This window comes from Scyliorhinus torazame, chromosome 14, assembly GCF_047496885.1.
Source record: "Scyliorhinus torazame isolate Kashiwa2021f chromosome 14, sScyTor2.1, whole genome shotgun sequence".
In the NCBI taxonomy this organism is placed as follows: domain Eukaryota; kingdom Metazoa; phylum Chordata; class Chondrichthyes; order Carcharhiniformes; family Scyliorhinidae; genus Scyliorhinus; species Scyliorhinus torazame.
In genome coordinates, this window is record NC_092720.1 from 185943543 (window position 1) to 186193602 (window position 250060).

Sequence of the window (250060 nt, forward strand, 5' to 3'; positions counted from 1 at the left end):
AAGCGCTGGACACCATGCAGGTGGCCCTGGACAAGAAGAAAAATAGATTAGAAGTCCGGGGAAACACAACGACCTGGAGAACGCCTTGGCGGTCCAGAGCGGACATACAAATGATGTTGGCGACCCAGGTGAACATGAAGGGAAAGTTGGAGCACCAGGAGAACCGATCGAGGTGCCAAAATATCAGAATAGGGGCCTGCCAGGAGGAACCGAGGGCAGGGACCCGACAGATTACGTGGCCCAGTTGCTGGGAAAACCTGGTGGGAAGGGATAGCTTCCCCAGCTCTTCAGTGATCGACAGGGCCCATAGATTACCCCAAAGAAAACCACAGGCTGGAGAGCAGACAAGTGCGATCATCATCGCTACATCTGTACCCGGACCGAGAGAGACTCCTACGTTGCCTGAGGCAAACGAATGCCTGCAGATGGGAGGGATGCAGGATCAGGGTATACCTGGACATTGGGGAAGATCTGACAAAGCGCCCCGCAGCATTTAATACAGCGAAGTCGGCATTGTACAAGTGCAAAGTCAAGTTCGGGATGCTGCACTTGTTCTATTATATCACTAAACAATTATCAGACATCATTATCCCATGGTCAAGTAGCCTATTTTTCTGTAACTTTATTCCGTCAAAACACTCATTTGTTGAGACAAGTCAGAGCAGAAACGTCCGCACTTTTGAGTCTGAACGCATTTTCATCAGATTCCCTGTATCATAACTGTTTCTGTTGACCAATGTTTTAGGGATCATCGTTGAAAAGATGGTTCATAAGATCAAGGTTGAAATGCAGGGGTGTGCATTAAAACATTCAAGGATATGCAGTTGCATTGCCCTCCATACCAAGAGCTGTAAAGAGGCGTTACGCTGGGAAGATCTTTTACGCCGAGCACGAATATGATCGGCAGAGTGGCCTCATTCTTTGCCACGAAAGTCCACGATTACACGTTAGACTTCTCCAATCGCCAAACTCGTTCTTAGTGGGATAAAGCAGGTTAAGAGACTGACCCAAAACCAACAACAGAAAACATGCGCTAATATTGAAGGTTTACGGGCGAGAAGCTGGCAAGAGGCCGGCCGTAATGGAAAAGCCCTACATGAAAAATTAGGCATTGAAATTGTGTAAAATAAAACAAATAACCCGTGAGAGCCTACCCGTGGAATAGGTTGTAAGTCTTTGTCGCGTTTCAATAGACTGGACTGCACTGCTGGTCAAACGTGGCAAATCGAATTCAACCCAGTCAAACAAGTCGTGGGAATACACATTAAATAGGAGGATACTGAGAGGAGTAGAGTAATGCGAGTCTTTGGAGTGAATGCTCACAGAAAGGATAAGAGTCCGTTCTTGTAACTGCATTAACTTTTGTATAGTCCACACACAACCGTTGGGTACAGTGTGGTTTAGGTACCATCACTATAGGTGAGCTCCATTGGCTGCAACCCACTTCAATTATGCAATTTTTAAGCATACTCTTAATCTCTTTGTTAACCTGTGCCAATCTAAAAGGTTAAGTCTGTATGGATGTTGTTTTTATGGAACAGCATTTCCCACATCTACATCACGTATAGCCATTTTAGTACTTCCCAATTTATCTCCACAAACTTGCCCATGTGATTTCGATAACTTTTTCAGGTCAGTTCGTTTTTCCTCTGGAAGATACCTCAACAATTTATCCCAATTTTTAAGACCATCCCCGTTTTGCAATTTAATTTCAGGTACGTCAAATTCACAGTCATCTGCATTTGGTTCGTCACTTTGAGCTAGAATCATTAAAACCTGCTCCTTTTGCTCTCCTTCTCTTTCAAAGTACCTTTTAAGCATATTCACATGACACATTCGGCGAGTCTTCCATCTATCTGGTGTTTTTACAACATAATTCACCTCACTTAATTTACTTTCAATCTAATAAGATCCACAAAGCCTAGCTTTTAAAGGTTCACCTACCACTGGTAACAATTTTAAAACTTTATCTCCACTGGCAAAACTACGAACTTTGTAGTTCTTGTCCGCGACCGTTTCATCACATTTTGTGCAACTTTTAAATGTTGTCTAGCCAATTCACCTGGTCTATTTAATCGTTCCCTAAAATTTAACACGTAATCCAATAATGTATTTTTCGATTTCTGACCCACCAATTTTTCCTCAATCAATTTAAGTGGTCCGCTTACCTCATGACCAAAAATTAGTTCAAAGGGACTGAATTTGGTTGACTCATTTGGTGCATCCTTAATTGCAAGCACGACAAATGGAATTCCTTTATCCGAATCCTCTGGATAATCTTGACAATAAGCCCTCAGCATTGTCTTTAATGTCTGATGCCACCTTTCTAACCTTCGCTCCCTGCGATTCTGGATGGTACGCAGTTGATTTAAATTGTTTTATTCCTAAGCTATCCATAACTTCTTTGAATGATCTTGAGGTAAAATTTGATCCTTTATGTGGTCCAGGCCAATAAAAATGTTTTTGTATTTTTGCTTGAGTTTTCCTTATTCCAAATGACCTCCCTCTGGTACCTCATGTGCAACTCGCAACACCTCCTTTCTATACCCTACCGGCAATACTACTTGATGAACTTCTGTCCACTTTTCATCCGCCTGCATATATAAAGGTCTCCATTTTCTCATCAAGACATCACTTTTACGGTAATAACACTCTGGTATACACTCAGATTCCTCTTCCGTGTATGCTTTCTGATACATCCGTTTTATTTCTACATATTTCTGTCGTAACTCCGCCAATTTTCCTGAACTAAAAATATCCGCCTCATCCTCCACCTGTTCTTAATCTTTTTCCACCATCTGATCAAAAATCGTTTCTGATAATTGCACTTCAACTTCATCTTCACTCTTTGATTTCTCCTCTTGTCTTAACATGTGACTTTGCGACCTTGTTACTACACAATCCATATAAATCCCAGGATATTCGTCCTTCAACAATTCGGTTGTCTGATTTTCCACTGGCTTATCAGCCACAGTAGGCATCACTCCCACCTACAATCCAGCTATATCATTACCCAGGATAAACTGTATTCCTGCACAAGATAGTTTCTCTATTACTCCTACTAACACTTCACCACTCTTCACGGCACTTTCCAACCTTACCTTATATAATAGAACACTACTCCTCTCACCCTGAATTCCGCATATTACCACCTTTTCTGCCAACATTCTTCCCAAACTACATAACTCCTCATCTCTTACCATTAAAGATTGACTAGCACCCGTATCTCTTAAAATTGTGATTTATTTACCTGTTCCTCCTGATACACATGAGTAAACTTTACCCACACAAGTATATTCTATAAAGAGATCATAGAATTCATAGTATCATAGAATTTACAGTGCAGAAGGAGGCCATTCGGCCCATCGAGTCTGCACCGGCTCTTGGAAAGAGCACCCTACCCAAGGTCCACACCTCCACCCTATCCCCATAACCCAGTAACCCCACCCTACACTAAGGGCAATTTTGGACACTATGGGCAATTTAGCATGGCCAATCCACCTAACCCGCACATCTTTGGACTGTGGGAGGAAACCGGAGCACCCGGAGGAAACCCACGCACACACGGGGAGGATGTGCAGACTCCGCACAGGCAGTGACCCAAGCCGGAATCGAACCTGGGACCCTGGAGCTGTGAAGCATTTGTGCTATCCACAATGCTACCGTGCTGCCCCTTCTGTACGGATGTATCAGATGTATTGGATGTATCAGAAGATCTGGCACCTTCTTATCAATCACCACTTGATCAGGCTGTACAATCTTTTGCATCCCCTTCGCTTCACTTGGGCTTTCCTTTACCACGTTAAAAAAAAAGACTGTCTTTTCCTGTTTTACCACATCAGCCTTCCCAGTGCTTTTCTTCAACCACCATGTGACTTTACATGGCCTAGTTTAGTAAAGTGAAAACATTTGAAATTTTTCATTTCCTTTTCATGTTCTGGATTATTTTTTTTTAGTCTGAGGTACACTCTCTTTATTGTCTCCCATCAGATCACCTTTATCTCTACCACTTGAGTATTTCTCATGTCCCCAGTTTCTATCCCTCACAGGCCGAAACTGATGTCGGTAACCAAGCTTTGATTTATGAACTAATTCATAATCATCTGCCATTTCTGCTGCTAATCTCGTACTTTTAACCCTCTACTCTTCCACATGAGTTCTCACTACATCAGTAACTGAATTTTTAAGCTCCTCCAAACGTATAATTTCTCTGAGAGCTTCACACGTTTGGTCTATTTTCAGAGCCCTTATCCACCTGTCAAATTTACTCTGTTTGATCCTTTCAAACTCCATGTATGGTTGACCAAAGTTTTTCCTTAAATTCCTAAACCTTTGTCTGTAGGGTTCAGGCACTAGTTCAAATGCGCCTCAGATGGATTTTTTTCACCTCCTCATACGTCCCAGATACCTCCTCCGGTAGTGATTCAAACATTTCACTATCCCTACCTACCAGCTTTGTTTGAATCAGTAATACCCACATGTCCTGTGGCCATTTCATTTGTTTAGCTACCTACTCAATTGCAATGAAAAAGGCTCTACTTCCTTCTCATCATACCTTGGCAATGCTTGGACATATTTAAATAGATCCCCACCAAGCCTTCGACTATGACGTTCTTTCTCACTATCGTCATCATTATCATCCAGCTGTATGTTTCCCTTTATGCCTGCCAATTTTAACTGACTGTCATGTTTCATGGCCATTTTCTGAAGTTCAAACTCTCTCTCTTCATCTTTTCCCCTGATCTGTATCTCTCTTTATCTTTCTTTTTCCTTTCTATCTCTTTCGTATTCAAGCTGCTCTAATTCTTTCTCATGTTTTATTTGTTTGACTTGTAACTGAATTTTTGCCATTTCCAGTGGGCCAAACTGCATCTCAGGCAACTTTAAATGTTTAGCCACCGCCATAATTACCTCATTTTTTCACATTTTGTCAGGTAATGTTAACTGAAATGTTTTTGCCAAATCTAACAGTCTGGTTTTAGCCTCTGTTCGTAAGGTACTGCGTGTGACCGTCTCAACCCCCCCAAAACTTCAGAGCCTCTGAAAGAGTCATTGCCCACAACACACTCCCTACTTAAACTAAAATACCACACCTGAAAAGCACTACAATATGTTCACCCTTACTGTCTTTAAGTTCACTAAGCCAATCCAATTGATAGACTTGTATCCCCTCCTCAAGCCTTCAATTAGTTATGGGCCAGCGTTTCAAGAACCCCAAAGTGTATCATGGAGTTCACCTGACCCACAACGTTTAATAGATCGTGGTATGGGGAGCACACAGCCCACTCTACAGGTGTGGTGCAGCAGACATCTAACAGTAATTTTTAAAGCAAAACAATGTTTAGTCGATGAACTCAAGTTAACCTTTTTAAAACATACAGTGAACATCTTAGCAACCTTTAATTCAAATACAACCCCCAAAGAATACAATACTAACTAATCCCTTAAGCTTTCCGTTTAACATCCATAAGACTTAAAAACAAAACCTTTAACAGGAGCACCTCAGGTTTAACTTCACTACTGGGAATAGTTACCACGTTGAAATCAGCAAATGGATATTCATAAGCTAGCAGAGAATCACACACATCCTACAGTGATTGCAGCTTCTCCAAAACTAAATTGAAACCAAACCCACCCTGCAGCAAAAAGCCCAAAGCGAAATTAAAAAGCTGACAGACAGCCCAGCTCCACCCACTCTCTGACATCACTGAAGGAATAAACCCCTATTTCTTAAAGGTACTCTCACTACAGATATTTATATACATACCCATTTATAAGGACCCGTTTCTTAAAGGTACTCTCACATGACAGGCACCAGTCGGAGGTCATTTGGGTAAGGAAAACTCAAGCCAAAATACAAAAGCATTTTTATTGGCTTGGACTACATAAGGATGTTGTGAAATTTTGTCGATCATGTCACAAATGTCACATAATTGGGAAAGCTCAAGCAGTGATCAACCCAGTGCCCTGAATACACATTCCAGCATTTGAGGAACCTTTTACAAGGGTCTTAATTGACAGTCTAGGACCCCTTCCAAAAAGCAAATGTGGAAATCAATATCTTTTGACTATAATGGATGTGTCTATTAGGTTTCCAGAAGCCATTCCAGTCTGCAATATTACAGCTATAAAGATTGTGAAGGAGTTACTTAAATTCTTTACTAGGTACGGGCTACCCACAGAAATACAATCAGATCAAGGATCAAATTTTACCTCAAAGTTATTCAAGGAATTTATGGATAACTTCGGAGTAAAACAATTTAAATCAACTGCATACCATCAAGAATCGCAGGGAGCATTAGAACGGTGGCATCAGACGTTAAAGACAAACTTGAGGGCTCATTGCCAAGATTATCCAGAGGTTTAGGAGAAAGGAATTCCATTTGTATTACTTGCAATTAGGGATGCACCTAATTAGTTAACCAAACTCAGGCCTTTTGAACTAATTTTTGGTTATGAGATAAGAAGACCATTTAAATTGAATAAGGAGAAATTGGTGAGTGAGCTGTCTGAAACTACATTATTGGATTACGTGCCAATTTTTAGAGAACGATTAAATAGTGCAGTGGAATTGGCTAGACAACATTTAAAGTTTCACAGCATGTTATGAGACAGGTCGGGGACAAGAAAGCAAACGTTCATAGTTTTGCCAATGCAGATAAGGCTTTAGTATTGTTGCCGATGGCAGCAGAACCTTTAAGAGCAAGGCTTTGTGGACGATATCAGATTGAAAGGAAATTATGTGAGGTGAATTATGTGGTAAAGACTGCAAATAGAAGGAAATCTCAGCGAGTGTGTCATGTGAATATGCTTAAAAGGTATTTTAGACTTCCGGTGGCGGCAATGAGTGGGTGAGCCGTACATTCGGGGGCTCTCTCTCCGGCGGGATTTGAGGACCTGGTTCCCCGGTTTTGCGGGGCTGTGAAAGGACGGCCACGGGGGGCTAAGGAGCGAGCAGAGCTGCATGGAACTGCGGGAGAGCAGAAAGCAGCGCAAACGGGAGAGGAAGGGACAAAGGCAAGGTGCTGGGGAAGCTGACCCGGGAGCAAAGATGGCGGACCTGCGGACCTCGGACCCGGCGATCCAGCAGGCGCTGGAAAACATGCTGCAGGTGATAAAGAGCAGTTTTGAGTCGTTGAAGCGGGATAACTTGGACCCACTTCAGAAGGCAGTGGATCAGCTGATCAAGAGACTGGATGCCCAGGACGAAAACGTTAAGGAGCTGGGGGAGGCAGTGGAGGAGCAGGCAGACGCGTAGACGATTGCTGCGCCAGAAGTCGACGGGTTGAAGGAGAGACAGAGAAGACGGCTGGACAGTAGAGGAGTTGGAAAATAGAGCCTGTAGACAAAATCTGAGGATCATCGGCCTCCCAGAGGGGGCGGAGGGAGCTGATGCCACAGCGTTCGTGGCGGACCTGTTGGTGCAGTTCATGGTGGCTGAAGCCTGCCCGCGACCGCCAAAGCTGGAGGGGGCACACAGAGTACAGGCAAGACAGGCGCCCCCCCCCACCCCCCGTCCGATGGTGGGTAGGTTCCACAGATTTGTGGAGAAGGAGCGGGTGCTGCAGTGGGCAAAGAGCGCTAAGAGCAGCACGTGGAATAACAGTGTCCTTCGCATTTACCAGGACCTAAGCCAGGAGATGGCCAGGTGGCGAGCAGCCTTTAAACAAGTTAAGGAGGTGTTGTTCCAAAAGCACGTGAAGTTTGATCTGCTCTTCCCGGCCCATCTTTGGGTTACGCATCAGGGCCAACGCCACTACTTCTCTGAGACCGAAGAAGCGATGGACTTTGTGAGGGGTCAGGGGCTGGTGTCGAAAAAAGAACCCACGGACGCAAGCTAGGGTCTGAGAATTATTGTTTGAAGGGATGCCGACTGTGTCTGGACTGCTGGTCGACTGTTTACTTCTTTAAAGGTGCCTTGTGGTGTATTTTCTGTGGGCAGTTTTTGCCTGTGGGGGGAGGGTGTCCCCCCCCACCCCCCCTGACCCCCCCCCCCACCCCCCCTGACCCCCCCCCCCCCCCACCCTCGAATGGTCTTTTTCCTTGTTTCTGTTGGGGTTTTTTTTTCTCCTTTTATTTCTTCTGTTGTGGTGGGTACCTTTTGTTGGGCTCTCTGAGTGCGCTGGAGCTTGTATTGTAACAAAAGGGTGGCCGGTCAGCAATGGGGGATTAAAGATGTTGGTTGGAGGCTTTTGTTTCATTTATGTCTATGGTTTTTATGTTTATTTCGGATGGGGGGGTGTATGGGTACTGGGTTATTGCTGTGTTATATAAATGGTTTTTTTTTGGCGGGGGGGGGGGGGGGGGTGGGGGGGGGGGGGGGTTTGGTACTCAGAAAGGGACGTGGGTTAACACTTTTCTGTGTACACAGCTGGGACTGTATTGTACCTGGAGCAGCCTCGCGGTGCTGTTTGATGTTTACATTTTGTTTGATCTTTCCCATCTTAGTGACAGTGCTCCAGTGGGTCGGAGGGGGGGATGGTGTGCTGGGGAGTGGGGAGATGAGGTTGGGGAAACAATGGGAGCGAGACAAGGGGGCGCCGGAGTGATGAGTCACCGGGCTAGCAGACTGGCTAGTCAAGGAAGTCAGGTGTGGGGGGGGGGGGGAGTGAATACAGCCAGTGAATGGCAGGGGTGGGGTTATCGGGGGATGTTGCTAGGGGGGAGGGGGTGGGAGTTATTTTGCTGACGTGGGGGGGGGGGGGTCTGAAGTAGGTAATAGAAAGGAGGTCGGGGGTAGAGGCAGCCAAGAGGCGAGCCAGGAATGGCGTGGCATATGGGCCGGGGGCGGGCCCAAGAAAGGTTATGGCTGACCGGCAGGAGGGTGGTGGGGTTGTGCCCCCCCCCCCCTAACCAGGCTGATCACCTGGAATGTCAGGAGACTAAATGGGCCAGTTAAAAGAGCCCTTGTGTTCGTGCATTTACGGGCTCTAAAGGCGGATGTAATTATATTGCAGGAGACACATCTGAAAGTGTCTGGCCAGACTAGGCTAAGGAAGGGCTGGATCAGCCAGATATTCCACTCGGACTTGGATTCTAAGTCCAGGGGGGTAGCAATTATGATCAATAAGCGGGTTCAAATTGAGGAGGAGGGCGTAGTCGCAGATGGCGGGGTCAGATTCCTTATGGTAAGGGGCAAGCTGGAGGGGAGAAGAGTGGTGCTGGTGAACATATATGCGCCGAACTGGGACGACGTTGACTTTATCAAAAGAGTGCTGGGGAAGAACCTGGACCTAGACTCACGTAAGTTGATAACGGGGGGGAGGGGGGACACTTTAATACGGTCCTTGACCCGGGTCTGGACCGGTCATGTCCCAGAACGGGCAGACTCCCAGCAATGGCAAGGGAGCTGAAAGGGTTCATGGAGAAAATGGGGCTGTGGACCCATGGAGAGCCAGACAGCCAATGGGAAGGGGCTACTCATTTTATTCGCATGTTCATAAAGTATATTCTAGGATTGATTTTTTTTTATCGTGAGCAGGGACTGTGTAGGGGAGGTAAAGAATACAGAATACTCGGCAATCACTATCTCGGACCATGCCCCGCACTGGGTGGACCTGCAGGTCGGGGGGGGGCGAATTACCAACGCCCGCAATGGAGGTTAGACGTAGGACTGTTGTCGGAGGAGGGGATATGTGAGAGACTTCGGAGGTGTATGCAAAAATACTTGCAGGTGAACGATACAGGGGAGGATTCAGCAATAACCCTGTGGGAGGCGCTGAAGGCAGGAGTGAGGTGGGGAGCTGATCTCAATTCGGGCTCACAGGGTCAGGGCGGACAGAGCAGAAATTGACAGATTGGTTTAATTCACTGGATAGACAAGGAGCATGGGGGAGGACCTACTCAGTGAGAGATGGAGATTGCAGGCGGAACTTGGGGTGCTATCCACGAGTAGGGCCGTGGAACAACTTAGGAAGGCGAGGGGAGTGGTGTATGAGCATGGGGAGAAGGCCAGCAGATTGCTAGTGCAGCACTCAGGAAGAGCGAGGCGGCCAGGGAAATAAGTAGAGTGGTTCATGGGGAGGGGAGCAGAGTGGAGGACCCGGCAGGACTGAATACGGTATTTCGGGACTTCTAAAGTAAGCTGTGCACTTCAGAACCCCCGGAAGAGCCGGAGGAGATGAAAAGGTTCCTGGATGGAATAAACTTCCCAAATGTAGGCAGGGGACAAGTGGACGGGCTGGGGGCCCCGATTAGAGTGGGGGAGGTATTGGGGGGCCTAAAGGCCATGCAATCGGGGAAAGCCCTGGGACCGGATGGATACCCAGTAGAGTTTTACAAGAAGTTCTCGGAGATAGTGGGACCGGTCCTGACAAGGGTTTTTAATGAGACAAGGGACAGAGAGACCCTGCCACCGACGATGTCACAAGCCACCATCTCACTGATACTGAAGCGGGACAAGGACCCGGAATCCTGCGGGTCATACAGGCCAATCTCCGTGATCAATGTGGATGCCAAGCTCCTGGCCAAGGTCCTGGCGGTTAGAATTGAGGACTGCGTACCAGAGGTGATTGGGGACGATCAGCCAGGGTTTGTGAAAGGCAGGCAGCTGACAGCTAACTTGAGAAGATTGCTTAATGTGATCATGATGCCCCCCGACGGGCAAGGAAGTGGAAGTAGTGGTGGCAATGGAAGCTGAGAAGGCCTTCGACCGGGTGGAGTGGGGCTAATTGTGGGAGGTGCTTGGATGGTTTGGGTTCGGGGAGGGACTGGGTAATTGGGTCAGACTATTGTGCCAGGCCCCAAAAGCTAGCGTTAGGATGAACAGGATAATGTCAGATTATTTCAGACTACGCCACGGGCCCAGACAGGGGTGCCCACGTTCCCCGTTGCTGTTCGCGCTGGCCATAGAGCCATTGGCGATGGCGTTGAGAGCTGCGAAGGGGTGGAAGGGAATGACTGGTGGGGGAGGGGGGGGGGTGAACATAGGGTCTCGCTCTATGCGGACGACCTGCTCCTGTATGTGTCGGACCCACTGGCCGTGATAGAAAATATACTGGAAACATTGAGGAAGTTTGGCCAGTTTTCAGGGTAAAAATTAAATATGGCCAAGAGTGAGATGTTTGTGGTGCAGGCAAGGGGCCAGGATAATAGACTGAAGGAGCTGCCGTTTAGGCTGGTGGAGGAAAGTTTCCGGTACTTGAGGCAGGTTGCATAAGTTACATTTGACTAGGGTGGTGGAACAAATGAAGAGGGAGTTTCGGAGATGGGATGCATTCTTCAAAAGGACTGGCAAAATCATCATGAGCTTTGTCTGGGCGGGAAGATCCCCGTGGGTGAAGAAGGCAATGCTTGAAAGGAGCCGCAGCGAGGGGGGACTGGCATTGCTGAGTCTGATCAACTACAACTGGGCTGCTAACATAGCCATGGTAAGGAAGTGGATGGTGGGTACGGGGTCTATCTGGGAGCGAGTGGAGTTTGGCAGCCCTGGTCACGGCTCACCTACCGCTTCGCTGGCCAGGTACTCCACCAGCCCGGTAGTGGGGGCGGCCATGCGGATACGGGGCCAGTGGAGGAGGCATGTGGGGGGGGGTGTCTGTCTGGGCTCCAATATGTGATAACTATCGATTCGCCCCCGGGAACATGGGTGGAGGGTTTCGAACATGGCGGCAGGCGGGCGTGGGGAGGGTGTGCGATATGTTCCTGGAGGGGAGGTTTGCGAGCTTGAGGGGTTTGGAGGAGAAATTTGGGCTGATAAGGGGAACTGACTTTAGGTACATACAGATGCGGGGCTTTGTACGCAGACAGGTCCCATCCTTCCCATGCCTCGCGCCAATAGGGATCCAGGTCAGGATAGTCTCCAGAGGAGAAGGAGGTGAGGGTAGAGTCTCGGATATCTACAAGGTGCTCATGAAGTGGGAAGAGTCCCAGACGGAGGAACTGAAACTCAAATGGGAGGAGGAGCTTGGCGGGGAGATGGAGGACGGGCTGTGGGTGGACGCCCTGAGTAGGGTAAACTCAACCGCAACATGTGCCAGGCTCGGCCTGATTCAATTTAAGCTCATTCACCGGGCCCACATGATGGTAGCTCGGATGAGCAAATTCTTTGCGTTAGATGACAAGTGTGCTAGATGCACGGGAGGACCAGCGAACCATGTTCACATGTTTTGGGCATGTCCAAAGCTCAGGGGGTACTGGGAGGGATTTGCCGGGGTCATGTCCCGGGTGCTGAAAACAAGAGTGGCGATGAGTCCAGGGGTGGCAATTTTCAGAATTTCGGAAGACCCGGTTGTCCAGGGGGAGAAAGAGTCAGATGTTCTGGCCTTTGCTTCCCTAATAGCACGGCGGCGAATACTGCTGGCATGGAGAGACTCAAAACCCCCGAAGACCGAATTATGTCTTTCGGACATGTCAAGTTTTCTGGGTATGCATAAAATTAAGTTCGCCGTGAGGGGATCTGTACTTGGGTTCGTCCGAAGGTGGCAACCATTCATCGACTTCTTCGCGGGAGAGTGAACATCAGCAGGGAGGGGAGGGGGGGCGGGTGGGGAAGGAAGAGGGTCGAGGGGGGAGATTAGAGTAGAGTAGGAGGGATAAATAGGCGGGTAGTGTCTGGGGAGAGGAGCGGGCATGTGCAGTATGGTTTGATTGAAGTATTGTTTTTATATTGATGTTTGCACATTTCTGTTATCTGTAACTGTTTACAATGCCAAAAAGTACCTCAATAAAACTGTTTGTTTAAAAAAAAAGGTATTTTAAAAGGTAAGGAGAGCAAAAGGAGGAGGTTTTAGTGATTATGACTCAAAGTGAAGAACCAAATCCAGAATTTGACATTCCTCAAATTAAATTGGATAATGAGGATGTTCTTAAAAGTTGGGATAAATTATTGGGGTGCCTTCCAGAGGAAAAACGAACGTGCCAGGAAGAGTTATTATATCACATGGGCACATTTGTGGAAATAAGTTGGGAAGTACTAAAATGGCTACACACGCTATAGATGTGGGAAATGCTGTTCCAATTAAACAACATCCATATAGAATTAACACTTTTACATTGGCACAGTTCAAAAAGAAATTGAAAGAATGCTTAAAAATGACACAGTTGAAGTGGGATGCAGCCAAGGGAGCTCACCCATAGTGATGGTACCGAAATCAGGCGGTACCCACCGATTGTGTGTGGATTATAGAAAGGTTAATGCAGTTACACCAATGGATTCTTCTCCTATCCCACGGTTGGAGGCGTGCATTGAGAACGTTGGACAATCAGCTTTTATCTCCAAACTGGATTTACATAAAGGCTACGGGCAAGTACCTTTATCCGAAAGGGCGAAGGAGATTTTAGCTCTCTTGACTCCAAATGGCTTATACCAATTCAAAGCTATGCCATTTAGCATGAAAAACGCCCCACTCACATTTCAATGGTTAACTAACAAAGTTATTTCAGGATTACCCAATTGTGCGGTATACATAGACTATCTGGTGATTTATAGTCAGACATGAAATGAACATTTGAAGCATCTGATGGAGTTATTCGATTGACTTTAGAAGGCAGGTTTAGTTGTAAACCTAGCCAAAAGTGAGTTTGGAAAAGACCAAGTCACGTTCCTTGGCCATACAACTGGACATGGACAAATGGTCCCACATGATGTGAAAACAAACGTAATTGGGGAGTTTCCATTACCCTCGACACGAAGGGAAATAATGCAACTTCTTGGCATGAGTGGTTTTTACCGTAAATTTGTGCCGAATGTTAGCAGTATGGTTGCTCCACTGACGGACTTACTGAAGATGCGTAGCAGATTTCAGTGGACAGCGGAATTTCAATAGGCATTTGACGGCCTGAAGTCTGTGTTGACCACTGCTCCTCTGTTGGAGAATTACAAGAGACATTGTGATCGGATTGAACGAAAGTACCTGAACTTAAAGAAAAATGCCGAGGCAAAGAGCATTTATGGATCGTGCAGAGACCTTCTTGTCCAAAGGGACTGCCAATCAAGAGGGATTCCAACTGCGGGAAGACAAAGAACTAAAATGGATTGTATTATCATCAATATTTGCTTGTTTTGTTTTTGATTATAAACTGTATATTTATTGGGAATTGTGATTAATGGGCAAGTGAAAAGGTGAAAAATGAAACCATCTTTGAAGCTGATGGTTTATGTTTTTTTCTTGGTGGGAGGTGTTGGGAATGGCCGTTTAAGAGATGTTTTTGTCTTATCACATGGCTTCAGTAATGTCATTGTGTGGGTGAAGCTGATCTGTGGCTCTGTGAGTTTTTATTTCCGTTTTGGTGTTGAGAGATGGCTGTGGCTCTGAGTGTTACTTTCGTTTTGCGTTTGCACTGGTTTTGTATTGCATAGGTTGAAAAGAAGGGTTTCTCTATCTTTATTTTCAAAGCTGTTTCCAGACTGCTTGATTACTTAAAGAGATGATTGCTTTCTGGAATGAATTCAACCTGCAGTTTTGGAAAAGAAACAAGAGTATCTATACCGAGTCTGAGATCAGTAACTGGGCCATGTGCTGGGCCACACGTTTGGAAAAGGGTTCTGGTTTTATGCTTGGACCTTGTTCTTAAATTGGAACCGTAAAGGGGGATTCATTAAGGGTTATATATAGATTACGGCAGCTGTGTGGGGTATTCTTGTTCGTAGTTGATAAAAATTCGTACTGTGTGTGTTTATAAAAATGTTAACTAAGTTCAAAGAATAAAGCTTGCTATGACCTTTATTGAATAACACCTGAGCACATCGTCACCAAAATGAATAAATAGTTATAGGTCAGGTGAACCCCCGAACATACTTTGGAGTTTTCTAAACCCTGGCCCATAACACTGCCTTTGAGCCGAGTAGTTTGTTAGGCCATTTCAGTGCGCAGTTATGTTAGCTAGGAGTCGTAGGTAGTTCAGGACAACAGGGACAACAGGCGGCACGGTGGTGCACTGGTTATTACTGCTGCCTCACAGTTCCAGGGACCTGGGTTCGATTCTGACCTGTCTATGGTGTGTGCACGTCCTCTCTGTGTCTGAATGAGTTTGATCCGGTTCCTCCCACAATCAAAAGATGTGCAGGCAGATTGGCCATGCTGAAATTCCCCCTTCATGTCCAAAGGTAACTGAGATCACAGGTCTAGGGCAGAAGAGCAGTCCTAGGTAGAGTGTTCTTTCGGAGGGTCGATGGGCTTGATGACCTCCTTCTGCACTTTAGGGGTTGTAAGGAATTTCCTTCTCTAAAGGGTGAACCAAAGATGTTTGCAACAATCGATTATAGTCTCATGGTCCATTTATTTCAGGCTAGCTTTCCATTCCAGACTTTACGAATTGAAGACAAATTCCAAGAACAAACGGCTAAGAATTGATACCAGCCCCACTCGCCCCCCGCCCCTCCCCGCCCCCGCCCCTCCTCCCACCCCCCACCCCGCCCCTCCTCCCCTTCCTCGCAAGATTTGACTGTGCATTAAGTCTGCTAGCCCAGTGATGTTCCGACTAGCCCACCGTCTCTCCGGAATACAGCTGTCTCATGAAACACACTGAGAGACAAAAATCCCACTCCTTGCCAGTAACGACAGTGAACAAAAAGATAAGTGTATTATTGACCTGCGCAAGGAAATGTAGCAAACGTGGCCCTTATCCAACCTCGCCACATTAATCCCAAAAGGTTCTAAACAACAGCTGCCAAATGGGGTTTTCTGAAGTGCAGTAATTGCTGTTGCTTGGGAAGCCATATACACTATCTGCACACAGCAGAAATCCATACGCTGCAATGTGTTGACTATTAGATTGTCTTCGGCTTTCGTGCTTTCTGAGTAGCACTACAACCAGGCACCCAATCACCTAAAGTCTCCTAGTGTAAGGGCTCCAGTTTAATGGTTGAGCGCAAAGATGACACAACGACACACATTTTCCTGCATACTTTGTTCAGTTTAAACCTTTATACTAACCTTAAGTTCCCAATACCTTCCCCCAAAACCATCATGATTCAGAAACAAGACGACCAATTGATAGCAATTGATGAACTGATAGAATCTTTTCAAGTTTAGTGTCAAAATTAGTTAGACAGACTACTTTGTTTTTCTCTTCACGTAGAAATACTTGATATTCGTCGAATTATCGGAAACGGGTAGCTTGCCGAAGTGCTGAGAATTATATATATTTGCAACTCTTCTTAGATCGAGGACCTGCCACGGGGACACTTTGGTGCATAAGAGCAGTGATAATCCTTGGAGTGATCCTTACTGGGAGTGTCCTGTACAAGCACAACAGCCTCATCAACGGTATTGACATTGAACTGACATTTCACACATATTACGGTTGAAATATAAAATCGCATTTGCACTTTATTCCATACATCGAAGAATTGATCGAAGGGTGTTACAATTCCAGCTAATGTTACTACTGGACGAGGAGATCCAAGAATTGAACACTGGCTCAATAGACCTTACCTGTTACCTTTTGTTAGAAACGGAGACGAACAGAGTCACAGGGCAGTAAATGAGCTTTTTTACAAAAGAATAAAACATCCATTAAACCTGCAAATAATGACTATACCACAATGTAACTGCACCCCACCAATTTCGTCACAAATGTACTCAGATTTTTAAGGATAACACAAGTTACAGAATATATGTTATACTATAGTGTTCTCAGTGAGTGTATATTCTCTGTAAACCAACAGGTCAACTGTGGTCAGACACCTCCCACTTTTAAACCAAGTGCCAAACGCCAAGCGATACAACTTATATCGATTACTCATTAAATCCCTCCGAATTTCATAGCATACTTTGCGCCAACTAGTCTGACTCAAACTCAAACGAATGTGTACAAACTCCACTCTTGATAAAACGTATCTTCGAATTTTCCCCCAAACAAAGCATTTTCTCAGATGCATCACCATGGATCCACTTCTAGGATTTCAATCTCTCCTTTCCGTATCCCCCTGCCTTGAATTTCCACATGCATTCAAGCTTCGATACAATATGCCAGGTACCGAGCTATGCCAACAGAACACTACTCTTTCACAGTCTGTACTTGGCTCACCAGCCTTAGAAGTATTTCAGATAGCTGGTTTCCCGCCAGTCCACTTCGCGAGGTCTGACCTTTCAACTCTGTCTATAACTGGGAGCCTCCTTCTGCTCCCTTCTTTCACTCCAGTGAGAAGTACCTTGTTTAGATCCCTGTTACCTTTGTCCCTTTGAGTTCGGTAGGCCTGGGACTTGCCTTTCCATTCCCTGGTTTCTAAACTCTGTTCTTTACCTTCTGGGATTTGCTTTCTGTCCACACTCCATTGTCCTGCTTCTTTACTGGCAGTTTCTGTGGGAGCTGCTTCCTCTTCAGCTACCGAGTTCTATCTGCTACAGGGTCCAGCTTAAAACTATACTCAGAAATTCTTCCTAACCTAAAGTGTCCTCTGGTTGCTAAACACTAGCTACTCTTTCTTTGTCATCGTTTGTTTTCACGTTGTAAAGTATTTCATCTCAATGCATGCAGTTTGAAACGAAAGCAAAATCTACAGAGATGCAACACCTGCTTTAAAACATGAATATAACCAAAATGTTAAGACTTTCTCGCATAGAAACATGACAATAAACTCACATAAAGCTACGTCTTATTTGTAATATCCAAAATTGCAAATAAAAGTGATTTACAACTACCTCTGTATCCCGACAGGATGTTCTTTCAAAATGGCAAAATATGCTTCACATTTAGTTCAATCTTCTTCTCTCTATTTTACCCCAGTTCATTGTGGACTACGCCTAATGCCACAATCAAGGTTGGTAAATGGAACCACAACCCATTTTAAGAGATGTCCATTTTATCTCAAGAAATTATGAACATTATTTAATTCTTTCCGCTTTCTTTTTTGGAAGGGTCGAGGCAATTTATGAAGAAATTGATTTCACTGGTGGGTGATCACTCCTTAAAGTCATGTTTACTTCATTCGTGTTATATAACTTATTTGTTTCTTTGCTGCATTCAGAACTTCCTTGAAAGGGAACAGAACTAGGCTTTTCGACCCATTCCAGAGATCCTGGCTCATTTGCGTCTTAACACAATCAAACTATCTTGGCTCATTTACTGTTAAGACCTCAACCAAATTTTTTTTAAAAATCCATCTCAATTTTGAAATTTTCAATTGGGAGCCCCAGAGTCAACATCAACTTTTTTTTGGGAAGAAAATATTTGAGATTTTCACGAACTGTTTGCTATGAATAGAACTTGAGTATGGCTGAAAATAGAGGCATGTCGAAGCTTTATGTGTTGAACTCATCAGGTCACATTGAAAGACTTCGTATTGCCCTTCTAGATAAGAATTCCAGAGTAAGGAGATACTTATTGTTCCCTTATCCTGGCCTTCATGCGAAGTGCCCTGATGAGTGCAAGACTAAAAGCTTCGACATGTCTATTTTTCAGAAATTTTCACTCACCCCTGTTCGTAGGCGTGCTTTCTGGTGTCAACAAAAATCTGGTTAGCTCCAATTTCAATGTCACAACCCATACATTTCGTCCTGAACTCTCTCATCATTGGCTCATCAAGGCTGTTTAGCACAGCGCTATATCGCTGGTTTTGAAAGCAGCCCAAGGCAGGCCAGCAGCCTGGTTCAATTTCCGTACCAGCCTCCCCAAACGGAATGTGGCGACTAGGAGCTTTTCACAGTAACTTCATTTGAAGCCTACTTGTGACATTAAGCGATTTTCATTTCATTTGATTAATTTCGCTCTTTCTACTTTACAAATACTTCAAAATTACCTCAACCACCTTGATTAAATGGCCTATTAGGATTCTCTATGCAAGGGGATAAATAGGCGAATATGCAGCCTGCCTTCATAATTTAAGTCATTTCCCCCAGTGTAAAATCTGGTGCAGCTATGTTGTACCAGGACCTTGCTGGGTGTATTGCCCATAATTGAATTAAATCCTCTAATTGGAGTCTAACCAGAGATCACAGAGCCCACACTTCTCTGGGATGGCATTGAAGTGACTACCTCGTGACTGAGAAGTGAAAGTGCTACTTACTGAGCCACGATAGATCTGTTAATGGAGAAAGTAGTTCTTATAAGCATTTGTGTGGGGGGAAAAAAATCACGAGTTGGAAATTGAGTGTTTGTCGCTTTGAATTCTGTCTGAGTGAAATAAGCAGATAATATATGACCTAATTCTAATGTATATATTGTTTGAATTCAAAACAGCAGAGCGCGGGAGAATATTCAGAGGAGGAACTGCCGAAGGCAGCCGCATAGATAAAAAGAACAGCACGAGTAAAACATTTGCTCCCGACATAAATGAAGACAGCTCTTTGCTGTTGTTGAAAGTGCATACTAACCCAGAGTCTTCGGTTCACCCATAGAAACCGTCATTCATCGGAAAATCACTGTTGCACTGACAAACCTTTCTGTCCACTCGTGATTTCCCAAGAACCCGGCCGTTGGATGTTGGAGGCTATGCCATATCCCCATACTCCACCCACGCACCATCACCCAAACGCCGCCCCCATTCACCCCGACCACAAAAAGGCAGAAGCACAATATCCGATGCAGCCACACAACACATAATGACTACTAATCTTAGGATAGGGAAGCATCGAGAGAATCTCTCTTTTGTACATGTTCCATTCTATGAGCAAACACGTGACTATGTCTGTTTGGTTACACAGTAGAAGCACGTGACTCCATGCAAATATATCCAGCGACACAATGCTAATTATTTCCAAGTCTAGTTGCAAGGCCTAAAGCCTCTGACATCAACAACACTGAAAACATTATTTTTCTTCAAATGCAGTTGATAATTTGGTGACGAAAAGGTAGCCTGCGCGCTGATGTCCTCGCAGGCCACTGAAGCCAGAGATATATTTCAAGAGGCCGTTTAAACGTGGACGTTTTAAAACCAGTGAGTTTTATCCTCATTCGGTTACATGGTACATAAAAGCACACCTTTAAAATCGCAGCCTCCTCGCCAAGAGTCTCACTCAATGTTAAACATGCAATACAAGCATTAAACTATTTAGTCAATTATTCACTATCTATATCACTGTCCGCTGCCCAGTCCGGGAGGTAAAAACAACTGGTCTGCACCTACACAGCACCCAGAATCGGAAGCTCAGGTGGGAAAAAGAAGAGTTTCTGAGCCCCAGCAACATTCAATCTCAGATGGCAGAGGGAAAGATGACTGATAACAGTGCCAGCCTGTCCCAGAGCGGGAAAGACCAGTTTCTCACCCACCGTCCCAAATTTCCACTGATGAGGAAATGGCAGCGTCTGACTCACAATCAGACTCGGTTCCTGAGCATGAACAGATAATGTCCCATTAGTGCCAGGGCTTGAAAGGACAGTGTCTAAACTATTGTCCCACCCCGTCCCAGAGGTACAAACGTCAGTTTTCATCCACTGTGCCAAACATCCCAGAGGAGGAAATGATAGTACTTTACTCACTCTCCCAGCCAGGCACAGAGAGTAAAGAACATAGCCTGACCGACTGCCCCATCTCGTTCCAGAACGGGAAAGAAGAGTGTCTGACCCCTTGTCCCACCCAGTCCCAGAGGAGGAAAGGATAGTGTCTGATAAGGTGAAATAACAGTGTCTGACCCACAGTACCACCCAGTTCCGGAGGGGAGAAAGGGCAGTGTCTGATCCAATGCCATATCCTAAATAGCTATCAAACTGTCTGATCCACCGTCCCACCCAGTTCCAGAGGGTGGAACGGTCAGCATCGGTCCACCTGTCCCACCCAGTGCCGAGGAGCATGATGGGGGAGGGGGGAGAGATACAGTACCTGGCACCCTGCTATACCCAGTCCCAATGCGGCGGAAGACAATATCTGACTAACTGCTCCACCCAGTTCCAGAGGGTTAACCTTGTCCCAGTGGGTAATCTGTTGATGTTTAAGTGAAGCAGCAAGCAAAGAAGTTAAGGATACCTGATTGAATTAGTACATTTTGAGAAAATCCTTTTAAGATTATTAATTTTATGACGTTTTATAAAATGATAATAAGCTATATGACTGAATGAAAAAAAATCCCGATTCAATCCCATTACTGTGTTGTTGTTTTCTTTGGAGGCAGTTGGTTAGGCAGACAAACAGGTGCCTGTGGGAAATACATGGTAGTAGGTGTGATGCGTGGCGATAGGAATGAAATGAAAACCTGCGCCTCTTCACTTTCAATTTGTAAAATCTCACTCACTAAGTATATTCTGGGATAATTCCAAACAAATCAGTTGAACGTGCTAAATTAACGTACCCAAGAACAATGGGGCGCAGGATTCTGTTGACAATGTGCTATAAAACTGGATGAATGATGTATGCTCGATAAATTAATAAATATTATTTTAGTATCTGTGGCATTTTTCTCATGCAGGTTTGATACCCAATAGTAAAAGCACAATTAAGTGTGGCCTGTCACTAATCTAACCTGGATTCAAATGTATCCTGCGTAATGAAACAATTATTAGATCTCTCACTTAAGAGCCTTTTTGATATTTAGAGTACTTCTGAGCATTGCCTCATAACGTAAGATGGCAATTTCGGCACCATGACAGTTATGCAGTTATGTAGAAAGGATCTGACCACAGCTGGAAAAATTTGTTAAAATATGAATGGGCTGCAAGTTTTGTGATCTGTTATGCAATGCAACTAATTGCTTGTATGTAAAAATTGCAATGCCGCCAAGTGGTTGTACCGGGATCTTCAGGCTCCATGTCATGATATCAATATTGTGTGTATAGGTTGCGCAGCCAATTGACATCCTCGTACTAGCATCAATCCAATCTAATGCATTGAATTCCCATACATAATGTTATCCTGAAGTTGGTGCCTCATTGAAATAATGGCCAACTTTCATGTTGCTGTCGCAATTGCCTATTGATAAATGCGAAATAATGGGGTCCGGGTCTTTCAGCGATTTTGGATTTCATGCACTGTTCAAGCAGCCGTCGTCAGGCACTTATCAAGAGTGTGACATTAGGCATATTACTCTTCCCTAATCCACGGGGTCCAACAACAATTGTAGGTATACTTGTTTTCCAAATCCCAGAACGACGCTCCAAAGGTTGTATCATTCATATATATACATTGCTGTTGCAAATTTTGCATGGTAAGAAACGTGTGTTTGTAAATTTGTTGTTCGTACACCTTGAACTGATACTGTGAGAAGAGACTATTGAGTGGTTGGAAAATGGATATAATGTATAAATACATGCTTTCCTCTCATATTGATATTCCTGTTAAGTGCCCTGATGAAAGCAAGACGAAAAGCTTCGACATGCCTCTTCTTGTTAGCAATACTCAAGTTTTGTACAACTTCCTTTTCTCTCCTTTCTTGAATAACAGGGTACAATTTGATAACCACTAGTTCGCTGGGAAGATCGAATATCTAGGATCTTTTGGAAAATCATTGGGAGCGCTTCCACTAACTCAGCGACTAGTTCTTCAAGAATTGTGGGATGCAGGCATTATATCCAGAGGGACTGTTAGATTTTAGTCATTTATTGCTTCCAACACTTTTATCCTTCTGCTATTAATCACCCCATTCGCCCCTACATGCCACTCTATTTATGGCATTTATTTTCTGTCTCCTACAGTGACGATACGGACAAAATATTTAGTTAATGTCTCTGCCATTTTTTCATTCTCAATGATAATTTCCGTGTCTTTACCTCTAACGGACCAAAGTTTATATTAACTCTTTTTTCATGTAGTTGTAACGGCTCTTACAATTGGTTTCTTTTTTCCTGACTCGTTTGCTCTCATCTTCCATGTTTCCTCTTCTATCTATTTTTGGTGGCGCTTTCCTGATCACTAATATCATCGCAATCGTCAATCTAACTGCTACTCTAATTCAATACTCTAGCTTACCTTCCTCAGTAAACCAAGGAATGACTTACCCTGTTGAGTTAATTTTTAATGGAGCTCATTTTTGTTCGCATTTTTGTTGTTTCCCAATGTTTATCAGTTGCTATGTATTGTAGTCTATTTCACAATCATGCTTGGCCAGCCCTCATCTCCTACCAATGCTTTGATTAAGCTTGCTCTCTTAAGTGTGTCTGCAGTGTGTCCTTTCGAACTACATATGGCACTCAGTTATGTGATACCCATTTTTCGGCGTGAATTTTCAATTGTGCGATTAGTCATTACCTGTACACCACTGTACAATATTGGATTGGATTTGTTTATTGTCACGTGTACCGAGGTACAGTGAAAAGTATTTTTCTGCGAGCAGCTCAACAGATCATTAAGTACATGGGAAGAAAAGGGAAGAAAAGAAAATACATCATAGGGCAACACAAGGTATACAATGCAACTACAGAAGCACCAGCATCGGGTGAAGCATACAGGGGTGTTGTGTTAATGAGGTCAGTCCATAAGAGGATCATTTAGGAGTTTGGTAACAGCGGGGAAGAAGCTGTTTTTGAGTCTGTTCGTGCGTGTTCTCAGACTTCCGTATCTCCTGCCCGATGGAAGAAGTTGGAAGAGTGAGTAAGCCGGGTGGGAGGGGTCTTTGATTATGCTGCCCGCTTTCCACAGGCAGCGGGAGGTGTAAATGGAGTCAATGGATGGGTGGCAGGTTCGTGTGATGGACTGGGCGGTGTTCACGAATCCTTGAAGTTTCTTGCGGTCCTGGGCCGAGCAGTTGCCATACCAGGCTATGATACAGCCATATAGGATGCTTTCTATGGTGCATCAGTAAAGGTTGGTAACGGTTAATATGGACATGCCGACTTTCCTTAGTTTCCTGAGGAAGTATAGGCGCTGTTGTGCTTTCTTGGTGGTAGCGTCGACGTGGGTGGACCAGGACAGATTTTTGGAGATGTGCACCCTTAGGAATTTGAAACTGCTAACCATCTCCACCTCGGCCCCTTTGATGCTGACAGGGCTGTGTACAGTACTTTGCTTCCTGAAGTCAATGGCCAGCTCTTTAGTTTTGCTAGCATTAAGGGAGAGATTGTTGTCGCTGCACCACTCCACTAGGTTCTCTATCTCCATCCTGTATTCTGACTCATCGTTATTCGAGATCCGGCCGACTATGGTCGTATAGTCAGCAAACTTGTAGATGGAGTTGGAACCAAATTTTGCCACGCAGTTGTGCGTGTACAGGGAGTAGAGTAGGGGGCTAGGTACGCAGCCTTGCGGGGTACTGGTATTGAATGCTATTGTGGAGTTGTTGTCCATTCTTACTGATTGTGGTCTGTTGGTCAGAAAATCGAGGATCCAGTTGCAGAGTGGGGAGCCAAGTCCTAGGTTTTGGAGCTTTGATATGAGCTTGGCTGGGATTATGGTGTTAAAGGCGGAGGTATAGTCAATAAATAGGAATCCGATGTAGGAGTCCTTGTTGTCGAGATGCTCCAGGGATGAGTGTAGGGCCAGGGAAATGGCGTCTGCTGTGGAACGGTTGCGACGGTATGCGAATTTCAGTGGATCAAGGTGTTCTGAGAGTATGGAGGTGATGTGCTTCATGACCAACCTCTTGAAGCACCTCATTACGACTAAAGTCAGGGCCACCGGACGGTAATTATTGAGGCACGTTGCCTGGTTCTTCTTTGGCACCAGTATAATTGTTGTCTTCTTGAAGCAGGTGGGGACCTCAGAGTGGCGTAGGGACAGGTTAAAGATGTCCGCGAATACCTCTGTCAGCTCGTCCGGCAGGCTCTCAGTGCACGACCAGGGATCCCGTCCGGGCCCTTCGCCTTCCGAGGATTCACTTTCAGGAAGGACGATCGGACTTCGAAAGCTGTGATGGTGGGTATGGGTGAGTTTTGGACTGCTGGGACATTCGACAGCGTATTGTTGGTTACCTGCTCGAACCGAGCAGAGGTTGCATTGAGTTCATTGGGGAGGGGCGCACTGCTGCCAGAGATACTGCTCGGCTTCGCTTTGTAGCCCGTTATGTTGAGTACTACATCAAAAACTGTCTTTTTCCCTAACAGGTTTGATAATGCACTGTTCCAGGAAACTGCCTGTTTGGACACATGCTGGACGCTTTCCAGACCAGCTTTGATAACTTCACTCCTCAAGTTAATATGACGGTTAAGATCACCCATAATCATATTTCCATTCTGACAAACGCCAATCATTTATTGATTTATACCCTGTTCAACATTATAACAGTTGTGAGGGCGCCAATAACTTATTTCTACTGGCATTTAATCGTCTCTGTTATCCTTAATCTTCATCTATGCTGATCCGGTTTCCTCATATTCTGAGCCTAGATCCTTTCTCACTAATGTTCTTATTTTGTACTTTATTATTAAGGCAGCACTTCCTTTTATCATTCCCTTTGTCTTTTTGAAATATTGACATCCCGGACTATTTATTTCCAAATCATGTTCAACATGTATCAATGCTGTGTAATAGTGATTAGATCCAAAACATGTATTTCCACCTGTGCCATTGTTTCATCGACCAGAGCACAAATACGACGCATTTAAATAGAGCATTTAATTTCATATTTGCCATGATTTTCATGGGGTTTATTCACTGATGCACGAGAACCATAACCAACAAATGCCACCACACTTTATTGTGCGAAAGAACAAAATTGTAATATAGATTGCAGATTTCATGGGGAGATGTTCATTCACTTCCTGGCCTGTGCAGCTGATACCGCTCATCATTTCAATTGAATAACACCCTGCCAACATATTCTGAGGGGAAGGTTCATTATCCAGTGGCAGGCCTACGAATTGATGTGAAGGTACATTGAGCGGGCACTAAATACTGGATTTATCGTGAAGCGCCTCGAAACAGTTTATTGGCGTTAAATAATTTATGGGCATTTGGAGACAATATCCCCCGACCTATTTCTATTCCATTGATTGCAGTTTGAGTGCTTGCATTTCCCGCTTAACCCCTGGGGAATCTGCAAGCCCTACGAACATATTGATTAGGAGCAGGCTACACGGCCTCTAAGCCTACTCCATCATTCACTGATATCACGGATCTGATTGTGGCCTCATTCCCGACTGCCCTAGGTAACCTCTGTCAACAAGGCATCTTTCCAGCTCTGCATTAAAAAATACAATGACCCGGCCTTCACCTCTCCATGGGCAAGATAGTCCCAAGGGATCTGAGAGAACAAAGAAAATCTCCTCATCTCCGTCTTAAATAGAAAAGCCTGACTTTGAAACTATGTCCCAAGTTCTAGTCTCTCCAAAAAGGGAAACCCATCCTTTCAGCATCCACCCTCTCAAGTACCCTCGGGGTCCTGTATTTTTCAATAATATCGCATCCTACATCTGTTCAATTGTTCCTCATAAGATACCTGCCACTGCCCCCGCCCCCCACCACGCACCTTTCGCGCCAATCCAGGTATCAGTCAAGTGAGTATCTCTTAACGAACGTATTTCTATCCTTTATTAATAAGGATCCAGACTGTACCTAGTATTCAAGATGTGGTCTCACCTACATCCGGTACAACAATAGCAACTCATCTCTCCATTTATATTGCATTCTCCTTGTAATAAGTTGCAATGTTTGATTTGCCTCCTAACCACTTGCTGTACCTGCTTAATAACGTTCCCTGATTCATGCACCAGGGCACCCAGTTTGATACCGACCTTGCGTTACTGCCTGTGTGAAGTTTGCACCTTCCCATGTGTCTTCGAGGGTTTCTTCCAGTGCCCCGATTTTCTCCCAAAGAATTGCCCCTTCATGTACAAAGGTTAGGTGGGGTTACGGGGTTGCGGCGGGAGCCTAGGTCGGGTGCACTTTCAGGGGGATTCTAGATTAGGCGAGTTTCGTGCACTGAGCTTTCAGTCAATTACAGCCATTCTAGTTCCTGAATCCTGTAGAGATCTGTAGAAAGGGATCAACAAGTGTTTTCAAGGCACAGATAGGCTGACGTTTAATCAGTCAGAGAATCGAGAATTATGGGGATAAGGCGGGTAAATGGAGTTGAGGATCATCACATCAGATCAGTCATCACTTCATCAGATCTCATTGAATGGCAAACTCTATGGTCTATTTCTACTTCTATGTCGACTGGTCTTATGATCCCCATTATTCGCTTGGAAATGCAACAGGACTTTGGGACGCCATGGAAGGAAAGCATATTTATTGCACAGAATTAAGCATTAATTGTTTAAATTACAGATTTGAAAACTAAGAATAACACCACTAATTGAACTACAGTGCAGGTGGTTCACGTATAAACAGAAGTTTAGCAATCCGAACGTATTCAATGCTCTTTCCTGTCGAACGTAATTGTATCTGAGTGTTTCGCAAACTTTTGAGTTGGAAGTTTTATCAGTCCGCAACTTTGATGCTTGTATATTGCTGGGACGTATTTTCCCTTACGCCTGCTATCTTTATCCACTCTAGCCTACATGTGACCCAAGCCACCATCGCAGGGCATCAGGTCGATACTTATAGGGTGCACAGTGGCGCAGTAGTTTTCACTTGCCTCGCAGGGCCCTGGGACCTGGGTTCGATTTTGGCCTTGACTGACTGTTCTCCAGTTGTCGCATGGGTTTCCTTTGGGTGCTCCGGTTTCTCCCCACAGCCCAAAGATGTGCAGGTTAGGTGAATTGGCCATGCTAAATTACCCGTTAGTGACCAAAGATGTGCATGTTAGATGGGTTTTTAGGGATAGGGAGGAGAAATGGGCCTGATTCGGGTGATATTTTGGAGATTCGATGAGGATTTGATGGGCAAATCGCCTCGTTCTGTAGCAATTATATGGGCCTGTACAGAAAACACTTTAACACGACTGGCTTCTCATTCCGGTGACTTTGCCTGGGCCCCATCCTTCCCACTTCTCTGCGTCTCCATGGTTATCTTCTCTCTATTGTCAAAAAAGTGAATTCATATTCAGAACTCATAATGCATATATTTTTTATGTTTCTCTAAGCAACCTGACTGAGAATAGGATTCAGTTCAGCATCAGAAACCTATGATTGTTGGTGAATCAACCTCTTGACGTTCCGACAGAAAACGTGAAGATTTTAAAATCTGTTCTAACTTCTGAGAGGTTTGAAATAAGTAAGCAGAAATAAAGAAACAATGTAAATATAATCTTACTTTCTTGTGATCCCTGACCTATGTCTTGCCTTCATAACACATTTTAACTTCATCCTTTACGGTTTGGGTTAACTGTACTCTGGAAACTTCTGTGTGAACTCATTATGAATGTTTTACCTTGAAATTGGATATACAGATTTTTTTTCTTGCCACTACTTGCAGAGTGATTCGCCTTGTTTTTCAAGAATTGGCCTGACTCACAATTTGACTTTAGAAATTGGCATGTATGTCCAACTGAATGCTGCTGAAGGGAGAATATAGTAGAATATGCCAAAATTTCACACCATTTACTTATGATTATATTGTCTTATTATTATTTCAATTATTTTAATAAAACAGATGGGGGTGGAGAGAAGCAGATTGCTCGTCTTGTTCATAATTGTCAGGTCTATGGTGTGTCTTTGACAAGGACGCCAGCCCTATGTCACCGAAGGCATTGTATTCCGTTCTGACACTAAGCTAGCACTGCATTTGCTAAAAGTCAGCTGTTAGAATTGCTGTTAACCAAACATGGTTTCAGGTCAACCTGAACTGATCCAGCATGACATGATTAAAATCTGATGGAAATTTGGGAACAGGAGAATCACAAATTCCAAGTGACGCTTCCAAGTCATTTACCACCTCGAATTGGACCCATGTCGACGTTCCTTCACTTTCGCTCCAAATCCAGGAACTCGGTATTTTGAGAATTTTTGGGAGTGCCTTCGCCATATTGGCTGCAGTGGTTCAAGAAAGAAGGCACGCCGCCTTCTCAAGGGGACACAGGCGGCATCAAACGAAACGCGGAGGTGTGGGAGGGAGAACGAGAATATTCCAGATCCTAATTTTTCCTGTCTATTTAAGATCGCCTGTTCAATAATTTAGAACTATTTCACGCAAAAAGCATTAAAATAACGGAGAACATATTTCAGTTGTTCGGAGCTAGATTGTCAACTAATGGATTTAGGTACTGTTGCTGACGGGAAAGAATGCTCTTTCTACAGGTGAGCAAACATCGCTGATGTAAATTTTGCTCAGGGTGCAGGGCTAGTGGCAACAGGATGTGTCGTGGTCGGAGTGCTGACTAACTGTTCATTCTGGCTTTCAGTGTTGTAATTCTAAGCATCAATATTTACACCAGCTCATTGGACAATCTCAACGAGAATAAATACGGGTTAATGGGACATAATGAAACCTCTTGTCGCAAGGAACATAGTGGTAGGGAGGTGAAAGCAAGAGACTGGACTGTTTAAAATATCGGTACATAATAGATAGTCACAGGGTTAAGTAGGGCACGGTACTTCAGGTGCATTGTCATAAATAGAACTGTGAATTGGCAACGTATCCCGCAGGGTTGTGAATAATATCTGCGCTACGCTCCATGTCCAATGTTATAAATACGCTCATTTGATTTTGAATTTATGTAAAGTACTGTTTAAGTGAAAACGTTATCTCTCATCCAACATGTCAAAAACAACACCATGTCAATGTAAAAGCCCAAGCATCATTCTATATAATTTTGCAGTTAGCAAACCGGGCTAAATCGCTGGCTTTGAAAGCAGACCAAGGCAGGCCAGCAGCACGGTTCAATTTACGTACAAGCCTCCCCGAACAGACGCCGGAATGTGGCGACTAGGGGCTTTTCACAGTAACTTCATTGAAGCCTACTCGTGGCAATAAACAATTTTCATTTTCATTCGTCCATTTGTACCCAAATGTAAGTCAGTGATAGAGCTGGTTATTGTAGGATCATCATCATTTCATTCTGAGGCAATGCGGTCAGGTTATCAGCCATGCACGTGGCGGTTTAAATAACCAATTCTATTAACCAAGTTCTTCATCCAGATGCACGGAACAGCCATGGGGACCAAATTCGCACCCCAATACGCAAACATCTTTATGCACAAGTTTGAACAGGACCTACTCACCGCACAGGACCTTCAACCGACGTCATACACCAGATACATCGATGACATTTTTTTCCTTTGGACCCACGGCGAAGAATCACTGAAACTACTACACGATGACATTAATAAGTTCCATCCAACCATCAGACTCACCATGAACTACTCTCCAAAATCAGTTGCATTCTTGGACACACTCGTCTCCATCAAGGATGGTTACCTCAGCACTTCGCTTTACCGCAAACCCACGGATAACCTCATGATGCTCCACTTCTCCAGCTTCCACCCTAAACACATTAAAGAAGCCATCCCCTATGGACAAGCGCTCCGTATACACAGGATCTGCTCAGACGAGGAGGAGCGTAACAGACATCTACAGACGTTGAAAGATGCCCTCGTACGAACGGGATATGGCACTCGACTCATCGATCGACAGTTCCAACGCGCCACAGCGAAAAACCGCACCGACCTCCTCAGAAGACAAACATGGGACACAACCGACAGAATACCCTTCGTCGTACAGTACTTTCCCGGAGCGGAGAAACTACGTCATCTTCTTCACAGCCTTGAACATGTCATTGATGACGATGAACATCTTGCCAAGGTCATCCCCACACCCCCACTACTTGCCTTCAAACAACCGCGCAACCTCAAACGAACCATTGTTTGCAGCAAACTACCCAGTCTTCAGAACAGTGACCACAACACCACACAACCCTGCCATGGCAATCTCTGCAAGACGTGCCAGATCATTGACATGGATACCACTATTACACGCGAGAACACCACCCACCAGGTACGTGGTACGTACTCGTACGACTCGGCCAACGTTGTCTACCTCATACGCTGCAGGAAAGGATGTCCCGAAGCATGGTACATTGGCAAGACCATGCAGACGCTGCGACAACGAATGAACGGACATCGCGCAACAATCACCAGGCAGGAATGTTCCCTTCCAGTCGGCGAACACCAGCAGTCAAGGGCATTCAGCCTCTGATCTCCGGGTAAGCGTTCTCCAAGGCGGCCTTCAGGACGCGCAACAACGCAGAATCGCCGAGCAGAAACTTATAGCCAAGTTCCGCACACATGAGTGCGGCCTCAACCGGGACCTGGGATTCATGTCACATTACATTCATCCCCCACCATCTGGCCTGCGAAATCCTACCAACTGTCCTGGCTTGATGCAATTCACACCTCTTTAACCTGGGGTTACCCCATCTCTGGATCTGTAAAGATTTAATCACCTGCTAATGGTCGCATTCCAAGCATTGTTTGGCATCTTTGAATTTGTCTATATATGTGTTTCTGGAACATACCTCTTCATTCACCTGAGGAAGGAGCAGCGCTCCGAAAGCTAGTGACATCGAAACAAACCTGTTAGACTTTAACCTGGTGTTGTAAGACTTCGTACTGTGCTCACCCCAGTCCAACGCCGGCATCTCCACATCAATTCTAAACGGCATGTCTCACAGTGCAGACGAACTTAAACAGGAGCATTCCTCGCCAGAGCTTGGGAAAGAAATGGCCGGAATCCTTTGAAAACAAGCACAAACTCTTCTGTAGTTTCAATCAATTTCTACGTCAATGCGTTTCATTGCGGCAAGTCCTAATTGTCACAAGTAGGCTTACATTGAAAATCCCCTAGCCGCCACATTTCGGCCCGTGTTCGAGTACACGGAGGGAGAAATCAGAATTTTCAATTCACCTAACAAGCACGTCTTTCGGGACTTGGGGGAGGAAACTGGAGCACCCGGAGGAACCCCACAGACATGGGCAGAGCGAGCAGACTCCGCACAGACAGTGGCCCAAGCCGGGAATCGAACCTGAGACCCTGGCGCTGTGAAGCAGCTGTGCTAACCACTGCGCTACCGTGCCGGCATTAACGCTGCATTGGACATACGTTATAATAAAATTTAAGTTGAATATGCGACAGATTGGTTCGGCCACAGCGAGAGTATTATGCGCAGTTCTGGAATCCACATTGCAGGAGGGATGTGAAAGCATTGGAAAGGGTGCAGAGGAGAATTATCAGGAGGTTGCCTGGGCTGCAGCGTTTTAACTATTAGGAGGGATTGGATAAACTGGGGTTATTTTCCTTGGAGCCGAGGAGACTGAGAGGTGGGGGGCATGATTGAGATGTATAAAATTATGAGGGGCATGGATAGAGTAGATAGGAAGAATATTTTACCCTTGGTCGAGGAGCAATGATCAAGGGGGCCGTAGATTTAAGTTAAGGGGCAGGAGGTTTAGAGGCGATGTGAGGAATAACGTTTTTAAGCAGAGGGTGGTGGGAGCCTGGAACTTAATGCCTGAAAGGGTGCTGGAGGCAGAGACCCCCAGAACATTCAAGAAGTATTTACATGTGTAATTGCAATGCCGATGCTTACGAGGCTATGCATCAAGTGCTGGAAAATGGGATTAGAATAGTTACGTGGTTGGATTTGACCGGCGCAGACGCGATGGGCCGAAGGGCCTTTTCTGTGCTGTAGATCTCTATGACGCTATGAGTTGGTAAATATTAACATGGCTTTTCGTATCGTCGAAAAATCGAATTTAGAATTTCCTTTCAAATGGCCAGATTAATCCGTGAGAATCGAACTCTGGAGCTCACAAAATTTCAAAGTGTCCAGGAAATGATCAAACTCGTGTCAGGTTTGCAGCTTTCATTTTTAAAAAATATAAATACTGGGTGCTTTGGAATAAATACCGTTTGCTTTTCCGGGACATCTTAGCACTGAAGCTGATGTCATCTCAATTCATATGTCTTGTGCGCAGGTTGTCGCATTTCACGTTTAGAATAAATTAACATTGCGGGGGAGCGGAGCGGGTCAGTGGGGAGCGGGGGGGGGGGGGGGGGGGCGGCGGTTATGGTGTGGCCAACTCCTAACAATTAAATGTTCCGGCGACCACACAAGACTAAGACCGTTTCGTTTCGGATCAGGACTTGGCTGGAACGCGCCAACCCGCCTCACACCGACATCTGCATTATGAATGTTTACAGCAGAAATTATAATATGGCACTGTAGTACACGTCTAACACCCTCTCTTCATGGGAGCAGTACGTAAGGGTTGCACTAAGTAATTATACATGCTGAGCTACATGAGCCCCAAACAGTCATAGCGGCACAGAATCACAGAGGTATACAGCACAGAAAAGGTCGTTCGGCCCATTGCCTCAAAAAAAAGCTAGCTATTTTAACCCCAGTTTCCAATGTAGCCTTGTATATCTTGCCAGCTCATCTAAGATAAAGGGCTCATCTAAATATTACATAGATAGATATTGGTACACTTTCCTCTTCTGGCGGAGGCAGACAGCGAAGGCCGTTCCAATAACTCCCAGCAAACTTATGATCACTGGACGAACGCACCACATGATCTTGACATCGTTGAAGAAGTTCTCTGCTTGGATACGTTCTGCCCCGCAATCTATGGAGATAGAACAGTTCTTAAAATCTCCGTACGTTTTCCTGGTCTAAGGCAATGTGTAACGCACGTGGCTGATGCCCCTTTAGGAATATATATTCTCGGCGCCGAGGTGGTAATCTAGTGGAGCAGTTCGCTCAGCCCGTTGATAAGCGGGTTGTTTCACATCCGCGTTCACAAGGCATCAAACGCTCGAAAATATATCCCATCGCTGCTACCTACCACTTTGTTGTCAATGAAAATCAAATAGAGCGACGAGTTTCTTGGCGCTTTGCCACGTTTCTTCATCTTGATACAATTCTCTACGTCTCTTAAACTCAGCTAATTCATAACAAATGACTATTGATATGTGCTGTAGTAATTATTCTAATGAACTATTCTAAGCAACAGCTGACACAATAAAGACAAAATGTGTCATCTATCCTCAAGTCCATCTTAAATGGAAAATCCTATAGGTTTAACCGTAATAATAATCTTTATTGTCACACGCAGGCTAACATTCACACTGCAATGAAGTTACTGTGAAAAGCCCCTAGTGACCACATTCCGGCGGGTACACAGAGGGAGAATTCAGATTATCCTATTCACCTAACCCACGCAGACACGGGAGAACATACAGACTCCGCACAGACAGTGACCCAAGCTGGGAATCGAACCTGGGGCCCTGGCACTATGAAGCAACTGTGCTAACGACTGTGCTACCGTGCTACCCACTGCTAACGTGCTGCCCATTTGTCCCTATTTTCAGTCTCCCTCACAATCAGGGCAGCACGGTAGCATTGTGGATAGCACAATTGCTTCACAGCTCCAGCGTCCCAGGTTCGATTCCGGCTTGGGTCACTGTCTGTGCGGAGTCTCCACATCCTCCCCGTGTCTGCGTGGGTTTCCTCCGGGTGCTCCGGTTTCCTCTCACAGTCCAAAGATGTGCAGGTTAGGTGGATTGGCCATGATAAATTGCCCTTAGTGTCCAAAATTGCCCTTAGTGTTGGGTGGGGTTACTGGGTTATGAGGATAGGGTGGAGGTGTTGACCTTGGGTAGGGTCTCTTTCCAAGAGCCGGTGCAGACTCGATGGGCAAATGGCCTCCTTCTGCACTGTAAATTCTATGATTTCAGTGGTAACAACGTTTCAGCATCCAGCCTGTCAAATCCCCTTATTATCTTATACGTTTCAATTAGAAAACCTCTCGTTATTAAGCTTTTTAATTAATGGGCAATTTAGCGTGGCCAATCCACCTACCCCCTGCACATCTGTGGGTTGTGGGGGGGGGGGGAGGGGGGGGGGAGAAAACCTGTCATTATTCTAAACTCCAATGGGTACATGCCAACCTGTACAATCCTGCTCATCAGAGAAAACCTCAGAAATGAATGGAGTGAACATTCTCTGACCCGATTCTAACGGAGAGATATATTTTGCTGAATATAGGGACCAAAACAGTACACAATACCCCAGATATTGCCGCATTGACCCCTTGTACAACCGAAGCAAAACATCCTCACTTTAATATTCACTTTCCCTTGCATTAAACAATAATATTCAATTTGCCTATCATAGTAGAATCGTAGAATTATTACATAACAGAAAGAAGAACTATCTGTCGCATCTGTGCTTGCTCACTGCAAATATGATTCAGCTCGTCACAGTCCCCGCCATTTTCACGCAGTCTCTGATATATTTTCCTTCGGATCACTATCAATTCCTTTCTGAAAGCAACCATTGAATCTGCCTCCACCACTTTCTCAGACAATGCCACCCGTTTATTCCCTCATGACACTTTCGGGACTCAACATTGACTTCAATAATTTTACACTGTGACATTTTCCCTCCCTTTTATATCCAATACATTTATCGCTCCAACACCAACCCCGCTCCCCCACTGTGCCACATGTCGCTTGTACTTAAATTTTGCTTTCACTGAATTTTACTTTTCCCATGAACACATTCTGCTATGTTACCTATGTGTCACTACCAGCACGCTCGATAAGTATTCACACAACCAATAACGCATAATCTGTCTCGTGCCCTGCTCATCTTTGTTGCAGTGTCTCCTTGTTCACAACTATAACTGACCTTATACTCTCCACAGATTCCGCCAACCCTGTTGAGACTTTCCAGGATTTTCTGCTTTTCCTTCAGATAGTGTTTTGCTTTTGCCTTAAATTGGTTGTCATCTGACGAAAGATTGTGCAGGCTGGGCCTGTGCTCGTTCCAACAAATGAAACGTCTAGGATATTGAGGTACTTGACAGTGCACAATATTCGAGGATTTTTGAGAAGATATTTGATAAGGTTATTGAATAAAGTAAAAACTCATGATGTAGGGTGACATACTCGTATGGATAGAACATCTATCAGCGAACAGAAAGCATAACGTTGCCACAGATGGGTCTTTTTATGTTGGAAGGGTGTGGTGCCGGGGCCTCAACATTTTACAATTTGTATACATGTTTTGAATAAAGCTCTGAAGGTAGGGGTACTAATTTTTTTGACAGCACAAACATACGTAAGGAAGCAAATTACGACGAGGTTGTGAGGAAGTGCCAAAGTGGCAAAGATAGTTACGTGGCTTGGCAACACTCTGACAAATGGAATATAATGTGGGAAAATGTGTAATTTCCATTCCAGAAGGATGAATATAAATAAAGCTATTATCTAAACGGTGAGAGACTGCACAGGCCTGATGTAAAGACAAACATATGTGTCCTCGTGCATTAATCACAAAAGACGACTATACAGGCAAACCAAGTGATTAGGAAAGCTAATAGAATGTTAGAATTTATTATGAGGGGAATTAATTACAGAGGTAGCGAGGTTATGCTTCAGTTGCACAGGATACTGGTGAAAACACATCGACAGTATTGTTTGCAGTATTCATTTCCTTCGGTAAGGAAATATGTAAATATGCTGCAAACAGTTTTGAGAAGGTTTACTGGGAAAATAGTCGGAATATGCGGGTTGGCTGATGAGAAAAGTTTGGCGAGGTTATATTTGTATCCACTAGAGTTTAGAAGAGTAAGAGGCGATTTAATCGATACCTTTAAGACCCAGAGGGGTGGATGTGGAGCGAATGTTTCCTCTTGTCGGAAATCTAGAGCTAGGAGTAACAGATTAAAATGAATGGGTCACTCATTTCAGATGGAGATGAGGATACATTTTTCTCTCAGTGCTGTGAGTTTCTGGAACTCACCGTCTAAAGGTGGCAGAAGCAGAGTCTTTAAATAGTTTAGGGCATATCTAGATAGAATCTTGATTAACGAGGGGGTGAAAGGTTATCGGGGTAGGCAGGAATATGCAGTTAAGGTTACAATTAGATCAGCCATGATCTTATTGAATGAGGTTGCAGGCTCAAGGGGCCAAGTGGCCTACACCTACACATAATTCATATGTTCGTATTGTCGTGTCTTCGTATTTTCGTATGTTTCTCCTCATGGAGGAAACTAGAACTGGGGGTGGGGAGGCACAGTTTAAAAATAAGGGAACAGGCATTTAAGACTCATGTTGAGGAGGATGTATTTGCTCAGAGAATCATTAATATTTGTATCCCCCAATCGTCTGGATCACGAATGTCCTTTAGGCACGGAAATCGACCATCCTTGTCTGGTCTACAAGTGGCTCCCGATCCACAGCAATGGGGCTGACTCTTAACTGCTCTCTGAATAGACATATTCAGTTCAAAGGCAATACATGTTCGCCCATCCAGTCACACCCACATCCCCCAGGAATGTTTTTAAAGCAATGCAAGCTTGGTCATTGAATTTATTCAAGGTTGAGTTAGACATTAGATTTGTGGTTGACAAGGGAGTTGAGGGCTATGGGGGAAGACAGAAAATTGGAGTAAATTTCACATCAGACCAGACATTATCCTATCCAAAGCAGAAAAGGCTCGAGGGAGAGAATAGCCTACTCCTGCCATATCTCTTCCGTCCCTATATCCTCTGGTGTCATATTGTTCTCGAACCTTCTGAGAATTGTAAGACGTCTTGCAACACCAGGTAAGGAAAGAGCTGTACTCCGAAAGCTAGTGATTCAAAACAAACCTGTTGGACTTTAACCTGGTGTTGTAAGACTTCTTACTGTGCCCACCCCGTCCAACGCCGGCATCTCCAGAACACTTCTGACAATTGGACCAGTTTCTCTCTATCTACCTTGTCTAATCACCCGTATTTTGAAAGGTTGTATAAACCTGCTCTCAACGTTCTCTGGACTGTGGAGAACCATCTCAGCTTGTCCAATCTACCCATGTAACTGAAGAAGGGTTTCATTTATTTTTGTTGCGCACTTCCTAAATCCTTCACATCATTCATGAAGCGTGGTACCCGTAATTACTGTGATGGGCAGTTTCTTCATTACGTTTGTACTGAGTCACCAGTTAAATGGCAAAGTGGCCCTGCTGTCAACAGGGGAGATTCCCATTCCTTACTTCACACGGTGTGAGTTTTAATATAAGTATGTTTAATATAAGTACATAAGTGCTTCTTTCCTTTCATCAGGGCTGTCGGTTGAGAGGGGGTGGGGCTTCGGTGGAGCAATTGGCTGAGCAACGTTCGGGGTATCACCCCTCCCACCGGAGTTTCCTGAATTCACTGCATATTGGAGATCCGCAAGCATAAACAAAATAAATGCCTCTCCTGATATTTATGGGATGTCAAAGATTGAAAGAAAGTTCAAATATTTGACTTGCCTAGACCAGTCAACGTGGTTCTTCCGGGGAGAGACCATTTTTATGGAGAACAATGTATTCGCTCATATTCACATGCGGAGCTATTACTGTCTCTAATTCTATTTGCCCGCCGGCAGCTAGATCTAAATGACCACGAACGTTTTAAATTGCATATTCAAAATAGGCACCCCAAAAGACACATCATGTACCCCTATTTCTCTCGTTACGAGGCACCAATCATATGCGCTCACACAATAATGGTGTTGACTTTACTGAAGTTGTACCGAAAATTATCTACGACTGAAGTGAACAAACATCTTGATTCGTAGATTCAAAGACATTTACAGCGCAAAAGGGGGTGATTCGGCCCATGCTGTCTACGCTAGTCAGCAAATATCTGACTACACTAATAACATTACCCAGCACTTGGCCCATAGCACTGGAGAGGTGCCACACGGCGCAGAGGACCCGGGTTCAATCCCTGTCCCGGGTCACAGCCTTTCTATCAGAAATGCACCCTTTCGCTGCTGCCCTCTATCTTCTGTGACCAAGCTAGTTCTATATCCATCTTGCCAGCTCACCTCTGAATCCGTACGACTTCACCTTCTGTATCACTCTGCCATGAGGGACTGTGTCAAAGGCCTTATTGAAGTCCATATAGACACTTCAAAGACTAGGAGCCCTGACAATGTTCCGGCAATAGTACTGAAGACTTGTGCTCCAAACCTTGCTGCACCCCCAGCCAAGCTGTTGCAGTACAGCAACAACACTGGCATCAACCCGCAATGTGGAAATTACCCAGGTGTGACCTGTACACAAGAAACAGGAAAAACGCAACCCAGCCATTTTCCACCCTATTAGTCTTCTTTCTATCATCAGCAAATGGATGGAAATAGTCATCAACAGTGCTCTCAATCAGCACTTTCACAGCAGTAACCAGCTCACGGAAGCTCACTTTGCGTTCCGTAGGGGTACCTCAGCTCCTGGCCTCATTACAACATTGTTTCAAACATGGACAAAAGAGCTGAATGCTTGACAGCAAGGCAGTATTTGACCGAATATACCAAGGATCCATAGCTAAACTGGAGTCAATAGGAATCAGGAAGGAAGCTCTCTGCTGGTTGGAGTCATACCTGGCGCAAATAAAGATGATTCTGGTGGTTGGAGGTCAATTGTCTCTGCTCTAGGACATCACTACAGGAGCTCCTCAGGGTAGTGTCCCAGGCCAAACAATCATCAGCTGCTTCATGAGTGAACTCCCTTCCATCATAAGGTCAGATGTGGGTATATTTGCGTATGATTGCATAATGTTCAGTATCATTGGCAACTTATTAGAGAATGAAACAGTCCTTGTCCAAATGCAACAAGACCTAGACAATATCCAGGCTTGGGCTGACAAATGTCAAGTTACATTCGCGCCACCCAAGTGCCAGGCAATGACCATCTGCTACAAGAGAGCATCTAACCATTGCCCCTTGACAATCAGTGGCATTTCCATCACTGAACCCCCACAATCAACATCCTGAGGGTTACCATTGATCACGAACTGAACTGAAGTAGCCTTATTAACATTGTGGCTGGCAAAGCAGGTCAAAGGCTAGGACTCCTCCAGTGAGTAACTCACCTCTTGCCTCCCCCTCTCCCCCCACCCCCCTGCCGCCCTCCGCCCAAGGCTGTTCACCATCTACAAAGCACAAGTCAGGAGTGTCATAGAATACTCTCCACTTGCCTCGATGAGTGCAGCTCCAACAGCATTCACCAAGCTCGACAACATCCAGGACAAGCGGCCCCCTTAATTGCTCCTCCTTCCTCAAATATTCAAACCCTCAACCACCAGCGAACAGTGGCAGCCGTATGTACCATCTATTTTTAAAAACATTTTTTATTCTCCTCCATTTCCACATTTTCTCCCACATTTACATCCATCAACAATGAACAATAATCAGCAAGATATGTCAGTCCCCATAATAACAACAACGATCCCATCTACCCACCAACCCCCAAACCTCAACCCGCATGTTTACATAAACAAATGACAAAAAGGAATCAGGGATTACCCGTAGTCACCCTTAATCTTACACAGCTCCCACCCCCCTACCCCAGGTCTCCAGCTCCTCCCGTCCACTGCCCCTTGTAAAACTCCTCCCCACCCTTCGTTCCTCCCCCCCCAACTTTCCACCCCGGCTAGACCACTCGGACCCTATTCTGCCAGGCTCCGATGGCCGCAGCACCTCCCCCCACCTCACTCCCATTCACTGGCCGGCACAAACCGGCCAGCGTGGAGGCCCCCGCCCGGGTTCCTTTCCAACTAGCCCGGCCCCAGGAAAGTCCAAAGATCCCCTTTAAGCACACAAACCCCGCATATCCACCTACACCCCAAAGAACTCTCATTTCGAGTGAAAGTCCCGTCCCTTCCCTTGTCCAAATATTTACCACCTTGGCTCCTTTAATCTCTACACCCGCGCGCATTGATACAAAAAAGAAGAAAATACAGTCATGAGGTTACATCGGCACATGGCCATTCCTCAATTTGTCAGTTCTGCCACAGTCCTTCTGCTTTCGCAAACTCCTCCGCTGCTTCCGCCATTCCAAAATAAAAGTTCCTGAGCTTGTAAGTCACCCTCAGCTTCGCTGGATATACAATGCCGCACTGCACCTTGCGAAATGTACAGTGCCCTCTTCACCCGGTTGAAGGCAGCCCGCCTCCTTGCCAGCTCCACCGTAAAGTCCTGGTATACACGTATACCAGCTCCAGGCCACTGCACCACCCGCTTCTGCTTGGCCCAGCTCAGGACCTTCTCCTTCACCCTGTACCTACGGAAGCACAGAGTCACTGCCCTTGGTGGCTCACTCGCCTTTGGTACAGGCCTCCACGACCGATGAGCCCGATCCAGTTCATATCGGGAGGGGTCCTCCCCCTCCCCCAATAGTTTTGCCAGCATCGCGGCAAAATACTCAGTCGGCTTCGGTCCTTCAACTCCTTCGGGCAGCCCCACAATCCTCAAGTTCTGTCGCCTGGATCTATTTTCCAGGTCTTCCATTTTTCCTTGCAGATCCTTGTTAGTATCCATCACCTTCCGCATCTCTTTCCCCATCGAGGCAAGTTGATCACCGTGCTGCAATAACGTCTCCTTCACTTCCTTCAGTGCCTCCCCTTGCTCTCGCACCTCCGCCACTGCGCTCGCCACCTCCATTCACTGGGGAAACCGCCTCCTCCACCAGCACACTCAAAACCTCCCTCATCTCCTTCCTCACCGTCTCCATGCATTTCGCAATCTGCGCCAACTGCTTTTCAAATTCCGCAGCCATCACCTTGGTTATTTCTTCAGCCGTAAGCAGTGCGGCCATCCCTGGTGCTCCAGCCTCCATTTTTCCTGGTGACTGCGCGGTGACCTTTCCACTCCCCGATGGACCTCCAGCTGGTTTTTTTTCGGCCGTTTTTTTGCTCACCCTCGACATTTTTCTTTGGGTTTTTTTCACTCCTGTGTCTTCACAGTGCCTCTTCCGTGCCTTCTCCTTGCTTCTGCCGCCTCCATGGACCCTGGGACCGGGCTTAAAACCCCGAAAATGCCGTTCCCGAGCGGGAGCTCTCCATTGTACGGCCGCCTCCCGCCCGCCGTCACCGAAGTCTCTGTATGTACCATCTATAAGGTGCACTGCAGTAACTCATCAATATTCCTTCGACAGCACATTGAAAACCCAGGACCACTACAATCTGGAAGGACAAGAGCAGAACATACCTGGGCTCCTCATCACCTGGAGGTTCTCCTCCAAGTCACTCATCAGTCTGGCTTGGAAATATAGTGCCTTCACTGTTGCTGAGGCAAAATCCTGGAACTCCTTCCCGAACAACACTGTGGGAGATGTACCTACAGCTCAAGGACTGCAGTGGTTGAAGGAGGAAACTCACCACCACCTCCTGAAGGGCAACTAGGGATTGGCAATAAATGTTTGCCTCACCAGCGACGCCCACATTCCATGAATTAATTTTTTGAACATACAGTCGTGTTAAATAAAATGACCCATTGATGTTCCTTTGCTAATCTTATGTTAATTTGAATCCAATCCAACTCCACTATTTATAATAATTATTATAATAATCTTATTGTCACAAGTAGGCTTACATTGCAATGGTTTTACTGTGAAAAGCCACTAGTTGCCGCATTCCGGCACCTGTTCGGGTACACAGAGGGAGAATTCAGAATGTCCAAATTACCTAACAGCACGTCTTCGGGACTATTGCGAGGAAACTATTGGGCAGCACGGTAGCATTGTGGATAGCACAAATGCTTCACAGCTCCAGGGTCCCAGGTTCGATTCCGGCTTGGGTCACTGTCTGTGCGGAGTCTGCACATCCTCCCCGTGTGTGCGTGGGTTTCCTCCAGGTGCTCTGGTTTCCTCCCACAGTCCAAAGATGTGCGGGTTAGGTGGATTGGCCATGCTAAATTGCCCATAGTGTCCAAAATTGCCCTTAGTGTAGGGTGGGGTTACTGGGTTATGGGGATAGGGTGGAGGTGTGGACCTTGGGTAGGTTGCTCTTTCCAAGAGCCGGTGCAGACTCGATGGGCCGAATGGCCTCCTTCTGCACTGTAAATTCTATGATAATCTATGAAACCGGAGCGTCCGGAGGAAACCCATCCAGACACAGGGAGAACATGCAGACAATGACCCAGCCGGGAATCGAACCTGGGGCCCTGGCGCTGTGAAGCCAGCGTGCTAACCACTGTGCTACCGTGCTTGCCATTTTGGAATAATCAGCCTTGGAATTATGTTAGCCTAAATCCAAGAAACAAGATGCTGCTGTACTCAGCCCAGAGAACTTATTCTCTGATGGTTCTAGTGGTCTCCCTGTCTAGCTCTCCAGACGTGAGATCGAGAGGCCCTTGTGCCTCAAGTTATGAATAACGAGCAGCCCGTGTGATCTGCTGCAAACTCGCTTTGATGAGTTACTTTCGCAGCACGCATTAAGCAATTGCAACATAGCAGAGACGAGTTCACACATCAGGCGGGCGAATGTGTGTGCGTGTCTGTGCATGCGTGTCTTTTTTTAACCATTTGACAATTTGGATTCTTTGCAAAATATATCTCCAACACTGATTTTCAAAAATAGTCACCGACACTGGTGTATTCGAGCTTTCTGGTAAATCCGAAGCAGTTGAAGTAAAGATCGAAACAATAATTTTAAAAATAGAACACACTTTGGGTCTCGTGGTATGTTATACAGAAAATAGAACTATGGGAAACGAAATGAAGAAATAATAACGTGTAGAACTCTAATAGGATTTCAAAGACTAAATTGACAAGAATTGATGTTCGATTTTTCATAATATTCCACGTGAAGGACACATGAGAAAAACCTTAAATTGTGAAATGTGTGCCAGATCCACTTGTCTTGCATTGTACTGAATCGGGTTTGGACAGCACTTTCCATACCAGCAACATGACATTAATTTTCAAGTACTCTCTGATCACAGGAGAGGAGCCAAAGGGCTGGAGGATGATTAATAGGCTGCCATTGTTACGGCACAGTGGTGTACGTGGTTAGCATGCTGCCCCACAATGCCAGGGACCCGGGTTCGCTTCCGACCTCGCGTGGCTGTGGGTTTCCTCCGGATGCTCTGGTTTCAGCCAACAGTGTAATGTGGGTTTGGCCATGTTAAATTGCCCCTTAGGATAGGGTTACAGGGTTAGGGCGGGGTATTGGGCCTGGGTAGTATGGTTAGCATGCTGCCCCACAATGCCAGGGACCCGGGTTCGCTTCCGACCTCGCGTGACTGTGGGTTTCCTCCGGATGCTCCGGTTTCAGCCGACAGTGTAATGTGGGTTTGGCCATGATAAATTGCCCCTTAGGATAGGGTTACAGGGTTAGGGCGGGGTATTGGGCCTGGGTAGTATGGTGTGGTTGATCGAAGGGTCAGACTTGATGGGCAGAATGGCTTCCTGCGCTGTAGGGTGTTTCTACAATATCATTATTCAAAGAGGAAACTAGGGACGAAACAGGTCATCACAGATCAGTAAGCATACGGACGTGATTGGCAGAAGTTCTGAGCGAACTAGTTAATCTCCAGGCAGGGAGACAAGAATTAATCAAGAATGGTCAGCATAGTTTTGTGAGGAGAGTCGTGTGTAACCAATTTAATTTAATGTGTTGATGACATGAGTGGTTACTTTGCCTCAGTCTTCACGGTGGAAGACACCAGTGGAATGCCAGAGATCCAGGAGAATCGGGGGGCAGAGGTGAGTGCAGTGGCCTTTAGTCAGGAGAAGATTTTGGGGAAACTGAAATCAGAAGGTGGATAAATAACCTGTACCGGATCGACTACATCCCAGGCTTCTAAAAGCGATAGCTGAGGAGATTGTGGAGGCATTGACGGGGATCTGGCAGGAATCACTGGACGCAGGACGTGTCCCAGAGGACTGGAAAGTGGCTAATGTAATACTGCTGTTTAAGAAGGGAGGGAGGCAAAAGACGGGAAATTATAGGCCGGTTAGCCTGACTTCAGTCATTGGTAATATTTTAGAGTTCATTATTAAAGATGAGATCGCGGAGTACTTGGAAGTGCATGGTAAAATAGGACTGAGTCATCACGGCTTTGTCAAAGGGAGGTCATGTCTGATAAATCTGTTAGAGTTCTTTGAGGATGTAACAAGGATGTTAGAGAACCAGTGGTCCTGATTTATTTAGATTTCCAGGAGGCCTTTGACAAGGTGCCTCATAGGAGACTGTTAATTAAGAGCTCATGGTGTTAAGGGTACGATTCTGGCATGGATAGAGGATTGGCTGACTGGCAGAAGGCAGAGAGTGGGGAGAAAGGGGTCTTTTTCAGGATGGCAGCCGGTAACTCGGGGTGTGCCTCAGGGGTCTGTGCTGGGACCACAACTTTTCACAATATACTTCAATGATCTGGCAGAAGGAACTGAAGGCGCTGTTGCTAAATTTGCAGATGATACAAAGATCTCTAGAGGGTCAGGGAGTATTGAGGAAGCAGGGGAGCTGCAGAAGGATTTGGACAGAGTAGGAAAGTGGGCAGTGAAGTTGCAAATGAAATACAATGTGGGAAAGTGTGAGGTTATGCACGTTGGAAGAAGAAGGGAGGCATAGACTATTTTCGAAATGGGGAAGTGTTTAGGAAATCAGAAGCGCAAAGGGACTTGGGGGTCCTTGTTCGCGGTTCTCTTAAGGTTAGCGTGCAGGTTGAGTCGGCAGTTAGGAAGGCAAATGCAATGTTAGCATTCATGTCAAGAGGGCTAGAATACAAGAGCAGGGATGTACTTTTGAGGCTGTTTCAGGCTCTGGTCAGACCCCATTTAGAGTATTGTGAGCAGTTCTGGGCCCCGTATCTAAGGAAGGATATGCTGGCCTTGGAAAGGATCCAGAGAAGGTTCAGAAGAATGATCCCTGGAATGAAGAGCTTGTCGTATTAGGAACGGTTTAGGACTGTGAGTCTGTACTCGTTGGAGCTTAAGAAGGATGAGGGGGCATCTTATTGAAACTTACAGGATACTGTGAGGCCTGGATAGAGTGGGTGCGGAGAGAATGTTTCCACTTGTAGGAAAAACGACGCAATCTCAGGCTAAACGGACGATCCTCTAAAACAGAGATGAGGAGGAATCTCTTGAGCCAGATGGAGGTGAATCTGTGGAATTCTTTGCGCAGAAGCCTGTGGAGGACATATCACTGAGTTTCAGACAGAGGTAAATAGTTTCTTTATGAATAAGGGGATCAGGAGTTACGGGGCGAAGGCAGGAGAATTGCGATGAGAATGTATCAGCCATAATTGAACGACGGAGCAGACTCGATGGGCTGAGTGGCCTAATTCTGTTCCTATGTCTTATGGCCTTATAGTCTTATGGCGTGTAGATGAGGACAATGCGCTCTCTATGGACGTCAGTAAGGCTTTTCTGAAAGTCACGCATGGGAGACTGATCAGAAACGTAAGAGGCCATGGGATCTAGGGCAATTTGGCAAATTGGACTGAAATTGGCTAAGTGGCAGGAGACAGAGGGTAATGATCGAAGTTTGTTTTGGCGACTGGAAGCCTGTGTGCAGTGCTGCACCCGAGGGATCGGTGCTGGGTCCGTTGCTGTTAGTAATGTACATTAATGCTCTTGACATGAAAATAGGGAGTATGATTTCTAAGTTCGCAGATGCAACTAAAATTGGTGGTGTCTTAAACTACGAGGACGAAAGCCTTAGATTACAGAAAGATGTGGCTGGGCAGGTTAGATACGCAGAACAGTGCCAAATGGAATTTAACCCTTAAATTTGATGTGGTGCATTTTAGGAGGACTAACAACACAAGCGAATATACAATAAATGCTAGGAGGTCCAGAGGACCAGAGGAACATGAGCTGCATGTCGATAGGCCTCTGATGGCAGCAGGTCAGGCAGATAAGATGGTTAACATGGCATATGGGACATCTTCCTTCATTGGAAGAGGCATAGAGCAGGGGGTTTATAGCGGCGATGTATAAAACGCTCATTAGACCAGAAGGTGCCTTCGTGCCATATAATAGGATCAGAAGTAATTACTTTCCCCTGATGTTTAGCCGTTTGGATTTTACATTTTAAGGTTCCTAGAGCTCTGTGCATTCAATTGTTTCCAAACTAATGACAACGTTAGCAAAGTTATGAAGGTACATTGGGTCAGAAGGACATTTCCATTCGGTTCTCTTAATCTCAACTGTCAATACATGTTGGCCCAACCAATGCCACCCTGAATGAATGAAACAAATAAACGCCCCTACAAAGGCCCGAATAATTGGCTTGAGCCCTTGACGGCGTCTTCAATAGTTGGCACGGGAGTGGGAGGAAGAACAGATAATACAACATTTCAGAGCAAAAGCGAGAACTTTAGAGGACCATCACCATGCCATAATCGACCAAACAAAGGTGGAGACTCTGTACGGGAAAGAGGGGTAGATAAAGCGAGAAAACAATTGCTTGGTACAAGGTTGTGCATCATGACAAGAAAAGTAAAACCAAGGAAATAATTGGTGAAATCTTTATATTCAATCTTCCCATACTGTTCAATGGAAGCTAATGCGTGGTTCGAATTGCACAAGAATGTGTTAATAGGCATTGGGTGTCAGGTAAATGCAATTTCAGGCTCACTGAGGGAGTTTGTGGAATCATTAGCGCTAGACGTCAGCCGATTTTACGCCAGTTCTTTCTAACAATTCACAAACACCATAGAATGTCCAAATGCAGAACGTTGTGAACAATATCCAGGCTTGACCTGACCAGTGGCAAGTAATATTCATTTCACACAAGTGCCAGGAAATGACCATCTCCAGCCAGATAGAATTCGCCCCTTGATATTCAATGGCATTCCTATCGCTGAACACCCACCGTCGGCATCCTGGGTATCACCATTGACCAGAAACTGAACTGGACTAGCCATGTAAATACCATGGCTACACGTGCAGGTCAGAGGGTGGGAATCAAGCAGCGAGTAACTCAACTCCTGACTTCCTGAAGCCTGCCCCCCAGCCACAGCATACAACCTAGGAGTGTGGTGATATACACTCCACGTGCCTGAGTGAGTGCAGCTCAGACAACACTCATGAATCTCCAGACCATCCAGGACAAAGCAGCCCAGTGGATTGGCATTGCTTCCACAAATATCCACTCTCTTCATCACCAATGCATAGTGGCAGTTGTGGGTCCCATCTAAAGAGGGGCTGGTTGGCTTTTAAAGCAGACGAAGGCAGGCCAACAGTACGGTTCAATTCCCATACCAGCCTCCCCGAACAGGTGCCGGAATGTGGCGACTAGGGGATTTTCACAGTAACTTCATTGGAAGCCTACTTGTGACAATAAGCGATTTTAATTTCATTTCATTTCAAGATGCACCGCAGAAACTTACCAAGGCTCCTTCCGCAGCATTCACGACTCCTACCATCTAGAAGGACAAGGGTAGCAGATATGTGGGATAACCACGACCTCAAGGTTCCACTCCAAGTAACTCACGATCCTGACTTGGAAATATAACGGCCGTTCCTTCACTGTCGCTGCGGCAAACTCCTGAAACTCCGTACCTGACGGTACTATGGGTGCACCTGCACCACATGAAGTGCAATGTTTCAAAAAGGCAGGTCGCCACCACGATCCTAGAACCAACAAGGATGGGTGATAAATAGTGGCCTAGCCATCCACGTGTGCATCTCATAAATGAAAATAATTGATAAAGGGATTTCCGGTGACGAGGATGCGCTGAGCGGATGCGTGAAAGGTAGCTCTCCTGAAAACTAGAGATCAGGCACATTTAGTCCCAAAATAGGTCGCTAAGCCCAGTGTGTGTGTCTGGCAAGGGAGTGGGGGGATATTCTCCACCAACACCAGCAGAATGAACGAGGCATGCCAGGCAGTAACTTGAGGAGCCGAAAGGATGGCAGAACCAGCAAAAGCCTGGCAAGGAAGATTGAGGCAACGACGAACACGTGACCAGGGTTCGACCACAGCCGAACGGAATGGCCGTCAGGACTTATGCCAGGCTACGGCCGATAGATAAATGAATCGATAAACTTCCTCACACTGGAGCTCAAAATGCACAGAGACGCCATCAAATTAGAAATGATGGCGACCGTGATGGCGGCAGTACTGGTCTCCTTTCAAACGGCACTGCAGCAGGTGGAGTAGCGACTGGAGACGATGTTCAGAGAGCTGGAGAAAGTTGCGACCAGCCAGAGCGACCGGATCGCCTCACTGGACATAGAGATGGCAAGCTTAGTGCGACACATGTGATGCTGAGGGGGAAGAATGAAGATCAAGACAATTGTTCATGCCATCAAAATCTGCGCATTATGGACCTACCGGAGGATACCAAGTGCAGTAACCGTACAGAGTACGTGGGCCAGATGCTGCGCAAGCTTGTTGGAGGGCAACGCATCCCCCAACCCCTAGAGGTGGACAGACCCACAGGTCACGCCAGCCAAAACCCAAATCCAGGGGGCAGCCATGGGCCTTAATCGTTAAATCTGACGGTTACCCAGACCTAGAAGAGATCCTGAATTGGGCAATGCACGAAACGTGGGAGGATCACTCGATCCATGCGTACCCTAGACATTGGGACAGGCGGAATTCACTGCAGCCAAGGCGGCCCTATACAAAAGCCAAGTGTGGTTCAGGATGCTGCATCCAGCCCAATACTGGGTGACTTGCCAGTGTAGGCAGTACTATTTCAGTGCACCAGCAGAAGCAGATGATATTTGCGCAAGCATGGGCTGGGAAGGCATTGACACCAGTAGTGAAACAGAATTCTAGTTTCATCGGTTTAAAAATAGAGACTAATTGCGCAAGACAGAATTGCCTTATCTTCGATCTGACTATGAGTCTCAGAGAGAAGGTGGTGAGAGTAATAGGGCACAGAAAGGGGAGCGGAGGAGGAAAGGCGGGGCAGAAATGCAATGCGGGGCGGAAGGCAAAGATCACGCCCGGCGGGGGGTTGGAGGGAAACACACTAGCGGGTGAGCTAACACAGGTAAGCACGGGCGAGGGGAATTCGCGCCACAACCATTAATGGGGAGGGAAAGACTGGAAGCAGGGTTTGAGAATACTCCAATTGGGGGGAAAGTAGGCGGGCAAAAGTAAGAGGTGGAGAGGGCAATCTTGGTGGGGGGGGGGCAGCAAGGGCGTGGGGGGGGGGAGGGAGGGGATGGCAGACAGGGGGAAAGTCGAGGTGTGTGTGAGTGTGTGTGGTGGTGGGGGTGGGGGTAGAACGCTGGCAATGGCAAATCGTACATGGCGATTGCTGGGAAAAGATACTCTAGGTCTCAAGGAGGCACGGGCCCTTGGAGGCTCCCTGGATGTGGCCTCCAGAAATGCCCACGCTACATTCCCGTCCATGCAGCAGCCCCCTGGGAAGCATGGAACCTCTCCGCAGCCGACCCCGAGACATCCGCCATCCCCCCACAGGCTTGTGCTGCAAGGCGGCCTGGCAATCCCGGGGGCCCCGCTGCTACTTTTGCGGGAAGGCCAAGCACCCCCGCCAGCGTTGCCCGGCCCGCACATCCACCTGCAAGGGATGCGGTAAAATGGGCCATTTCGTGGTGGTATGCCAGGGCAGTGCGGTTGCCGCGGTCTCCGGCGGCGAATGCGGACCACCACCACAAACCTCTCCACGGGCCCCGGGCGGCCAGCTGGCGCCGCCATCTTCCTACTCCAGGGACACGCGGCCCCCGGGCGCCGCCATTTTGTCCCACGGACGCCACGTTAGATGGATGGGCGCCGCCACTTTGTGCACACCCAGCCATGTGCGACCAATGGGAGCTGCCATCTTGGATGGACCTTCAGGATCCCAGCTCGGCTGACCATGCACTGCCCGAAGAGAACACTCAACTGCTGAGATTAGCCTTGGTGACTCTGGATCACTCCCGGCCTCGAACACTCTCAACTGCTACAATGATTGTATTTATCAACGGGCACGAGACGTCCTGCCTAATCGACTCTGGGATACCGGAGAGCTTCATACACCCCACCACGGTAGGGCGCTGTTCTCTCCTCGTCCACCCCGTTAATCAAAAAAATCTCCCTGTCCTCCGGTTCCCATTCAGATGCGATAAAGGGGTTTTGTGTCGCAAACCTCACAGTCTAGGGAAGGGAGATTAAAATTAGCGGCTCTACATCCTTCCCCACCTCTGCGAGGCCACGCTCTTAGGTTTAGACATCCAGTGTAATCATAAAGTCTAACTTTCAAATTTGGCGGCCCTATACCCCACCTCACTGTCTGCGGTCTCGCGACCCTTCAGGTCGATCCGCCTTCCCTGTTTGCGAACCTCACCCCGGATTGCAAACCCGTCACCACCAGGAGCAGACGGTACAGTGCCCAGGACCGGATCTTTATGAGGTCAGAGGTCGAAAGGCTACTGAGGGAAGGAGTCATTGAAGCTAGCAACAGTCCCTGGAGAGCTCAAGTAGTGGTGGTGAAGACCGGGGAGAAGCATAGGATGGTCATCGACTACAGTCAGACCATCAACAGGTTTACACAGCTGGATGCATACCCTCTCCCCCGCATATTCGACCTGGTGAACAGGATCGCGCAGTACAAGGTCTTCTCCACAGTGGATCTCAAGTCCGCCTACCAGCAACTCCCCATCCACACTAGTGACCGCAAATACACGGCCGTCGAGGCATACGGGCAGCTCTATCACTTCTGAAGGGTTGCCTTCGGTGTCACCAACGGGGTCTCGAGATGGAGCGAATGGTTGACCGGTGCGGTTTATGGGCAACATTCCCGTATCTCGATAATGTCACCATCTGCGGCCACGACCAGTAGGACCACGACACCAACCTCCGAAAATTCCTCCTGACCGCAAAGATCCTTAACCTTACATACAACAAGGATAAATGGGTGTTTAGCACCGGCCGTCTAGCCATCCTCAGCTACGTAGTGCGAAATGGAGTTATAGGGCCCGACCAGGAATGCATTCGCCCCCTTATGGAGTTCCCCTTCCCCCACTGCACCAAGGCACTGAGGCGAAGCCTAGGGTTTTTCAGTTACTACGCCCAGTGGGTCCCCAACTATGCGGACAAGGCCTGCTCTATGATCCAATCCACAGCTTTTCCCCTGCTGCTCGAGGCCCGCCAGGCCTTCAGCCACATTATAATGGACATTGCAAAGGCCATGATGCATGCCATTAGTGAGTCCCTCCCCTTCCAGGTCGAGAGCAACGTGTCTGACGTAGCTCTGGTGGCCACCCTCAACCAAGCGGGCAGGCCCATGGCCTTATCCTCATGTACCCTCCATGCTTCCGAAATCCGCCCTCCTCAGTAGAAAAGGAGGCCCAGGCCATAGTAGAAGCTGTGCAACATTGGAGGCATTACCTGGCCGGCAGGAGATTCACTATCCTCACTGACAACGGTCGGTTGCTTTCATGTTCGATAATGCACAGCGGGGCAAGGTAAAAAATGATAAGATCTGGCGGTGGAGGATCGATCTCTCCACCTACAACTACGAGATCTTGTATCATCCTGGGAAGTTAAACGAGCCTCCAGACGCCTGTCCAGCGGCACATGTGCCACCGCACAAGTGGACCGCCTCCGTGCCCTCCACGAGGACCTCTGCCACCCGGGGGTCACTCACTTATTCCACTTTATCAAGACCCACAACCTGCCCTACTCCATCGAAGGGGTTAGGACAGCCACCAGGGACTGCCAAATCTGCGCAGAGTGCAAACCGCACTTCTACTGGCCAGAGAAAGCGCACCTGATAAAGGCTTCCCGTCCCTTTGAACGCCTCAGCATGGACTTCAAAGGCCCCCTCCGCTTCACCGACTGCAACACGTACTTCCTGAATGTGACTGACGAGTACTCCCAGTTCCCTTTCGCCATCGCCTGCCCCGACATGACCGCAACCACCATCATCAAGGTCCTCCATAGCATATTTGCACTGTTTGGGTTCCCCGCCTACATACATAGTGATAGGGGATCCTCCTTTATGAGCGACGAACTGCATTAATTCCTGCTCAGCAAGGGCATCACCTCGAGTAGGCCGACCAGTTACAACCCCCAGAGTAACGGACAGGTAGAGACAGAGAAAGGACCAGTCTGGAAGACCGTTCTTCTGGCCCTATGGTCCAGGAATCTCCCAGTCTCCCGCTGGCAGGAAGTCCTGCCGGATGCCCTCCACTCCATCCGGTCACTGATTTGTACCACAACCAACCAGACACCTCACGAACGTCTCCTTGTCTTCCCCAGGAAGTCCTCCTCTAGGACTTCGCTCCCGACTTGGCTGGCAGCTCCCAGACCCATCCTGCTCCGAAACACGTGCAGGTGCACAAGTCGGACCCATTGGTTGAGAGGGACCATCTTCTCCACGCTAACACCCAGTACGCCTACGTGGCATACCCCGACGGCCGACAAGATACGGTCTCCCTATGAGACCTGACGCCCGCCCTAGTCCCACGCACACCCCAGCCACCAGTCCCACCCCCCCCCTCCACAGGAGGATCGGTCCTTCCGCCGTCCCCAGCTAGGCCCCCCCCAACCAACGGCACACCCCGCAGGCGCTCCCTTTCCCAAGTCAACCGTATTTCCATCAGCGCCGTCTATTGGTGTCGAAGCTGCCACAGGGATCGACGACACGCACCCGGAGTCACAGATGCCCGAGCCTCCACCGGAGTCACGACCGAAGCTCCGAAAATCACAGAGGACGACCAGGGCCCCCGATCGACTGATTGCTTCATTTTAAATTGTAAAGTTATATCATAAATTGTAAATAGTTACTAGAATTGTAAATAGTTACAAAACGCTGCGCGGAGGTATTACGATACCTCCATAACTAATGCTACCACGTTGCTGTGTTTGTAGTACCAGGCCACCACCCCCACCGGACTCTTTTTTAACAGGGGGTGAATGTGGTAGTAGAGGTATTACGGTACCTGGTAATGCTGGAACACCACTGGTAGAAATTGTATGCTTCCTATTGGTCAAGCTGTAGGTTGCTCCGCCCTGCTAGGCGGGGTATAAGAGCCCGTGCCGTCCCAGCAGCCTTCATTCTGTACCTGAATTGCTGGGTGAAACATCTAGCTTATTAAGGCCTTCAGTTGGATTGCAACCTCGCTTTAGTGGTCATTGATCGTGCATCAGAATGTCCCTCTGAACCCTAGCAACAGCTGCCCTTGAATCTCCTCTGAAATACTCGAGGAGCCCAGTAGTAGTAGTCATGGTCCGGATGTGGTACCAAATGTGGCAACACTTCGGCTGAACCAAAATGTCCACCGTGGCGCCCATCTGCAATAATCACAGTTTCACTCTGCAATAACAGACGCCATGTTCAAAAGGTGGAGACAGGACGAGCGGACTCTGCTGTTTAGTGTTATGTACAAGAATAATTGAGCAGCAACAGTGGGTGATCTCACGCAAGTGCTCCAGTTGCTAAGAGGAAACGACCTGAGAGACAGTCAGGTCAAAAACAACGATGTACCTCCAGACACTTATTAGTAGAAAAACTGCTGGACATGGGTGACCTCGGTAACGGAAGCTCTGCAGATTTGTACGGTTGCCTATTGGAGGAGGTAGGCACCCCCTTGGATGAAACAAGGAAAAAACTGGGAGCAGGAACTAGACATAAAGATGGGGGAGGACTCTGGATTGAAGCATTCCACAGGGCGAGCGTCAACTCCACAAGCGTAGGGCTGAGCCTAACATCTCTAAATGTGGTCCAGACAGCACCTAAGCAGAACTTGAACGTTTCTGGAGGTGTAGGACAAATGTGAATTGAGCCAGTGTGGCCCAGCCAACCACACCAACATGTTCAAACATTTCGGGTACATCTCGACCATCTTTGAGGCAATTCCCAGGGCTGTGGGAGGGAGAATAGAGCCATAGCTAAAAATGGTGGTCTACAGGGTATCAGATCAACCAGAACACTTCATGGGAAGGATGGCCCACGCCCTAACCTTTGTTTCCCTGATCGCACGCCGGAGAATCCTGCTCGGCTGCCAATCGGCAGCACCAGCGAAGGTTGCAGACTAGCTGACTGACCTGCTGGCATTTCTCAGGCTGGAGAAAATAAAATCGACCATCCATGGGCCGGTAGAGGCGTACCACAGGACGTGGAGGACGTTGATCAACTTCTTTCAAGAAATGTTGGAAGCCAGCATACAGTAGAGAAGAGGGTGGGTGGCATAGACGAGCAGGGGACAAAGAACAAAAGGAACGGGGGGAGGGGGAGGGGGGGGGGTAAGATTGAATCTTACATTGTCCTAGCCAATATATATCCCTCAAACAACTCTCCATTATCACATTTACGGTGCGCAATGTACTCCTGCATTTTATATAATGCACCATTACCCATTCTTCTCCAGTACTCTGAGGGTGCGGGACAAAGGCATGCAAAGAGAACGCGAAGGACAAGGGGCAAACCGGCAGGGGACTGGTCCAAGGGCAACCTAAAGCCCAACCAAACTGTAAGTAGGCACTTGTGAACACCTGCTCTGGCCATATTGGGGATTTGAACGTATATCTGGCAACACCACAGGGGGGGGGGGGGGGGGGGGTCACGTCCATAATAGGAGGGAAGATATTTGCTTCTAAATATATGCGTTAGTTTATATTTTTCTTTCTTTCCTCTTTGGTGCTGTTTTGTATTTTGTAACTTAAGAATTGTTGAATATTAAATGTCGAAATCCAGTAAAAACGTTTTTTAAAAACTCAATAATATCTCCGGCCCTGTGAAAATGAAGGAGATGCAGTAAGACAGCGCCATCTACTGGTGTAGAAACGTAAGGCACATAGCGCAAGTGCGACGGGCACGTTGAACTACTCGAAGGTCCGATTTTCCGATGTGACATTTAACAGATGCTCTTCTTTTTCCATGTCGGGTAACGCATTTATTCCTAGCAACTAGTTTAAAGAGGAATAGAGTTCGCATTGTCCTAGCCAATAAATATCCCTCAAACAACTCTCCATTATCACATTTACGGTGCACAATGTACTCCTGCATTTTATATAATGCACCATTACCCATTCTTCTCCAGTACTCTGTTGTCTGTAAATCGCGTCGAGAATCCAGGGGTCATCTAACGAGGCTGCTGTAAAAATAAGTGCTTTCATAAATCACAGAATTAATAGACTCGGTGTCTGCCATCTGATGTCCTCAAAGCAAGTTAATAAAGCAGCTCATTTGTGAGATTGATTTCAGTATTCTTTGCCCAGAATTCATCCGGATCGATTTACTGTTCGCAAAATTGAGGAAGGCTTTGGAATAAACAGATGAACTCTCGGATAAATTTGCTCCAGGCATTGAAATATTCTGGAGGACCCGTATACCTCTTACTGTTTCACGACAATAGGAGATGGCCTGTGCCGCAACGACCTGCAATCAAACATATGGCCGGCTTTTAGCTTTACTTGGGAGAAGGAATCCGTTCATGGAAATGTGCAAGAGGCTATAAGCCATGGAAGAAGCCTGGCAGCCGATTGGGAAAGACATCTCGAGAGGCCTAGTCTACGCATTCATGTTATCCAAACGCATGCGATGTCTTCCACCAATCAAACCTCTAGGACAGCACGGTAGCATTGTGGATCGCACAATTGCTTCACAGCTCCAGGGTCCCATGTTCGATTCCGGCTTGGGTCACTGTCTGTGTGGAGTCTGCACATCCTCCCCGTGTGTGCGTGGGTTTCCTCCGGGTGCTCCGGTTTCCTCCCACAGTCCAAAGATGTGCAGGTTAGGTGAATTGGCCATGATAAATTGCCCTTAGTGTCCAAAATTGCCCTTAGTGTTGGGTGGGGTTGCTGGGTTATGGGCATAGGGTGGAGGTGTTGACCTTGGGTAGGGTGCTCTTTCCAAGAGCCGGTGTAGACTCGATGGGCCGAATGGCCTCCTTCTGCACTGTAAATTCTACGATAATCTATGCCTAGGACATTGGAATTCGGTGCCAGCCAGGGCCTACATCTCGACAGTGATTCCAGAGAATATAGCCATGCGCAGAAACAGCTGACATTTATACAACGTCTCCAGCATGCTAAAATACCTCAAGGCGCTGAACAGTAATGATATGAAACACGATTTGATGCCCAGCCATATACAGAGATGTTCGGGCAATGGTCTACAAATTTGGTCTAAGATCTTGCTCCTACGGACCGCCTTGAACGAGTGGAGAGAAGTGCAGAGGCCCTAAGGGTTGGCTGGGACATTTTAAAAATATATATTTTTATTCTTCTTTTTAATGTATGCACAGTAACACGACGTTTAATATTTACAACACGTGTGCACGTTTCTTGTACACAGTTTTTCATGTTCCTCTGGCTCATCCAGTGGTAGTCTCGCCTGTCCAGTACCTGTCCGTAGATTTTCCCGCAGTTTCCTCCTTCGTGTTTATCAGGTCCTCTAGTCATGTGCTTCGGGAACTATCGGGTATCCTACTGTCGCCTTGCGGAGAAAGATGTTTACCTGGAGGTGCTTAAATTCCTGCCCTATCGGTAGTTCCACATCCTCCGTCAGTTCGTCCAGTGTCGCTAGTGTGTCCCCCATGTAAAAGACCCTGACTGTCAGCGTCCCCCCATCCTGTCTCCAGTTTTTGAAGGTGGTGTCCAGCATGGCTGGTGGGAACCTGTGGTTTCCGTAGATGGGGGCCATGGAGGATATCTCGGTCATGTTGCCTCATCTGGTTCCATGTCCTTAGTGTGGCTACCACTACCCAGCAGGATGTGTATTTCATCAGGGAGACGAGAGCACTGCCGTGGTGGGTCCACATATCTATCCCTTCATGCTCTCTGCCGTAGCTGCCCAGTGGTAATATTGTAAGCTTGGTAGTGCCAGGCCACCCCTGTATTTTCTCCTCTGCAGTGTTGATTTGAGTGTCTCGGGTTCTCACCACCCCCCCCCCCCCCCCCCCCGCCCCGGCCAACATACACACACACACAAAAACGCCATGATCATTTTCTTTATGTTTTGCAAAAACACCTGGGGGATGAAGATCGCTATTGATCTGAACAGGAATAGGAACCTCAAAGTACGTTCATTTTGATCATCTGCACCCTCCCCACCAGGAAGTACAGGAGCGTATCCCAGCTCTGGAGGTCCTTTTTGACTTCCTCCGCCAGACTGGTCGGATTCCACTTATGGATCTGTATTGGATCCATTTGGACCCCAGGTAGTGGGATTTGTGTTTGGCTAATTTGAATGGGAGTCCCTCCCCCGTTTGGGTTCACTGGGAATGCCTCGCCCTTGCTCAGGTTAAATTTGTAACCCGAGAAGGTTCTGAACTCTTGCAGGAGCTGTATGAATACTCTCAGGCCTTCCTGCCATCCGAGACATGGCGGAGCAGGTCATCCACATAGAGTGAGATTCTGTGTTTCTTCCTCCTTTTTGGATTCCTATCCAGCTTTTTCAGTCTCGTAAAGCAATCGTCAAGGGGTTCAATTGCTAGGGCAAACAGGAGCGGTGACAACAGGCATCCCAGCCTTGTGCCTCTGTGCAGCTGGAAGTATTCGGAGGTGGTGGTGTTGGTTTGAACACTCGCCTTTGGAGCGTTGGACAGGATTTTCACCGAGGAGGTGAATCCTGCCCCTAGCCCAAACCGTTCCAGTATCTTGAGAAGGTCCTTACATTCAACTCTGTTGAAAGCGTTTTCTGCATCCAGGGAGACGATCTCTCTGGTGTTCTCTCCTGGGGGGGGGGGGGGGGGGGGGGGGAACGGGGGGGGGGGGCATTATTACACTCATCAGCCGTCTGATGTTCGCAATATGCTTCCTACCTTTAACAATGCCTGCCTGGTCCTCTATGACCAGCGATATCGTGGCTTGTGTTAGCATAGGAGGCAGGGTGCCTTTTGCCAGCGAGTCTGCAAATATGTCCCTTAAATATGTGGCCAGGGCCGGCGCAAATTCTATATAGAAGACAACTGGGAGCCCATCAGGTCCCACGCCATCCCCGCCTGCATGAAGCTGATGCTCTCCATGATTTCTCCCAGATCTATTTGTGCTTCCAGCTCCCTCCGCCTGTTCTCCCCCACAACTTGAATATCCAGTCCATCGAGGAACTGTTTCAGTCCCGCATCCCCGTCGATAGAAGGTCTCAAATGCCTGATTGACCTCTTCTGGTTCTGTTACCAGTCTGCCGCTGTCACTTTTTACCTGCTCTATTTCACTCTTGGCTGCCTGGTTTCTCAGCTAGTGAGCCCCTAGGCGGGCAGCATTTTCTCCATGTTTATAGAAAGACACCGTGCCTGGTGGAGTTCATAGAATCATAGAATTTACAGTGCAGAAGGAGGCCATTTGGCCCATTGAGTCTGCACCGGCCCTTAGAAAGAGCACCCTACCTAAGCCCACAACACCCTATATCCAGAACTCCACCCTATCCCCATAACCCCACCTAACTATTTTTGGACACTAACGGCAATTTAGCAATTTTATCGTGGCCAATCCACCTAACCTACACATCTTTGGACTGTGGGAGGAATTCGGAGCACCCGGAGGAAACCCAGGCAATCACGGGGAGAATGTGCAGACTCCTCACAGTCAGTGACATAAGCTGGAATCGAACCTGGGACCTGGAGCTGTGAAGCAACTGTGCTAACCACTGTGCTACCATGCTGCCCTCCGTTGGTGCACTGCTTTCCTAGTGGATAGCAGGTTAAAATCCATCTGTAGCTTTTTCCTCTCCACCAGTAGCTCGACGGTTCGAGCCTCGGAGTACTTTCTATCGCCTCCAGGGTGGAGTCAAACAGCTGTTGCCTGACCGCCCTCTCCTCGCTGTCTCTGCGCCCCTTGTCAGCTTTAATTTCCTCTCTGATCATGGCCTTTAGTGCCTCCCAGAACGTGGAACTTGAGACTCCCCCCATCTGGTTGTCAGTCACGCCTATGGCCTGTGATGTTTTATGGCAGAGGGCCTTGTCGGCCAAGATGTCCGTGTCCAACTTCAATGTGGGGCGTTGGGCATGGCCAACCTCACATCCATGTAGTGTGGAGCATGGTCGAAGATGACTATGATGGAGTATTCCGCTCCTACTATTCCTGGAAGCTCCGATTTCCCCACTGCAAAGAAGTCGATCCTGTTGTATACCTTGTGGACTGGTGAGAAGAACGAGAATTCCCTCTCTCCAGCGTACAGAGACCTGCATGGGTCCACCGCCCTCATCTGTTTCATGAATAGTAGATAACTGTTTATCTACTAATTCTGACTTAACGCTTGCAGACTTGAAGATATGCTTGCTGTTGGAGCATCAACTATGCGTGAGGACTCTGAGTTCCAGCAACAAGACGATGGACAACCATGAGGGCCGGTGGTTGATATGGTGGCCCGTTATTGTGGTTTACCCTTTGGCATTTGCCAAGGGCTGGATACAGCACAAGTTGATGAAACAGCAATGGTTAAAATGTGCCTATGTTAATGCATATAATGATATGAAATCCTGCGACAGCTGTTACTCATATGTCCAATACCTGACACCTCTTAGCTTAAACCATCGAATTAACGTTTGGAACGATTGTTTGGGCCGACACGACAACCAGTTCTCACTGCATGGAGTTTGTAGTCCAACCAATAATAGTATTAGAGATCCATGGATTTGCACGTTTAGTATCAGTGATCCCAAAATTTGCTCTCTCGGCGTCAGTGGATCCTGTATTTGTTTTCCCAGTGAATGTGGTGTTTGGATAATGATGTCATGATTTATCTGGTCGCCGGATGTGGCCTCAGTGTAAACCAGAGATCACGCCGAACTCTGCTACAGATGCCTTATCTCACAACAACTCCTGGTCCATTATTAGCCCAGTGCCCAATGATCTGCAATGCCTCCAAATCAAGCACATGGCCTCACCCCATCCCTATTTCTCAAATTTCGTGAAACCACACAACCTCCAAAGCGTGCCTTGCATTTGGTATGCAACGAGGAGAGACATAAAATCAGAGTGTACCAAGACATTGGGGCGACATAAAATCAGAGTGTATCAGGGCATGCCACTAGGAGAGATATAAAATCACAATGTATCAATACATTGGGCCGGACCTGGCACAGCGCAGGGCCGAATTTAACCATGCAAAATCGGCCCTGTATAAGACCAAAGGTCAGATTCTGGACGTTGTTCCCAGCCAGGTTGTGGGTAACATTCCGGGGCAAAGAACATTATTTTACAGCCCTGCAGTGGCGGATGGGTTCGTCTGCAAGAACGATTTGGACACGCAGCAAGAGAGGCAGCAGTGGGGAAGGGACAGAGGACGCACAGGAGCATCAATGGACAATTGTGGGCGGGACTGCATCGCGTCACTATGATCAGGGTACCCAGCTTATTGGAAGGTTGGGCCGGGGGCAGCAAAGCTCAGGGGAGGGGGAGGGAGAAAATAGTTGGCACACCAGAAGAGAGGGCGTGGGAGGAAGTCAGATCGACCCTGGGGAGGGAGAAGGGACACTAGCGGCAAAGCAAGCGCCAGAGCGTATGAGTAACAGGGGGCTGCTGCGCATCTCCCATCGAGGAGAGAGCGCCTACTGAGGGGAGACACAACCTTTGGCAGTGGGAGACAGAGGGCTACACTGAAGAGGGGGGGGGGGGGGCGGGGGGATACGACGGAAGGGGTCGGGGGCAGCGGGAGGCTTGGAGGGAAACAAAACCATGGGGGTAACGAAATGACAAGGAGGGAGGGCTCTAGACTGCCTTCATCAGGTTAATCTAGGATATGTGGAACAAGATGGCACTGTAAGGGGCATTTTGGAGGATCTCTAAACAAAGGGCAACCATGGAGTGCAGAGGGCCACTCACATGCATATACACAATTTGTGGCAATGTCGGGTGGCCCCTGGGCAAAGGGAAACCCAGGAGTGCAGGGGTCCGGCCTCATGGTGAGAATAGTGACTGCAGCTATGTTGGATAGCACCCTAACAAAGGGGAACCCCAGAGTGCAGGGCCGCATTCACAAGATAAGTACAGTTGATACTGCAGGAAGAAAGGACAACCCCCCTTCCCCCAGTCAGGATTGTTAACTGGATCGTAATTTCATTTCAGTGATAATGTAAGCCTACTTGTGATAATAATAAAGGTTATTATTAATATTATACGAGTACTTGAAATGCCACAGCATGCAAGGCCATGGACCAAGTGCTGGAAATTGGATTAAAATAGATAGGTGCTTGATCGCTGGCGTAGACATGATGGGCCGATGGGTCTCTTTCCGTGCTGTAAAACTCTGTAAGTCTATCTCGGCCAGAGCAGGTAAAGACCGCAGATTTCTTCAAAGGGCCAGATGGGTTTTTACGACATGGTTTCGTGGACTTCGTTAGGTCTTTGAATTCCGGATGTATATGCAATTTACATTTCACTATTTGCCGTGGTGGGATTCGAACCCGGATCGCCAGAGCCGGACCCTAGGTCTTTGGGTTGCTAGTCCAGTGACAACATTACTATCCCAGCTTTCGCTACTTCACGGACGCCAACCACTCAGAACCACGTGGGAGACATTTTCACATTTGTAATCACATCGGTCGAATTATCCATGGACGTTCAAAGGTGTATTTTCTCTGTACACTCCTACCCAGTGATTTCCCGTCCATGAACACGAGTTACTGGAAAATGAAACAGAGCAGTTGCACAATATTTGTTATTGGCCCGTGGATTAAGTCCAGCGGATAACATTTATCATCAGCAAACAGCAGTTGTGAGAGATAACAGGATATATTTCCATGGCCTGCCGGACGAGCCAATTTATTCTGCAGCTCATTAGAAGCTTTTCAGGGTAATAATTCTGTGCATAACTTTTTTGAAATGTTTTAATTGACGTTCTTATATTTTGTGCACTATACATTCGGTAAATATACTGCGGCGGTTACAATGTACAAGTCAACTTCCTCTGTTCCAGCCCCCCCCCCCCCCCTCATTTGTGGTTTCAGTGTCCATTCCTGAGACTACTACTGTACAATGGACAGTTATCTGCTATTTACATGTGAATGACTCCCTACCTTCCCTACCCCCGACTTTCGCAGTGTGGCCACCCCCCCCCCCCCTTTTATCTTCTCTCTCCCTATCCTGTTTTCAGCATTTCCTCAGCGGTTATTTTTCTTGTGGTATTGTTCTATGCCCCTTGAACACTATACGGGCCGTTTTCCGGCCTACCCTTTTTTCTGTACCCTCCCCCTCTCCCCATCATTTCTAATCTGTCCCCTGTGGTCCCGTTGGCTCCCGTGCGTTCCCGCAATGGCAAGGGTCATTACCCCTCCGCTAAGAGGGAAACGTTCCTTCATATCCCCCCTATCTATGTCCGTCGTAATTTTCTACATCTCAATCAGGTCACCTTTCAGCCTTCATTGCTCCAAGGAAAACAATTCCAGCCTTTCCAATTTCTCTTTGTAACTGAAACTCTACAGCCCACTTAATATCCTGACGGATCACCTCTTCATCCTCTAGTGCAATCACCTCCTTCCTGTAGCGTCACGACTAGAACTGCACACAGCTGTGGCATAACCAGCATGTATAGCTCTCCATCATTACCTCCCTGCTCAGATTCTAGCGTCGGTTAAAAAAGGCAAGTATCCCATATGGCTTCTCACCCACGTTATCAGCCGATCCTACTGTGGTCAGGGATCTATGGACATGCACCCCAAGGTCTCTCTGATTCTTTGTACATCCTAGGGTCCTGCGATGAACTGTATGTACATGGCAGAGCAAGGCATTCAATTCATGGGCAATTAGGGGTGGGCATTGAATGCTGGCCCAGCCAGTGATGCCCTTATCCGTTGACATGCTCTGTATGTCCCAGTTTCATAACCCACTCTCGACTGTAATCCCTGATGTATAACCATCTCCAACAAATAGCAGTTTGGCAATGATCGTTTTGTTAATTGAATGTGTAAAACCGGCATCACAAATAAACAGGGATCGCTCTGAGTTGATAGGGTGGCATGGGATTTAATATCTCATCAGAAACCGAGCACCTCCGACACTGCAGTACGCTAACGTCTCGGCCTAGGTTTTTAGACTCAAGAGACCCTCCTCGACTACCAGGCGTGGAGGCTAACAACTGAATTGTGCTTCACACAAGCGTCTCTCCCTCTGCCTCTGCAGTCGGGTTCAGTAACTACAACTTTCACCAAGGTTGACCTCCGACTGCCATATTATGAAAGTAAGCTTCCTTCCATTTTAGCATTTCTGTCTCACTTCTTGCGCTCGTTGTGGCACACATTTATTCAACAGAAGGACTAACTGACTCGAATTGACGAGGAGGCTGTCCGGTAAGAACACAGACCGAAATCTGCGTCTTAGGTTGGCGCTACTGCCATGAAAAATTGACAGTTTTCCATTTACATTACGTATAATTATTGATGATATGGCCGTTTATCTGACAAACTGGCAGGGGTGTATGTTATTTCTGCAAGTACCCGGTTACTTATTAACGCCACTCAACCTCGAACCCAAGAACAGCCGACCGCTTGCATTCATGCTGTGAAAATAGCTTCTCCTTGTGAATACATAATGTTGCAACCACACTACATTCTCGTTGTTTTGATGTTCAAGTTGAATCGAAACATGGGCTAAGAAAAACAAATCTAATAATTGCAACTTTACATGCGCAAATTAAAACCGTTAATGTTTAAGCATAACGGTTTCGTCACTGTCTCCTCAAATATCTTTGGCTGGCGAGGGATAGTGACACTCGTTTATCGGGTAAACGGCCAGATACGTCATCTGGCACTTTTACTCCGGAATTAATAATTAAACAGGAGAGTGTGGGGGAACAGACTGAAACAGGGTGAACGAACGTTAGCTTCGACGAGGTGTTTTCTCGACCATTGCACCTTGACATCGGCTGGCATTTAGTGTATATCTGGATAATAGGCCATTCGGCCCACCTGGTCCATTGTGGGCATTCTATCCCACACTAGTCTCCTATCGCTCCACTTTATTTCACCCAATCAGCAAGCCTTTCCACCATTTCTATTCTCTGCTTATCTAACGCTGCCTGAGAGCGGTGCCAGCTCCCCACCCTCACCACTATCTAGGTAAAAAGGTTCTTCCCTGAGTTCGCCGTCGGAAGGACTACTAGAGGTCTTATAATTATGCCAACTTGTTTTCCCCCGGTTGTGCAAACATTCTCTCCACAATGAATCAAACGCTTCGAATAACTGTAAAGCCTACATAAGATCGCTTTTCCAGAGAAAAGAGAGTCAGCATGTTCTAATTCAATTGACATTCAATCACACCACCGCTGAATCCCCCACACGGCAGGCTGTCACAGTGGTTACCATAGCTGGTTAGCACTGCTGCTTCACAGCAGACTTGTATCTTGGACATTGTCTATATATATGTTTCTGGAACCTACTTCTTCATTCACCTGGGGAAGAGCAGTGCTCCGAAAGCTAGTGATTCGAAACAAACCTGACTTTAACCTGGTGTTGTAAGACTTCTTGCTGTGCTTTACAGCGCCAGGGAGCCGGGTTCAATTCCCGCCTTAGGTCACTGTCTGTGTGGTGTCTATATGTTGTCTGCGTGCGTTTCCTCCTGGTGCTCCGGTTTCCTCTGACAGTCCAAAGATGTACAAGTTAGTGGATTGGCCATGACGAACTATCCCTTCTTGTTCAAAACGTTAGGTGGGGTTACGGAGATGCTGTGGGCCTAGAAAGGTGTTCTTTGACAGAGTTGGTGCAGACACGATGGACCTAGTGGTTTCCTTATGCACTATGATTTTATGATTTGATTGTATGAAAAATACCCTAAGGTTACCAATGACCAGAAACAGACCTGTACCAGCCATAATTTTCAAATAAATTGTTATGGGATGTCGGCGACGCTGATTAGGCCAGCATTTATTGCCCATCCCTAGTTGCCCTTCAGAAGGTGGTGGTGAGTTGCCTTCTTAAACCGTTGCTGTCCTTGAGGTGAAACCCATCCACTGTATGGTTAGAGATGGAGTTCCAGGATTTGCCCCAGCGAGAGCGAAGGAACAGCGATATATTTCCAAGTCAGGATAGTGAGTGGCTTGGAGAGCGTCCTCCAGGTGTTGGTGTTCCCAGGTATTTGCTGCTCTTGTCCGTCTAGATGGTAGTCGTCATGGATTTGGAAGATGCTGTCTAAGGTATCTTGGTGAGTTGCTGCAGTGCATTATTTAAATGCTACACGCGGCTGCCACTGTTCGTCTGTGTTGGGTGGTCTGAATGTTTGTGGAAGAGGGAGCAATTAATTGGGCTGCTTTGCCCTGGATTTGCTGCATTTGAACATGGACAGCTTCATTATCTGAGGAGTCACGAATCGTGATGAACATTTTGCAGTCATCCGCAAACATCCCCGCTTCTGACCTTATAATGGAAGTGAGGTAATTGATGAAGCAGCAGGAGGCGGTTGGCTTCGGACTCTACCCTAAGGAACTCCGGCAGTGATGCACCGGAGTTGAGATGATTGACCTCCAATCACCACAATTATATTCCTTTATGCCAGGTATGACTGCAACCAGCGGAATGTTTCCCCCCCGATTCCCATTTAGTCCAGTTCAGCTCGGCCTTCTGTATGCCAAACTCGATCAAATGCTGCATTGATGTCAAGGGCAGTCACTCTCACCTCACCTCTGACATTCAGCTCTTTTGTCCATATTTGACCGAAGGTTGTAATGCGGTCAGGTGCTGCGTAACCCTGGCAGAACCCAAACTGAGTGTCCGTGAGCAAATTATTGCTCAGCAAATGCTGCTGATAGCACTGTTGATGACTCCATCCATTACTTTGCTGATCATGGAGAGCAGACTGATAGGGTGGTAATTAGCTGGGTTGGATTTGTCGTTTGTCTTGTGTACAGGACACACCCGGGCAATTTTCCACATTGCTGGTTAGGTGCCAGCGTTGTAGGTGTATTGGAACAACTTGGATAGGGATGTGGCAGGTTCTGGAGCACAGGTCTACAGTACTATTAGCGGAATGTTATCAGGGCCCGTAGCCTTAAAAGTATCCAGTGCCTTCAGCCGTGGGGTGAACCGTATTGGCTGAAGACTGACATCTCTGATGCTGAGGACCGCCAGAGGACACCATGATGGATCATCTGCTCGGCCCTTCTGGCTAAAGTTTGTTAAAAAAGACTTGGTCTTATCTTTTTCACATATGTGCTGGGCCCCTCCATCATTGAGGATGGGAATATTTGTGGAGCCTCCTCCTCCAGTGAGTTGGTTAAGTTTCCACCTCCATTCATGGCTGGATGTGGCAGGGCTGCAGAGCTCAGATCTGAATGAATTGCTTAGTTCTGCCAATTACATACTGCTTATGCTGTTTGACACACAAGTAGTCCTGCCTTGTAGCTTCATTAGGTTGACACCTCATTTTTCGGAATTCCTGATGTTGCTCCTGGCATGCTCTCCTGCACTCTTCATAGAATCAGAGTTGATCCCCTGGCGTGGTGGTAATGGTAGAGTGGGGGATATGCCGGATTGCAGATTGTGGCCCAGAGTGCCTCTAGGATCCCCAGTCTTGAGTTGCTAGATCTGTTCGAAGCCCATCCTATTTAGCACGGGGTTGCGCCACACAACACGATGGAGGGTATCCTCAATGTGAAGACGTGACTTTTTCACCACAATGACTGTGCGGTGGCCACTTCTGCCGATACTGTCATGGAAAGATGCATCTGCAGCAGGCAGACTGGTAAGGATGAAGTCAAGTATGTTTTTCTTCACCATGTGCTGCAGCCTGAGTCTAGCAGCTATGTCCTTTAGGCTCCAGCCAGGTCGGTCTGTGGTTGTAATATCGAGCCACTCTTGGTGATGGACATTGACGTTCCCCATCCAGGGCATATTCTGTGCCCTTGTCACCCTCAGTGCTTCCTCGTGGAGGAGTATTGATTCATCAGCTGATGATGGCTGCTCCGTGGTAATCAGCAGGAGGTTTCCTTTTTTCCATGCTTAACCTGAAGCCATGGCACTCAAGAGTCAATGTTGATGACTTCCAGGACAACTCCTTCGCGGCTGCATGCCACTGTGCTGGGTCTGTCCTGCCGGTGAGATAGGACATACCATGGAATGGTGATATTGGTGTCTGGGGCATTGTCTGTAATGTACTATTCTGTGAGAATGACTATGTCAGTCTGTTGCTTAACTAGTCTGTGAGACAGGTCTCCCAACTTTGGCACAAGCGTATGGAGGATCTTCCAAGGTCAGCATCCAGTGCTGGGTAGTCCGACCATTCCAATTGCTAGGCCATTTAAGAATCAACCCTGGAGTCATATGTAGCCGTGGGCGTCGCTGGCTATGCAAACAGGTAATAATGTCCGTAAAGGGCATTAGTTAACAAGGGCTTTTACGACAATCGACAATGGTCCTCGTTGGACTTTTAATTCCAGATATTTTATTGAGTTTAAATTCGAACCCGGTCCCCAGATCATTGACCTAGGTCTCTGAGTTACTAGTCCAACAACGAAACCGCTGTGCCACCGCCTCACCTGTAAATACTGTGGCTACAAAGCAGGTCAGAGATTAGGATTCCTGCGGCAAGTAACTCGCCTCCTGGATGCCCAAAGCCTATCCACCATCTACAAGTCTAAAGTCAAATATGCAATTCCTCCACCACTGATAAACAGTGGCAGCCGTGTGTGCCATTACAAGAGGCATTGCAGGAACTCACCAAGGTTCCTTCGGCAGCACCTTCCAAACCATGACCGCTACCACTTGGATAGTCAAGAACAGCAGATACCTATGAACCCCACCACTTGGAGGTTCCCCTCTAAGTCACACACCACTTGGAAATATATCGCCATTCCTTCACCGTCATTGGTTCACAATCCTGGAACTCAGTCCCTAACAGCGGTGTAGGTGTACATACATCACAGGGACTGCAGAGGTTCAAGAATGCAGCCCCGCCTTCCCAAGGGCATCTCGCGATTGGCAATAATTGTTTGCATAGCCAGCGACGCCCACGGCCCATAAATGAATATGTAAAATGATTTCTTCTGACTTAAGCTCTCTATTATGGCATAAAACTTGTGATTTGTCTTGGCAACTGTTTCAGCTCCCCTACCTATTTCATATTTTAAATCGATCATCCATCTAAGAATCTATCTATCTATCTATCCATCCGTCTGTTGGCCTGACTGTCTATTTATTAATCTGGCTCTCCATCCATCCATCCATGCACGCATGCATATCATAGAATTATCAGAGAATTTACGGTGCAGAAGGAGGCCATTCGGCCCATCGAGTCTGCACCGGCTCTTGGAAAGAGCACCCTACCCAAGGTCCACACCTCCACCCTATCCCCATAACCCAGTAACCCCACCCAACACTAAGGGCAATTTTGGACACTAAGGGCAATTTAGCATGGCCAATCCACTTAACCTGCTCATCTTTGGACTGTGGCAGGAAACCGGAGCACCCGGAGGAAACCCACGCACAAACGGGGAGAATGTGCAGACTCCGCACAGACAGTGACCCAAGCCGGGAATCGAACCTGGGACCCTGGAGCTGTGAAGTAATTGTGCTATCCACAATGCTACCGTGCTTCCCACGGTATATTGGAGGCCACAATCCAGCACGAGGTTCAAGTGTGGTCCGACCTAAAAGGGTTTGATCGAATTATAATTGGCCTTCCTTGTTTTTCAGTTCTTTCCCTACAGGATGATTTCTTTACATGTAATGGCGTTATTGACCTGCATGGCTGCTTTGAATGATTGGTATACCCCTAGATCCGTTTGCTCCTCTACCCAATTAAAACTATAATCGCTGAGGAAGAAACGACTTCTTTATTTTGCTGACGCAAGCTCCGGGGGAAATCGTGCACTCAGTACAGGGGGAAAATGTGCAACCCACGTTGCGCGCGCACTTCCACCGAAATGTCCATCAATGTAAATAAGTAACTTTAAAATCAATATTATTAATCTAGATATATCTAGAAAACGTCCCAAAGGATTTCCCCACAGCACAGTGAGGTTGTGTCTCGACTGGTATCAGCGCGCAGGCAGTGGGCCGACTTTTCTAACAATGGGGTTTTTGGTCTTCCTCCTGTGGTTCTCTGCGCTAATACCTGCTGCTGAACAAGCACCGTCGTAAGTATACTGGGTCACGTGAATGGTTCATAGTTGGTCGAACGTTCAAAGTAACGTTAATGTGGATTGTTTTCACCCTTACAATCATTTAAAAAACCGGAGTGCGGCTGAATGAATTCTACGGCAACTGAAATGCATGCTTTAAGAAGGACTGGTGACGGTTCCAAGCGTGAATCAGTGGCGTCCCAGGGGGAGATATTCACACAGGTTTCACTCTAAGCTGGATGTAAAGCATCCGCGACGCACATTCCGACGAAAAGCCCCGGCCAGTATTCATCCGTCTAAATCTGAAAACAGTCCAAAAGAATGTGGGGAAGTAACAGAAAGTAATTTATGTCGTTGCTCATTGTGGGACATTGCGTGGATATTGGTTGCACATTTCTTACATCATAATAGTGTTTATCTAAAATTGTCTTCCTAAACATTACAGTACCTTCATTACCCGAGGAATACATTTGCTCCTCTGTGCAGGTGTGTGTATGTGTGTGGCATTGTGTGTCCGCACGCGATTGAGAGTACGTGTGTGCATGAGTATTTGTGTGGTCTGTGTGTGTGATTCTGTGTTTCTGTGCGTTGGTGTGTGTGTGTAGGAGTAAGATAACCTGCAAAAAACAAAAAATTAAAAATAAAGGAATTATGGGTGACTTTTATCTGCATATAGATTGGATTAATCAAATTAGTAACAGTACCGTATAGGAGGAATTTCTGGAGCATATACGAGATGGTTTTCTGGACCAATACGTTGAGCAACCAAGGAAAGAATAGGCCATCCTGGACTGGACATCCTGTAATGAGAAAGGAATAATTGGCGAGACTACTTGGGGATGAGCGACTATAAAATGGACGAATTTTTCATCAAGCTGGAGAGTAACTTAGTTGATTCTGAGGCTAGGGTCCTGAATCCAGCAGTGGGCAGGAGAGCAGAGCTGCTGATTAGCTGTTGTCGGGAAATTTTCATGCATCCGTGTGCTCACCCTAACTTGAAGGTGTACCTCAGCAAGAGACCCTAGCTGTTCAAGTGAAGACAAGCATCCAGCAGAGGGCAGTAGAGCGGAGCTGCTGATTAGCTGTTGTCAGGGAAATTTGCATACGTCCGTGTGCTCACCCTAACTTGAAGGTGTACGTCAGCAAGAGACCCTAGCTGTTCAAGTGAAGACAAGCATCCAACAGAGGGCAGTAGAGCAGAGCTGCTGATTAGCTGTTGTCGGGGAAATTTGCATACGTCCGTGTGCTCACCCTAACTTGAAGGTGCTTTGTGGAGGAGCTGTTGTCAAGTGACACTTAAACCCGAAACAATTTTTCAGTGTTTCCCTCCCTACCCCCTCCTCTAACCAAAAAAAAACAACCGCTGTAAGGATCCCAGCCGAGAGGAATGCTCGAGGGCAGGCAGAAGTCGAAAGACGTTGAACCGTGACATCACAGCCTGCAGGTAAGGGACTGGCTGGTGACTGGTAAGTAGTTTTTCATTTATTTTCCCTCAGGTGTTATCGTGCGGGGTGCAGAGGTTGCTGCGTGAGTGCTTGCTGAGAAGGGGAGTGAATAACTAGTAAGCTCTTTCTTTCTTTCTTTTTTTATCTAGAGGGGATGGCAGGGAAGGTAGTGCAATGTTCCTCCTGCAGAATGTTTGAGGTGAGGGGCGCCGTCAGTGTCCCTGTTGATTTCATCTGTGGGAAGTGCACCCATCTCCGGCTCCTCAGAAACCGCGTTCGGGAACTGGAGCTGGAGCTGGATGAACTTCGGATCATTCGGGAGGCAGAGGTGGTCATAGATAGAAGCTTCAGTGATGTAGTTACTCCAAAGAATCAAGATAGATGGGTGACGGTGGGAGGGGCTGGGAGGAAGCAGTCAGTACAGTGATCCCCTGTGGTCGTTCCCCTTAGTAACAAGTATACCGTTTTGGATACTGTTGTGGGGGGGGGGGGCTTACCAGGGGTAAGCCATGGGGTACAGGTCTCTGGCACAGAGTCTGTCCCTGTTGCTCAGAAGGGAAGGGTGGAGAGGAGTAGAGCATTAGTCATTGGAGATTCCATAGTTAGGGGGATAGATAGGAGATTGTGTGAAAACGAGAGAGACTCACGGTTGGTGTGTTGCCTCCCAGGTGCCAGGGTGCGTGATGTCTCGGATCGTGTTTTCGGGATCCTTAAGGGGGAGGGGTAGCAGCCCCAAGTCGTGGTCCACATAGGTACCAACGACATAGGTAGGAAAAGGGATAGGGGTGTCAGGAAGGAATTCAGGGAGCTAGGGTGGAAACTTAGATCTAGGACAAACAGAGTTATTATCTCTGGGTTGTTACCCGTGCCACGTGATAGCGAGACGAGGAATAGGGAGAGAGAGGAGTTGAACACGTGGCTACAGGGATGGTGCAGGAAGGAGGGTATCAGATTTCTAGATAATTGGGGCTCATTCTGGGGTCGGTGGGACCTCTACAAACGGGATGGTCTACACCTGGACCAGAGGGGTACCAATATCCTGGGGGGGGGGGGGGGGATTTGCTAATGCTCTTCGGGAGGGGTTAAACTAGTTCAGCAGGGGCTTGGGAACCTGAAGTGTAGCTCCAGTATATAGGAGGTTGAGAGTAGTAAGGTCATGAGTAAGGTTTCAAAGTTGCAGGAGTGTACCAGCAGGCAGGAAGGTGGTTTAAAGTGTGTCTTCTTCAATGCCAGGAGCATCCGGAATAAGGTGGGTGAGCTTGCGGCGTGGGTTGGTACCTGGGACTTCGATGTTGTGGCTTTTTCGGAGACATAGATAGAGCAGGGACAGGGATGGTTGTTGCAGGTGCCGGGGTTTAGATATTTCAGTAAGCTCAGGGAAGGTGGTAAAAGAGGGGGAGGGGTGGCATTGTTAGTCAAGGACAGTATTACAGTGGCAGAAAGGACGTTTGATGAGGACTCGTCTACTGAGGTAGTATGGGCTGAGGTTAGAAACAAGAAAGGAGAGGTACCCTGTTAGGGGTTTTCTATAGGCCTCCGAAAAGTTCCAGAGATGTAGAGGAAAGGATTGCAAAGATTATTCTGGATAGGAGCGAAAGCAACAGGGTAGTTGTTATGGGGGACTTTAACTTTCCAAATATTGACTGGAAACGCTATAGTTCGAGTACTTTAGATGAGTCTGTTATTGTCCAATGTGTGCAGGATGGTTTCCTGACACAGTATGTAGATAGTCCAACGAGAGGCGAGGCCATATTGGATTTGGTACTGGGTAATGAACCAGGACAGGTGTTAGATTTGGAGGTAGGTGAGCACTTTGTTGATAGTGACCACAATTTGATTAAGTTTACTTTAGTGATGGAAAGGGATAGGTGTATACCGCAGGACAAGAGCTATATCTGGGGGAAAGGCAATTATGATGCGATGAGGCAAGACTTGGATGGAGAAGAAAACTGCAGGGAATGGGCACAATGGAAATGTGGAGCTTGTTCAAGGAACAGCGACTGCATGTCCTGGATAAGTATGTACCTATCAGGCAGGGAGGAAGTGGTCGAGCAAGGGAACCGTGGTTTACTGAAGCAGTCGAAACACTTGTCAAGAGGAAGAAGGAGGCTTATGTAAAGATGAGACATGAAGGTTCAGTTAGGGCGCTCGAGAGTTACAAGTTAGCTAGGAAGGACCTAAGGAGAGAGCTAAGAAGAGCCAGGAGGGGACATGAGAAGTCTTTGGCAGGTAGGATCAAGGAAAACCCGAAAGCTTTCTATAGATATGTCAAGAATAAACGAATGACTAGGGTAAGAGTAGGGCCAGTCAAGGACAGTAGTGGGAAGTTCTTCTTGGAGTCCGAGGAGATTGGAGAGGTGCTAAATGAATATTTTTCGTCAGTATTCACACAGGAAAAAGACAATGTTGTGGAGGAGAATACTGAGATTCAAGCTACTAGACTAGAAGGGCTTGAGGTTCATAAGGAGGCGGTGTTAGCAATTCTGGAAAGTGTGAAAATAGATAAGTCCCCTGGGCCGGATGGGATTTATCCTAGGATTCTCTGGGAAGCTAGGGAGGAGATTGGTGAGCCTTTGGGTTTGATCTTTAAGTCATCTTTGTCTACAAGAATAGTGCCAGAAGACTGGAGGATAGCAAATGTTGTCCCCTTGTTCAAGAAGGGGAGTAGAGACAACCCCGGTAACTATAGACCAGTGAGCCTTACTTCTGTTGTGGGCAAAATCTTGGAAAGGTTTAGAAGAGATAGGATGTATAATCATCTGGAAAGGAATACTTTGATTAGAGATAGTCAACACGGTTTTGTGAAGGGTAGGTCGTGCCTCACAAACCTTATTGAGTTCTTTGAGAAGGTGACCAAACAGGTGGATGAGGGTAAAGCAGTTGATGTGGTGTATATGGATTTCAGTAAAGCGTTTGATAAGGTTCCCCACGGTAGGCTATTGCAGAAAATACGGAAGCATGGGATTCAGGGTGATTTAGCAATTTGGATCAGAAATTGGCTAGCTGGAAGAAGACAAAGGGTGGTGGTTGATGGGAAATGTTCAGACTGGAGTCCAGTTACTAGTGGTGTACCAGAAGGATCTGTTTTGGGGCCACTGCTGTTTGTCATTTTTATAAATGACCTGGAGGAGGGCGTAGAAGGATGGGTGAGTAAATTTTCAGATTACACTAAAGTCGGTGGAGTTGTGGACAGTGCGCAAGGATGTTACAAGCTACAGAGGGACATAGATAAGCTGCAGCGCTGGGCTGAGAGGTGGCAAATGGAGATTAATGCAGAAAAGTGTGAGGTGATTCATTTTGGAAGGAATAACAGGAAGACAGAGTACTGGGCTAAGGTAAGATTCTTGGCAGTGTGGATGAGCAGAGAGATCTCGGTGTCCATGTACATAGATCCCTGAAAGTTGCCACCCAGGTTGAGAGTGTTGTTAAGAAGGCGTACGGTGTGTTAGCTTTTATTGGTAGAGGGATTGAGTTTCGGAGCCATGAGGTCATGTTGCAGCTGTACAAAACTCTGGTGCGGCCGCATTTGGAGTATTGAGTGCAATTCTGGTCGCCGCATTATAGGAAGGATGTGGAAGCATTGGAAAGGGTGCAGAGGAGATTTACCAGAATGTTGCCTGGTATGGAGGGAACATCTTATGAGGAAAGGCTGATGGACTTGAGGCTGTTTTCATTAGAGAGAAGAAGGTTAAGAGGTGACTTAATTGAGGCATACAAGATGATCAGAGGATTGGATAGGGTGGACAGTGAGAGCCTTTTTCCTCAGATGGTGATGTCTAGCACGAGGGGACATAGCTTTAAATTGAGGGGAGATAGATATAGGACAGATGTCACAGGTAGGTTCTTTACTCAGAGAGTAGCAAGGGCGTGGAATGCCCTGCCTGCAACAGTAGTGGACTCACCAACACTAAGAGCATTCAAATGGTCATTGGATAGACACATGGACGATCAAGGAATAGTGTAGATGGGCTTTAAAGTGGTTTCACAAGTCGGCGCAACATCGAGGGCCGAAGGGCCTGTACTGCGCTGTAATGTTCTATGTTCTATGAATCAAAATAAAGGAGCTTTGGTGGTATGAGGGACGAGGTGGATATGGCGAATTGGGAAAAGTTACTTCAAAGGATGAGGGTGAATCGGCAATAGGAAAGATTCCAAGAGGGCATGGGTGAACTGCAACAATTATTTGTTCCTACTTAGTGCAAATGAAAGGTGGGTAAGTTTTTCAAACCATGGTTTGCGAGGAAAATTAGAGATAGCATTCATCACAAGGAAGAAGGATACAAGTTGACAAGAAAAAACAAAGGCCAAGGATTGGTAGTGGTTTAAAATTCAGCAGAGGAGGATCAAAGGAATGATTAATGAGAGGAAAATAGAGTTCGAACGTAAGCTTGTGGGGAACATAAAAACTGACTGCAAAAGTTCCATCAGTATGCAAAAAGAAAAAAGATTACTGAACCCAAAGTCAGAAACAGCGGATTTACAATGGGGAATAAAGAAATGGGTGGCCATCTAAATAAATACTTTGTTGTTGGCTTCACATCGGAGGGCATAAATAACGCACCAGAAATGTTTGTTAACATAGGTTAGTGAATAATAATAATGATAATAATAATAATAATAATCGCTCATTGTCACAAGTAGGCTTCAGTGAAGTTACTGCGAAATGCCCCTAGTCGCCACATTCCGGCGCCTGTTTCGAGGAGGCCTGTACGGGAATTGATTGAGAGGAACTGAATTAAATCCGTATTAGCAGGGAAATGGTGTGGGGGAAATTGATGGAATTGAAGGCCTATAAATCCCTCGGGTCTAATAATATTCATCCCAGAGAACTTAAGGAAGTCCAGCTAGAAATACTGGAGCAATTGTTGGTCATCTTCCAAGATTCGATAGACTGTCGAACAGTTCCTACAGATTGGAGGGTAGCTACAATAACCCCTCTATTTAAAAGGGAGGTATAGAGAAAACGGAATTATAAACCACGTTGGTAGTGGGGAAATTCTCGTCCATTATAAAATATTTAATAGCAGAGCATTTGGAGAACAGTGGCAGAATCGGAGAGTCACCATGAATTTATGAAAGGAAAGTCATGCTTTTCAAATCTACTGGAATTCTTCGAGGATGTAAATCGTAGAGTTGGTGAGGGGCAATCAGTGGACGTGGCTTAATAGGACTTTCAGAAGACTTTGAATAATACCCCACATAAGAGAATAACGTGTAAAATTAAAGCACGTGGGATTGGGTGTGATGAATTGCGATAGATATAAAACTGGTTGGAGACAAAGTGTAAGAATATATAGGTATAATTTGGAATGGCAGACAGTGCCTAGTGGGGCTGCAGGGACCGACGCCCCATTGTCACTGGCTTCTTACTTTGAATTCTATCACCGCAGATGGTGAAAAAGAGAAGGATTTGGTGGACGGTAAATCTGGAGAAGGGTCTGTAGATAGCCTGGATCACATTGAGATCCAAAAAGAAGACGTGTTGGGCGTCTTGAAAAATATTACGGTGGATACATCCCCAGGGCCTGATGGCATCTACACCAGAAAGGCGTAGGGAGGAGGCCAGAGAGAAAATTGCTGATGCCTTGACAGAAATCTTTGGATCCTCACTGCCTTCAGGTGATGTCCCGTAAGACTGGAGAATGGCAATATTGTTCCTTTGTTTTAGAAGGCTAGCAAGGATAATCCAGGGAACTCGCAGCCGGTGAGCCTTACGTCAGTGGTAAGGAAATTACTGGAGGGGAAATCTTCGAGACAGGATCTACTCCCATTTGGAAGCAAGCAGACGTATTAGCGAAAGGCAGCACGGTGTTGTGAAGGGGAGGTCGTTTCTCACTAACGTGATAGAGTTTTTCGAGGAGGTCACAAAGATGATTGATGCAGGTCGGGCAGTGGATCTTGTCTCTATGGACTTCAGTAAGGCTTTTGACAAGGTCCCTCATTGCAGACTGGTACAAAAGGTGAAGTCACACGGGATCAGAGATGAGCTGGCAAGATGGATACAGAACTGGCTAAGCCATAGAAGGCAGAGAGTAGCAATGGAAAGGTGCTTTTCTGTAACTAGTGGCATTCCGCAGGGATCAGTGCTGGGACCTTTGCTGTTTGTAGTATATATAAATGATTTGGAGGAAAATGCAACTGGTTTGATAAGTAAGTTTGCGGACGACACCAAGGTTGGTGGAATTGCAGATATCGATGAGGACTGTCAGAGGATAAAGCAGAATTTAGATCGTTTGGAGACTTGGGGAGAGAGATGGCACATGGAGTTTCATCTGCACAAATGTGAAGTAATGCATTTTGGAAGGTCCAATACAGGTAGGGAATATAAAGTGAATGGTATAACCCTAAACAGTATTGACAGTCAGAGAGATCTAGGTGTACAGGTTCACAGGTCATCGAAAGGGGCAACACAGGTGGAGAAGGTTGTCAAGAAGGCATACGGCATCCTTGCCTTCACTGGCCGGGGCATTGAGTATAAGAGTTGGCAAAGAACCTTAGTTAGGCCACACTTGGAGTATCCTGTTCAATTCTGGTCGCCACACGACCAGAAGGATGTGGAGGCTTTAGAGAGGGTGCAGAAGAGATTTACCATGATGTTGCCTGGTGTGAAGGGCATTAGATATGATGAGAGATTGAATAAACTCGGTTTGTTCTCACTGGAACGACGAAGGTTGAGGGGCGACCTGATCGAGCTCTACAAAATTATGAGGGGCATAGACAGAGTGGATAGTATGAGACTTTTTCCCAGAGTAGAGGGGGCAATTACGAGTGGGCATAGGTTTAATGTGCGAGGGGCAAGGTTTAGATGAGTGTACGAGGCACGTTTTTTACACAGAGGGTAGAGGGTGCCTTGTACCTGCTGCCGGAAGAGGTGGTGGAGGCAGGGACGATAGTGACGTTTAAGGAGCAGCTTGACAAATACATGAATAGGATGGGAATAGAGGGATACGGACCCCAGAAGTGCAAAAGACTTTAGTTTAGACGGGCAGCATGGTCGGCGCAGACTTGGAGGGCGGAAGGACCTGTTCCTGTGCTGTACTTTTCTTTGTTCTTTGTTCTTTGAAACTTGATTTCAATAAAACAAAAACCTACATGTGAGTCCAGACCTACAGCAATGGAATTGATTCTTAAATGGCCTAGCAAGACATTCAAAGATAATTAGGGATGGTCAATCAATGCTGGCCCAGCCAGCGACGGCCAACTCCCATAAGTTTGTAACCAAACCTCATGGCGACTGCCTCCTTTCCCTTTTACTCCCGATGCGCAGGCTCCGTAAAGCCCAACACAGCAATAGCCATTTGACCGCTATATTTAGGTATGTGTGTGCCTTTTCAAAGACGACTGCAATATGACACATGACTAAAGAATTGTTTTACTTTTGCATCCCCCTCCACCACCCCCCCCCCCCCCCCCGCCTCCCACACTAGCTACTTAATAAGTGCCCCCAATATTATTCACGTTGGGGTGAAGGAGAGCGTCGCCATTCAATTGGACGGAGCAGACAATACTGTCAATGTGAAAGTTTATTTATTCGATTTGATCACCTACACAAGGTTTTCGGACGAGGTTGATTTTGAACTAACGGCAGAGAATGGACACCATCAAATTAAAGACATAATCGTAAGTACTACCACCATGGCGCACATCTTGAAGTGAACAACCCTGTCGTTTCTTTATTTTAGCGCGACCTTTCTTTCGAAGCACAGTTTAACTGCATTGCAAATTCGCATTTTGATACCATGTCGATGCTGCTTAGACTAGTACACTAATGCGAATAACATAGTGGAAATTAGATAAATGTGTTGGGAAAACCTGGTGACTCGGAGAGCCGCTGATATATCTGTGTTGCAATCCACGGTCCGGATGATTCCGGTCCCAGTAACAATGGTATACTTAAATATGAATGTCTATTGTCGTTCGCCAAGTCTGGAATTGCGATGGGTGGACAGATGTCCAGATACAATGTAACGCTGAATGCTAATGTACAGGGCTTCAGACACTTACCAAAACTGCAAAACGGAAATAAATACCCAGCTCTTCCATGAAGCAAACTTTTACACACAATTCTGCACACAGGAAGTGGGCTTCTACGAGAAAGGCTCAGTACTCTGCCTATTGACCTGACCAGGTTGCATAGCCAATCGTCGTTGCACCGATTGCTCCTCTAGTGACTTGCTGTGGCCATTTTGGTCGGGGCAGCTCTTGTCCAGAGACTGGCGGAAATGGCTATTCTCCAGCAGAGAGCCCCTGGTGACAGCAGCATGAACTATAGTATAACCGATTTGGAATTTTATCGTTAAATCTGTGCCGCCCTGAATGCAAAAATGAGTAATGTTTACCCAGGACAAATGCAAATTCATTGATATTACATCTGCATCAGTTTCCCAAAGATTTTATTACAAATACTGAAAGATAGTCTGCCTGGAGCAGGAGCTAAATTCAAGTTCATTTCGCAATTCAGAAAAAAAGTACTTTTGACCGAGGAATTTAATCCTTGGCCATTGGTCAATTTTTTGACTGACCAATACATCACAACAACTATCCCCAATTGGAAGCTGGTGTTGACACTAACTGATACTAACTGCCCTGACGATGTGGAGCAACTGACATCAACCTATGGATTTCGTGCATAAAAGCACAAAAATTCAGAATCTACTGACACTGATTCCATGCTTTTCAATCCGTTGAGCTTTTGAAGTATCCCATACTCCAAGCAAGTAGAAATCAATAATCTGACAAAATAAATCGCTTTTATGCTATTAGTCTATCTATTTTAAAATTGAAAATGCAACACTTTCTTTCGAACTGTATATCAAATTCGTAATTATTGCTAAACAACTTCACTGGTCCTGAGAAAAATGATGTTATTTTTGTGAAATGCCAACATTCATCCATTATAGTTGAAATCTCACATATTTTAAAGTCTCAAATTTAAAATATCGATTTGTGACGCTTCAACTCCCATCTTAGCCGAGGACTTTGTTAAATCGCCTTCTGGAAATTTATTTCAAAGTGAAACTTAGGTTCCTGCTTTACTGTCTGTTAGAATACTTCAGTCTAATTAGTCGCATCGCATATTTGATGACATCATTTTGTTGGAACGCTTTGCGATCCTCTCGACCTGATGCCAGATTGAAGATGATATTGGGAAAGAGTAAATTCAAGCCTGACAGATAATTGGATTTGGCGGGGTTGTTTTGTTGGAGGTCAGCGGTGAACAGCACCACTTCACTGCTGACTGCAAAATCTGGGCCAATGTAAAGAAAGAAGGCAACGTGGGTTGGAAAGTTTACATCTAATAGAAAGCGATCCATCGCACAGATTAGAGACAACACACACTCGAAATTGCGACATTATACCTCGGAGATTTCGACACAGTAAGCAAAGAACAAGTAAACGGTTACCTAAACCACATGTTAATAGTTCCCGAAAATTATTGCAGTCCAGTATGTATGGCCTGCTAAAATATGTGAACATAAGAAATTGGAGTACGCGATGGTCAAGCCTACTCAGCCACTCAATATGATCATGACTAATCTTTGGCTTCAATTCCATTTCCTGCGATTCAATATCGGTCTATCCCAGCCTCAAATATATTCAATGACGGAGCATCCCAGATCCGGTCAGGTGAAGAATTTAAAATATTAACGCGAAACAAATTGACCTAATCTCAGTCCTAAATGGTTTTACTTTCATGGTGAGATCCTAATCATCCCCCACACCCGTGTCTCCCGAAGTGGTCCCCACCCGTCCCCCCCTGTTCTCAATTCTCAGGTCAGGTGATACAACCACTCAGTGCTGACCTTATGAATTCACTTCATTACGTTCAATATTTCAATGAGATCATGACTCATTATTCTAAATGGTAGAGAATAGTGTCTAATTTACACAGCCTCTCAAAATAACGCTCTCATTCCAGGGCCAATCTGAAAAATCTAACAAACCGCCTCCAATGCATTGTATACTTTTTTAAGTATGGAGATTAGAAATGTGCATTGTGCTACAAGCGCTGCCCCCCCCCCCCCCCCAAAGCCCAGTACAATTATAGCAAGATTTCAAAAAATATATATATTTAGCATACTTAACTCAAATCTCCTCAATAAAGAAATTCAATTTCTCAGTGACTTGTTTTGCCTGAATGTTAACTTTTTGTATTCCTTGTTCGAGCACATGCACATCTCTCTGGGTATCAAAATGCACACGTTTTGCGCCTTATCAAAAAGTATTCTGCTTTGCCATCCGACCTACAAAGTGAATAAAGTTGCGCTTGATGTGACTTAGTTAAATATATAAGTGAAATAACTGAATCTCGCACTGCTGACCTCCACCCTATCAAACTCCATAGGCTGTTTCTGACAAGATCAAGAAAACCAACATTTGGTTACGCAAAGAAAAGCATATCTATCTTGCTGCTGAATGTAAGCAACTGTTCCCAGAAAGGAAATTAGTTCCGATCCTGCTCTCGTCAAAAAAGGGCTATATATTCATTCAAACGGACAAATCAATATATACACCCGGTGAAAATGGTGAGTACTGTCATGCAATAGGGCACATATTTCAGCATGAGAGCAAAGTATGCATGCAGAGTGGGTGAGCACGGGCGATTTTCTGTCTGTCCAAATAAGAAAGCGTTGCAATCATTGGTCATGAGTACGGACATCGGTAAAAATGCGTATTGGACGAAAACGCGAGATGAGCACGATAGTCGAAGCCTCCGTTCCAAAGCCGTCCGAGATTCATGTGTTTTGGCTTCAATAGAACTCGTGAAAAGTGGTCAATACTCAGCAGGTGGGCATGCCCTTGACATAAATGCCTCCTTGGGCAACTGGGTGTCGATTGCATCAAAGGACCACTATGAATTTTAGTGAAATATGTGAAACATAAAATCCACCCCACAACAGCACGTTTCTATGACAGAATTAAGAATGAACTGAAACTGGGTCAGGGCCATCTTTCGGAAAAATTGCCTGTACAGAATAACTGTGTGACATGCAAAACGAAATTTCAACTCGGTATACTGTCCAGATGATCAGAGTCAAAATGTAACCCATTGGCACCAGGTTGCATAACGTCCATTAGGGTACACTCTATTTAACGTACACAATTGCACCTGAATTCAACCTGCGGCGCAGGGTAAAATTTACAATGGCAAACGTGAATCACATGGTTCAAGGGGCGGCGATGGCAGAGTAATCCAATAAAGTTCTCGGATCTGGGATTGAATCGCACAACGGATAATAGTGACATTGATCGTCAGTTTTTTAAGTCTGCAATCATCACAATTACATGGCGATTATGATAACTGAAATTATTTTCGTTCCGAAAAGTCTTTCTCGTTCATTAATCCCGTTTAGGAAAGGAAATCTGCCATCCTCAACTGATCTAACTGACACGTGATTCCAGATTCACGGTAGTGTGTCTGACTCTTAAATGCCCTCTGAAATAACCTGGCTAGCCACTCAGTTCAAAGGGAATTCGGGAAAGGCAATAAATGTAATAAAGTTTCACAGCAGAAAATGGGCCCTGTGTCCCAATCTGTCCGCGCCGCCCATCCAGAAACTATCCGAGTTTTTTTATAAATAAACTTTCTGAGCATCCAAGTCTTTTTTTCCCCCAATTAAGGGGGAATTTAGCGTGACCAATCCACCTACCCTGCACATCTTTAGGTTGTGGGGTTGAGACCCACACAGACAGGGTAAGAATGTGCAAACCCCACAAGTACAGTGACCCGGGGCCGGGAACGAACCTGGGTCCTCAGCGCCGTGATGCAGTAGTGCTAACCACTGCGCCACGGTACCGCCCGAAAGCATCCGTTCTAATCCAATTTTTCAGCTGTTGGTCCGTAGCTTTGTATGCTATGGCGTTTCAAGTGTACATCCAAATAGTTCTTAAATGCGGTGCGGGGTCCAGCCTCTACTACTCTTTCAGGCAGTGAGTTCCAGATTGCCACGAACGCGTACGTGAAAAGAATGTCCTCACATTCGCCGTAGGTTTCCTGCTCCTTACACTAAATCCATGATCCCTCCAGTAAAATGAAACTTTTTCTTCCTCTCTAACCTATCCATGTCTTTCATAATTTAAACACCGCAATCAGGTCCCCCCCCCCCCTCTCAGCCTTCTCTGTTCAAAGGAGAACAACCCTAGCCTAACCAGCCTCTCTTCATGGCTCCAGTCCTGTCAACAACACGATTAATCAAATCTGCGCCATTTCAAGCACAATCATATCCCTCCTATTGTGTGGCGACCAGAACTCGAGCTGTGGCCTAACCAGCGTTTTGTAACTGCTCCATTATTCTGGCCTATTCATTGACGCCGCATCTCATGAATTAATAAAAAAGCGACCCAGCTTCCAGCCACTGAAAAGGAGAATCCGGCTGACTACCCGTTCACCATTGTACCCCAGATGAATTGAAACCCAAGTTTAAAGCTACCGCCGATTCTGAATACCTGAAATGACAACAGAAAATGCTGCAAATGCTTCGACACTACCTTGTCAAGGGTGGTGAGGGAGAGGCAACAAATGCTGGCCTTGCTCGTGATGCCCGAAACGATCCGACAGCAACTGTGGCGAGAGCAACAAGGGTAAAGCTGCAGGCCTGTGCATTTTCACCCGAAATCGGCACAAATATTTTCCAGCATTATTTGTATTTACTATCCATTTATTCTGAAATCGACGAGCCAACTGGATAAGGATTGTGCGGCCTTGGTGCCTCGCCCAATATTCATTTCAGTAAGTAATAATAATAGTCTGTATTAGTGTCACAAGTAGACTTATATTAACACTGCAACGAAGTTACTGTGACAATTCCCCAATCGCCACACTCCAGCACCCGTTCGGATACATCGAGGGAGAATTGAGAATATTCAATTCACCTAACAAGCACGTATTTCGGGATATGTGGAAATCGGAGCGCCCGGAGAAACCCACGCAGAACGTGTGAACTCCGCACAGACAGTAACAGACAGTATCCACAGACAGTGGAGGGGTAGCTCATGTCATTCCAATATTCAAAAATGGAGGTAGAGAGAAAGCAGGGAATTATAGACTAGTAAGCCTAACATTGGTAGTGGTGAAAATTATTGAATCCATTATCAAGGAATTTATAGCGGAACATTTAGAAAGCCGTGGCAGGATCAGTCAGTATCAGCATGGATTTATGAAGGGGGAGTCATGCTTGACAAATCTGTTGGAATTCTTTGAAGATGTAACCAGTACAGTTGACAAGGGGGAGACAGTCGATGTGGTATCTTTGGACTTTCAGAAGGCGTTTGACAAAGTCACGCATAAGAGATTGCTGTGCAAAATTAAAGCGCATGGGATTGGGGGAAGTGTATTGAGGTGGATGGAAAACTGGTTGGCAGAGAGGAAACAAAGAGTAGGAATTAAAGGGTCCTTTTGAAATTGGCAGGCAGTAACTAGTGGGGTGCCACAGGGATCGGTGCTGGGACCCCAGCAATTCACAATATATATTAATGATTTGGACGAGGGAACAAAATATAACATCTCAAAAGCTTGCAGATGATACCAAGTTGGATGAGAGGGTGAACTGTGACGAGGATGCAATGATCTTGCAGCATGATCTGGACAGGTTAGGCGAGTAGGTAAAATCAATTGCAGATACAGTAGATTTTGGATAAGTTGTTCACTTTGGAAGCAAAGACAGGAAGGGTGATTACTACCTGAATGGTTGTAAATTGGGCGAGAGGAGTGTGCAGCGGCACCTGGGTGTCCTTGTGCACCAGTCTCTGAAGGTAAGCATGCAGTAGCAGCAGGTGATAAAGAAGGCTAATGGTATATTGGCCTTCATTGCGAGAGGTTTCAAGTACTGAAGCAGGGATGTGTTGCTGCAATTATACAGGCCCTTGGTGAGGTCACGCCTAGAATATTGTGTGCAGTTTAGGTCTCCTTTTCTGAGGAAGGATGTTCTTATGCTTGAGGGAGTGCAGCTAAGGTTTACCAGGCTGATTCCAGGGATGGCGGGACTGTGATATGAGGTGAGATTGACGAGGTTAGGATTGTTCTCGCTGGGGTTCAGAAGAATGAGGGGGGGTGGATCTCACAGAGACTTATATAATTGTAACAGGACTAGACAGGGTAGATGCATGGAAGATGTTCCCAATGATGGGTGTGTCCAGAACTAGGGGCCACAGTCTGAGGATTCAGCGTAAACCATTTCGGACAGAGATGAGGAGACATTATTTCACCCAAAAATTGGTGAGCCTGTGGAATTCATCACCACAGGAAGCAGTTGATGCTAAAGCATTGAATATATTCAAGAGGCGACTAGATATAGCACTTGGGGAGAATGGGATCAAAGGCTATTTGGAGAAAGCAGGATTAGGCTAGTGAGTTGGATGATCAGCCGTGATCGTGATAAATAGGGGAGCAGGCTCGTAGGGCCAAAAGACCTCATCCTGCTCCACCTTTATGTATCTATGTATGTAACCCAAGCCGCGAATCGAACCCAGGTCGCTAGCCCTGTGAAGCAACAGTGCTAACCACTGTGCTACCGTGCCACCCCATGAATCAGTGGAACAAAAGATACAAAAAGCAAACCTGATTGTTTGCCGCCCCCGCCCTGTCCTATTTTAGATCCAAGGAGGAAACACAAATTGTCTTGGGCGCTAAAATGTTTCAACATTTACTTCTCTTTCGTGCTCAATTCTATTCAAGTCAATCACATTGAATATTCAGAGAGGAGAAAATTGGTCACATATTGTCTGCCACCATTTTATGTCGCTCCAAAGACATACTTCTTCCCTGAAGATTCCCCGTTGGATTTGGGCAGTGATATGAAACTCACAGCGACTGAGAAAGCTGAATGACATTTATGCAAACCATGTTTCTTTCTCGCTTCGCCAATGCCCTGGCTCATGATGTATCCATTTATTTTCTTTCACTGTACAGTGCGCTACAGGATCTTTACTCTGGATCATTATATGAAGCCAGTGAGCGATAATATTGAAATAACGATATACGTGAGTACCTTCGGAACTATATATTGTCAGAAATGCACGACTTACATGCATGCCCCCACCAATTTCGTTAATACAACTTGACAAAAGCACATTGGCTTCAATGTGAACCTTTGTATAGTACGCACCATAAAACAATAGACTCAAGAAGGGTCCCCCTTTTCAACCTTGAACCTCCCCTGAGGTGTGGAGGACCACCGGTTAAGTCACCATAAGTCAGCTCTCCCCTTCAAAGGGGAAAGCAGCCTATGGACATCTGGGGCTTGAGGACTTTACTTTACCCCTTGGTAAACTATATCAGCTATGCCATTTGTGATCAATGATGTACAAAATAAGTCAAAACCCGCAAAGATCAGATTTTGGAACCATGCCTCATCGGCAGATTATCCATAACAATTGTAAATAATTATTGAGAATGTTGCAGTAATTATTCTGTTACTTACTTGCCATCGAATTTAATAGGGGATCCAATTGCAAGCAGCACATATGAGTGGAGCTCGGTTAATTCATAAAAGTGAACTTATTCCATTTCCTGACTAGAACTCCAGAAATGTGCAGTTCCCCAGTTTGCTCATGCGGTCTGGAAAAGTGTTCAGCCGGAGGTTAAAGATCCCGGATATCGCAGAGTAAGTCATAAAATCGTTTTCGAAGTGAGACTTTCACTCGGCATATGTATTTTCGAAACACACTTTCCGAAGAAACTGGTAAGTTACTTTAGATCCCATGATTATCCTGCTCAGAGGTCATTGTTTAAGCAGTGTGCTGAGAAGTCGTGTGTTGTCTCAATGGAAAAGAAGGTGACCATGTCACAAACAACTAATTTTAACAGCTGAATTATTACTACCAATTAGACGTTTCCATTATTCAATTGTTGAAACTGAAAATCTATGCCAATGAAGGCCTTCGATGCCCGGTGGACATCACGGGGACTGGGTGTTTTATCAACCACTTTAATCACATTGGGATTTAATCATTTAAACTTCCTTTGCCATTTAATTTTAATGCAGTATTCCTTTAAGCGGCTGTTCCACCAATTTGTCCCTTGTTGTTTAATTAGCTTTCCTTTGTTTAACCCAAAATAGTATACAAGTGAATCTCTGTTCTCATTGGAACATACAAGGAAGACTTAGAGGGCTTAGGGAAACTGACTGATCTGCACTTTCGACACGCTGGCTGGCATAGGTGCAATGTTAGAACTGCAGAGTAAGAAGCTTCTTCTTGGGGGAGTAAAAAACTTATTGGAAATTAGGACACACTCTCATTTCGAAATAAACTAACAAGGTCTGTCGAACTACACAGATTATGATCATTATTACTGGAGCTGAAACCATCCCTTTGGTCTGGCCAAACCTGCCAACAACTTACCGGGCAGTGGGCGACCAAGCGGGTCAGCAAGCCCGATTAACGTGCTTGAAGGCCAAGATCAGAGAGCTAACCTCTGAAAAACATAATCCACACCAACTTCCAGGGAACTACATATCAGACACGCTGCTGAATTGGTGGCCGATACAATGCGTGGATTTATGTCACCAACTGAGCAGAATTTCTGCATCTTCTTAACATCCAGCGGTAACTGTTAAAATGTACAGCTGGGGAAAATACTGAACATTCATTCTGTTTACTTTCCGAAACAGGCCCGGTATTTGGAGAATTGCGGCGCAGTTTAGCGGATCGCCAATGTCCATGGTATCAGCGCAGTTTGAGGTGAAACAATTCGGTAACTATTTTCTCATACTCAAAGTTGCAGGGGAGGGAATAATTAATTCTATTCTAAAAGCTAAATATGATAATATTGGCATTTGCATTATTCTCAGTTTCTTGATGGCGGCACATTTTTGTCAAGCAATTTTAAAGTTAAGGGAGAATAATTTTAATCGAACACTTGCCCTTCGACTTATGCACATGCCTGGAACTAAGTTTACCTTTATTTTCTTGCGGAATAAGCTCCATGAAATGTATTTGGTCGGGCTGCCACACATTGCCACGCAACAGCACAGATTACCCCCCCCCCCCCCCCCCCCCAATATTTTCATCTTCATTGAAGTAAATTGAAATGTAGGTCAGGTAGTATGTGATCAGATGTGCAATCGACTACCATTCCTTATTTCAACTGGCCAGCCAAGCGAATGTGAATCCAATTTATTGCTGACCTTGGGATCGGCTACTTTCCACTTTGAAACTTCAATTGAATAGCTCCAATCCCTCATAGGGCTTACCAAACGATCTATATATCTGCGCAATAGATAGTGTGCACCATCTATGAGATGCACTGCAGCAACTGCAGCAGCTCACCAGGGCTCCTTCCACAGCACTTTCCAGACCCATCACTTCTACCATCCAGAGACCAGGGCAGCTGACTGATGGGTAAACCACCACCTGCAGGTCCCGCCCCCGCTCACTACCCCCCAAGACACATGACTTGGACTCAAGACGCGGAACTATATCTCCGTGCTATTACTGTCGCTGGGTTAAAACCCTGCAGCTCCGTTCCCAATAGTACTGTGGGTGCACCTACACTGCAGGGACTTTAGTGGTTCAAGAAAGTGTCTGACAGCTACCTTCTAAACTCAACAATTGCTGGCCTAAGGGTCCTTTCTTCCTTCCTTCCATCTATCCGTATATCTATGCCTACCTGGCTACTTACCTCCCTAAACCCTCCATCCATGCAGCATTTGGTTTCAATGCAAATGTGTGGCTACCATGTGGAAATGATTTAAGAAAGTATTGGCATCAGATGTTGCTGCTTCATTCGTGTAGAGAAGCACAAACATGGCGAGGGCTATTGTACTATGGGTGATTCTGTTAAAGGGTGATTGATTACCACTCTCTACCCATTAACCATATGGCTAGATTCCCATTCCATTGCTTGCAATGGAAGCCAGCACCCAGAAGTATATAGAATGGAGGGAAAGTTCAATGTCACGAGAGTTACTGAATCACTCACAGTAAAATAAAACCAGCCACGTTGTCCATTGCAACGCAAAGGCAAAGTTATTTCAAATGTATCCGTGCATTCATTAATGCACACGCTAATATTATCATATTCAGCTTTTAGAATAGAATTATCTTTTGTGGATACGTGAATTATTGTTTGGGTAATTTCAGGGGTGTCTGATACTCTAAGCTATGTAACATCCAATCGACATTCTGTTGGCCAGAAAAGAAAGCAAAACCGAGGAAGGTATATAACCCATGAATGGTCTATTATTGTACAACTTAGATTATCGCCAAAGGTTCAACTATTTTGTGGTTAATGTGCCAAATTGGGAATATAAACAAAGTGGGCACTTTCATGATTCGTTGTATGAATTATAATGTCCATTGAATATTATTGCTAGAAATACGTTCGGGATTATATTTGATTAAATCACCTTTCAAAGTTCTCCCTAGCTTCAAAGTCGAAGTGAGCTCAAATGAAATGTTTTACCTTATAACGAGGGAGGAGTTCCGATTCAAAATTTCAGCAGAGTGAGTATAACACCATGATTGGGTTCAATACTGCTTGCTCTATTTGCACAGGAAATTTAATTCACCGCGGAAAGATGTGTGGTAATGCCCTTGGGGAGGGCTAACAAAGCAAAGGATTACACAGTGAATGGTAGGATCCTGGAAAGTTCTGACTATCAAAGGGACCATGTAGTGCATATCCACAAGTCATTGAAGGTGGCAGGGCAGATAATTCAGATGGTTAAGAAGATATATAGGATACCTACTATTATTAGCCGATGCACAGAGTACAAGAGCAGGATGGTCATGCTGGAACTGTATAAAACTCTGGCAAGGCCATAACTGGGGCACTGCGTGCAGTTGTGGTCACCACATTATATGAAGGGTGTGATTACACTGAAGAAGGCGCAGAGGAAATTTAGTAGGGTTCTGCCTGGTTGGATGGTCTGAGTTTTGAGGAGAGATTGGATGGGCTGAGAATGAATTCCTTGTGGCAGCGAAGGTTAACAGCGACCTGGTAGACGTATGGAAGATTATGACGGCTATAGATATGGTAGATAGGAAAGACACCTTTTCCATTAGCAGAGGGGTCAATGACCAAGGGACATAGATTTACCATAAGAGGTAGAAGTCGAAAGGTGTGTTGAGGAGAATTTGTTTCACCCAGGGGGTGGTGGGAGTGGTGAAACCACTATCCTAAAGGTGGATGACTCAGAAACTCTCCTAAAATTCAAGAAAGGTTTAGATATTCACTTGCGCTGCTGTAACCTCCAGGGCTATGGGCCAAAGCTGGAAACTAAGGATTAAGTGTAGTGAGATCTTTCTTGCGCGGCATGGGCGCGATAGGCCGAATAGCCTTCATCTGCGCTGCAAGCGCCTATGAATCTAAAATGAATCCCTGAATGAAAATCAGGAAGCTCTGCAACGTGTGATCAATTTTCATCAGCTAGTTCTCACACAAGCGCGAATGGAATATTAGCCCTACTCGGCGTGAGCTCAATATTGTCGGGAAATGAGCGGTAATGGCGAGGTCGCATTTAGCGCCCTAATCACCTAAAGAACATGCGCCTCAGTTTTCCACCAGAGCAGATACATCTCTTCCATTGACGGCCCGTCCAATGATGGTGTCGGGTGGGGAATTCATGGTTTTGATGAAGCAGGAATCAATGTATTAAGATTTATTTTCCAAGTTCACTTGCGCGGACCTGACGAAACTTGGAGAGTGGCTAAGATAAACGCTATACATCAAAGTTGCTGGAAAGATGGAGGGGGTGGGGGGGGGGGGGGGGTTGGAATAGAAAATTTTGGGAATACTGCGAACGCCTGCTCGCATCAGTGTTGAGAAGAGCAAAGTTAGGTTTGTGATTGTGACTCTCGGTACAAATCAGGTCACAGACCTAAAATGTTAAAGCTGTTACTCTGTCCACCAATGTTGCATGAGTTGATAATAATGAAACATTTTGGGAACTCAGCACAGGCGATGGAGCCAAACCCAAAACTGTGGGGTTGGGTCGCTCCGTTGGGCTTTTGTGTTCTGTGGATGTTGAATATATTTCAAGTAAAGCACCTCTGGGTATTTGTTTAAGCTACACATACGGAAAACCAGTGGAAGGAATGGCATATGTGAGATTCGGAATTATTGATGAAACGGACAAAAATAGCTACCTACGGGGACTCGAAAAACAACTGCAGGTGAGAGTATCTCCACTACCCCACTTCAGTAAACGGCGGAGAAGAACAGAAAGTACTGTTTGAGAAATGGCAATTCGTTATTTTAATCAGAAAGTTAGTGTAATCAGGTTGCACTGGTTTAGTAATTTGCACACATCATGACCGTAATAAATAAAGCCGTTGTTAGAATATAAGGGGAGAGGGAATGAACTGAGACATCAAGCTGACAGATTCGGAATATCAACATAGAACAATCCCCTTTTGTGTCTGTAATACATTGAATCACTACAGTGCAGAATTAGGCTATTCGGCCCATCGAGTCTGCACCGACCCTCTGAAATATCTTCCTACTTAGACCCACTTCCCTGCCCTATTCCCGTAACTTACACATTCGTGGACACTGAGACACAATTTCGTGGACAATCCACGTAACTTCGGCTGTGGGGGGAACCCGGAGCGCCCAGTGGAAACCCACGCAGACACGGAGAGAACGTGCAAACTCCACACAGTCACCAAAGGCAGAAACTGAACCTCGGTCACGGGCGCTTTGAGATAGCAGTGCTAACCACCAAGCCACCACTTCGCTTTGATACGATGTCTATGATCTTTCAGACCCATAGCTTTCAGATCATTCATGTTAATCAAGGTGCGTCATTTTGCGTCCAGGGTACTCATTGGGTACTGCAACATAACATTAATGTAAGTAAGTCAGCCATAGTATGAACACAACCGGGGTGAAACTTTCCTTTGCATCCAAAGATGTGCAGTTTAGGTGAATTGGCCGTGCTAACATTGCAACATTGCTCCCTTAGTGTCCAAAGATGTTCAGGTTAGGTGGATTGGCCGTGCTAAAATTACCCCCTTAATGTCCAAAGGTGTGCAGGTTATGCGGGTTTGCCGAGTAAGGGCGCGTGGGTGGAACTAAGTAGGATGATTTTTCGGACAGTGGGTGCAGACTCAATGAACCCAATGGCCTCCGTCTGCACTGTAGGGATTCTATGAACTGGCGGTAGCTGTGAATCATTCGCTTGTTTTACGGCCGGCCGGATTTAATTAATCATTGAATTCAATGCATCATAAAAATCGGGAGGGCTTTGAAAATAGGCGGCGGATTGTCACTTTTACCTGACATTACATTGCTTCTTTCACCCCGCCGTAGTTTTTTAACGTCCGTTCTCCTGGTGGTTTACCAGGCATTCGCGCGTTTGTTGCGTTACCCTCAGGCTCGAGAAGCCCGTCCGAAATGTCACAGTCAGCTGCTTGATTTAAGCGCCGTTTAGGCTGCGTGATCTGGGGTTAAATTCTGCATCAAGAGTTCAACGATGTTTTTAGGGCAAAGCCTCGTAAGCCATTTGGGAACCCGATGCAAAGAGGAACAAATGTGGGAAAATCAAGGCCATTGAATTAGGATCGGCTAATGTGCACATTGATTCTCATTTCCAGCTCAAGGACGGAGAGGCGGCGTCCTCCCTAACAACAGTAGATCTCTCAGGCAAAATCAAACCTTTGCAAATTGATGATCTTTTGGGGCACCGTCTTTACATGGCGGTAACTGTTTTTGAAACATCAAGTAAGTGTCTGATTCCACCTTTACGTGCTTTTACTGGACTTTCTCAACATGTGGCTTAAGTAGTCGTGGGCCCATAACTATCCTGAAATATGTTGGTAGATCGCATCCTATCCGTGTGGCAACTACCGATCAGCAATAGAGAACACGGAAGGCAGGATGGTCTGTGGCTTAAACAAGGGGGGTGGAGGGCCGGGGTGGTGGAGGTGACCTGAAATATTGTCGTGTGCAGTGCCATGCTGTATTCGCCTCTCGACACCCAGAGAACTGCACAAATTGCACTTCTGAGATTTTGACAGGATGGCCCAGATGACTGCCATCTCGTTACCAGCAGTTAAGCAGAAATGCGCTTTGACTGTAGCCCTGCCACACCGTGCAATCCTCAGGCTACAAGGTAACATTGGTTTGATTTTTTATTTCAGCTGGTACACTTATTTAATGTTTCCTTTTTTTCGTCATTATGTGGCATCACGTTCGGCTGGTTGCAGAGACTGTGGTGCAATGTGACGAACTAGGATTACACAGTGCACGCACATAGGTCCCGGGCATAATAACAGCGGGGTTCTAATGCCTAAACCTGAAATTAGGTTGGGAGAGGATGGGTACTGTGCTAATATTCATGGCAAAACATTATTACAAGGAAATGCGTCCCAGGCTTCTAATTTGATAGGTCCTGTTACAACCTGGTCTTCCTTCTTTTCCTCAGTGTCTTTAAATTCATTCTCACTTTCCAATAATGATGCAAGGTCATTGGAAGAAGTTACTGATAGCCGGTAACAATATCGGAAGATAGGAATTAGGAGCAGAAATAAGCCCCTGGAGCTTGCTTCGCCAATCAATCAGATCACGGCTGGGCTCTTCCTGGCCTGAGATCCACCTGCCTACTTGTCCCCCATATCATTTTAACTCGTTTTTTAAAATCAGAAATATGTCTATCTTCTTCTTGAAACCATTTAATGATTCTGATTCCACTGCACTATGGGGCAGCACGTTCCACAAATTCACCATCCTCTGCGAGAAGTAATTTCTCCTAATCTCAGTTCTAGATCTATAAATATGGAATCATCATCCGTGATCCTTGGCAGAAACACATCTGCCTTTTCACCATATGTTGACCATTCTCATCCTCTTTCATTGTCTCAAATTTTCCTTCCTGTTGGTCGGCATCTTTATTTAACCTAAGCGTAACCTGCCAGCCGCTTCACCACGCTGTTTTTTGTTCCAATCTGTGGAGAGCTGGGATCCTCCTTGCTTGTGCTCCAATCTAAAATTGTGGAAAAACGCAGCTGGAAACCCCAAGCCTCATATTCAAGGAGCGCCAGTTCGTTACCGAGAGGTGGGGCCCCAAATTGTCATTGTCAGCATGCTGTTATTACGTTGATAACCAAATCCCTTTACTTTCGTATTGCTATACCACGTGGGGGGAATGGAGCCCTGTGGTCTCGCGGCTTCATTCATAGCCGGGTGTTTCTGGAGAGGAAGCATGCGGTGTCCACGGGCATTATTGAGGCTATCTGTGACCTCTGGGAACCCCAGAGACAAGGGTGTCTTATTGACACTTTTCATCACATTTTAGTTTGACGATTTAAGTTTAGTTTGCGATTTGCTTTTTGTTTAAGGAGGTGTTACTTTAAGGAGTTCCCCATTTTACTTTGTTCTTCAGTTTATTTCATTCAGGGGATTTAGTTTAATCAAAATAGTTGGTGCCCCTGTGGGAGTGCCACTGGACTATTAATCCAGTGGCCCAATCTAATATTCTGGAGACATGGACTCGAAACCCGCTATGGCAACTGGTGGAGTTTAAATTAAACTAATAAACTCTGGAATTGAAAGGTACTCTTAGGAATAATGACCACGAATCTGACATCAATTCCCGTCAACTTCAGCAATTCAAGAAAGCAGCTCTCCACCCCGCCAGCATGGGATGGACAATAAATGCTGACCTGGCCAGCGCAGCCACATGCCGTGAATTATTATTTTTTTCAATTAACTTTCTTTCGGAAGGGCATTTGCCATTCTTAGCTGTTCTGGACTACAGTAACTCCAGACACACTATATTGGGGATCTGCTTTCTGCAACGGTCCAACAGACTACTCAGTTCAAGTGGGCAATTAGGGATGGGTAATAAATGCCAAGCTTCTCAGCGACCCCACATCCCATGAAATAATTAAGAAAAAATATTTATAAGCAATTAAATGGCTGCCGACTCATGATGGTTCTTGTGCATTGTTTTCATCTCAGCTGGTGTGGCATCCAATGGCGGGAGAAGGAGTATTGTCAGTTTAATTTTATCAATTGCGATTGGTGCATCAGTAATGTAGTTATCGGGTGAATTTACTTAACAGAATTGTTTTTAAAATCTTTTTTTTTCGTTCATGGGTTGGATGTGAACTGGGCCAGCATTTGTTGTCCATACCTAAGGGCATTTAAGAGTCAACCACACTGGTGTAGATTTGGAGTGACATGTAGTCCAGACCTGGTAAGGAAGTCAGATTTCCTTCCCTCAAGTTCATCAGATGGCAACAATTGCTTCGTGGTCATCTTTCGACTACTTGTTTTAACTGAATTCATATTCTGTGGGTTGGGGGTTCAGCGACAATACCACTACGCCTCTGCAACCAAACGCAGTCTCTGCAATTAAACATCACTCGTGGTTTTTCAGCCCATGGCCCCTGGATTAACAAAATGAAAGAAAAATATCAATAGTTTGAAACGAAACGAATAATAGAAATACAATAACAAATTAAAATAAATGCATTCTGCTTTGTCGTACAGGTGGACAAATGGAGGAAGTCGAACTCAGAAACATTAAATTTGTCTCCTCGCCATATGTGATCGATTTATCAAAGACAACTGGCTACTTTATACCCAGAGTTCCATTTACTGTGCTGGTAAATATCGATACAGCGGGTTGAAGCATGTAACTCTTCACTAACGTCTGCATGTTTTGTGCTCAGTAAAGGCGAGGGATACTGGTAGGAAGAAATTAAAGAATGACAAGTAACTCATCATGCTGACTTGGAAATGTAACGGCCGTTCCTTAATTGTCGCTCGGTCAATGTCCTGAGACTCATTCTCCAACAGCACTGTGGATGCACCTACACCACAAGGACTACAGAGCTTTAAGCATGCAGTTAATCACCACCTTCTCAAGGGCAATTACGGATGGGAAATAATTGGAGACCTAGGCAGCACGTCCACATACCATGAATTAATTTTTAAAAATATTGTCGACTTGGAACACTATTACTGGCAATGGAGTAATGGGATGTTGACGATTGACAACCCTTCAGGGCCGATCATCAAATGATGATTTGCAAATATTCTAGCCTCGCATTTCAATTTCCCAGCCACTGATCACACGACGTCCCTGAAGAATAGGGCAGATTTTCATTGAAGCCCCCGGATTGAGCATGCTAGCAGGCAAAGGGGGAAGGAGGGGCAAGTGAATGGGAGTCCCCGCCCTGAATTCCTGCAATTGGAAAACTGGATCCATTTTGGTAGGAGCGGGGAGGACTGACGAGCGAATCCCATACATTGGCACTGTTGAGCCGCTTAACACGTATTATCCCGTCCCACATCCCATCCTACGCACCTTCCGGGAGTTAGGGGCGGCTCTCTGGCTGGGCGTTGGACAGTCCCAAGCGGCAACTGCTTCCAATGCAGTTGTCGGCAATAGAGGGCTATCGGCCTCTCATTAACCAGCAGCTCTCGGAAGCGTATTTCCACCTTTGGGGGTACAGAATCCCGCGGAAGGTCCGGCCCTTGTGCAAACTACCGATAGTCCAATTTAGGAGCAGGAGAAGGCCATTCGGTCGCTGGAGCCTACTCCGCCATTCAATAAGATCGTGGTTCATCTGATTGTAACTTCAACTCCAGATTTCTGCCTTATACCCCGCCCATAACCTTTCAACCCCTCCCCTCGTTAATCAAGAATCTCGAAAACTCTGCCTCGACAGTATTCAAAGATATTATTTGCACTGCCTTTTGAGAACGGAAGTTACAGAAACTCACGGCCGCCTGAGAGAAAACATTTCTGTCTTAAATGTACGACCTCTTGTTTCAAACAGTCACCCATAGCTGTAGATTCTCCAACAAGAGGAAACATCCTCTCCATCTACTCCCTGTCAATACCCCTCAGAGTTTGAAAGCTTTTGATAAAGTCGCCTCTTACTCTTGCAAAATCTCGTGGATACAAACCGTTTTCAAACTCAGAAGAGAATCTGCCCATCCCTGGTATTAATCTAGTTAACCTCCCCTGAACTGCCCCTAATGCATTTACACCTTTCTTTTAATAGGGAAACCAATCCTGTGCACAGTAATCGGAATGTGATCTCACCAATGCCCTAGACAACTGAAGCATAAGCTCGGTACCAAAATAATCATTCTACTTCACAACAAGTGACAACATCTTTCCTGATGGCTGTTCCTGACGAGCCTTCGGTGATTCATGCAATCGGACACCCACGTCCCTTTGCACCTCAGTGCTCTGAAATCTTACACCATTTAAATAGTAAGCTTATTTTTTATTTTTCCTGTCAAAATGGACAATTGCACATTTGCTCACGTTGTTCTCCATTTGCCAGGTTTTTGCCCACCAACTTAACATTATCTATGTCCCTTTTCATCGCCTCCTTACATCCTCTTCACAGTTTACTTTCCTACCAGTCTTTCTGTCGTCGGCAAAATTAGCAACGAGACCTAAAGTCTCTTCATCAAAGTCATTGAGATAAATGTCTAACACTAGGTGGCACACTGTTCGTCACATACTGCCAACTAGAAAAAGATCGGTTTTAGCGAACTCTCTCTTTCTTGTTAGCTAGCCAATCTTCAGTCCATGCCAATATGTACCCACTACACCACGCAGTTTTATTTTGCACAATAATATTTAGTGTGGTATCTTATCAAATCCTTCCGTAAATCTAAGTGCAGTGCATCGACCGGACCCTTTATCACTTGTGACATCTCCAAATAACTCCACTAAATTGGTTAAACATGATAAACCTTTTACCCCTATTGACTCTAACTGTTTGCTCAGAATTTGTCCAACTGTCTATTGCGTTGGACCTCCCCCACACGTTCTCCAGCCGCTCTAAGTGTGCGGTGGGGGAAGTGGGGTTATAGGGGCACACCACCTGGGGAACTAAATTCAGGGCACAGTCAAACGTGTACATAGCTGCTGCATTGAAGCAATCTTATTTGTGCGACAGTGCCCACCATAAGCATTCAGTTGAAATTTCCACTCGGCTTCTTGATTGCATGAAATAAATTTGGTGGAGGTTCGCCGCAAATCCCAGTGATGCAGGTGCCCTATCCAGCATTTGACAGGATCTTGACAGGATGGATGTGGAGATGATGTTTCCTCCTGCGGGCGAATCTACAACTGGGGAAAACTGTTTAAATATAAGGGACTCGCCCATTTAAAAATTAGAAACGGATATGTTGTGTTCTCTCTCAGAGAGTCGTGAGTCTCTAGAGCTCACTTCCTGAGAAGGTGGTTAGGGTTAGGGTTAGAATCAGCATCTTTGAAATACTTTTAAGACGGGTGGAGACAGATTTTTGATACGCAAAGAGGTGATAGGTTATCGGATGGAGGGTTTAATGGGGATGTAGATTTGAGTTTGCTGTCAGGTCAGCCATGATCGTATTAAATGGAGAAGTGGGTTCTGTGCGCTAACTGTCCTACTCTTGCTTCTTGTTTATCTGTTCGCGTGTGTTTCTGGTTAACCTACAGGATTACCATGGGGAACCAGAACGTCCAAGCATTCAATCTGTAAATTTCAATGTGACTGCAAAATATGACTGTATCGAGAAGCAAAGGATCTTATGTTTTGACAAGCCATTATACCAAAAATAGTATCCATTCATGCCTGCCATACATAAAAAAGAACACCATGAGGTGGCAGTAATATTTCGCTTGAAAACTTCATGGCTAATGGTTAGTTGACAGATTTGAAATAGTGCGGGGAGGGGGGGGGGCAATGAATAATTTATGAAAAATAATTTTTAAAACAGCTAATACTGCACGTAGTCAGCAGGCCAGGCAACAATTCTAGAGAAAGGAATGAGTTAAAATTTGAAGTCGATAATCCTTGATGTAAACTGGAAGCAGTTCGGCGTTCGGTGGTTATAAGCAACTGGAGAGCCAGGAAGCTGAGTGAGGAGGAGGGAAATGAAAGGTTGGTGGAAGAATGGAAGTAGAAATTATTAAGTGACACAGGGATAATAGTGCATGGGAAAGGGCATTGTTTGTGTGTCACCATAGTATGATAGTGCCATGGAACATTTACAGCACAGAAAGAGACTGTGAGCCCTTGGTGGTGTCAGTGGACGAAATACTACCTATTTACATAAGAACATAAGAACTAGGAGCAGGAGTAGGCCATTTGGCCCCTCGAGCCTGCTCCACCATTCAATGAAATCATGGCTGATCTTTTGTGGACTCAGCTCCACTTTCCTGCCCGTGTTGGGCCCACACCATAACCCTGAATCCCTTTATTCTTCAAAACACTATCTATCTTTATCTTAAAAACATTTAATGAAGGAGCCTCTACTGCTTCACTGGGCAAGGAATTCCATAGATTCACAACCCTTTGGGTGAAGAAGTTCCTCCTAAACTCAGTCCTAAATCTACTTCCCCTTATTTTGAGGCTATGCCCCCTAGTTCTGCTTTCACCCGCCAGTGGAAACAACCTGCCTGCATCTATCCTATCTATTCCCTTCATAATCTTGTATGTTTCTATAAGATCCCCCCTCATCCTTCTAAGTTCCAACGAGTACAGTCCCAGTCTACTCAGCCTCTCCTCGTGCTCCAACCCCTTCAGCTCTGGGATTAACCTACTGAATATCCTCTGCACACCCACCAGTGCCAGTACGTCCTTTCTCAAGTAAGGAGACCAAAACTGAACACAATACTCCAGGTGTGGCCTCACTAACACCTTATACAATTGCAGCAGAACCTCCCTAGTCTTAAACTCCATCCCTCTAGCAATGATGGTCAAAATTCAATTTGCCTTCTTAATCACCTGTTGCACCTGTAAACCAACTTTTTGCGACTCATGCACTAGCACACCCATGTCTCTCTGCACAGCAGCATGTTTTAATATTTTATCATTTAAATAATAATCCCTTTTGCTGTTATTCCTACCAAAATGGATAACCTCACATTTGTCAACATTGTGTTCCATCTGCCAGACCCTAGCCCATTCACTTAGCCTATCCAAATTCCTCTGCAGACTTCCAGTATCCTCTGCACTTTTTGCTTCACCACTTATCTTAGTGTCGTCTGCAAACTTGGACACATTGCCCTTGGTCCCCAACACCAAATCATCCATGTAAATTGTGAACAGTTGTGGGCCCAACACTGATCCCTGAGGGACACCACTAGCTACTGATTGCCAACCAGAGAAACACCCATTAATCCCCACTCTTTGCTTTCTATTAATTAACCAATCCTCTATCCATGCTACTACTTTCCCCTTAATGCCATGCATCTTTATCTTACGCAGTAACCTTTTGTGTGGCACCTTGTCAAAGGTTTTATGGAAATCCAGATATACCACATCCATTGGCTCCCCGTTATCTACCGCACTGTTAATGTCCTCAAAAAATTCCACTAAATTAGTTAGGCACGATCTGCCCTTTATGAACCCATGCTGCGTCTGCCCAATGGGACAATTTCCATCCAGATGCCTCGCTATTTCTTCCTTGATGATAGATTCCAGCATCTTCCCTACTACCGAAGTTAAGCTCACTGACCTATAATTAGCCGCTTTCTGCCTACCTCCTTTTTTAAACAGTGGTGTCACGTTTGCTCATTTCCAATCCGCCAGGACCACCGCAGAGTCTAGTGCATTTTGGTAAATTATCACTAGTGCATTTGCAATTTCCCTAGCCATCTCTTTTAGCACTCTGGGATGCAGTCCATCAGGTCCAGGAGACTGGTCTACCTTTAGCCCCATTAGCTTGCCCATCACTACCTCCTTGGTGATAACAATCCTCTCAAGGTCCTCACCTGTCATAGCCTCATTTCCATCAGTCACTGGCATGTTATTTGTGTCTTCCACTGTGAAGACCGACCCAAAAAACCTATTCAGTTCCTCAGCCATTTCCTCATCTCCCATTATTAAATCTCCCTTCTCATCCCCTAAAGGACCAATATTTACCTTAGCCACTCTTTTTTGTTTTATACATTTGTAGAAACTTTTACTATCTGTTTTTATATTCTGAGCAAGTTTACTCTCATAATCTATCTTACTCTTCTTTATAGATTTTTTAGTAGCTTTCTGTTGCCCCCTAAAGGTTTCCCAGTCCTCTAGTCTCCCACTGATCTTTGCCACTTTGTATGTTTTTTCCTTCAATTTGACACTCTCCCTTATTTCCTTAGATATCCACAGTCGATTTTCCCTCTTTTTACCGTCCTTCCTTTTTGTTGGTATAAACCTTTGCTGAGCACTGTGAAAAATCACTTGGAAGGTTCTCCACTGTTCCTCAACTGTTTCACCATAAAGTCTTTGCTCCCAGTCTACCTTAGCTAGTTCTTCTCTCATCCCATTGTAATCTCCTTTGTTTAAGCACAAAACACTAGTGCTTGATTTTACCTACTCACCCTCCATCTGTATTTTAAATTCCACCATACTGTGATTGCTCCTTCCGAGAGGATCCCTAACTATGAGATCCTGAAGCAATCCTGTCTCATTACAGAGGACCAGATCTAGGACCGCTTGTTCCCTCGTAGGTTCCATTACATACTATTCTAGGGAACTATCGAGGATACATTCTATAAACTCCTCCTCAAGGCTGCCTTGACCGACCTGGTTAAACCAATCGACATGTAGATTAAAATCCCCCATGATAACTGCTGTACCATTTCTACATGCATCAGTTATTTCTTTGTTTATTGCCTGCCCACCATAATGGTACTATTTGGTGGCCTATAGACTACTCCTATCAGTTACTTTTTCGCCTTACTATTCCTGATTTCCACCCAAATGGATTCAACCTTATCCTCCATAGCACCGATGTCATCCCTTACTGTTGTCCGGATGTCATCCTTAAATAACAGAACTACACCACCTCTCTTACCATCCATTCTGTCCTTCCAAATCGTTTGATACCCTCGGATATTTAATTCCTAGTTGTGACCATCCTTTAACCATGTTTCAGTAATGGCCACTAAATCATAGTCATTCACGATGATTTGCGCCATCAACTCATTTACCTTATTCGGAATACTACGAGCATTCAGCTAAAGTACACTTATGTTTGCTTTTTTACCTTTGTTCTGAATCTTAACACCTCGATCAGTAACCTCTCCTAAGTTATATTTCCTTTTAACTTTTCTCCTAATTTTCCTTGTCTTTGAACCCATATCTTCATGTAACAACCTGCCGCGTCGCTTACCATTAATGTTTTCACTTCCCGTTTTATTCCTTTTAGTATTCCTGGTCCTATTCACTGAGTTCCCCTCAGTCACTGTACCTTGAACTGTCGCCCTTTTTGATTTTTGACTATGGCTTCTCTGCCTTACAATTTCCCCCTTACTGCCTTTTGTTTCTGTCCCTGTTTTACTACATTCCAACTTCCTGCATCGGTTCCCATCCCCCTGCCACATTAGTTTAAACTCTCCCCAACAGCTCTAGCAAATACACCCCCCCCCCCCCCCCCCCCCAGGACATCGGTTCCAGTCCTGCCCAGGTGCAGACCGTCCGGTTTGTACTGGTCCCACTTCCTCCAGAACCGGTTCCAATGTCCCAGGAATTTGAATCCCTCCCTCTTGCACCATTTCTCGAGCCACGCATTCATCCTATCTATCCTGACATTCCTACTCTGACTAGCTCGTGGCACTGGTAGCAATCCTGAGATTACTACCTTTGAGGTCCTACTTTTTAGTTTAACTCCTTGCTCCCTAGATTCAGCTTGTAGGACCTCGTCCCGTTTTTTACCTATATCGTTGGTGCCTATGTGCCCCACAACAGCTGGCTGTTCACCCCCCCCCCTCCCCCCAGAATGTCCTGCAACCGCTGCGAGACATCCTTGACCCTTGCACCAGGGAGGCAACATACCATCCTGGAGTCACGATTGCGTCCGCAGAACCGCATGTCTATTCCCCTTACAATTGAGTCCGCTATCACTATAGCCCGGCCATTCTTCTTCCTGCCCAGCTGCACAGCAGAGCCAGTCATGGTGCCATCAACCTGGCTGCTGCCGCCTTCCCCTGGTGAGCCATCTCCCTCAACAGTATCCAAAGCGGTATATCTGTTTTGCAGGGAGTTGACCGCAGAGGACACCTGCACTGCCTTCCTCCTCTTGTTCTGTCTTTTGGTCACCCATTTTCCATCTCCCTCAGTATCTTTCACCTGCGGTGTGACCAACTCGCTAAACGTGCTATCCACGACATCCTTAGCATCGCGGATGCTCCAAAGTGAGTCCATCTGCAGCTCCAGAGCCGTCAAGCGGTCTAACAGGAGCTGCAACTGGACACACTTCTTGCACGTGAAGGAGCCAGGGACAGTGGACGTGTCCCTGAGCTCCCACATCGCACACGAGGAGCATGGCACGGGTATGAGATCTCCTGCCATGTCTTAAACCTTCGGTTAACTTCAGCAATTACAATTTACCCCCAAAAATTAAATAAATAAATAAACAACGAAGAAAAAATATATCAATATACCAATGAAAAGAAAACAGAAACACTACTTACCAGTCACTGACCTCGAGCCTTCTTCTTGATCTTCACAGCGGTTGTTTTTTTTGGTTAGAGGAGGGGGTAGGGAGGGAAACACTGAAGAAGTGTTTCGGGTTTAAGTGTCACTTGACAACAGCTCCTCCACAAACTACCTTCAAATTAGGGTGACCACGACGGAGGTATGCAAATTTCGCTCGTAACACCAATCAGCAGCTCCGCTCTACTGCCCTCTGCTGGATGCTTGTCTTCACTCGAACAGCTAGGGTCTTTAGCTCAGGTGCACCTGCAATTTAGGGTGACCACGACGGAGGTATGCAAATTTCCCTCGTAACACCAATCAGCAGCTCCGCTCTACTGCCCTCTGCCACCTTCCTGAATTTGGCCCAAAGCCGTAAATCCAAGTACTTTGAAATATGATGAGCATTGCTGCCTGTAATATACATTCAGGAAGTCAGCCTTTTGTTCCCAGCACCTACTGGGTGAAAATAAAATGTTTCTGAATCTCCCTCTAATCGTCTATCAAGTGCACTGGGACTGTTCTCCCTGGCGTCGACCCATCTAATAATGTCGCCCATATTTACTCTATCTAGGCAACTCATAATATTAAGTGCACCACTTAAGTGACCCTTAACCTCCTCCGCCTTCTCCAATCGAACAAAAACAACCCTCGCCTATGCAATATTAACTCATGGTTAAACATTTCCAATCCGGCGTCACCCTCACAAATGTGCTCCATTTGCGTTCCTCTGCAATCACCTCTTGCTTGTAATGTGGTGAGCAGAGCTCTACATGGTCTAACGACTGTCGTATAGACTTGTGGCATACCCTTCTCACCCTTCCATCTATGCCTCGGCTAAGAAATGAAATTATGCCATGTGCCTTATTAACCATTTAGTCGCTCTGTCCTGCTGTCCTTCAGGATCTATTGAAATTGACTTTACGTCCCTTCTGTTTTACAACACCGTTGAGTACAGCACTATTTGTTGCATATGTCCATATCTTGTTGGAATTCTCAAGATGCAGAAACTGACGCTCTCCAGTTTTACTTGCATTTTCCACTTAACCGCCCAACAGGTCAGACCATCTATATTTTTCAGCAGTCTCGGGGTAAAGATGCCATGCTGAAACTGTGTAGATCTTTGGTGAGGCCGCAATTGGGGTTTTGTGTGCAGGTTGATTTCTTACCTAGTGCAGCGTGTATTACCATGGAGGGAATGCAAGAAGACCACCAGATGGACCTATGCGATGGCAGGGTTATACTATGAGAAGATACGAGGCCTGTATTTTGTCGAGTTTAGAATCACGAGAAGTGATCTCATTGAAACATAAAAAATGCTTACATGGTTCGGCAGGATAGATGCAGGAATGTTGTTACTCTTGGCTGGGAGAGGGGGAGGGAGCTCAGAACTAAGAAAGGCATTCTGAAAATCAGTAGGAGGCAATTTAGAATCAAGATGAGGAGGACTTTCTTCAGTCAGAGGATAGTGAATGTTTGCTCTACCCGGAGGTCAGTACTTGATGCAGCAGGTGAATATGTTCAAGAAAGTGATCAATACATTTCTAGTCTCGGCATTAATATCAAGGGTTTAGGGTGGAAAAATAGCATTGAGGGAAAAGGTCAATCATAATCTTATTGAACCATGGAGCAGGTTCGAGGGGTCAAATGGCCTACTCATGTTCCAATATCTTATTTTGCTAACTTCCTATGGCGAGAGTTTTCGTCCTCGCTAGAAACTACACTGCGAATTATTTGTATCACCTGCCTCCTAGATTTGAGCCCAAATGATCATTATAAATTGCAAGAAGCATGGGACCGAGTACTTACCCCGCGGAATCACATGATAACGGTTGTCGCCCTTTTTTTCTTGCAACAAAGTTAATACTGTATCCAATTTTCCATGCTATATTAGTTTCCGAAGTGGCCTACCATGTGAGGCCTCTTCAAAAAGCCAGGTAAAACAGGACCATTGCACTGCTCTCTTCAATCCTACATGTGACATCCTAAAAACAATCAAACATATTAGTCAGACATGGCCCCGCTCAAGAGGTCCACGAAGGCTTCCCTCAATTAATCTGTGTCTTTCTCAACAGGGCTTATGCTGTCCCGTAGAAATGATTCCAACACTTTCTGCAGGGCCGAGGTTCAGCTAACGTCCCTGCATTGACGCCGGTTGTTCCTCCACCCTGTTTTGAAACAACGGTGAAAATCTGGCAGTCCTCCAAACCTCTGGCACCACTCCTGTCACCAGCTTGGATTGCGGTATGATGATCGGAACCTCGGTAGTTTCCTCAATCGTTCCTTGAAACAACCTAGGTTGTATAGGAACAAAGTATGATCCAGAATTGGTTTTTAAAAAACGATTGTAGCAGAACGATGAGAGGCACCAGTTGGCCAAGAAAATACAGCGGTGTCTCTGATTCAAAGATGCTGAACTCAATGTATGGAAAGTGTTGCCAAGTGCGTAATCGAAATATGATGCACAGCCTAGTGGACCTGCTTCTAATAGAGTCAGGCGACTGATGTGCCAGAATGGGAAGATAAATTAAAATGGCTTAAGACTAGAAACTCAGAATTATATTTGTGACGGAGTGAATGCGTTCCAAAAAGCGGACTGAGACTTTGGTCTCCCATTTGTAAAGGAGAGCACAATGTGAGCAGCAAATACTGTATAGTTAGTTTCGGAAAATATAAGCAAGCTATTTTTCACCAAGGAGTGTTTGGCAGCCTGGGTGGTGAGAGGGGGTGTTGTTAGAGGGCGCTGTTTCACCTGCTCTTTCGGTCGGTGCAGACACATTGCACCGAATGGCCTTCTTCTGCATTGTAGAGATTCTATTCTATGATCTTCTTTGTACCGGCCACCAAGAGATGTTATTTATTTATTTACGGGATGTGGGCGTCGCTGGTTAGGCCAGTATTTACTGCCCAGCCCTAGTTGCCCTTCAGAAGGTGGTGGTGAAGTGCCTTCTTGAATCGCTGCGGTCCCTCAGGTGTAGGAACACCCACTGTGCTGTTGGGAGGGAGTTGCAGGATGTTGCCCCAGTGACAGCGAAGGAACGGCGATATATTTCCAAGGCGGGGTGGTAAGTGACCTGGAGGCGAACTTCCAGGTGTTGGGGTTCCCTAGTGTCTTCTCCTCATGTCCTTCGAGATTGGCTGTGGTCGTGGGTTTGGAAGGGGCTGTCTGAGGAACCTGAGTGTATAATATTTGATAGGACATTGCAATTAAAGCAAACAAAATAAATATTTAAGCCAGTTTCCATCTGCATTTCCTAAAATATTCAACAAGAGTCGACAATTGTTCTGAACTCAGTAACATGGTGGCTAACACATACTAGCTCTTCGTGATTTCATTCAGCAACAACGGTCGTATTTTGTCGAAAACAAAATTCTAACCTGGTGCTAGGTTTCAGAGTGTGGAACTGGCACACGGCAAATTCTTTTGAAGAGAAATCCGGCTTGTCTGTTAGTGTGGGGTAATTTCTCTAAATGTCCACATTCCTTCTTCATAACCAACTGTTATTTCACTTTGTAGGTTCGGGTAACCTTGCCTGATGGATCTCCTGCCTCGGGCGTCCCGGTGAAGTTAGAAGAAAGAGAACCGCTTAATACAGAAGAAAATGGCCAAGTTTTGTTAACAATGCAATTACCTGTGAATGCTGACTCTTTTGAATTTAAGGCGAGAAAAAGCAGTTTTAAATTTTTTAATCTTTCAATTTACGCAAAGCTTTCTTGCCAATATATTAGTGAGGACTAGGAAAGAGTAAAGTAACTAATCTTGGGGAATAAACTCTGCAATGAAAAGAGAGGATGTATAAGTAAATCGAGCGGTTCTTTGCACAGGGAGGCATGGAATGGATTTTATATGCTCAAAACCATGCAAAGATTGATGACGAGCACTACAGGGCAAATCAGTGAAGAATCAGTTAACATTGGTACACGGAAGAAGTAATTTCAGAAATACTGAGGTCGAGAATGATTTGGAATAAATGCAAAAGTGAAAAATCGCTTTTTCCAAGGGTCGGTGTAGATGGGCTGAATGGCCCCCTTCTGCACTGTAAATTCTATGATTCTATGAACATCTGTGGAGAGAGAACAAAGTTAACATTTCTAGGTGAGGAGAGTCTGGATGACTCTTCGTCGGAACTCAACCAGACACGAAACGTTAGCTCCCTTCTCTCTCCACTGATGATATCAGACCTAATGAGATGTTCCAGCATTATCTGTTTTTATTTCAGATTACTGCATTCGCACTAAATTATCTTTATCTCGGTCACATACGGTACCACAGTGGGAGCGGCACGGTAGCACAGTGATTAGCACAGTCACTTCACAGCTCCAGGAGCCCAGGTTCAATTCCCGGCTTGAGTCACCGTCTGTGTGGAGCCTGCGCGTTCTCCTATGTCTGCGTGGGTTTCCTCCGGGTGCTCCGGGATCCTCCCACAGTCCAAAGATGTGCAGGTTAGGTGGATTGGCCATACTAAATTGCCATTAGGTTAGATGGGGTTACTGGATTCCGGGGATGCGTGGGCCAAAATGGGGTGCTCTTTCCAAGAGCCGGTGCAGACTGGAAGGAACGAATGGCCTCCTTCTGCACTGTAAATTCTATGATTCTATGATACGAGAGTGCGTTTCTCTCGTTATTTCCCGATTCTTCCTCCCGTACTCAGCCTTCGAACTACATCGAATTCAAGCACAGGGCAGGAAATGCCTACAGATTCCAAATGTTGCAGGCATCATAATATAGCCTTGGAATTTAATGTTGATATGTTCTAGATTTTCTACATATCATATTGAGATAGAATTGACATTACAATGTGGCAAAGTTGGTCAGTACGATTGTATGAACCCTTGCGAGTTTAAAGAGTGTTTAAGTCAAAAACTCCTCCCTTAAAATGATATCGTTCGATATTTCAGACCAAAATGTTAGACATTGTCATGTAACATCTGTTACATAATTTTAGTCTTAATACGCTTTTCGTGCGGCAATAATGCCTTCGGAAATGACGAAATATGGAATTAGGAGCATGCTATATTAATTGTTTATTAGTATAACACAGTCCAATATTATTTATGAAGCTCGACATTTTCTGAACCACGACAGGTGTTTGATACCCCATGACGTCTATCGCCATCAGCATTCATCCCCACACATTGCTGGTCACGGTGGCTGCGCTAAGCATTATATCCAGATGTACTGCAGGAACTAGTCAAAGCACATTTAACAACGGCTCATATTCCCACCATGTTAACTATTTATTTTGAAACTTATTAATTTAGAGTACTCAGTTCATTTTTTTTTCAATTAAAGGACAATTTAGCGTGACCAATCCACCAACGCTGCACATATATTTGTGTTGCGGGGTTGAGACCCACTCAGGCACGGGAAGAGTGTAGAAAATCAATGATAACCATCTAGAAGGACATAAACAAAAGTTGCATTTGAACACCATCAGCCCCAAGTTCCCCTCCCCCCCCCCCATGGCATACCACTCCAACCTGCATTCATATCACCTGTTCAAATATCGTTGCTGCCTCAAATTCTTGTAAATTCCTACCTTATAGCACCGTGCATCACATTGACCTAGCCTTCTCAGGGGGCATAATAGCCCGGCATGCCAGCTGCTCCTAATGGCCCAGAATGAAATAGAAAACAATGTGCTGCCCATGATCATTTTCCAGGTTCTATGTTGCCACATTCCCTGATAGACTTTATATGCATCGTAATTATTCATTCTCAATTCTGCTGCTGCAAGACATTTTCGGCGTGCTTTATGCATCTGCATTAGCATCAACGTCATTTTTGATGCAGGCCAAAGCGACGTAACTCGGGTACCGTGCCGGTAATAAGATATCGCCCTCGTGCAATTGAGACTGTGGAGGCCACCTTTAGCCGATAGTCTCGTCGCGCTTAAGCTCCTGATTGTTTGAGGCATAGTTCAGCCTGGTTGGGGCTTGATAGTCTGTGGCACAGTTCAACCTGGTTGAGGCTTGATAACTCTGGCATGGTTCAACCTGGCTGCGGCCAGTGGTAGCTTGATCATTCTGGGGACTATCTATAATGTTCTCGAAGCATGGAAACATAACTCTGTTTATTCATTGCTGATGGCAGGGGACTTAACACATAACTCTGAACGGTATTTAAGGAAAAGGATTGCCTCCCTCTGCAGTAAACCGATGATTAAAATGCGACAAGAACCATATGCTAGGAAGCAATGCATAGTATTCTTGCACATAACAATGGGAATACTTTGTTCTGACCCAAGTATTTGAAAGGTTCCTGAGTCAATCGTATCATTAAGAGATGCCAATATATCTGTCCGATTAATATCAACCTAGTGGAAAGTTAAAACGCACTCACTTGCTGCGTACAGTTTGAATAACCTTTGTCTGTCGTGGTCTGTCAGGTGACCGCCGGGGATGGAACTCTTGGAAGAGAAATCAGTAACGCAAAGAAAACTGTGCATGTCTACAAGTCCAAGAGTAAGAGTTACCTCCACGTCAATGCACCACACAAAGTATTAGACCACGGAAGCTCATTTTCGGCCGATGTAGTAGCTGTGACTCCTGCGGGCAGTGGGAATGTCAAGTACTATTACTACATGGTTAGTGCATTATTATATCGCATTAGCGCGGGAATCAATGTCGAAATCGAACCCGGGACCGTGGCGCTGTGAGGCAGCAGTGCTAACCAGTGCGCCGTTGTGCTGTCCTGTAAGTAATCCCCTTCCTTTATTCTGGCTCCATCGACTGTGCTGCCAATTAAATATTAATATAGAGACATCTGCCGAGGCTCAATTGTTGATATATCACTGGATTAATTTCCTTTATCAATGTTCTGCCATGATTTGTCCATTCAAACGGGAGGAGTTATTAACACGCCCGTCACCACACTGCTGCAAAGTCTCTGATGTTGCACCTCAGGGAAAAATAACTGTTCCTGCCGCGGCTGAAAACTTACCAGCTAGCTAACCCTATCATAACTTTAAAATTCACTCCAAACGAAATTGGCAGTTTTCGGGTTATAATTAAAAAGCTACTTTATGGGTAAAATCTAAAGATTACTGATAATCGAAATGGGTGGCTGAGTGAGTTTCCTCGTTTTACGTTGTGGCAAAACTCGAAATGTCCCCATCTTCTTCTCCACGCGGCCAACAAAACGGTGACGCACGAATGCCGCTTGAAACCAAAAAAGCCCTCCTCGGAATACCATTGGATATATCCAGGCTACAACCATGTTTCAGTGCCAATATTTCATAGTGAATGGACACCATTCTTGCCGGAAGATAGATCGGCTCATGCAACTGCCACGTGGCCCATCCAAATACTCACATGTGCACACGTCTACACACGTGCATGCATATACATTGACACTCAAAAAGCAGGTATGGGGACACGCCCACGCCGCCATGTGCCACAAGGTCGCAATACGCACACACATACACTTGGATACATCTACACACATGGCCACGCGCGCACATGCGCAGTCATATACATATTTGTACACGCATTCCTCCTTTGTAAATATTGATGAGATTGTTGCTTCTGCGGATTGTGAGATTACCGTTCCTCTTCCGGCAGATATTAAGCAAAGGCAAAGTTCTCACAATGGATCGAGTTTTGAAAACTGAGTTCACAAAACTTACTCTCCCACTGAGCATCGCCATGGTCCCAGCATTCCGGCTCGTCCTCTACTATTACATAAATGTCGGAGGCAACACAGAAATGGTGGCAAATTCGGCGTGGATTGATGTCAAGGATGTCTGCGAAGGAAAGGTATGCATGTCTTTATCTATTTTCGAAACATTATAGGATTGTGGTTCTCCCCTGAACATCCGACATGGCGGTCACTTCTGTTACTTTACACCGAAGGTTTCAATAAATACTTGTGTATCAAAAACGGCTGCTGGGGATATTGCAACTCACCATTCTTGTTAATAAAAAAATGCTGATTGCCCAGATGAAACCTGCGTATTCTGGTATTCTGAAACGGAATTAAGTTGCAGTGGAACCTTCATTTGTAAAGAGGAAAGACAAAATGTTAAGGAGAATTTCTTTTGTCGTGGGATTCTGTCATGTTATGTCGCCGTCCTTGGCAAGGTTAGCTTGTCACCAATTGCACTTGAACAAAGTAAGTGGGTGGGCCATTTAGAGGGTACTTAAGTGTAATCACATTACAGTGAGCCTGGAGCCTCCCGCGGAACAGAGCAGATAAGAACGGCAGATTTCCATTAATGAAGGGACGTTAATGAACCTGGTGGTGTTTTTTTCTGACAGCTGAGGATAGATTCTAAGCATCACGCCTCCCTGCTTTGCAAAATGTTCCTTCTGGTTAGGTAAGGATGTTTTGCTCTGTTTCTGGTTCTTTCACTGATGAACCATGTTGGAAGTGGCATTTGCCATATTTCACTCCATACACTCGGAACACGGCTGTTACATTTTGTATCACGCTGATTTCAGAAAAAAGAACAAAGAAATGTACAGCACAGAAACATGCCCTTCGGCTCTCTACGCCTATGCCGATCATGAGGCACGGTAGCACGGTGGTTAGCACTGCTGCCTCACAGCTCCAGGGTCCGAGGTTCAAAGTCAGCGTCGGGTGATGGTGTGTGGTGAGCATTTTCTCCCCGTGTCTGCGTTGGTTTCCTCGGGTGGTGCGAGGGCTTCCTCCGGGTGCTCCGCTTTCGTCCACCATTTCCAAGATGTACATGTTAGGTGCATTGACAACGCTAATGTGTCCAAACGTGTCCAAAAGGTTAGGTGTGGTTACTGGGTGCGGCGATAGGATGGAGGCATGGGCTTAGGTCGGGTTCAATTTCCAATGGCCGGTGCAGACTCGATGGGCCGAATGGTATCCTTCTGCACTGTAAAGTCCACAAAAAAACCTTCTGACCTCACTCCGGCCATATCCCTCTATTTACTTCTTATTCATGTATCCATCCAGATGCCTCTTAAATGTTGCTAATATGCCTGCTTCCACCACATTCTCTGGCAGTGCGTTCCAGGCACCCAGCACTTTCTTCATGAAACACTTACTCCGCACATCTCTCTTAAACTTTCCCCCTCTCACTTTGAACTTCTGCCGCCATGTAGTTGACACTCCCACCCTTGGACAACGCCTCTGACATTCCACCCTGCCTTTTCCTCTCATAATTTTGTAGACCTCTAACAGATCTTACCTCAGCTTTCGTCTTTCCACTGAATACAATCCTAATTTATTCAACCTTCCCTCGTTGCCAACACCCTCGAGACCAGGCAACATCCTGGTGAACCTTTATTGCACCATCTCCAAAGCTTCCATGTCCTTCTGATAATGTGGTGACCAGAACTGCGCGCAACACTCTAAATGCGTCCTAATCAAGATTTTATATAGCTGCAACATGATTACGCAACTCCTGTACTCAATGCGCCGGCTGATGAAGGCAAGCATGCCATACGCTTTCTTAATCACTTTGGCCACCTGTAGGGAACTGTGGACCTGCACACGCAGATCCCTCTGTATGTTAATGTTCCAAAGGGTTCTGTCACTAACAGCCTAATTCATACCTAGATTTGATCCTCCAAAATGCATCACCACGCTTTTGTCCGGATTAAACTCTATCTGCCATTTATGTGCCCAAGTCTCCAATCTATCTATATCCTGTTTAGCTCTATGTGTTTTCCCGTTTGTTTTATTTTAGTATGGCTCTCAGACCGTTGACGTCAGCGGAATTGCACATTGGCAGCAACAGCGACAAAAGGCAGAACGGTCAGACTTGAGATGATTTGGTAGGCCTCCGATAATTCGTTCACAATGACATTGGTGCACTTTACCTGGTATTTGTTTTGACCGGAGTGAGGATCTCCCATGCGTGTTCAGCGCTTGATCTCATTGCTGCCAGTTGAGTCAGCCAAACATTCCGAGCGCTCGGGGCAATGCCTGAAAATCCATTTCCGATTATACTGATCGTAAATCGCAGGTTTCTAGCTACATCCCTCTGCTCACATTTGCTATTGATTCTGAAAGGAAATTCCACGTGCTCCCGATATTCCGCCGGAAATTAGGTGAACAACTTAAAGGAATCGAAAGTAGTTGACGTTTATGAAGTTTTGCAGCTCCATACCTGTAATCCGCCAGACGTGCTGGACAAATTTAATACTTTCGACTGAAGTATTTTAGCATGCACACAACAGTTTCCGAAGCCATCTTACGCCATATTTGCGGGGAAGTGCAGTTCCTCCCCTCCCCCCCCCCCCCCGCCCGCCCCCTCAACACCCATAGAGAGGACATAGATTCAAAGAGTTTTAAAACACAGATATAGGCCCTTCGGTCCATCGTGTCTGTGTAGGCCATCAAGCACCTATCTATTCTAATTCCATTAGAATTTTGCAAGCACTATGTAAGTAGCTCCGATAGGATCATCTGCCAATTACAGGTTCCCCCTGTTTTTTTTTCAAAATCGCCTTTGAAGCTTTGGAGAGAGTGCAAAGAAGGTTCACCATGATGTTCCCTGGTTTCGAGGGTGTTGGCCATCAGGAAAGGTTGAATAAACTTGAATTGTACTCACTGGAAAGATAGAGGGAGACCTAACAGATCCGACCTCGGAACAGGAGTATTCCGTTCGGCCCCTCCGCCATTCAGCAAGATTGTGGTTGAACCAATGTTACCTTCAACCCCAACCACAGTCGGGAGGCGGGAAACCTGATACACCCCGTTTTACACTCAACGTTAGCCCTATACGCGGAGAAACCCGGCCGGTGGAGTATAATCGGCAGAAATGAACTGCCCCTGAGACATACCGTCTGGTGTTCAATGTCATTGACTGGTGCGAACGGAATATCAGATGTTCTCTACAAATGGTGACTGATCGGACGCCAGCCATCCTGCGCCACAGCCGACAGCGAATATCTTCCCCCCAGTCTTACATGTGCACAATTTTAGAACCAAGCAGGCACACCAAAAAACAAAAATAAAACAAGGGACGAACAGTCACATCAGGGGAGCATTCTAACAGTACTCTATCCAAAACTGCGCCACACTATGACGGCACACATCTTCTGGATAATTAGTGATGCGTCACTCAGCTAGGCCACCTCGTACAAGTAGAATAACATGAACTCAAATACTTACCATTCTACAGTGTTCGTTCTTGCCACCATACAATCACACAGCAAAAAAAAAAAAACGGTAATTCAACCCACCCCCTCTGTATCCGCTCTGTGGAGGCAGTAGTCAGCCTAAATGCGTTCCGCCGGCATCAGGGCATCACAGGGTGCCTCTGAAATTCATTTTCAAGATTATTCGCGGAGCGTCACTGGGGTCGGGCCAACATTTGTAGCGCATCCTTAAGAGCCCTTAGAACACGAGATTAATGTCCAACAGGTTCGTGATTCCCCAGTTGGACTTTAACCTGGTGTTGTAAGACTTCTTACTGTGCTCACCCCAGTCCAACGCCGGCATCTCAACATGTTAATTGCCCTTGAACTAGGTGTCTCGCGATGCCATTTCAGAAGGAGAGTTAAGAGTCGGTCACATTACTGTGGGTCTGCAGTCATATGTCGGCCAGTAACTAAAATACCCAAAGCGCACTATTGAACGCGATGACTGTTCTTTTTCGTCCAACGAAAATCAATTGTAGCTTCTTGGTCACCAGGCTGACTTTTGATTTCAGATTTGGTTGAGTGATTTTAAATTTTGTCAACTGTCATTGTGGGGTAAGAACTCATGTCCGCAGAGCAATGCGCATCTCCCTGAATAACTAGTCCCGTGATACTACCGCTTCGCCACCGCCCCCCCCCCCCCCCCCCAACTGAGAGTGCCCCTTTTCCGCCACTTTACTTTGCACCAACACCAAACAAATCAATTTTTTCCCCCACAGCATGGATTATTTTGTTCCCCATGAAGTACTTATTTAATTTTTTTTCTTATTTACATTTGCATCTGCTTCCACCGTCCTTTCAGGCTATGCTGTCCTGATCAGTCATTGTCCCCGCTTTAAAGGAAGAAATCTCAGATCTCCTCTGATAATTTTGTCAGTCATCAAATGTGATTCCTTTTTTAAATGTGTCCTTTCAGGCAAGAATTTAATTTCCATCCATAATTGCCCTTCAGCTGAGTGACTTATCCGGCTATTTCAGAGGCTATCTAAGGGTCAATCGCATTGCTGTGTGTTTGGAACCGCATGTCCGGTAAGGACGGCAGGTTTCATTCCCTAAATCACATTCGTGAACCGTATGGGTTCATTTCAATGATTGATTATTGATTTTATATTTACCATGACTGATGCTGGCTTTATATGTGCAATTTTATCTAAACGCCACCAGGTTCTATGGGGTCTTTCAACACGTGCCCCCAGAAGCTTAGTAAAAGCACCTGTATTAGTAGCTCATTAGCATACCGACTATGCCGCCATCTAAACTCAAATTGACATCCCTTCTTGCCGGCGGAAACAGATACTTTGTATTTTTTTCTTACAGTAACAGTAAATTTTACACTCCTTCAATACGCTTCTTTCTGACTAACAGAGGAACCCTGACAGGGAAGAAATATATTATTCTACAAAACCGCGATCCCTGTATAAAACATGGGACGTGGTGGGCTTGGTTTTACATAGTATTCTCAACGGAATAATTTTCAAGGGGAGCAATTTTAACTTTCTGCAATTAAAGAGTCAGTGAGTAAATTTTAATCTCGCCCGGATGTATATGAAAAACTGATGCTCATTAACGATGAGATCATCACGTGATACTAAATTGGTGACAACATCAGCCAGCGGTGATAAACTGGTGGTACAATGAGCTGATGATAAATTGTTGGTACACTGCGCTGATGATAAATTGATGATACCATCGGCGAAGATAAATTGGTGATATAATTAGCTGATGATATGTTGGCGATAAAATGAGCTGATGCTATATTTGTGACGCCGTTGGCAATGACAAATGGCGATACAATGAGATTGGTGATACTATCGGTGATAATCAATTCTTCATTCAATTAGCTGATGATAAATTGGTGATACAAATAGCTGATAAATTGGTGATACAATTAGCTGATGAGAAATTGGTGATACCATCGACTGATCATAATTTGGTAATACAATGAGCTGATGATAATTTGGTGAAACTATCGGCGATGATCAATTATCAACTTATGATAATTTGGTGACGCAATTAGCTGGTGGTAAATTGGTGATACAATGAGCTGATCATAATTTGGTTACATGAACAATGAGCTGATCATAATTTGGTTACATGATGAACTGGTGATAAACTGATGATACAATGAACTGATGAGAAACTGATGACACAATTATCTGATGATAAATTCGTGATACAATTAACCTATGATAATTTGCGGACGCAATTAGCTGATGATAAATTTGTGACATCATGGACTGGTGATAATTTGCTGACACAATTAGCTCATGTTAAATTTGTGATACAATGAGCTGATGATAAATTGGTGATACCATTGACTGATGATAATTTGTTAACGCAATTAGCTTTGATGAATGAGTAATACAATGAACTGATCATAAATTGGTGATATAAGAACCGACGAAAAACTGATAATACAATGAGCTGATGATAATATGATGATACAATCGGCAATGATGAATTGGTGATACCATCAACTGATGATAATTTAGTGACGCAATTAGCTGGCAATAAATTGTTGGTACCATCGACTGCTAATAATTTGGAGATACATTGATCTGATGATAAGTTGGCCATACGATGAAGTGATGATAATTTGGTGATACCATCAGCGACGATAAATTGGTGATGCCATCGACGTGATGACATAACTGACTGACGATAAATTGATGATACAATGAGCTGATAATATATTGCTGATAGCTTCGACTAATGATAACTTGATGACACAATTAGATGATGATTAATTGCTGATGTAATGAGCTGATATAAGCTGATGATACAATGAGCTGATAAATTAATGATACAATGCACTGATCGTAAATTACTAATACAATCTTCTGGTGGTAAAATGGTGATGCCATCAGCTGAGGGTAATTTGGTGAAAATTTGAGCTGATGATTAATTGGTGATACCATTGACTGATGATAAATTGGTGATTTCAACGACAGAGCATACATTGGTGGTGCCATCGGCTGCTGAAAATTTGGTAATACCATTGGCTGATGGTAATTTGGTGATACTATCGGTTGAAGATAATGTGGTGGCACCAAGGCTGATGATAATTTGTTGTTATATGTAGCTGATAATAATTTGATGATACCATTGGCTGATGATAATTTGGTGACACCGTTGGCTGGTGTGAAATTGGTGACACCGTTGGCTGCTGATAAATTGGTGAAACAGTGAGCTGATGATGAATTGGTGATACGGTTGGCTGATGATACTTTGGTGATACGATTGGCTGATGATAATTTGGTGACACCATTGGCTGGTGGTAAATTAGTGACACCATTGGCTGATGATAAATTGGTGAAACATCGAGCTGATGATAAAGTGGTGATACCATTGGCTGATGATACTTTGGGGATAGTATTGGCTGGTGGTAATTTGATGATACATTGAGCTGATGACAAATTAGCGATACCATTGACTGAAGATACTTCAGTGACACCAAAGATGATGATAATTTGGTGTTTCATTGAGCTGATGCTAATTTATTGATACCGTTGACTGATGATAAATTGTTGATATCATTGGCTGATGCTGAGTTGGTGATTCCTTGAACTGAAGTTAAATTGGCGATACCATAGGTTAATGATAATTTGCTGACACCATTAGCTGATGATAGTTTGGCGATACATTGGCTGATGATAAATTGGTGACACTATAGGCTGATGAAACATTGATGACACCATCGGCTGCAAGTAATTTGGTGATACCATTGGCTGATGGTAATTTGGTGATACCATCGGCTGAAGATATTTTAGTGATACCATTAGTTTTGATAATTAATGTTACTTTGAGCTGAGGATAATTTCGTGATACCGTTGGCTGATGATAATTTTGTGTTACATTCAGCTGATGGTAATTTTCTGATGACATAGGCTGAGGATAAATTGGTAATACCACCGTCTGATGATAATTTGGTGATACGTTAGCTGATGATAAATTTGTGACATCACCGGCTGATGATACATTGGTGACACCATTGGCTAATAATAATTTGATGGCACAAGAACAACAGCGTGAAGCTTTTGAGGCACCCTGATAGCAGAAAGTGGATGCGTATTTTATAATCTGTGAAAAAGGGGAGGCACGGTGGTGCAGTGGTTAGCACCGCGGTCTCACAGCGCTGAGGACCCGGGTCTGCTCCCGGCCCCTGGTCACTGTTCGTGTGTAGTTTGCACATTCTCCCCGTGTCTGTGTTGGTCTCATCCCCACAACCCAAAAATATGTGCAGAGTAGGTGGATTGGCCACGCTAAATTGCACTGTAAGTAAAAGAATAATAATTGGGTACTCTAAATTAAATAATAAATCTCTGCCATAAAAGGAGATGCACTGGGATATTCTGCCAGGTCCAAAATCAATGAGAGATACCATCAATGTCACTACTGATCGGAAAATTCAATCCATTTCTCTCAACTAACTACACTGTAGTGAAAATCTTACATCCTGATTGTTTATTCTTACTCGTTTGGTTTTCTGGTTTGGAAAGTCACGATCTCTTATTATTTCTGGCTTGCTGTTGAGAAGTTGGATATTGCCATTCACCAAGCTATCACAGAATATTCCAGGAAAAGATGCAATTCGCTACTTGATGTTCTGCTCCCATGTTATTGCTTTCTTCAGATCATAATCAAAGATATGCCCAAGGAGTATTATCGCCCAGCAGAGACAACTAATGTGCGCATTGAAACTGAAGACGTAGGCAGTGTGTGCCTTGCCATCGTCGACACAGCAGTCTATATCCTGAACAATAAGAATAAACTTACACCTGGCAAAGTAAGTAATTTACAGCTCGTGTTTGACAGAATTCAAGCTTCAGCTTCAGAAAGCTCTGTAGTTTAACGACGGTAACATCAACTCTGATTATATCCACTACATATGTCCTATACTGAGTTAAAAGAAAATCGTATTGTTTCTGGGGTATGATACGTGACACTTTCCTTCCAGCCGTATCCCTTCTATTTAGAATTGGCTTATAATTCAAGGGTGCCTTTGGACGGAGAGAGTAATATTCGGTCATAACAACCACCTTTAATCCATGACCCCACACGTTGGGTGTCTCCTTCTCAATAGACTGTGTATTTGGGATGTCTCACAGATAATTCAGCGTATATGCCTCATCAGTGGCCCTACTCACCACGGGCTATGCAACAGCCTCACCTGGCGAGGATTTTATGGTCAGCAGTCTATTCGTCAGCAGTCTGACCTCGGCAAAAGTTGAGGACAACGATGTGGTGGGATTTAGAGCGTGTATTTCCACTCTTCTAGCTTGAGCCGAAATTTAAGACTATCCACAAGCTGGCTGCGACATCCAGCAACAGTGCAGGCCTCAAGCAGGCTGATCAGCCAATCAGATAAACAGTTTTTCAGACAAGAGGAAGAAGACAAATATGGGCTCTGTAGAGTCTGAACAGCCCTGAACCAAATTATTAAAAGACTCTAAACGTTAACTCGTTTTCTCTCTCGATAGATGCTGCCAGACCACTGAGTCTTTTCAGCCCTCTCTACTTTTATTTAAGAACAATGAGGAGTCGTAAATCACATTTTAGTTAGTGTACTGAAAGTGTAATGATGATTGGGATAAATACATGGGATCAAGCGACGGGCATAAATTTCAGAAACAAAAGTTTTAAAAATAATGTTTAATTTTTTTTTTTAAATCTAGGAATTAAAAAAATATATGCTGAGGGAATGTCATTCCAGGTTTAGGAAATTAGTTTTCCTGAGCTATTGCAATTGATCATCACTAATTGTGGAAGAAATGAGGGCAAGAGTCGCCCATGCGAGCCGCTGTATCTGCTCGGCCATTCAATGCAGTCTGGCTGGTCTTCGCCTTCAACTCCACTTGCCACTCACTCCCCATATCGTTTCATTCCATGAAAGAGAGAAGAGATCTCCCCAGCCCTGCTTTGAAAGTATTCAACGGTGGAGCATCCACAACGATCTGGGGTAGAGAATTTGAAAGATTCACAACCTTTAAGTGAAGAAACCTCTCCTCATTTGAGCCCTCGTAAGTGCCGTTTTGGCCAGAGGATCTGCCTCGCTGTTCTAGATTACCAAGCCAGGGAAAACAACTTTTCATCGTTTGCCCTGCGAACCCCCATTCAGAATCGAATATGTTTCAACTGGATCACCTACCCGCTTTCTAAACCACAGAGAATAGGGGACAATTTATGCAGCCTCTCATCACAGAACGACAGGGGCCAGCCAAGTGAACGTTTACTCCACTAATTGGAATTTAGCGACATCCTTCCTCAATTATGGAGACCACACCTGCACACAGTATTCCCACGTGTCTCACCAAAGCCCAGTATAATTGCAGCAAGGCCACTTTACCTCTGCTCTCAAATTATTATGGAATAGAATGCAACATGCCATATGCCCTAGGAATTACTCGCTGACCTATATCCTAACTTTCTGGGTTCCTTATACAAGCACATACACGTCTCACAGAAGTACAAGATTTACAAGCTTCTCTCATTTTTAAAATAATTATTTTTGTTTGCAATCCAGGTAAATAACCTCACATTACCAGATCATACTCCACCTGCCATTTCGTTGCCAGCTTATTTAGCCTGCCTGTATCACTTTTCAGCCTCTCGGCTGTCTAAACACAATTTTCATTTTTACCTAGCTAATTCAGACTTATGAGAAATCGATTACACCGTATTGAATCAGGCTCAACGATTACATTGGTCTTACAGCAAAAATTGTCTCCAAAATGTTAATGTTCGGCTGATCACTGATTCCATGTTGATTGAATCTGCAAAAACTGAAATTGTGCGTCCTCTGGAGGAACGGGCTGTCCCTCACAGAACGTTCAGATTTTATATTTTGACCGCGCATGTGCTGATGCCAGACACCTTTGTCAGTTTTGAACAATGATGGCAGTAAATACACTGACAGTGTATTTTTTCGTTATTATTAATTCAAGGAACCTGGGTTCTGCCAGCTGGGTAAGCATGTATTGTCCATCCGCAGTTACCCTTGATAAGGTGGCTGCGAACTGTCTTCTTGAGCAGCTGCGGACCATATAGTGTAGGTACGCCCAAAGCGCTGTTAGGGAGGGAGGACATTGACTCAGCCACAATGAAGGGAAGGCGATATATTTCCAGGTCAGAAAGGTGAGTGGCTCAGAGGGGAACTTCCAGTTATCTGCTCCCCTTCTCCTGGATTTAGAAGGTTCTGTAGAACGAGGTTGGGCGAGTTCCTGACGTCAATCTTGTCGATGGTGCACAGTGCTACCGTGCAATACTTACAACCATCAATTGTAGGCCATTGTCTCTATGGCTAGACCATGGGGCCTTAATATGGCGATATCATCCTGATACTTTTTCCCACTAATATCAACTAACAGAGCATAGAGAAACTCCATGGTCAGAAGGGAGGATTGGCTCAATATATGTCATTTTCCTTTTAACATGTATACATGTTGGTATGGATTTATCCTCGGAAAACTGGAATCCTAACTTGATAAAGAAATCTTTCAGTGCAGCTGTGGTTCCGAAGAAAGAAAAGGAACACCCCTTTTCCTTGCTTTTGCACAAATATGCACTTTTCCTATTTGACTTTTGTTTGTGAATAGGTCTTTGAAGAAATGAATGCCTACGATCTTGGCTGCACATTTGGAGGTGGCGCTGATAACGTTCATGTATTCGCGGATGCCGGGTTGTCTTTCATTTCGAACGTGGAAACGACAGCAGTTCGGACCGGTAAGCTTAACATTCGAAATTAGGTGTAGGTTCTGATCTATAGAAAGCTGAAGTAACAAGTGCAGGTAAAGAATTGGTGCGCTGCGCAGACATCTATAACACTCTTTGCACTCTTGTCCAAAACTGATGAATGTACAATTCTGGAATCTATTTTCATATTTCAGAGGGGGGAATTTGAAAGAGACTACAAAAGGTACATTGTGAAATAATTATATTCTATTAGATGAGGTAAGGATTTGACTTACTTCTATCAATCAAGTGCCACCTGGAACATTTATTTTGTTCGTTCGATGTGAGTGTTGCATGTATTGTCCATTGACTGAGTGACTGGTAGGGAAGTCAATCACTTTGCTGCTGTAGATTTGGAGTCACATATTGGCTAGGCCAGATAAGGATGTCCCTCATGGACATTAGATGGATTTTTACAACAACGCCTACATCGTCATCATTCGACTATGAAGATTTGTTTCGATTAAACAGCCGTCGTGCAATTCGAACGTGGGTCCCGGGATCAGTCCAAGAGCCAACAGCAGGATGCCACCGCTCCATTTATGCATGGGTTTACGTTATTTTTCAACAGACTGGCTTGTTTAAGACTCACACAAATGGCTTTACCATTCTGTTTGAATAGACATTCCTTGCTAATACCTGTAACGTAACGTTGGTCCTTGAAACAACTTTATGACAAATAGCAACAATAAGCCAGTTGTACTAACCAAGACTCACCGTAGGCTTGGTACTGGATGTGGCGAAAGGGAGTGGTCAAAATATATAATTAAGGGGTCACGTTATGTGCTCATCTTTTGATCGATCCTTTCATTCTTGCGCACATTTCTTGTTTGTCTTTTCTTGGTGCATGTGGTTTGTATTGTGCTCTGAAAATTGCCAAATACTGCTGCGGATAGAGATCAAACAGAATGTTTGAATCATCCTTGTCCCTGGCGGCTGGAAGGAATTGAGTGCGATCCTTCCTTTAGTAGTGCAGTTACTTTTAAGCGGGTGCCCTCCATGATTTTGTGGTGTACATGGGCGAATTATGGCTTCCAACGAGAATATGTTTTTGTGAAAGTCACGGCTTCGCAGTGCAAGTCATCAACGACCAATTCCAATAGTTTGATGTGTTTTTATGGAGAGCCTGGGTTAGTGACGTCCTGGGTTCTGGTGAGATGACATGGCGGAAGTCATGATGCGTCGTGCTTCGACCGTTGGGATCCTTGGGAGATCATGAAGAGTATTCACTGAGTGCTCATTGATACTGATCCTGCGTCATCCGAAATTTATGCTTTCTTCGTGTGCTAGCGAAGGCGTCTTTACCCTGAGAACTGCCCTCAGTCTTAGTTGTTATCCTGCACTTTGCTCCCTTTTGATCAAATTGCTGACTGCTTGATGGTGTCATTTGTTATCCATTTTTACAGGGAAGTGTATAATATGGGTGATGTGGAATGTACCATGTGTTATCCTGACTTGATCAGTTCATATCATGAATGTTGAATTCGGGATTTGTGCACAGTGTTTATCTTAATTGTATAAAGGTAAGGTGTACAGAACCTGAGCTGGGTGCGGGGTGATAGCTTGGGGTTGAAAGGGTAGTTTGTCCTTGCTATGGTCGAGGAAGGACTCCCCAGTTAAAGCTAATCAGTTTTAGAGTTTTGTAAAATCGTTTTCTTTTCATTGTGTTTTTAATTATCCGTTTGGGGCCCGGACATACCGGATGTTATCTTGGTGAGGACCTGGTTTATCTGATTCTTCCTTCGGGCTAGTTAGTCTTTTCTCATGATATGGCTCTCCCTTTTTGGGTGTTTTACTCGATGGGTGGAGCCTGATTACTCGGGTCATTATATCTCGCCCCTTGCTCTTTTCATGATTCGCTGTGGGAGACCCAGGGTCCACGTTTTGAGGCCTGAGATTTACATGGACATGTAGTAACCTCTCACCTGCTGAGTCTGACCTGATGAAGTAGCTGCGCTCTGAAAGCTAGTGATTGCAAACAAACCTGTTGGACTTTAACCTGGTGTTCTAAGACTTCTAACAGTCGTAAGGGAAGTGAAAAATTGAGTGAAATCTAGAATGAGTGACTAACTCTATATGACTTGTTAATCAAGGTCCACCCACCCACAAGCAGACAAACGTTATAATAGCCCAATTTGTCCTGGCTGGTTCATATGCCAAATTCACGTTTTGCCCAAGACAAAGCTCTGAATCAAAATCACTCTCATGTGTGCAGCTGGAAAAAAAACCAATTGACTGGATTCACTTGAATCTCTAATCATTGTATCTTTTCCAGTACGGTGTCAACGAGCAAGTTAACAAACTCTCACTGCGCAATGCCTAATAATCTGCCTTGCCCTGAGTTCAGAATAGCACCAGGGATGTAAACTATCAATTGGTTTCAGGAACAGTAAGTCATATTTTACTTTCACCCCAAAGTCTGCACTGTCACTAGCAAGAAGGATGCAAAGAAATAATGGTCTTTTTGTTTTGGCCCAGTTAGGTCACATGCTAGAAACGTCCTTATTGAATAATGTTGTTTCCTTACAGGGTATTCCTGCAAAACGGATGGTGGTAGAATGAAAAGATCATTGGATATTCAAGCGCAGTTTGTGGGAAAATGTAAGCAATGAAGCCGGTATTCAAAGTATTTAATACGAAAGCAACAGTCTGTTTAGAAATGCTTCCAGCTGTCAAAGATCGGAAATTGTGTCGGTCGCATATTGTGCGTGATTTTTCTTAGCGAGTTAAAATGTTTCAATTATCCATTTGAAAGTAAAGTTGTTGCCACTGCACTTGCGATAATGGATAAAGCAAATTATTTCCTTTGCGTTGACAGAGCTTAATTTCGAAATGTTGCTGATCCCTTTTTTTTCTGTCTCTGAATTTCGCCAATAGCCCTTCGAGTCTGCTCTGCCATTCAATGTGATCATGGCCGATCCTCTAGCTCAACGCCGTTCTCCTGCACTCTCTCCGTGTCCATTGATGGATTTAGTGTCTAGAAATGTATTTGCTTCCGTCTTAAACATATTCAGTGACTTGTCCTCCATAGCATTCTGTGGTAGAGAATTCCACAGGTTCAACACCGTCTGCGAACAGGTTTCTCCTCACGGCTGTCCTAAATGGCCCACCCCGTGTCCTGAGACTGTGACCCCTGGTTCTCCCTGCCCCAGCCAGAGGACACAACATTCCTGCATCCAGTCTGTCCATCCCTGTCAGAATTTTGTATGTTTCGATTAAACCCCCTCTCATTCTTTTAACCTCCAGAAAATATAGGCCCAGTCGACACAAGCTCTCCTCATACGCAATCCTGCCATTCCAAGAAGCAATCTGATTAAGCTTCGCTCCTCTCCCTCAGTGGGAAGTACATTCTTTGTTGCACAAGAAGAGTAGAACTGCATACAGTGCTCCAGATGTGGTGTCACCAAGAACCTGCACAAATGCAGCAAGAAATCCTTGCTCCTGTGCTCAAGTCGTCTTGAAAGAAAGGCCAACATACCATTTGCCTTCCTAAGTGCTTGCTGCACCTGCATGCTTGCTTTCAATGACTGGTATACAAGAACGTCCGGGTCCCTCTGTACATCAATCAGTTACCATTTATAATACCCTGTCAATCTGTTTCAGTGTCCGAAGTGCTAACTTCTCATTTATCCCTGTTATACTGCATCTGCCATGTGTTTGCCAGACTTTCTTGCTCTTGCACCAATCCTATTGCAATAAGACCGCGTATCAATGACCTTCCTAATCATCTGTTAGAACATAGAACAATACAGCGCAGTACAGGCCCTTCGGCCCACGATGTTGCACCGAAACAAAAGCCATCTAACCTTCACTATGCCATTATCATCCATATGTTTATCCAATAAACTTTTAAATGCCCTCAAGGTTGGCGAGTTCACTACTGTAGCAGGTAGGGCATTCCACGGCCTCACTACTCTTTGCGTAAAGAACCTACTTCTGACCTCTGTCCTATATCTATTACCCCTCAGTTTAAAGTTATGTCCCCTCGTGCCAGCCATTACCATCCGCGGGAGAAGGCTCTCACTGTCCACCCTATCCAACCCCCTGATCATTTTGTATGCCTCTATTATGTCTCCTTTTAACCTTCTTCTCTCCAACGAAAACAACCTCAAGTCCATCAGCCTTTCCTCATAAGATTTTCCCTCCATACCAGGCAACATCCTGGTAAATCTCCTCTGCACCCGCTCCAAAGCCTCCACGTCCTTCCTATAATGCGATGACCAGAACTGTACGCAATACTCCAAATGCGGCCGTACCAGAGTTCTGTACAGCTGCAACATGACCTCCCGACTCCGGAACTCAATCCCTCTACCAATAAAGGCCAACACTCCATAGGCCTTCTTCACAACCCTATCAACCTGGGTGGCAACTTTCAGGGATCTATGTACATGGACACCTAGATCCCTCTGCTCATCCACACTTTCAAGAACTTTACCATTAGCCAAATATTCCGCATTCCTGTTATTCCTTCCAAAGTGAATCACCTCACACTTCTCTACATTAAACTCCATTTGCCACATCTCAGCCCAGTTCTGCAGCTTATCTATATCCCTCTGTAACCTGCTACATCCTTCCACACTATCGACAACACCACCGACTTTAGTATCGTCTGCAAATTTACTCACCCACCCTTCTGCGCCTTCCTCTAGGTCATTGATAAAAATGACAAACAGCAACGGCCCCAGAACAGATCCTTGTGGTACTCCACTTGTGACTGTACTCCATTCTGAACATTTCCCATCAACCACCACCCTCTGTCTTCTTTCAGCTAGCCAATTTCTGATCCACATCTCTAAATCTCCCTCAATCCCCAGCCTCCGTATTTTCTGCAATAGCCTACCGTGGGGAACCTTATCAAACGCTTTGCTGAAATCCATATACACCACCTCAACTGCTCTACCCTCATCTACCTGTTCAGTCACCTTCTCAAAGAACTCAATAAGGTTCGTGAGGCATGACCTACCCTTCACAAAGCCATGCTGACTATCCCTGATCATATTATTCCTATCTAGATGATTATAAATCTTGTCTCTTATAATTCCCTCCAAGACTTTACCCACTACAGACGTGAGGCTCACCGGTCTATAGTTGCCGGGGTTGTCTCTGCTCCCCTTTTTGAACAAAGGGACCACATTTGCTGTCCTCCAGTCCTCTGGCACTATTCCTGTAGCCAATGATGACATAAAAATCAAAGTCAATGGTCCAGCAATCTCTTCCCTGGCCTCCCAGAGAATCTTAGGATAAATCCCATCAGGTCCCGGGGACTTATCTATTTTCAGCCTGTCCAGAATTGCCAACACCTCTTCCCTACGTACCTCAATGCCATCCATTCTATTAGCCTGGGGCTCAGCATTCTCCTCCACAACATTATCTTTTTCCTGAGTGAATACTGACGAAAAATATTCATTTTGTATTTCGCCTATCTCTTCAGCCTCCACACACAATTTCCCATCCATGTCCTTGACTGGTCCTACTCTTTCACTAGTCATTCGCTTATTCCTGACATACCTATAGAAAGCTTTTGGGTTTTCCTTGATCCTTCCTGCCATATACTTCTCATGTCCCCTCCTTGCTCGTCTTAGCTCTCTCTTTAGATCCTTCCTCGCTACCTTGTAACTATCCATCGCCCCAACTGAAACTTCACACCTCATCTTCACATAGGCCTCCTTCTTCCTCTTAACAAGAGATTCCACTTCCTTGGTAAACCACGGTTCCCTCGCTCGACGCCTTCCTCCCTGCCTGACCGGTACATACTTATCAAGAACACGCAGTAGCTGATCCTTGAACAAGCCCCACTTATCCAGTGTGCCCAACACTTGCAGCCTTCTTCTCCACCTTATTCTCCCCCAAGTCACGTCTAATGGCATCATAATTGCCCTTTCCCCAGCTATAACTCTTGCCCTGCGGTGTATACTTATCCCTTTCCATCATTAACGTAAACGTCACCGAATTGTGGTCACTGTCCCCAAAGTGCTCTCCTACCTCCAAATCCAACACCTGGCCTGGTTCATTACCCAAAACCAAATCCAACGTGGCCTCGCCTCTTGTTGGCCTGTCAACATATTGTTTCAGGAAACCCTCCTGCACACACTGTACAAAAAACGACCCATCTATTGTACTCGAACTATATCTTTTCCAGTCAATATTCGGAAAGTTAAAGTCTCCCATAATAACTACCCTGTTACTTTCGCTCTTATCCAGAATCATCTTCGCCATCCTTTCCTCTACATCCCTAGAACTATTAGGAGGCCTATAAAAAACTCCCAACAGGGTGACCTCTCCTTTCCTGTTTCTAACTTCAGCCCATACTACCTCGGAAGAGGAGTCCCCATCTAGTATCCTCTCCGCCACCGTAATACTGCTCTTGACTAGCAGCGCCACACCTCCCCCTCTTTTGCCTCCTTCTCTGAGCTTACTAAAACACCTAAACCCCGGAACCTGCAACATCCATTCCTGTCCCTGCTCTATCCATGTCTCCGAAATGGCCACAAAATCGAAGTCCCAGGTACCAACCCATGCTGCCAGTTCCCCTACCTTGTTTCGTATACTCCTGGCATTGAAGTAGACACACTTCAAACCACCTACCTGAACACTGGCCCCCTCGTGCGACGTCAAATCTGTGCTCCTGACCTCTATACTCTCATTCTCCCTTACCCTAAAACTACAATCCAGGTTCCCATGCCCCTGCTGCATTAGTTTAACCCCCCCCCCCCCAAAGAGCACTAACAAATCTCCTCCCCCCAGGATATTTGTGCCCCTCAGGTTCAGATGTAGACCATCCTGTCTGTAGAGGTCCCACCTTCCCCAGAAAGAGCCCCAGTTATCCAGAAATCTGAATCCCTCCCGCCTACACCATCCCTCTAGCCACGTATTTAAATGCTCTCTCTCCCTATTCCTCATCTCACTATAACGTGGCACGGGCAACAACCCAATCGTCGTGTGTTTCTTACACCGAAATCCCCCTCAAGGCCAATGTTTGATAGATGCTCAACATTTAAAAACGGCCCAAAATAACAGATAGAGGAATGTTGCACAGAGGTCATTACTTGACTTTGTCTGATAAGGTCAAGCAAGCTATATGAATGGAACGCCTGTTTTGCAATTGCAATATTGTCTGGAATTCAGTTCTCAACTGGGGAGATAGCTGCAACATAAACAGTGGAACTGATCCGACAGTGTTACTCCCTCAGTTCGTGCAATGGACTACCAGCATTTACTGAGGACATGAGGTTTGGAGGTGAAGTCGGGTTGACTTTAATTTTCCTATCGGAAAGAGCGAAGTGCACCTCGAGACAATACCTCCAAATAATTGGTTTCCGTTGTTCCCATTGCGTCAAAAGCTCAAACTAGTCCAAGAATTCTGTGCGGCACGGGATGAGCAGGTCTGCTGAGATGTACTGGAGTAAGGGACAGAATGGCACGTGATTGGGAATTGTGCTGCTCATTGTTAAATTGTTGGAACTGCCTTTTATCTCTCTGTGCAGCAACAGTGCGATCGCCGTCATCCATTATCTGCAATTTGAACTGGATAACGTGTTGCTTAACCAATATCAGTTCAGTACTTCATTTGCCTCCGTTTGCGTTTCAGTAAGTCAATACACCAATAGCAGTATGAAGAAATGCTGCACGGATGGAATAACCACAATCCCAATGAAACGTACCTGTGAAGATCGAGCGAAGCGAGTCAAAGAGGGGGAATGTAGGAAGGCTTTTCTCACTTGCTGCGAGTTCGGCGTGGAACTGAGGCATAATCAGTCAGCGAATCTTGATGTATTGGGAAGAAGTAAGTGACTGCTGACAGAGGCAAGGTGTATTGGCTGGTAATACACCTGTAGATACACCTTAGCTCGGTGAACTAGCAGGGGGGGGGAGTAGAGGCGGGAGTTCTCCCAACATTTAATGAACATTTAGATGAGCAATCGATATGCCATAGCATAACAAGGTTACGGACCAAGTGCTGTAAAATGGGATTGGAATAAATAGGCCGGCACAGACACGATGAGCCGAAGGGCCTCTTTGCTATAAAACCCTCTGATTCTATGACTATGGCCCACATAAACACTAAAGAAGCAGATTTACGACAATTATTAGCATGACACACAGGAGATAATATATCGTGGATGCAGTTGAACCGAAACGGTTTTTTAAAAAAAGAAAACGGTGGAAACTTTCAGGAGGTCAGGGTCACATGTAATAAGAATAATAATCGCTGATGGTCACAAGTAGCCTCAAATGAATTTACTGTGAAAAGCCACTAGTCGCCACATTCCGGCGCCTGTTCGGGGAGGCTAGTACGGGAATTGAAACCGCGCTGCTAGCCTTGTTCTGGATTGAAACCAGCTATTTAGCCCACTGTGGAGAGCGAAATACAATTAGCATATCAGATCGGTAATGTTTAATCAGAAATCGAAAAAAAAATTGTAACAGGTTCAAAACAAGTAGACAGGTAGAGGAATCTGGCAGGGGCCGTCCCAAATGCTTTCTAATCCAAATAGAGATTTACTAGCACTTTTTTCAGCATTCTGCATTCGCGACCCAACAAGTTGAGGAGACCAAATGTTGATCGGGTGACCACTTTGCAGACTATTTATATTCGAGCTGCAAAGCATAATGGCGCTGAGTTTCTGGGCGCCTGTTATTATAATTTTGGACCATGACCTCTGTTCCCATTTTGTTTCGGTCATTTAGGTGCTGTGGTGGTATTGTTGTTCGGCAGCTATCAGTACCGATCCAGCTTTCGTGCCAACACCTCTTCTCGGTATATCTTTTGTGAACGTTGACACGTTTCTTTTATCCCTCTGCAGAAACGTTCTTCCCACGTAATCTGTCCAACCTTCCACCTATCACAGATATTGCCGGTCTGTTCCTGCTTGCCCTCTATCCCTGTCTCACATATGTCACATCCCTGACTTTATCCTGTTCTGACGAGGGATCACTGGCCGAAAGGTTAACGGTGTTTCCTGAGCATGTCCAGCACCTTCTGTGTTTCGCTCGAACATTTCCCTGTCTGTCCATGAAACCCACGGGGGCACATTTTAAGTGGGAAGGGGCTCCGTCCGCACCCAACCCCACCCCACCCATCCCCCACGATTTCAAACTAAATATTCACAAATGTTTCATTGTGGCGTTACAACGAGGGAGGGGTGCATTTCAACCTGGCGAGAGTGTGGTGGGGTCAGGGCACTGGTACCCCCATTCCCAATTGAAGTCAGTGGAACGTAATGTCACGATTCCCGGAGTTAGTGTAAAGCCAATTTCAACTCCAATTGACCTGGAGTCACAAGTGAAATGAGATATTAAAACATTTTTTTAAAAACGAGATCGTTGGTTGAGTCCAATATACTAAAATCATCAGGTTTGTAACTTTCAACGCAAGTAACCTAATAGTATGTTACAATTAGAATTAAACAGACAGAAAATGTAACTGACTGTCGACCAGACCTTTCCAGCCCAGCCCTCTGATTAATTCGCCCCAGTCTCTATGCACACGCACACAGACAAACAACACAGAGGGGAAAGCATGGTTGCAAGGGAAAGAAAGAATATTAATAGAAAAATGGGTTAAGGATCTCTGATGCACTCGGAATACTTCCAGTCAGTTTCTTTCGGCAGTTCGGGCTTTTGTTTTAGTTCTTCTTCCTTACCAGCTTGAGATGGTTTCCTCTGGCAAGGTTGTCTACATTCCCCGCAGACTCAACTTCTTTTCAGTTTTACAGCAAATGATGTGGCAGGCACACACTGCTTTCAGACAATAAAGCAGTTCTTTCACTTCAGCAAGCAGGGGAGAGACCACTTCCAAGGTCAAAACACTTCTGCTCAGTTCTCTCAGAAAGCATCATGCAGCAACCAATTACTGTTCCGTCAGACAGAACAACGTCCCTGTCCAACCTACCAATTAACCAATGTAACTGCCTTCCTCCAAAACTGGTTCCTGAGATTCACTCGGCGCCAAATAGTCTGGCCTCTCTCCAAACATAAAACCTGGGCACACAACAGCCTGACTATCAGGCTGTTTCAGCTTGAGTCTTCTGCTCAAAGGCACATTCCCATTATGGGTCCACGGACCAAAAGTAATAAAGTAAAAGAAATAGGAACAAAGGAAATAACTGGAAGGACTCTTATAGTCGTAAACGGCAGGATAAAACCGACATTGCATTTGATTTGGTGCCTTGCCGATTCGGCGAGTACAGTTCCGACTTTTTCATGGGGACTGCGTGCATCACTGGGACGGCCAAGCGTTCGGACGTTACCGCCCTGCTTCAGTTACTATCCCGCTTAATGAGCATTAGACACGCTTACAACCTATTAATTTCCGCATAACTGACTCAATGAAATTAACTTCGGGAGAGATTTCAAACGGGCTGTTGATTCAATATACATTCAGTATAGGCAGCAGCTGTTTCAGAAGGCGAGTCACCACCACCTTCGCAAGGATAATTAGGGATGGACAACAATTGCTGGCCCAGTCAGCGAGGCTCACAGCCCATGCACGAATACACTGTATACAGTTGCCAGTTTCCTCAGGAACGTACGACTAAGGACAATTTTCCAAAGCGATAACATGGGGGGACTTCTTTTTGCTTGGAGATCGGTGAAATTAACCTGCTCGGGCCGTTGTCAGGATTTGGAATTCCGGTACACCGAACTTTCTGTTCTTTTTTAGCGGCAGGGAATGAGGAGGAGGACTACTTCGACGAGTCCTCTGTCCGAGTTCGAAGCAACTTTCCACAGAGCTGGCAATGGTCAAAGTATGATGTTTCATCCAGAGGAGAGCACAAGTAAGATTACTTGATTTACCGTATCGCCAGGTCCAGGCACCTCACACACACACAATTGGTGGGGAACGGGCCCATTTTAACTTTTTGTGACAGAATAAGACGAGCGAAATTGATTTACTTCCTGTTACTTCCTTTTTTGTATTATTTCACCGGATGTCGGCACCATTTGTTGCCCATCCCTAATTACGCTGAGTGACCAGGAGCTGGATTCCCCCTTTCAGCGGCTAAGTACCGGCTGAAATGAAGAATTCGCGAGCGGTTTACGGCGCCAAAATCGCCGCCGAACCCTCAACCGATTCCGGGACCGTTGAGGGGCTAGCAGCAGCGCCGGGTGAAACTCCCGGCTCCTGCGCCGGCCAGAAAATGGCTGGATGCCTGGTTGCGCATGCCACCATGCCCACACGCCATTTCAGAGGTCAGGAGATTCGAAAACCGACGTCAAACCGGCGCGACCCAGATTTGGCCGTCGGAAGGTATTCTCTGACCGATCGCCGATTAGAATATTGTTGTCCGGCAACGGAGAATCCTGCTCCATAACGTGCAGTGATCATATAAGGATGTCAGAATTGGATCGATGTAGAAAGGATGTTTTCTCTTGTGGATGAGTCCAGATCTAGGGAGCACTGTTTTAAAATGAGGGTCGCCTGATACGACGTTCATAACTCTTGTTAAGAGCAACTAGTCCTAACTTTGGACCATTGACTCCACTGTATGAACTCCCTCTGTGGTAATGCTTGCTCAGGTGCGAATTTAGCAAAGGGCAAATATTGGGGGGTGCCGAACGTTAGTTCATTTGCGCTTCTGTCTCAATGGGAGAGTCAACGTTCAGTTTTGAAATGAAGAACAATTGGACATACACTCCGGTTAACCACCATGATATAGTGAGGATTCAAAAGAAAATTATACTCACGACTGACCAGGTGTAGTTGAGTGCACCAACACTACTGCGCCACATGCAGATCAAGTGTAAGGATTTCTGCCACAGACAGTAGCAATCGAACAACTTCGAACACTTTTTCCAGATCTATCATTTCGGGTAATCTGTTTATTTCTATTCGCAATCCAGGTTCCAACTTAACATTCCTGATTCCATAACAACTTGGGAAATTCAAGCGGTTGGCATGTTTGAGGAAAAAGGTAAAGAACTTTGCTAGTGTGATTATCAGTTTGCGAAATGATGATCGCGTTCAATGAATGAGGCCACTATTTAAAATACAACTCGGCTGAATCCATCGCTGTCTGACTTACAGAGCCGTTTTGTATTATTTTCCAAACAATTCATTAATTGGAAGCACTTTATCTTAGTTCTTTATCTGACAATTTAAGTGGAGGTTATCGGTCGGATGCTGAGGGTGTGGGTGTTGGGGGATAGAGGTGGGATGTGAGGAGGGGTTGCGATGGAGGAGTGGTGGGATGTGTGTCTGGGGAGGAGTTGGGGTGGAGGAGGGGAAGGGTGGAGGTGGGGAGGAATTGGGATTGTTGCTAACTTTTAGTTGGTTCAATTGGCTGTTTTATAACCTTTGCTCTAGAGTCGCCAGGTATCTTTATGATACCGCCACGAGGTTCAAGTTCAAGTAATGATCAATAACTCAATACACCAATTAGTAAGATTCAAATCAAAGCACAATTATTATACGCAGTAAATCGCATTCTCATGCATAAACTCTACTTTCTAAGCTTTTTCTATAACTAATAGGCCTATACTTAGCTTAGGACTGGCCCACCAGGTCAGGGTAACAAATGGCCTTTCATTCGGGTTCTGAGTCTGCGGGATTCAAAAGCTGGTATGGACTGGTAGCTAGGAGCGCCTATCTCGTAGCATTGACTTGAGAATTACGTTCTTTGGAGGCAGCTGGACAGGTCACTGTCAAGTGTTGGTTCGAGTTGCTGAGTGACCCTGTCAAGAAGGACGATTTGAACTCGAGTGCTTTACTTTATAGTCCCTGGGCTTCCCACCCTTCGGGCGGACTCCGTACCTGGTTTCAAGTGATTGGACTTCTTTCCAATCGTTTGGTTCGATTTATCCAATGCTGGAGCGGTTCCCTGATCGTTCGGCGGTATTTAGGTGTCCGTTAACCTCTTTTGTGTTGGCTCCTGCTGGCGCCGAGGAGTCTGGCTTGGCCTTGTTTACCTTAAATGTTTCGATTGTTCCCGGGGATCGCTCATTAGTATGTAGGTGGCTGCTACATTATTATGCCGATGGTTGCTGGTATCGATGCTGTCTGGGCTTTTGCAGAGTCTAATACACAGTAAACATGCACATGCTAGTTTCTGCCTGTGTTGGCTGAATTTCCCTTCAGCCTTTGCTGTTCTCCATTTTACGTCGGGAATTGGCCAACCCAGGTGGCTACACGCCCTCCTTGTGATCCTAACGCGAAGCGTGAAGGATCACATAGCTGCGTTGTTCTTCATTCCCTGACCTGGCGAGCACTCTTTTTATGGCCTCTACACTGACCATAACTATGCAGGAAAATTTTTAACTGACAATTCTAAGTGGCACTATGCCAAAACAGGGACATGCATTGCAAAATAAGAAAAACGGTACCTCTAACTATCCTCAATAAACTACACTCACTCAAATATTTAATCATGCTAACTTCCTAAATAATACAAACAAAATCATGGCGGCATTATTCATATCTTTCCTGGCTTGGCAGTCAAGCTCAGGATAGTACAGTCGCTCATGAAACACATTTCTTTATTCACAAAAAAACACAAATGAATGTTCTTTATTATAGATCGCGGGGGTCGGGGGTCTGGTCATAACCGAAAATAGGGGATCTTATCTTATATACCGCGATGCGAGCGCGGTAGGCTCTCCTTCGCAATTTCTTCAGACGAATAGTCTGCATGATGCAGCAGAGTATCGCCAATACTAGTAGGGATTGTATCAAGTAGTACAGGGAGTACCAGGTTATAAACCTGTCACACGAAGATGGTGTGGTGTCGCTTGTGACTGGGCTCTGGGTACTATGGGGAAGTGAATCATTAATGGCTTGAGGGGGGTGGGGTGGGGGGGGGTTGGGGTCAGGGGGTTCGCGTTCGTGCGCAACCAAATGTTCATGAGGGTGATGAGCAACACGGAGGATGTCCTCATGGTTCTTGTTTCTCTTCTCTTCTCTTCTCTTCTCTTCTCTGGAGCTTCTGGGGTTCTGTGGGGTCAAGCATAGTGTCTGTTACTATCTTGGTTTAGTATCTCGTATGATAGCCTGTCTGTCCTTTAGTGCCAATTACTCCCTTTAAAATTGGTCACTATGTGTGACTCCCTCATTTTTTTTTTAAACGGAATATTCCGGACAAGACACACTTAACAAATACTGAAACAGTGCGAGCCATCTCGCAGACTGTGCGATTTACCATCCAAATGTTTGAGGATGTAAATAGCATAGGGTTGGCAACCTAAGGGTCGCCTGAAACAAAACAAAACTTTTTGAAGGAAAATTGCCGAAATGAGGTGCGTATGGGCCGCGAAGGGTAAGATGTGGATGGAATCCCCGGGTAGGACGGCGACAATGCCGTGTGTTCTCTACCCGAGCGTTGCTGACCAGAGGGGGATTCCCAGGCAGGGCGGGTCCCAATGCTGTTTCTCCACTGCCTGAGCAACCGACAAGAACAGGCAAGAAATGAAGTCATCGTGGGGGGTTGTGGTATTGGTTCTTCCTTCGAACCAGAAGGGCAGTTACGAATGGGGGTCTGGCAAGCTCTCAGAGGTTTCGGCTGAAAAATAAGGCGTGGGGCATGGAAAACATTTCCAATTTCACAAACAACATTTAACAATAACACTAACAGACAACATAAAACATGCTGCAGGTTCCATCAGAAAGGACACCGTTTTCTCCCAAGCGGTCCCTTTTTAAAACATCATCTGGACACCTCAGTTATCAGTTGCGAACAGGGTCGCAAAGGGGTTCTCGTTTTGGGAGTCAGACTCAAAGTCGTCATCTTCTCCCGGGTGCCAAACTCTCGAGTGTATCAGGGTGGATAGGGCTGCATGGTGTGATTTGGGATCACTCTCGTCATTCCGGACGAGTCTGTATGAGTTATCTCGGTGCCAAAAGGTGGTGTCTAGTTCTGTGGGGACGGAATCGGGGTCGTCATTGTAGGTCGGTGGTCGGTGGTGGGGTTTGTTTATGAAAGTGACCATGAAGGGATCACTCGAATCGTGGTCAGATTCGTTGGGTGTGGGTCCTGTTGCATGGGGATAGTAGGGAGGCGTGCTGTGGCTATTGTCTGAGTCACAGTTGCTGTCGCTGCTGCTGCAGTCTGTGGGCGTTCCAGGGCGGAGTCTAGAGTTCGGGGCTGGAGTCGGGGTTGAGTCCGTGGCTGGGCTGGACGTGTTGGGGGAGGATAGGGTTACGTTGGCTGTGGGTGGGGCGTGGTCTGCTGCGTCGAGCATGACGTGGTGTGTGTGGTTAGACTGTGTTCCATATGCCTTAAGCTGATTGATATGGAACCACGCAGTCTTTCCGTTGAGATACTTTATTTTGTAGACGGAAAGGCTGACTTTGTCCGCAAAGGAGTACAGACCCGAATAATTTGGTGACAGGAATTGCTGGGGTTGTGTATGGAGAGCATGACTTTCTGTCCTACATTGAACTCAGTCGCATGCACTGTCTTATCGAAACAGGCCTTGCTCTGTTTCTTTCTTGTGCCCAATTTCACTGTGGCTGCTAACTGAGCCGTTTTAACATTCTCCACTAATTGTTATACTGCTTTCTCGTGTGTGAGGGCCGGCATTTAGGGGCTGGTCAAATCTAATCCCAATAAAAATTCTGTGCCTTTCATGGGGCGTCCGGTCATGAGGGTGTGTGGGGTGTAACCTGTAGAAGTTGAAACTGTATTTCGCAAAAGCATCAGCACAAAAGGGAGGACTGAATCCCAAGTGGTGTAGTTTTGCTGGACCATTTTTCTGAGGGTTGATTTTAGGGTCCGATTCATGCGCTCCACCACACCACTTGACTGCGGGTGGTATGCGATGTGGAATTTTTGGGTGATGCCAAATATCGTGAGGACGTTCTTCATGACACGTCCGTAAAATGGGAACCTTGGTCGGATTCAATGCTGCGGGGGAGTACCCATCTCGTAAACATGTGGTGGGTTAAAATCTTGGCTGTGGTCTTTGCCGTGTTGGTTCTGGATGGGAATGATTCCACCCATTTTGTAAACGTGTCTATCACCACGAGTACATATTTATAACCGTTCCTGCAAGGGGGCAATGGTCCACTATAATCAATCTGGAGGTTAGTCCAGGGGCCATTAACGGGTCGGGTGTGACTAAGCTGAGCCTTTTTGGCATAAATGGCCGGGTTGTTCTGGGCACAGATAAGGCAATTCTCAACGTAGTGAGTTACATCGTCTTTTAAACTTGGCCACCAACAGAGCTGCCTGAGGTGGGCTGTAGTGGGATCAATTCCCTGATGTCCATGACTGTCATGGAACAAATAAATGAGCTTGATTCCTGTCCTGTTCAGGAACAACATAAAGGGTGACTTTTAACACCACACCGTCATGTGTGGTCACAGCATTTTAAAATCTATCATAGGGTGCTGGATAGTTTATTTTTAAAATCTTCCTGAGATTGTTATCCTGCTTCTGGGCCTGCACTAAATCCTCGATATTAGTCTGCGAGACCTGAACTGCATTCACTGGTGCGCTTTCGGGGGTGTCCAAAAATAGCCGTGCCTGGAACCTGCTTTTACCAGTGCGTCGGCTTTTACATTTCCAGGGGGGGGAGGAACGATGGTGACTACGAACTTTGATGATTCCAACGGTCCTGTTCTCTGCTCTTTCTAAAATGTGGTGGAGTAATGGGCTGAGGGAAAAGGTTTTCCGTCTGCAGAAACAAATCCTCTTGCTTTCCACAGGGGTAGGAATTCCGTAAGGCTGTTGCAGACAGAGAGGCTGTCCGAATATATGTCTGCTGGGCTGGAGAAGGAATCTGGGTGTTCCACTATGTATACGATGGCCGCTAGTTCTGCCGCCTGCGCACCTAAGTGTCCTGGAAGATTTATTGCTATTTCTTCTAGTGCGCATCCCTGCACGTCCTCAACGTAAATGCCGCATCCTGTTATGCGCTTCCCTTCTAATATTGTGGAAGATCCATCCACATATATCCTAATGGGTTCGCACGTGTCTGTGTGCTTGGGGCTCTGGGTTGAACTACCTATTTTTCTGGGAGGTGTTTTAGCAACGCCTGCATTGTGGTGTGCAAAGATAATTTCACATTCATGGGGGGTTCCGGGGTACTGTAGGTTATCGGCTAAAAAAGTGTGGGTCTGGGTCCTTTTAACAGTGATGTCCAGTCCCTGCAAAAGAAGGATCCATCTAGCTGCTCTAATTTGACTAACTGTACCGTCCTTGAGTCGTCTGTCAAGTAAAAGTTGGGTGGGGGTGTGTTCCATGAGGAAAGTGATGGGGTTTAGTCCAGTTATGCAAGAAAAATACGAGCAGGTGCCTTTCACAGGCTGAAAATCCCTGCTCCACAGCATCTAAAACTCTGGGCCTTAACTGTTCGTGCCGTTCCTGGAGGAGCACGGCCGAAAGGGTGCGGTCTGTGCTAGTTACCTCTATTGCATAGGGGAAAGCGGGTCTGGGCTGCTATCAGTGCTCTTTTCAATGAGTCCACAGCATCCGTATGCTGCGGAAGCCATTCCCAGGGGGCTCCTTTCTTTAGGAGGTCTGAGAGGGGTGCTGCCTTGCTGGCAAATGTGATTTCGGCAGTAGCCAACCAGTCCTAAAAACGACTGGAGGGCTGGAACATTCTGGGGAAGGGGCAATTTGGCAATCGAGTCAATTCTTTTGTGCTCGATTTCACGCGTTTATCATGTGTGATAATTGTACCCAAATATTTCACCTTGTTTTCCAAAATCTGGGCCTTTTTGTGGTTGACTTTACAACCAATTTTCTGTAGGAGTTCCAGGAGTTCGGACAGAAGCTCGATGTGCTCTTCCTTGGTGTCTGACTGCAGTAGTAGGTCGTCTACGTACTGGACCAGACATTCGGGGCGAGAACATTTGGCTAAACCATTTGCCAGCTGTTGGTGGAAAATGGAGGGGGAGTCGTGGAATCCTTGTGGAAGGCATGTCCACATGTACTGCTGATTTTTAAAAGGTGAGCGTTGCGGAGGCTCTTGCGGATTTTGCCATTTTCCAGACACATTGGTTGACTGGATCAAAGGATAGATTGTGGGAATTCATAAAATCTATGCCTAAAATGTGTTCTGCTGTGTGGGATAGATCGACTAAAACTATGAGGTACTTGGTGGTGTTGTTGCCGATTTGAATGGGTATAGGGGCTGTGATGTGTCCCTGCTGTGAGTGGCCTGTAAAACCGCTGAGGGTGATGGTGGCTGTGGTGGGCCACGTGTCCTTTTGAAACATGGTGGAGGAATTGATTGTGGTGCGGGACCCTCCTGTGTCCCAGAGAAACTCGATGGGCTGTCCCCGTATCTTTGCTGCAACTACTAGTTGGCCGGACCAATCCCAAAGGGTGTCGCAGACCCAACTGGGGAGCCCGAACACCGTCAGTCCATGCCGTTCAGGTCTGTCTGATCTGAACGGGTGCTAAAGCTATGTCTTGGCTTTGTCCTGGTTTTATTTAGAGTGCCTGTCTGCTGGGCTCTCTGTTGCTTTTGTGGGGTATTGCACTCTCGTGCAAAGTGTCCTAACTGTCCACAGTTGTAACACTCCTGTGACTTTTGTGGGGGGCTGTTCTTGCCTTCATTTACCCATGCGGGGTTCTGGTGTGCCTTAACTGCGTGTATGTCTGCTTCTGCCTGCTGTTCCTCGGGGTTTTTATTTGTGGGTTTGTTTTGAACAGATTGCTCCCAGGTGCGGGACAATGTTTTTACGACACATTTCTCATTATTAGCTTCCTCTGAGGGGTCATAATTCGTACCGGCTTTTTGTCCTGTTTCCATGGCATGGGAGATAAGGGTGCGGGTCCATTTGGCCATGTTGTCTGGGGACAAATGGGCACTGTCTAAGTCTCCGAAAACTGCTGCGAAATGGATCCACAGGCGTCCATTCGTTTTTCTTCTGGGGTTTTCCCTGCGCACATATTCCCTGAACATATCTCTGCGCTGTCTCACTCAATTCTTCCCAATCAGGGCCGTCTTCCTCATCTAGCTGTGATCCAAAGGTTTCTTGGAATCCTCTTTGAACTGAAAGCAGAGATTGCAGTTCTGCAATCTGCTTCTGGCACTTTGCGTGGTCTAATGAGCTTTGTCTTTGCTCCATGGTGGCAGCATGGAGTGCTATTAACGCTGCCTTCAGGTCACTACACTGCCTCTGCAATGCCTCCACCTGCTTCTCGGTTTCCTCTCGTACCTGGACTGCACGTTGCATGTCCTGATAGGCCTTTTCATACTGGGATTGGAAGCTGTTTAAGTGCGCCAGACAAGACTGGTGTGCCCACTTGGCATCATCCACCTTCCCGTCTTTTGCTGCCAACTTCCTGCTTAACTCTACATTCTCTTTCTCTACCTGACTGACATCGACCTTGCTCATTCGATGTATGCCTTATATCTCTTTCCGGAGCGTCCTAACGACTTCCTCTGTGCCTCTGTGCCAAACAGGACACGATTTCCATCGGCTTGCGGGCTTTTCCTAAGCTCTTCTTGTGAATCTCGCTCTGGTCCTCCCACCACGTATGTCCTATACTCCCGGGACCTGTTTCCTCATTGTTACAGAATTCGCTTCAAAGGGGCCATCCTTTCCCTTTGAGGTACTTTCTGATTTCCTCTTCCCAAACGGGACACTGTCCTACTCTGCTGCTGCTGGTCGCTGCGACCGCAAATTCTTCGGGGTTCATGAGGCGTTGCATTGCCTACATTGCCATCTTTCCGATCTGAATGCTTTCTTAAATTTGGAACGAGGGGGACTAAGGCGGTGCTGTAATTATGGGTACGGCTTTCGCTATTTTCCGAAATACAAACTCCCGACAGTTTTGTCGCAACAAAAAATCTATCAGTACTTACCTTATGCATTTAACACACTTCCAAATTATGAGGATTGATCAGAACTGCTTGAACACTTGTGGTTTTCCTGTTCCCAATTGGATTTCTAATTCAAATTTTGGGTTCTCCCACAGTGGTTAAGCCACTTCTAGATCGGGTCCCGTCAGGATGTCGCCAGTAATATGTTGCTAACTTTTGGATGGTTCAATTGGCTCTGTTTTATAACCTTTGCTCTAGAGTCGCCAGGTATCTTTACGATACCGCCACGAGGTTCAAGTTCAAGTAATGATCAATAACTCAATACACCAATTATTAAGATTCAAATCAAAGCACATTTATTATACACAGTAAATCGCTACTCATGCATAAACTCTACTTTCTAAGCTATTTCTATAGCTAACAGGCCTATACTTAGCTTCGGACTGGCCCACCAGGTCAGGGTTCGGGTTCTGAGTCTGCAGGATTCAAAAGCTGGTATGGACTGGTCGCTAGGAGCGCCTATCTCGTAGTGAGTGTTGACTTGAGACTTACGTTGTTTGGAGGCAGCTGGATAGGTCACTCTCAAGGGTTGGTTCACGTTGCTGAGTGACCCTGTCAAGAAGGACGATTTGAACTTGGGGGCTTTACTTTATGGTCCCCAGGGGCTTCCCGCCCTTCATGCGGACCCCGTACCTGGTTTCAAGTGATTAGACTTCGTTCCAATCGCTTGGTTCGATTTCTCCAATGCTGGTGCAGTTCCCTGATCGTTTGGCGGTCTTTAGGTGTCCGTTAACCTCTTTTGTGTTGGCTCCTGCTGGCGCCGAGGAGTCTGGCTTGACCTTGTTTACCTTAAATGCTTCGATTGTTCCCGGGGATCGCTCATTAGTATGTAGATGGCTGCTACATTATTATGCCAATGGTTGCTGGTATCGATGCTGTCTGGGCTTTTGCAGAGTCTAATACACAGTAAACTTGCACCTGCTTGTTTCTGCCTGTGTTGGCTGAATTTCCCTTCAGCCTTTGCTGTTCTCCATTTTACATCGGGAATTGGCCAACCCAGGTGGCTACAGGATGAGGGAAGAGGGGATGGAAGAGGGGATTGGCTAGTGGTATGGAGTGGAGGAGGGTGGGGTGTGGGGCGTGAATTGCAACAGTGAGTCAATGTGTCGCTTTACACCCTGACCCATATTTCTCTCTCTTAAATTCGATGCAATCACGCACTGTGTATAACTGAATGCCAATTTGCTTTCGCCAGTTGCCCACCGCTGTCCGAGCCCAATTTTCTGTGTAAGTTTGAACGCAAGTCAACTCGAGTTCCTGCATATGCAGGGTCGGGTAGGTGAAAAGATTAATATTGGAACCGATTTTGGAACACTCTACACTGAGTTTGGCACAATCCAAAATGAATTTAGCGACAAAGTTTGAGGTGCAATAAAATGGATTATTAATCAATTTCATCACGAGAATATTTCTGATGCACCGATTTCAGCCAATGTAAGTATTTTTTCCCTCACCCTTGGGAGTGTAAGGCAATGGCAAATCAGTACTGGCGAAAAAAAACAAACAGCCAGGGACAAAGCTTCAACGGGCAATGAATCAATCACCTGCATTGAGGCAGAACACATATGACATGACAGGAAATAACGGCACTCGCTATGATTTCTATACCTATATATATATGTTTTAATTTTAAGGTTTTTGTGTTGCGGAGCCAAAGAAAATGAAAGTCTTCAGGCCATTTTTTATATCTTTGAGGCTCCCATATTCAGTCAAAAGAAATGAACAACTAGAAGTGAGAGCAATATTGTACAATTATTTAACACGCCCTATCAAGGTAAGATATGAAACATAAAGTATCTATTAGTTTTAATTCGATATTCAGATATTAAGGATGTCATGGATGAGATAGAGTATTGTGTTCCATCGGGATGGCAACCCACAAATAGGTGACATAATGTTATGGCGAATGTTGTGTAGCAGTAATATCACTGGACTAAGAATTTCAAGATGGCTGAAGCGCTTGTGTACAAATCCCAACTTGGCAGCTGGTGTAATTTAAACTCAATTAATCCACATGGTATTGAAAGCTGGTCTCAGTAGCGGCGAATGCTTATCGTAAAAGCCCCATCTGGTTCACCAATAAATTCCCCTTTAGGATAGGGAAGAAAATGTGCCATTCTTACCCGATCTGGCAGAAATGTGATTCCAACGCATGACAATGTGTACGACTCTTAACTGTCCCCTCCAATGTCGAGCAAGCCACTCAGTTAAAGGACAATTTCCCGATGGGCAACAAATGCTAGCTACGCCCAGATCCCATGGAAGAATAAAAACAATATTCTTTACAACTATGAAGTAAAGCACATAACGTGTGGGGATCGCCAACATGTCTCTCACGACACAAATCTGTGACAAATATGGCTAAAGAACATTAATTAAACTGCTAACAATGGCAGAAGTATTTCTTCTAAATTAGAAGCCAATCCAGATGTAAGGTGGTACATAGGGGGAGGCAGTGGCGTAGTGGTATTGTCGCTAAAATAGTAATCCAGAAACCAGAGTCATGTTCCAGGGACTCAGGTTTAAATCCCACATGGCAGATAGTGAAACTTAAGTTGAACAAAAAATCCAACAATGACCATTGTCGATTGTTGTAAAAATCCATCTGGTTCACTATTGCCCTTTAGGGAAGGAAATCAGTCACCATTGTCTGGTCTACATGTGACTCCGAGACCCACAACAATGTGGTTGACTCTTAGAATGCCCCCAGGGATGAGCAATAAATGCTGGCCATGCTGGTGCACATCCCATGAACGAATAAAGAAAAGTAATGTGCGTTTCTCAATGAATAACAATATTTTCTTATTTAGGAGTTTCAATGTAATGAAACGTCTCAAGACACAATAGTGAAAGGTTTTAATAGCGTGCAGAGAGGCTTAGGGGAGGAATTCCAAAGTTTAGGTCCCAACGCCTATGGTCTTATATCTGACGCGACTAATGATGGAGCAGTTAAAATTTAATTTTCTCAAGAGACTCATATTGGAGTAGCGCGACTATCGGGAGATTGTTGGGGCTAAAGGGTAATGCGTAGATAAGGAAGGGCGAGAACATGAAGGGACTTGAAAGCAAGGAGGAGAATTTTAAATTTGACGTGCTGCTTGAGCGAACAAGAAGAGGGTGGAGGGTGTCTTCGGAGTTGCAGGATGAAAGAACTATTCCAAGCCTATTGGTCCTATTGCAACAATGTCCATGCTGCCATAAAGATTGTCTTATTTCCAAAATGCATGATTTGATTTTGATTACCTGTCTTCCATCTTACTCATACTTTCTTTATACCTATATATGGCAACCAGATGAAGGTATACATGAAGCCTATAGATTCGATTTGCAGTCCTGCCACAGGCGAGAAGAACGCAAGAACTGTGACTGTTGCAGCAAATTCAGCCTATGCCATATACTTCTCTATTGTTCCACTCGCCATTAGCACTATTCCCATTTCCGTGGTTGCGTACAACAGCGAAGAACTAATAACTGACGCCATTACAAAACCTCTCAAAGTAGTGGTGAGTCCATGTTATAAAGTGTACATTTCCTCTCTTTGGCATGTATGTATGTGTCATTCGGATTTTTCTGGACGGGGCACTATGCCTACCTCTGAACGTTGTACTCGATGTTGGTCACACTTATCTGGCAACGTATATCATTTTGAATTGCATCGTCAAACGCACTCGCGTTTGCTCTCCCTTAATATGGTGCACCTGCAGACTCTCGACAATAGCCTACGCTGCTGAGTGAGTTTCTGAAAGTGCTCTCCCAACTACGGCCCCGTCTCTTCTCTTACATTTATCAACTGAAGCAGGCTGATGCACTGGTGAACCAATGCAGTATGCGCAACTATCCCCGCTGGATGGGCGGCACGGTGGCGCAGTGGTTAGCACTGCTGCCTACGACGCTGAGGACCCAAGTTCGATCCCGGCCCGGGATCCCTGACTGTGCACATTTTCACCGTCTCTACGTGCATTTCACACCCCACGACGTGCAGATTAGATAGTATTGCCCCTTAAAAGAAAAAGGGAAAAAACTCCCCACTGTGCATAAAATGGCTGGAACTGCAGCCACCTTACACCAGTAATTGATTTGGTGCGTCGTCATTAGCCACGACCACTACAATCATGAAACAATCCCTACAGCAAAGAAAGAGGCCATTCGGCCGATTGAGACTGCACCGACACTCTGACCGAGCACCCTAACCAAGCTACCACCCTAACTCTGCAACCCCGTACTCCATTTAGCCCGCACAGAGACAATTTAGCGTGGCCAATCCACCTGAACGGCACATCTTTGGACTTTGGGGGGGGGGGGGGGACCCACGCTGACACGTGGAGAATGTGCAACACCAACACAGATAGTCACCAAGGCTGGAATTGAGCCTGGTCCCTGGCGATGTGCGCAGCAGTGCTAACCACCATGCCACCCTAACTAGAAGGACAAGGGGGGGCCTCTACATGGGAAAACCATCACCTGCAAGTTTTCCTTTAAGTCACTCACCGTCCTGACTTGGAACTATATCACTGTTCCTTCACTGTCGCTGGGTTAAATTCCTGGATCTCCCTCCGTAACAGCACGGCGGGTGTACTACACTGCGTGGACTGCAGAGCTTCAAGAAGGCAGCCTACCACCACCTTCTCAAGGCAATTTGGAACGAACAATGATGTTGGCCTAGCCAAAGTAGCACACATCCTTTGAATGAATAAAGAAATGCAGCCATTTCTTCTCCTGCCCCCTTCTTCTGTCACCCCACCCACACCCCATTGCAGACGCTGAAAATCTGAAATGAACTCAGAGAAGTCCTCGAATTGAATGTTAACATTGGTTCTTTACCCAGGATTCTGACTGAACTATTGAGAATTTCCTGCACGTTATGGTTTTGTATAGGAGCTAGTTCTGTGCCGGCGTAGAGGCTGTTTTCCAGCTATCAGAGGCCAGTTTGACCCCACGCTCATTGCATATTTCCATAAATTCTTGCACACTTGCACAGTCACCTACCTGAAGTGTCCATTGGAACACCGACACGCCAATGCTTTATTTACTTAGTTCCTCAGCAACCTGCCAGTTCTAAGTCGCTAATACTGTAATTTCTACTTCCCTTTCGCCATGTACACTTCCTTTGGGTGGGGATTCCATTCCTCGCGCCGTAGCGTGTGTTCTGGCGGCGGGGGCGGCTTGCCATTGGCCACCCCGCGGGATGGTCCAGTCCCGATGTTGTCAACGCCGTTTGCGCTATTCGCAAAACATGCCACAGAGGAACATTGCGCGGGGGGCAACATTTCGACGGGAATGGAAACTCCCTTCAGCAGGGAAGTCCGGAAAGTTCGGCCCCCCAACTAACGCCCAGACAGCCCACTCTTACCTCGCCCGCACCTACCCTGGCGTTGTATTTAGCTCCACCTGCTCCACCTCATCTTAACCAGCATAAAATCACTCACATTTCCCCCTTTAATAAAACAGAAAATGCTGTATAAACTGAGTTTAGCTAGAATGTTTTGTTTTTATTTCAGATTTCGAACATAATCAATATTTTGCATTTATACATACCTCCCTCTCTTTAACTCTGAAGAAGTCGCACGAGCTGGAAACGTTACCTTCTGCTTCCCCCTCCTCAGATGCTGCCAGAAATGCTTAGTCTTTCGAGAATTTTCTGTTTATTTCTTCCACGCACATGGGACCCGTTCAGCTCAGTTGGCTGTATGGAGGGAGTTGTCCAGGACTATGAGAATGCTAAAAGTTTGGGTGGCACGGTGATGCAGTGGTTAACACAGCTGCCTACGGCGCTGAGGACCCGGATTCAATCCCGGCCCCGGGTCACTGTCCATGTGGAGTTTGCACATTCTTCCCGTGTCTACATGGGTTTCACCCCCACAACCCAAAGATGTGCAGGTTAGGTGGATTGGCCAAGCTAAATTGTCCCCTAATTGGAAATAAATAATTGGGTACTCTAAATTTATATTAAAAAGAAGTCTAAAAGATCTGGAATGAAAAACCTAATGATGAACATGAACCATTGTCGATTGTCATAAAAGCTCAGCTGGCTTAATAATGTCTTTTTAGTTAGAAAATCTGCCGTCCTTACCCTTCCTGACCTACATGTGGCTCCAGGCCCACAGCAATGTGGTTGGCTCTTAAATGCCCTCTGAAACATCCTCGCATGCCACTCAGTTAAAGGACAATTAGGAACGGCCAATACTTCTGGTGCAGCCAGCGACGCCCACATCCCTTGAATGAATTTTACAAAACGTTGAGACATTGCTGGACCAGAAGGTTATGTAGCTCAGCAAGATCGGGGGTGATGAGTAAAGAGGCATTTGTATCTGTCAAAGTTGGAACAGTAGGTGAAAATTGGGCAAGTTATGCTACTTTACATGGTGTCATACTTTCGCACCGCTTAATTGTGCCTGTTCACTTTCTACATATAGGGAGAAGGTGTTCTGAAAACAGAAGAAAGTAGCATTGCCATTAATCCACGTGGTGAGTATGTGGGCGTGTTTGTAATTATTCTTTGTAATTCAGTTACGCGATGTGGGCATCGCTGGCTAGGCCCAGCATTTATTGCACATCCCTCGTTGCTCCTTGAGAAGATCATGGTAACCTACCCTCTTGAACCACTGCAGTCACTGTGTTGTAGGTACACCCACAAGCCTGATTGAGAGGGAGTTCCATGATGTTGACCCTGTGTCAGTGAAGCATCAGCGATATAGTTCCAGGTCAGGGAGGCGAGTGACCTGGGGAACCTTGCCAGCGATACCCTCGTCCCATGAGCAAATATAAATATCTGGACCCCCATTGCAAGAAATCAAAACATCAGGCAATGATATGCATGTAGCTGTATTTTTTCATCTTGATTCAATTGCTGATATTAAAACTATGTTTTATTATTATTAGGGAAGAGCTCCTATCGGATTATTGAACAGATACCTTTAAACATGGTTCCAGACACCGACTCCTACCTTTACATTCGTGCAGCAGGTAACCCACACCTTCCTCCCAAAGGACCCTAAAATCAGATATGTGTTATTTGTTTCCCTGTGACTTGTGATGAAAATTCGATTATATTTTAAGTTTTACTTCCTTGTAGCACCCTCAATGCCTGAATCATATCTGTAATTCGCTGTTAGGATGCCTGATCCTCAGTTGACTTCTCAAAGCCTGGCGATTCTAGATTTTGACATCTTTTTGAATTCTTCACTCCAAGCAGAATGAGCTACAGTGCCTCCTGTTGGGCTCAAATAAAGACTTCGGCCGAGGTGTTTCGGTCTTGTCAACTGCGAGTGATAGCGAAAGTTTGACTGATTGACTTTGGGCGGGGATGGGACCGGAAAATCCCGACCCTCGACTTAATGTTGCGGCGAAGATGTCCCCTGATCTTCCGAGCAGTAGCAGTGGCCACTCGATTGTTGCTGCTCTCGAAAATTCCGCCATCTTGATGTTCCTGACTTCTTTTCCCCTCCGGAATCTACGCTTCAATGGACTAAAGCTTCTGGCCTGCCTGTCCTCGGGTATCGGATGAGCGGCCCAGAACCGTGTCCATACACTGTGGAAGCCCTAACACACGGTCCGATGTGGAAATTGCCATTTAGGTTAATTATCTTACTTTCCTGGCCCTCTGCGAATGCCTGACTCTAAACTCCTGTCAGGGTCAAAGGACAGTTTCGCGGAACTTATTGAATACTTTCCCACAAAATGTTTGGCAGATTGAAACCTAGTCTAAGTCCCGGTAACTCAACAGCTCACCATCCAATCATACCTATGTTCCTGCCTACCCCTTATAACATTTCACTTGATTGTTAGGCATAAATCTATCGAGCTCTATCTTAACAGTATTCAAGGACTTTGCTTCCACTGCCTTGTGAGGAAGAGACTTCCAGAGACTCACGGCCTGTTGAGAAAAAAACGCATTCTCCTCATCTATGTCTTCAATGGCGACCTCTTACATTTAAACAGTGACCTCCAGTTCTACATTCTCCGATAAGAGGGAACATCCTCTCTACATTCACCCTGTCAGTACCCCTGAAGATATTAAAGGTTTCCATCAAGTGGCCTCTCTTCTAAACTCTAGTTGATACAAACCCAACCTCTCGAAATCTTCCCCATAAGATTCATTCTTGATATTAGTCTGGTAAAAACCATGGTCGCCAGCTCTCTTGTCTCCAGTTCAAGGCCTTACTTTTTTCCCACCTTCTCACTGGACCTTAGAGATTCTTTATTCTCGCTCTCCGTGGCCTCTTCCAAGTAAACCCTAGTGGATCCAAACCCAACCTCTCCAACCTTTGGAGTTCGGAAAGCACTGAGAAAGCACACTTGGTCGGTTGCGACAGTGCATCTTGCAGATCATAGAATCATAGAATCCCTAAATTGTAGAAGGAAGCCATTCAGCCCATCGAGTCTGCATCCACCCTTCCCAGGCCCACTCCGCATCCCCCCACCCCCCGCCCCATCCCCGAAAGCCCGTTACCCGCACATCTTTGGACGCTAAGTGGCAATTTAACACGGTCAATCCACCAAACCTTCAAATCTTTCGACAGATGGTCAATTGTCCTGCCATTGTGCTTCTTTCTCGGGGGAGCGAATGTTTAATTGGTGTCAATCAAGTCGCCCCTTCGACCTGGATGGTTTGATTATCGGAAAGATACCTGGTGCTCATGCTCATGTTTCAGTTTAGCAGTCGAAAACGATTTATTTCCAATACCATTCTTTGACTCTATGAAGCTGTTTTGTTTTGGAGGTGAGGTGATGGGACAATCAGTTGAAAACTGCCTGACGCCAGAAGGAATTGACAACCTCATCAGACAGCCAACGGGGTGCGCCGAGCAAACATCGATGTCCATGGCACCAACTGTGTTTGCTGTTAAATATCTGGACAAAAGCGAGCAATGGCTTGCTCTGAAAGCAGAACGGAAAGATGAAGCCATCCAATTTATTGAAGCAGGTGAGTGCTGCACAAGAGATTCTCCTTAACACCCCGAGAAACCATTTTTGAAGACCACTTACAATATAGGCAGCCTTACATTTTAATTGGAGTCTGTACTCTCATATTTAATTGTGATTGGGCCTCCGTGTCCTTGATTTTGGCGTGCACGCTACTGCTCAGTTAGAATCCAAAATTTAACAGAGGAACATCTAATTAGAGTGGCCATGTTAGTATTTTAATTGAGAAGTGAAAACTTCCTTACACAAAAGTCGTGAAAATCTGTAATCGTTTGCCTCTAATCGCTATTGAAAGTTTCCAGATTGAAACTTATTGTTTTATTTATGTTACATGAGAACATTATGGGTTATGTATCTACTCGAGTATAAGCCTAATTGGATGGAGGAACAGATTCCGTGGTCGCCTCCAGGACATCTGCTCCTGCCTATAATGGAGGATTGCTCAGGAGCCAAAAGCTCACTATGTGTTTTTTGCAGTGTCAAGCTTGGGCCAGTATTTTACAACAATAACTAAGAATGAAGAAAGAAAAGAGTAGCACAGGAACAGGCCCTTCGGCCCTGGAAGCCTGTGCCGATCATAATATCCGAACATTCTGTCCTTCTTCTAACGGTATCCCTGTATTTCCTCCCTATTCATGTATCCATCCAGACGCATCTCAAATTTTGCTAATGTGCCTGCTTCCACTACATCATCTGGCAGAGTTCCAGGCACCCACCATTCTCTGCATGAAAAAACTACCCTGCACATCGCCCTTAAACCTTGCCCCTCTCACCTTCAGCCTCTGCCCACTTGTAATTGACACTTCCACCCTTGGAGAAAATATCTGACTACCCACCCTGTCTGTGCCTCTCATAATGTCATAAACCTCTAACAGGTGTCCCCTCAGCATCCGTCTTAACAGTGAAAACAATCCTAGATCATTCAACCTCTGCTCATAGCCAACACCCTCGAGACCAGGCAACATCCTGGTGAACCTTCTTTGCACTCTCTCCAAAGTTTCCATCTCCTTCTGATTGTGTAATGAGGAGAACTGCACACAATACTCCAATGCAGCCCAAAGAAGGTTTTGTATAGCTGCAACACGATTTCCCAACTCCTGTATTCAATTCCCCGGCTGGTGAAAGCAAGCATGCCATATGCCTTCTCAATTACCTTGGCCACCTGTGTTGCTTTTAGAGAACTGTGGACTTGCACACCCAGAACCCTCTGTATGTCAATGCTCCTACGGGTTCTGCCATTTACAGTATAATTCATACCTCGATTTGTTCCCCAAAATGCATCATCTCGCATTTGTCCGGAGTATACTCCATCTGCCATTGCTGTGCCCAAGTCTCCAATCTATATATATCCTGTTGTATTCTCTAACAATACACGGCACTATTAGCAATCCCGCCAAGCTTCGTGTCTTCCACAAACTTACTAAACAGACCACCCACATTTTCCTCCAGATCATTGATATATACTACAAACAGCAGAGGTCCCAGCACTGATCCCTGTGGAACACAACTAGCTACAGATCTCCATTCACAAAAAACACCCTTCCACCACCGCTATTCCCCGTCTTCCATAATCAAGCCAGTTCGTATCCATCTAGCCAGCCCACCCCGAATCCCATGTGATTTTAGTTGTTGTACCAGTCCGCCACGTGGGACCTTGTCAAACACCTTACTAAAATCCATATAAACTACATCCAGTGCGCTTCAATCATCAATTGTCTTTGTCACCTCTTCAAAAACCTCAATTAAGTTGGTGAGACATGACCTTCCCCGTACAAAACCATGCTGAATGTCACTAACTAGTCAATTTTCCTCCAAATGTGCATATATACTGTCCCTCAGTATATTTTCTAAGAGCTTCCCACCACTTATGTCAGGCTCACTGTTTGCTGGAATGTTCCTGCTTCCTGTCTTAAAGAAGGGAATAATATTAGATATTCTCCGGTCCTCTAGAACCTCGCCTGTGGTCAAAGAGGATGTGAAGATATCTGTTAAGGCCCCAGCTATTTCTTCCCTTGCCTCCCGCAGCAACCTGGGATATATCACATCCGGCCCTGGGGAATTGTCTACCTTGATGCAATTTTGGATACTCAACACTTCCTCCTTTGATATATTGATGTTCTCAAGAACGTTCACATACCTGTCCCTGACCTCAACATCCGTCATGTCCTTCCCCCTGGTGAATACCGATACAAGGTACTCATTATGGGTTTTACCCACTTCCTGTGGTTCCATGTATAACTCCCCTTGATTGCCCTTAATTGGGCCTGCTCTTTCTCTTGCTACACTCCTGCACCTAACTTATGCTTAAAAAGCCTTGGGATTCTCCCTGACCATGTTTGCTGAATACATTTTATGGCCCCTTTTAGCCCTTCTAATTCCACTTTTAAGTTCCTTCCTACTTTTCTTGTACCCCTCAAGGGCTTCATCAATTTTTGGATATCAAGGCCTATTGCATGCTTCCTTTTTCCTTTTGACTAAGCCTACAATTTCTCTTGACACCCATGGTTCCAGAATCCTGCCATTTCTACCCTTCATTTTTGAGAGGTTTTGTCCCGCACTTCAATCAACTGGCCTTTCAAAGCCTACCACATGTCAAACGTGGATATGCCCCCAAATAGTCGGTCCCAATCCACATTGCCGAGTTCCTGTCTAATTTGGATGTAATTAGTTCTCCCCCAATTAAGCACCCTCACCCGCGGGCCACTCTTGTCCTTACCCATGACGACTCGAAATCTTATGGAATTATGATCGCTAAGCCCAAAATACTCGCCAAATGAAGCATCAATCACCTGGTCTGGCTCATTCCCCAATACTTAGACTAGTATGGCTCCCTCTTTGGTTGGCTTGACCACATACTGTATGTTGCCCTCCTGCACACATCTAACAATTTGCTCTCCATCCGAGCTCCTGGCTGTAAGAGATTCCCAGACAATATAAGAGAAGTTAGTCACCCATCACAACTACCCTACTTTTTTCACAACTTTTCGGTATCTGACTACGCAATTGCTCCTCTGTAACAAATGAGACACAATTGTGCTCTAACACAGGCTGCACAGATATAATTTTCTTTTCCTGAAGGGGTATGGGTTTCGCTGGAAAAAAAACAGCACTTATTGTCCATCCTTAATTTACCTTGAGAAGGTGGTGGTCATGCCTCCATGCAATCCATGTGATGTAGGTGCACGAACAATGCTGTTTGGAGGGCATTCCTGACTTTTGCCCGAGAGATGGTGAGGCAACAGCGATATATTTCCAAGTCAGGGTGGTGTATGGCTTGGAGGGGTAACGCCAGGTGGTAATGTTGCCATCTGTATGCTGCCTTGCCTTCGATGTGGCTGTGATCATAGGTTTGGAAGATGCTGCCAAATAAACTGTGGTGAGTTCCTGCAGTGCAAATTCTAGATGATGCACACTGCTGTCACTGTGCGTATATGGTGAAGGGAGTGAATGTTCATTGGATTAATACAGCTGGTGCTTTGTCCTGGGTTAAAATAAGCTTGTTTCGTGTTTCCGGCGCCGCACACACCCAGGCAAGTAGAGAATGTTCCATCACACTCGTGACATGTGCCTTGTAGATGATGGACAGGCTTTGGGCAGTCAGGATGTGAGTTACACGAGAAGGACTCCAAGCATCTGACATTCTCTTCTAGCCACAGTATTTGCAATGCTAGACCAGTTCAGTTTCTTGTCAACAGTAGCCCACAGGATGTTGATTTTGGAGAATTCAGCGATAGTAATGCCATTGACTATCAAGGGGGAGATGGTTAGATCATCTCCTGTTGGAGGTGGTCAGTGCCTAGCACTTATTTGACGTAAATGTTACTTGCCATTTGTCAACCCTAGCTGGAAAGTTGCCAGCTCTGCTGAATTCGGACATGGACTGCTTCAGTTTCTGAGGAGTGGCGAATGATGCTACACATTGAGCGATCATCAGCAAATAGTCCTACTTCTGACTTTATAATTAAAGGAAGGCCAGTGATGAAGCAGGTGAAGATGGCTGGGCCTTGGACACTCCCTGAAACAACCACAAAATGGAAAATTGAGTAATAGAAAAGTAGGAATTAATAAATAATCCCATGACCCGCTTAGGTCCTGTATCAATTTTACCATTTTATTTGCAGGGTACAAGAGGATACTGGAGTTCAAAAAGAATGATGGTTCATACGGAGCATGGCTAAATCGTGCAAGCAGCACATGGTGGGTTTGACATGTTTCTCGTTTATTTTGCTATACAAATGTACTTGTCTCCATTATTCATTGCATTCACAGTCTGGAATTCAGCACGGATGACTTAAATAACCTTGAGTAACCTGAAAATAGATCATGAGTGCCAGTTTTGTGATAATATCCAAAACATCTTTTAAAATCTATGCATTGGGATTGAAATGTTATTATCACAAGCTTAGGCTGACTTGCACACATTCGAACTAAAATAAATTCACATCTACTTTGAATGCAGTATCCTTCTGTTGTGACAGTGCCATCGAGGTATACTGTCCATGGATTGGTATTATTGGGGGCTAGTTTAGCTCACTTGGCCAGACAGCTTGTTTGTGATGCAGAGCAGGACCAGCGGCACAGGTTCAAACCCGTCCCGAATCAGATTATTTATGAAAGCTTGCTCTCGACCTCGCCACCAACCTGAGGTGTGGTGATCTTCTGGTTAAATCACTACCAGTCAGCTCTCTCCCACAAAGGGAAAGCAACCTATTATCATCTGGAACAATGACGACTTTACATTCGCCATGGATTAATTTGAATGCAATTTCAATGAACTGCGTTCTTGAACCGCAGCAGCCCATATGCTATACCTGCACCCACAGTATTGTTAGAGATGGAGTTCCAAGAGTTTGAACCAATAATAGTGAAGCGAAGGAACGTTGAGATAGTTCGACCAGGATGGTGTATGTCTTGGAGAGGAACATGCAGATGATGGTATTCACATGCATCAGCTGTCCTTGTTCTTCTATAGACTAGCGGTCACGGGTTCGGAAAATGTTCGTGAAGACTCCTTGGAGAGTTGCTATGGTACGCCTTGGATATGGTATGCACAGGTGCCACCATGTACCAGGGCTTAAGGGAGTGAATGTTTAAGCTGGTAGATGGGGTGGTATTCAAGCGGACGTCTTTGTTCTGAATTGGGTCAAGCTCCTTGATTACTGTTGGAGCTACACTCATCAAGACATGCAGAGTATTCCATCATACTCTTGACATGTAGATGAAGGTGAGACGGGCGGGGGGGGGGGGGGGCGGGTGAGTTACTCACAACAGAATCTCTAGCGTTGTAGCATTTATATGGCTGGTTTACCATCGTTCCTGGTCAATGGCAACTCCAGGTTCGTGATAGTGGGAGATTAACTGATGTCATGGGGCAATGGTTAGATTCTCTCTTGTTAGAGATGGTTATTGTCTGACACTTGATCCGATGAGAATGTAACTTGCCACTTATCAACCCAAGCCTGAAGGCGTGTTGGTCTTGTTGCATATGGGCACAGACTGTTTCAATATCTGAGGAGTCACAAGTCGACAAGCTCCCTGTTAACGTGTATTGATATATACGAAGCATCGAGGCCCCTCATGAATTTAGAAATCCCAGACAAATCGTTTCTTAACCTCCTCTGTTCCAAACAAAACAAATCCAGTCCTTCCTACCTTTACTCGTACCTAAGATTCTCCAGTTCCAGTAACATCCTTCCCCCGTTCCCCAACTGCATATTTCTCGGTTGCGCGCCATTTGCTGGCGGGATTATATCTTCCCGTCACTTGTCACTGTCCCATTGAAGCCATCCATGCCTCCAGGAATCCCACGGGTAGGGGAACGCTGCCGTGAGGAAAAGAGAATCTCAAAGACCAGAGAGTTTCGCCCCCTCTGTATATTTCCTCGGGCTTCTTTCGAATGTGATTACATTGTTCCAATACTGTGGTGACTGAAACTGTACAGAGTAATCTATCTGTGACCGAGGTGGTATTTCTAGAATAAGCTCCCTGCTCGAATACACTCGGTCCCAACGAATAGAGGAACATATCATCATATGCCTTCTTGACAAGCTTATCCAACTGTCCAGCCACTTTCAGTAACGTGTGGATGTGCACTCCACTTTGGTCCTCTGCATTTTTCAGAATCCTACCATACATTGCGTGTTCCTTTGCATCGTTTGTCCTTCCCAACTCCAATACCTCAAACGTCTCCATATTATATTCTATGTGCAATTTTTTAACCCAAATGACTGGTCCACTGATCCCTACCAGAGTCAATACATTTTTTCTTCACTGTCAACCAGAGGGCCAATTTGATTGCAGGTAGCAAATAACCATGGGCAACACGGTAACTCAGTGGTTAGCACTGTTGTTTCACGGCGCCAAGTTCCAGGTTTGATTCGTCGGCTTGGGTTACCGTCTGCAGAGTCTGCACATTCTCCCGTGTCTGCGTGGGTTTCCTCTGGGTGCACCGGTTTCCTCCCACGGGTCCCGAAAGACGTGCTGTTAGACAATGTGGACATTCTGAATTCTCCCTCTAAGTAACCAAACAGGCGCCAGAATGTGACCACAAGGGGCTTTTCACAATAACTTTATTGCAGTGTTAATGTAAGCCTACTTGTGACAATAAACATCATATGTTACCCTTACACCATAAGCTTTCATTTTGTGTTGGGACCGTTGATGAGTTGTCTTGCCAAATGCCTTCTTCAAATCTAGGCTCACCACATCTAGGTTTTGTCCTTTATCCACATTGCTTGTTCCTTCTTCAAAGAACTCTAAGAAATTAGTCAAAGACAATATTCCTTTTACAAAACCATGTTGGCATTCACTTTTCCTGCTGGCAGCGCACCCCCCCCCCTCCCTGCCCCCCCCCCCCCCCCCATGGGTTTCTCCGCAGTTGGTGTAGCTGCAATGAGACAACCCATTAACAAGCGGCGGGAAGACAGACTCCCACCACCAGCAAACGGTGCGCCACTGAGTATAGCTGGGGACCGGATTTCCAGCCCAATTGAATCTGTCCGATCATGTGGGAGAATAAGGGGAAGTCCAAAAAGTGGTGGGCGGGATTCTCCGAAACGGCGGCTAAGTGTTGACACCGGCGTAAACACCGGAACGTTTTACGCACCATCAACGGGCCCCTTGGCCCAGCGATTCCGTGGCACACAGAGGACCAGCATGGTGCCGGAGAGCTCCGCGCAGCTCCGGTTGCCGATACAGGGTCCTGCACATCCGGCGGCAGCTCCGCGAATGCGCGCGGCAAAATGGCCGACCCACACACTGGATCGGCCCCCACAATATAGGCCCCCCAAAATCGGGTGCACCCGCCGATCGGTGGCCCCCGATCGCGAGCCTGGCCGTCCTGAATCCTTAGGATGAACTCCATCAGGATCAGGAGGATTGCCAACCCTTAGTTCTAATAATTTAATAATGATGATTGCAATTTCGATATGTTCCTCCCTCCCTTTCACCTCATAGCTGATAATTATATCTAGGATGTTAGTTATGTCTTCTCCAGTGAAGACAGGAGCAAGAAACCTGTTCAACACAGCTACAATTACTTTTTTCCATGATAAATTCCCCACTTTCTCTCTCCAGAAAACTCATTATAGTTACTTTTAAAACCTGTGCAAACGCTCCTTAGCTGTTGTCATATTTTTAGCCAGCCTCCTTTCAATAGACTGTTCAATCTTCTGACCTGCCTCTAATCGTCGCATTTCCTATATGTTATCTTTTAATTATGGGTCTGTAACAAAAATTGAATGATTCAGCGTGCTCTTTCATTTTCGATGTCGTTCCAATATATTTATTATTTCATATTCCAGGTTAACCGCATTTATTGTTAAGATACTCTCCATGGTTCGGAGTCAGATTGACGTTAACCCCGAGCACATTCAACAACCCGCCTTGTATTTGGTTCGAAATCAGAGGTCAACTGGATACTTTGTGGATCTTAATCCAGTGATACACAGGGAAATGCAGGTTACGTAAACATTTACATCCATGTACATCTGCAGTCCCCTTTATTTTTCGAGCTGGGTATTTTTCTCCCTTGACTTCAGTCAAGTATAAAAAGGCGTGGATACGAAAGTAGCGTGGCGCTTTATTTTCTAGGCGGATAGTTTGTGGTAAATTCCCCAGTTTCAACGAAAGCTCAAGATATTTAACCCAGTGGCAATATGGCGGCCATTATGTTCGCATTCATCGGTTGTGTTCGAATCTTTTCAGCATTACAGGTCATCATCCCTTCCTTAGCTTTTTATCACGCCAATCAAGTCGGCTGTACATGTTTAACCACAGCATCCAAATCATTCCGTCCTTCTCGCCGGCATGATCTTCCAGTCCCGACGTAGCTGCACACCCATCTCGGATAGGTTCCCTGACGGCGCGCCCCTCGGGCGGAGGATATACGGCCATTAGCTTCGGGGGGACCAGAAACTCCCGCCGGCGGCCAATGGCCAGCCAATTCCACCGCGGTACAATCCCCTGAGGCGAGACTGGAGAGTTCAGGCTTGAGTATATGCAGCAAGAGTCGGCCATCAGCAAAATAAAAATCACTTTGGATACAAAGGAACATCCAGGTTGGGGGCAGGGGTAGCTCATATCATTCCTTCTAGCCTGCCGAACTAGACAGTGTGATCATGGCTGACCTCAACCCAACTCTGCTTCCCTGCACGCTAATCAGTCCTCTTTATTGTGCTGGAGCATAAAAAATACTATCGGTCTCTGTCATGATTACACTCATAAACTGAGCATCTCACAGTTCCCTGGGGAGAGAATGCAGAAGACTCTGAACCATCTGACTGAAGTAATCTCTGAGTTCAAAATGACCCACTGCTCTTGAGAGCATGAACCTCATCCCTCAGTGAGGAGATCGTGAAGTAATAGAACATAGAATAGAACATAGACTAGTACAGCACACTACAGGCCCTTCAGCCCACGATGTTGTGCCGACCATTTATCCTAATCTAAGATCAACCTAACCTACACCCCGTCAGTTTACTGCTGTCCATGTGCCTGTCTAAGAGTCGCTTAAATGACTCTGACTCCACCATCTCTGCTGGCGGTGCATTCCACACAACCACCACACTCTGTGTAAAGAACCTACCTCTGACATCTCACCTACACCTTCCTCCAATCACCTTAAAATTATGTCCACTCGTGACAGCCATTTCCACCCTGGGGAAAAGTCTCTGGCTATCCACTCTATCCATGCCTCTCATCACCTTGTATGCCTCTATCAAGTCACCTCTCTGCCTTCTTCAATCCAGTGAGAAAAGCCCTAGCTCTCTGAACCTTTCTTCATAAGACATGCCCTCCAGTCCAGGCAGCATCCTGGTAAATCTCCTCTGTACCCTCTCCAAAGCATCCACATCCTTCCTATAATGAGGCGACCAGAACTGGACACAATATTCCAAATGTGGTCTAACTAGAGTTTTATAAAGCAGCAGCAAAACCTCGCAGCTGTTAAACTCAATCCTCGTGTTAATGAAAGCCAACACACCATACGCCTTCTTATCAAGCCTATCAACCTGGGTGGCAACTTTGAGGGATCTATGTCCGTGGACCCCAAGATCCCTCTGTTCATCCACACTTCCAAGAATCCTGCCTTTAACCGTGCATTCAGCATTCAAATTCGACCTTCCAGAATGAATCACTTCACATTATGAAGGTTGAACTCCATCTGCAACTTCTCAGCCCAGCTCTGCATCCTGTCAATGTCCTGTTGCAACCTGCAACAACTCTCAACACTATCTACAACTCCACCAACCATTGTGTCATCGGCAAACTTACTAACCCACCCTTCCACTTCCTCATCCAAGTAATTTATAAAAACCACAAAGTGCAGAGGTCCCAGAACATATCCTTGCGGGACACCACTGGTCACCAACCTCCAGGCGGAATACTTTCCATCCACTACCACTCGCTGTCTTCTTTCGGCCAGCCAATCCTGCATCCAGCCAGCCAAATTTCCCTGTATCCCATACCCCCTAACTTTCTGAATGAGCCTACCTAATAGTGATATCACTGAACTAATGTTCCGAGAGTATGGGTCCAAGTCCCACTTCTGTTGGCCGTTGTATTTGAAAACAAAATCAGGATTATGCAGGCGCCGGGAGCGGGGCGGGAGATGGGGAGATCACTTAATCTCAGTTATGGTCACCAAGAAACTTTCATCGCCTGTTGGGGGTGAGGGATATTACTTTCACCAGAAGGCCACCTGCCCACATATGACCTCACAACTCACAGCAACGTGGGCTGCATGGTGGCACAGTGGTTAGTACTGCTGCCTTATAGCGCCAGTGACCCGGGTTCGATTCCAGTCTTGGGTGACCGCCTGTCTGGATTTGTATATTCTCTCAGTGTCCCCCTGGGTTTTCCTCGAGTTCTCCGGTTTCCTCCCACAGTCCACAGATGTGCAGGTTAGGTGGATTGGCCATGCTAAACTGCCATTTCGCGTCCAAGCATGTGCAGTTTAGGTAGTGAAATGGGGATGGGGCAGGAGAGTAGGCCGAGGTAGTGCCGCTCTTTCAGAGGGTTCATGCAGCCTCAATGGGCCGAATGGCCTCCTTCTGAACAGTAGGGTTTCTACGATTCTATAGTTGACTCTTAACGGCCGTTCGAAATGCTCTAGAAAGCCAATTAGTTCAAGGGCAACTGGACCCATCACCTCAAAAAAGATCCCCGTCTCTTCAGCCAGGAAAAGCAATTGTCCTGCCATGGCCTCTGAGCAATTTATGAGTTTCAAAATTATCATCTCTAATCCTTCGGAGGCCCAGAGAGAATAGGTCCAATTTACTCAACCTTTCCCAAACGGGCAACAATCTTAGCTCAGGAAAGGGGAGCAAATACGTTTATGTGGATGTCAATGCGCGCTGTTAATCTCGTATACCATTCACACATTGATAATGCTGACTTCTTCCTAATAAAGGTGGATTGGTCGCTTAAGCTGATCCCCTCACTTTTCTTTTCTGATTCACTAATTTATAGGGTGGAATTGGCCGAGTAGAAAGTAAAATATCCACGACTGCCTTTGTTACCATAGCATTGATGCATTCATTGCCTTCGTTCGAGCTTGCACGTGAAAAAGAGCAAGAAGTGGTAAGGCTCAATGCGACCTGTCCATCTAAATATTTCATATGTGTCTTGTTGTAATGAGGTGAATGGAGATAACAATCCGGAGAGAGTTGTAACACACTGTCATAGTTATTTTCCTCCTTCCCAGCAAATATAAAGTCCTGCCCAGAGTTAGGGTAAATTTCAACTGAATGAGACTCCAGAAAGGGAGGTAGAGGCTGTAGCTCCTTCCTCTAAACTGCCCCTAATTTTCCTTCCGTGTCATTGACTTCAGATCGTCAAAACCACTTCACTATTTAAGAAAGTACTTACGCGTTATTTATAATGGGTCCGTAAGACCATAAGACCATAAGATATAGGAGCGGAAGTAAGGCCATTCGGCCCATCGAGTCCACACCGCCATTCAATCATGGCTCTCTCTCCATAGCCCTTAATTCCTCGAGAAATCAAGAATTTATCAACTTCTGTCTTAAAGACACTCAACGTCCCGGCCTCCACCGCCCTCTGTGGCAATGAATTCCACAGACCCACCACTCTCTGGCTGAAGAAATTTCTCCTCATCTCTGTTCTAAAGTGACTCCCTTTTATTCTAAGGCTGTGCCCCCGGGTCCTAGTCTCCCCTACTAATGGAAACAACTTCCCTACATCCACCCTATCTAAGCCATTCATTATCTTGTAAGTTTCTATTAGATCTCCCCTCAACCTCCTAAACTCCAATGAATATAATCCCAGGACCCTCAGACGTTCATCGTATGTTAGGCCTACCATTCCTGGGATCAACCGTGTGAATCTCCGCTGGACCTGCTCCAGTGCCAGTATGTCCTTCCTGAGGTGTGGGGCCCAAAATTGCTCACAGTATTCTAAATGGGGCCTATCTAATGCTTTATAAAGCTTCAGAAGTACATCCCTGCTTTTATATTCCAAGCCTCTTGAGATGAATGACAACATTGCATTTGCTTTCTTAATTACGGACTCAACCTGCAAGTTTACCTTTAGAGAATCTTGGACTAAGACTCCCAAGTCCCTTTGCACTTCAGCATTATGAATTTTGTCACCGTTTAGAAAATAGTCCATGCCTCTCTTCTTTTTTCCAAAGTGCAAGACCTCGCACTTGCCCACGTTGAATTTCATCAGCCATTTCTTGGACCACTCTCCTAAACTGTCTAAATCTTTCTGCAGCCTCCCCACCTCCTCCATACTACCTGCCCCTCCACCTGTCTTTGTATCATCGGCAAACTTAGCCAGAATGCCCCCAGTCCCGTCATCTAGATCGTTAATATATAAAGAGAACAGCTGTGGCCCCAACACTGAACCCTGCGGGACACCACTCGTCACCGGTTGCCATTCCGAATAAGAACCTTTTATCCCAACTCTCTGCCTTCTGCCTGACAGCCAATCGTCAATCCATGTTAGTACCTTGCCTCGAATACCATGGGCCCTTATTTTACTCAGCAGTCTCCCGTGAGGCACCTTATCAAAGGCCTTTTGGAAGTCAAGATAGATAACATCCATTGGCTCTCCTTGGTCTAACCTATTTGTTATCTCTTCAAAGAACTCTAACAGGTTTGTCAGGCACGACCTCCCCTTACTAAATCCATGCTGACTTGTCCTAATCCGACCCTGCACTTCCAAGAATTTAGAAATCTCATCCTTAACAATGGATTCTAGAATCTTGCCAACAACCGAGGTTAGGCTAATTGGCCTATAATTTTCCATCTTTTTCCTTGTTCCCTTCTTGAACAGGGGGGTTACAACAGCGATTTTCCAATCCTCTGGGACTTTCCCGGACTCCAGTGACTTTTGAAAGATCATAACTAACGCCTCCACTATTTCTTCAGCTATCTCCTTTAGAACTTTAGGATGTAGTCCACCTGGGCCCGGAGATTTATCAATTTTTAGACCTCTTAGTTTCTCTAGCACTTTCTCCTTCGTGATGGCTACCATATTCAACTCTGCCCCCTGACTCTCCAGAATTGTTGGGATATTACTCATGTCTTCTACTGTGAAGACTGACACAAAGTACTTATTTAGTTCCTCAGCTATTTCCTGGTGTCCCATCACAAAATTATCAGCGTCATTTTGGAGTGGCCCAATGTCAACTTTTGCCTCCCGTTTGTTTTTAATGCATTTAAAGAAACTTTTACTATCATTCCTAATGTTACTGGCTAGCCTACCTTCATATTTGATCCTCTCTTTCCTTATTTCTCTCTTTGTTATCCTCTGTTTATTTTTGTAGCCTTCCCAATCTTCTGACTTCCCACTACTCTTTGCCACATTATAGGCTTTCTCTTTTGCTTTGATGCATTCCCTAACTTCCTTTGTCAGCCATGGCTGCCTAATCCCCCCTCTGATAACCTTTCTTTTCTTTGGGATGAACCTCTGCTCTGTGTCCTCAATTACTCCCAGAAACTCCTGCCATTGCTGTTCTACTGTCTTTCCCACTAGGCTCTGCTCCCAGTCGATTTTCGTCAGTTCCTCCCTCATGCCCCTGTAGTTCCCTTTATTTAACTGTAACACCTTTACATCTGATTCTACCTTCTTTCTTTCAAATTGGAGATTGAATTCTACCATATTATGATCACTGCCTCCTAAGTGCCCCCTTACTTTAAGATCTTTAATCAAGTCTGGCTCATTACATAACACTAAGTCCAGAATGGCCTGTTCCCTCGTGGGCTCCATCACATGCTGTTCCAAAAAGCCCTCCTGTAAACATTCAATGAATTCCCTTTCCTTGGGTCCACTGGCAGCATTATTTACCCAGTCCACCTGCATATTGAAGTCCCCCATGATCACTGTGACCTTGCCTTTCTGACATGCACTTTCTATTTCGTGGTGCATTTTGTGCCCCTGGTCCTGACCACTGTTAGGAGGCCTGTACATAACTCCCATTGTGGTTTTTTTGCCTTTGTGGTTCCTCAACTCTACCCACACAGACTCCACATCATCTGACCCTATGTCATTTAGTGCTATTGATTTAATTTAATTCCTAATTAACAAGGCAACCCCGCCCCCTCTGCCCACCTCCCTGTCTTTTCGATAGGTTGTGAATCCCTGGATGTTTAAATGCCAGTCCTGAACCCCCGGCAACCATGTCTCTGTGATGCCTACCACATCATACCTGCCAGTCACAATCTGGGCCACAAGCTCATCTACCTTGTTCCGTACACTGCGCGCATTTAAATATAGCACCTTTAATTCTCTATTGACCGTCCCTTTTTGTTTTCTTAGTGTGGTGGACCTTGGTTTACTGAGCCTTTCCATACACTGTGTCATATTTTGTGGGATGGGGACTATCGTAACCTCTCCCGAGTTTTGTCTTTTCGTGTTTTTTTGTATTCCTAAGCAGCTACGCTTCCCACTGATTACTTCACCTCTTGGCTCCCTGACTTTCCCTTCCCCCCCCCCCCCAATCTTTAGTTTAAAGTCCTATTGACCACCCTATTTATTCTTTTCGCCAGAACACTGGTCCCAGCTCGGTTCAGGTGGAGACCATCCCAACGGTATAGGTCCCCCCTGTCCCAAAACTGATGCCAGTGTCCCATGAAAAGGAACCCCTCTTTCCCACACCACTCTTTCAGCCACGTGTTAACTTCCCTTATTCTTGCCTCCATATGCCAATTTGCTCATGGCTCGGGCAGTAATCCGGAGATTATGACCCTTGAGGACCTGTTTTTTAATTTGAATCCTAGCTCTTTATAATCTCTAAACAGGTCCTCTTTCCTAGACTTGCCTATGTTGTTGGTACCGACATGGACCACAACAACTGGATCCTCCCCCCCCCTCTCCAGTATCCTTTCAAGCCGGTCAGAGATGTCCCGCACCCTAGCACCGGGCAGGCAACATACCATGCGGGACTCTTTATCCTGCTCACAAAGGATGCTATCTATCCCCCTGATAATAGAATCCCCTACAACTACAACTTGCCTATTTACTCCCTCCCCTTGAATGGCCTGCTGAACCATGGTGCCTTGGTCAGCTGACTCATCCTTCCTGCAGCCCTGTTCGCCATCCACACAGGGAGCAAGTGCCTCATACCTGTTGGACAGAGTCAAGGGCTGAGGCTCCTGAGTTCCTGACTGCTGGTTCCCTTTACCTGCCTGACTTGCAGTCACACCCTCCTGTCCCTGGCCACTGGCAGGATTTAAACTACTTACTCTGACAGGTGTGACTGCCTCCTGAAACACAGTGTCCAGGTAAGTCTCCCCCTCACGGATGTGCCTCAGTGTTTGAAGCTCAGACTCCAGCTCATCAACTCTGAGCCGGAGCTCTTCGAGCAGCCAACACTTACTGCAGATGTGGTCGCTGCAGCTCGCAATGGGATCTGCCAGCTCCCACATCAAGCAGCTGAAGCACATCACCTGACCAGCCATCACTAATTAATTAATTAGTTTAATTTAAGTTTATGAGTTTAGCTTTGTTTTTTTTTAAATTTGGGGCAGATTTGCTATCAACCACTCAGATCACAGCTTCCCTCTGACGTCACTTTTGGGAAACAAACTGGAAAACAGGAAGTTTCCGTTAGGTTTTTATACTCACAGAGACTGCTCCTCCTCCACCGAACGGCTCCCGAAATTAGGCCCGAAGAAAGAGAGAGAACAAAACAGTCGGGAAAAAGCACCTTCTCCCACTCTTCACCGAATTACCTCACTGCCCCAAATTACCAAATTCTCACTCGGTCTGTATCTCTCTCACTCAGGCTGTGTGTCCTTGACCTGCGCAATGCTCTACAAGGAGAGCTCTACAATCATTCCAGCATTGCCATTGCTGGTAGGTGTATGTTGATGTGTGCCTGTATTGATATACACAATTGCATAAAACCATAAGTAGAGAATGATCCATCTCGGTCTCCACCAAATGTCCCCAGCAACAGAGATTCCAGTCTATGGTTGACTCTTAACGGCCGTTCGATATGCACTAGAATGCCAGTTAGTTCAAGGGCAATTGGACTCATAGCCTCAAAATGGTCTTGTCTCTTTAGCCAGGAAAAGCAATTTTGCTGTCATGGTTGAAGACACCGGATACTGCATAGGCTATTGACCCTGACAATATTTCAGCAATAGCACTGAAGGCTCTGCTCCAGAGCTTGCTGATCCCCCAGCCAAGCTGTTCCAGTACACACACAACACTGGCATCCAACCGGCAAAGTTGAAACATGCTCACGTATTTCCTGTACACAAAAAAAGACTGGTCCACCCAGATCAATTACCGCCCTACCATTCCACACCCGTTCATCAGTAAAGTGATTGGAAGGGCCATTAACAGTGAATTCAAGTGGAACTTGCTTACCAGTAACGTACCTACTGGCGCCCAGTTTTGGCTCTGCAAGCGCCACTCAGCTCATGACCTCATGAAAGCGTAGCTTCAAACATGGACAAAACAGCTGAAGCACATAGGTGAGGTGAAAGTGACTACCCTTAATGTCGAGGCAGCATTAAACTGAGGATGGTATCAAAGAATCCGAGCAAAATTGCTATCAATGGGGATGGGGGAATTACTCTCCGCTGGTTGCAGACATACAGCCACAAAGGAAGATGGTGGTGGTGATTTTAGGTCAATCATCTCAATTCCAGGTCAGCTCTGTAGGAGTTCCTCAGGGGAGTGGCCCAGGCCCAATCATCTTCAGTCACTTCATCAACGACTTTCCTGCCATCATAAGGTCAGAAGTGTGTTTGCACAATGTTCAGCACAATTCGCTATTTCACAGATACTGAAGCAATCCATGTTCAAATGCAACAAGAATTGATTTGGCTTGAGGAGTAGAAAGTAAAATGTGCAGCTTAGAAGTGCCAGACAGTGACCTTCTCCAACAGACGAGAATCTAATTATTAATCTTTGACATTCAGGGTCATTACCATCACTGAAGCCCCGACTATTAACATCCGATGTGTCACCAATTACAAGAAACCCAACCGAACTACCCGTATAAATACTGTGGCTGCAAGAGCAGGTCAGAGGATAGGAATCATGTGGCGAGCAGCTCACTCCTGATTCCCCAAACCCTGTCCACTATCTACGAGCCACAAATTAGGAGTGTGATGGAATGCATTTCATTTGCATGGGTGAGTACGGCTCGAACCATCCAGGGCAAAGCAGCCCGCTCGATTGGCACTCCTTCCACAAACACTCACTCCTTCCGACACACAGTGGCAACCATGTGTACCATCTGCAAGATGCACAGCAGAAACTCACCAAGGCTCCTTCGGCAGCACCTTCCAGACCCACGACGACCACCATCTGGAACGACAAAGGCAGCACATAGTAACACCACAACCTGGAACTAACCCTCCAAGTCACTCATCATCCAGCCTGGAATTAGATCACCGTTCCTTCACTGTCGCTAGTCAATATCCTGAAATGCCCTCCTGAACAACGCTGCGGGTGTACCTATAACTCAAGGGCAGCAGAGGTCCAAGGGGTTAGATTACCACCATCATTTCAAGGACAGTTAAGGACGGACAATGAATGTTGGCTTAGCCAGCAAACCCCAAATCCCGTAAATGAATTTCTGTAACCTTTGATAACAGCCTACAAATGCTAGGTTCCAACTTTGTTGCGTTCCCTGCACACATTAAAATAAGATGGCGGCCTGGTTTGAATTATCTTCTTCCCCTAGCAGTACACCCGCGCCTGCGAACTTCCATGCGGCGTCGGTGGCTTCGATCCAGCTAATGGCACGCCTGCGAGAAACACGCGGTCGGAGCCTGGAGAGCCATTAAACCTTTCAGGGAAGTCACAGAGATAGCTTCCGTTTGGTATTTAACAATTATCATGCCACCTGTTCCTTTAGGATCTAGAATGGAATTCTTCACATGACCTGCACTTTCCCCAATAAGTGTAAAGCATCGTGCATAATTAAGGTATATAAAAGTTGTGATCGTTGTGTCGCACTTGTCACTCATGGTTGTATGTTATAAACAGTTGAATTCAGTAGAGTAGCTTGCGTGTCACTGTTAAACTTTCTGTCTTTGCAAATGCTTCTCATGCCCGCCCTGTGAGAGCGGGCGCTCTGACTGTGTCCTGGGATAAAAGTGATTGGCCAGGGGCGTTTCTTTGGATTGAAAACACTCTGCCTTCACCGCAATCTGGCCTTCCTACCGCGAATTAGAACACACAGCTGGAGGCGGCCAGCGGAGGTCTGGCACGTGTTCCCTCAAGTTTCCAAGATTTCTCGTGTCTTTTGCCCTTGATAATAACAGACTGTTGTACTGAATCAGAATTTAACGAAAGAGTTGCAGAAGAGAACATGCTGACAGAATGAAGTTCAGAAGCTGAGAGAGAAATGGAAGCATTCACATCATCCATTTGTTGAGGGAAGTTACAGAGCAATGCTAAATCTCAGCCAAAGGGAAGCATTCTCGTGGTGAGAGTTGTTTATCTTTGCCTACTTCTGTTTCATTTCTCGATATCAAACGTTTTGTCCTTTCAGAGAGAAAGCATTGCAAGGGCAGTAAAGTATCTTTCCAAGGAACTTGACAATATTAAGCGACCTTATGTAATGGCTATCACCGCATATGCCTTTGCGTTAGTGGATCCTGATAGTTCTGCCGCGCACATGGCTGATGACAAACTGAAAAAAATGGCAGCTTATGATAAAGGTAAACATTTAGTATTCAATCTGGTGGAGGAACTAGAAAAGCATATTGAGTAAGGATTCTATTGTTCTGCAATTGTTCTTTTAATTGCGCTGCATGCTGTGATTTAGTCATTACGAATCCATGTCGTAAATAGCATTGTTAAGGTGATTGAGACATATCGAGAAATCATAAGATAGTAAAGTGTATGTCGATGTGTATCCATTCCTCCGTCCGTTCGCTCACAGCAATGTTATAGCATTCTGTCAATGCAAACAAACCATTTTAAAAAACATTCCACCAGGTTTTTCCAAATCCGGTACCCATTCACAAACCGACCTCACAATCTAAACAAAAAAGGCCGAAAATCATTTAAAATAATAGCACGATATGAGGTGATTCGGCTCATCATTTCTGTGTCGACCGGAAATAGGCTCTGCGGCTAGATCAAACTTCCCAGCTTCTGACCTATGAGGCTTATGTGGCATTGTAAGTGCATATTCAAGTCTTATTTAAATGCGGTGGGTTTTTTCCCATATATCTTACCATGATACAGAACTTGAGTATTACTGAATCAAAACATTTTGTCGAAGTTTCTCATCTTATACACATTAGTGCAATTCACAAGAATACCAATGCCAGGCGAAACAGTCACTTTACATTGTCAGGGGAGAGAGTGCGATTGGTCAACAAGTATACTCTGATTAGAAGAGGCGTTGCCATTAAGAAAATTACAGTTGATGGTAACAGACAGTGAACAGCCAAATATTGTTTGAAACTTTAAACCAGGCATCTTGCAACTGTGTAGGCCAGGCATTGCCCTGAGGAATGAACCAGCGAATGGCTGACACGTAATTTGTTTATATGAAACAGGCACAATGTGTGTATATCTATTTTCTGTCTGCAAAGAATAAGCCCTCACTATTAATATATGTAGCTTTCAGTGCACGAAAATGTGTCATGTTGTGAGCCTGACTGTCATCTTAAATTGGTTGACAGCATAATGCTTAGTACACAAAGCATTATTTAACAAATGTTGTCCGTCATGGCGGAATCAAGTCTAATATTGGACACTGTGTGTTGAGTTTTGCAAGCTCGGGGTTGGTTGGGTATAGTCTATACATTGCCTATTGTGAACAGCATAAGGCACATTCTATTTGATACGCATTTTTCTGGATTCCGCATGGCTTGCGTGAATTTCACTTACAATGCAAATGAATTGCAGCAAGACAAGGCCTCAAGACAAAACCAAACATGCAGACCAGATAACCTAAATAATCTCATTAACAAGTGTGATTATATCAACAAAATGCACGCCGTTATTAATGACGGATCCAAATTTGTATCAATTGAATCTGCCACTCAAAAGGACCTTACTGGAAAACAAGCTTGCAAAATAGTTCACTGGGTTTGTGCAAGATTGATAAAAAGCCACGTGATATATATGACAGTATTAATCCTCACATTTGGTTGTGCTAACGTATGTATAGGCTGCCTAAGAAACACAAAAGTGCTGTGTCCGCGTGCTCATTTGACGTTTACTAGCCTATCCACCAATGTTCCACTTAACGAAGTCACGTATATTGGTACTGCAGTATCGTGGAAATCTAGAGCCGTCGTCATTGCGGGGATCAGTGTCTATTGATCTTATGAACGCAGCAGCTCGTGTCGTTGAGTTCAGCTTGTGTACCCAAAGTAGGTGGTGTTGCTATGGGATTCCCTTTACGCCAGGCTCTTGCAAAAAATCTTTGTTGAGTTCCATGAGAATCGTGTCTTCGATGAAATGGCACGTAACTTCCTACCCCTCTGACTGTACGGCTGGTGCATAGGTTACCCCCAGCCGTCCGATCTCCCCTCTTTCGTTCGTCTTTGAATGCAAGTGGCCTCCTTTGATGATTATTCTAAGACATCCTTACAGTTGCAATTGTTTCGACATGTTAACAAGTACTGCGCCCCCCCCCCCCCCACACACACACACGCAGCGTATCCCTGCCCATTTTCATCCTCTGCGCTCTCCCACCTGAAAAGCATCTACCTGGAATTGTTGATATTCGATTGATCCCCTGCTTTGTGCAGTGCTTAAGTGAAATTTGTCATATGTTTCCAAGCCTCGATCTGTGTCGTCAGCTCATCTATCGTGTTCGCTAGGCTACTGACGTCAAAGTACCTACCATTCATCATTGAACAACTCTATTTTTTACCAATTTTCTCGTCTTCGTTATCTTCACCATGCATAACCAATTGCAATTTCAGTATTTAAATTACAGCTCTACTTCTATTCCTTTTGAACTTTTCTCTCCGTTTCTCGCCATCCTGCCAACGTAGCTTAAACCCTCCAAATTAGTGAGTAAGCCTCCCTGTAATTATATTGATCGCGGCCCTGTTGATGTATAAACCCTCCGGCTTGTCAAGAACCCATCTCACCCAGAAGCAGCCCGAATGCCCCATGAATCTAAAGCACGTGGTACTGTGTTATTTCCTCAATAACATATTCCTTTGCATTATTCTCCTGTTTCTGTACTCATTGGCTTGTGGCACGAGTAGTAATATCGACCTTGAGATCCTTCAGCTATCAAGACCTCCTAAAAATGAGGCTGTCCAGAACTTTCGAAGGTTCTGGAATTCCCTCGTGCAACAGGATGGGCATTTGAGTTGCTAGAAATGAAGCATATTTTTGTATAATCTCTATTGTCACAAGTAGGCTTATATTAACACCGCAATGATGTTACTGTGAAAAGCCCCTAGTCGCCACATTCCGGCACCTGTTCGGGTACACGGTGCAGAATTCAGAATGTCCAAACTACCTAACAAGCACGTCTTTCGGGACTTGTGGGAGGAAACCACAGCACCCTACGCAGACACAGGGAGAACGTATAGACTATACTCAGTCAGTGACCAAAGCTGGGATTCGAACCTGGCACCCTGGAGCTGTGAACATAAGAACTAGAACTAGAAGCAGGAGTAGGCCATCTGGCCCCTCGAGCCTGCTCCACCATTCAATGAGATCATGGCTGATCTTTTGTGGGCTCAGCTCCACTTTCCGGCCCGAACACCACAACCCTTAATCTCTTTATTCTTCAAAACACTATCTATCTTTATCTTAAAATCATTTCATGAAGGAGCCTCTACTGCTTCACTGGGCAAGGAATTCCATAGATTCACAACCCTTTGGGTGAAGAGGTTCCTCCTAAACTCAGTCCTAAATCTACTTCCCCTTATTTTGAGGCTATGCCCCCTAGTTCTGCTTTCACCCGCCAGTGGAAACAACCTGCCTGCATCTATCCTATCTATTCCTTCATAATTTTATATATTTCCATAAGATCCCCCCCTCACCCTTCTAAATTACAACGAGTACAGTCCCAGTCTACTCAACCTCTCCTCGTAATCCAACCCCTTCAGCTCTGGGATTAACCTAGTGAATCTCCTCTGCACACCCTCCAGTGCCAGTACGTCCTTTCTCAAGTAAGGAGACCAAAACTGAACACAATACTCCAGGTGTAGCCTCACTAACACCTTACACAATTGCAGCAGAACCTCCCTAGTCTTAAACTCCATCCCTCTAGCAATGAAGGTCAAAATTCCATTTGCCTTCTTAATCACCTGTTGCACCTGTAAACTGACTTTATGCGACTCATGCACTAGCACACCCAGGTCTCTCTGCACAGCAGCATGTTTTAATATTTTATCATTTAAATAATAATCCCTTTTGCTGTTATTCCTACCAAAATGGATAACCGCACATTTGTCAACATTGTATTCCATCTGCCAGACCCTAGCCCATTCACTTAGCCTATCCAAATCCCTCTGCAGACTTCCAGTATCCTCTGCACTTTTTGCTTTACCCCAAAGCTTAGTGTCGTCTGCAAACTTGGACACATTGCCCTTGGTCCCCAACTCCAAATCATCCATGTAAATTGTGAACAGTTGTGGGCCCAACACTGATCCCTGAGGGACACCACTAGCTACTGATTGCCAACCAGAGAAACACCCATTAATCCCCACTCTTTGCTTTCTATTAATTAACCAATCCTCTATCCATGCTACCACTTTCCCCTTAATGCCATGCATCTTTATCTTATGCAGCAACCTTTTGTGTGGCACCTTGTCAAAGGCTTTCTGGAAATCCAGATATACCACATCCATTGGCTCCCCGTTATCTACCGCACTGGTAATGTCCTCAAAAAATTCCACTAAATTAGTTAGGCACGACCTGCCCTTTATGAACCCATGCTGCGTCTGCCCAATGGGATAATATCCATCCAGATGCCTCGCTATTTCTTCCTTGATGATAGATTCCAGCATCTTCCCTACTACCGAAGTTAGGCTCACTGGCCTATAATTACCCGCTTTCTGTCGACCTCATTTTTTAAACAGTGGTGTCACGTTTGCTAATTTCCAATCCGCCGGGACCACCCCAGAGTCTAGTGAATTTTGGTAAATTATCACTAGTGCATTTGCAATTTCCCTAGCCGTCTCTTTTAGCACTCTGGGATGCATTCCATCAGGGCCAGGAGACTTGTCTACCTTTAGCCCCATTAGCTTGCCCATCACTACCTCCTTGGTGATAACAATCCTCTCAAGGTCCTCGCCTGTCATAGCCTCATTTCCATCAGTCACTGGCATGTTATTTGTGTCTTCCACTGTGAAGACCGAACCAAAAAACCTGTTCAGTTCCTCAGCCATTTCCTCATCTCCCATTAGTAAATCTCCCTTTTCATCCTCTAAAGGACCAATATTTACCTTAGCCGCTCTTTTTTGTTTTATATATTTGTAGAAACGTTTACTATCTGTTTTTATATTCTGAGCAACTTTACTCTCATAATCTATCTTTTTCTTCTTTATAGCTTTTTTAGTAGCTTTCTGTTGCCCCATAAAGATTTCCCAGTCGCCTAGTCTCCCACTGTTGTGAAACACAGTGCTACCCACTGTGCTATCTGCTTCCCATTGTGTTTTCCATGATGAAAACGGAACAACCCTCGCAAGATACTCAGCAATCAGTCCCTTCCCTCATGCTGCAATCTTTATCTAAGTTTTAAACCTCTCTCGTTGATGCCCACGCATTCTTACCTTCTTCGTTTGATAGCATCCCTGTCTTAGATAAGTTAGAGAGAAATTGATAACTGAGCTTAAGCTTCTTACTCTTCTGGAAAGATGAAGCAATTTGGTTCCATTATTTTCTAACTGAGTTGAGTTGGTTTACAGTTATGATCCTGTACCAAACTCTAACAGTGGCTAGGATACAGGACAGAAACCCCAATATTTAATTTTAATTTTGTGAAACTGCTTGGAAAGAATACCTCCCTCCAGGAGTTATTTCGCACAAAATGGGCATATGGTATATTAAAACAATCTTTGTTACTAACACAGTTTAAAAATATATTTAACCTTTTATTTATTGTCACAAGTGTGAAGTTACTGTGAAAAGCCCCTAGTCGCCACATTTCTGCGCCTGTTCGGGTAAGCTGGTACGGGAATTGAATCCGCACTGCTGGCCTTGTTCTGAATCACAAACCAGCTGTCTAGCCCAGTGAGCTAAACCAGCCTATATTTAACATCATCCAAGAAAAATAACTTATAATCAAAACATTGCTAATCAATACAGTGACACAATACCCTTAACTGCTATCTTTATTCCACCTCAAACAATAAAACCATCTCATTCCTCAATCCACCTTAAAATACAATTGGCAGGCCCAGGTATAGGTGCTTAAGAGATGTTCTTTGAGGCTGCTTTAAGAGATGGATCAGAATCTTGTCAGAACAAGGAAGGATCTCTCGCTGAGGTTTTCAGAAACTGTCTTCTCGTTTCGACTTTCAGGATAAACTGATCAATCTCTGCTTTTCTGTTAAAATGCTCGAAACTCTAACTCCTCCCATTAATTACATCACCTTATCAAGCTGAAACACAGATAAATAACTACTCAACAGAGAACCGGCTTAATCCAAACAAAGATCCAGTCGCCCAAACGTTTACGAATCTTCAATTGCACCACTGAATCCCAAAAACACAATTGCCTTTCTAACCAGCATTTTTCGAAACACTACTGCAGGCTCCCCACACACCAACCCAGGCTTCCAACCCGCACTGAACCAAATGCATATAACACAATACACAGAAATTCCTACATTTACCACATTACTTATACCTCCTGTCTATCGCGTTCACTATTATAGAAAACGATGTCCGCCATTGGAAAGCTGATAGCACAGTATTGCGCAGTCACGAAAGCCAATCAAAGAAAGTACCTGAAGCATCAGCGATAACAGTGGAGACTACTTCATACGCGTTGCTTCAGGCTGTGATCAGGAAGAACCTCTATTATGCGAATCCCATTGTCAAATGGTTAACTGAGCAAAGGAACTATGGTGGAGGATTCTGCTCAACCCAGGTACATTTCCATCAATTATTTAGCTGATTGCATTTGTTGACGTTGAGTGGAAATATGCACGAGGTTTAGATGCGCGGTTTCTCATTGAAACTCTCTGTTCGCAATATCCGTCAAGTTATTTCTTTAAATTCATTAATGGGACCTGGGCATCCCTGGCCATCGATAATTTCCCTTGAGCTGAGTGGCTTGCTCGCCATTTGAGTGGACAGTTAAGGTCGACCAATTATTGTGGATCTGGAGTCAAACGCGAGACCAGGTAGAATGGCAGATTTCCTTCCCTAAAGGAGAATTAACGAAAACAAGTACTTTTTCTGATGACAATCTATTAGTCCCATGGATTACGAATTCGTGTCCCCACAACAAGTGTCTGGGCCTCTGGATTGCTACTCCAATGCCATTACCACTAGCCTACTAGTTTCCTGACATACTATTCTATCCCGCCAAGAGAATTAAATTAAAATTATTTCTGAATAACATTCTACTAACAGCCCCTCATTCTGCGTCCATTAATATTACTGACGGCACTTAGATTTCATTTAAATTATTTACGGGATGTGGATCTCGCGCTGGCTCGGCCAGCATTTATTGTCCGTCCCTAATTGGCCTTGAGGATATGCTGGCGAGCTCCCTTCAGGAACTGCTGCAGGCCCTGAGTTGTAGGTGCGCTCACATCTCAGGCTGTTGCGATTCACTTTTCCCGCCGGCAGCGCAGCCCCGTGTGTGGGTTTCCCGGCGGCGTGGGGGTGGAATGTCAAGCGGCAGGAGAGAGAAACCCACCGCCAGCGAAACACGCGCCGCCGAGAAATACGCGGCTTGGGAACCAGATAATCCAGCGCTAGGGGATTTGACCTAACGGAAATTCTTGGCAGTAGTTTGTCTGAATGGGAGCCCCGTATCAAAAGAGTCCCAGGTGAGTTGGGCAGCCACATGTAATGAAAAATAATTTTGCTCATGGTATAAACCAGAGCTGCCATATCATTCAGTCAACGGCTTCCTTCATCCATGCAATGACGAACGAGTATATTTCAAAGTGTTCCCTCTTTTTTTGTTGTTCATAAGGATACGGTTGTTGCCTTGGAAGCTCTGTCGGAATACAGCATTGCAACCTTTCAGCCTGAGGAAATCGATATTCAGTTTGTATTCAGCAGCCCGAGTCGAAGTGGCAAGGAGAAACTTAACCTAAAGGGGAGCAAGGCTTTAATACAGGACGAGTTAAGAGTAAGAATTGAATGGAAAGACAGTTCTATATATGGGCGGGATTTACCGGACACTGTGTCGCGTGTTTCCGGCGAGTGAGTCGGCTTCCCATTGGTCGCCGTTGAGATCTTCCGGTCCCGCCGAAGTCAGCGACGTTTTGTGTCTTTGGCGGGAAGAGCCGAAAAACCCCGTCCATTGTGAGAGAATATCTCACCTTTGATAATGGGAATATACATTTATCTGCAGAATGTAATCATCCTGGGAATATACCTATAACAGTGAATTAAGTATGCGTTCCAAAACTTGTCCACAACTTGCAGGCACAATTGTCGGCTTGAGAGATGCATTGCGTGAGGGATTATCTTATCAATCGCAAATCCAGGGGGGGAATGTGTGGGGAAAAGAGTGGGGTTTTCTTACCTGGAAGTTCGCACATGGGATAGCTAGGGGCCCGACACACGGAAGGTCCTTGAATCCACGAGGTTAAAATAGAAGTGGATGGACAGTCAAAGCAGACCGAATTCCCATTCGTGCCCATCGTTATAAGACACGCTTGAAATCCAGTGCGATTGAAGTGAATGGGGCTGAATATTGGGCGGGAATATACAACGGATGTGATGTGGCCCGTTTTGCCACCCTGCCCGTCTCCAATTTAGCGCCCATGGCTCTTTATGCTAGCGTCATTCGGCGCAGGTCAAAACTGAGGCCCAAGGAATGCTGAAAAAAATCGGATGGTTGGATCGTCGGTGGTAATAGGACGGTAGTGAGGCCAGTTCATGAATCTCAAGCAATAACTCTTCGGAGAACAACATTGAAAGACCTGACATGTGAACGATAAAGAGAATTCTGGCCGATAACACTGAGCTTATTCCTATTTCGTTTTAGTTTCCGCTGGGAGAAAGCATTAACATCGAGCTGTCGGGCAGCGGGAATGGAACACTGACTGTGAGTAAATACTTTTGGTTAAGTAAGTAAATAAGAACAGATGGACAGTGGAAATGAGAGCAGAAGTAGGACATTCGGCCCTTTGACCCTGCCTCCAACCCCCCTCCCCACAATCAATAAGATCATGGCTGCTCTGATATGGCATTAACTCTTCTTTCCTCCGTTTTCCACTTCCCAACCCGCTCCCCGCAACACCCCCCCCCCCCCCAAAAAAAAACCTTAACTCAGTTGTCAATCAAAAATTTATTCAACTGAGTGAATCGTTTTTCCCTGTCCTTTCGTGGAATGTGCACTTCGCTGGCAGGGTCGTTGTTTGATACTCATCATTAATTGTCTTGAAATGGCTGACTTCCTAGGCCACTTTAGAGCGAGGTAGTGAAGGGGCAAACACATTGCTATGGGTCTGGGACACAGATGGGCCAGACCAGGTAATGACGGTAGATTTCCTTCCCTAAAGAGATATTAGTGAAGCAGGTGGCTTTTTTAAAAACAAGGATTGGTGATAGTTCACTGGTCACCATTGCTGAGGCTATCTTCACATTCCGGATTTCTTAATTTCATTTAAAATCCACAAATTCCTATGGTGGGATTTGAACATATCGGCCTGCAGTATGTGGCGGGCCCTTTGTGTTACTGGCCCAGTGACTTCACCACTGCACCAACATCGCCCCCCCTCCCCCCAAACCACTATTGTTGCGCTGTAAGTTAATATACAAAACCTGTTGCTAAATATCAATGAGACATAATTTGTCATAAACGTGCAATGCAAAGAGTATATAATATATATATATGTTTGTGTGTATGTATATTATAATGTGTCTATAACCAATGTATAGATATTTGTAGACGTGTGTATATATATATACTTTTATGCGTGTATATATTTGCTGTTGCTAATCTATTCCAGATTTTGATCACTCCAGGACAACTTGATTGTCCGAATGCGCTGTATGAAACTGCCGCTTTAATCCAAACTGCGCCCTGTCCCCCACCCTGTGATTCTCAATCGCAATCCCTCGTCGTCGTCCCCTCAACCATACCCTTCCCCTTCCCACACACACACCCTTACACAAAACGTTAATTAGACCACACGTGGGGCACTGAGCACAATCTTGGTGTCCATATTAGAAAGATGTGGAGGCACTGGAGTAAGTGCAGCAAAATCTATTCCAAAAAGGGTGCCAGAACGGAGAGATTATACATTGTCGAGGAAGATTGCATAGGCTGGGACCCTGCCCTTTAGAAAATGAATGGCTGAGGGGAGTGACCTGATGGAAGGCTTTAATATCATGAAAGCCACGGAGAAGATGTTACAACTCTCAAGCTGCGGGAAAAACGATAATATATTCAGCAATTAGTCTGAAAGGCGATTCAGGAGAATACTCATTGCCCGGAGTGTGGCCATAAGTGGAACTCGCTACCACAGGGAGTTGGTGAGATTTTAAAGAAACGTTCAAGTGAACGCTAAATAAGCACACGAGGGAGAAAGGAATGGAGGCGTATACATATAGGATGAGATGATTATGGTGGAGACTCTTATGGATCGTAGGTAATTAAGATCCTGAAAGGTCTTGACAAGTTGGGCATGAAATGGGTGGTTCCTCTTGTGGGTGGATTGTTTCAAAATTCGGGGTCGCTCTTGGAGGACAGAGATTAAGAGAACTGTTGTCTCTCAGAGGATTGTGCGACTTTGGACCGCTACATCAGAAGGTGGTCGAGGTGAGGTCACTGAACGTTTGAAGGCGGAAGTGAATTGATTATTGTTAGACAAGAGGGGTATACGGTTATCTAGGTAGATGGGGTTGTGGAACTTGAAACACAAATATATCAGCCATGGTCATATCAAAAGGCAGATCTCGAGGGATCGAATAACCTACTACTACGCCTATGTCAGAGGCTCGAATGATCATATAACAAATCGCCATTTAGAGATTTCAATCTCTCCGGGCTGTAAAATATCGACCATTTTATTCCTTCTATGTCCAGGCACATCCCACGAGTTTTGCTAGCATTGGGCATGTATTGCTAGCCCTGTGATAGGTTGCGGGATCGGATCATAATGCCTTGGGGGACATGACAAACACTGCGGGGAGATTCCCCGCCTTCCTAATATTCTCAGCAATTCTACATATCTTCTAAAACAGCCTGTTGACCACTATATTGCGGTCCCAAAGTCTCCAAGTACCCATTGAATTTGTTTCTTAATGCATTCGGAACTCTCCTCGTTTGTCAAAAAAAAAAAGCATCAACAAACATTACTGTTGTCCAGAACCCTTTTACAACGCCTCATCTTCTGGCTCCGTTTTAACCAGGATACGTTTTTCCCATAAAAATTGCAGTTCCTGAAATCGTACCACCTTCTGGAGGAACCTAAGGGCACGTGTGATTATTTCAGACTTGAAGTTACAGTTAAAGGCAAGGTGGAATATTCGTGTGAGTATTGTTAGACACCGCAGCTTCACTGAATCATAGAATCATGGAAATGTAACAAGTTAACTGCACCAAAGGGATTCCACTGATTCCATGGATACGGATACCATGTAGTAATTCGGCCCATTCTGTCTATACTGATTCTGTGCATGATCAGGCCGAAATAGACCCAAAGTTATCTATAACTCTGTAAATTCTCCATTCCTCAAAGGGCTTTTAAAGTTATTCACTGCGCTAACTTCGGTTATCCTTTCAGAGGAAGGGTGTTTAGATTCCAATAAATCACTGAGAGCTTTTTTACCAAAATGTAAAACCTAACATCTTCTGTTGTTGACACACTCACCCGAATGAATGGTTTCTCAGTATATGCTCCAGCAAACACCATCAACATTTTTATACCTCAGCGGCTGGCGTCTTAATGTCTTACCAGAATCGCAGAGGTCTGGTTTGGAAACCATTCGGCCCATCATGTCAGGACAGAACAACTCCACCCCCTCCACAATAGTCCTCAACACCGGCGCCCCACAAGGCTGCGTACTTAGCCCCCTACTCTACTCCCTGTACGCACACGACTGCATGGCAAAACTTGGTTCCAATTCCATCTACAAGTTTGCTGACGATACGACCATAGTGGGCTGGATCGAATAACGATGAGTCCGAATACAGGAGGGAGTTAGAGAACCTAGTGGAGTGGTGTAGCGACAACAATCTCTCCCTCAATGCCAGCAAAACTAAAGAGCTGGTAATTGACTTCAGGAAGCAAAGTACTGTACACACCCCTGTCAGCATCAACGGGGCCGAGGTGGAGATGGTTAGCAGTTTCAAATTCCTAGGGGTGCACATCTCCAGAAATCTGTCCTGGTCCACCCACGTTGACGCTACCACCAAGAAAGCACAACAGCGCCTATACTTCCTCAGGAAACTAAGGAAATTCGGCATGTCCACATTGACTCTTACCAGCTTTTACAGGTGCACCATAGAAAGCACCCTATCAGGCTGCATCACAGTCTGGTATGGCAACTGCTCGGCCCAGGACCGCAAGAAACTTCAGAGAGTCGTGAACACCGCCCAGTCCATCACACAAACCTGCCTCCCATTGACTCCATCTACACCTCCCGTTGCCTGGGGAAAGCGGGCAGTATAATCAAAGATCCCTCCCACCCGGCTTACTCACTCTTCCAACTTCTTCCATGGGGCAGGAGATACAGAAGGCTGAGAACACGCACGAACAGACTCAAAAACAGCTTCTTCCCCACTGTCACCAGGCTCCTAAATGACCTTCTTATGGACTGACTTCATTAACACTACACCCTGTATGCTTCATCCGATGCCAGTGCTTATGTAGTTACATTGTATATGTTGTGTTTCCCTATTATGTATTTTCTTTTATTCCCTTTTCTTCTCATGTACTTAATGATCTGTTGAGCTGCTCGCACCTCGGTACACGTGACAATAAACAAATCCAATCCAATCCAAATGAGTATTTCACTTAGCGCCGTTCTCCCATCTTTTCTCCGCAACCCTGCCCAACCGCCCCCTTCAAATCCCCTTCAAATTAGGGTGCACGGTGGCACAGTGGTTACCACTGCTGCCTCACAGTGCAGGGTCCTGGGTTCGATTCCAACCTCGAGTGACTGTCTGTTTGCAGATTGCATTTTTCCCTGTCAGTCTCCTCCGCGTGCTCTAGTTTCCTCCCACAGTCCAAGGATGTGTAGTTTTGGTGGATTGGCCAAGTTAAATTGCCCCTTAATGTCCAAATGTTAGACGGAATAGGGCCTGGGTGGGGTGCTCCTTCGGAGGGTTGGTGCAGACTCAATGTCCTCCTTCCGCACTGTAGAGATTCTATGATTCTATGAATTCACAGGCTGACTGCCGTACGAATGCCTCCATCCAACCGTCCTTCACCCATGCTCCCTTGAATGTCAGTTCCAAGACTTTAACCACTAAACGTTTTTTTTCCCGCCCTCCTGTCGCTTTTGCTCCACTTGCAAATGACTTTAAATCTGTGCCCACTCATTTTCGATCATTTCACGAGCGGGATCAGTTTCTCCTGATCTGCTCTGTCCAGAACCTTTCCTGCAACATCTTGCGAAACCTCCTCTGTAACCCTTTCCAGGGCCATTGCGCCGTTGCTGACGTGGCATGCCCAGAATTCTCCACAGTACTCCTGCCGAAGCCTATGATATCTTCGTTTTACACATTATATGCCTTCATTTCTAAAATCAAGTGAACAATGCACGTTTTTGACTACCTTGACTAACTTGCTCTAATGCCTCCAGGGATTTGGCCATTTAAATATTAAGGTATCTTTGATTTCACATTTTTCAACATCATGCCATTTCTAGTGTGGCTTTCCATAATAGACCTTCGGGCGGGATTCTCTGGTCTCCGCCGCTGAAATCGCGTTCGTCGATCGGCCTGAGAATCCATGTTGTCGCCGAAATCGGGGGGGCGGCACGGCTTTTCCATAGCTCCGCCCCCTTCAAAACGACATACCCCTGGTCGCGGGTGGTATTTATTTTCGGGAACTCGGCGTGGTCACAATCGGCGAGGATCCGACCCGTAGGCAGAGGGGGGGTGCTTCGGCGGGGGTTGTGCGGCACTGGTGGGTGGGGGGTGTTCTGGGGGTGGCGAGCCTGGCCAAAGTGGGTCACTATTTGGCCGTCCGGGTCCATGGCGCGGCCGGCGCCATGTTGTATGGCACGACCACTGCAGGCCATCGCCGTGCGCATGCGCGGTCATGGACCCTGCAATTCTCTGGGCCGTATCCGCAGCTCGAGCTGTGTGCATACGCTGCCTGCTTGCTCGCCCCCCCTACCAGACAGGGGACAATAACTTGATAACGTAAACTGATGGGCAGGATTTTCCGCTGCGGCGGAAACACCCCGCCCTATTCTGCTCCCACCGCTGTCAATGGAATTTCCCGGCTTCTGCATCTCAGTCGGCGGAAAATCCCGCAGAGGGGGTCTGCCACCAGCTGGACCAAAAGATCCCGCCGACAGGACAGGTTCCGCCTTTATTATTTTTTTCCGTTGAACAGCGTAAGCACGGCAGCATTGTGGCTAGCACAATTGCTTCACAGCTCCAGGGTCCCAGGTTCGATTCCGGCTTGGGTCACTGTCTGTGCGGAGTCTGCACATCCTCCCCGTGTGTGCGTGGGTTTCCTGCGGGCGCTCCGGTTTCCTCCCACAGTCCAAAGATGTGCAGGTTAGGTGGATCGGCCATGATAAATTGCCCTTAGTATCCGAAATTGCCCTTAGTGTTGGGTGGAGTTACTGGGTTATGGGGGTAGGGTGGAGGTGTGGACCTTGGGTAGGGTGCTATTTCCAAGAGCCGGTGCAGACTCGATGGGCCGAATGGCCACCTTCTGCACTGTAAATTCTATGAAATCTATGAAACTACAGCTGGCTACTGCTGAACGCACATTGAAAGGATTTGAATAACAATGAGATTTCCCTGTTCTTGCAGATGGCACTGATCACCCCGCCTATGAAGACTATGACGTGCCCTTAGCGGCGGACCAGCCAGTGGGTGCGATTGGCTGGTTCGATTTGCGATCCCGGAGAAGGAGGGATGCCCCAATGGAGGATGATGTCGAGACTCTTTACTACGAAGTGTGCGCGTGGTGAGTGCCAATAACGTCTTCCGCATGAAATCCGTGCAAGCCCGGTTCCCGCGCGTTGCTGTTGATCGGCCAACCATTCAACGCCCATTAGCATCGAGTGAAACTGACAATGTCCTGAGTCCGCACTTGCATAGAATAACGTGAAATTCCACTGGTTGTTGTCAGGTGGGATGTTGCACTTCCCCAAAGATACAACGTGGAGGCATTTCCAACACAACAGCGGGTGGAGAATCGGTTATGCCGCCAAAATTGAGGCGGGTGCTGGTTTCAGGCCAAATCGCAGTTCTCCGGCGACAATGACTTCAATGCGCTCCACTCCGCACATACAGTAAACGCCATTTGCATATCATTAGCGAGCGTGGCACCATATTCACAGGGGTGTCCGCCTCCACTGGGATGGATTCCCGAGAGCAAGGTTCACTTGTGCTTTCAAAAATCTGGAAACAGGCGCTTTGGCTGATACTGGAGAGTAAGGAAGTAGGACACGGAGAGGCGCGACGCTGGCTGCGGGCTGGCTGGGGGGGGTGGTTGCAAATGGGGGCATGAGGCAGGGGTGAGGGGTGACCCCCCCCAAGAGAGTGGGGCATGCTCAGGCATGGACTGCCATGGCTGCAGCCTGCAAGGAAGCCATCTTGCTGTGCACCCCACTGACCACCCACCTTGCCCCTGGTTCTGCATCGTCACACTGCCGAATGGGTGTTCCCACCCACACACTCCAACACTCACTCTCCCACCCAACCCCACACTTCAACCCCACTCTCCCACCCCAGCATCCACCAAACGCCAGCCTCCACGCTCCACCCCCGCACCCCATCATCCTCCATACCCCCTACTGGCTGCCACCTGCCGGTGGGGCATCACATGGCCCGCTTGAGGGCAAAGCTCACAGTAACCCCTACAGAAAGGCACCAGATGGGGACATGGAGCATATCACTGGCATGGCCAATGTCAGCCAGTGACGGCCCTGGCAGCAAAGTTGGGCGACAGGGCCACAAGCCCCCATGGTGCCGGCACCAATGGGTCCAGGGATGTGGGGATGGGTGAGAGGGGGGACATGTGGAGACAGAGTTCACAGTGCCAGCTACGGCCATTTTCTAGCCCATGCTAACATATCGGCCTTTCACCCCCTGCAGACAATGTATTTTGCAATACAACCAGCAACAGTGGCCTTCCTACTAGTCACTGCAGCTCCGGGGGATGCACTGCAGTTGTACAAGCTGGGGTTTCTCGATGTGGAGGAGGCTGCAGCGGCGGAGCATGCCCCAGAGAAAAAGCAGGCAGCCACTGAGGAAGATGACCCGGCCGTCCATCAGGCCGAGGAGGAGGAGGTTCAAAGAAGGCACCACATGTGGCCTCCTGTGTACCCTCAGCGTCTGTCGTTCGATGCTCTGCGAGGCTGTGCATGCCGGTGAATACTCAGGCTGAGCATGGGGACTGTGCAGAATATCTGACAGATCACAGGGCAAATGGGGAGGCCAACCACGCCCAGTGGGCGTCAAGTGGACAGTCACCCTGTACTTCTATGCCATGGGCTCCTTTTTGGTTGCCATTCGGGACCTGTCATGGATCTCACAGAGCTCGGTGCACAGGAGTATCTGCAGAGTGCTGGAGGCCCCACATTCCCACTCAGCACAATACATTCATGTCAATGTGGACCGAGCCCACCAGGATGTCCGTGCAGTGGGGATCCCATCATAACTAAAATGCCCCCAGTCCGGGGGGTTATTGATGGGATGCATGATGCCCTACGACCATCTACTGATGACAGACCACTCTACACAAACCGAAAGGGGTTCCACTCAATGAACGTGTAGGTGGTGTGTGACCATCAGATATGCATCATGCACATCTGCGCCCGATACCCAGGCAGTGTACAAAATGCCTCCTGACACACTCGACGATTTCTAGCCTCTTTGATGAGCACACCGATCTGGGTGGTTGGCTCCTGGGCGACAGAATGATCCGCTATGGTTGTAGTTGATTACGCCTATCCGGAGGTCACAGACTGAAGCGGTGACCTGCTACAAAGATGCCCATGTCATGACCAGGAGCATGATCAAGCAGTACTTCGGCCTCCTGAAGATACGGTGCAGGTGCCAAGGCGGCTCTGGAAGTACTCACCAGGATGGCACTGGGAGGGTTGACCACATTGTGGTGGGCTGCTGGGAGCAGAGGGGCGATGTGCTGGAGGAGGAGGAGGAACGCCAGGCCTCATCCAATGAGGAAGATGGGGGAGAGCATCAGTGGGCAGGACATGGAGCTGAGGCAGGCATGGGAGGCCGCACAATGTGTGCACCAGGGCAATGTGCATGGGGTGACCTGATCACCTCGAGGTTCACCGACTAGGTGGGAGACTGGCCATTGGCACGGACACTACTTCCCACCCCCACACCATCCCCTGGCCACCCCCCCCCCTTATGCCCCTCCTGCAACCCCCTCTGTGATACATGCTGCACTATGGAGTGTGGGCACTGGGTCGGCATTAACTGCGGATCTGCCCCATGGAATGGACGAACATGGCAACCCCTCTGTGATGAGCACTGGTGCTCCGTGTCATTTGTCAACTTCTGACTCCTGACCATGGTAACACTTTCCACTGTCAACCTGGGTGATCCCTACATGCAAGTTGGCCATTCCACCACATGGTCCCATCGAATCCATGGGGTGGCAAAGGTGGGGATAGTGGGGGGGGGGGGGGGGTGGGGGGACAGAGGTGGGACATCAGAGCGGTGAGCACTGGCTGAACGGTGGTTCTTGAGCCAAGCCCACCCACAACATCTGCCAATTCCCTCCCCCCCCCCCCCCACACCTGTGCCCCCTCTATGGCAAGCCCAGACCAGTCCACCCTTCTGACATTGCACCGTGGCAGGGTGTAACATTGTGCACATGTGTTCAATGTGAAAACATGTCTACAGATACGTCTATATCCCTAACACTAAAGTGTGCGCTGCACTTGTGCCAACTTAACTGGTCTCTACTTTTCTGGCCTTACGTGTCCTAAAGCTACGTCTAGGTGGATCCCCAGATGGTACATGATCTAGTCACTTTGCTGGGCGTCTTCTGGGGCAACTGAGCATGGATATGCCCGGATGATGCTTGGGTGACCCAGGTGGCATGGTGCCACCCTGTTCTGCCAGCTGACGACCAGACGCACGAGGGAATGGAGGAGGAGTTAGAGGTGCTGCGGTGTTCTGGTACTTCCCCATTGGTAGCCACGGGTGCAAGCCCCATCATCTCCTCCTCCCTCGGGGTGCCTGCTGTCCCTCGGGCTAATCCATGGAACGAGGGTGTGCGCAGAGCTGAGGCTACTCTGCCACTTCGCGCTGCCAGTCCTGGAACCCATTGCGAACTCGCCCAGGGTCTGTATTCTTGCAGCCATGGAGCACCGGAAGTGGGCCACCCTCGTCTGGGACTGCACAACGTCATGCCGTGACTGTGCCACCACCTTCTAGGTCTGTGTCAAATCAGCCAGTGACTGCACCATCTCCCTCTGGGCTGGGCCATGTCCGTCGGTGTCTGTGCCAGTCGACTAGCGCATGGGCAATGCCGCCAATGCTCTGTTTCGTGGCCTGCTGTGACTGGGCCATGCTCAGGAGTGCCGCTACAACATCCACATAGCTCTGGCACATGGCTGCCTGTGAGAGAGCAGCCCTGTCCTGGGCCTCAGCTACCACCTGCACAGGTTTTCCCATGCATTGCATATGCTGATCAACAGCACAAACACTCGCCCCAAGGCCTACACCACAGACGCCCCCTGCAGTGTTGGCCCCAGTGGCAGACATGGCCGGCACCATCTGCTGCTCCTGCACGTGGTTGGACTCCTCCAACTGTGTCTGCAGGTGCTGGATGTCTGCTGGCAACCCCTCATGTAGCCCCTGGCTCTACGACTGCAATTGCTTCACAGCTCCAGGGTCCCAGGTTTGATTCCTGGCTTGGGTCACTGTCTGTGCGGAGTCTGCATGTTCTCCCCGTATGTGCGTGGGTTTCCTCCGGGTGCTCCGGTTTCCTCCCACAGTCCAAAGGTGTGCAGGTCAGGTGGATTGGCCATGCTAAATTGCCCTTAGTGTCCAAAATTGCCCTTCGTGTTGGGTGGGGTTACTGGGTTATGGGGATAGGGTGGAGGTGTGGGCTTGAGTAGGATGCTCTTTCAAAGAGCCGGTGCAGACTCGATGGGCCGAATGGCCTCCTTCTGCATTGTAAATTCTATGAAATTCTATGATCTCCATGATCGATGAGAATGTCCATTCCAGAAGTACAAAACCTACCTGAATGGCAGCTAGTCCTGGGGTTGGCCCGCCCTCCGACCATCCGCTCCCTCGGATGCTCCTACCTCCACCTGATGTCCCAAATCATTTCTGTGTGAGCACCAAATAGTGTCCAAGGAGGCCCTTAACTAAAGTAACCAACCGAGGTCTGTCTCTGTGATGGTGGAGGGTGTTGGAGACAGTTGTGATGGGAAGTCATTGTCATCGTCGGACCCGAGGTCTGGGGTGTCCTGTGTCTCGGCTTTATGGCTCCCCTCCATGTCGGTATCATCCTCCTCGCTGCTCGGCATCCGGGCTCTGGTCTGTCTGTGGCTGGAGGTGAGGAACAGCAGAAGCACCCATCCCATCAACAGCAGGTGCTGCAAAGCACAGGACAGGATGCATGATTAGGCCACAAGCTGGGGAATGGGGTGATGGGTGTGTTTAGAGGAGGGATGGAGGGGTGGTGTGGGTGAGGGGGTGGTGTGGGTGTGAGGATGGTGTGAGGTTAGTGTGAGGGTGAGAGTGGTGTGGGAGGGGAGGTGACAGACGTCTCATGGGGAATCGCCAGTCAGTGGGATCTCACTTCCTCGCCTAAGGTCGATCTCCGCCCTGGTGACTGCCCTCTCCTCGGGCCTGCTGACAACATCCAGGGCCCTCTGTTCTTCTGTGGTGAGGGGCTGCGGGTCCGACGGTGCTCCGCCGGTCTTCCCCCGCTCCCGGCAGTTCTGCACTGCCTTCTCCTGCGTGGTGTGAGTAAACAGGAAACGTACAGTGTTAGACAGTCCAACCCTTGCAGTCTAGGGGCTGGGTAGCTGGTGGCTTCAGTGACCAGGGTACGTGGCCATGGCATCCGGTATGGGTGGCGGCACATGGTGCAGGGTGAGGGTTCGACCACCCTCCAGGTGGTGGGGGATGGGTTATGGGTATGTGGGACGGAGGTTGGTGCCACGGGCAAGATGCTGTCTACTCACCATTACATTCGTGAGGATGCTGTGCAATTTCTTCCGCCATTGCTAGCTGGTACGAATGCTGTTGCTCATGGCATTGATGGTCTCTGTCATCTGTGCCCAGCCACGGTGATTGGTGGCAGCTGGCAGCCTCCTTCCAGGGCCATGGAACAGGGTCACCCCGCTATCCTCCATGGCGTCCAGCAGCATCTCAAGCTCAGCGCCCGTGAATCTAGGGGCCACTCTCCTTGATGCCATCATGTTGGCTGGGATTGTGTGTGTAGGGAGTGCAGTGTGTATATGCAGCTGCAGCCTGTCAGCCTCTTGAGTGTCAATTGTGAATACAATTAATCCCGTACCATTTCTCATTGAAATCAATTGTGTTCCACATTGCGCCACTGCTAACCCTGCAACGGTCGCTGAATCTGTTCAAGTGCCACGCCTGCTTTGCTGTCATTGAAGTCCAGGAATCCTGCCCCATCGTCAACTCTTAGTCACTCCCGCAGATCCTAAGAGGGCGTCCATCCAACTCTTGGATTGGTTCATGATTATGCTTGGCTAAGTACGGCACAGATCCATAGATTCATAGACGTTTACAGCACGGAAGGAGCTAATTCAGCCCATTGTGTCCAGGCCAGGCAAGAAATAGCTGACTACACGCATCCCATTTTCAATGCTTGATCCATGTCCCCAGAGGCCTTGGCAACACAAGTAAATATTGAAATACTTCATAAATCTTACAAGAGTTTTTGACTCAGCCACCCTTTCAGGCAGTAAGTTCTAGAATCCTACCACCCTCTGGGTGAGAAGGTTACTCGACAACACCCCCTTAGTCTTCTACCTCTTACCTCAATAACCCCCGGTTATTGACCCCGATTTTAATGGGAAAATTTGTTTCTTATCCACTCCCCTCAGGCTCAGAGGGGGCAGAATTCTTAAAGTGCATCCGGAGAGCTTTCTGAGCGAGCACAGAGAAATTCCTACAAGAGGCACCTGACCTAATTTTAAGTAATGAAGCGGGATAGGTGGTCAAAGTGTAGGTGGGGAGTATTTTGGCAATAGTGACGACAACGCAGTAAGATTTAAGGTAATTGTGGAAAAGGACAAAGTTGTACCGGAAATAAAGCTTTGGAATTGAGGGCAGACCGATTTTAAAAGGATAAGACAGGATCTGCAAAAGTGGACTCGGAGCAGCTACTTTTATGAAAGTGCACATCAGAGCAGAGGGAGTCACTCAAAAAGGAAATACAAAGCCATCATTTTCCTGTAAAGGTAAAGGCTGGGACCAAAAATTCCAGAGAACCCTGGATGTCAAGGGAAATACAGGACTGGATCAGAAATGAAGGAGAGGCTAGTGTGAAATACAGGGGGTTGCAAACGGTGGATGCCTTGGAGCAGAATAGAAAGTGCAGATATGGGGTACTTAATGAAATCTGGAGAGCAAAGAGGTGGCATGAAAAACACTCGCGGGGAAAAGAAACGAGAATCCTGAGGTACTTTATAAGTATATTAAGGGCAGGAGGTTAACCAGGGAAAGAGTATGAAGGCACGGTGGCACAGGTTCCATTCCAGTCTTGGGTGACTGCCTATGTGAAGTTTGTAGGTTCTCCCCGTGTCTGCGGGAGCTTTCTCCGAAGGCTCCAGATTCCTCCCACAGACCAAAGATGTGTAGGTTAGCCCTTTAGTGTCTGAAAGTTAGATGGCGTTATGGGTCAAGATCAGGTGTTCTTTCGCAGGATCGATGCAAACTCGATAGGCTGAATGGCCTCCTTCTGCACTGTCGGGTTTCTGATTCCATGATTAGAAACTGAAGGGCAGCCTGTGTGTGGAACCGAATGACGTCGGTGAGGTGCTAAATAAATATTTTGAACTTGTGTTGACAATGGAGAAGGCTGATGTCGGTATAGAAAGCATGAAGGAGGACTGTGATATAATTAAACAGATTAGCATTGAGAGCGAGGAGTTGTTAGTGGTATTAGCCATCTTAAACATAGATAAATCCCCAGGCCCAGATGAAATGTATCCTAGGCGGCTCTGCGAGACAAGAGAGGAGATTGCAGGGACTCTGACACCGATTTCCCACTCCTCTCTGGTCACAGGTAAGGCTCAGAGGCATGGAGGACAGATAATGTTATACCATTATTCAAGAAGGGAAGTAGAGAAGAACCAGGTCTGTAGAGGCCAGTGAGGAGAACATCAGTGGGAGCGAAATTATTAGGCGGGGGTGGGGATAGAATTAATCTCAGCTTGGTGAGGCAAGGATTAATCAAGGATAGTCAGCATGGCTTTGTCAAAGAGAGCTCATGTATGACAAATTTGATTGAATTTTTCACGGAGATGGCTGGGTGTGTGGATGAGGATAGTGTAACTGATGCAACCTACATGGACTTCAGTAAGGCTTTTGACTAGATCCCTCATGGGTACTGATCAAGAAGGTAAAGGCCCATGGGATCAAGGGCAATATGGTAAATTGGATCCAAATTGGCTTGGTGGTAGGAGTCAGAAGGTGTTGGTCGAAGCTTATATTTGTGACTGGAAGCCTGTGGCCAGTGGTGTATCACAGCGATCAGTGCTGGGGCCCTTGCTATTTGTAGTGCATGTTAATGATCGAGACCGGAGTTTGGGTGGTGTGATCAGTAAATTCGGAAATTATACAAAAATGGTTGGGATGGTAAATAGCGGGGAGGAAAATATTAGGTTATAGAACAATATAGAGGGCTGGCCAGATCGGGAGAGCAGTGTCAGATCGAATTTAACCCTGAAAAATGTGAGGTGATGCATTTTGAGACGATTAGGAAGGCAAGGGAATATGCAATGAACGATAGGATGCTATGAAGTGCAGAGGAACAACGGGGTGAATATCCATACAGGTGGTTAAGAAGCCATATGGGATATTTGCCTTAATTAGCCAAGACATAATATAAGACCAGGGAGGTTATGATGATACTGTATAAAACGCTCGTTAGGCCATAGCTAACAGTACTGTGTGCAGTTATGGTAGGCTCACTATTGGAGCGATGTGATTGCACGAGAATGGGCGCAGAGGAGATTCGCCAAGATGTTGACTGGGCTGGAGCCTTTCTGCTATAAAGAGAGACTGATTGGACTGGGGTCGTTTTCCTTAGAGCAGAGACGTATGAGGGGGGACATGATCGATGTTTACAGAATTACGAAGGACATGGATAGGATCGATAGGAAGAAACCTTTCCCTTCACTTGAGTGGTCAATAACTTGGGGACATATATTTAAGATAATGGCAGGAAATTTCGAAGGTACTTGAGGAAAAACCTTTTCACCGAGAGGATGGTGGGAATCTGGAACTCACTGCCTGAAACGGTGGTAGAGGGGAGAACCCTCAGAACATATAAGAAGTATCTAGATGAGCACTTGAAACGCTGCAACATACAAGGCTACGGACCAAGTGCTGGAAAATGGGATGAGATGGCACGAGGCCCGTAGGGTCTGTTTCTGACTCTATGGTTCTATAAACTTATAGACTTCCATCCGCTTCCCTCTCAACATTCGATGCTCGAAGGAAAACAGCCCGGGCCTATCCAGTTGTTCCTCATAGCCCAGAGCTCAGACCCACCAGCCCAGGCAGCAGTATGTCACTGCGCACACTATGGCCTACCAGGAAACTCTCCCACCCTTCAACATTTACAGTCCGACAGTCGTCTTGCTTGTTCACGTTATGACAAAAGGGAAACATTTAGATACACAATGTTAAGGCAGACACCCCGGCGCTAGAAGAGACTAATACAAAACAGACCAACAGTCACCTAGGACACGCCCAGCAATCAAGGAACCACTCCCCTATTGGAGGAAGATCGATACGACTGATTGGGAAAGACCCAATTAATTGAGGCCAAGTTCAAGGCCCGCCCAAAGGCACGCAAAGCCCATTTTAGTATAAAAGGTATTCCCCAAGGGAGAATCTTTCTCCTTTGGCTTTGGCTCTCAGCGAAGAGAGAGACCAGCCTAGCAGCTACATCAGATCAAGTAAGTTCCAAGTCAACGCACGCTACGAGACAGACACTCCTAGTTGCTACCCTGTAAACAGTTCAACCCAGCAGCCTCAGAACCGAGCAACGGCCATTGTTCCTCTGACTGAATGGGCACCCGAAGCTAAGTATAGGCTTTAGTAATAGTGGTAGTTTAGTTTGTAGAGTTTATGCATGAGTAGATTTGACTGTGTGTAAATAAATGAGCATTGCTTTTGAACTTAGTAACTGGTGTATCGAGTCATTGATCAGTATGCGGTTCTGAACCTTGTGGCGGTGTCGAAAGATACCTGACGACTCTTGAGCAAACATAATTAAACAGAGCCAAATTAAGAAACAGCCACAGTTAGCAACATTTACTGGCATCTCTGGTGGGACTCGACTTAGAAGTGGACTAACCACTCCGAGAGAACCCAAAATTGAATTGAGAATCCAATTGGGAACAGAAAACCACAAGCGTCAAAACTGTACGGATCAAGCCTCTGAGATTCGGAAGTGTGTTAGTGCATGCGTACTAACAGGGATATAAGGTAAACCTGAGGCCACAGAATGTAGGAGGAGGCACACTCCAAGAGATGCACACAGCGATCCTTGATGCGATCGGTGTTAACAGAGGAGACCCCGTAGAAGGCCTAAATAAGTGTAGGCAAAAGAAGACAGAGCACCCCACGGCGTTTGCTGGACGTTCGTGGATTCACTTCACCGCAGTTTTTGGAGAGTTAGCCAGCGCCCATTTGTCCCCAGATAATATGGCCAAATGTACCCGAATTCTAGTCTCCCACGCCACAGAAGCAGGACGAAAAGCTTGCGCAAATTATGACCCCTCAGACGAGGCCCACAATGAAAAATGGGTTTTGAAGAGATTGTCCTGTGCTTGGGAACAATCAATTGCAGGCAAAACCGGATTTATAATGCCCGATGAAGAGCAGGCAGAGATGAACCCTGTTAAAACACACCAGAACCCCGCATGGGTAAATGAGGGCAGGAACAGCCAACCCCAGCCCAAAGCTCAGGAAAGTTAAACTGTGGACAGCTCGGACACTTTGTACGAGAGTGCAATGCACCCCAAAAGCAGCAGAGAAGCCAACAGACAGGCACCCTGATCAGGAATAGGGCAAAGCTGATCCATAGCGTTTGCGCCCATTCAGAGAATGCAGACATGAACGGCACCGACTGACGATGTTTGGGCTCCCCAAATTGGGTCTGCGACACCCTTTGGGACAAGTCCAGTAGACCGGTAGTAGCAGGCAAAGTCCGGGGACAACCCATAGAACTTCTTTGGGACACAGGAGGGTCCCGCAACACACTCAATTCTTCCACGATGTTTCAGCGAGACACGTGGCCCACAACAGACACCATCACACTCAGCAGTTTTACAGGCCATTTACAACAGTGACACATCACAGCCCCTGTAGCAATACAAATAGGGAACATCACGACTCAGCACCCTGTAGTTTTAGTTGATCTGCCCCAGACAGCAGAACATATCCTTGGGAAAGATTTCATGAGCTCCCATAACCTTTCTTTTGACCCAGTTAACAAGTGTGGTTGGAAAATAGCAAAGGCAGCACGAGCCCCCGCCACACTCACAGTAGGAGAGTACGTAAACAGGATTAGCTCAGTAGGAGACTTCTGGTTCGACCCTCGAGCCATTAGTGCAGACAGACAGGTTAGGGCAGTCCTGCAGGAACATAAAGCAGCATTTGCACAGCACAAGCACGACTGTGGCAATTTGGCTGGCTTTGAGAACATTACAGGTCCCGACCCTAAACCCCAGAAGCAGTACGGATTTCCCCAGGAAGCAGAGGGAGAAACCTCCAAAGTAATAGAGAGTTTGTTGGATCAAGGCGTACTCAGATCAGCAGTCTCCACAAACAATGCACCAAATTGGCCCGTCAGGAAACCGTTTGGATCATAGCGACTGACCATCGATTACCAGGAACTGAACAAAGTAACCCCAGCAGCAGCCCCCATCGTAGCCACGAGTCCCGAGACCATGCTCAAACAGGGACTCCAGTAAAAAAAAAAAAAATCGGTTTTGGACATTAGTAATGGCTTTTGGTCCATTCCATTGGCTAAAGCGTGCCAGTACAAATTCGCCTTTACATTGCAAGGGCAACAATACACGTGTACGTGTCTTCCACAAGGCTATCACAACTCCCCCTCTATTTTCCACTGACAGCTGGCAAATGGTTTAGCAACGTTTTCCCGCCCCGATTGTCTGGTCCAGTACATAGACGACTTGTTACTACAGACAGACACAAAGGGAGAGCACATTTTGCTTCTCGCCGAACTCCTAGCACTCCTAAAAGAAATTGGTTGTAAATTCAACCCCAAGAAGGCCCAGATCTGAAAGAAAAAGTGATTTACTTGGGAACAGTGATCACTCATTGTAAACGCGAGATCGAGCAAAAAAGAATTGACTCGATCGTCAAATTGCCCCTTCCCCACAATGTCACAATGTTTAGGACTGGTTGGCTACTGCCGAAACCATATTGACGCTTTAAAAAGAGCACTCAGCAGAGCCCCCACACTACAGGTCCCAGATCCACATTCCCCATGCGCAATCGAAGTAGCAAGCACCGACCGAACCCTTTCGGTCGTGCTCTTCCAGGAGCACCATGACCAATTACGCCCCGTTGCATACGCCTCACGCGTGTTAAACCCCATAGAGCAAGGATTTGCTGCCTGTGAAAGGCACCTGCTCGCAGTTTTTTGGGCAGTGCAATACTTCGCCTACATTACAGGACTCAACCCCATCACCATTCTCACAGAACACACCCCAACACAGCTATTGTTAGATGGCCGACTTAAGGATGGCACAGTCAGCCAAATTCGCGCAGCCCGTTGGACCCTTCTTTTACAGGGACGGGACATCACAGTAAAAAGAACCAAGACCCACACCGTCCTTGCCGATAATCTACAGTATGCAGGCACCCCTCATGAATGTGAGATCATCAACACAAAACAGAACACAGGGCCATTTATTCCCAAGACACCTCCCAGGAAAACAGGTAGTACACCCCATACACCCCAGCCCCCAGACACGTTCGCACCCCTGAAGATCTATGTGGATGGCTCCTCCACAGTGTTAAATGGAGAGAGAATTACTGGTTGCAGTTTTTATGTAGAGGACGTGCAGGGAAACGCCCTGGATGAAATTTCCTTATAGTTGCCAGGACACTTAGGTTCGCTGGCAGCAATTGCATACATTGTAGACAACCCCGACTCGTTCCCGACCCCAGCACACATCTATTCGGACAGCTTGTATGTCTGTAATAGTTTGACAGGGTTGCTACTACTCTGGGAAACCAGAGGATTTGTTTCCATGGACGGTAAACCCCTACTCCGCCATATCTTAGAGACAGCAAAGGAAAGAGAATACGGAATAATTAAGGTTCGCAGTCATCACCGTTCTTCTCCCACCCCTGGTAACATTAAAGCAGATGCGCTAGCGAAGCCAGGTCCAGGCATGGTTATTTTTGGAAGCCCCCTGCAAGCACCCCAGTACACGCAGTTCAGGTCTCACAGACCAACATACAGGATCTAGCGAAGGCACAGAAAGAGGACGAGAAACTCGGGGAAGTCTGAAAGGGAACCTTCACAGCCCCGCATGACAAGTTTAGAAACGCAATCACCACACACGGTGGTGTGATTTTAAAGGATGGCATTTATATAGTTCCCAGCCAGGACAGGAACTTGATCATTTGTCAGTTCCATGGCAATCATGGACACCAAGGAATTGAACCCACCCTAACCCACCTCAGACCGCTCTGCTGGTGGCCTGATTTAATAATCGATGTCACACAGTACGTTGAGAATTGCTTAATCTGTGCCCAGAACAATCCGGACAGATATGCTAAAAAGGCTCAACTTAGTCATACCTGCCCCGTTAATGGACCCTGGACAAATCTCCAGATAGATTATATAGGACCCCTACCCCATGCAGGAATGGTTACAAGTATGTGTTGGTGGTCATAGACGCCTTCACAAAATGGGTGGTAGCATTTCCATCACGAACTAATACGGCCAAGACAATGGTTAAAATATTAACACACCACATCTTTACACGATGGGGCCTCCGACACAGTATAGAGTCCAATCAAGGCTCCCATTTCACCGGACGTGTAATGAAAAACGTCCTCACGATTTTCGGCATTAGACAAAAGTTCCATATCGCATGCCACCCCCAGTCAAGTGTATTGTAGAACGAATGAATAGGACATTGAAAGCCACTCTCAGGAAAATGGTACGGCAGAATAACAGCACCTGGGATTCAGTACTCCCATTTGCTTTAATGTTTTTAAGAAACACGGTATCCACGTCCACAGGATACACCTCCCACACCCTCATGACCGGACTCCACATGAAAGGCACTGAGTATTTATTCGGACTGGATTTGGCCAGCCCCGCAGTTACAGCCCTCATGCATGAACATGCGGTTAAACAACTGATACAGAACATAAAGGCAGTCCAACTCGCAGCAGCAGTTAGACTTGGAACCAGGAAGAAACAGACCAAGGCTTGTTTAGACAAAACAGTACACGCCACTGAGTTTGCAGTAGGGCAACAAGTCATGCTTTCCCTTTACAACCCCAGTTCATTCCTTTCCCCCAAATTTTTCGGACCGTACTCCATTTTGGACAAAGTCAGCCACTCAGTATACAAAATAACCTATCCCAATGGTAACTCTGCGTGGTTTCATATAAACCAGCTCAAGGCTTAAGGCTCGCAGAATAACCACACACACCACATCCTGCTCACAGCAGCAGACGATCACGCCCTGCCCACAGATGATGTTTTCCTACCCTCCCCCAACCACTCCAGCCCGCCCTCAGACTTAAACTCCGGCCCCAGAGGCACGACTCCGCCTCTCTATTCCTTCAACCAGCGGCAACAGCGACAGTGATAGTGATCACGATGACGATAGCCACAGCACACGTTACGCCTATACCCCTGTACCAGGCCCCACTCCCAGCGAATCTGAGCATGATTCTACTGACCCATTTGAGATTACATACATCAAAGCCCCTGACCCAGACACACCGCCCGACGATTACGGATTGAAGCATAGTAGCTCCAACCTCGCCACACGATTCGGGCACCGAGACAATTCGTTCAGGCTCATCCGGAATGGTGAGATGGACCCCAACTCGCCCCAAGCAGCTTTAGCACGTTTACTACAGTCAAGAGTTTGGCAGCCGGGAGAAGATGATGACTTAGAGTCTGACTCCCACAAACGAATCCCTTTGCGACCCTGTTCGTAATTGAGCAGTGAGGTGTCCAAATGATGGAGAAAAAAAGGAATCGATGGAGAGATACGGTGTCCTTTCTGATGGAACCTGCACCATGTCTGTTGAATGTTTGTTTGTTAGTGTTAAAGTTAAGTGTTGTTCGTAAAATTGAAAGTTTTCATGGCCCCACGTCACCACTCCTTTGATGCCCAATGGCTGTTTGAGGAACAAGTTTGTCCCCAGACAACAGTTCAGAGGAACTAGTTTGTCGACACAACACGACTCATAGTTGCTCTCCTAATTCGAGAGGCAGACCCCACGACGACCACATTCTTACTCGTTCTTGCCGGTTGCTCAGGCAGTGGAGAAACAGCATTGGTCCCCGCCCTGCCTGGTCAGCTACGCTGAGGTAGAGCACATACGACATTGATCACCATCCTACCCGAGGATTCCACCCATTTCTTACCCGCCACGGCCCATATGCATCCCATTTTGGCTTGCTACTTTCGAAATTCTTTTGTTTCGTTTTGGCAACCCTTAGGTTGCTTCCCTATGCAATTTACATCCTCAAACACTGGGATGGTAAATCACACAGGCTGCGAGATGGCTCGCAGTACGGCAGTATTTTTCTTAGATGTCTAGTCCAAATATTTGTTTTTTTTTTAAATGAGGGAGTCACAGATGGTGACCAATTATAAAGGGAAATTGGCAATAAAGGACAAACAGACAGACATACGAGATCTTAAGCAAGATAATAACAGACATTATGCCTGTGTTCAGAGAACTCCGAAACCTCAGGAAGACAAAGAAGTAGACCGACAAAGATGAAGACAGCCTTCGTGTTCACATGGATCCTAGCGGGATCTCTTCAGTTGCGCGTGGATGCTACCCCCCCCCGAACCCTACCACACAAACCATAAATGATTCTCACCCCTGCAAGACACCGAACCCCGAGATAACTAGACCAGCGACAGCTAACAATACCCCGACCTGGTGTGATAAGTTTATCACCTGGTATTCACTCTCATATGTAATCGAAGCACTCTTAGTGCTGGCGATACTTTACAGTGTCGTGCAAACGTTTAGAGCTAGGAAATGGCGAAAGAGAGCATGTCGCTCTCGCACCCCGGTATACAGTTGTAGGTTCCCCATTTTCGGATTTCACCAGACCCCCGAACCCATTGGATTGAATTAAAGAGCATCCATTTTTCTTTATGTATTCTGTGGAATAAAGAGATGTAAACCTCTGTGTCTGACTGCCAGGCCAGAGAAATTTGTGTGCTTCTATTTTGTACAGTTTAAGATGTATAGATAATTTTTAGATTGTTTGCATTTTTGGATTGTTTGAATGAGGATAGTTTATTGAGAATAGTTAGAGGTTCCAGTTTTTTATTTTTCTGTAATGCATGCATTAATGTCATAGCACCCTGCAGAGTTTTATGATAATGAATGTATTTGAAATGGTTTAGGTAAAATTATGTTGCGTAGGATAGGACAATGTAGAGCCTAAGTATGGGTGCCCCGGTTGGTCAGTGGATTAATTGAGGCCAAGTTCAAGGCCCGGCCAAAGGCGCGCAATGCCCTTTTTAGTATAAAAGGTTTTCCCCAAGGGAGAATCTGTCTCCTTTGGCTTTGGCTCTCTGCAAAGAGAGAGACCAGCCTAGCAGCTACAGCAGACCAAGTAAGTTCCAAGTCAACGCACGCTACGAGATAGATGCTCCCAGTTGCTACCCTGTAAACAGCTCAACCCACCAGCCTCAGAACCGAGCAATGGCCATTGTTCCTCTGACTGAGTGGGCGCCCAAAGCTAAGTATAGGCTTTAGTAATAGTGGTAGTTTAGTTTGTAGAGTTTATGCAGGAGTAGATTTGACTGTGTGTAAATAAATGAGCATTGCTTTTGAACTTACTAACTGGTGTATCGAATCATTGATCAGTATTCGGATCTGAACCGTGCTATTGGACGATAAGGGAGTAGTGTAGATGGGCTTTAGAGTGGTTACAACACTTAGAGTGGTTGCAACATCGAGGGCCGAAGGGCCTATACTGCGCTGTAATGTTCTATGAACCTTGTGGCAGTGTCGAAAGATACCTGGCGACTCTTTAGCAAACATAATTAAACAGAGCCAAATTAAGAAACAGCAACAGCACCCGCGGCGGTTGTTCCGGCTGCGAGTGCACTCCGACATTTTCTACGGGCGGGATCTTCCGCTCTCACCGAAGTCCATGGGTATTTCCTTTGTTCGCCGGCCTCGGGGAGGGAGTGGGATGCTTGCCTTCAGTGGGAACGGAAGATCCCGCCGGTGGGACCGCTCAAAGAATCTTGGCTTCTGTCTTGTCAAAAATTAAACTTGGTATTTGCTTTCCTTCGCGTTCACAGCACCTAGAGTGACTCCAACTGTTCTACGTCGGTTGATGCACGCTGCTATTGCATTGGTTCAAATTTTACTTGTCTGTTTCTCGAAGGCATGAGCCAGGTGGTGACAACAATCAGAAAGCCTCTGGAATGGCCATTGTGGATATCAGCCTTCTCAGTGGATTCGAGCCAGACCACGCGGATTTGGATAAGGTCAGAACCTTCCTCCCGATGTTATTATCACAATTTGTTGGGGAGGGGTTTGAATCAATTAACAAAACAGTCCGTTAATTGTGAACTCTTCAAATCAACTTGGGCGTTGGAAAATATATTTTTGGTGTTATAAGCCGAAGCAAGTTGGAAATTATAAATAGGTTAAAACTACTCTTTACACCAAACTGATAGGGACAGTGAAATTAAACATCTGGCTAGCCTTTGGCCTATTGGCGATTCGTTGGTTACTGGTCATTGCCTGGGAAGTGTGGCAATGATATTACTTGTCACTTATCAGCCCAGTGGTTCCCTGACTTGCAGCATGTGGGCGCAGACTGCTTCAATATAAAACAAAGTTGTGAATGGAACTGGACATTGCAATCATCAGCGAACATCCGCCCTCCTTATTTCATTGTGGAGAAAAGGTCATTGATGAAGCTGTTGAAGATAGCGGGGTCCTGGGCTACTGCTCGGAGGAACCACTGCAGCGATGCCCTGAATCTGAGTTTGACCGACATTAAACACAACCAGCTTCCTTTTTCGGCTGGGCCTGACTCAAACCAGCAGGAAGATTTCCCCTGACTCTCATTAGCTTGAATTAACACAAGGCTCCTTGATGCCACAGCCGGCACTGTGAGCAGTCACTCTCACTGCGGGAATGCAGCGCTTCCGTCCACTTCACAATCAAGGTTGTAATGAGGCATCTGCGCATCAGCGAGCAGGTGATTGGTGCCCACGGGTTAACTCATTTACGGAAACAATATCGCTAGAAAGAGAAGGGGTCGGATCTGAGTGACTATGATCAAAATAAGCATATCTAACAGCAAACAATAACTATCGGTGCCTGAGGGTAGCTTATCTTGAAATTCCATTTACACACCTCACTGCCTGGTGTGTTTGAGTTTCGATGATTTTTCAGGCACGACTTTTCTCAGGAAGCTCAGGGATTATCTGTAGAAAGGTGAGATTGTGGTCAGAATTTACTGAATGTTCCGAAGTTCTATATAATGTCTCTAAAGTATCCGTTTATTGTCAGATATCCTAGTTTTTGCGTGCGTGCGCATTTGGTTTGATCCCGGATTACTAAAGGCGTTCTTCCCAGGCATTATTAATAGTTTGTGGCTTTCAATCGTAGATGGAAACATGAAACATTTAAAGTTATTCATTTCCAAGATGCTTTCGGGTTTAAGTTGGCAAGGTCTGGTTCGGCTACCTCATTGAAAGTGCAGGGTGCATGATCCATGCTCTTCACTTCTTTTGACTACATATTGCGAAAGCAAATAGCCAAAAGAAATTTCGGATAAGAACGGGGGACAATGCGTTTACGAGGATTTACTACATGCATGGAAGATAAACACATTGGCAGGCTGGAGGTGTGTGGGAATAATCGCATTTCTGCAGGCGTGGTTCACAGTATTACCTGTTAATCCATATTTACTCACCTTGCGGATGACTGGGTAGCGTCCGCTGTCTCCGACTAGGTAGCGTCCGCTGCCTCCGGGCCAGGAGCTACGAGTTCGAATCCCACCCAGACTTGACGTCCAAAGAAAGATGCGTTCATATCGCGGTCAAACAGGTTGAGTACCACCCTGCAAAATCACCGCGCAGCAAACGGCAGGCTGCAAGCGTGATAGACTCCGAGTCAGCCAGGCTTGATGCGAAGTTGTAGTCCTTCAAGCTCCAATACTCTGACGACAGCCTAATGTCCTGTTCCAGGGACGAATTCTTAGGTAGGTTTGCAAGAGGGATAAAACGAATTAAATAAATGTACCATCGCCATATGAAGGGTTTCCGTTAGGGTTTCCGTTGGCTTTAAGGAAGGCCGCAATCAATGGACCAAAAGCTATCATTGCCTCATCACTACACCACCGCGCAGAGAAAGAAACGCGTCGCAATCAATAGAGCGAAAATGATTGTAATTGGAAATATCTTTACTTTACAGTTAAAAAATCTTGCTGATAGGTACATCGATTCGTATGAATTCAAAGACGGGAGAGTGCTCCTCTATCTGGAGACGGTAACTGCGCTATTTGCATATGTATTTCCTTTGTTAAATTATGTTGTAAATGTCTATTCCTCCTTCCCTTCTGATAGACCTTCACGAGCCCTGGGTGATCAGGCAGTATGAACCCAAGCTATTGCACTTGAGAGGTATGGACAAGGCCTCCGCTGCTTGAGGATATCTTATCACATATAGCTAAATCCCCCCCCCCCCCCCCCCGCCCCCACACCTTCTCCCCAGCCCCTCCACTACCACCCCACATCCTTATACCACTTTTCGGAAGGCTTACTGGAACGTCACTCAGAAACAAGTAACGAAATGACCCTTGTCTTCTCAGTAGCACGAGAGTGCCGAGGACATCTTTGGCTGCCTGAAAGCAAATGGTGCTTTATTTCAATTAGATTTCAAGTGATAGAAATTGACACCTCAGTGAGTCACAGTCATAGAGGTCCACAGCATATAAAAGGCCCTCCGTCAATCGCGTATGCCCCGGTTATAAACGGCCACCTAACTATTCTAATCCCATTTTCCAACACTTGACGTCCACCGCCTTGTAAGTCTTGGCATCGCAAGTGCGCATCTAAATGCTTCTTAAATTTGATGAGGGTCTCTGGCTCCTCTACCCTTTTCGGCAGGGAAATCCTAACTCCCACTGTCCTCTGGGTAAAAAACGTTATTTCCTCACATCCCCTCTAAAACACCTACCCCTTACCTTAAATCTATGTCTCCTGGTCATTGACTCCTCCACCAAGGGAAGCGTGTCTTCCTGTCTTCCTCATAATTTTATACATTTCAGTCACGCTCCCGCCCCGCACCCCCCCCCCCTCTCCCGCCTCTGTTCCAAGGAAAACAACCCCAGTCTATCAAATATCCCTTCATGGCTAAAACTCTCCAGTCAGGATGCATGAACCATCAGTTTATATGAAATGTTGTAATGGCCAGTGCGAAAATGCAAACTGTTGAAGGAATTAATTTTGTTTGTTCCAAAACAGATAATATGTGTACGTTTAGCATGCTGTAGATAAAGTAGAAATAGAAACGCGGCTTCCTGTCGTGGGGGAGTCAAGGACCAGGTGACATATTAGATTCAGGTGTGAACCCAGAATGAAGCTCATCATGTATAGTACGATGGCTGAATATCTGACCCCGAAAGACTATAGATATTGATGAGAATTGAACGTTAAATACTGCGATGATTTGATTTTGCAGGGTAAACATATCAAGTGATCTTGCGCAAAGATGGGTAAATTAGGTTAAAATGTCAATCCGCTGTCATCTGACTGAGTGGGAGAGAAGGGTCAAGGGATAATATGCCGCCTCCTGTGGCTAAGTCTCTCGAAATCCTGTTTAAAATTATGAAGGGTATATTTCATGTGCCCGTTTCTGAACCTGTTTTGACGACTGTTTCCCCCTATAGGTTACTGAACACAGAGAATGTTTGGTATTTGGTGCTAAGCAAATTTTCCCAATTGGATTAATACAACCAGCAAGCGCAACACTTTACGACTATTACAACCCCAGTGAGTAGAGGTTCTGCTTCAATCTAGTTACTGGTCTGATTCGAATGTGCGATGAGCTCGGAATTTCCCCAGGCTGATGCTCCTGGGGTGAATCATTTCCTGTGGGCAAGACATATATTTGCGCTAACACTGAAATTGGATTGAGCATTACCAGATGGTAGTGAATCATTCTTCTTTACTTGCTGTTATACGGTGCATGTCACAGAACATAGAACATACAGTGCAGAAGGAGGTAACTCGGCCCATCGAGTCTGTACCGACCCACTTAAGCCCTCACTTCCGCCCTATCCCCGTAACCCAACAACCCCTCCTAACCTTTTTGGTCACTAAGGGCAATTTCTCATGGCCAATTCACCTAACCTGCACGTCGTTGGACTGTGGGAGGAAACCGGAGCACCCGGAGGAAACCCACGCAGACACGGGGAGAACGTGCAGACTCCGCACAGACAGTGACCCAGCCGGGAATAGAACCTGGAACCCTGGCGCTGTGAAGCCACAATGCTATCCACTTGTGCTACCGTGCTACCAAGTGTCAGAAGCTAACACTGAAGCAGACTGGCTGTGTATTGCCAGATAGGAGTGAATTATTCCATTTCACCTGCATGGTAAAGGTACAGGGGTTGACGCTGGAACCCTTGCGTTGTACATGACCAAAGTAGAGGCCATAATTTCCGTTCTACTCGCTGTGCACTGTATGTGTCCCACGTTGACACCGAGACACGCGCGCGGCTGTACGTCAATGGACTGGAGTGAATCATTACCTATTGTGCACTGTTGGTGAAGTGCAGCTAACAGAGAGTCACGCGAGTTTGTCATTAATCATGCCCTGTAACGTGTTGTGGGCCTATATCACTGGGGTTCATAAAAATGAGAGTGGATCTCATTGAAACTTTTGAATTCTGACAGGGCTGGACACATTGGAGGCAGGGAAGTGTTTTTCTGGCTAGGGTGGATCTAGAACCAGGGCTCATAGTCTCAAAACATGAGGTAGGCCACTAGAGACTGAGGAGAGGAGAAATTTCGTCACTCAGAGGACGGTGAACCTGTGGAATTCTCTACCACAGAAGGCTGCGGAAGCCAATTCACTAAGAAGATTTACGAAGGAAATAGATAGATTTCTATTTTTTAAATGCGCCAAGGGAGATGGGGAGAGTGCAGAAGTATGGCGTTCAAATAAAGGATCAGCCATGATCATATTGAATGGTGGAGCAGGCTCGAAGGGCCGAATGGCCTACTCTTCTTTGTTCTATGTTTCTATATATGTTTCTGTGTATGCTGGGTTAGCACAGGGCTAAATAGCTTTTAAAGCAGACCAAGGCAGGCCAGCTTCACGGTTCAATTCCGGTCCCAGCCTCCCCGAACATGTGCCGGGATGTGGCGACTATGGGCTTTTCACAGTAACTTCATTTGAAGCCTACTTGTGACAATAAGCGATTTTCATTTCATTTTTTCATTCCATGTTTCGGGAGCTGACAGAGGCATTTGAGCCAAACAGCAAAAACACTGAAGAATCATTTCACCCTATTTGATTATTGGTGATGCTTTGCCGTTTTGGGTCACTGAACAACCATGATGAGTGAATATCGGCTGGGCGGCTGGCTCATGTTGTACAATGACACCAACATCGCAAGTTCAATTCCCGTACCGGCTGAAGGTTATCAATGAAGGCCCCACCTTCTCAACCTTGCCCATTGCCTGAGGTGTGGTGATCCTCAGGGTAACTCACCACCAGTCAGCTCTCATTCTCAAAGGAGAAAAGAGTCTATAGTCCACAGGGACAATGGTGACTTTTATAAGTGAATATACACGGTTGGTAAATAATCCAAAGATGTGCAGGTTAGGTGGATTGGCCATGCTAAAATTGCCCTATAGTGTCCAAAAGATGTGCAGGTTAGATATGGTTACTGGGTTATGGGGATAGAGCGGGGAGTCAACTTAGGCAGGATGCTCTTTCAGAGGGTCGGTTCAGACTCGATGGGCCAAATAGCCTCCTTCTGCACTGTAGGAATTATTTGATTCGATTGTGATTGAGATTTAGAATTTCTAATCATTGCGCCTCACAGTAATAAAAATTGTGACAGTGATGGTATTCTGATGACATGATGCTTGGGTTACAGGGACAAAGTGCGCCATATTTTACAATGCTCCGGAGCAAAGCACCATTGTATTAAAGCTGTGCCAGGATGATGTTTGCGAATGTGCGGAAGGTAAGCTTCCATCAACATATATCTGAAATGTTAAAGGTCACCAATACTTGCGTTTAACCTGCTGGCTGATCCTGCTGTGTGCGATCGGGGCCCTCTTACACCTTCAGCAATGCTGGAGACCTCTCCTCAAACCGAGACCAGGGAAGTAGGGATACTCTCTAGCACGGATGTCTCACAATGCCAGGGACCCGGGTTAAATTCCTGCCTTTGGTGACTGTCTGTGTGGAATTCGCACGTTCTGCGGGGTTTTCTCCGGGTGCTCTGGTTTCCTCTCAAAGAAGTGCACATTATGTGGATTGGCCATGTTAGATAACACCTTAGAGTCCAAAGGTGTGCAGGTTAGGTAGGGTTATGGAGATAGGGCGATGGAGTGCTTCTAGGCAGGTTGCTCTTGGAGCAGACCCGATGGGCCGAATTGCCAGACTTCCTTCCTTGAAGGACATTAATTTGAATCCCACATGGCAGATGGTAAAATTTGAATTCAATAAAAACCTGGACTTAACATTCAGGGTTCATGATTAGACATTTAAAGTCCAGATTATTATTGAATTCAAATTTCGCCATCTGCCATGTTGGGATTCGAACCCGGGTCCCCAGAGCATTGCCCTGGATCTCTGAATTAGTAGTCCAGTGACAATACCAGCACACTACCGCCTCCCTGTGTGGTTTAACTGTGGAGCTTTGGTGAAAAAGGCAAGCAATGCAGGTAGATTCACTGGCAGTTTTTTCAAAGATCATTTTTTCTAGCACAGACACGATGGGCCGAATGGTCTTTTTCTATGATTTTATGGCATTAGACATAAATAATTATCAGGGGGATCCATGGGGATCGATTTATCCCTAAATTAATTAATTTATATTAGATTAATATAAGATGCATCAGTCACACCACACTGATGGAAACCAGATCAAAATCGTAAATATACTTCACCATGGATAGTACGGGGCAGTAACTGTCATCCTGACTGACAGTTCTCTCTTTCTATCGCAATATGAACCTATTTAGTTCAATTACGATTGTTTGCCCAACGCTGGCCATTTGCCCTAAAGTCTATCCCATTTCACATTGCCCCCTGGGCTGCAGCGATGAATCTCTTTGTCCCCTCTCTCTCTCAGGTAGCTGCCCTCGAAAGATGAAAACATTTACCCCAGATGTGGCCGGAGATGCGCGGGTGATTTTCGCATGCTACAATCCGATTGTAGAATACGGTAAATGCTTCAGATTCCTCCATTTTGGGAAGGTTGAGATGATGCTGCAGCATCTTATCAGAGGGTGTACGACTTCATTCTCAGCACTGTGCTACAAAAAGCCGGATTTGTAAATAAAACGGCGTAAAGGCACATTAATCATCGATACAAAGTTTGTGGCAAGATTCATATTGGGGGAATAGGCTGTTTAATCGGCTGGTTGATGTGGGAGCTGCTCTGTGGCCTATCAGATTCTAACATTGTTCACAGAAAATGGAATCTGGACCAACTATTATAATTATTTCACTCATCTGTGGAGAGATAGAAACAGAGTTAACCTTTCTGGTTTAAATGATGCTTCGACAGAACTTCAACTTCCTTCAAGTCCGGCGCAAGGTTGCACTTCCACACGCACTTGGAGGAGGTCCCGCTAACGAGAGCTCTCGGTCAATCAGATTGACCGACAGTCTCTAACCCATCCACGCACAGCGCTGTAGAGGCCTGAAGAGGTACTGTAGTGCAGTGCCTGAGACTAAATCCCCAGAACCGCGGCGTCAGTGGTGTCGGGGAGGATAGAGGATGCACGTGGCGGTGGATGTCATCTCACTGACGTTTGGGTAGGCCCAGATGGGGAGGGATAGGAACGGCAGGAGGTCTCTATTCGGTGAAGGGAGGGCTCCCTCGTCTGAAGGAGCCGTCCGATGGAGACGCCCCCACCCACGTGATATCATTTCGTGTTTCTGTTTCCTCAGTCAGCGGCCCCACCCACCCCCCCCCCCCCCCCCCGACGGCCTTAAAACTGGAGTTGGGCTCGAAAAGTGGCCATGTAAGGCCCTTCATTGCTTCATGAGGGAGAGGGGTGCTTCCCCTCCAAGGCCCTGTACACTCCACGGTAAAACGCGTCCTGTCGGGGAGAGCAGGGTCTTGGTGGCAATTCTGTCCATGCTATCTTTTGCTCCACATGCTGCCTCGCAACCTGCGACCTCGGAAACCACCAGTGAAGGGAGCGTAAAAAATATGGCTCATCTTTCTTTTTTCAGCAATACTTCAAGATATTTAAAATAGTTATTGAAAGGATTACAGGCAGTTGAGAGGTATGTGTTTCACCGCAGCGTGTTGGAGGGCTGTATGTAATTCAGTATCTAAAAGATGGAAGCTGAAATACCTGCTACATTTGAAGAAAAATATATCTATGGACTTAGAGCTTCAGTGGAGTGAAGCTGGATAGCTTTTTTCCAGCCAGCACAGACGATGGGCCGAATGCTCCCCCTTTTGTTGTAATGATTCATAAGATTATTTTGCATAAGATACAATCAATGTTCTGTTGCATTTCTATTCTGGAAAAGCTCTAAAGTTTGAAACTAGCCTTCTCACTGTTGATTTGTTCCAATTTGCCAGCCTACATGGCCAGGGTAATCGCTACAAATACAACTGGAAGCTTCACATCCTACGCCGTCTCCATCATAAAGCCCATCAAAAGATGTAAGTAAATTTAACGCGAACATTTCCGCCCCAGTGCATTCTCGAGTCGGGAGTCCAGTGGTGACTCATATTCCCATTAGAACCCCAAACTGTAGCCCTTCCAGCTCATGGTCCAGTATTTCGGTTTTTGCGGTATTTTTCTCTCGTTAGTCCGATATCTTGGGGTATCAATTCCTCCCAGTGAGTGGTGCAAAACAGTAGACTCGGGAAGAATGTAATGTTGGTGATGGTCGGTCCACCGGTGGCAAGACCGATGGGAGCCACTGGTGGCTATTCTCTGGAAGGCTCCGTCGCCACTCCCCGGCAGTTAGGCCGAGGTGGAGTCAAGCCTCCAGTCGAATTAAATGAGAGAAATGTGGAATTCCTGCCACTGCCCCCCCCCCCCCCTTTCATGGCCCCCAAAGAGATGCCACCAAATCAGATCAGCAGCACTTCAGTACTAGCAGCGCCACCTGGAATGGTGGTCACTGTTGGTGCTACAGTCAGGCTCTTGATGATGGATCCCCGGAGATAATGCATGTGGGTGGGTTAGGGGTAGAAGGGAGTGAGAGTTCGGGTGGGAACTGGGAGGGGAAAGGATCATGAATGATGAAATGACTTTCCAAGGTCCAGGGCCCTCCATTGATCTCTGCGCGAGAATCCGCTCCCAACTTCTTCCTGACTATATCTTGATCCGGGGATGGAGAGGACCAATTAGGATGGTGGACGGAGCTCCACCCCAAAACACTCCTTCCCTCCTCCAATCTCACCTCCAGCAGGAGAGGATGACGGCTTCATATTCCACCCAGAGAATCGGCTGGTCACCCTGTGCAACACCTGATATTTAACCTCATGGACTGCTTTAAACCGGATATCAGGTGCTGTACATGATGGACAGACGGTCCGATACCGCCCAAGATGACTTTGCTCCCTGGCCTGTCACCCTAAGGAGAGGAAAACTGCAGACCAGAGAAACAGAAACTTCTCTTTCTTGGAACAAATTTTCGGATTTTGTTTGTCCAAAAATCATTTTTTTTTGCCAAAAGAAATTGGCCTCTGAATCATAATGTTGGGGCAAGTTTATGATGAACCATACGTTTATGGAGTTGCATAAGTACAAGTAGCTGAGGTGACGCATGTTAAATGCTCTCTCGGTGGTGCTACAAGAGTCCGCCCACATGAGTGCAGTCTCAAGCGGGACCTGGATTCATGTCGCATTACATTCATCCCCCACCATCTGGCCTGTGAAATCCTACCAACTGTCCTGGCTTGACACAATTCCCACCTCTTTAACCTGGGGTTACCCCATCTCTGGATCTGTAAAGATTTAATCACCTGCTAATGCTCGCATTCCAAGCATTGTCTGGCATCTTTGAATTTGCCTATCTATATATTTCTGGAACATACCTCTTCATTCACCTGAGGAAGGAGCAGGGCTCCAAAAGCTAGTGATTCGAAACAATCCTGTTGGACTTTAACCTGGTGTTGTAAGACTTCTTACTGCGCTATAAGAGGACAGCATAAAATATCCCACATTCTCTCCTCATCTTTAAAATACAGCGAAGGATGAGAACATATTGGCCAATGATATCCGTTATCTGCTGAAACGGAAATCCTGCCCGATTGAGTTGCAGATCGGAGAATCGTACCTGTTAATGGGACGTGACGGCAAGACCCGAGATTCAAGCCAGAAGTAAGTAAGGTCGCTAGACGGAAATGACGGCGCCAGACTGCCGGGACTTTTTTTACACTGTGCTGCAGCATCTCCATTTCGCTTGGGCTGCAAGTAGCCGACAAATATCCTATAACTCTATAAGGGCAGCACGGTAGCACAAGTGGATAGCACTGTGGCTTCACAGCGCCACGGTCCCAGGTTCGATTCCCTGCTGGGTCACTGACTGTGCGGAGTCTGCACGTTCTCCGCGTGTCTGCATGGGTTTCCTCTGGGTGCTCCGGTTTCCTCCCACAGTCCAAAGACGTGCAGGTTAAGTGGATTGGCCGTGATAAATTGCCCTTAGTGACCAAAAAAGGTTAGGAGGGGTTATTGGGTTACGGGGATAGGGTGGAAGTGAGGGCTTAAGTGGGTCGGTGCAGACACGATGGGCCGAATGGCCTCCTTCTGCACTGTATGTTCTATGTCTATGTCAACTCCCAGCTCTGGGTCACTGTCCGTCTGGAGATTGCACATTCTCCCCGTGTTTGCGTGGGTTTCGTTCCCACAACCCAAAGATGTGCAGGGTAGGTGGATTGGCCACCCTAAAACTGTCCCTTAATTGGAAAAAATGAATTAGGTACTCTAAATTTATTTTTTAAAAAGAGAAATATCCCATAATACTGAGGTCCACCCTGAGGCTCATTCTCAATTCTGAGAGAGCAGAGTGAAGGTTCAAATCACCCACCCCAGAAGTCTGGGCACAGAATCTCGAGTAGCAGACCTCGTGAGGTGCAGAGGGAGTGCAGCACAGTTGGAGGTGCAACAGGTGGGATTTTCACCACCCCCGCCGTGCCACGCATATTTTGGTGGCGGAGGCGGCCCGCCATTGGCCGGCTGCGGAACGTCCGGTCCCGCCACTGTCAAACGAGCTTCCCATTGTTCACACCTTCCGCCTCCGAGGAGCGGGGATGGGGAGGAGGTCATAAATCGGAGAGTCTGGAAAATCCCCACCTTGTCTTTTGGGAGAGGAGTTAAAGCGTTCCTAATTGCAAAAAGAGTAAGGCTGTTATCCGCGAGCTTTGGCCAATATTTGTCCCTCATCCAACATCATAAAAACAGATCATCTAATTCTCATTTCCATTGCTATTTGAGGGGGAGGGGCAGTTTGCTGAGCGCTCACTGGCTACTGAATTTAAATGTTAGCGCTCCCTGCTGGGTGATTGCGGAGTCTGCACATTCTCCCGTGTCTGCGTAGGTTTCCTCCGGGTGCTCCGGTTTCCTCCCACAGTCCAAAGACGTGCAAGTTAGGTGGATTGGCCATGCTAAATTGCCCTTCGTGCCCAAAAAGATTAGGAGGGGTTGTTGGGTGAGAGGGATAGGGTGGAAGTGAGGGCTTAAGTGGGTCGGTGCAGAAGACGCGATGGTCGAATGGCCTCCTTCTGCACTGTATGTTCTAACTGAGGCTCTATATTTCTGGATGCCAATGATATTAAAGGATTGTGTTGGTAGTTGAAAATGGCGGCGAGGTGGATGGTCAGCCACGATCTGTTTGATTGGCGGGGCAGGCTCAGTGGGCCGAACGGCCTAATGCGATCCACTATGTTCTTGGAGACTATACGTCAAAGGTATTCCATTGACCGTGACCTCTTATGGAATGCCTTGATGTCATGAAAAGTGCGGCCAAAATGCGAATTTTTTTTTAAAATCTTCTTTGCCTCCGCTTCTAGCATACATTGTAAGTGTCAGACATAAGGTGGCGCTCATTAAAGTGTTCTCATCGTTCTTTCCTTCACTGTCTGCCCCACCCCACTCATTCCACCCCCCGCACAAATAGCATGCAGTATATCCTTGACTCCCAGTCTTGGATTGAGGACGTTCCGTCTGCGGAGATATGCAAAGGCTCGAGATTCAGAGAAGGCTGCAAGGAATTCAACAAATTCGTTGAGAACCTTGAAATTGAAGGATGCCAAATATAAGGACATTCCGTCGCTCGTCCTTTGAGCTCTTCGCCGCTGCAAGGTGTATGTTCCATGCGATAACCTGTTCGACGAGAAAAATGACATTCGATTACAGCTATTGTATAGAAGCAATGTTTGATTCATTTGCAGCACCCGATTGTTTTACCGTGTCCTTGGTCATAAACGTTGAACTTCAATGTGCCCTATGTGTTATTTTAGTGCCTCCAGTACGTCTGTTGCTCTTGTGTCGGTGGATATGTCCTGAAGGTGTACAACTATAAAGAAGACGCCTTAGATTAATTTCAAATAATGCAAAACATTTTAGTAGGAACACCAGGTGTGGCAACGCGGCGGACCCTTTGCACATTCTGCCATGTTGAGTCAAGGCTGCCTGCCGTTACTCACGCCACTCTTTCTGTCGCACTGCCTGACAACCTTCCCCCAAGTGAATATCTCGACGTCCACCTCAAAATGCAAACTTCCCACGAACGGTGGTTCCCTGCGACCAGACCTCTGGCTCTCCCAGCTCTCCAGACTAAACGACAGACTTCCTGAACTCCCATTAAAAGGGCGTGGAGCTAACTCTATTAAAGAACTGGCGCCAGTATAATCGCAGTATAAATTCGCAGATGCCACGAAAATTGATGCTATGGTAAACAACGAAGAGGAAAGCCTTAGATTACAGGACAATATAGATAGGCTGGTCAGATGGACAGGACACTGGCAAGTGGAGTTTACCCTAAAATGTGAGAGGTGCTCCTTTTGGGAAGACTAACAAGGCAAGGGAATACACAATGAACATGGGACGCTCGGAATAGCAGAGGAACCTATGGGTGCATGTCCAAAGATTCCTGGAGACAGCAAGACAAACAAATATGGTGGATAAAAGGCATACGGGATAGTTGCATTTATTAGCCGAGGATGAGGATATACCAGCAGGGAGGTTATGATGGAGATGTATAAAACACTTGTTAGGCCACAGCTGCAGTGCTGTGTGCAACTCTGGTCGCCACACCATAGGAAGAATGTGATTGCACTGGAGAGGGCGCAGAGGAGATTCACCAGGATGTTACCTGGGCTGAAGCGCTTCAACTATGAAGAGAGGCTGCTTAGGCTGGGGTTGTTCTCCTTAGAACAGAGAAGGTTGAGGAAGAACATGATCGCCGTGTACAAAATTATGAAGGGTATAGGTTGGGTAGATCGGAAATAACCTTTCTCCTCACTAGGTGGGACAATGATCAGGGGCATAGATTTAACGAAATGAACGGAGATTTAGAGGGGATTTTGGGGGAAAGATTTTCACCCCGAACGTGGTTGTAATCTGAAACTCACTGCCTCAAAGGGTGTTAGAGGCGGAAAGCCTCACAACATTTAAGAAGCATTTCGATCAGCACTTGAAAAACCACAAGTGCTGGAAAATGGGATTAGGGTCGATCGGTGCTTGGTGGCCTCTTTCTGTGCTTGGTGGCCTCTTTCCATTTACCCTGCTGTCAGTGAGACTTGCCGGGCCGTTATTTGGCCTTGGAAGGGAGGGGGAACGCTGTAGTCACAACAGGCTAGCATTCATCATCAACCAAGTGGGAGCGAATCATTTCCTGTCAGACGTTGCACACTATACATTGACAAGAGCAGAGAAACTAATCAATTACGTTGTGTCTATCTTCACGGAGGAGGTTCCAAAGAAAGATGCTCAGAAATTATAAAGAACCATGAGGTTAGCAGGAAAGAGGAACTGAAAGAAATTGGTATTCGTAAAACGTATTACGGGAGAAATCCAAGGGACTGAATGTAGACGCGTTGCCTGGAACGTCCCTGAGTGTTGAAAGAGGTGAATGCGTTGGTGAACACCTTTCCAAATTCTATGGATTCTAGAATAACTCTTTCAGGTTCGAAGGTAGAAAATGTAACGCCACTATTCAAGAAGGGAGGAAGAGACAAAACATGGAAACTACATGACTCAGTAGTGGGGAGAATGCTGGAATCCATTACAAAGGATGCGATGAGACACAATTTACTTTTCCCCGTTGATAGGTTTGTTGGTGGGGTGGTTGTAAGATTTTTTGGGAAAGACTACCTGCCGGTTCCTGCCTCCCCCAACATTTGCACAATGTTACGCTTGGACGGACGATGCCAAGGATGGCGCACGTTTGCATTAATTGAGGCACATAAATGGTCAATTATTGACCACATAAGGGTATTTGACCATTTATGGGCCTCAATTAATGCAAAGGTGCGCCAGCCTTTGTTACAGTATCACTCTCTCTTGTAGAGTTTCATTCCTGCTGGGGTAAGATATCAGTAATTCCTGCTGGGATTAATTATCACTCTCTCCTGCTGAGGTACACTATCACTGACTCCTGCTATGGTACATACTAGTGAGTCCTGCTGGGGTACAGGAGCATTGTTTCCTGCTGGGATACAATATCAATCTCTCCTGCTGGGGTACAGTTTCACTGACTCCTGTTGGTGTACAGTATCGCTGACATCTGCTTAGGTACAGTGTCACTGACTCCTGTTGGGGTACAGTATCACTGACTCGTTACAATACAGTATCACTGACTCCTGCTGGGGTACAGTACAACTTTCTCCTGCTGGTGTACAGCATCACTGAATCCTGCTGGGATAAGACATCACTGACTCCTGTTGGGGTACAGCATCATTAACTCCTGCTGGAGTACAGTATCGCTCTCTCCTGCTAGCGTGCAGCATCACTGATTCCTGCTAGGGAACAGTATCACTGATTTGTGCTGGGTACAGTATCACTGGTTGCTGTTGGAGTACCGCATTATGGACTCCTGCTGGGGCACAGTATCACTGCCCCGTTCTTGGGTGCACTGTCATTCTCTAGTTTGAAATGGGTAATACACTGGGTTATAAGGATGCCAGATATACTGTTAAGTCTGAGGATTTGTCTTTTCTTTATTTCACATCACCTATAGCAACCAGTTGAAAACCAGGAAAGATTTGTTTACCCTCAAAGTCTTCTGTTGCTCCAAGACACCAAAGACTAATATAATTTTAGTAATGTTACAGACTGCAGAGACAGACAATCAAACTGTCCTCAGTTTTCTCTTACCACCTGCCTGTAACCAGAAGGTGTAAGGAATTCTTTTTAAAATATGTTGCGGCATATTTTCACAAGCCCATCCTTTTGTGGTGCAACTTACTAATAACCCACAGCAAACACATATTATATTGAGTCAGAGGGTTCGTTGTTTCACATTCAAAACCCAGTGGAGGAGATTTCGTAACTTCCCGCTCCACTCCAAATGCATTCGCATACACAGTTCAGTGGAAGTGGGGAGTGGGTTTGGGGAGGGTTTTGATATTGAAAGGCGTTTTGTAACAACAGATAGCCAAAGCATAAGAGTGACAGAAATAAATGTTCATGTGAATTCAGCTGGTTGTGGCACTCGCTTTACAGTTGGTGCTGATACATGGGTTTCCTCTGGGTGCTCGGGTTTCCTCCGACAGTCCAAAGATGTCCAGGTTAGCTGTATTGGCCATTCTACATTACCTTCGTGTCCAAAAATTATAGGTGGGGTTGCAGGGATAAAGGGGATAGGGTGGAGGTGTGGGACTTAGGTAGGGTGCTCTTCCCAAGGCCCGGTGCAGACTCCTTCTGCACTGTAAATTATATGATTCTACGATACTATGATACTGTAAGATGAAATAGATGCACAGAGACTGTCAGTTCTACAGGCGATTGTAGGAAATCTTCAAGCAGAGACAGGCTTCAAGCAGTGGACGGCTGTTGTATGCTGGCAGACCTGATTCTTGTTGGTGCACCAGTTGGATGTTAAACAGCGGACTGCCTATGAGACTAGAGATGTGACGTTAAAACTGTCCAAAATTGCCAGAGGTCATAAGCCACGTCACATTAATGATTGATTGCAGCTTTACAATCAGCTCTGTGCTTTTGGCCAAGATTCCAATGTTTCTCCTGACGAGAAAGATAAAATGGTTATTAGCATCTCTTCCAGTCAAAGATGTGCATGTTAGATGGACTGGCGATGCTAAATTGCCCCTTAGTGTCAATGGATGTGCAGGTTAGGTTTTGAGGATAGGGCAGGGTGGGCGGGATAGTGGACCATGGCAGGGTACTCTTTTGGAGGTTTGGTGCAGAATTGATGTGCCGAATGGCTGCCTTCGGCACTGTGTGGATTCTATGATTCTATGAATGAGTTTTGATCTCTCCCTTTTGTGCTAATTCCATTGGGGAGCCAGTTCACCCACACTTCCTCTGCTTTCATTGATTATAAAGGATCTGTACAATGAAGGCAAGGAATTATATTGTTCTTGTAACTTCTGCTGGTGATTCCCAGAAAAAAAGAGCCAACCATGTGGTCATGTGACTTGTGGCCGCCATCTTTTTGCGTTCAACGGGAACATTATTTTAAACAATAGTAATAAGAATAATGTGTTGAATATATACTGTTGTATGTATTTTCACCATCAGTAGAAATAGCTGTTTCATCGTGATTATCCATTCCATTGTAACATTGGAGCAGATAATCTCTCCACAGGACCGTATAAACCTCCCATGGTCCACCCTCTCCTTCCTACAGGAAATAAGCGCCCTACCCCTGAGTTCTCAGGTGTCAGATTCAGCTCTTGACCCATCAATTTATCGTGAGATCTGGCGATGCAGAGTGAGAGTTAAGGATAGGAAAAGGACAATCAGCATTTTAAGGATAATTTCTTCAGCACAAATTCATAATTTGAATGTTCACATTACTGAGTACAATATTTACAAGTGGTAGAATGAAAAGAAGGGGATTGGAAATCATATGCTCACAAACCGCACACACATAAGCACACACACATACATGAGCTACACTTTTACACACTTACACATACATCCTTACATTTGGACACAAAGCTACACATGCATATATATATATATCTCTGCTCAATTCTCAGATACTTCGACCAGTTTATTAATCAAAGTGTTACCCACGTGCCCTTAGTTGCGAGATGAACAAAGGACAAAACATGAGTATGAATTCAACAATCTTTATTAAACACAAAATTAACCCATAAATTAACCCAAAATATAGTATACTAGAAACACCAAAGATACAGTTATACTAGCCGCAGAGATGCTTGATTGAACTGTGGATGCGTTTCTTCAGTCCTTCTGGTCCGTCATCATGAAGGTGAGTCTTGCATGCTGTTTCTTCCTTTCTTCCTTCTCTGGCCAGTGTCTCTATTGCCTCTGCATGGAGTCTTCACTGCTGAAGTGCCTTGGGTGCCTGTTTATTACCTTCGTCCCTTTGCGCACTTTTGCCATTTCCTCTGGCTTTCGACAGGTGAGGCCACGGGAGGGGGTCTCATCAGCCAACGATCCGGTTGATGACCATTTGACAGGACATCTGAGCCCGCCCCTGATGTCCCATCTCTGGTGGTGTAGGCTCCACATAACCTATTCCCATATAAGGTAACAGCGGATAGTCTGGGTGCCTAAGAGTCTGGCTCGATCTGGGCTACTGACAATCGACCTGTACTAATCAATAGCGTGTGATGATCTCCTGATGGGAGCTTGACGGGACAGGTCCAGACATGTTCTGGCAGCTTCTCTGTTGGTTGTGTATTTGACTTTCGTCTTTCTGAATTCCAACAGTTGCCTGAGTGTGGTAAACCACTGTTGCACCTATATTAGGTGATGTATGGTAGGACCTGTACTACAGGTACGATGGTAGTCCCTGCCTGCTGGCTCCGCCCAGTAGACAGAGTATAAATATATGTGTCCTCTGTGCAGCAGCCATTTCGCCAGCTGCTGTGGGAGGCCACACATCTTAGAGCAATAAAGCTTCAGTTCTATTCAACTCTCGTCTTTGTGCAACTGATCGTGCATCACCGAGGTTAGACTTTGTTTAATTTGAAGCGATCAATTATTTAATTTAGGGCATCCAATTTTAATCGGGCACAAAGCTAGGCCTTGGTACATCACCGCAACAGAAAAAAAACATGCAAACACGGAAATAAGCTTCTAAATGATGAGATGTATTTTCTTTTACTTTATTGCTCACAGAAAAATACTTTTCACTGCACCCCGGTACACGTGACAATAAACAAATCCAAGCCCAAGAGTAAAATAGGAGATGGGAAAATGACTAAATTTGTTTCAACATCCATTCACCCATTCCTGGGCATCTGTGACTAGGACAGATTTATTGCCCATCCTTAATTGCCTGAGAGAAGGGGTGCTGAGCCACCCCTATGGTGTGGGTACACCGATAGTGGAGTTAGGGAGGGTGTTCCGGGATTCTAAAGCAGCGAGTCATTGAAAAGCAAAATGTTGATGCAGTTCCAAGTCAGAATGGAGTGCAGCTTGGCTGCATAAACTCCACCACAGAGAAATTGAAAATGTGGAAGAGAGAGCAGAATCGTCCCATGAGAACTTTTCATTTCTCAGAGCAGTTCTGCCATTTCAAAGAACTGAGACTACAGGAAGTGGCGTGCTGAGCCATCAGAAGACACACAAATACCAAAACCTGGTAGACGTCAGCTATGTTTTGAGGGACAGATACGACAGAGACAGAAAATAGTGTAGGCCTCTCTTTCAATGTTGACCTGCAGTACCAGCTGCACCTGCAGATGGAGATGTGATACAGCCTGACAAACCCAACCCTGCCCATTATTGCCACTCACACTATGCCAACTCTCAAACATCAGCAAAATGATGCGTTGAATGCGCTATCTATCAGGTGGTACTTACAACCTTCACCTGCTGATGCTCAGTTTGGGTTCCACCAGGATCACTGGATCTGAGACATCATTTCAGCCTCAGCTCGAAAGGGGAGAAAATATTTAAACAACAGAGGTGAAATGAGTGTGACCATTCGTGACATCAAAGTAGCATTTTCCCGAGTGTGGCATCAAGGATCTCTGGCAAGACTGAGGTCAGTATTGGAGACCTCTCATTTTAGCTCTAGAATATCAATGCAGGAGTTCCTCAGGGCAGTGGCAGATTTGAAAACTATGCTCAAAACTATGAGGGGTTGAGGGTGTATATTAATTTTTTCACGGGATATGGGCATCTTTGGCTAGGCCCAGCATTTATTGCCCATCCCTAATTGCCCCTTGAGAAGATGGTGGTAGGCGCCTTCTTCAACCGCTGTATTTCTTCTGATGCAGGAACACACATATTGTTGTGAGGGTGGGAGTTCCAGGATTTTGACCCAGTGATAGTGAAGGAGTCACAATATAATTCAAAGTTAGGATGGTGTGCGACTATAAGGGAACTTGCAATTAGTGGTTCCCATGTATCTGCTATCCTTATCCTTCTAGGTGGTTAATAAAGTGCTGTCGAAGGAGCCTTAATGAGTTGCTGCCATGCATCTTGTAGTTGGTACACATGCTGCCACTGTGCATCAGTGGTGGAGGGAGTGAATGGTGAAGGTGGTGGATGGGTGTCAATTAAATGGTCTACTCTTCCCACCGTGGAAGGCTCAAGAATAGGACACTAAGGTGTTAGCCTAACACTCTCTTCTTGTGGGTGCTTAGGGTCGAGATCACACTGCCTGAAAGTTTGGTGGAGGCATATTCATCTGGAACTGTTGTGTTGTCGACCCACTCTATAGTCTCACTCTGCCCTATCTCTATACCCTCCTCCATCAATACACCTCTCAGAGATATCTGTGCTCCTGCACTTCAGACTTTTCATCACATTCGTCGTTTAAAATGTTGCTTAAAACCAATCTCTCTTTCCAAGCCTTTGGCTACCTGTCCTGATATTTCCTTCCTTGTCTTGGTTTAATCACATTGGGATGTTTTGCTCTGTTAATGTCACTGTATCAAGGATATAGCATCAGAGGACAGGTGCACATCTAATGTCATTCCTATATTTGAAAAGGAGGACAAACAAATCCATAGAAATACAGACTGTTAGATGTTTTAGTTGCAGTGATATGAAGTGTCTAAAATTCTGTTCCTTTTTCACAAACACATTTATTTCCTCCCAACAGCCTTTGCACAAAACTCTCACTATACATCGCCTGACAGAGGCCACCTGAAGCCCCTTTACATATCAGTGTCAATTAATGGATACTTAACATAAATGAGACAACTAATTGCAATGTCGCTTAACCCATTACTTAACAGTCTCCCCTTCCTTGGAGAAAAAAAATAATTTGGTGAAAACAAAATTTCAAGAAACTCAAAAACACACACATGATTTCCCCCCTGTTTTTTTGGACGAGAAAAAAAAAACAGTCACAGAAACAAGCGCCCTTCATTAACAATATCCAAAAGTTTCTGTGAACTCGCCCCGCTTTTCGTAAAACAGTTTAACAGTTGATAGCTCCTGTCGACCCATTCAGTTTTTGTTATTTCCCCTTTGTCCAACATCTGCTTCAAACTTGCGATGTCTAATCGTAACCTCTTTTCATTGACACTTTTTGTAGAGTGCACATTTTCCCACAGGGATCTATTGTCAATGTGACAGTCAATAGGCATATTACCCAAAACCCCTAATCCCCAAATTTCTGTCAATATCATACTTATATAAAAGGCCATATCCACCGCCTCTACAAGGCTTAACATCTCAGCAGCCAAAGTGCTTTTTACCACTCTCCTTGTTTTCTTTGTTTCCCACACAAGCGGGTAACATTTACCACTGTTCCCCAAAAGGAAAATTATAAAACCTCCTGCGCTTGAAACCCCATCACATAAATTTGCGTAGGACACATCACGATAAACTATGAGTTTCACGGCCTAAGGTCACCTAAAACCGGGAACTTCAAAACACACTCTTGCATTTTTAGTTTGGCAAATGCTTTATTTGCTCTTATTATGTCTTCCACTTTGGGATCATTCATTTTTGTACTCAACTCTAAGACATCAAAACTCATGTCCGGTCTAGTCTGTCTACCTAACCAGTTCAGTTGCCAAATTAAACTTCGCAGTTGCACTTTTTGTATCTTTGAAACCATTGCGTCTTTTTTGTGAAACTCGGCCATGACTAATTGCTATTGGGCTGATGCTTTCCAAATAAGATTGCTGACGTAAAGATGCCACTAACTTAGTCTGTCCAATTTCCAGTCCAATATATTTATATGCACCGGGAAGCCTGACTTCCAACCCTGAATTTTTTCCTCAAACCAGAGATTACAATAGCTTCAAAATCACTAGTCCCACCCCACAAGAAATCATCGACATGCATCATAAAAATGCCAGAAAGATTTCCTTTATAGTGCCAGTAAAACATTGCAGGATCTGCTTTCAACTGGCAACAGCCTAACTTTAACCAAACTGACCTTACCGAAAATACCAGACATTAGATGCATCATTTAATCCATATACACATTTGTTCAACTTCCAGAGTACCCCTTCTGTGTTAGCTGCTTCATTAGGAGGACGGAGAAAAATGTTTCTCTTGAGCTGATGCCCCTGCAAAAAGGCAGCTTTTATATCTATAGATTTGCATTCCCATGCCTTTGTGTTTATCAGATCTTAAAAATAACCGTTCCTGCTGTAGGTGAATCTACCCTTAAATCCTGATCTTCTAAGTTTTCTTCAAATCCCCTTGCCACAAGCCTGGCCTTTGCCTTTTAAATTCCATCCGGAAGAACCTTTTCCATGCATATTCATCTGTGGGATAGAGCTTACTGTCCCCTATCCGATACTTCCATGTATACCCCAGATTCACTCCAACTCTGCAATTCTTGCTGTTTAGCTTCTTTGATAACTTTTCATCTAATTTATTTGAAGCCACCAAAATCTCACGTGCATGTGGGCTTCTACTCCTATTAGTATTCGTAGTCTTACTCATGTTCCGAGATTTGATAAACCACGTCCCCTCTCCCGCCTGGTATCTCGTTCTGTACTGCTACTGCTTGATCTTTCCCTTCTGCTGTGGGATGTCCTTTCAATAGTTCTCGACCTTTTCCTGCGGACCTGTTCACTAACCGATGTACTATCTGAACTGGCACTGCGTTTCTGTGCCCTCCATTTTTGAACTTCATTTTCATAATCCATTGTCTTGACTCCTTCCCCTGAATGCTGTACATTCAACCAATATTTATACTTCCAAGTGGCCTTCCCTGCTCTACTAATAACAGTTGCATCCTTCCATTGACTAGACCCTTCAGGCAAGTATGTCACTTTTGTACCAACTTTTGGCTGTTGCCCTTTCGGAAAAATGGCCTGTTCTAATTCATCAGAAGTGTTCTGTTCCTCCACAGAAACCCTGTCTATATCAGTTAATTGGTCCTCATAGTTCCGTAACACATGCATACCAGATGACTCTGGTACCTCGTCATGTCTGTCTGCTCTGTCTAAGTTTGAAAATTTGTAATCTGTACCCATTATCCTTGATGAATGTACCCTAACAGTTTGATTACCATGTTGCAAAATAATTGTTTTGCCATCTATGCCTATGATCTTCCCTGGGCCTTTCCATTCATTAGAATTGTCTCTCTTATAGTATACCATGCCTCCTTGCTGAAAAACGGCATCTGATGGCCGTGCGTTATGTCTTAAAGCTCTGCAAATTCTTTCAGCGACTTCTGCTTCCAACAATGCTTTTCTACTGCGATGTAACGCATTTAAATGTTCAGCAAAACCAGAGCTAATTGTAGTCCCCTCCCAAGCTGGAGGCTGGTCATCCAAAATGGATGGAATTATAGGATTTCTACCAAACACTAATTGATAAAGACTATAGCCCCAAACCATCTGCAATAAATTTGTAGCATGTACTGCCCATGCTAAAGCTGAATTTAGCCTGCAATTTGGTCGATCTACCAACATTTTCCAAAGCTTGCCATCAATGACAGCATGATTTCTTTCACAGCCACCATTACTAAATGGGCTTTCTGCAGCCGTATTCATAACTCTGATATTCATGTTTTCACACATGTCCCTCAACTCATCATTAGCAAACTCGCCCCCATTGTCCGTAAGGAATTTTGCCGGTGGGCCCATTCCAGTCCCTATCCATTTTTCCACGATTTGATCCAGAATTACTCTCTTTTCTTTACTTCATACAATCGTTGATTGACTAAATCTGGTTGCTAAATCTACAAAATGCAAAATAAAAATATTATTTGCTTTATCCCAGATCTTAAGGTCCATGGCCACAATGTCGTTAAAATCCCTGGCCAAAGGTAGGGTTACTATCGGTCGTGCTGGTGTCCTTCTGTACTTCCTACAAACTTCACAGCGGTCACTAACCTGTTCTATCAGTTTAGTATAGTCGTCATCCCCTACCCCTGCATCCTTTAATAAATTGTTCAGCCTCCGAGGAGACGGATGTGCAAATTGCCTATGCAGTTTTAATACCACGAGCTTTTTATCAGCTAAAGTCCCATTTTCAACTGCCATTAACACATCCTTAACCACTCTACTTGAAATATTATTTGTCAGTAATGGAATACAATAGTGTCCCGACTGTGTAAATTGTAAGTCCACCATCTTTCCAAAAACTGTTGCCTTATCCTGTTTCATATCCAGTTTCATGTGTGCTTTCTTCATCGACGGCCTGCTCAGAAGCAAAGGTATCTCACTTGATACAACATCCATGCTAATGAAATGATTCACTCCGGCAATATTGCAAGGGATCACCACTCTTTTCAGCGACTTCACTGTATTATCATCCCCAAACCTGAAACTTGTGGAACTTTCAAATTCCTTAACCTTGTTACGATTTTCAGCATTCAAAGAGTCCAGGTAACATTTTAACCAGTCAATTCCACACAGAGAAGATGTGCAGCCACTATCCAATACAGCACAGTTGAAGGATTCTGCAACCAACACCCTCATTACCGGAGTAAAACTGCTTGTCAATAGGACAATGCCTTCATTCTGGTCACTATCTTTTTCCTCTTCTGAGTCTTCCGTGTCATGTGTCGTTTCAAACATTCTATCATAACGAGTTGGACAGTTGAAAGCATAATGGTATTGAGAGTCACATCGAAAACATCGATTTATCATGCCCCGTGCATTTCTGGGGTTCATCTTCCTATTGTAGGTTCTAACTGGGTTTCTGTCTTCATAATTTCCTTGTCTCGGTCTCCTTCTATAGTCTTGAGCCCTGTTCGTAGCCATACAATTTCGCCATCCTGTTAGTAGTGTATCTTCCATATTCTGCCTTATTGCAGGCTGACCTATTTGGGTCACCAGAGCCATCGGAATCAAATGTTTCCCCAAAAACCTTTTTAAAGCTTTTGTCATCTGTTCGAATAAGGTACCCTTATTAGTAAACTGAACTCCTGTCAAAACCAGGAGCCTATCCACGTTGCTCGCTCGAGCACAGTCAAGTAATTTAAAGGCCAACACAGACTGTGGAAATTCCAGGTTGTGTTTCTGCAGTCTTTTATATAGTCTGCCAAATTCCATTATATAGTCTTCCATGGAGATATCCTCCATTTTCCGGAACTTTTCAAAATCCGACCATGCTTCATACGCACTTAACAAGTCATCTTCCTTATAAATCTGATCCATATAATGTAATAAAGTCTCCAGACCTTCTTCTGAGTCTAACTCTTCCAATTATAGCTCAGAAAGCACTTTATTTCCGATGTTACTGCCATATGGTAGAGAAAGAGCCAATGCCATACCTTGTTTTCTCTTTCCCAAGGCAGTTACCTTCGTCCACATAACTACTGCACTTCTCCATTGGGCGTACAATTCCCTTTCAGAAAATAAGGGAGGATAGTCATATCCAGCCATCTTTATCCTCGGTTCAGCCATATATCCCTTTTTTTTCTCTCACTCACTCCTTGGTTTGATCTGGAAAGTTGTATCTTTCAACCCTTCACATTTACACTGTAACTATCTTCCTTTGTGCGAGGTATGAATCCAACCAGTGGATAGTTTTCCCCCTGATTCCTATTGAATCCAGTTTTGCGCGGGCTCTTTGATGTAATACTCGATCACACGTTACCTTGATGTCAAGGGCAGTCACTCTCACCTCACCTCTAGAGTTCAGCTCTTTTGTCCATGTTTGAACAAAGGCTGTAACAAGGTCAGGAGCTATGTGACCCTGGCAGAATCCAAACTGAGTGTCAGGGAGCAGGTTATTTCCAAGTAAGTACCACTTGATAGCACTGTTAATGACCCTTTCCATCCCTTTACTGATTATTGAGAGCTGATAGGATGGTAATTGAACGGGTTGAATTTGTCCTACTTTTTGTAGTGTTGGAAATATAAGACTGGTATGAACAGATTGGATGCAGGGATGTTGTTTCTTCTGGCCAGTGTCGGAGGTGGGGGGTCAGGGGTGAGGGAGGGGGTCTGTCAAGGAGTCACAGCCTCAGGATATGGAGTAAACCATTTAGGAATGAGACAAGCAGAAATGTCTTCACTCAGAGGGTGGTGAACGTGTGGAATCATCTACCACAGGAAGCTGTGGAGGCCAAACCACTGGATATATTTTAGAAGGAAATAGATAGATTTCTATACACGAAAGGTGTCAGGGGGTATTGGGAGTGTACCTGGTGTATGGCGTTGAGATGAAGGATCAGCGATGCTAATGATGAATGGTGGAGCTGGCTCGAAGGGGCGAATGGCCTAATCCTGCTCCAATTTTTTACACTTCTACAATGAAATCCTCACTGAAAGATGAAATCGAAAAATACTTAGTGACTACATTTATAAAAAAGAATAAAGAGCATGGAGTCTAAGGTCATCTTTAACCAAATTTATTGATCTAGTAAATAAATAATAGAAATCAACAGGTAAGTGTAATGTAATAGATGCAATAAATTGGTATTTCCAAAAGGCCTTCAATCAGGCACCACATACTCGACACCTAAGAGTTTATTAGGTTATGCGCATCTAGAAACTAAAAATATATAATGGATGGTTTCTCTGTCCCTGAGACTAAGCGTTGACGCCGATGCAGGATTTGTGTACTTTCATGACAGCAAAACTGGCACCGAAGCTGGATTGATTCAGCAACTGTGGAGGGGTTAGTATCGGCGCCACATGGAACACAATCGATTCCAATGAAAACCTGTGTGGGATTCGCTGGGTCCATGATTGATACTCGGGAGGTTGACAAGCTACAGCTGCATATGGACACTTCACAACCCACACATACTCATCCCAGCCAACAGATGGCACATGATGTGCTGGAGTGCGCTCAGACAGCCGATGGGTCAGTTGGGGCCAGAGGGCACTTGGGGGGGTCATCCATTTGATCTATGGCCCTAAGTTCACAGTGGGCAGTCAGCGGCGTGCACAACTGCATTGCTGCCTGGCTGGCCATGGCAATGGTGCTCCATGCCCGTCCACCCACACTCCACAGCCCACATCCAGGCCACCTCCCGCTACTCCCTCTGGCCCTGGCAGAAGACCCCCGGTAGTGGCACAACTGTCAGCAAACTATGGTGATGGTGGACATTATCCGTACTCACTCACTCTCCCTCATCATCCATGGCACCTGTTTCATGATTTTTAAAAGCACAACTGAACAGTGCTATCGGGAACTCAGCCCCTCGGAGGTGGAGCATCGCGGAGATCCCAGAGAATATCAGGTCGGGCCCGCTAATAACACACAAATGGTGACGCCGCTGTTGAGGTGATGGAGAATTGTGATTTGGCTTCTGTGGTAGTATGCATTAGGGGTCATGTGGGACTGTGAAGCCGTGATGTCATTGGCTGACAGATCCCGGGTCCTGGTTGGCTGTTAATCTCTAGCTCCGCCCTGAAGGCGGAGTATAAGAACCAGGCATTCTCCCCACAGCTCCAGTCTGTTGCTGAACTGCGGGGAACGAGTCACGCTTAATAAAGCCTCATCGACTTCACCTCTATTCGTCTCTCGGGAGTCTTTGTGCGCTACAGCTTCAAATCGGCGAGGATGTGTAATTTGACATTGCATGGATCACATCAAATTGGAAAGCACTGTTCAATCAGAGGAGGACTGGGATGAAACGTAGGAAGACATTAATAGAATTCAAGGGTAAGAAAGTGATTTGCGATGTATGAGTAAGTGAGAGGAAGTACATTTTGGCAGGAAGAATGAAGAGGCCATAAATGAATTGAAAATTTGTGCCCAAATGGAGTAGAGGGACAAAGGGATCTGGAGATATGGAGGAACAAATGACTAAAAGTAGCGACAAGTTAACAAGACCATAAAAAGCAAAAGCAGACAAAGAACTACACAGGTTTCATTTCCAGAGGGACAGGATTGAAGATCCGAGAACTGATTTTAACAATTACACAGCCCCTTAATTGGAGCACACTTGTCATACTGCGAGCAGTTGTAGTTTCCATATTATAATAACAGGATAGAAGAACTGGACAAGGTCCAAAATGATTTCCCAGAATTATGCCAAAACTGACAAGTTATGCCCAACTGGAAGGATTAAAGAGGTTGGGGCTATTTTCGCTAGAAAAGAGAAGGTCGAGGGTGACCATTTAACATTATTCAGGGCTTCAACAGGGTAGGAAGAGAGCAGGGCATCATTCATATCAAAGGGCCATCGTTCTCAAGGATCTTTTGAGGCAAAAAGCAAAAAAATTGTTTTAAAGGAAGATAGAAATGTACATAAGGAAGAAAATAATGCACAAATACCTGATCGAGGTGTGCAAGGTTATGAGGGGCATGGACTGGCTGTTCCCCTTTGTTGAAAAGTTCGTCACCAGGGGACACAGGTTCAAAGTGAGAGGAAGGGGGTTTAAGAGGGGTTTGAGGAAAACCTTTTTAGCCAGAGGGTGGCGGCGGTCTGGATGCACTGCCTGGGAAGGTAGGAGAGGCAGGTTGCCTCATATTCTTTAAGAAGTACCTTGATGAGCACTTGGCACGTCATAATATTCAAGGCTGTGGACCAAGTGCTGGTAGATGGAATTAGTTAACAGGTCAGGTGTTTTTCACGTGTCGGTGCAGACTCGATGGACCGCAGGGCCTCTTCTGCACTATGTGAGCCTGTGATTCTGTGATATGTTAATGCAGGTAGATGAAGGTGGATGAGAGGAGGTGACTCGTGTGGAGTCGAAACTCGAGCCTGGACCATACTGGGTTGACTGTTTGTGTGCAATGAAAACTACCTGACATTACTGAAATACAAGTTTTTCTTGTTTTTTTTATGCAATAAGTTCTCTTGCCCATTCACAATTGCCATAAAACAACGCATTCATTCTTGGGATCATGAGCACACAGATTGTAAGCGAATTTACATTTTAGCTGGAACGAAAGGGAAAATGCTGTAAAATCTCAGCAGGTCTGCCAGCATCTGTCGGGAGAGAAAAAAGCTAACGTTTCGAGTCCGATGCTCTTTGTCAAAGCTCAATTACATTTTAGCTGTGAGGTTTCAAACAGGCAGGTCACCCTCTGACCTCAATAAATTGGTCCTTTAAAATCTGAAAATTTCAACCACTGAGCCTGTCACCAGCCGAGGCTGCAAGCCAGGATGAATCAGCAGAGATGACCTCTGGAGGAGGGGGGGGGGGGGCGGGTGGGATGTGGAGGTTGCACATTTCTTTATCCTGTTGCTTGTCTAGAAGGTTAGTTTCAAGGCAATTTCATGCTCACGTCACCTACGGACTCAATCATATCGATCATGTAAACCCAGAACAAGATGTCCTTTAGTGCTCTCTGGTCTTGTATTCAACCCTTACTCCAGAGTTGAAAGGGTAGTGTCCAAACGGTTCCCATGTGGAGTTTTTAAATACTCATTCTGACGATGTGATCTCACTGGAAAAACCAACATGTCTTATCCACCCCTCACTACTTGAGAGTGACAGGCATCGCCACTTTCGTAGATAGTTAAAGGTTAATTACGCTGGACGTGGAACTATAAGACTCCGTCCCCAAACAACAACCACTTACACTTAGATAGTGTCTTATTTCATTTTAAAATGTCACAGGTGCTTCAAAGATGAGGATCAATTAGCCAAAATTTGACTGAGCCACGTGAAGACAAGTGAATATAAAATCTAACCATCTTATTTTCATAGAATCATAGAATAGAATCATAGAATTTGCAGTGCAGAAGGAGGCTATTCGGCCCATCCCGTCTACACCGGACCTTGGAAAAAGCACCCCACTTTAGCCCATATCTCCACCCCATCCCGCAAGTCAACAACCCCACCCAACCCTTTTGGACGCTAAGGGCAATTTATCATGGCCAATCCACCTAATCTGCACATCTTTGGACTGTGGGAGGAAACCGAAGCACCGGGAGGAAACCCACGCAGACACGGAGAGACCATGCAGACTCCGCACAGACAGTGACCCAAGCCAGGAATCGAACCTGGGACCCTGGTGCTATGAAGCAACAGTGCTAACCACTGTTCCACCATGCCGCCCCCACTGTTGCTTAACAGCATTACAATCACTTGTCATGGATTTGCCTAGTGACAGAAATAAAACAAATTCGACAAAGCATGCGAGGAATCGATCTGCCCAGCAACAGGTAAAAATCTCCGAGCGACAGTAGTAGCAAACATTCAAACCGCATGGCATGCGACTTTTGCAGTAATGAGATCAGTAGGCATTTGGGCGGATTCAGACATAAATCGAACATTAGTAGAATCAGCTTACCTAGATATCTGAGAGATCAGTGGAGGTATACACATGATAATTACTAGAGTAACTTAATTTGAGTGATGTAGACAGCTAAATACACAGAATGAAAAATAAAAGAAGGAAATTGCATAGTTGCCGGCACCCTCCGAAGCAGACAGACCAGTTTACATCGAACATCCCGGGAGACCAGCCACACCTCACAACCAGGAGATTAGGCCCGCCCATGTCTTAGCGTCAAGTCTGTGCAGAAACCTTTGTAAAGGCAGTTTAAATATCTTCACTGGACCAGGAAAATACGTTTCCCAGACTTGATTATAAGAGCTGCATTGTGTGGTAACTAAAAACTGGATTTGACTTATAGATTTAGTTAATTTGGACAATGTTTGGGGAAAAGGGAACTCTTATGGGATTGTAGATATAGTTTGGACCAAAGATTGCATTCTACACAAACTGTGTGTGTGTTTAGTGATTCATGTACTTAATTGTCGTAGAGTATTGCAGTCCATTCATGTGTATTTGTTTTTGTTTAATTTAAGAAATAGTCTTTAATATGATGACTGGACGGGTTATTCTCACTGGGGTTCCACAGATGCCTCACACCATTCCAAAAACAAAACTTTACACCCCCATGACCCAGTGTTTCAAATTGGGATACCCTCACAGATACCATCGCTGTGGATCATGACACTGAGTTCCTCCCAGTATCATTGTCGTGGGTCTCGAGTCACATGCAAACCAAACCAAATAAGGATGACAGATTTCTTTCCCTGAAGGACATTAGTGAACCAGATGGGTTTTTACGATAATTGACAATTGTTTCATGGTTAGCATTGACTTTTAATTCCAGATTTTTATTGAATTCAAATTCCACCATCTGCCATAACATAATACCACACTGCCTCCCCATAATATAATGAAAGTAGGAAGGAACTTAAGCAAGGAGTCAGGGTGGCTAAAAGGGGTCATGAGAAGTCATTGCCAAACACGATTAAGGAATCACCCAAGGCGTTTTATCTGTATATAAAGAGCAGAAGTGTAGCCAGGGAAATAGTTGGCCCACTCAAGGACAGAGGAGGGAATCTATGTATGGAGCCAGAGGGTGAGGTACCAAAGGAGTACTTTGCATCAGTATTCACCAGAGAATGACTTGGTAGACAATGAGTCTGGGGAAGGGTGTGTAGATAATCTGGGTCACACTGAGATCAAAAACGGGCGATTTTGGGCGTCATAGAAAACGTTAAGGTAGATAAGTCCCCAAGGACCGATAGTCTACCCCAGAATACTGAGGGGAACAAAGGTGGAAATTGCTGGGGCCTTGACAGAAATCTTTGTATCCTCTCTGGCTACAGGTGAGGTCCCAGAGGACTGGATACTAGCCAATGTGGTTCCTTTGTTTAAGAAGGATAACAAGGATAACCCAGGAAATTACAGGCCTGTGAGCCTCATGTCAGTGGTAAGGAAATTATTGGAGAGGATTCTTCGAGACAGGATTTACTCCCATTTGGAAGCAACTGGACGTATTAATGAGAGGCAGCATGGTTTTGTGAATGGGAGGTTGTGACTGACTAGCCTGATCGACTTTATCAAGGAAGTGACGAAGAAGATTGATGAAGATAGGGCAGGAGATGTTGTCTATATAGACTCCAGGAAGGCCTTTGACAAGGTCCCTCAAGGTAGACAGGTACAGAAGGTGAAGTTACATGGAATCAGAGGTGAGCTGGCAAGATGGATACAGAACTGGCTCGGTCACAGAAGACAGAGGGGAGCAGTGGAAGAGTGTTCTTTGGAATGGAGGGCTGTGACTAGTGGTGTTCCATAGTGATCAGTGCTGGGACCTTTGCTGTTTGTAGTATATATAAATGATTTGGTGAAAAATGTAACTGGTCTAATTAGTAAGTTTGCGTGGATAACACAAAGGTTGGTGGAATTGTAGATAGCGGTGAGGACCGTCAGAGGATACAGCAGGATATAGATCAGTTGGAGACTTGGGAAGACAGATGGCAGATGGAGTTTAAACCGGACAAGTATGAGGTAATGCATTTTGGAAGGTCTGATACAGGTGGAAATATCGTAAATGGCAGAACCCTTAAGAGCATTGACAGGCAGAGTGAACTGGGTGGAGGTACACAGATCGCTGAAAGTGGCAATGCAGGTGGCGAATGTAGTCAAGAAGGCATTAGGCATGCTTGCCTTTATTGGCTGGGGCATTGAGTATAAAATTTGGCAAGTCATGCTGCCGCTGTATAGAAACTTAGTTAGGCTACACTTGGAATATAGTGTTCAATTCTGGTTGCCACGCTACCAGAAGGATGAGCAGGCTTTGGAGAGGGTACAGAATAGGTTTACCAGGATATTGCCTGGCATGGAGGGCATTAGCTATGAGGAGAGGTTGGACAAACTCAGTTTCTTCTCACTAGAATGACAGAGGTTGAGAGGCAGCCTGATAGAAGTCTACAAAATTATGAGTGGCATGGACAGAGTGGGTAGTCAGAAGCCTTTTCCCTGGATGGAAGAATGAATTACTAGGGGACAGAGGTGCGGGGGGCAAAAGTTCAAAGTTTAGAGAAGACGCGCGAGGGAATTTTTAAAACAGAGGGTAGAGGGTGCCTGGAACTCGCTGCCGGAGGAGGTGGTGGAAGCAGGTACAAAAGTGATGTTTGAGTGACGTCTTGACAAATATATGAATAGGATAGGAATAGAGGGATACAGACCTCGGAAGTGTAGATGTTTTAGGTTTGACAGCAGCATGGTCACGTAGGCATGGAGGGCTGAAGGATCTGTTCCTGTGCTGTACTATTCTTTGTTCTTTGTTCTTTGCCGTTACCATTGACCAGAAATCAACTGGTCTAGCCATATAAATATTATGGCTGGTCGAGCTGGTCAGAGGCTGGCAATGTTGCAATGGGTAGCTCACCACCTGACTCCCAAAAACATGTCCACCATTTACAAGCCACAATTCAGGCTTGTGATGGAATACTCACCACTTGCCTGGATGAATGGACCTTCATGAACACTCAAGAAGCTTTACACCATCCAGGGCAAAACAGCCTGCTGGATTGGCAACTCATCCATGACGTTAAAAATTCAATCACAATTTTCACTCCTTCTACCACTGGTGACAGTGGCAGAAATGTGTACCAGATGTAAGTTGCACTGCATCAACTCACCAATGCTCCTTCGACAGCATTTTCCAGACCTGTGACCTCGACCGCCTCGACGGACAAGGGAAGCAGGTGCATGGGAACACCACCGCTTGAAAGTTCCACTCCGAGCCCCACATCATCAGTTCAGAATTATATTGCCTTTCATTCACTGTCGCTCGGTCAAAATCCTCAAACTCCTCCCACACCCCCCTAAAAGCACCGCTGGACACACGTACATCAGATGGATGGTAATTTGTTCGGAAGGCAGCTCACCACTGCCTTCTCAAAGATAACTTGAAAAGGTTCGGTGCACGAATGAAAAATCAATAACCAAAAGCTTGGCCAGGTAGGTAGGTTACTAAAATCGAGTTAAAGGGAAACAGGAAAGTCAGATGAATTATGTCAGGGAATTCTTGAGTTTAGGCCCAGGGCAGGAATAGTTACCACTGGTAGAATGATTACAAAGGGGGATGTGCAAGAGGTCAGAATTGGATGAGGGCATATATCACATGATTGGAGGGTTAGAGGGGATTTCAGCGATAGGGAGGTATGAAGCCAAGAAGCGATTAGTAGATTCGGCTGAGACTTCTCAAATCGAGGTGTTGGGCAGAGCCAATGTACGTTAGTGAACACAGGGAATGAAAAATAACTTCAGCTCCATACACATTTAACCAACTCTGCAATCGGTGTCAAATTTGCAGTCACGATGGGCCGAAAGACCTCTTTCAGTGATGTAGGTTTTGTCATTGCTCATTTCCTCCCATCAATTGCAGAAACTGCTAAAATAAAAACAGGAAACCTTGTCAACACACAGCTAACTGATAAATTACACCACTTCCCACAATCACTAGCCTTTCCGACTGCAGTTGATGCTCGTGCGCAATATGTGGCGACCTATCTGCAATAACAATCGCATACTGGAACTGCAGAAAGACAGCCATGCCTGCCTGTCACTGCGCAGAATGAGAAACAAACTGTGATTTTTGCATGTGTGTTTACTTTTGGTTAAAGGAGGATGATGGATTGGAACAGAGAAATTGACAGCACCTTAAATCAAATAGAACCTTCACCAGGAATCAACCGTGTGGCAAATTATCTTTGGGAATCTAAATATATTGCACCTACTACCCTGAGCAGATGATTTCCATTTTTTCTTTTAAAAAGACTCAATGAGGGCAGCATGGTGGCTCAGAGGGTTAGCCCTGCTGCCTCACGGCGCCGAGGTCCCAGGTTCAATCCTGGCTCTGGGTCACTGTCCGTGTGGAGTTTGCACATTCTCCCTGTGTTTGCGTGGGCTCCCCCCCGCCCACCCCCCCCCCCCCCCCAACCCCCCCCACAACCCAAAAGATGAGCAGGCTCGGTGGATTGGCCACGCTAAATTGCTCCTTAATTGGAAAAAATGAATTGGGCACTCTAAATTTATTTTTAAAAATAGTAGCTGTAAATGAGTGTTGGTGGAATGACGGCTTGTTTTGAGTGAATTTGAGAGCAAAGACATCCGGAGAGAATGCAAGATAAGTTCCTTGGGGGAATGTTCGATCCCAAACATCTTCAGCTGATTCATCAATGACCTTTCTTCCATTATAAGGGCGGAAATGGGGATGCTCGCTGATGACTGCACAATGTCCAACACTTCGCGACTCCTCAGATACTAAAGTAGTCCATGTTCACATGCAGCAAGACCTGGACACTATCCAGGCTTGGGCTGACAGCGGCCAGTAACATTCGCACCACGGAAATGCTAGGTAATGACCATCTTCAATAATAGAGAATCAAACCAAGGGCCCTTGGCATTCAATTACATTATCATCACTGGGTCCACCACCCCCACAGCAACCTGGGGGTTACCATTGACCAGAAACTGTAATGGACTAGCCATATAAATAATATGGCTCCAAGAGCAGATCAAAGGCTAGGAATCGTGCAGCGAGTAACACCTCCTGACTTCCTTAAGCCTGTCCATCATCTACTAGATACGAGTCAGGCGGGTACTGGAATACTTTCCATTTGCCTGGAAAATGCAGCTCCAGCAACACTCAAGAAGCCCAATACCATCCAGGATAAAAGCAAAAAATACTCGACTAGCTCAGCAGATCGGACAGCATCTGGGAGTGAGAGCAGAGATAACATTCCGAGTCGGCATGACACTTTGTCACACAGCTGTCCAGGACCATTCAGGACAAACCGCTTGATTTGCACCCGAACCGCAAACATTCACTCCCTCCATCATCAATACACAGTGGCAGCTGTGTGTACCATCTACAAGATGCACTGTACGGACTCACAATGGCTCCTTTGACAGCACCTTCCAAACCCATGACTAGAAGGACAAAGGCAGCAGATAAATTGGAACCCCACCACCCGGAAGTTCCACTGCAAGCCACTCACCATCCTGACTTGGAAATATATCACAACTCCTTCACTGTTGCTTGGTCAAAATCCTAAAACTCCCTCCCGAACAGCACTGGGCAGTTTTTAAATGAGGTGCAGGAACAGATAAACCCATACTTCCACAATTCTTTGTCGGTGACAGGACAAAATGAGAAGGCTGCTTTTTTTATAAGAAGCACGTAGACACTTGCCTTTATGAATAAGGAATGGAATGCAAAAACATGGGAGTTATGCTAAATCTTTACACATCACTGTTTCGACCCACAGCTGAAGTACTGCATTCAGTTCTGATCACAAAACCCCTGGGAGAATGTCACGGCCTTGAGAAAGGTACAAATGCAATTTAGCAGAATGTAGCATTTTCTGGAGAAGCTGGAGTTGTTCCTCTTTGAGCAGTAAAAGATGAAGGGGCGATATGGTAAGGGCGTTCAAGATTTTGAGTGGTTTTAATGGAGGGCAAAGCTTCTGGATGAGGCAGGCGATTACCATAGAATACAGATTCCCGGTCACTATCAAAGGAACCTGAGAGGGACAGGATTCTGCGGTGCCTCAGCTGTGTATTTCTCAGTGGCACGCCATTCGCTGGTGGCAGCATTCTCAACAACTGCCACTTCTCAATGGCATTTCCCATTGGGGTCCCCCCCCCCCCCTCAACACACACACACAATGTCGCGAGGAAACCCATGGCCTGAGGTGCGCTGCCAGTGGGAATAGAGAATCCCAACAACTGGCACAATTCCCCAAATGAAGAATAAGGGTGCAAATCTCCAGAATGATTCATAAGTGTGTTAGTGAGCAGGAATTGCTGTAAACATCCCGCCGCTCGGCCCAGAGAGACAGGCAATGCAATTCAACGTTAATTGGTCAATTTGGCAAGGCCTCATGGGCATCTCACCATGACTGCCAGCTCGCCAGTTGATTTGCCGGGACAGCACGCGGCAGCTCCCAGCAAACACGGTGGAGTAACACTTAAATTGCACTTGCTCAGCCATCGCCAGCCAGCTCGCAATAATGGCGCCGAAGAATCCAGCCCCAAGATTCGGGGACACTGATCTGGGAAGGCTCGTGGACATGGTGGAGGCCAGGAGGGATGTCCCATTACCCCTGGGCACAAATCTCCTGGAGGGTGGGCCACAAGGCAGCCAATGCTGCCTGGGGTGAGGGGCAGCAGCTGTGGAGCTCAGGAATCTGACCAGGAGGACTAGCCTTCAGTGCCAGAAAAAGGCCAACGACCTACATTAGGCAGCATGAGTGAGTAGACACCAACACCCCCCTCCCCCAAGGGGGAATCCACCGCCTCAACACTCCCCAACTCACCTTCACACGCCTCCACTGTGAGCCATGCATTTGGCTAACGATGCCTTCGCTCTGGGACACCTCAGAGAAGAGCTCCAAAGATGCCACCATTATAGTCGGGGCACAGCTTTCAACCCCACCCTCCACCAGCACAGATGCATGCACTTTGTTGGGAAATGTTAGTGGTCAGGCTTATCATAGAATTCACAGTGCTGAAGGAGGCCATTCGGCCCATCGGGTCTGCACCAGCTCTTGGAAAGAGCACAGTAACCAAGCCCACACATCCACCCTATCCCCATAACCCAGTAACCCCACCCAACACGAAGGGCAATTTTGGACACTAAGGGCAATTTAGCATGGTCAATCCACCTAACCTGCAAATCCTCTGGGCCACAATCTGGTGAGCACCGTACTGCTGTTGATGTACATTAGGTGAAGGCAGGAATCCCAAGGCAAGACAACAGTCGGAGGGCTGCTGGATCCCAGGACCCAGTTGGGTCCCAGCGTGATGCTGAGCCTCTGTTACCCGGAGCTGATGGAGACTTGGGGAGCAGCCAGGATGTTCAGAGGGAGATGTCAGTGTCACTCTTGCAGATCCATAGCCACTTGTAGGAGTCCCAGAAACTACAGGCGCATGAGATGGTGCCGGCAATGAGTGGCACCAAGGCCAACACTGGGAGAGTGGCGACCGCAGTTGAGAGCCTGGTGCACTACATCAACACCATAGACATAAAATATAAAGTGCAGAATGAGGCTATTCGGCCCATCGAGTCTGCACCGACCCACTTAAGCCCTCACTTCCACCCTACCCCTTTACCCAATAACCCTGCCTAACCTTTTTTGGTCACGAAGGGTAATTTACCATGGCCAATCCACCTAAACTGCACATCTTTGGACTGTGGGAGGAAACTGCAGCACCCAGAGGAAACCCACGAAGACACAGGGAGAATGTGCAGACTCCACACAGACAGTGACCCAGTGGGGAATCGAACCGGGGACCCTGGTGCTGTGAAGTCACAGTGCTAGCCACTTGTGCTACTGTGCTACCCTATGTGAGTGAAGGGGTCCAAAGTGTCGCCCAGTCGTTGATGGCCATGGCCGAGGGCCTCAGCAGAATGACCGCCTATCTGGAGGATGTCACCCAATAGCAGGCCGACCTTGTTGAGATTCTGTGGGACATGACCCACTCTCAGATGGGCATGGCCAAGGTGCTTCGGAGCTCGTCGCAGTCGCAGGTGGGCATTGCTGCGGCACTGCAGAGCATGTCCCAGCGAGGAGCATTGGGGAGGCGGCTGACTGATGGGAGGCCATTTGATATAGGGTCGCTCTCCTTGATTGTATGGAAATAGAGCTTAAGTGTGATCATTGGTTTCTCACCACACCACGGCGAGATCATGATTTTGCCTACGGGAATGAGCCAGTTGCATCACAAACTGTTTGCCGCCCTGCACAGATCTCGTTTTTTGCCTCTCCCGCTATTCACCAGCCTCATTTCACTTGAGTGAGGGTGCAACGAGGCCGGAGAATCACTCCCATAACGTATCTGTCAGCTGGAAAATAGGTGAGATTCCTGCTGGTGCTAGGAGTGAATGTGACGTGCCATGCCATGGTACTTACACAATTGGGGTGTCCATGCCATTCCATGGCACAGAGTAAAAGATTTTAAAGAGGATCGGGGATTTAACTGGACCTGAAAGGGAGAGTGTCTGATTTCTCTGACAGGTCCCACTCAGAGTTCGGGGTGCCAATGTCAGAATGCTGCTGCAGCTGTCTACCAACCATGGATCACCCCTTCCCCCTCCCCTACCCCCTCACCGCCTGTTGCTCCCTCTGTCTGCTTGTCAATCGAGTGGTCCACTCTGCTTCAGTTCATTGTTCCTCCACAGTGCAGTGATGAGTCAGGACTTGGGGTGGGTCCTGAGCTCTTGTTATCCGGACGGTCAGTTTTGGTATCTCTGGTCTCTTCGTTCTTCTTCTACTGGAGACCCTTGGTTAGAATGGGTGCAGTTGGGTCTGATATTGGAAAGAGACGACGGAGGTGGAATTCTACTGCTTGCGGTGCTGCTGGAGTGAGTGGGCACCCGATCTGATGAGAAGAGTGCAGCGTGGGAAGGTGCACACCATCCAGTCGTGTTTTTGTGACTTTCCCCTGTTCTTTGTTTGGTTTCTGGTGGGGTAATGGGAATATTCAGCATCGCCCAATGATTGTACTGAGCCAGTTGTTAAGCCATGGGCCTATGTACATTGAGCCAGTATTTGTTACTTACCTTACCTTCTGTATGGTATTCATTCGCAAATTTATAGGGCAGTGCAGTGCTGCCTCACGGCACCGAGGACCCAGGTTTAATCCTGGCCACGGGTCACTGGCCGTGTGGTGTTTGCACATTCTCCCAGTGTTTGCGTGCGTCTCACCCCCACAACTCAAAGAGGTGCAGGGTAGGTGGAGTGGCCACACTAAATTGTCCCTTAATTGGAAAATTTTAAAAGTAAAATTTTTTTAAATTTCAAATCCTAATAAATATATATGTTTTCAAAAAGCAACCGAAGGTTGTTTCAACAGAACAGAGTAGACTTTAGAATTATAATCTATCGTTATTTTTTTTATTCATGTACAGCATCACTTGAATTGAATGGCCATTTAAGAATCAACCACATTGTTGTATTGCTGTGGGTCTGGAGTCAAAAGTAGACCTGCCCAAGACCAAGTAAGGGTGGCAGATTTCCTTCCCAAAAGGACCTTAGTAAACCAGGTGGGGTTTTTTTGTTTTTGTTTTCCACAATGGTTTCATCATCAGAGTTTTAATGCAATTTAATTTCAATTCAAATTTCACCATCCGTCGTGGTGGGTTTCAAACCCCAGGTCCTCATCGCATTGCCCTGGTTCTCTGATTAATAGTCCAGTGACAATGCCACTACAGCATCACCACACTTTATTTTACCGCAACAAGTCGTATTGTTCATGGAACATGCCATCAGACGGAAACATCAAACATATGTAGACATGCGTGAGCCATCCACAACAGAAACTTTGATACAAAAGGTTGTTCCCACCCGACTGGTGAGGCCATTGGGGTAAACTTCATACAGTAAAGCCTTACTGTACATGTCAAGACAGTTTAAATCTTTATAAATATGTCTTAGAAATAAATAAGATGCAATAATAGACATATTTAAATATTACATAGAATTTGCAATTGTTGAAAAACAAATGGACACATCATGGCAGTAGCACCAGCAACAGGATCAGATGCTATTTTACCTCTGGAGTTCCTTAAAACCTTTGGTTTCAGATGCCAGTCTCTTGTAATGAGTCTTCAGATGCTTTTCCAAAACCCATATGAAATTGGAAGAACTCCCAATACACAATATTTCAACAAGGAGAAAACATGGGTCAGTTCTTTTTTGAAACAATTCCTTTAACATGGAGTCAATACCCTGTGTATATATCACCATAGCTGTCACTGGAGAGCTTCCGTGCCACAGTTCAGATCATGCAGAAGGGGAGGACTCTTGCAGCCTGGAGCCAGGTAGCTGCTGGTTGCAGTTAGGTCCCACACCTGGGAGTGCAGGAAGGTACATGTCAGGAAACGCACCAGCGTCTGGAGAGGAAGGGGCAGAGCAGGTACTGAGGCTGGCTCTGCAACGCTCAGGTCCGGAGTGGGCAGGTTCATTCCATCTTCCACGGTGGTGTGCACCTGGAAGACGACGATGGAAAGGAAGAATAGAAACAGTCTCTTGGCCATATCCTTCTTGTTAGGAACTGACTTCCTAGCCTAGAGAGAGAGAGAGAGAGAGGGAGAAAACAGAACCTGTTAGATGCGAGAACAGCAACACTGCTATATTATTGGACCGCACTGACTAGAGATATTATTAGTCAAACAATAGTCTCAAAATTAATTTTAAACATAAAATTATATAACAAATTAATTATAATTAATTCATACTATATGCATCGCAGGCAACAAAGCAAAATATATTCTATACTGACATAGTGGGATTTTGCAGGCAATAACAAATTCGACACATCACACTAACGTAGTGGGAAATTTAGCATGGCCAATCCAACACATCGTTGGACTGTGGGAGGAAACAGGAGCACTCGGAGGGAACCCTGCAGACAGGGCAAGACAGTGACCCAAGGTCAGAATTGAACCCGGCCCTGGCGCTGTGAGGCAGCTGTGCCACCGTGGCGCCCGTCTAGTGGGATATTACAGGCAGTAACAAATTAATTAAATCATATTCTACACATCACACTAACTTAGCGGGATATTGCAGACAGTAACAAAGAAATGTAATTATATTGCACACATCACACTAACAAGTGAGATATTGCAGGCAGGAAGCAATTAATGGCGTGATGTGGTATAGAGCACTTTAGCACAGTGGGATATTGTGGGCATCAGACTCACAAAATATTTTGTGAACGACGACCCGTGTGCTGTGGCCCAGTATTTATCACGAATCAGAATACTTGGTCGTTATATCGCAGTGCTGTTTGTGGGATCTTACCGTGCGCATTTTTAGTCGCCTCTGTTCACCACCCCACCACACACACACACACATTGCAAACAGTGACTACATCAAGGATGCAAAGTGATTCCTTTGCTGGGGACGGGGAGGTGCTGAGAGGGAGGCACTCGGAAGGAGTCTCACTGTCTATTTCTGTTCTTGTTGGGCTGCAGGAGAGAGAGGGAGTGGAGGGGACGGAGAGGTACCTGCGGTGGCGGATAGAGGACTCGGCACGGTCGCTTCTTCAGGATTCGGACGTTGCACTGCCTCTCTGGGATAGGCTCGAAGGTGAAAACCAGAGGCTGGGTTCGGCCTGAGCTGCCGTGGAACGTTCCATTCGGTCTCACGGGACAAGGTGTGGCCAAACACATGATCCTCTCTCGCTTGTATATGAAAGAATGCAGCAGAATGAAGTGTTGTGTTCTGCTGGAACCTCTCTGAAATGTCCAGCCCGAGCCTCACCTCCCTCTTTATACCCTTCCGGGTGGGTGGGTCCTGGGTGGGTGGGTCCCTTCTTGCTCATCATTCAGCCCAGCCAATCGCATCAGCCTCACACGTTTCTTTGCTTCTCGGTCGTTCATACAATTCCCGACAATGCAGAAGAAGGCCTTCCCACCCATCGAATCTGAACCGACCCCTGGAAGGTACTCCACCTATGCCATCTCCTCCTTTCCACCCCGCCCTATCCCTCTCACCTCATGATGTAACCTGTACATCCCTGCATGCTGAGGGGTAATTTAGCATGGCCAACCCACCTAACCTGCACATCTTTTGACTGTGGGAGGAAACCGGAGCACCTGGAGGAAACCCACGCAGACACAGGGAGGAAGTGCAAACTCCACACAGACAGGCACCCAAAGCCTGAATCGAACCAGTGTCCCTATCGCTCTGAGGCAGTAGTGCTAACCACGATGCCTCCGAGCCGTCCAAATCAATTGGCGGGATGGTCGGGATGGGGAGGCATTATTTTGGTTTGAGACACGCAATTAAATATCTCTCTGACTGGTTCTGAACAAAACTGTACCACCCCCTTGAAAGAGCAGAGATTATTGGATCCTGGATGGTTTATCTCAGTTCAGAATCTATGGGAGTCCCCTGTGGCTAGCCCCTCTCTAAAAGTATACCTTTTGCATACTTGATGAACGGGATGGCCCATCAGCCGACAGCAGCAGCTAGGGCGGTGGCACCATAGCTGGCCCTACAGAGGAGGGAGGCAAAGAACAATGGAGTAATACTAATTGGGGATTTAATTGGGGCACAGATCGTCACTTCTGTGGTCTTGGAACAGACTCCTGGATGGTGTGTTGCCTCCCTGGTGCCACGGTCATGGATATTTCTGAGTGAGTACAGGACATCCTGAAATGGGAGGGCAAACAGGCAGATGCCAATGTTGGCATCGGTACAAATAGCATAGGCAGGAAGAACAGCAAGGTCCTGCAAAGACATTTCAGGGAAGTAGGTAGTAAGCTAAATAGCAGAACCTCTGGGTTGTCATTTCATGATTACTCCCAGTGCCACGTGCTTCTGAGACTAGGAGCAGAGAGACACTACAGTTGAACACAGGGCTAAAGAGCTGTGTTGGGGGGAGGGCTTCAGATATGTGGATCATTGGGATGTCTTCCAGGGAAATTGGGGTCTACATAAGCAGGAAGGGTTGCACCTAACCTGGAGGGACACCAATATCTTGGCCAAGAGGTTTGCTAATGTGGTTTGGGAGGTTTTGAACTAGTTTGGAATATGGGCCGGTGGGGGGGGGGGGGGGGGGGGACCAGAGCAAGCTAGCAAGTGTAGAGTCTGGGGAAGAGCTTGAGACAAAGACAAATATAGCAAAGAGAGAGCGCAGTCCAAGAGTTGTTTTTTTTTTAAATAGTGCGTTGATAGTCCAACCATGGGGGCCGCCGTACTGGACCTAGTATTGGGGAATAAGCCCAATCAGGTGACCAAAGATTCAGTAGGGGTACATTTTGGGAATAGCGATCAAAATTCCATAAGTTTTTGAATACTCATGGATAGGGACAAGAGAGGGTGCTAAATTGGGGAAAGCTAACTACAACAGAGTTCGGCAGGAGCTGGGGAATGTGGATTGGGAGTGGCTGTTTGAGGGTAAATTTGATATGTGGGAGTCTTTTAAAGACCAGTTGATTAGAGTGCAAGACAGGCATGTCTTGCCTGTGGGGATGGGGATAGCTGTTTTAGCATACTGGGCTAAATCGCTGGCTTTTAAAGCAGACAAGGCAGGCCAGCAGCACGGTTCGATTCCCGTACCAGCCTCCCAGAACAGGTGCCGGAATGTGGTGACTAGGGGCTTTTCACAGTAACTTCATTTGAAGCCTACTTGTGACAATAAGCGATTTTCATTTCATAAGGGGCTGGTTTAGCACACTGGGCTAAATCGCTGGCTTTTAAAGCAGGCCAGCAGCACGGTTCAATTCCCGTACCAGCCTCCCCGAACAGGCGCCGGAATGTGGCAACTAGGGGCTTTTCACAGTAACTTCATTGAAGCCTACTTGTGACAATAAGCGATTTTCATTTCATGTCCCTGCGAAAATGAAGGACAGAAATGGCAGGATTAGGGAACAATTGATCACAGAGGAAATTGTGAGACAAGTCAAAAAGAAAAAGAAGCATACAAAAGGTCTAGGCAACTAAAAACAGACAAAGCTTTTGAAGAATATAGGGAAAGTGGGAACAAACTCAAACGGGGTGTTAGGAGGGCTAAAAGAGGCTATGAAATGTCATTAGCAAGCAGGGTCAAGGAAAATCTTATATATATTTCAGGAGCAAGAAGGTAGCTAGGGAAAGAGTAGATCCATTAAAGGATAAAGGAGCAAAGTTATGTGTGGAGTCAGAAGTGGGTGGGATATCTCTGTATTATCCTTGACCACAGGCGAGTTCCAGGGGATGAGAGAATAGCTAATGTTATCCCTTTGTTTAAGAAGGGAAGCAGGGATAATCCAGGTAATTATAGGCTGGTGAGCCTGATGTCAGTGGTGGGGAAGCTTTTGGAGAACATACCGAGGGACAGGATTGATTGACATTTGGAAGCAAGTGGAGTTGTTAGTAATGGGCAACATGGTTTTGTAAGGGGAAGGTCATGTCTTATCAACTTGATGGAGTTTTCGGAGGAGGTGACACAATTTATTGATGAGGGAAAGGCTGTGGATGTTGTCTACATGGACTTCAGTAAGGCGTTTGACAAGGCCTTTCATGGCAGACTGGTACAAAAGGTAAAATTTCATGAGATTTGGGGTGCGCTAGCTGGATGGATAAAGAACTGGATTGGCAACAGGAGAGATGTAACAGTGGAAGGGAGTTTTTCAGAATGGAGATCTGCAACTAGTGGTATTCCACAGGGATCAGTGCTGGGACCACTGTTGTTTGGAATATAAATAAATCTTCTGGAGGAAAATGTAGATGGTCTGACTAGCATGTTTGCAGATGACACTAAGATTGGTGGAGTTGCAGATAGTGAAGGGGACTGTCAGAGTATACAGCGGAATATATATAGATTGGAGAGTTCGGCAGAGAAATGGCAGATGGAGTTCAATCCTGGCAAATGCGAGGTGACTCATTTTGGAAGATCAAATTCAGGTGTGAATTATACAGTAAATGGCAGAACCCTCAGGGGCATTGACATACAGAGGATTCTGGATGTTCAAGTCCATAGCTCCATGAAAGTGGCAATGCAGGTGGATAAGGTGGTCAAGAAGGCATACAACATGCTTGTCTTCATCGGCCAGTGAGTACAAGAGTTAGCAGGTCATTTTACAGTTGTACAAAACTTTAGTTAGGCCACGTTTGGAATATTGCTTACAGTTCTGGTTGCCACACTACCAGAAGGACGTGGATGCTTTGGAGAGAGTGCAAAAAAGGTTTACCAGGATGTTGCCTTGTCTGGATGGTGTTAGCTATGAGGAGAGATTGAATAAACTCTGATTCTTTTCGTTGGAAAGACTGAGGCGGAGGGGGGACCTGATTAAAGTCTACAAAATTATGACAGGGTGAATAGTTAGAAGCTTTTACCCAGCAAGGGGGGGAGGGGGGGGGGTACTCAAATACAAGGGGCCACAGGTTCAAGGCGAGAGGGAACGTTCATGGGAGATGTGCACGGAATGTTTTTCACGCAGAGGGTGGTGGGTGACTGGAATGCATTGCCAGTGGAGGTGGTGGATGCAGGCACGACATCAACATTTAAGATGTATCTTGATAGACACATGAACTGGCGGGGAATGGATGTATACAGATCATTTGGTCTGAAGAAGAAATCTGGATTGGTGCAGGCTTGGTGGGCCGAAGGGCCTGTTCCTGTACTGCAATGTTCTTTGAAAGGTGATCAATTGGCAAGCTGATGGTCTGGTAGCAATGTCACTAGACTACTAATCCCAGGCTCTTGTCCTGGACTCAAATTTCACCATAGCAGTTGGAATTGAAAGCTCATCTCCGTAATGAGCATGAAATTATCAACAATTCTAAAATAAAATACATCTGGTCCATTAATGTTTTCAAGAGAAGGAAATCTCTCATTCGTACCTGGCCTGGTCTGCATGTGACTCTATCCCACTTACTATTGTTGACGGTTGACTGCCCTCTGAAATGGCCTGGAAATCTTTCCCGCTCAGGCGCTATTAGGGATGGGCAACAAACGATGGCCCAGACAACAACACCCACATTCTGGGAAAGATGAAAAATTAGTTCCAAGTCAGGATGGTGTACGGGGCTTGCATGGGACCTTGCAGGTGGTGGTGTTCCCATGCATCTGCCCTTCCATATTGTAGCAGCTACTGGTTTGGAAGGTGCTGCTGAAGGAGCATTGGTCAGCCTTATTGAAGCTTAGCGGTCATGGAATCATGGAAACCCTAGTGCAGAAAGAAGCCATTAATCCCATGCAGTCTACATTGGTCGTCTGAAAGTGCACCCTTTCTAGGCACATTCCCCCGCAACCCCATAACCCCACCTAACCTGCACGTCTTTGGACAAAGGTACTGTGCACAGATACTAATGCAATCATTTGTTTGATTATTTTGTAATCATTTTTTTATGAATCACATACCAAAGATGCCTTACTGGTGAAATAAATCGCAATGAATTCTTTAATATTTTAAAAATTCTATTTGTGACCCAATTAAAATGTTATAATATCCCAATTGGTCCTGACCGTTTTTCTGGTAAATCCTACTGAATAAGGCTGTTCATCTCTACTCCTTGCAGTAACAATTTCCACATTCACACCTCTCTCTGGATAAAGAGGTTTCTCCTGAATACCCGATTGGATTTATTACAGGTCATCTTTCATTTATAGCCTCTGGTGCTGGCCTCACCCGCAAGTGAAAACATTGTCTTTACTTCCACCCTGTCAATCCTTAGATAACTTTAAAGACCTCGATCAGGCCAAGAGAAAAAGTGCCTCGACCTGTTCAATCTTTCCTGATGGGTATTTCAATTCCAATTCTTTCTGGTGAGGCAGACTTTCACCTGTTCCCGTAGCTAGTAATTCCCGGAGCAGGTCGCTAGTGCATGGCCAGGGGACTTATAGCTTGAGTGGCACCACTCCATATCAAGCTTGGCTGACCAGGGGTCTCTCCCACTCTTACCACCAGCCATTGGCATGTTGGAAGGACTTTTGCATATTGACACACCCAGCCTGATTGACCTTGTTTAACACACGTAGGGACCATCTACTTTGTATTTTCAACAATTTCATTCGGACTTTGGCCATTAAGTCCTGGGGATAGGATTCAAACCCAGAGCTTCTGACAGAGGCAGGGGCACCACCGACTCTGCCACAAGACCTCCTCCTGATAGATGTAAGCGCTCAGTTTTTGTATTGCTTTATTAAACCTTTTTCAGACCGCATCCTTTCAATAATCTGGAGACCAGAACTCAAGTGCTCCAAGTGTGCTGTAAGGCTATTTCTGCAAAGAAGGGCCAGTTGAGGCACGTTCATTTGGAAATCAGTAGTGGCATTCTCTGGACAACTCAGTGACAACTTGCGAAACCTCCTCACCCCTGTTGGTCCCACGGAGGATTGATCACCAAACACAACCAGTGAGCAAAACCTGTAATTTCATCTTTTCCTGTTTCATGGGCATGACCTCACCTAATTACCGATTTGACTGGAATTCGCCAGTCGTTGCAGTTCACTTCTTGCCGTCAGCATACTCCCGCCAACGGGTTCCCCAGCTGCGAATGTTGGCTATAATGGGGAATCCCATTGACAAGCGGGGTGGGGGGGGGGGGGGAAGAGAGGTGGTATAGAATCCCGTCGCCAGTGAAGAGCACACCGCCGAGAAACCCGCGGCTGGCGGACCGGAGGATTCCACAGCTCATCCGAAAGTCTGCTACTCTTGGGGCAGAGAGAGCGAGAGTCAGGGAGCAAGGGAGAGACGGGGGATGATTAATAAGTGAAGTGTTGGCGTAACATCTGGGTTCCACACCCGGAAGCGGCCAGCATTCGGACTTCCAAGCCTGCCGCCTAAAGACACTGAATAAAGTGTCAATTGGGCCAACTGAGAACACTGGGTAAGTTCCAGGCCACAAACTGAGAGTACCCCACCCATCTGGGAGGTGGTGGAGTAGTGGTGTCGGTCGTTGCACTAGTATTTCTGAGACCCAGGCAAATGCCCTGGGGACTCCGGGGTTTGAATTCCACGCCAGATTGTGAAATTTGAATTCAATAAAAATGTGGAATTAAAAGTCTAACAATCATTGTCCATGTGGCGTTTGCACATTCTCCCCATGTCTGCAGCATGGGTTTCACCCCCACAAACCAAAGATGTGCAGGTTAGGTGGATTGGCCACGCTAAATTGCCCCTTAATTGGAAAAAAAAATTGGGTACTCTAAATTAAAAACAAGTCTAACAATCATGAAACCATTGTCGTAAAAATCCGTCTGGTTCACTAATGTCCCTTCAGGGAAGGAAATCTGCACCGACCCTCTGAAAGGACACCCTACCTAGGCCCACTTCCCCCACCCTATCCCCGTAAACCCATCTGACCTTTTGGACACAGCGGTAATTTTATCATGGCCAATCCACCTAACCTGCACATCTTTGGACTGTGGGAGGAAACCGGAGCACCCGGAGGAAACCCACGCAAACACGGGGAGAACATGCAGACTCCGCACAGACAGTGACCCAAGCCGGGAATCGAACCTGGGACCCTGGAGCTGTGAAGCAACTGTGCTAACGACTGTGCTACCGTGCTGCCCTTAGTCATTTCAGAAGCTGCAATGGGAGAACTTTTCCCTCTGGATTAATGAATGAAAAAGGGTCAAATGTTCTCTTCCTCAAACCTGTTGGTTTATCTTGCCATTAAAATGATGCAGCACTACCCTCTGCTGGTGGATGGATGGTACGTGATTAGAGCAAAAGTCAGCATTAATGCTGCAAAGAAAGCCTGCTTCAACCTCAATTCTGAAACCGGGCAGGAGAAAAAGTAAGCTCTGACGACAAGCCATCTTGATCTGAAATATTAGATAGTGTCCTCCCCTGTTGAGTGATCCCGCTTTATTTGAACGGTTTCTATTGACTGTGCTAATGGATGGGTATCAATGGCAGCCTGCAGCCCCACAATCACCCACAGTGGGACAAGTTGCCCATCGGTCACATGGGTTGGGCAGTTCTGGTGGGCGCAGGATCCTGAGAGAACATTCCGCGCACCTCCACAAAGCCCTACAAACGACTGATTTTTATTTTCATTCCCCCACCGTCAAATCAGAATTTCACTTTCCTCCATTCAGATTGAGATTACGTCAGATGAACCTCAACCTCTCCAAGGGGCCTGCACCACCGGAATTGCCCCAACATCTTAGGAATTCTGCACCACCAAAACCGCACACCATTTAAAGGGACTCTCTACCACCAGGCCTGCTCAACAGGGACCTGCACCACCAGAACAGCCCCAACAACCTATAGGGAGCACAAGCTTCCAGAGGTGCTCTTTAGTTTGTACAGGGCACCGAAATAGTTACGCATTCCAAAACTGGAAAACTAGCATGAACCTGTTGAACCAAAGCAGGCCCGAGTAATTGAACATTCTGCTCGAGATGCTGGACGCTGGACACTAGGGAGGTATTTTATTCAGCAAGCCCCGTCAAGTAATATTAGACGGGAGGGGGGATTGAATGGTCTAGACAAACCTGACTTAAGGATATCAATGGGGAGATTTAATCCAAGTGACCAGAAGCCCTGATCCAGGTGGCAGGTGGAGGGGGATTGTGTATGTGTGTGTGCGTGCATATGTGTGCATGTGTATATGTGTGTGTGTATATATGTGTGTGGATGTGTAGGTGTGTGTGTGTATGTGTGTGCATGTATATGGGTGTATCTATGTGTGCACGTGTATGTGTGCGCGTGCATGTG

The 250060-nt window shown here is 46.0% G+C and overlaps 1 protein-coding gene across 1 annotated transcript; it reads left to right on the top strand.

The window, feature by feature from the left end:
- Positions 1-69210: 69210 nt before the first annotated feature.
- Positions 69211-213089, top strand: LOC140390270 (complement C4-B-like). The gene is made up of 41 exons (XM_072475292.1): positions 69211-69349; positions 78207-78399; positions 81125-81305; positions 85688-85758; positions 86296-86381; positions 87390-87472; positions 89136-89223; positions 90789-90894; positions 92317-92443; positions 95216-95331; positions 106661-106804; positions 109533-109730; positions 110707-110901; positions 118898-119050; positions 121860-121986; positions 124525-124596; positions 129584-129778; positions 132659-132773; positions 133840-133910; positions 143403-143542; positions 145062-145271; positions 148182-148233; positions 148648-148731; positions 150488-150691; positions 154812-154887; positions 158493-158649; positions 161659-161769; positions 169172-169340; positions 175491-175705; positions 176765-176923; positions 177788-177847; positions 180187-180280; positions 183746-183902; positions 200796-200898; positions 202841-202915; positions 204318-204420; positions 206538-206627; positions 207744-207836; positions 209214-209297; positions 210837-210969; positions 212765-213089. Exons 1-41 carry the CDS (start codon positions 69285-69287, stop codon positions 212904-212906), a joined length of 5097 nt encoding a protein of 1698 aa, XP_072331393.1. The 5' UTR covers positions 69211-69284; the 3' UTR covers positions 212907-213089.
- Positions 213090-250060: the final 36971 nt, after the last annotated feature.

Excerpts from the sequence above, each read along its gene's own strand:
- LOC140390270 (XM_072475292.1), top strand. The coding sequence starts at position 69,285 with ATGGGGTTTTTGGTCTTCCTCCTGTGGTTCTCTGCGCTAATACCTGCT. Across the intron at positions 202,916-204,317 it reads TGCTCCTCTATCTGGAGACG|GTTACTGAACACAGAGAATG; the intron begins GTAACTGCGCTA and ends TTCCCCCTATAG. Across the intron at positions 207,837-209,213 it reads CAATCCGATTGTAGAATACG|CCTACATGGCCAGGGTAATC; the intron begins GTAAATGCTTCA and ends CCAATTTGCCAG.